Source organism: Suncus etruscus, chromosome 1 (assembly GCF_024139225.1).
Source record: "Suncus etruscus isolate mSunEtr1 chromosome 1, mSunEtr1.pri.cur, whole genome shotgun sequence".
NCBI lineage: Eukaryota > Metazoa > Chordata > Mammalia > Eulipotyphla > Soricidae > Suncus > Suncus etruscus.
Window position 1 is genome coordinate 31,366,291 of NC_064848.1, and position 288,358 is coordinate 31,654,648.

At 37.3% G+C, this 288,358-nt stretch overlaps 2 protein-coding genes and 3 non-coding genes across 5 annotated transcripts; 1 reads left to right on the forward strand and 4 right to left on the reverse strand.

Moving 5' to 3' along the window:
- Positions 1-57,858: 57,858 nt before the first annotated feature.
- Positions 57,859-95,024, forward strand: ATIC (5-aminoimidazole-4-carboxamide ribonucleotide formyltransferase/IMP cyclohydrolase). The gene is made up of 16 exons (XM_049768551.1): positions 57,859-58,318; positions 58,498-58,624; positions 61,920-61,996; positions 63,065-63,131; positions 68,714-68,802; positions 69,691-69,842; positions 70,157-70,313; positions 74,060-74,185; positions 74,887-74,994; positions 75,901-75,986; positions 76,588-76,677; positions 83,851-83,979; positions 88,664-88,756; positions 90,462-90,644; positions 92,670-92,825; positions 94,723-95,024. The coding sequence occupies exons 1-16, from the start codon at positions 57,859-57,861 to the stop codon at positions 94,840-94,842; spliced, it is 2,220 nt and encodes a 739-aa protein (XP_049624508.1). The 3' UTR covers positions 94,843-95,024.
- LOC126030942 (small Cajal body-specific RNA 4) lies at positions 82,303-82,430 on the reverse strand. Its single transcript, XR_007503206.1, has one exon. It is a non-coding gene; the product is annotated as a small Cajal body-specific RNA 4 (non-coding RNA).
- Positions 95,025-102,086: 7,062 nt separating the features above from the next.
- FN1 (fibronectin 1) lies at positions 102,087-182,994 on the reverse strand. Its single transcript, XM_049784332.1, has 44 exons — positions 182,832-182,994; positions 181,788-181,916; positions 180,359-180,496; positions 179,070-179,201; positions 177,584-177,721; positions 176,302-176,460; positions 173,098-173,289; positions 172,226-172,405; positions 167,236-167,412; positions 165,911-166,063; positions 164,496-164,624; positions 162,512-162,655; positions 155,826-155,947; positions 152,583-152,769; positions 152,239-152,415; positions 151,143-151,271; positions 150,958-151,047; positions 149,518-149,712; positions 148,679-148,951; positions 146,094-146,360; positions 141,144-141,238; positions 139,385-139,553; positions 138,045-138,131; positions 135,108-135,299; positions 132,141-132,323; positions 130,205-130,294; positions 127,828-128,097; positions 126,548-126,664; positions 125,699-125,863; positions 125,007-125,162; positions 123,861-123,974; positions 120,917-121,104; positions 120,195-120,282; positions 119,170-119,346; positions 117,981-118,070; positions 117,562-117,741; positions 115,333-115,422; positions 113,253-113,701; positions 112,124-112,262; positions 109,710-109,874; positions 107,199-107,324; positions 106,636-106,742; positions 103,130-103,243; positions 102,087-102,828 (listed from the first exon to the last, which is right to left on the reverse strand). The coding sequence occupies exons 1-44, from the start codon at positions 182,983-182,985 to the stop codon at positions 102,754-102,756; spliced, it is 6,891 nt and encodes a 2,296-aa protein (XP_049640289.1). The 5' UTR covers positions 182,986-182,994; the 3' UTR covers positions 102,087-102,753.
- A 7,610-nt stretch (positions 182,995-190,604) lies between these two features.
- LOC125996448 (U6 spliceosomal RNA) lies at positions 190,605-190,711 on the reverse strand. The gene has a single exon (XR_007491270.1). It is a non-coding gene; the product is annotated as a U6 spliceosomal RNA (small nuclear RNA).
- A 48,229-nt stretch (positions 190,712-238,940) lies between these two features.
- On the reverse strand, positions 238,941-239,047 carry LOC126027806 (U6 spliceosomal RNA). Its single transcript, XR_007502329.1, has one exon. It is a non-coding gene; the product is annotated as a U6 spliceosomal RNA (small nuclear RNA).
- Positions 239,048-288,358: the final 49,311 nt, after the last annotated feature.

Below are 288,358 nucleotides of genomic sequence, written 5' to 3' on the forward strand. Positions count from 1 at the left end.
ACTCAGGAAGAAAGTAATTTGTTTTTAGTAATTTGCAAACTGGACATCTTTTTTGCACTGCTGCTTATAAAGAACAAAAGAATTCTAATTTGAGTACCCTATCCATTCCACAAACAAACCAACTATCCTTTCAACTGACAAGTGACAATTTGCAAGGACTCTTCCTTGCTCTAGGCTCCTCCACCTACATTTCTTACAAATACTGGCAAGTTCATGCTTTTTGAATGGCTTCTATAATTGAAAGCTGATCGCTGAATAGAAAAAGCAGCGAGGAGATGGTGAGAATAGGAAATTAAAGATAAGAAGTGAACACCTGTATAATTTTACTTGTTCTATCACAATTGGAAGCTCCCTCCCTCCATCTGAAACATGCTTCTCTCATTGATCAGATGAAGGACCTCAGCAGGTAGTGATTAGTAGCTACTCGCCCCTACATTTGGGTATGGCTTGGAATTACTGAAATAATTCAATCTTTGCCCCTGGATGATTTCAAATTCTGTGCTCTGCAACCATAACTGACAAAGCAATGACTAAATCTATAAGCAGTCAGTCTTCATATATGCTGAAAGAAATTAATTGGAATTAAAGGGAAAATTTTGCTGAGATAACCAAATAAAATGGAGAAAAAATGCAACAAGTACACCCACTAATTAAACATGAAGGTCTATGCTTCCACAATTTTGATTCTCTTAGCCTAGGCTTCTTGCTCTGAGTTTGAAAATACAGTGCTCATTTTATTTTCAAGCATAATCACTATTTACATTAATTCCTTTCTTGGAATTGGCTGTCTAATTATGATACTGATGTTTGCTTTGTCTAATTGGGTAGGTCAAGGCACTCACTTGATTCACAGCTGTGGCATGTTTTGAGAGACTTTGGTGAACTTTAATTGCTTCTCTGACAGTGATGTTTAAGACCATGAGCCTTTACAAGAATCCCATTCAACCCAATAAGCTTTCAAACATGACAATAGGTTGTCCATTTTCATTCTAGAAATAGACAACCTTCATTCCAAAGACCTGGTCCTTCATTCAAAAAGACCCAGAGGATAAGAAAAGAAACAACATATATGGCTCACATAGCTTGAAGTCCATTAAGATTTTCACTATTGACAGCACCTAATGAGTTATTGTCAGAAGAAAAAAATATGGTCAGTAAAATCCTTCTTCAGTGACATTAAAATTGAAGCTCAGTGCCCTATGGTCTTATGGTGAAAACTAAGGTATATTTAAATAATATGAATGACTCCATACACAGCCCAATAGCAATTGCTACATGGCAACTGGAAAAAGAGAGGAGGTTCAAAGGAGGAGGGTATAGATGATAAAAAAAAAAAAAAAACTCCAGGGCTATAAGGGGGAAAAAGACTCAGCTTCAGGCAGAAGCTGGTCAGCACCAAGTGACAAGGCATGCTCTTCTGCTCTGGGCATGGAGAATAGGGTTTAATCATCCTTCTCTGCCCTCCCCTGCTTCCTCACCAGGCTGTGGGGATTGAGAGGTCTCCTTGAGATGGGGATGAATAATAAAAATTGCAGGAGAGAACCATCCATGTGTAGCTGGACTGGAACAGAGGTTTATGAAAGCCATACATTACTATCAGCTCCAATCAAGTACTCAAACCCTCATGCCCCTGCCCAAGACAACCATGGTTGTTCTAAAGCATAACTGTTCTCTGGCTCCACTTACTATACTCCATCCTACCCAAATCAACCCAAAGTAAATACTGACCCACACTAAGTTAAGTCAGCAAGATTTTGGTTTGTTCTTGTTCAGGCTTTCACACTAATATAACAATTAATCACAGATTCTTTGGTTACACAGTATATTGGACTCAGACCACCTCTCTACCACTTGAGATCAATGATTGCATATGGAAAAGGATTATATTACAATCAACGGACACATATCCACCGAAGTATAAGGTATTTTGTTGCAAGTTTTATTATAAATGCTGAAGCTTGCATTTTCCATAGTTTTATAGAAAAGATGTCCAATTGATTAATTGCCAGTTGTCCTCTATTTTGGTGACAAGTGCATATAGACATATTTGTTATTGTTGGTGGTGGTGTTAGTTTTTGGGGCCCTGCTACAAAGTTTTTGGGAGGAGGATGAAAAGGGTGAGCTATGTTCAGCAGTGTTTGGGAGACACCAGGATTATTATTCAAGGCAGAGCTTGTGGCCCAATAATGTGATGCCAAACCCAGGGTCTTTGAATCTTGGAGTTTCAGAAATTGAGATCAAGGCAAGTTATCTAACACTTGAGCTGAATACCCAGCCCACACTTAACATTTTAATGGTTTTGGTTTCTATGTAGGATGGAGCAGGAAGCCTATAATAGGGCTAGAAGTGTACAGAATAGTGTTGTCAATGATTTGAAACTATTGTTAGAGCAGAGCTTGATAAACCTGTTGATGGGATAGAAGCAAGGATAATAAATCCCTTAGCTGCATTAGTATTCTTGAAAGAAAACAGAAGCAAACATCAAAAGTGTGCACAACATTGTACCCCCTTTCCCTCTCATCAAGTGTGAGATATTCTTTCTGAAATTAAAGAAATTGAAAAAATACTCGCAGGAGTCTTGAGAGTGGCAATGCCTCCCTAGGAGATATGTATATGTTCTTGAGTGGCCCAATAGAGAACTGTGCTACTGATAAAAATCTCAGACCCCTAGTTGGACAGAACTAGTCTGTAGAGACCGAGAAATGGCAGTCTCTGGACCTAGTTTCTTTTTTTTTTTTTTTTTTTGGTTTTTGGGCCACACCCGTTTGATGCTCAGGGGTTACTCCTGGCTATGTGCTCAGAAATCGCCCCTGGCTTGGGGGAACCATATGGGACGCCGGGGGATCGAACCGCGGTCCTTCCTTGGCTAGCGCTTGCAAGGCAGACACCTTACCTCCAGCGCCACCTACCCGGCCCCTCTGGACCTAGTTTCTATTTGCTAAATTAATCTCCATGCTCTGAAGGTGTTTTCCTGCTATTTTCTATACTTGCAATGTGTAAGTGTATATATTCCTTGAGGGTTCCTCAACTGTACATGCTCACTGTCCTCCTCAAAAATATGCATGAATTTCTCTAAAAAATTAGATAGGATTAAAGGGTTACATCACTTTAACTCTTGTTCACATAGATCCAGGCCCCCTGCTTCCCCTTGCCAAAGCATGTTCTGGTTTCTATGCTGATCAGATCCACCTTCTTCTTCTTACCTCTAAATTGCTTCTTGTCAATAAAACTCTTTTTTCCTATTTAGCTGTTCCTTTTGACTTTGGCACAACAGAATTGAAGCCCATGTAGCAATAGGCAGACAGCAGCAGGTTGAAAACTCTCAAGAGCTAGCAGCTGGAGAACCTTCATTGGGGAAAATAAATGCTCAGAGTTTCTCCAGATTTATTAGATGGACAGCAGACAGGAGGAAGCATAAAAATTCATGCTTTTATAAGTGGGATAGGAGTTCATTGCATTTTTATCATGCTCTATGGTAGCTAGAACTGGTTCATACCAGCTCACAGAAATAATAACTCAATATTTAGAAGTTTTAGAAATTTTATTGGTAGCTTGAAATTGTCCTTGGTTTATATCACAGAAACTGGCAATGAATGGTACAAACAAAACTGGGTTCAGTTGCTCTTTTTTCCCCATTTTCCTGTCAATATGGACTGCTAAACACTGGTCAATATCTCATTGACCTGACTCCACAAGATCTGAAGACCTGAAAACTTTGGGTTGCACAATCAGCTAACCTTCCATGAAAGCCCAAAATACTGTTGATACTCCAAATTGTAGAAGCTTTTGGAAAATTCAATGAAGTATAGAGAATCTATTTGTTTTTCCCAACCAAATTTCTGAATCCTTAATTTTCTGAAACTAATATTAAAATACTATTTTATTTGGAAGATACAGTATAGAAATTATTTGTTATTACTGGAATAGTGGCCCAGAATTTAAAACATCACAGAAAACTGGAGTCTAAATTAATATGTTCAGCGACATCAAAATAAAATGCCCTGTACACTAAAGGCAATAACTGAACAAATTTTAAAACAACCTACTGAATAGGAGAAAATTCTTGAAGCCATTTATCTGATAATAATTAATATCCAAGATATATAAAGCACTCATGTAACTCTAATGCAAAAACTGAAGTAGAAAGTATAATTTAAAAATGAACAAAAGATACATAGGGTTTTTTTTCCACCCAAAAGACTACGTTCAAGTAGCCAATACATACATAAAATAGACTCAAAGTCACTAATCAGGGGAATGCATTCAGTACTCCATTAAGAGAGCATATTAGTCTGGTTACAACACTAATTAAAAACAAAAGCAATAACAAAGTTGGAAATGAGTGAAGAAAAAAAATAGTATACTAATGGTGAACTGTAAATTGGTTGAAAATATTTTGGAGATTCCTAAAGAAATTAAAACTATAATTACCATATGAGGCAACAGCTAAATATTTATTTAATGAAAATTAAAACATTAACTTATTTTCTCTCTCCTCAGTTTCTCTACCTTTTCTCTTTCTCTTATCTCTCACTTTTAATAGCTACACCTGGCAATTCTTAAGGTTTAATCCAGGTTCTATATTCTGAAATCACTCTTGGAGAGGCTCAGGGACCAGAAGGAATACTGGGGATAGAATCTAGGTCAGCTGCATGCAAGACAAGCACCCTATCTTGTCAGGGAGAGACAGGTGGTACAATGTGTAGAGAGAATCAAAAGGCACAAGTTTCTCATTATAAAATAATAAAGCATGGTGATATATGTACAGAATTAGATCAGGTTCTTTTTAGAAAAATGATAATGTCCAAATAATAAAAAGTTGCTTTTGTTTTAATTTTTGCTTCCTCTGATAAAAACCACTAATATATTCATTTATAACAAAAATAAATTCTAGTGTTTTGCATCATTTTATCCATCTTCTATTTCTGTTTGAAACAACATTAACAAACTACCTAAAATCTTGTTGATGAAAAGAAGAAAATGAAACCCAGGTTTATGGTTTCAAGAAACTGCAAACAACCAGACCTTACTAATGGGCAAATCATAAAACAGGGACAGAACAGATCTAGCTACTTTTATTCCTCTGCACATTAGGACAATTACCTTTGTGTTGTGGCTAGCTTGATTTGATTACATTAGAGAATTTCTTTGAATTCTCTCTAGGAAAGTGGTTGCAAGAAAAGTGAATTTTGAAATATGCAGACTACACAAGGCTATGTGGGAGAACAAATGCCCTGCTTTAATGAGAATTATCAGGGAATATGGGGAATACTATGGGAAATAGTATGGGGAATTTTGCCAGTCAGTTTTTTCTATGGTATGAAAAGAATGCTCTTCTTTGTTTCTTTGCAAATTATAACATATCTCTCTTGTTAATGGAAGCTTTATTATTATGCATAGTTTGATCTACAAAACATGGCTCTAGGTGATATGCAGACCTGATGAATAGATACAGTTCAAATAAGAATCCAGAGGAAACGTAGAAGGTAGATTTTAACATATCAAAGCAGTTCCTCTCTGACCAGGCACTAAGTGTCAATTCTGATGTAGATTGGGGGATTTTGCAAGGCACCAGGTGTTCCTATCAAACTTCCTTTTTTTCTAATGGTTTTTGTATGAGGAGCAAATAAAAGAGACAAACATCTCTGAAAGAGATGCAAATCTATACTTGGTAAAAAAAAAAAATTTTTTTTTTTTCTCAACAGTCCAATGCTATTTTCTGGCCAAACTTTTTGGATGTTAATTCTGAGGTAGAGTTAATTAGCAAATCACTCAAAGTCCCTTAGAGATGTCTCAAAACCAAACATTTATTTCTGTTAAAACCTGCAGGGCATTTTAAAAGACAATGAGGAATAAAGTTGTTTTTAAGCATTTTTTGGTGCTGAGTTTTCCAGGTAAAGAGAAATTTAATCAAGGCTATATTTGTCTATATAAATCTTTAGTTTGGAAGTAAATGCTCAAATATATACTCACTTAATACAGCGGAAGGGAGATTCAAATTTAGGCCAAATAAATTCTTGTAACCAAGCACCCTCATTATCAGAAGTCTTGGCTAGCCATCCGTGATGAGAAAAGGCTTCTCACTGGGCCTTCTGACGAGTCTTACTAGATTGCGGTGGTGATACTTTTGTACATCAGTGGCAAAAGTAGCCATATGACCCACAAAACCTCAAATAACTACACTCTGCCCCTTTAAAAAGGGGTTTGCTAGCCTCCATCTTTGAAATCATTATAGAGACGTAATTTGGACTCAAAGGAAATGATCCTGAAAGGGACAAGAAGTTTTTGCTTTTTATAAATGCATATAGTTTAAGTTTGAAGTTTCCCTAAGTTATGAGAGACCTGTTTCGTGATCTTCAGAGCCACAGGCTAGCATTGGCCGAAAGGGATAAGAACCTGGATCTACTCAAGGAGGGGAGTATACACCCAATTTGCTCATGCTTTCTGTTATCTTTGCTTGCAAAACTTTCAGTAAAGGTGACCACCCCCGCCTCCATCTGTTAGAGTAGAAATGTAACCTTAAGTTTAATATTTTCCTGTAGGATAAAAATGTAACTTTATGTGGTGGTCTGTTAAGCTTTAGCAATTGTCTCCTTGTGTAATATGTAACACTGGTAGCGGTCTGTTAGGTTTTAATAATTGTTTGCTAAATATCTCTTTCTTCTAACAGAGTTATATTGTTTTCTTAATAATAGGTAACACTGGTAGTGGTCTGTTAAAATTTAATGATTATTTCTTTGGTTGCTGAATATCTCTAAAAATTGATGATGACGCTGCTTCTTTGAAAAGTACTCTATAAAAACTATGCTTAAGTAATGGGTCGGGGTCACTGCTTTGGCTCTGACCCTGATGCGCCAGAAAATAAACCTCCTGTGCGACTTGCATGGCTCCGCCCCTCCTTGAAACGCTCGAGGCGTCGCTCTGAAGAAGGGGGGACTGATCCCCGACCCTAACAATCCATTATATGTATTTAATTCCTTAATAACTTGCCTCCTCCCACTTACCCTCTATCACATATGTCCTTCCATGATATTAATTTTTTATAGTATCTTATTTACACTTGAGTGGCATTCCATCTTCTTGATATTCAAGCATTCTTGAATGGCTGATATTAGATCTCTAATTATTTTTAAATAACAAATATCATTCTTTGACCACTTTCCTTAGAACCTATATCTAATTTTTTTTTAATTTTGGGGCCACACCCAGTGATGCTCAGGAGTTACTCTTGTTGATGTGCTCAGAAATGACTCTTGGCTTGGGGGACCATATGGGACACCAGGGTATCAAACTGCGGTCCATCCTAGGTTAGAGCATACAAGGCAAACACCCTACTGTTTGTGCCACCACTTTGGCCCCTATATCTAATTTTTAAAGTGTATCAAAATTTTAAAATAAATGAGTTTTGAAACACAGTTTTCTATATTTCTATTATAGCCATCTAGTATTATTATTTTTTTCTGGTCTAGGCACCCAACCTAGTCTCACATGCAAGAAGTGCTTTATTGCTAAGTTACATGCACAGCTCTTGCTTATAAATTTTTAAATGGAAAAATAAAGCATATTTTCTAGTTGAAAATGCCCCCAAAGTTTCTTCCAGAGAATAGGAATGACAGATCTGATATTCATTTTTACAAAATACTCTTAGGAGAGAAAGTCAGACTAAATTGATATGCTTCTTGTAGACGTGATAAGCTTCAAATTTTATAGTTGCAGACACATTCTGAAAGAGTATGTTTTATGGAATTCTCTGTTACTGATTTATGTCAAAAATACTCATTACAGTAATTTTTCTAAGCCTCAATTTTTTGCACCTATGGAATAGGATAATAGCAGCTCTCCCAATCTGTGAAATTATTAAACTAATTGAAATCATCAAATAGCGTGTGCATTAGTAGTAGGAGGTATAAAATGCAGTGATTATATCAGGGGGTCTGTTATGAACAGGTTTGTTTACTGTACTTTATACTTAGAGGATAAAACTTAATTGAAACTAATTTTAAATTTTACTTATTTTTTTAGGAAAAGCTTCTGTGGCCAAAAACTCTAACAGATGGAATGAAACAAAACAGGAGAAAGAAGAGAAAAAAATATCCTCTCATCTATGTTCAGAGAAAGAGGTCCTGCTGCAAGATCACAACCCTCCTGTTTAGGAGAGATGCCTGAGACTTGCAGGGGTAGAAGTGTGGGGCTCAGTGAGACTCTATGGCCCCCTCCTGCCATCCATACACCCTATCTCTCTGCACAAAGATCCTGGACTCAATTAGATATTTTCACTACCTCTCTACTTACTCCTCTTCATTGGTGGCTTCTCCTCTTTGGCCTTTCCTTAATCACTGGCAAAGCTGAGAATACATCGCCAGGGACATGCAGCTACACCTCTAAAATGGGAGAGTCACATACAAAGTACAACTCAGGCTTCCTTACTTGAACTCTGAACCCCCCTTTCTCACCATCTAATCAGTTTCTCCTGGTGCCTGCCAATGAGAGTCCGAAAGCTCATACAATCAATGGTTGGCAATAGAACAGCTGGTAAGGACCTTGCCTTATACAAGGCAGACTAAAGCTCAATATCTGGCACTCCATAAGATCCCCCAAACACATCAGAGGTAATTCTTTAGTGCAGGGCCAGAAATAATCCCTGATCTAGCTGGGTATAGTTCCAAAACAAAGACTTTCACATATTCAAGATCTACTCCCTTTCTCCCTCCAAATAGCCCTCTCACAGCTCTGCACCCTCCTCACAGCTCTGTGTCCCCCTATTTGAAGATTGCACAATATCTTCCAAGCGACTGAGATGTGTAAATATACACACACAGAGTCATGAAATACATAACCACACACACTCCCAGAGTGATAAAAATATTTGTTTTGATAAAATATTACTCAGCACCAAGTCAAGATGAGATCATTCAATTTGCTTCAAATGGATGAAACTGGAAGGTATCATGCTGAGAGAAGTTAGTCAGAAGGGGAGAGGCAGATACAGAATGATTTCTCTCATATGTGGAATATAAAAAAAGCACAGTAAGGGGGCTGGAGAGGTGGCACAGCTATAGGGTGTTTGATTGGAAGCGGCTGACCTAAGGTGGACTGTAGTTTGATCCCCCTGTGTCCCATATGGTCCCCCAAGTCAGTAGCGATTTCTGAGCGCATAGCCAGGAGTAATCTCTGAGTGTCACCAGTGCAGCCCCAAAACAACAACAACAACAAAGCAGAGTAAGTAGTTGGAAAAATAAAACAGTGAGTAGGGCACTGGCCTTTCACACAACCAACCTGGGTTTAATCCTGGCACCTCATATGGTCACCAGAGCTGGCCAGGGGTAACTCAAGTGCTGAACCAGGAGTAATCTCTGGGCATCCCAAGGTGTGGCTCTCCCAAAATGCAGCATAATAAAGTAACAACGAATGGACAGAAACAACCGAATGGGGAATTGGTGCACAGAACTGAGCTTAATAGGGGATTCGGAGAGGGGACTGAGAAGGGATCACTGAGACATTGGTAAAAGGAAGTGGGCACTCGGGTGATAGGCCTGGTGGTGGAATGATTCTTGCACTCATTTGTCCAGAAGATCTAAACTTCTTAAAACCCATTCACCATACTTGTCCTATTAACCCTTTTCCTCTAATACTTAACATATTCTAACATAATATCAAGGACATGTATATAGATACTGTTTAGTATGTGTCATTCCCACACTGGACTATAAGATCCATATGGATGGGGTGCTCCGTTTTATTCAACAAATTCAGTGAAGAGTCTATTTCTCCATAATAAACAGGGAGTTCAGGAAGAGAAAGGTAGGACAAATTGATAAAATAGATAAACTAAAGTGACATCATGCTTTTGATGAGCTAAATCTCATTAAAAAATGTACTGAAGGGGCCGGAGAGATAGCATGGAGGTAAGGTGTTTGCCTTTCATGCAGAAGGACAGTGGTTTGAATCCTGGCATCCTATAAGGTCCCCCATGCTGCCAGGAGCGATTTCTGAGCATAGAGCCAGGAGTAACCCCTGAGCGCTGCTGGGTGTGACCCAAAAATCAAAATAATAATAATAATAATAATAATAATAATAATAATAATAATAATAAAGAAATGTACTGAAAACAAGTAAAGGAAGAAATAATGGAATAAGAAAGCTTCTAAGAACATGTCACTACCCCATCACTTACTCGTCACTGGGGGGCAACCAAGGTCATGAAAAGTCCACCCATCTAACACTCTAGAAGTTCATAGATAAATACTACATTTTCTAATCTGGAAAATGGGGATAACCACTGTATAACTTTTTTGTCTCAAGGAATTTTTGTCAGGCTTGAAGAGAAACATGCCCTGTAATTTGGAAGGTGCTTTCTAGAGTTGAATTCTTTTCGTGTTCTAGTACTAAAATATATGCATGGATAGATTCTGCTTGGCTCTCATTTGACCATTGGCAGCATTCAGAATGCCCTCAAGCTTCAGTAAAGAGAAATGACAGGGATCCCTCCATCCTTCATTCTCTCAGACCTACAGAGGGAAGTTGGGCTGAGCAAAGGATCTGGTAAAATAGAAGCTTTCTGCCAGAGTCCCAGCAGCTCAGTATTCAGGATACACTAAGCCCAAGGCCCTTCTCCTTAATTAGCCAAAGAAAGATATGAAATGTTCCCAAAAAGTACAGGCTGTCCTCCACTGTGGTGTAAATGATGATAAAGCATGTTTAGTAAATGAAGAGGCTGCTTTTTTTTCCTGTGTAATCTTCCAGAGCATGCTATTTATTTTTTTAATAAAGATATCAATTAATTGAAAAGCAATTGTAGTGGTAAAAATTCAGCCGTCTGGGTAAGTAGCTCTGTATCCAGTGGCAGCACATTTCATTTATTAAGGACTCCCCTTCAGGCCTGCTTTAAATTTGCTTTGTGGGACTGATAACAGTAAAATAGCTTGAACATTCAAGTTTTAGAACATATTAGAAGCTCGATGTAGGAATCTGTAAACAGAGATAAATAAATATGTAAAGATCTTACAACCACTCCTCTGGCATTTTTATCGGAGACGCTGTCTCTGTTTTCAGTTGTCCTAGTGCCCTCTAGCGGTCAGTGTGGTACCTGGTATTATTTAGGTTTTCTCAGTCTTCAAAATGTGCTTGACTAAAGCCCCAAAAGGTGGATGAGTGGGTGATTGGGTGGAAGGTGGAGTAGACCAACATGATTGGGACTTTTATAAGGGGAAATATTTAAAAATGTATTTAAAATGAACTATTCTTATGTTAAGTAAAATAATCGTACATTCTGATTAAAAAATTAAAATTTGTGTACTAAGGGAATTTTAAATAGATTTCTAAGGTCAACCCTGGAGTAAATATACTATAAATCTTTGGACCTTTTTTTTTTTCACAAATATGTGCCTATAGTTTTAATTTATGGAGTTTACATAGTGTTAGAAGACTTGACTTCTGTCTCTCAATGCTCAGGCTTTAGTTCTAGAGACTATCAGTATCGTCAGGTCAAAAAACTCTATCTGAAATATTGCGCTTTAAAATCAAATTGGAGAGAGTATGGTGACATGCAAAATAAGATTGTTAGTTCCTATGAACACCTAGTAAAACACAAGCTATGGAAGACATATGCTGATTTTTTGAAAAAATATTTAAAACCAAGGGAGAGAAGGTAATAAGATAGGAGAAAAGCAAAGATAGTCATAATTATAACTATGACTAATCAATTATTTCTTGAAGGGGAGAAGATTGGGGGGGGGTCACACCTGGATTTTCTCCTAACTGCTAAAGGATCAAAGTAGGATTGGTTGCAGGGCAAGAGTCTTAATCTTTGTTTTTTCTCTCCAACCTTACTAAGACTTATTCAAAAACTATCAAGGATAAATAATATATTATTTCCATAAATCTTAGTAGTGCTATATAATTGGTTTCCATAATGTATTTACCACTTTTGTTTACATTATTTGTTATACCCCTGACCTGGTCTTTAAAAGTTAAGAGATATAATTGCATATTAATGTTATATTATTTAATTTTGCTGTCATTTAAAAAGTTAATTTTCAGAGCTGGAGCGATAGTACAGTAGATAGGGTGCTTGCCTCACATACAGCCAATTCAGTTTCAATCTGAGCCCTCCAGGAGTAATTCCTGAGCACAGAGATAGGAATGAATCCTGAGCACCACTGGGTGTGGTCCAAAAAAAATTTTTAGGTTAATTTTCAGGATCACCTTCTTTTCAAGCCTACCTTCTCCTTCAAGTGAGTTTCTTAGCTTTGTGTTTTCCATTCTGAAGAAGCTTATGTTCTCCTTTTGTTTTTCTCTCTTCACATATTTCTAAGTTAGTTTCATTCAATAAAAAATAATCTTACTTCAAAAATAAATAAGCAAAGTTAATTTCTAAAACACACAAATGAAATTTTATGTTTGAGAAGAAATTTTAATTCTACATTGCATAAATCACCCAAGCTTACTTTAAAATATAAGCTAAAATAATATTTTAAATAAAACCACTGTGCTCTTCACAGAGCCCTGAAGTTAGAGTCCTTATTTTTATGTTCATAATCTGATTTACTTATAAAGAGAGAAAGATTGAAATTTTTCTGAATCTCATGTTATGCTGGAACAAAATTTATTACCAATTCATATGCATTCTACTATAAAATATAATGAAGGTTCAGATAAGGTGTGATTCTCTTTGGGGATTTCATACATAACAAAGTCAGTGTGAAGCCAACTATGCCATTGCCTGCAAGTCTGAACCTAATAGTTGCTTAATTGATTTATGATTGTAGCTGCAATGCCCATAGCATCTCAAAGCCTTCAGAGGATGTGATCAGATCTATCTCATCACAATGCAAATCAGCAAGCTTCGGTGCCTCCCAAGATTTAAATGTAATGTCAGAAGAATAAGGCAGCACCAGTAAAATGAGAGGCCAGCAGAGAAGATCCTGCTTGATCTTTCTATGGATATAGCTAGCAGCCCTTGTTCCTAGGCATGCCTGAAAGGAAATCAATCAAGGCCATGGCCACCATTAACCCAGCCTTGGACAATACACATTAATCGATGACCGCCTAGTAGGTAGCCCCTGACTTCCGCACTTTTTCAAAGCAATGTTGATACCTGAGACTCTTTGTGAGTTCTGGGGAAATGTTTCTCTGACTATTTTCTCCAGCTGGATTTGATTTTTGCCTATATCCTATTTTAGTATATGTGCTGCCGAAGCGAGCACGATTTTTGTCTATATCCTACCTTGTCAGGCATACTTTTGTTTTATTTTGTTTTGTTTTGGGGACACACTCAGCAATGCTCTGAACTTACACCTGACTCTTTGCTCAGGCATTACTCCTATCTGGGCTCCAGGGACCATATGCAATGTTGGGGATCAAATTCAGGTCAGCTATGTGCGAGGTAAAGGTCCTACCTGCTGTATTATTTCTCTGTTCCAGACATATTTGAATAGAATTAATTCCTTTCCAAAGACAGGAGAACTGACCCTCATAACTGAGTTTGTGTGGGAGACAATTTAAAGGGAAGGACACTATGCATCCATGGAAGTACAGTGGTAAGGGGTGTTATTGGTGTTGCGTTATGTGTGCAGGAACCCATCATAACCAAATAACAATATTGCAAATCACAGAAACTCAACAAAAAAGTTTTGAAAAATAATGAGTCCAAAATGCCTGATGAATATCAATGCAAAATTCCACCTCTATAATCCACTCCTTCAGTTTCTCTTCCTCACCACAAATCCAAAGCCTTTTTTCTTTTTTCTTTTTTTTTTTTTTTTTTTGGTCATCTTTGAAATCTAGGACTGTACCATTTTCCCTTCTGTTATAAAATATTATTTTTCTACTAATGTCTCTGATGCCAATTTGGCATCCACCAACCCCAGAAGAACCCGATTCCTCCTCACTAGACCTTTGACCATAAAATACATAAAAATGTGCTCAGCCTTATGTTGTTCAAAACAGTTCTCAAGATCTAAGTATTTCATCCAAACACTGACACAAAATGCATTTGCACATAAGATGCCGAGCTAGGCCTCTTCTTAACTGCCTGCATATCCAGGGCTGCCTACAAGAAGTGACTATTGTCATAACAGAAAGCACCTGAGTACTGGCCTACTGTAAACTCAAAAATGACTGATATGTTTTCTTGGAATAATTTGAAATGGAATAGTGGAAAGAATTGCAAAAGCAAATGTTAAACTTATCATATGAACTATGACAGTCTTAAGCCATGGAGCTATTAATGTGTTTTCTCAACTAGAGATTTATGAAGCCACCTAAACTGCACCCTGAACAGTTGGGTGTGTTTCAGTTTTGAATTTTTTGTTTTTGTTTTTGGGTCACACCCAGCAGCGGTCAGGGGTTACTCCTAGCTCTATGCCCAGAAGTCACTCCTAGCAGGCTCAGGGGACCATATGGGATGCTGGGATTTGAACCACCGACCTTCTGTATGCAATGCAAAAGCCTTAACTCCATGGTATCTCTCTGGCCCTATTCATTTGTATTTTTATCTATTTCTCTGAGCTTAGAATTCTGCAAACTCTTATTGCTTGTTTGGTAAAACCATAGACCATAGTTCTGTGACTTTTCCACAGCTCTTTTCATTCTTTAAAAAATATATTAAAATATTTTATGTTTGTTTTATGCTTCCAATTCTCAAACATCAAATTTGGTGTGGACCTCCCAATCAATGTCCAGAAGCTTTGATCAACTAAACCCAAAGCATCAATATAAGATTTTAAGTATTAGGATACAGTTATTTAATATCATTTCTTTGTGTCTAATTCCATGATTTATATAGCCTTTCACAAAGCAATACTAATTAAATCAAATGTCAGGGACAAACTTATTTTATGTGGTGCCACATTTAAAATTGTAAAAACTAACAAGTCAAGTGAAGTGACTTGATGAGTCAAGTGACAAGATGAGTAAAACATAATTTGAAAATAGATATCAGAAGACTTAATTTTTAAGTCTATTTTCTTTATTTATTTATTTTATTTTCTATTTATCCTGTCTTTATAGTTCTATGTAAATCTTAACATCCAACACAGATTGTATAGTGTTATTATTGAAGCTCATTGTTGTAAATGCTTGTTTACAAGAGTCTGTCTTGCCAAATAGATCAACACTAAGGTGCTCTGTAATGGGTTGTTGTTTTGAGTTTATCCATTGATTGGTAAAATTCAGAGTGAGCAGATCCCATGTGTTAGGCTTTTAAATTTGCAAGCACTGGATTTCAATCAATTCCAATTGCTAGAGAGGGACAAACATCCTTAGGTAAAAGAAAACACTACTTGATAACTCCTTTTATCTTCTTGAAGCCAGAAAAGAAGTAGCCTCATTTAAATGCCAACTTTCCAATGAGAAACACACCCATTTTGCTTTATTTCCAACCTAAGGTCAGAGAGAGAGAGAGAGAGAGAAAGAGAGAGAGAGAGAGAGAGAGAATCCATCAATCTGAAGGATATTACATTATATCTGAACATGTGATAATCATACACATGAGAAACAGATCTCAAAAAGAATTACCTGCACCTTTTTTTTTTTTTTTTTTGGGCCACACCCGGCGGTGCTCAGGGGTTACTCCTGGCTGTCTGCTCAGAAATAGCTCCTGGCAGGCACGGGGGACCATATGGGACACCGGGATTCAAAGCAACCACCTTTGGTCCTGGATCAGCTCCTTGCAAGGCAAAGGCCGCTGTGCTATCTCTCCGGGCCCATACCTGCACCTTTTAATGGATATAGACATTATAAAACAGACTTGTTTCTTTAATCATAGAAACCAAGTCTTTTTATACCCTTTCTCATTTAGTCAGTGTTAAAATTGTATTACCTTTCCTTGATTATGAAAGTAATATAGTAATATAAATATCATATAAAATATTTGTTGTAATATAAATGTAAATCATAATATATTTTATTATGTAATATAGAACATAAAATATAATAAAGTAATATAGTAATAAATTCACAATATAATAAGAAAGCAAAAAATCAGCTGTAGTTTTACTGGAATTAGAAATAGTGTATAGTCTAATTACTTTATTTCAGGTTTTCTTTGTAGTTTTAATTATCTGTGATCAACATCAGTAGGAAATTAGTCCTCTAATAAGATATCTTGAGAATAAAGTCACCTTCACATTAATTGTATTATAGTATGTTATTATAATTGCTTTATTTGCTACTGTTGTTAATCTCTTACTGTGCCTAATTTATAAATTAAACTATATTTTATATTTATAAATTAAACTATATATAATATTTCTTTTTTCTCTTGGTTTTTTTTTTTTTTTGAGGGGGCATACCCAGTGACGCTAAGGGGTTAGTTCTGGCTATGCACTCAGAAAGCGCTCCTGGCTTGGGAGACCATATGGGACTCTGGGGAATTGAACTGTGGCCCATCCTAGGTCAGCCGCATGCAAGGCAAATGCCCTACTGCCACCCCTGCCCCAATAAATTCATATTTCTGAGATTTGCAGGGAGAAGAGACTTCTAAGGGATGCTCAGGAGACTCAGGGATTTCACAGGTAATTCACAGCCAACCAGGCTATGGGATGATACAAGATATGCAGGTGTGGTGCTGCTCAGAATCTGTGGTATTGAGTATTACCAAGGCCACTTTATTTAAAGGCCTCCAGGGCCACATCAGGCAGTGTTGGTATGATGGTGTGGTGCCAGAGTTTGAACAGAGTTCAGGCATATATAAAGGCACACACACACACACACACACACACACACACACACACACACACACACATATATATATATATATATATATATATATAATATATGTGTGCCTTTATATATATATAATGTACCCTAACTGCTATACTATTACCTGGTTCCTGTATTTACTTTTCTATATAGTGGATAACATAGTATACCATTGTAGTATGTATCTTATTTAATGTTTTCTATTAAATTATAAACATTTTCTTACACATGGATACATATACTAAGAAAAATCATACTGAGAGAAATGAGTCAGAGGTAAAGGGACAGACAAAATAATAACACTTACATGTGGCATATGATAAGGACATTATATGAAAATAATTCCCGATAATAAAATAAATGAGGACCAGGCCCATGATAAGAAGCCTGTTAGAAAGGGGAATAAAAGAGTTCAGTTAAGGTAAAGAAGGAACAATTTTTACAATAACAGTTGGAAATAACTCTTCTTAACAAGGACGGAGTGCTGAAAGGAGGTAAAGTGATATGTTATCTTTCAGTAATAGTGTTGTAAACTACAGTACTTAAAAAGAAAAAAAAAGACTTGGAGAAGGAAGGGGAGAGAGAAGAACAAGAAGGAGGAGAAAGAGAAGGAGGAGGAGGGGGAAGAAAAGCAGAAGGAGAAGAAACAGAAGAAGAAGAAAGAAGAAGAAGAAGAAGAAGAAGAAGGAGGAGGAGGAGGAGGAGGAGGGTGGAGGGAAAAAGGATATTGAAGTCAAAAGTGAATACTGATGAAGGGATTGGTGTTGGAAAGCTGTATGACTGAAACTCAATCATCAAAAAATTTGTAACTGCATCTCATGGTGATCTAATTTAAAAAAATAAGAAACTACAGCATTTTCCAAACACTCTAAAATGCCTTGGGTGTATAATTTCCAATGACAACCTATTATTATACTGTACTAATGTTATAAATACACACTTTTTTTTTTACTGTTGCGCACTTAGCTTTTAGAGGGTAGTAAGATTTTTTAATTGTAATTTACATATGTGGTTACAATAGTCTTCCTTCACATGTATGGTTTTGATATTCACAGTTACTTCACTTTCAACACCAAAGTGCCAAAGAACAGTGTTCATGTCCTAAGAAGATAAGTTTGAATCCACCAGACTTGGTTTAATTTTTGACCAGCTGTGTCACTTATTTGCTATGTGGCCATGATCATTACTTGATTGCACTAAACACCATTTCCTTATCTGTAAAATTGAGGATAAAAAACACAAGAAAAGAACTTAACACAGTGTCTTTTTTAAGGAAATATTCATTATTTTGATGCTGTGATAAATATCTAGCTCATACCCAATTTAAATTTTAATTTAAGACATGTGCCAAGAGGACAAGTCAAAAACAAAATGATTGTAATTTAAAGACTTTTCTTCAGCCTTGAATACAGACCAGAGAATCTCTTTGACAGTGACGAGACTTTGTCATAGTAAGTTGTATTATTGTAAGCAAAATGGTGAAATGACTTAACATTTGTTAATGCCTCCCTTTCATAAAATTACCTGTATATTCCTCGAGTAAGTGGAAAAGTTTACTCAGTAAGATATGAGAGAGCGGAAGAGACAGTTTGAACCAAAGGGAATATTATGCATGCAACACTGCACATACTGTCCAAAATTTAAAACATTTAACACACAATCACTCTGACCTACTCAGGTTTTGCAACTTTCCTAACCATTCCTTTATCCATCTATTACTCCACCTCTAACCTAGAAAAGTTCCTGCTGGTCTCCTGTTTAACTGCTGATTACAATCCAAAATGTTTTTATATGCATGCAATAAATTTACTCCTGAAGTCATCAAGAAGAAGAAAAGAAAGGAAAGAAAACCTGAAATGTATATAAGCTATGAACCTAGTTGTATCTCCTTCAAATTTATATTTCAAAGTCCAAACCTTCAATGGAACTATGTGAATGTACTTATAGGCAGAACTTTCAGGAAGCAATTAAGGTTTATGGATTTTAAAATGTAGGCTCCAAATCTGATATAGCTCCTATGGCTGCTGATATACCAGCTGGCTATACATAAAAAGATGAAAAACTCTCTCTCACATCCCATCCCCAATACCTTCATTACCTTTCAGTTCTGTCCACTTACTAACAAATTGGTGAGCATGGAGAGAGAAGGCAGTTATCTGGAAGACATTACTGGAATCCATACATGCTGACACCCTGTTGTCAACTTCTAGCTTCCAGAACTTTGAAAATCTTAATTTCTTATGTATAAATCATCCAGTGTATGGCATTTTGGCTGCCATTATAACTGATATAATTTATATTATTATTTAAATGCTATTGTATGCAATATATTTATATACTGACATATTTATACTATGGTGTAAATAATACAGTAATTTATACCATCAGCTATAGTTTCTGGTATATTTACATATTATAGTATATAATTTATGCTATTATACTATTATTTCCTTGAAATATATTACTTACTAACGTTCTAATAGATACTGTAAAAATATGAAAATGACGATGTAAACAGAGGGAAAGAAAATAAAAACATACAGATAAATTTAATTTCTCTTTTAAATCTGTAAGACATTCAGAAGACTCTACTATTAACATTTTTTAATAATTTTTTGTTACTAAAGTGAATTATGAATCTTTCACAGTAATATTTAAGGTACAAAGAATCAGGGCAATTCCCACCACCAGTGTTGTCCTCCCTCCACCACTGTTTCCAGTATGCATCCTATATCTCCCTCATTTGCCACTTGGACTGCAAGTGTAACTGGTACCCTCTGTGTATAGCTTGTTGTAGATTGGGTATCTTTTAAAGATTTTAATCATTATGCTTAGAGATCACATAGGAGAGGTTAATGACACATGTCTGTATATGGGGAACTGTATTACTCAAGTGGAAAGAGGTTAGAAGGTATGAGTAAGAAAAAAAATTGCTGAGAAATGTGAGACTACAGTCAAGAGATTGGAAAAAAAAACTGCACTGTGTTTCCAAAGGATCTCCTTCCCAAAGCAGCCGGTGTTAAGGAAATTCTCCTTAGGCAATTGGAAGAATGACATCTAGCAGAAAATTAAAATTTTTTCTCTGTGTCGTAATTCTCTTTACTTCCAGTGCAATAGGTGAGTCAGATACATATGTACAGCCTAGTATGTCAAGCTGTGGAATTAAGGGATGGAGTAATAAAGGGGAAGACACCTGTTGGATGATTATCTCTTCCTCTGCATGCAAATGTCGGAAACCATTTTTTCAGAGTATATAAGGGAACATTCATCCACCTAGCAATCAGTCCCAAATCTAAACAATCGAAAATGGGGAAGAACAGAAAGCCAAGAAAGGCAAAAGACAAGATGATTATTTGTGTGTTGGTATAAAATAAACACAACTTTCCTTTTTTCTCTTTTTATTTATTTATTTATTTAAACAACTTTATTACATATGTGATTGTGTTTGGGTTTCAGTCATGTAAAGAACACCACCCATCACCAGTGCAACATTCCCATCACCAATGTCCCAAATCTCACTCCTCCCCACCCAACCCCTGCCTGTACTCTAGACAGGCTTTCTATTTTCCTCATACATTCTCATTATTAGGATAGTTCAAAACGTAGTTATTTCTCTAACTAAACTCATCCCTCTTTGTGGTGAGCTTCATGAGGTGAGCTATAACTTCCAGCTCTTTTCTCTTTTGTGTCTGAAGTTATTATTGCAAGAATGTCTTTCATTTTTCTGAAAACCCGTAGATGAGTGAGACCATTCTGCATTTTTTTTCTCTCTCTCTGACTTATTTCACTCAGCATAATAGATTCCATGTACATCCATGTATAGGAAAATTTCATGACTTCTTCTCTCCTGACAGCTGCATAATATTCCATTGTGTATATGTACCACAGTTTTTTTAGCCGTTTGTATGTTGAAGGGTATCTTGGTTGAACTAGAAGGCATTCCCACCAGCAGTGGATAAGAGTTCCTTTCTCTCCACATCCCCGCCAACATTGCTTGTTCTCATTCTTTGTGATGTGTGCCAATCTCTGGGGTGTGAGGTGGTATCTTATCTTTGTTTTGATTTGCATCTCCCTGATGATTAGTGATGTGGAGCATTTTTTCATGTGTCTTTTGGCCATTTGTATTTCTTCTTTGTCAAAGTGTCTGTCCATTTCTTCTCCCCATTTTTTGATGGGATTAGATGTTTTTTTCTTGTAAAGTTCTGTCAGTACCTTGTATATTTTGGAGATTAGCCCCTTGTCTGATGTGTATTGGTGAATAGTTTCTCCCACTCAGTGGGGGGGCTCTTGCATCCTGAGCGCTATTTCTTTTGAGGTGCAGAATCTTCTCAGTTTAATATATTTCCATCTGTTAATCTCTGCTTTCACTTGCTTGGAGAGAGCAGTTTCCTCTTTGAAGATGCCTTTAGTCTCAATGTCCTAGTGTGTTTTATCTACATGTTGTTCTATATATCTTATGGTTTTGGGTCTGATACTGAGGTCTTTCATCCATTTGGATTTAATCTTCATACATGATGTTAACTGGGAGTCTAAGTCAATTTTTTGCAAGTGGCTAGCCAATTGTGCCAACACCACTTGTTGAAGAGGCTTTCTTTGCTCCATTTAGGATTTCTTGCTCCTTTATCAAAAATTAGGTGATTGTATGTCTGGGGAACATTCTCTGAGTATTCAAGCCTATTCCACTGATCTGAGGGCCTGTCTTTATTCCAATACCATGCTTTTTTGATAACTATTGCTTTGTAGTACAGTTTAAAGTTGAGGAAAGTAATTCCTCCCATATTATTTTTCCCAATGATTGCTTTAATATTTGATGGCGTTTATTGTTCCAAATGAATTTAAAAGTGCCTGATCCACTTCTTTGAAGAATGTCACGGGTATCTTTAAAGGGATCACATTAAATCTGTATAATGCTTTGGGGAGTTTTGCCATTTTAGATGTTAATCCTGCCAATCCATGAGCAGGGTATGTGTTTCCATTTCCGCATGTCCTCTCTTATTTCTTGGAGCAGAGTTTTATAGTTTTCTTTGTATAGGTCCTTCACATTTTTAGTCAAGTTGATTCCAAGATATTTGAGTTTGTGTGGCACTCTTGTGAATGGGGTTGTTTTCTTAATGTCCATTTCTTCCTTATTACTATTGGTGTATAGAAAGGCCATTGATTTTTGTGTGTTAATTTTGTAGCCTGCCACCTTGCTCTATGAGTCTATTGTTTCTAGAAGCTTTTTCATAGAGACTTTAGGGTTTTCTAAGTAGAGTATCATGTCATCTGCAAACAGCGAGAGCTTGACTTCTTCCTTTCCTATCTGGATTCCCTTGATATCTTTTTCTTGCCTAATTGCTATAGCAAGTACTTCGAGTGCTATGTTGAATAGGAGTGGTGAAAAAGGACAGCATTGTCTTGTGCCAGAATTTAGAGGAAAGGCTTTCATGTTTTCTCCATTGAGGACAATATTTCCCTCTGGCTTATGGTAGATGGCCTTAACTATATTGAGAAAGGTTCCTTCCATTCCCATCTTGCTGAGAGTTTTAATCAAGAATGGGTTTTAGACCTTATCAAATGCTTTCTCTGCGTCTATTGATATGATCATGTGATTTCTATTTTTCTTGTTGTTGATGTTGTGTATTATGTTGATAGATTTACAGATGTTAAACCAGCATTGCATTCCTGGGATGAAACCTACTTGATCGTAGTGGATGACCTTCTTAATGAGGCATTGAATCCCATTTGCCAGGATTTTGTTTAGGATCTTTGCATCTGTATTCATCAGCGATATTGGTCTGCAATTTTCTTTTTTCGTAGCAACTCTGTCTGGTTTAGGTATCAAGGTGATGTTGGCTTCATAAAAGCTGTTTGGAAGTGTTCATGTTTTTTCAATTTCATGAAAGAGTCTTGCCAGGATTGGTAGAAGTTTCTCTTGAAAGGTTTGAAAGAATTCATTAGAAAATCCATCAGGGCCTGGGCTTTTGTTTTTGGGCAGACATTTGATTACTGTCTTAATTTCCTCAATAGTGATGGGTGTGTTTAGATATGCTATGTTCTCTTCATTCAACCATGGAAGATTATAAGAGTCCAAAGATTTATCCATTTCTTCCAGGTTTTTATTAAAATAAACACAACTTTCTAAATATTTAATATTGAGAAATTCATGAATAGGAATAGAAATAAGAATTTTTTTTGTTTTGGGTTTTTTTTTTTTTGGGTCACACCATTTGATGCTCAGGGGTTACTCCTGGCTAAGAGCTCAGAAATTGCCCCTCGCATGGGGAGACCATATGGGACGCTGGGGGATCGAACCGCTGTCCTTCCTTGTCTAGTGCTTGCAAGGCAGACACCTTACCTCTAGCACCACCTCACTGGCCCCAGAAATAAGTTTTGTCATCATTATTTTCTCTTCTTTTGTTAGACTCCTTATAGCTTATTAATTTTCTTTCTTTTTTCAAAGAACCTACTTTTGCTTTATTTGGTCTTTCAGATTGTTTATTGGGTTTCAATGCTATTAATTTCTGCTCAAAGATTTGTTATATCCTTCTATCTTCCTATATATATTTGGCTCATATTTTTTATCATTTTTAAATTTTCTAAGCTGTACCATTAAGTTATTTTACATAAGATTTTTGTTCCTTACTAATATGTGCTTGCAACATTATGGATTTTCCTCTTAATACCACTGTTGTTGTGGTATTAATTCTAATAATTTGTTTATTCATTCTCATTTGTTTCTGGAAATCTTTTGATTTCCTCTTAGATTTTATCTTTAACGCATTGATTATTCAGTGGTCAGCTGTTTAATTTGTAGGTCGTTAAGTTTTTTTTTCTCTGTGGCTGTATGTAATTCACTCCTATTTTCAGTGTATTGTGGTCTGAAATAATTTCTATCTTCTTGATTTTATAAGGATCTGTTTCATGGTCCAGCATGTGATCTATCTTGGAGAATGTCCTATATGCATTAAAAAAGAATGTATAAGGCTAGCTTTCAGGAGATAGAAAATCATATATATGTATATGTATATCATATATATCATATATCATATATATCATATTATATATATATGTATATGCAGATCTACTATGCCACTCTCTTCCATTTCTTCCTCAGAGCCAGTATATCCTTGTTAAATTTTGCCTGATTGACTATCAAAGGATGACAGGAAGGTTTTGAAGTTTCCCACTATTATTGTGTTGTAATTGATGTCTTTCTTCAAATCTATCAGTAATTGTTTTAAATATTTTACTTGTTGCTTTCGGATACAATAGGTTTAGGAGTATAATTTCTTCCTGGTGTACTTATCCCTTGATTATCAAAAAAATGTTGATTTCTGTCCTTATAACTTTTCTAAGTCTAAAGACTTTGTTCTTTGACATTAGTATGGCAAATCAGCCTTTTTAGGGGAGTTGTTGCTTGAATGATTGTACTCCAATCTTTGACTTTGAGGCTATGTTTGTTCTAACTATTCAGATGTCTTTCTTGCAGGCAATAAAATGTTGAATTCAACTTTTTGATCCATTTTTCCACAGTGTCTTTTAACTGGAGCTTTTAGTCCATTGACTTTAAGAGATACGTTTATTATGTAATTAGGTGTTGTCTTTTTGTAGGAGTTTGGCATTTTTAATTAGGTCTGCCCTGCATTTAATTAAACCCTTCAGTTCTCCTTTTAAGGTTAATTTTTTTTGAGTCTGTAAATTTCTTAGTTGTTTGTCTGTAAAGTTGTATATCCTTTTTTCAAACCTGATTTAAAGTCTGGCTGGGTGAAGCATCTTGACAAAAAATTTATTTTGTTGAGTTTTGTCACTGTATCCCACCATTGCCTTTGGGCCTTAAGAGTTGTTTGTGATGAATCTGCTGTAAATATTAAGGATGTTTCTTTGTATGATATTTTTGACTGTTAATTTTTCAGGGGAAGCGTTTTTCTAGATTTTTGTTACTCCATTGATTTTTATATTGCTTCTATTGTGTTTATCTCAGAGTTCTGTTTTATTTGTTTGCATTCTTTGAGTTTTTTTTTCAGCCTCATCTGTTGTATGTAGGTGTTATGCAGTTCATCTTTTAGCTCACTAATTCTGTCCTCAGTGGCTGTTAGTCTGCTGGTGAAACTTTTCATCTTACCTACGATGATTTTCAGAACTGATATTTCTGTTTGAAGTTTTGTCTTTTCTACTTTCATATCCTCTTGAGTCTTATTGGCTGTCTATTCAATGGTTTCTTTTAGTTCTTTGAACATCCCTATAATATCCTTTCTAAAGTTCTGATTAGAGAGGTTATATAGGTGTCTAGTCTTGGTTTGGTTTTAAGAACTAGCATCTGCAAATACAGGTGTGATGGGGTTTTTTGTAGTTTTCCTATTTTGACTTTCAAAGTGTGGTACTGTTTTTAGGTCTTGTGGTGTAGCTCCTTGACTAGAATAAATGTGTGGCCACAGAACAAAACATATCATCCACATTCTTGGTCTTATACACTTCTCATGTCAATTCAAACTGGTGCTTTGTAGGTCTAAATACCACCCATAGCCCACAAACTGCAGCTTCTGAATTCATGTACCTTTTGATTTCAAGGGGTGTCTTTTTTTTTTTCCAAACTCTGGATACCACCCTCAGCTGCTCTCTTTGGTCTTGCACACCTAGATGGACTAAAAAAGTTGCTTTTTAGCTTCAAACTACACCCTCAGTCCACCTGTATTAAATTTCAATTTTAAGGGTGGTTTATTTCCCAAACTCCAGCCAATGCCCACAGATGTTCTTGTTGGTCTGACATACCTCAGCTCTATTCAAACTGGCCTCTGCTGTATTTTAGTCACAAGAGGAATATGATGATTTATAAGAATCTAGATGAAGCAGCAACAATCAGTCTTTCTCTAGGAGCTCTAGGGATAGTAGGGATAGACTCCAGATTTTACAGGTTGACAACATTCCTTATCAAAGGGTGAAATTATGGAAACCTGACAAACCCAGACCTAACAATAGTCAAAACTTGTTTTTATAGTAATGGAGCACAAGAATGTTGATAATAAAATATCATTGATTACTTTTGTTTCAATAATTTATCACATTACAGTAATAACTAGGCTCTTCTCACATAGAAAAGGCTGATTTCACACTGTTAGTTGTAATGAATTGAACTTTATCAGATGTGACTTACCCTCAGCTTATATTTAACACTGACTTACTTGGTTTATCTAGGGATTGTGGATTCCCTGTCTTTAAATCACTTCTAAATGTGTTAACACCCCTAAAGTCCTTCTTTTGCCACAGACTATCAAAGACTTAAAAAATATAATTCTTTTTGGTGGCAAGAAATCCAATGTACACTGATCTTTATACACAAAAAAGAAATGAAATTTTTTTGCTCCATCTGGCAAAAACTGAGCAGATAGCACTAATAGCAGAAAGTCCTAACTTCTACTAGACAATTTATCAATCAATTTTCTATACCAAATTCAATAGCAATCTACATCAAGCAGCAGGTTTCCATGTATATTTGGTACTTGGTTTTTGTAAAAAAAAAAAATCTTTTCTGTCTTAAAGATATCATGTGCTGTTTTTAAAGCCACATTTTAAAGCCACATTTAGTTATATAAAAGACTACTTAAAGGCTAGTTTTTTCTTATTTTGAAAGATCTGATAAGTTAATTTACATTCTCATTAATATTTGAAATTTATAGATGATAAGGCTACAGCGACAAGAAACTATACAAGGAAAGTGAGAGTATGGGAGAATGAGAAGGGGGGTTTGCAAAAGCATGAGGAGTAACCCACTCCTCCTCTTCTAATCTTTTCCTAAATGACAACTTAAGACATGCCTCATATGCAAATGTTAAATAGTTATGGTATTTTAAAATTACAGGAATAAGGAAAAATCTACACCGGCCCAGTGGGGCCCGACTGTGAGAAACTGTGAGTGCTGCTGTGTGTGTTTGTCTCCTGTCCTGTCTCCTAAACCTCTTGAAAGTGGGCCAAAAAGGGCCCAGAAAATTCGCTCTCCCAGAGGCTCATTCAAGGAGTCGGAACACCAAGGGACTGCTTCCTAAAGTGAAAACCGTCTATAAGCAGTACTTCACAGAAGGCAAGTCCCCTTTTTGTGATGTCAGGCTGTGAAAACCTATGCCGACCCACTGGGGCCCAACTGTGAAAAACTGTGAGTGCTGCCTGTGTGTATTTGTCTCCTGTCCTGTCTCCTAAACCTCTTAGGAGTGGGCTGAAAAGGGCCCAGAAAATTCGCTTTCCCAGAGACTCCTTCAAGGAGCCGGAATGCCAAGGGACTACTTCCTAAAGTGAAAACCGGCTATAAGCAGTACTTCACAGAAGGCAAGTCGCCTGTTTGTGATGTCAGGCTGGGAAAATCTACTCTGGCCCAGTGGGGCCAGACTGTGAGAATGTGTGAGTGCTGCCTGTGTGTGTTTGTCTTCTGTCCTGTCTCCTAAACTTCTTGGGAGTGGGCCAAAAGGGGCCCAAAAATTCGCTCTCCTAGAAGGCCCAAAAAATTCTTTCTCCCAGAGGCTCCAGAAGAGCACTTAGCTCCACTTCGCTATGGGGCCCTGTGCTCTTTCTAAGGAAAGAACGCCACTCTAACAAGAAGAAAAAATTTACACTAAGAACTGAGCTGGATCACTGAGGCCCAGCATCTCTCCCTGGACTGTCTTCTCTGCTGCATGCTCGCACCTAAGATTTGATCCTGTGTGAGGCTGCATCCTTGAAGGGCTCCCCTTACTTGGAGGCAAGTCGACCCACCCAAAAAAGGCGGAGCCAGAGGAGTGTGGCCACACACATCATTTAGCCAATGAATACCACCATAACACATAGAAAATCCCACAATATTAGTTAGAGAAATAACTACATTTTGAACTGTCCTAATAATGAGAATGTATGAGGGAAATGGAAAGCCTGTTTAGAGTACAGGCGGGGGTCGGGTGGGGAGGAGGAGATTTGGGACATTGGTGATGGGAATGTTGCACTGGTGATGGGTGATGTTCTTTACATGACTGAAACCCAAACACAATCATGTATGTAATCAAGGTGTTTAAATAAAATATTAAAAAAAAAAAAAGAAAAAGAAAAACCCACAATACAAGTGTGACAATGGGGAAACAACACAGGCCAGCATCAGATATAGAGAATAAAGATGACAATTCTGATGACCAGAAAACGGCCTAATAACTAATCAATCTCTCAGATAAGAAATTTAGACAAGAAATATGGAAGATGCTTAAAGAACTCAAAGAAACCATGGATCGAGTTGAACAGAACACTAATAAGAACCAAGAAAATATGAAGACAGAAATCACAAAACTCCAAACTGAAATAACTGGTCAAATAACAGGCCTGAAAAACTCAGTAAACGAATTGAATGGCAAAATGGATACAATATCCAACAGGCTAACAGAACCTGAGAATAGAATTGGTGAATTGAGAATAGAATTGGAAGATGAGATAAATAACAACTCCACACAGCAGGAGAGAATGGAAAAGAAAAACTTAAAGCAAATGAACAGACAATGGAAAAATTTGTCAAAGAATGGGAACAGATGAAAATAGAAGTCTCTGATAAGCTCAATAGAAACAACTTAAGAATCATTGGGGTCCCAGAGACCCAGAAAGATAATTTCCAGGAAGAATCAATGCTCAAGAACATCAATAAAGAGAAACTTCCAGAGCTTAAGAATACATGCGATCAAATCCTGCATGCCCAAAGAGTATAAACCCAGAAAAAATATCCCAAGACCATTCTAGTCACAACGACGAATCCCACAGATAAAGACAGAATTCTGAAAGCAGCAAGATCAAAAATGGAAATTACGGGCCCAGAGAGATAGCACAGCGGCGTTTGACTTGCAAGCAGCTGATCCAGGACCAAAGGTGGTTGGTTCAAATCCCGGTGTCCCATATGGTCCCCCGTGCCATCCAGGAGCTATTTCTGAGCAGACAGCCAGGAGCAACCCCTGCGCACCGCCTGATGTGGCCCAAAAACCAAAAAAAAAAAAAAAAAAGGAAATTACATTCAAGGGAATATCCTTGAGATTTATAGAAGACCTATCACCAGAAACACTCAAGGCCAGAAAGCAGTGGTGGGACATAATGACAAAACTCAATGAAATAAATGCTTCGCCTAAAATACTGCACCCAGCAAAACTCACTTTCAGGTTTGACAGAAAAATACAAGGTTTCACAGAAACAACAGCTCAGAAACTTTACATACACAAAACCAGTCTTAAGAGAAAAATTGAAATACCTAATTTAAGACAAGACTAACCAAAAGACACACCAAATTTCAATATAAAGGTGGCATTAAATCCCAAGGAAATTTTTTCTCTCAATGTCAATGGACTAAATGCACCAGTTAAGAGACACAGAGTGGCTAAATGGATCAAAAAACTCAATCCAACCTTCTGCTGCCTACAAAAAATAAATTCTGGCACAAGACAAGGCTGTCCTCTCTCACCACTCCTATTCAACATAGCACTGGAAGTACTCACTATAGTGATTAGGCAAGAAAAACATATCAAGGAAATCCAGATAGGAAAGAAACAAGTCAAGCTCTCGCTGTTTGCAGATGACATGATACTCTACTTAGAAAACCCTAAAAATCTACCAAAAAGCTTCTAGAAACAGTAGACCCATATAGCAAGGTGGCAGGCTACAAAATTAACACACAAAAATCAATGGCCTTTTTATACACCAATAGTAATAAGGAAGAAATGGACATTAAGAAAACAACCCCATTCACAAGAGTGCCACACAAACTCAAATATCTTGGAATCAACTTGACTAAAAATGTGAAGGACCTATACAAAGAAAACTATGAAACTCTGCTCCAAGAAATAAGGAGGACACGTGGAAATGGAAGCACATATCCTGCTCATGGATTGGCAGAATTAACATCATAAAAACTGCAATACTCCCCAAAGCATTGTACAGATTTAATGCGATCCCTCTAAAGATACCCTTGAAATTCCTCAAAGAAGTGGATCAGGCACTTTTGAAATTCATTTGGAATAATAAACACCCCAGAATAGCTAAAGCAATCATTGGGAAAAATAATATGGGAGGAATTACTTTCCTCAACTTTAAACTGTACTAGAAAGCAATAGTTATCAAAACTGCATGATATTGGAATAAAGACAGGCTCTCAGATCAGTGGAATAGACTTGAATACTCAGAGAATGTTCCCCAGACATACAATCACCTAATTTTTTATAAAGGTGCAAGAAATCCTAAATGGAGCAAAGAAAGCCTCTTCAACAAGTGGTGTTGGCACAATTGGATAGCCACTTGCAAAAAATTGAACTTAGACTCCCAGTTAACATCATGTACGTAAGTAAAATCCAAATGGATGAAAGACCTCGATATCAGACCCGAAGCCATAAGATATATAGAAGAACACTCAGGCAAAACACTTCAGGACATTGAGACTACAGTCTTATTCAAGGAGAAAACTGCACTCTCCAAGCAAGTGGAAACAGAGATCAACAGATGGGAATACATTAAGCTGAGAAGCTTCTGCACGTCAAAGAAAATAGCGCCCAGGATACAAGAGCCACCCACTGAGTAGGAGAAACTATTTAACCAATACCCATCAGATAAGGGGCTAATCTCCAAAATATACAAGGCACTGACAGAACTTTACAAGAAAAAAAAAAATCTAATCCCATCAAAAAATGGGGAGAAAAAATGGACAGACACTTTGACAAAGAAGAAATACAAATGGCCAAAAGACACATGAAAAAATGCTCCACATCACTAATCATCAAGGAGATGCAAATCAAAACAATGATGAGGTACCACCTCACACCACAGAGATTGGCACACTTCACAAAGAATGAGAACAAACAGTGTTGGCGGGGATGTGGAGAGAAAGGAACTCTTATCCACTGCTGGTGGGAATGCCATCTAGTTCAACCTTTATGGAAAGCGATACGAAGATTCCTCCAAAAACTGGAAATCGAGCTCCCATACAATCCAGCTATACCTCTCCTAGGAATATACCCTAGGAACACAAAAATGCATTACAAAAATCCCTTCCTTACACCTATATTCATTGCAGCACTATTTGTCATATTAAAACTCTGAAAACAACCAATATGCCCTTCAACAGACGAATGGCTAAAGAAACTGTAGTACATATACGCAATGTCAGGAGAGATGAAGTCATGAAATTTTCCTATACATGGAGGTACATGGAATCTATTATGCCGAATGAAATAAGTCAGAGAGAGAGAGAGAAAAGTGCAGAATGGTCTCACTCATCTATGGGTTTAAGAAAAATGAAAGACATTCTTGCAATAATAATTTGCAGACACAAAAGAGAGAAGGGCTGGAAATTACAACTCACCTCATGAAGCTCACCACAAAGAGGGATGAGTTTAGTTAGAGAAATAACTACGTTTTGAAGTATCTTAATAATGAGAATGTATGAGGAAAATAGAAAGCCTGTCTAAAGTACAGGCGGGGGTTGGGTGGGGAGGAGGGAGATTTGGGGCATTGGTGATGGGAATGTTGCACTGGTGGTGGGTGGTGTTGTTTACATGACTGAAACACAAACACAATCATGTATGTAATCAAAGTATTTAAATAAAATATATTAAAAATACAGTAATAAGACTTGAGATTACTTAAATTGCTTCATGCCTAGCAATCTACTCAAAGTATTACAGAGTACACTTGTAATAATGGTAATACTCCAAGTATTACAGAGTACATTGATATATTAGTAAACACCTGGTTAAATGTTGACAAAAATCTGATCAGCACAACCCTATATCCATGCAACTTTGCATCTCTGTGGTTAGAATTAAACTGTATAGCTCACATGACAGACAAATAATCTGAAAGTGGCCTCCAGGCTCCTGAGCATTACTTGGGTACATACTTCCTACACTCACAAAAAACAGTAAGCTTTTTTTTTTTTTTTTGCTATCCTTGTACCAGATAGCATAGATTCCCAGCTTTAAAAAAAAAGGCTCTATGTAAAAAAAGAAAGACGTCAGATAAATATTGAGTACTTAATACAATCTTAGTGTAATATTTTATATTTATTGTCATAAATTTGTATAGCAAATAAATGAACAACAGATGTTATGCATTATTAAGAAAGAATGATATTGAAAGTATCATAAAAGTAGGTTTTTTAGACATCCTATTTAAAGCCATGGACAGACAAACTAAACAGAGAAGCAAATAAAAATATAATGCAACTGGAAAGATACCACAGATGTTAGGACACAGGCTACCCTTTGCCTCCAGCCTACATCCAGATTTCATTGTTGGCACCACATGATCACTTGCTCATCCCTAGGTATTACTGTGGATGCCTCTAAGCAGTACAGGGTAAGGCCTTGTTCCCCCTTTGAACCACACTGTCTGAGCAGCATCACATACTTAGGTGCTAGCATTGAATCACCAGTTTTGTTAACCCAGCATGATTCGGTGGGAACTTTCCCCACAAAAAAGTGTATATATATATATATATATATATATATATATATATATATATATATATATATATATATATATATATATATATATATTACTTTTAACCTATATGATGATTATATTATGCTATGTTCTTTTTTTACTTTTTTATATTTTATATTGATTTGTTTTGGCAGCGCTCAGTGGTGCTCTGTGTTTTTTGCAATTCAGTGTTCAAGGGATTATATACTCCCCAAGATTAAACCTGAAGCTTCTTCATGGAAAATATGTGCTTAGTCTATAAACAACCTCTTTCTGGACTTCTGATATACTTTATTATCATAAATATAGTAAAATAATAAAATTATTATCTTATCTCTCAAATGTTAATAAATCTAAATCATATTTATTTTAAATATGTACATATTTAAACAATATATCTTTGCATCATAGAGCTATACACCTGGGCGCCAAATTTATATCCTAGAGTGACCTCCCCCAATACCTGGTAACTATGGCAGAACCTGAATTCAAAGAATTCCCTTGACACCACTCCCATGTTTCTTATTTTACTGATGAAGCAGGCAGCTTCTGACTCTATTCTTCATCACCAAAAATTATTAATACATTTCTCTGGGCCAGAGAGATGTCATGGAGGTAGGGTGTTTGCCTTGCATGCAGAAGGACAGTGGTTCAAATCCCAGCATCCCATATGGTCCCGCAAGCCTGCCAAGAGGGATTTCTGAGCATAGGACCAGGAGTAACCCCTGAGTGCTGCTGGGTGTGACCTTAAAAACAAAGACAAAAACAAAACAAGACAAAACAAAAAAACATTCTCAAGGATCTGTGTAGGTGATACAAAATAGGTTTCAGTATATAGAATAAATCTTTCAAATTATCTTATTTATTTCTTCATCCGAATACTAATCAATGTGTTCTCGGTCCTTTAAAATCCAATTAAAAATTGGACTTTTAAAAGGTTCCCTTTTTATATTATAGTCAACATATAAAAATGCAATAAATTTCTGTGTATTGATTTTGTACCCTTTACTTTACTGTACATGCTTATTGTGTCTAGCATTTTTAGTGAAGCCTTTAGATTTCTATGTACACCTGCAAATAGTAATGGTTTGATGACTTCATTACTTATTTTAATCCAATTAATTTCTCATTTTTATCTATTTTTGTGACTATGACTCCCAATATTGTGCTGAATAATATCAGTGAAAGTAGACTCCTTGCCAAATCTGACCTTAGAGAAAAGTCTTTCAATTCTTTCCATTACAGACGGTATTAGCTGCACAATATGGCTTTTACAATATTGAGTTTAGTTCTACCAATATTCATTTTGCTGAGGGTTTTCACCATGAATGGCTGTTGAACCTTGTCAAATGCTTTATCTGCATCTATGAAGAAGGTCACATGATCTCTTGCCCTTCCTTTTATTAGTGTGGTAGAGCACATTAATATTTGCGTATATTTCACTGTCCTTGCATCTCAGAGGTGAATGCTACTTAACAGTGGTCTATGATTTATGTAATGTATTGTTGCATTCAATTCACTGGAACTATCTTAAAGATTTTTACATCTATGTTCATCAGAGATATTGGCCTGGATATTTTTAAATACTAAAATAATCAATTTCATAATGCTGAAATTATTTGGTCGTAATTGGCAGATAAAAATAAATATAAGACACAATAAGTGTTTCATCATGAAGATCTAACATAAGAACTGCTATGGTTTTATTGATTAATATTGCAAGTCCATTTCTTTCAAAATATCTTTCATTTGATACCAACTACCCTTATAATCTAATCTGGAATTGTACATTGCTTTATTATAAATGAAAAATGCTTTCAAGAATAAAAACAATAGGGGCCAGAGAGATAGCGTGGAGGTAAAGTGTTTGCCTTGCATGCAGAATGTTCGAATCCTAGCATCCCATATGTTCCCCCCGAGCCTGCCAGGAGTGATTTCTGAGCATAGAGCTAGAAGTAACCCCTAAGCACTGCCAAATGTGACCCAAAACCAAAAAAATAAAATAAAATAAAAAGAATAGAAACAATAATTTTCCCCCTAACTTTGTTAGTAATTAAGGAATCAATGGGTAAACATCTCTTTGAAATTTCAAGTGAGAACTGTCCTACAGGACAGCATAAACATAGTAGAATCAAACAAGAAAGGGAGCTTAATTTTGAAGACAAGATCAAGGAAAAGAAAAAAAAAAACAAGGAAAAGAAGAATTCACATCCAGTGTATCACTTTCTTTAGAAGGCTAACAGTACATAGGTACACACAAATACATAAATATAAACATGCATATGAACTTATATTTAAATTACACAAATTTAATTTTAGATTTTAAGTATACAACACATTTTATTTTTTATATTTTAATCATCTGAAATTGGAAAGCAACTCAAAATTAAAGTGGAGTGTAATGTCACTTCTACTCAATGACAAAAATTTTGATAAGAAATCAATGGTACAGGGCCAGAGTGATAGCAAAGCGGTAGGGCGTTTGCCATGTAAGTGGCCAATTGAGGACAGAACTTCGTTCAATCCAAGGTGTTTCATATGGTCCCCCGAGTCAGGAGTGATATCTGAGCGCATTACCAGGAGTAACCCTTGAGCATCACTGCGTGTGGCCGAAATTAAAAAAAAAAATAATAATACATTTTAAAATTTAAAAATTCATGGATTGTTCATTTTAGACCAAAATTTATGCTTTCTAAAATGTGGGGATTTTATTTAATACTCTCTAGATACAAATAATCTTAAATTAACAATCTATTTGTTTTAATAATTTCTTTATTTAAGTATTGTAGTTACAGAACTGTTCATAGTGGGTTTCAGTCATTGGATATACACCACTCTTCACCACTGTAACCTTCTCACCACCAATGTTCCCCCATTTTACTCCTTCCCCACTCCCTGCTTGTCTTTGGGATAGAGATTCTACTTCTCTGTCTGACTATCATTGTCCTGGTACTTGTTGGTGCAGTAGTGCTCTAACTTCGCTCACCACTCTTTGTGGTAAGCAGCATATCTTGGACTGGTTCTTCTGGCCTTTATTTCTATTATCTCAGTATATTATTACCATCCTATTTTTTATTTTTTTATATCCCACAAATGAGTGAAACTATCTCTCTCCCTCTGACTCATTTCACTCAGCATAATAGTTTTCATGTCTATTCACGTATAGGAAAATTTCACAACTTCATTTTTCCTGACAAATGCATAGAATTCTATTGTGTATATGTAGCACAGTTATTTTAGCCACTCATTGTTGGGCATTTGGGTTGTTTACAGAGTCTGGCTATTTTAAATAGCATTGCAATGAACATAGGCTTGTAGAGGACATTTTTGTACTGTGTTTTTGTGTTCCTAGGGTATATTCCTAGAAGTGGTATAGCTGGATCATATAGGAGCTCCATTTCCACTTTTTTGAGGAATATCCTTATTGTTTTTCATAAAGGCTGGACTAGACAGCATTCCCACCAGCAGTGAATGAGAGTTCCTTTATCCATACTAGCACTGATTGTTCTTATTCTTTGTGATGTGTGCCAATCTCTGTAATTGAAAAATTGCCATTTCAGTTCCACCACTTCTTATCACTGTGATAAGAAACTTTCACAGTCTGCATCTTAAAACTTAGGCTAAGAACAAAATTTTCCTCTCTTAAGTTTTAATGTAAATTTTATTGAGCTTTCTTAACTGGAAATTATTGTACAAATATATTTGATTCTCTTTGACTATGAAATTCTAAATTGAAATCTATGACCCAAGAATAATCTTTGCTGCTCCCTAGTGGTAATATGTTGTTCTGAGAGCATTATCCTATAAATGATTTATCTTTGTTTTTGTTATTTTATTTGGTTATTTTTAGGGGAATGGCAGAAAAATGCTCAGGGCTTACTCCAGGCAAACACTCAAGTATTATTTTTGGCAGTTCTAAGGGGACCATAATTGGTTCTGGGGATAAAACTTGGGTCAGTAGCATGCAAGACAAGTGTCCTACCTAATGTACTATCCCTCTGGACCTTGCTCTAATTATTTTCTGAAGATATGGCTTCCTTTGAATGTTTTTTTAATATATTTTTAATTTTTGTTTTGCTTTGTTTCAGAGCAACACCTGGCAATTACTACTGCCATGCTTTGAAGACCATAAGGGATGTCACAGACTGAACCAGGGTCAGCTTTATGCAAGGCAAGTGCCTTATCTGCTTTACTATCACCTCGGCCATTTTTGATATTTCTGTGTTCTTGAATTCACCACAAAAGAATATGCAAAGTAGGGATGTGGTTCAGTATTAGAGCCCAATCTTACATGTGTGGTCCTGACATTAATCCCAAGTACCATAAATAAGGACATAAATTACAGAATACATAGATCATAATCTGAACAATAAATGGTAGTTTAGGTACAATTTTATAGTTGCACTTCCTTGAACTTATTCATTTGCTTTCCTTTATTAACTTAAATGTCCTAAATACTCTCCTTTTATCTGTTTTCATCTCCTTGCTTTAAAGCATGATTTGGGAAAAGTGAGCAAACCTACTAAGTAGTTGGTGCAGAAGCACTCTATCATTCAAATTTATGCTTCGTTCTTCTTCAGATCGAAATTGTACTATCTTTCTATTTTGTATTATCCTTAAAATTAAAACTGAATAATCTTATTAAACATATTTTCCCTCAGATTTCTTATTTTTTCTAGATTTCTTTAACTTTTTGTCAAAATAAAATAAAAAGTTTTCATAAGTAGTGTTTATTCTTAATATTATCAAGTACCTATGCAAGGGATGAGAGGAAGTACAGCAAGGGGGCCACTTGCTTTGCACACAGCTGTATTCTCCTATCATATCATGTCTATTGAATAAATATGGATTCAAAAAACAAATCAAGGTAAAATAAAAACAAATCAAGGAGATATTGTCTTAAATTCTTATTAAAGGGGTCCAAATAGATTATATTTCACAAAGTGAAACATAAAATTTATATTTATTTATAGTTGACATCCCTTAACATTTAATAGTCAGAAAGTGATAATAAGTTATACTGATAATATTGTGAAATAATTCTTCTGCTTAGATGTTATTTTGATATTCAGTTTCAATAAAACACAGATGCAATATGTGGTTTCTTGGGGCTGATATTTAATTTTAGTACTAAACTAAATTCTCTGGGAGAAAAGGAGACATATGACAGATGACAATTGTGTTTCCTTTTACAATTGAGCAGATGGAATTTTTTACTTGAAGGTTTATGCAATATTATTTTGCTCCAAGAAAAACAACCAAGTACGTTATTATGTTTTATAGTTCCCAGTGATCCAAAATATTTTTCTTTTGTTATTGATTTTTATATGAAACTTTTCCAGATGTTACAGAGGGAACCTTTAGTTCAACACTGCTTAGGATATTGGTTTAAAATTCTAAAAATTGATGTAATTTTAAAGATTTTATTTTTCTAAATAAGTTTTGAGAAAGGACAATTAATTAAATGAGATAATCTGTGCAAAGTGTAAAAAACAGTATGCAGCAAGCAGAAAGAGATATAGAACTATTATTTACTATGATTTATTTGGTCATTATTATAATGAATTATAATAAATAAATAAATATTATTTAAAAATATAATTATTTATATTTATAAAATATGTAATAAATATAATTATTTATTTGTCCCTTATTATAGTGATCAAATAAAAATTAATGATAACATGTGTAATATGTATACATACATATACAGTGTTATTACTTTAATATAACATACTTTGATAAAAGAAGTTTCTAAAAATTAATAAGCATCCAACTAAAGATTTCTTTTAAAAATAGTATAAGGGGGGGCCAGAGAGAGACATGGAGGCAGGGTGTTTGCCTTGCATGTAGAAGGTGATTCGAATCCCGGCATCCCATATGGTCCCCGGAACCTGCCAGGAGCTATTTCTGAGCATAGAGCCAGGAGTAACCCCTGAGAGCTGCTGGGTGTGACACACACACACAATATATATATTCTCAGATATTTAGTCAAAATATACATTTTTTGAGGCCAGAGTGATGGTGCAGAGGTAGGGCATTTGCCTTGCACGTGGCTGACCTACATGGACCTCGATCCATAAGCAATTTCTGAGCACATGCATAGCCAGGAGTAACCCTTGAGCACAACCGAGTGTGGCCCAAAAATCAAAAAGAAAACACACACACATATCTATATATAGTTTTCAATTTCTGTCTATATTCAACTAATTTTCCTTATGTTTAAAAATTGTCAGGCAATGGGGTTGAAGAACAGAACAGCAGTAGGGCATTTGCCTTGCACACAGTCAATTTAGGACAAATGGTGGTTCGAATTTCGGCATCCCATATGGTCCCCCAAGCCTGCCAAGGGCGATTTCTGAGTGCAGAGCTGTGGGAGACCGCGCACCCCACAAAAGAACTCTGGATGAATTTTCCACCGACTGCCTGATTCAAGCCACAAAGTTTGCATAGCCCCGAGCCAAAAGAAAACTCTGCAAATAAATTTAGCCCAGCACACAGAATCTGGCTTAACCAGATTCCTTAACCTTTCCATGGAACCTGTTTTTGTAACTGCTCTCAAGCATGTAGTTATAGATAGGTTTTTGTAAAGTTTAAATTATGATCCTTATTGCTTGCACAAAAGAAAGATTTAAATGGAAAATAGGCTAAACAAAAATTGTATTTGCGTAAATATCAATTAGCTATTTGTTTAAGGATTTGCTTCCCCTCCCCCCATCCTGCCAGGTTCCTCTTTATCCTTCCCGCCATCAAAATGTGTTTATGCTCCCATTGGTTAAAATTGTTGTACTTGTACAAATCTGATTAGTCTATGTTTCAATCCTATGTTACTACCCCTCCCACAGGAGCAGGGCATAAAAACCCTGCTCTCCCCTCATTAAAACCCTCTTGACTGGAACACACCTTGAGCATTTTACTAACTTCTGCAGCTTAATTTTTTAGGTGTTCACAAAAGAGCTTAACACTCGCGAATTATTTGTAGCTGCTTTCTGCCTTCTGTCCCGGTTGAGAGAAAGCTGCTGGCCAGAATTCTCTCCCAGTAAAGGGCAGGAGCAGAGGCAGTTATACAGAGCCAGGTTTAACCCCTGAGTGCCTCTATTCCCAAACAGGGGCAGGAGAAATAGCATGGAAGTAAGGCGTTTGCCTTTCATGCAGAATGTCATTGGTTCGAATCCCGACATTCCATATGGTCCTCCAAGTCTGCTAAGAGTGCTTTCTGAGCATGAAGCCAGGAGTACCCCCTGAGCGCTGCTGGGTGTGACCTAAAAAACGAAAAACAAACAAACAAAAATTGACAGACAATGATGAAATAAAGCACTTTCACAAGATGGTAACTTTTTAATCTAGTAAACATCAAGGGAAGGGCAGGATTCATCCCCTCTTCAGAGTCTCCTATAAAACAAAATTTATATCAGTTATTTATACTTCTATTTGTCTCTGGATATATTATTTGATATTTCAAAGGTAGGAGAAGATTTGAAGAATACAGAGTCTGATAACAAATCTTGACTCTTTCATAAAGTGTATTATAATCAGTCCTACATCTCTGAAATTTTTATTCTGGCAGAACCAAATATGTCTTGGGGCAAAGAGAGATAGAGTAATGGGTTAAGGGCTTACCTTGCATGCCCTAACTTTGATAGCTGATACCAACATCATTCACTGAGCCCCACGAGAACTGATCTGTGAGCATAAGCAGGTGTGACAAATAATGCTCCAAAATATCTGCCAGATTTATAATTATAGTTAATTACTAAATTTTGGACTTTTCATTTTTATCTTGTTATATACTTATTATATTCCTTCTATTTACATTTTTGAAATGTCAAATATGAAATGTTTTAATATATTCTGTGTCTTACACCAATGGGCAAATGATAGAACAATTCCCAGGTCATAATAAGATCAAAGCTGTCCTACAGAAAAGTAATAATGAAAGCCATATAAGTACTGTATTTTTTGGCATATAAGACGAGTTTTGAAACAAAAAAAGTCAATGAAAAATCGGGGGTCGTCTTATATGCCGAGTATATCCCGAAAAATGTTTCAATATGCCGCTAAACGAAAATTGTCTGAATATTGCCACAAAACGAGTTTTCCAACTCGATCCTGCACCAATCACTGCAAAGCTGCTCGGATCGCCTCTCTAACTCAGCCAATCCAAGCAGGCTTTTGATGCATGCAAATTAGACAATGTTCTGGACCCAAATCTACACTGTCAAAAGCCTGCTCAGATTGGCCAGAGTCAGAGAGGAAGTCTATTACAGTATGACTCTTGAACCTTTGCTTGTTGTGATTGGCTACTGTGGTACATGAGCACAGGAACACATGCAGCACAGGAACGTTCTGTCTGATACAGTGAATATAGGCCTAAACATATGTTTTAACTGCAAAATTAGGGGGTTGTCTTATACGTCCAATTGTCTTATACGCCGGCAAATACGGTAATTTAAAATTTTCAGGCTGTCGTATGTTTTTTAAAAAAAATTAAAGTTAGTTTTTAAAATCACTTTAAACATTGTGGCTACAGGTTGTTCATAATTATTGCTTTTTGCAGGTTTCTTTTTTCAATGTTTTCATTACTGAGGGTCAGTCAATGTACAACACCCCTTCTCAGTGCATAGTTCCCACAGAGTCCCCAGTGTTTCCCTCTTACCCTCCTCTCTGCCTGCCTCTGTGGCAGATATTTTTCTTCTCTCTATTCCTTTTTTTTTTTATTTTAAACACTGTGGTTTGCAATATTGTTACTGAAGGAATGCATAAGAATTTATCACCTTTCAGCATCCAGTTCTTGTCCAGAGTGATTGTTTGCCACTATTATTGTCATAATGGTCCCTTCTCTCTCCTAACTACACTCTCACAATTTGGGAAAACTTCCTACCCAGGAACAGTTCGCTTGGTCTTTGTCTTTATTGGCTTTATATATTAATATACTAAATTTTATATCACACAAATGATTGTGATTAGTCTATGCCTATCATTGTCTGATTCATTTCACATAATTCTTTACATATTCATTCATTTAAAGGCAAATTTCATGATTTCATTTTTTTCTAACAGCTGTGTAATATTCCATTGTGTGGATATACCATATTTTCTTTTCCATTCATCTGTTATAGGGCACTTGGGTTGTTGACAAATTCTGGCTATTGTTTCCAGGTTCTAGTTATTCAGTGCTGTGGTGAGCATAGGAATATAGAGAGTTTTTCTACATTGTTCTTTAGAGATCCTAGGGTATATTTTCCTAGGAGTAGAATTGCAGGATCATATGGAAGCTTAATTTTTAATTTTTTGAAGAATATTTATACTATGTTCCCAAAATAGGCTGGACCAGCTGACATTCCCACCAGCATTGAATTAGAGTCCCTTGTTTTGTATTTTTGTTTTGCTTTGTTTAGGGGCCACACACAGTGATGCTTAGTTGTTAGACCTGGCTCTGTGCTCAGAAATCACTCCTGGAGGGCTCAGAAGACCATATGGGATGCCAGGGCTCAAAACTAGGTCAGCCACATGCAAGGCAAACTCCCTACCTGCTGTGCTATTTCTCCTGCTTCAGTTCTTGCATTTTTCAATATGTGCCAGTCTTCATAGTGTAAGATGATAGATATCTCACTTATTCTGATTTGCATTTCCCTGATGAACAATAATGCAGAGCATTTTATCATGTGCGTTTTGACCATCTGGATTTCTTCTCTTAAGGAAATTTCTGTTCATTTCTTCTCCCTAGTTTTAGATGGGGTTAGATTTACTTTATTTGCTAAGTTCTGTCAGTACCTAATATATCTTAGATATTAACCCCTTATAAAATGTGTGAATAGTTTCTCCCGTTCCACGGGAAGTATTTGTATTCTAGTCACTGTGCGGCTTCTTAGTTAATGTTCCATTTGTTTATCTTTGCTTCCACTTGTCCAATGGTGTTTGTGCACTTGTCCAAGGATACTTGAAGCTTCAATGTTATAAAGTGTTCTATCTACATTATCCTTTAGGTACCTATGGTTTCAGGTCTGGTATCAAGGTCTTTAATACACTTTGTTTTTTGTTTTGTTTTGTTTTATGGCTTTTTGTTTTACCAAGAAACATTTTTATTTTGTTTTCAGTAGCTTGTTAATTGAACAAAATTATGTTTTGCTTTTCCCATTTAAACATTATCACACTATTCGATTCTGAAAGACAAAGATTCGCTTCGTCTTAAAACAAATCAAAGTGAACAAAGAGTGGTGAGCACAGTTATAGAAATAACTACACTGAGAACTACCATAATCAAGTGAATGAATGAGGGAACTGGAAAGCCTGTCTGGAGTACAGGTGGGGGTGGGGTGGGATGGAGGGAGATTTGGGACATTGGTGGCAGGAATGTTGCACTGGTGAAGAGGGGTGTTCTTTATATGACTGAAACCTTATCACATTTATGTAATCAAGATATTCAAATAAAGAGAAAAAATTTTAAAAAATCAAAAATAAAAATTCACCTGAATTCCAATATTTTTTATTTAAAGGGTTAAGAAAAAGAAGGTGGTTGGTGGACAAGGGGCTTTCTTACAATCTTTCCACAAGTGTGACATTTTCTCTTTAAAAAAGGGAAGGTTTTCAAAATAGAGGTGGAATATCTTAAACAGAAATATTCATAAAAAGGAACTTTACAGAATTGTCAACAATATTAAGGCAGACATTGACTAACCAGTTTCATTACAGCATCTTCCCCACCCTCCACCCCCAGCCCCATGACCAGCCAGGACTAGAACAGATAGTATTGGATGGAAATCAAAATCCCAGTGAAATTAGTTATGCCAAACCCCATCGGGCATTACCGTTTTCTGAGATTCCCTAACTATTGGGTCTCCTTATATGATCCTCCTTTATCCAGCTGCCCTGCTCTAACTGGACGATCTAACAATGCTGAATAGCAGGGCATTCTTCAGATGAGTTCCTATTCTTTCTCTACATGCCAAAGCTCCCTGGTCTCCCAGCCATGGACAAAGGCAAGGGTCTCAAGGATGGTCACATCCTCCTCTGAAGGAATGCCCTAGTCAGAACAAGGAGAGAGACACTGGGCCAAGCAGAGCCAGCACAGACGAAATAGAGGGTTCTGCCTCTGTGCTCTCCAAACTCAGGTGACCAGCTGATAAGTGAGGCTTGTCCGGAAAAGCCTTTGATACGCAAGCAAGTTCCAGAACCGAGAAGAGCCTGGCAGATTCAGGCCCAGATGGGCCCAGATTGCCGGAGAGAGACCCAGGCTGCTATCTCACCCTCAGCTCTTATCCCAGAGTGGCCGCCGCCACTGTGAGAACTCACCACCTCATCCAGCTATTGAGCATTTAGATTTGCATTCCAACAGTCAGGAAAGGGTCATGAGGGCCACCTGTGAGGAAGAAGGGGCTCCTTTCTACTGTCACATCACACTGCAGCAACCCACACCAGTCCTCCATGCCCACTTCACCCCACCCCATCCTCTTCCTCCCCTAGAGCAGTATTTCTGTTGAGACTGGCCTGTCACCGAGACCTACCTGAACTGACCCAATGTAGGCTTGTCTGAAAAAGGAAACATTCATTTTTGACTTGGTGGGAAAGCATGAGAGCTGTGCCTGACTTTAATACTTTGATTTGGCCTTTGTGCATGGCATTACAGAGAAATCTGAGTATATTTTTTTTGCATTTAGCTTACTAGCTTTCTCAACACCACTATTGGAAATGTTTTCCTTGCTCCTTGTATTTCTTGTCCATTCATCAAATATTAATAAGTCATATACCTGAAGGTCAGTCTCAGAATACTCACACAAATTCCATTGATATGAGGGTCATCTTTACTCAAATATAATGCTATTTTAATGACTACCAATGCAGTTTCAAGCTGGGGAAAGTGAGGCTTCACAACTTCATTTTACCAGGGATAATGAATTTAGCTATTCATGGAAGTTTATTTTTCCAAATGAATTCATAAGTGGTGCTGCAACTAGAGCCTCAATGAACTGTTGATCTATTTCTTTAAAAAAAATGTCATGAGTATCCTTATAAGAATTGCATTGAATTTGTACCATGCTTTTGGTATTAATCCTCCCTATCTATGATGAGCAGAAGATATGTTTCCATTTTCTTGTGTCTTCTTTGATTTCTTGAAGCAGTATTTTATAAACTTTGTATATGTCTTTCATCATTTTGTTAAATTGATTCCATTGTACTTGATTGTCTGAGGTATAATTGTGAATAGAATATTTTTTAAAAATCAGTTTCTCCTCTTCCGTCATTTGTACACAGAAAAGCCATGGATTTTTATATGAATTTTGTGGCCTGCCACTAAACTATAAAAAAATCTATAGTTTCTAGAACCTTTTTTTTAGAGTCTTTATGATTTTCTAAATATAATATCATGTCATCTTCAAACAGTGAGAGGTTGTTTTCTTCCTTTCCTATCTGGCTGCCCTTGCTTTATTTTTCTCTCCTAACTGCTATGACAAGTACTTCTAGTACTATATTGAAATGAGGTGGGAAGAAGGGGAAACTTTGTCTTGTGTCAGATCTTAGAGGAAAGACTTTGAGTTTTTCCCCACTGAACATGTTTGCCATGGGTTTGTGGTAAAAGCCATTGACTATAATGAAGAAAGTTCCTTCAATTCCCATTTTGAGAGTTTTTTGTCATTAAGGTTATGAACCTTGTCAAATGCTTTCTCTGTATCTATTAATATAATCATAAGGTTTTGGTTTTTTTCTTGTATTGATATAATGTATTATATTGATTGACTTGCTATGTTAAACCATCCTTGCATCTCTGGGATGAATTCTACTCTGTCATGAAGTATAACCTTCTTGATGATTTGCTGGATTGTATTTGCTAATATTTCACTGAGGAATTTTGCATCTGTGAAGTCTATGTATAAATTTGGTATCAGAGTAATGTTGGCTTCACAAAAACTAAATCAGAGTGTTTCTGATTCTTCAATTTCCTGGAAGAACTTTAAAAGAATTGAGAATAGGTCCTCTTTAAAAGATAGAAATAATTCACTAGTGAATCCATACAAGAACAAGTCATTTTCTTTTAGGAAGTCTTTTGATTACCATTTCAATTTTTTAGATTATGATAAGTCTGTTCAGGTATTGCAAATCATCTTGGTCTAACCACAGGAGATTATAAGAGTCTAAAAATTTATCCTTTTTTCAGGTTTTTATATTTTGAGGTATAAAGATTCTCAAAGTAATCTCTGATTACCCTTTGAATTTCTGCAGTAATATGTAATGACATCCTCCTTTTTATTTATGATTTTGTTTATTAAGTTTCTCTCTCTTTGTGAGTTTTGCTAATGGTTTATTGATCATGTTTACTTTTTCAAAGAACTAACTCTTGCCTTCTTTGATCTTTTTAATTTTGGGGGAATTTCCAGTTCATTTATTTTGCTAAAAATTTCATTATTTTTTTCCACATGACTGCTCTCATCTCATTTTGTTGAGAATTTTCCAATTTGTTAAGTTGTGCCAATAAGTTATTTATGTAGGCTTTTCTTCCTTCATGATAAATGCTTACAAAGCTAGAAATATTCCTCTTAACTTTGCCTTTGCTATTCAGCAATTTTGATAATTTTTGTCCTCAGTATCATTTGTTTCCAGGAATCTTTGATTTCCTCTTTGATTTCCTCTCTGACATCTATTTGTTCATTAGTGAGTTGTTATTTTCCAGGTGTTAAAGTTATTTTTCTGTTTCTGTTTGTAATTAATTTCTATTTTAAATGCATCATGGTTTGAGAAAATTGTTGATACAATTTCTATCATCTTAGTCTTTTGGAGGTGTATTTTGTGACCCCATATGTGATTTATCTTGGAGAATGTCCCATGTGTACTGGAAAAGAATGTATATTCAGCATTTAGGGGTTGACAATCCCTATATGTGTCTACTAATCTCTTTTTTTTTTCTATTTCTTCCCTCAAATACAGTATCTCTTTTTTGAGTTTTAACCTGCTTAATCTATCAAGAGGAGTAGTTATTGATGTCTTTCTTAAGTCTATTATCAATTGTTTTAAGTAATTTTCTAGCCTCCCTTGATTATTAAAAGATGACATTTCTGTCTCATGGGACCGGAGAGATAGCATGGAGGTAAGGTGTTGACCTTGCGTGCAGAAGGATGGTGGTTCGAATCCCAGCATCCCATATGGTCCCCTGAGCCTTCAAGGAGTGATTTCTGAGCCATAGAGCCAGGAGTAACCCCTGAGTGCTGCCGGGTGTGACCCAAAAACCAAAAAAAAAAGAAAAAAGAAAAAAAAAAGAAAAGATGACATTTCTGTCTCATTACCATTTAAAACTGAATTCTATGTCATCTGATGGTCATCTCAATCTTATTTTTTCTTTCATTTTTTAAATTTTCTCAAAAGTGATGGGTCTGTTTAGATACACCAGCTCATCCTGCTCATACTGTGAAAAATGTTTAGTTTAAGAATGTATCTATTTCTTCGTGGTTCTCAGATTTTGTGGCACAGTTTCTCAAAGTAGTCTCTGTTTGATCTTTGAATCTCTGTAGTATCTGTAGTGATCTCCCCCTTTTCATTTCTAATCTGGTTTATTAAGTTTCTTTTCCCCTTTCTTTGTATTTTCTGTTAGTGGTTTATCAATATTATTTATATTTCAAAGAACCAACTTTTGCTTTTGTTGATCTTTTGAATTTTATTTTATATTTTATTTTATTTTATTTTGTTTTATTGGATTTCCAATTCATTGATATCTCCTCTGAGCTTTGTTATTTCCTCTGCCTAAATAGTTTGGTTCATTTTGTTGATCACTTTCTAATTTTACAAGCTGTTGGGTCATTAAGTTATTTATGTAGGCTCCTTCTTAGTTCCTGATGTGTGCTTATAAAGCTATAAATTCTCCTTAGTACCGTTTTTGCCATGTCTCACAAGTTCTGGTAATTTGTGTCTTTGTTCTCATTAGTTCTCAGGAATCTTTTGATTTTTTTTTTCTTTGATTTCATCTCTGCCCCTCTGGTTGTTCAGTAGTGAGCTCTTAAATTTCCAGGTGTTAAAGTTTTTCTTCCATGAGCCTTTGTACTAATTTCAGTTCATTGTGATCTGAGGAGGTAAATTGTACAATTTCTATCCTCTTGATTTTTTGGAGGTATATATTATGGGTATATATTATGGGTCAGCATGTGGTCTATTCTGAAGTGCATTGGAGAATAATGTCTATTCAGTTTTCTGGGGATAGAGTGCCTTATATATTTTTCCATTTCTCCTTCTATTTTTGTTGGGTTTAAGCATGGTTAACCTATCAAGGGTGAAAGGGCAGTGTTGAGGTCTCCAATTATTATTGTGATGCTATGTAAGGTCCCGATAACCCGCTCTCCAGCTGCCCGGCACAGAGTAATGAAAAAGACTCAAACCCAGCAATAATGCAAGCGAGTTCTGTTTATTATCTGATCGATTAGGGTCCGAAAACGTTCTCATAGCCAAGAAGAGTTTTGCGGACCCGAGACCCTAAACCAGTCTCCTTTTATACAGAATTTTAGGCGGACAGCTGCATTCTTATCGTTAAAGTACAATCTTGAAAAGAAACAGGAATGAGCACTGACGTGGGAGAACTGCGTCTGAGGGTGGGAGATAAGATTTCAAATTCCAAGACTTTAGAGTGGGTGGGCCACACAGGAGCAGCTCGTAAAACGCAGGAAACAAGGGAGGGGGAGCCGGGAGCAGGTAGGCAGCATCTGTAACTCAGCAGATAAGAAATATGCAGGCAGCTAAAGAAAAATAACATATGGCTAGTTAAAAATGAAACGGAAGTAAAACAACCCGGGCAAGAGAGTTTTATATCATGTTTTAAAATTTTTAATTTTCATTACATGTTCATTCCTTTCAGCTATAGATGTCTTTTTTCAGATTTGTCAACAATTGTATTAAAAATTTGCTGGTCCCTCTAATGTATATATGTTTAGGAGTGAGATTACTTCCTGTTGTACATATCCCTTAATTATTATGAAATGTTTATCTTTGTCTCATAACTTTTCTGAGACTAAAGCTTATGTCACCTGATATTTATATGGCCACTCCTGCTTTTTGAAGGGAATTGTTTGCTTTAATATTTGTCCTCCAACCTTTGACTTTGAGTTTATGTTTGTTCAGAGTTCTCAGATGTGTTTCTTGTAGGTAACAAAATAATGGATTGAGGTTTTTGATCTATTTTGCCACTTTGTGTCTCTTAGTGGGTGCACTTAGTCTACCAACCTTGAGAGAGATAGTTGTCATTGAATTTAGAGTCATCTTTATATAGGAGCTAGGTGTGTGTCTGTTGGTCTGTCTTGTCCTAAAGTAGAACTTTCAGTTTGTCATTTATTTATTTATTTATTTATTTATTTGTTTATTGGTTTTTGGGCCACACCCAGTGATGCTCAGGGTTTACTCTTAACTATGCCCCTGGCTTGGGGGGCCAATTGGGACTCCAGGGGATGAAACGACGGTTCATCCTAGGTTAGTTTAGTGCATGAAAGGCAGATGCCCTACAACTTGCACCACCACTCCACCCCCATTAGTTTGTCTTTTAAGCCTGGTTGTGAGTCTATAAAGTTTTTAAACTGTTGTTTATCCGTGAAGCTATGTATATCTCCTTCAAAACTGACAGTGAGTCTTGCTGGGTGCAATATTTTAGATGAGGCATACATTTCATTGAGTTTTGTTTCTATGTCCCACCACTGCTTTCTGACTTTGAGGGCTTCTTGTGGCAGGTCTGCTACAAATTTTTTTATTTTTTAATTTGGATTTTAAGTTTATTTCAATGCCTCATTCAATGGTTTCTTTAAAATGTAAATTGTTATTTGCTTTTTCTAGACTCTATTTTAATATGATCTTGATTTTCTTTTTTTAAATATCTTTATTTAAACATCATGATTACAAACATGATTATGGTTGGGTTTCAGTCATGTAAAGAACATCCCCCTTCACCAGTGCAATATTCCCATCACCAATGTCCCAAATCTCCCTCCTCCCCACCCCACCCTCGCTTGTACTCCAGACAGGCTTTCTATTTCCCTCATTCATTCTCATTGTTAGGATAGTTCTCAATGTAGTTATTTCTCTAACTACACTCATCACTCTTTGCGATGAGCTTCATATTATGAGCTGGACCTTCCTCTCTTTTGTCTCTGAAAATTATTGCAAGAATGTCTTTCATTTTTCTTAAAATCTATATATGATTGTGACTATTCTGTGTCTTTCTCTCTCCCTCTGACTTATTTCACTCAACATAATAGACTCCATGTACATCCATGTATGGGGTAATTTTATGACTTCATCTCTCCTGACGGCTGCATAATAGGTCTGCTGCAAATCTTAAGGATAGTCCTTTGAATGTAATTTCCTTTTCTGCTCTTGATGTTTTCAGTATTCTATCCCTATCTGTGAGATTTGTCATTGTGACTAGGATGTGTCTTTGGGTTTCTTCTAGCTGATATTATTTGGGTATGTAGGATTTGGTTGCATGCAACCTTTAGTTCTGGAAGTTTCTCTTTAATGATGTCCTGACTGTTGTTTCTTCCTGGGTATTTTCTTCCTGGGTCTCTGAGACTTCAATGATTTTTATGTTGTTTCTGTTGATTTTATAAAAAAAAACTATTTTACATTTTTTAATATTATTCTCATTGTCTGATCATTTGCTTTAAGTTTCTTTTCCAATCTCTTCTTTTGTATGGAGTTGTTAATCATTTCACCTTTAAGCTCACTGATTCTGCCATCAGCTGCTATTACTCTGAGAGACTTTCCAGTGATGTTTTCATTTCATCTACTGAGTTTTTCTGTCCTTTTATTTCAGTTTTGAGTTTTCTTATTTCTTTCTTCATATTCACTTGATTCTTATTTGTGGTTTGTTCAGCTGGATCCATGCTTTCTTTGATTTCTATGAGGATCCTCCATATTTTTTCTGTAAACTCCTTATTTGAGAGGCTGAATAAGTGGTTGGCACTTTTCGGGTCATCAGAGCTGCCATCTTCATTCTTTTGCAAGGTATTGGCCTGCATTGTTTCCTCATTGTCATGCTTGTAGTGTGGTGTTTTGTAAGTGTTGTGCTGGGGTTCATTGGATAGAAGTTGTGTTTGGCTTTGAAGCAAAATAGAGCATGCTCTCCTCTGTCTCTGACCTTGGTAGGCTGACAGTCTACCTCTGCTGGATGTGCCCTCAGGAGATCTTCTGCTATGCTTCTGAAACTCTTCTGAGTGGGGTGGTTATGTCCACCTCATGGAGCATAGCAGAGGTCTTTTAAAATGTATCTTGTTTGCAAAGCACTGGGCAGAATTCAGGCTCCACTCTATGTGTGTGGAGACAGCCTACCTCTGCTGATGTGCCATTTGGAGATCATCAAATATATCTTTTTTTTGGGGGGAGGGGGTCACACCCAGCAGTGCTCAGGAGTTACTCCTGGCTCTATGCTCAGAAATCACTCCTGGCAGGCTCGGGGGACCATATGGGATGCCGGGATTCAAACCAATGACCTTCTACATGAAAGGCAAACGCTTTACCTCTATGCTATCTCTCCGGCCCCTCAAATATGTCTTAAATGAATTGAAGACCAAGATAAACTTCCAGTCCTAATTTTACTTTTTTTTCTTTTTTCTTTTTGGTTTTGGGGCCACACCTGGCAGTGCTCAGGGGTTACTCTTGGCTATCTGCTCAGAAATAGCTCCTGGCAGGCACGGGGGACCATATGGGACACCGGGATTCGAACCAACCACCTTTGGTCCTGGATTGGCTGCTTGCAAGGCAAACGCCACTGTGCTACTTTTTAAAACTGTATTTTATAGAGTTTACCATTCCTACTTCTCCCTAAAAGGAGAACCAGTTTGGCTTCTAAAACACCCCATCTCCTTAGTCACTATTCTTTACCTGGATTACTAACTTCCTTCTTATCTCTTGAGTATCATAGGACATGATACTACACCACTTCTGTAATCACACTAATGACTTACAAATTTTGTCTCTAGAGCTTGCTACTGGACTTCTTTAAATGGCCACCAGACATCCCTATTAAAATCTCTTATCTAATAAACATATTAGACATATGACATAATCATCTCATGTCCTAAAGATAGCATCTATTTTCCTCTGTAGAGCTATTCCACTTACAACCTTCCCAACATTGGCTGATATTAACTGAAGTCAGTAAGTGGTACAAGCTTATCTATCTTGCAGTCATTCTTTCTCTCTTCCTTTCACATTTTGCATCCAACTTGTTAAGAAATCTTGTTGGCTCTTTGTTCTAAATGTATTTTTTACCTGCCTAATTTACACAGTGTTCATGAATGTCAGTCTAAGTTACATCATTCCATCCTAATTTTTCACCAGTTTTCAAAATTCTAGACTACAGCAAAGCCTCCAGGTGTAGGGAGGAAACTCCCTGCTACTCCCTCTGTCTTTCAACAACTAGAGAAAATAAATTAAAATATAAGGCATATGTCATTCTTTCTCAAAGTTCACCAAGGGCTTAGTTTCTTGGTGTAAAATCCTTACATGGTCCTAAAAACTCTGTATATTGATTATATATATATATATATTATAAACAAAGTTCTTTGTCTTTATCTATCTATTATAGCCATAATAACAACCTCCCCACTATTCCCCAAACAAATTAGGCATGGCCTTTACAAGAGGTCTTTGCTTGTATTTGCTATTCTGTCTAATACACATTTCTCCAAATATGAGTTTCTCCCACTATTCAACAGTAAATCGTTGCTATGAAAAATTAAAATGCCAAAAGGACATAAAAAACCCATTACCATTTATTTATACTGAAAAAACTCATGCCTCCTGGATACCAAAAAATAAAAGTAGCACAGAAAACTGAAAATAACATGAAATTACAGTAAAAGTAGAAATAGTAAGATAAATACATGGGTGCATAGCTTAGTTCTCAGGAAAAGAGAATGGCAACTTCATTCTCAATTATTGGGGTTCATGCTGCCTCCAACAGCTGCTGGCTGCCAAACTAACATTGAAAACTGCCTACAATTTTGGTTTTTTTGTTTTGTTTTTTTGTTTTGTTTTTGTTTTTTCAAAAAACAGAAACCTCCCTTAATACCTTTTGGATTGAAAAATAGGTACTTGTGGAGGTTTTTTGTAAAACTGAAGTGGTGTGGGACCAGAGAGACAGCATGGAGGTAAGGCTTGCATGCAGAAGAACAGTGGTTTGAATCCCGGCATCCCATATGGTTCCTCCAGCCTGCCAGGAGTGATTTCTGAGTGTAGTGCCAGGAGTAAACCCTGTTTGCTGCCGGTGTGACCCAAAAACAAAACAAAACAAAACAAAACAAAAAACTGAAGTGGTGTGACTGAATGTTCAAAAGTGTGTCCTCCTTACCTTCATTCAGTTCATTATAATACCCCCACAGCCAAGCTTTACCCAGAGGTTGTTCTCAGTGTGACTTTGGTGGAATATCTACATGAAATCCCAGCTTCTGCCCTCTTGCCAATTTGAGGCCTGTCATCTAGTACATCCGAAATTTAATGCTTCTTTTTTTTATCAGCTGCTCCTTCCTTTCCCTGAGAATATAAACTCTATAATGGCTTTTTTGGGGGGAGGGGCTGCTTTGTTCACCTTTGCATCTCACTACACTCATGCCTACATATAGTAGATCCTTAGTAAGTATGTTTTGATTTGAAAAAATTTATGGGTAAGGGAATATTATCTTCAATAAATATTCATTAGATGAACACTTGCCATAACATCACATTTTATTACTATATCAGCAACTATATTAATTATATAAAAGCTAAATAGTTAAAATCTACCTTCACTTAGGGCATTAAACACTTCCTTGAATAAATTTTCTTTTATAGGCCTTCTGACTTACTCAGGCTATTTGTCAGGCCTAATTGAGCAAATGTGTCTTCATTTTGGGCTTCAACTATTACTTTGGTGTCGTTAACTTTCCAATTTTATTTATGCTTAGTTTCATGTCCATTTGTAATTTACATTTGTATTTTAAAAACTTTGGGGTTGGAAAGATAGTAAAACAGGCGGAGCTTGCCTTGCATGTGCCAGACTCAGTTAAATTTTTGTATACCAAACAGTACCCTGAGTGCCACCAAGAGTAATTTCTGAGTAAAATAAACCAAGAGTAACCCCTGAGCATTATTGATGTATCCCAAAAAGGAAAAAAAAAAATTAAGGGCCTGAGAGATAGCACAGCAGGTAGATAGGGTACTTTCCTTGCACATAGCTAACCTAGGTTGAATCTCCCACATCCCATATGGTACCTTGAGAACCACCAGGAGTAACTCAAGTGTAGAGCCAGAAGTAAACCCTGAGCATTGACAAGTTTGGTCAAATAAAACAAATCAAACACTATTTATTTATTTATTATGGTTTTTGGGTCACACTCAGCAACACTCAGGGGTTACTCCTAGCTCTATGCTCAGAAATCGCTCCTGGCAGGCTCGGGACCATATGGGATGCCGGGATTCGAACCACCGACCTTCTGCATGCAAGGCAAATGCATTACCTCCATGCTATCTCTCAGGCTCCCAAATCAAACACTTTTTATATGTAAATTTTTTGGTTTACATTCTGATGCCCAGGAGTTATATCATGACAAATGACTTGAAAAATGTAATTTAGCCCCCATTTCAGTCCCAGCAGCAGCCAGTCAGAAGCCCCCACCCCTCTGTCTAAGGTAAACAGGGCATGTCCACCCCATAAGCCCTCATCACCCCAACATTGCGGTCCCTATTTTTAGTGGGACTGAGATGCTGGGAACCTAAAGGCAGGTTTTAAGCTCGACCACATGTAAATGGTCCCTTCCCCACGGCACCACCAGCCACCACACGTCAGAATCCATACTCCTTTTGAACAGGAGAGATCAGTGGGGACTGTATGTATACACTCTGGCCGTAGTCCCACTGCCCACACACCCTGCTGACACTTCAGTCTATAATAGACAGTCCTAGGTGAGTCCATACAAATGGAACTAAAGGAACTAAAAAATATGCTAGCAAGCCATAATAGCATAATTAGAGACCTAGAGAATTGCATGGATGAACTTGAAGACAATATGCAAGCCAGCAACAACAACAAAGTCAATAAAGAAATGAGTGACAAAACATTGGAAGAAAATTTAAGGTATTTTATGAACAAAGACAAAATAATATACGACTTACATAAATACTAGAAGGGGAGGAAAGGGGAAGATATTTTTTAGTTCCTTTAGTTCCATTTGTATGGACTCGCCTAGGACTGTCTATTATAGACTGAAGTGTCAGCAGGGTGTGTGGGCAGTGGGACTATGGCCAGAGTGTATACATACAGTCCCCACTGATCTCTCCTGTTCAAAAGGAGTATGGATTATGACGTGTGGTGGCTGGGGAAATGGAAAGAAAAAGTAGTGAGGGAAATAATAGCAAAGAATTTTCCTACTCTCTGGAAAGAAATAAAATCCAAGAGGCAAAAAGAGTTCCAAATAAAATAGACCCTAACAGATCAAAACCAGACATATAGTAATCCAAATGGCAAAAGAAAAAAGAGAGAGAGAGATTAATTCTTCAAAGCAGGGGTCCTCAAACTTTTTAAACAGGGGGCCATCTCACTGTCCTTCAGACTGTTGGAGGGCCAGACTATAGTAAAAACAAAAATTATGAACAAATTTCTATGCACACTGCATATATCTTATTTAGAAGTGAAGAAACAAAATGGGAATAAATACAATATGTGGCCCGTGGGCCGTAGTTGGAAGACCCCTGCTTCAAAGCAACAAGGGAGGAAAAAACCTTAAGTACATAGGAAAGGACTTAAGAATAAAACCAGATTTAAAACAATTCAGGTAAGAAGATTGTGGAAAGACATATTTAAATTACTGAATGAAAGAAATTTCCAATCTAAAGTCCACTACCTGGAAAAACTATCATTTACATGGAAGGGAGGTTTAAAAAAATTCTCAGACAAAAAAGAACTTGCAATTTTGCACTAACCAAAGCAACTCTAAATGAACTACTTAGAGATCAATTACACAACTCAAACACCCAATTGTAATAACAACAACAACCCTACACAATATAATTGCACAACCACCCCCATCAATAATCTACTTAAATGTCAATGGACTAAACTCCCCCATTAAAAGACACAGATTAGAGGGTTGAATGAGAAAACAAAAACCAGATATCTGCTGCCTGAAGGAAACACACCTAAAAGATCAGAATAGAGGCAGGCTTAGAATAAAATGATGGAAATCAATTATTCATGCCATGGAGAACAAAAAAAAAAAAAAGAGGCTGAAACAGCCATACTTGTTTAAGACCAAATTGTATTCAACCTCAAGAAAATGCTCTGAGACAAAGGTGAACACTACTTATTGATCAAAGGAACATTAGACCAAAAATTATTAACTCTGATCAACAATTATGCACCACATGTAGATCCAGAAAAATATGTAAGGTGTTTGCTTGAAAATCTATAGAAACCTATGGACAAAAATGTGATAGTAGTAGATTTCAACACACCATTATCACCACTAGACAAATCCACTAGAAAGAAAAATAGCAAAGACATAAGAGCCCTAAATTAGAAACTAGAAGAACTAGGATTACTGGACTTTCTATAGGGCCCTCTACTCCCAGAAAGGGGAATACACATTCTTCTCAAGTACATATGGAACCTTCTCTCTAATAGACCATGCCTTAGGACACAAATCTAACTTACATAAAGCCACAAATATAATAATTATACCAACAACCTATCAGACCACAATGTTACAGAGATCAAGATTGACTATAAAAAGATGTAGGAAAAAAAATCTAACACCTGGAGACTAAACAACAAAAGCTGAATCAAGAGGAAATCAAGGAAGAAGTAAAAATATTCCTTGGAACGAATGACTATAAAGAAAGAAATTACCAAAATCTATGGGACACAGCAAAAGCAGTAATTAGAGGGAAGCACATAGCAATGTAGGCCTGTGTTAGGAAAGAGAAAAAAATAACAAAAATCAACAGCTTAAAGGGACAACTTAAGAGGCCAGAGCGGTGATGCAGGTGGTAGGGCGTTTGCCTTGCAAGCGCTAATCTAGAATGGACAGTGGTTTGATTCCCCAGCATCCCATTTGGTCCCCGAAGCCATATGGGAAAAAATAAATCAACATACCAAATTGGCCGGCTACAAAGTCAATACAAAAAAGGCAGTTGCATTCCTTTATGAAATTAATGAGACAGAGGAGAAAGAGATAAAAGAGTCCATTCCACTTAGAATAGTGTCTGAGAGGCTGGAGCAGTGGTGCAGTGGTAAGGCGTTTGCCTTGCATGCGGCTAACCTAGAACAGACTGCAGTTCGGTTTCCCAACATCCCATATGGTCTCCCAAGCCAGGAGAAATTTCTACAAAGAGATTTTTACAAAGTTATAATCGCCCAAGAGTTGGGCTATATTATTCAATAGGGTAACTCTTTTAGGGCTATTGTATCAGTCCTCAAATGATTGTAAATAGTCCAAACTAAAATATTCATTCAATTGCTGGGTTTATCATTTCTAAAAAAATAAAAAATAATAATAAAATAATTCTATTGATTTATAAAATTTTAAATGAAGGAGTTGTTTTTAAGTAACAAGTAAACTTATTAAATGGACGCTCTATTTTAAATTAAAAAAGATGAGAGATGTAAAATATACAGAGAGACTCTAAGAGAAAAAAACTTGCATGCCAATTTGACTCTGATTTGCTTCTAGAAAATCATCTGCAGATCCATTATTTACAGTTCCCACTGTAATCAAAGGCCTGCCTTTGATTTTATAAAAAAAACTCTAGGATCTACAGTTTATCTAACATCTAGAGAGCATGGCCAACACTTCCTAATGATTTCATTCCGTGAACTAAAGGTAAAACTCTCTCATAATTTCTAAGCCTTTGGGGCTACTTTGCTCAACTTCTCAGAAGCTGCCCTGAGCCATTAAGACTCTATCCTAGACCCTGCCCTATGACCTGCGCAAATACCAAGATCGCTAGCTACAGTGGCTTGATTTTCTCACCCACAACTGAGAGGAAACTTTCCTGGCACAAAAAAGCCTTTGGGATGGGGTAATGAGTATATATGGAGCCAGGAATTGATCCCATGATGGTATGCTCCAAGGTTGGAGAAACCCTGAATCTCTTAGGCCAGGGGAATTCCCTTTCTTCCCCAATGCTTAATGTGCCTATGCAAAAAAAAAAAAAAAAAAAAGTGGGGGGAATGCCAAACCCTGCCACTCCAACAGCCCTTCTTTTTCTTGTTTTATTAGTTTTTGACTTTATTTTCCTTCTCTTTTTTCTTCCACTTTTCTCTTTCTTTTTCACCCTTGTGGTTATTATTTGGTGATTTTTTTTTTATTTTTCTTTGCCAGGTGCATTTTTTCTTTTTTCTTCCATTTTTTTTCTCTTCTTTCTTTGGTAGTTGTTACCAAATTTTTTTCTTCCTTTTTTCTTATCCTTTTTATCTCCAATGAAGGCAGAATGGATGCTCAATCTACAACAAGCTGTAAAGTGGAGACCAGTTGCACTAGCATTCTGGGGGGTAAAGGAGGGAGATATGGGATACATGCTGGGAACAGGGATGGAGGGAGGACAGCACTGGTGGTGGGAATGCCCCTCATTCATGGTCACTATGTACCATAAATGATGCAGTGAAAGATTTGTAATGCACTTTGGTCACAATAAAAATTAAAAAAAAAGGAAAAAAAGAAAAACACTGCATTAGCAGTTATATTTGTGAAAATTATTGTATCACCAATAAAGTCATTAATGCAAAAAAAAAAAGACGCCCTGGACACCTTAGACAGCAACTCAGTCTGGAGCGAGGACCGGTCACGTGGGAAGTGGGAGCCAATTGCCTTCACCCTTTTCCGGTTCCGGTCCTGGGAAGGCCGTGCACAGCGCCCTGCCCCGCCCCGCCCCGTCCAGCCCGCGTGCCTAGAAACCCGGAAGACAGATTTCACGGCTCCCCAGACGCTGGGCGGGGTCGCGCCGGGTCACGTGACGGGTCAGCTTGGCCCGCCCAGCCGCGCTGCTTCCTCCCTGCCCGGGTTTGTCCCGCGCGCGCCGTGTCCGTCCTCACGTGGTGTCCCGTCTTGCTTCCCGCTCTCCCTGGAACCCCGCCGCCCGCTGCCATGGCGCCCGGCCAGCTCGGTGAGCCCCGTGCAGAACTCCCCGTGCCTGCGAAGTCCTGGTTTCCCCCCCGATCGTGCTGGCAGGCAGGCTGGAGGTCCGGCCCCGCGGCCTTGCATGTTGGCCGACCCCGAGCATGGGGAGGTTTTGGGGTCTTAGTTTAACCTACTTTGGCTGCCCCCTTCCTTCCCTTCTCTCGCGTGCCCAGACCTTGGCACCCCTGAGTGCCTGGTGCTGTGAGCGATCGATGCGAGGAATTGTTCTGTTTTCATTCAGCCTTGTTCAGTGTGTCCGACAAAACCGGCCTGGTGGAATTTGCCAGAAGTCTAACCTCGGTGGGTTTGGATTTGGTGGCCTCGGGAGGAACTGCCAAAGCCCTCCTGGAGGCCGGGCTGGCCGTCAGGTAAGACACAGTGACGTTGTGGGGTGCCACACACGGGGTGCTGGGTGGGTGTGCCTGCAGAGGACCCACTTACTCATTCCCTTCTGCAAGACCAGGCCTGGGACAGGCAGGCCTCCTGGCGGGAGCTCCACGACACACCTCCAAGACACTTGGCAGCTTCAGTTAAAGGTCCCTATAGAATCCTTGCCCAGGAGGCCTCTTTGCAAAACTCATCCAGGAATTTTTGTGGGCAAGGCTTGTGCCTGTGGGGTGGTGGAGGGAGACCCCTTGAGTAAGGGTTCCAGAGTGGTTGCTTTTAGAAGACCATAGACATGCAGATCTCAGGCCCCTCTCTTTCCTTAGCATATCTAGTAGTCACCAGCATCCCCTAACCCATAACCTGCTCATTGTAGGGGTGTGGAAGGAAGACTGTGTCAGAGCTGGCTCCAGGGTTCTGACATTCTAGTAAGAGTCCTCCAGTTCTCCATATAGTTTTCAAAAAAGTAGAAAGTAAAAGGTCATAGATGGATGGGCTGGAAAGATAGCTATAAGTAGAACATTTGCCTTACATAACTCGACCCATGTTCCATCCCAAGTACCACATGGGGTCCCCCCCCAGTCCTGCAAGAGTGATCCCTGAGTGCAGTCAGCTATAAACCCTAAGTACTGCTAGATATGTATGTGGCCCCAAAAGAACATGCATAGAACTGCTCACTTTTAGAAGTGCAGTGAGTTCTGAGGAAGGACATACCCACCCTTCAAATACATTTTAAAAGAATGAAAACTTTGGCTGCCATTCCTGTCTGGAGGGGATTGGGAACAACTTACTTTCTAGACCCACATAAATCTTTTCCTGATTGTAATTACTGTACCATGTAAGCAGTTTTCAGTGTCCCCTAAATTTGACACCTTAAGTACTCCCGATTTTGTTAAGTGCTTTATATTTCCCCTACATCAGGGATCTCAAGCTCAATTTACCTGGGGGCCGCTGGAGGCAAAGTCGGGGTGATCCTTGAGTGCAAAGTCAGTAGTAAGCCTTGAACATTGGGGGGTGTGACCCAAACAACTAAAACAAAACAAAACAAAAAAGGATTCTTCTAGGGCAGGGCCACAAAATGTTGTACGGAGGGCCGCAAATGGCCCGTGGGCCGCGAGTTTGAGACCCCTGCCCTACATCTTTTAGCTTTTTCATCTCACCTGTTTTTTCTAGGACTTCTGCCAGAAATAGAATGGAAGAGGCCAGAGCAATTGAATAGCTGTAGGGCACTTACTTGCTTTGTAAGTGGCTGCATTTGGTTGAGTCTCTGACACAATGTAGGATTCTCCCCCTATAACCCCACCATGTCAGGAGTGGTCCCTGAGTTCAGAGCCAGGAGTATTCCCTGAGCACCACCAGGTGTGGCCTCAAAACAAACAAAAATTTGAATGAAAGGCAGGATAGCACTTTCTAAGTTGTATGTTGGGTCCCCAAAATCCAAGCTGTGGATTTTGGACTGCATTGGGACATGTTCCAGTGGGAACCCTCAAATTAAACAAGATACTCTTTCTTAGTTCTTCATTGCCCACTCGGTATTATGCAAATATTTTAGGAATAATCAAAAGGAGAGAAGTACTGCCAGTTTTTATGTGTATTCTATTACACAGCTTATACCCTTAGTTAAATCTTGTTTTACCTACCATATTTACCTCCATCACAACTAGCATTTTAAAAAGGCAAGTGATGTGAAAAACGTATTTCTCCTATTAGGTAAGAAACTCTTTACACTTTTATATGGATGTTGACTCATGTAATCCTTACTACTTTTTTATTTGTTTGTGCTACACCCCACAGTCCTCAGGGATACTCCAGGTGGGGCTATGGTGGTTGGGAGACAGGGGCAATAAGAGATGCTAGGGATCAAACCCAGGTTCGCCTTATGCAAGAAAAGCACCCTACTGACTATACTACAACACCAATTCACATCAGTAAAATCTCTCTGGGAAAAAATGCTATTGGCATAACATGCTGATTTAAATGTATATATTATTTTACTATAAGGTCATAATACATTGTAGACAATTATGACATGTGAAAAACAAGAAAATAGCAGTGTGGCTGATAATTCTGTTAAACATGTTGATACCTCAGATAAAAAACAGTGTTTTAGGGCTGGAGCAATAGCACAGCGTCCCATATGTCACCCAAGCCAGGAGCGATTTCTGAGTGCATAGCCAGTAGTGATCCCTGGACGACACTAGGTGTGACCCTCCCACCCCCCAAATAGTGCTTTATAAAGCATATTTCATAGTTCACAATGGAAGTTATTTTTGCTGCTTGATTTTTTGGTTTTTGTTTTTGGTTAGCATTTTTTTAGACATTTTTTTCATGTCAACAGAATTTACTTGTAAATTCTGCCAGAGAAAGGGTTTCAAGTCATTTTGATGCTCAATACTATCTTTTTGCTCATATTTTACAATATTTTTAGCTTATTTTTTCCCTTGTAATATTTTTTAATATTCGACTTCAGTTTATTATTAGCTTTAAAAGTGCTCTTTACTAATTTTGATTTTCTATTTTTTAAGCTTTTATCCTTTAATTATTGGGAATTAATTTTTGTGTAAGGTTAATAACTACAAATATCAAAAATATTTTACTAAACCATCTTTAAACTTTTCCCACCTATTTATTGGTTTTCCATCTTTATGCTTCATTGATCATTAAGGTATATTGTTCATAGGTACCTTGATCATAAGAGCATTTTGTTCTTTCAGTTTTGGGACTGCACCCAAATTTCTTGCTGGGCATGGGAAGGGGGGTCACTTCTGATGGTGCTGAGTGGGGGTTTGCTCAGATGTTTTCAAAACTAAGCTTCCTGAATATAAAGCATGCAGCTTAAACCATTGAAAGCTATCTTTCAGGCTTCTGTGTTTTTACTTTCACCTTAAGTTTGTTGTTGAGATAAGGATATAGATTGTTTTGGGGCCATACCTGACAGTGCCCAAAGTTTACTCCTGCTTTGTGGTTACTCCTGGCGGTGTTTGAAGGACCATATGGGATGCTGGGAGATTATATTGAGGTGGCTGCATTTAAGGCAAACCGCCCTACCTACTGTTCTATGGCTCTGGCCCAGAACATTTCTTCTTAATGCTTTTATGTTGCTTTTCAGTTAATTTCATTTCTTAATATTTATTTGGTTTGTATGACTCTCAATTTAGATTTGAATTCTATAAAATCTCTCAATGAGAACAATGGATTATATATTGGAAGGTGCTTTAGAATATAGCTTAAATGACAGTCCAGCAGAAACAAAGCAGTAGTCTGTTTATCCTATTTCAGAGATGTCTCTGAGCTGACGGGGTTTCCTGAAATGCTAGGTGGACGTGTGAAAACCTTGCATCCTGCAGTTCATGCTGGTAAGTCTTTATTGCTTTCAATTGAAAGCAGTTGGTGGATTTTAGGGGTATTTTATTTGATTGTTCTAAAGAATAAATGAAGGGAAAAAGAAGATCATCAGCCCAAACAAAATGCTGTTGAGTTGATATTGTGTTTTGTTTTGTTTTTCCATTTGTGCTGCTGAAGCTCAGAATGCTCAAGATCGTGTTTAAATTCTGGTTTGCTTTGTTATATGATGGATTCAGATTGTTTTCCTCTATTACTGATCATGACCCAATAACTAAATTCAAGATTTTTACTACGGAGTTAAGGAAGTTATTTAGATTTTGTGTATGAAAAGACTTATCACAACTGAGATTTAGATTAAAGCTTTACAGTGTAGGTAACTTTCAAGAGAATTAATTTTCAAAGTGCTTTGTTTATTTAAATGAAAATTTCATTTCAACCATAATGATGAGAAATAGTAATATTATTAATGTTACCAATTATAGTAAAATTCAGCATAAAAGGCTTAACTCTAAGAATCATCAGACAAACCATTTATTTAAGGGAACTGGCAGCATTTTTGTGAAATTATGAGTTAACTAAGAAAAGAGGAGTCAGAAACTGATACAAAAAATTTGGGGGATGTTTAATGTGTCACACCCTGTAATTAATGTTCAGGTATTACTCCTAGCTCTGCACTCAGAAATCACACTTGGGATCGTATGGGTTCCTGGGGATCGGACCTAGATCAGTTGCATGCAGGAAAAATTTCCCTCTTACTGTACTTTTGCTCTAGCCACTGATGCAAAAATACTTTAAATATATTCATTTATTTTTCTATGGTACATTGAATCTAGGAACTCACATAGTACCATTGATTTACATCCCTGGGTGTCTTATGGGGTTCCATACCTGACAGTGATTGAGAAACCAACTGTGATAATGGAATTAGAACTGGGATTGACCACCTTTCAAAAGGATTGCACCTTTTCTCCCAGAGCTTCTCTCTGGCCCATCACCCTTTACTTTAGTTAATGAAACTCTCAAGAAAGAATCATTTCATTATCTCTTGGAACTAATATTTTAATTGTTTTTTAAATTAGGAATCTTGGCTCGTAATATCCCAGAAGATAGTGCTGACATGGCCAGATTTGATTTCAATCTTATAAGGTAAACATTTAAAGTTAAGTTTTTAATGTATAAGGGATTAAAGAATATGCCAAATGTGGTGTCACTTGTAAGATCACAGTTACTTTACTCTTAGATGGAGTTATTTTGACCAGTCATGATGGGTATTTATTAAAGACCTTTTGTTTGACATTCATGTGTAAACATTGCCCACTAATAAATTTAGCATTTGAAGAAATTGTGATCTGAATTTTATTATATCTTAGCAACTTGATTGTTTGCATAAAGATGTTCACTGTTTTTAAATATATATTGTTCAGATATTATCCATGCACAGTTTTCCACTTTATAATTCCGTGATAATTAGCGTAGAGAGTTTCGAGTTGTGTTCCTATTTCCTTTTTTCTTTTTGGTGACACTCGAGTTACTCCTGGCTCTGCACTCAGAATTTGCTCCTGGTAGGTTTTGGGGACCATATGCTGGAGGTCGAACCCAGGTCTGTCCTGTGTCAGCTGCATGCAAGGCAAACACCCTACCACTGTGTTACATCTCTGGCCCTTGTGTTCCTATTTATACCTAACAGTATTAGAGTTTATTCATCTTATCTTTCCTGGACCACCCCAACCAACCCCTGCCCAGCCCTCACCACTACCATTCATTCTTCATTTGAATTCTTGTTTATTCTTTCATGTCACACAACCGTCTGTTCTCTTTTTTGGCTGGTTTATCTATATTAAGCAATATATATCAATGAAATGTGATAATTACAACGTTTTGTGATTAGTATTCATCATCTGTAGCATATGTCAATATCTTGATTTTTTTTTTTAAGCTGAAAAATTGCCAGTTGCATGAATATGACCCATTCTTTAGTTGATGGATGTTTGGATTGTCTCTGTGTATGGGTTGGTATCTATAAAGTAGCTATGTAAGTTTTTCTAAGGACATTTATTTGTCACTTTAGGGTAGAAGTTTTTGCTCATCTGGTAACTTAAACCTCACAAGAGGACCCACCATACTGTTTTTCAAGGTGCTAGTCATGTAATAATTCCCGTACAGAGGTTATAGCTTTCCTGCCTGTTCGTGACAAGTTACTAGATAATTTTTAATTTCTAGCACCCTCAGGGATTGTTATTATGGTTTATATTTCCTACTCATGTCGGAGCTCTTTTTGTACTCATTGCCATTTGTATACATTTGAAAATGTCTATTCAGATCCTTTCACTATTTTTTACGCTTCTAATTTTACTTTTCATGATTGAGTTGGAATTTTTCTTGTTACTGTTTTGATTCTATAGATCAGTTTGGGGAACGTTGCCATCTCTAGCAAGTCTTCCATTACAACTATATAAGTTGCTTTTATTAGTTTTTTTTTGTTTGTTTTTTTTTTGTTTTGTTTTGTTTTGTTTTTTGAGTCATACCAGGCAATACTCAGGGGTTATTCCTGGCTCTACGCTCAGAAATCACCCCGGCAGGCTCGGGGGACCATATGGGATGCCGTGATTTGAACCAGCGATCTTCTGCATATAAGGCAAACGCCTTACCACTGTGCTATCTCCGGCACCATTAGTTTTTTGTTTTTTTGTTTTTTTGTTTTTTGTTTTTGGTTTTTGGGCCACACCTGGCGGGGCTCAGGGGTGACTCCTGGCTGTCTGCTCAGAAATAGCTCTTGGCAGGCACGGGGGACCATATGGGACACCGGGATTCGAACCAACCACCTTTGGTCCTGGATTGGCTGCTTGCAAGGCAAACGCTGCTGTGCTATCTCTCCGGGCCCCCCATTAGTTATTTTTTAACAATGTTTCAAACTTTTCATACGCTTTTTATTTATTTGTTTGTTCATTTGGTTTTTGGTTTTTGGGCCACACCTAGCAGCACTCAGGTTACTCCTGACTCTGCACTCAGAAATCACTCCTGGCAGGCTCCAGGGACCATATGGGATGCTGGGGATCGAACCCAGGTCTGTCCCAGGTCGGTCACATGCAAGGCAAACACCCTACCTATGTGCTATCTCTCTGGCCTCTCATGCTTTTTAATACATATAATGCCTTTTAGTTATTTTTTGATGCTTTTGCAAACAAAATTGTTTACTCTGTTTCATTTTTGTATTATTTGCTGGTTGATATATTAGTAGAATTCATCATATATCCTGCAACCTTGCTGGATTCATTTGTGTGTAATTTTGTGGGTGTGTTGTGTTTTCCTTACACTTTGTATATACAACTTTGTCATCCTCTAATAGAGATAGCTTCACTTTCTTGATACCTTTTGATTTTTTTTAAACTTTATTGATTGATTGATTGGTTTCTGGGCCACACCTAGTAGTGTTCAGGGATTACTCCTGGCTCTGCACTCAGAAATCTCCCCTGGCAGGCTGGGGGACCATATGGGATGCCTGGAATCAAATAGGGTCCTTCTCAGGTCAGGTCAGCTGCATTCAAGGGAAATGCCCTACTGCTGTGCTATCTCTCTGGCTCCATACCTTTTGATGTTTGCAAGTGTTTTTTTTGTTGTTGTTGTTTGTTTTTTTTTTTTTTTGTATTGGGTGGACTTTTGGACAGTGAACAAGTATTTGGAGTATTGGGTTTAAAATCAGTGCCCTTTGAAGGGAAAGCTTTCATTCAGCACTCAGGCTCTTAGGCTCTCTCTGATCCAAATTGATTAAACAAGATCTTTAAGTACAGATGGTGAGAATGGACATCACTTGTCTTAGGGGAAAGAGTTTATACTTCACCTTTAAGTAAAACTTGGTTTTACTGAAATACTCTTTATAATATTGAAGTTTCTCCCTTTTCTGTTTGTTTCATTTTTTTTTTTTGGGGGGGGCCAAATCCAGTGATGCTCAGGGGTACTCCTGGCTATGCTCAGAAATCTCAGAAATCTGAAATTCAAAATCACTCCTGGTTTGGGGGACCATATGGGACACCAGAGATAGAACCCTGGTCCATCCTGGATCAGATGTGTGCAAGGCAAATGCCCTACTGCTGTGCTATTGCGCCCTCCAGTCCTGTCATTTTTTTTTTTTACGATTTTTGAATTTATTTAAACAAAATGCATCACATAGTTGGCAGTTGACGTACGTGGCCATAATACATTTATTTCCAAATAAGTGAAAAAGTGAAAGCAAAATTATTGAAAAAAGTAAGTAAAAGGGAGAAGGAAGAGAAGAAAGAATAATGCAAAGTACAGTAGCAAGCACATTTGTGAAAATTATTTTATTTCGAATGAAGTCATTAATAGAATGGCAGAAGGTTTAAACTCTTTTTGTTAGCTGCCCATTCTGTTAAAATGGTTAAATTCTGTTAAATAGGGATGACAGTATTAAGCAGAGGAAGTTGTCCAGAGATTCACAGCACCATGACTATACTATGAGATTTAGGGGCATGTACCCAGCTGCCAGGGCTTCTGGAAGAAGGTGCCCATACTCCAAGAAACCCTGGTGATACCAGGCCACTCAGAACTGGTATACCTTAAGTTTGATCAGATTGGTGTCCCCTAAGGGAATTGTAGAGGGTCAGTGATGAGGCAGGGCCATCGAAAAAACTGGAATTATGGGTAGTTGAGACAGCAGTTATGTCTTTGACTGGGCAGGGTCTTGGCTTACCCTCTCGAGATGGCCCCAGCTGCGTGAGCCAATGTAGCCATGATAATTTGTGATTTGGTTTTCCATCTTGCTCATGAAAAGATTGAGTCTATGAAGCCAGCCCAGTTCACTCACCTGAAGTTCTCTTAATTTTCTTTGAGGGGGTGGGGGTTGTTTATGCCCACAGCCATTTCTCCTGGCTCTGTGGTCAGAAATTACTCCTGGCAGGCTCGGACCATTTGGGATGCTGGGGATAGAACCTAGTTCAGCTGCATGCAAGGCAAATACCCTCCCCTGGTGCTCTCACTCCAGCCCACCTTCTTAGCTTTTGAATGATGATTATGAGTGGTGATCAATGTTGTCAGCTTTCTTTTATATTCCTTTGGAGATTATCCAGGTGGTTTGAAGTCTTTATTTTTTTCATTTTTATAAAATCCTTATTTAAGCACCATAATTGCAAGCATGATTGTGGTTGGGTTTCAGTCATAAAGAGAACACCTTTCTTCACCAGTGCAACCTTCCCACCACCAATGCCCCCCACGTTCCCCACCCATGCCTGTATTCGAGACAGGCATTCTACTTCTTTCACTCATTAACATTGACATGCTAGTTGCTAGTGTAGTTATTTCCCTAACAGCACTCACCACTCTTTGTGGTGAGCGAAGCCTTTATTTCATTGACATAGCTAGTAACTGATTTAGGGGCTTTAGCTAATTTTTTTTTTTTTTTTTTGCTTTAGCTAAATTTATTTACCTGATATAAACTGGACCTGATCAGAGTATATATATTATAGACCTCTTTATTTTCCTGCATCTAGTTTGCTAGTATATTGTTAAAGATCTTTTAATCCATATTTATGAATCATTTGTCTAGTTAGAATAATTTATTTGATTTTGATATTGGTAATTAGCACAGTGTTATTAGGAAGCATTTCCATACTCTTTGTGAATTGTTGTTTGGGTTTTGGGGAGGTTGGGGTTTTTTTTGTTTGTTTGGTGGCTGCTTGGTGGTGCTCAATGTTACTCCTGGCTCTGAGGAATCATTTCTGGCTGTATTGGGAGGTCATATGAGATGATGCTGGGATTGAAATTTTGTCTTATACATGCAAGGCAAGATCCTCTACTCACTGTATTATTGCTTTGGCCCAGTTATTATTTGTTTTTATCTTTTGTGTTTTATTTTTTATTTGGGAGTCCTTTTTTTTTTTTTTTTCGGTTTTTGGTTTTAGGGTCACACCCGGCAGCTCTCAGGGGTTACTCCTGGCTCCATGCTCAGAAATCGCTCCTGGCAGGCTCAGGGGACCATATGGAATGCCGGGATTCAAACCACTGTCCTTCTACATGAAAGGCAAACGCCTTACCTCTATGCAATCTCTCTGGCCCCGGGAGTCCATTCTTAATGATCCTCACACACAATTCTAGTAATGGGCTCTCCTTTACTAGTCCTTTAATTTTTAGATCAGTTCAGTACATTTAAAGTGCTCCTTTAGCCATTAAAAAGCAAAGGTTGACCAGTTCACTGAACAAATATTTCAGTCCTTGGATGATTATTTTTTTCCTCACTGACATCCCCCTTCATATGTAGACTCTAAAATAAAATCTGTGTAGTGCTAATGATGTTCAAAAATGAGATGGTGGCCTGTGTCTTTGTATTTTATGATTTTGTTATCTTTTTTTAATTTGGATGATGTGATAGTATTATAATGGGAGTTTGGATAACAGAAAAATAGTACAGAAAATAGGGCAATTACCTTGCATGCAGCCAAATTTAATTCAATCCCCAGCACCCCATATGGTTCCCAAGCCCGCCAAAAGTGATTTTCTGATGTAATCAGCAGTGATCACTGAGCATCACCACTATGGAAAAAAATTAAGTTAAAAATAACACACATTATAGTATGATTTGATGAGAATAATCTGGTTCTGTGCTCAAGGATCATTCCTGGTGTGAATAGGGGACCGTAAGTTGTACTGGGGATTAAATGTGTCAATCTTTAGCTTTCTCCTAAAGTTTTAATGCTTTTTGAATTCCTCTGTTTCAGAGTTGTGGTTTGTAATCTGTATCCCTTTGTGAAGACTGTGGCTTCTCCAGATGTTACTGTTGGAGAAGCTGTTGAGCAAATTGATATTGGTAAGTTGGGCAAAATCAGTTTTGAAGATGGAGAAAGGATGATTTCCATTTTCAATGAGATTTTATTTTGATGTTCACCATTGAGATAGTAGAAAATTGTTTCTTATCCCAGATATTTTGTGTGCTTGTGTATTCTATGATTTTTCCTTATTCAGAGCAATTCATCTGCATTTTTTCATTCTTTAAGTTAAAATTTCCCCTAATATTTCGGGGGACATGAGGTGTTGGGGCTTCATCTGCCAGTGCTCAGTGCTCTCACTCAGGAATTATTGCTAGCAGGAGATCTCAGATTTACCAAATGCAAGACTTAGCACCCTACCCACTGTACTATCTCTATGGCTCCTCCTCTAAATTTTTCTTAATTCTTTTCACTCTTACTAAACTTTATGTTTGTAGGATTTATCTATTTCATGTAAATTTTAAAATGTATTAGCACAGTTATGGTAATGTTTAAATTGATATGCCGGTAAAGATAAAAGTATTTTAAAAAAATTTACTTCATAATTTTGCATTGATTTATAATTTTGCAGAATTCCAGATTAGTTTTGTTCATCTCTTTGTGTGTGGATGTCACCACTTCCATAATTAAAACAAAGAGTTCTTTCACTTATCTGGCATAAAAGACAGTAAGGGAACAACAAATTAAGTTGGAGATTTTTTTTTCTATAGAACTAAGGATATATATGGGAAGTTGGGTTGGGAGGGACCCTTGGGACACTGGTGGAGGGAAACAGGCCCTCTGGTGGCAGGTGTGGCTTTGGAATAATGTATGCATAAAATATGATCAATAGTATTGTTCTCCAGTAAAATTAAAGAAATGGTAACTGTCATTTTATTAGAAAGCTGCTAGACTCAAAGTGATACCACTTGCCATTTTTTTCCTCTAAGGTGGAGTGACTCTGCTAAGAGCAGCAGCCAAAAACCATGCCCGGGTGACAGTGGTGTGTGAGCCCAGTGACTATGCAGCTGTGTTCGCAGAGATGCAAAAATCTGACAGCAAAGACACCTCCTTGGATACCAGGCGCCAGTTAGCCTTGAAGGTAGGTTGCCTACCAGCAGCCCTTCTGCCTTTTAGGGTTTTGAAATACTGATAGTAATTGGTTCTCACTAGATTCAACTGCTTAACTTCTCGCTGCTGTCCTTTCAGAAGAGTGAAGGGATTAGCTATTAGAGAAATGTCGTTAAATAGACTGAAAGATAAATAGAACAGGAAGAAATCACTGTACTAGTTTGTATTATTTAGTGTCTCTACTGCACGAGCACATATAGGGTATGATTTGTTACCCCTAGGACGAGCTTGTTCTCACGTAGGGAAAGACTACTGGCCCACCGTATAACTTCTTTTTTTTAATAGGCTTTCACTCACACTGCACAATATGATGAAGCAATTTCAGATTACTTCAGGAAACAGTACAGTAAAGGGATCTCTCAGATGCCCTTGAGGTACGGAATGAACCCTCACCAAACTCCTGCCCAGCTGTATACTCTGAATCCCAAGCTTCCCATCACAGGTAAAGGCTGAGTATTAGGTGCCATGATTTGCTGGGGTAAGGTATACATGGGTATATGTATGACTTGTGCCTAGAAGAGAAATAAAACTGTATAATACTGTCTATAATTTCCTAAAGTTTGAGAAGCTGACTAACTTGTGAATAAACCATATCTATTAGAATTCGATCTGTAAATTCAGAGTCCTGGAGAGATGTCAGTTTAGAAACCCCCACTGGCATGCCTTTGGCATATAGATGATTCTGAAGAAGGACATGTTATGTATGGATATCACAGTTTTGATAAAACCCTGAGCTTGGGAGTAGCACTGGAGAAATCAATTAGGAAAGCCTGTATTTTAGCAGTAGGATGCTGCCTGGGACAGAAGCATAACTGATGTGGGGACCATCAGAAGCAGATTCCTGGGTATGGTGGATCTGAAAGCCCTGTTGAAGTGAATACAGTAGGAATGTGAGGTTAGAGGAGAAAGCATAAGAACAATTCTTTGGACAGTTTTGTTAGGCTTTGTTCTTAAGAAAAATACATGAATTATGCTTTATTTAAGTACTATTGTTACAGAAGGTGAGTTGTTGGCACTAGTCCCGCTTCCTGCATGAGGGAAGCATGGGAAGGGAAGGCCTGGAAGGGCCAGAGCCTGGGTTGGGGAGTTGGTGTTTGACAGTGTGAGAACAGTGAGCACACTGGTGCATTTGCTAGCTGGTAGCTCCTGTCTGCTTCCCTTTCTCTTTCTCCTTTACTAGCTGAGCATGGGAGGTGCTGGGAGCAGGCAAGGAAAGTTGTTTGGAAAGAATGTGAAAGACATTCTTTTGTTCTGCCTGCCCAGTGGGTCAGCAAGTTTTGTCTCTCTGTGGATTGACTTAAATACTTGTATATATTCTGATGTAATAGCCTTTCCCTTCTCTGTTGTTTTTTTTTTGTTTTGTTTTGTTTGTTTGTTTGGTTTGGTTTTTGGTATGTATATGGTCACTATGTACCACTGTAATTGGGAGTTTCTCTTAGACATTTTTGGTTGAAGTGCCAAAGGTTTGCACAAATGGTAGTGCTGTTCACAAAGTCCTTCTGTTGTGCTTGTGCAGACTTGGTTGTGATGTGTCCAAGATCCCACAATGGTACACTGTAGGTTCCCATAATTCCTCCATGGAAGCCCTGGGGGAATTGCTCAGGCCTATGGACTCTGCCCTGGAGACATCCTCAGTCTCTCAAATACAGTCTCTCAAATACATATGAATCCTGTTATGCTACCCAAACTGCCAAATCACCATTGGGGTCATCTGTGCTGTCTTGTTTATTTGTGTTGTCTTGTTCTTCCTGTTGACTACACAGAAATACTGAAAAATGTAAACCACATGTGGCTCCATCCTACTTACACCTGTTCTTTGGGGTCAGGGTGCTATTAGTTGGGTAAGATTGCATGTCAGGCACTTGTGAAGGCCTGACTTTGGTCCCTGGTTCCTCATGGCCCTTTTCTCTTCAGCACCCAAGGGTGGATTAGGGTGTGCATCTGGCCCCTGTCATAGATACCTGTTTCTTTGGGTCCACTAGATACTGGTACTTCTGGTACTTGAACCCAAGTACTTCTGTCACATGCTTCAGTTATGCTGTTGGGAATTTCTGGCAAGAAAGGAGCCAGAAGATGCTCAAAGACTAGAGTTCCCAAGCCAAGTGTTATGTTATCGGCAGAGGGCCACAGTCTAGGATTGCAGGTGAGGGGAACAAATCCCCATTGACTTCTTTTTCTCCTTGCTTGTTTCATTTAGAAAGTATCCCTCTAATACTCTTCATTGGGTGATGGAGAAGATTTTCACTATTGACATCTCTTCCCCAATTTCCTTCCATGACCTTCACTCTTTAGTACTAGCACTTGGTTCTGCTGCATATGTGGATTCTATTACTTGTCTTCTCCCAGTCTGGTCACAACTCCTGAGAACAGACACCATATCTTTCTCTTTGTCCATGATATGCTACCAGAGCTGATTATGCTTGGCTGGCCTGTCAGGAGTTCTGGAATGAAGAAGGAAATGTTCCCCTTTTTTCTTTTAAGAATTTATTTAAACGAATTTATGCGCTATTTTCTCTGAGCTGTTCTCTCCTTAAAGATTATACTTCCCATTTTGATCTTGAGGCAGAAATAGTCCCAAGCATACTTGGTTCTCAAACTTTCATTTTTAGAAGTGTTTCCACTTGGATATATAAAAGCCTTTTGTATTTTTTTATTTTTGGTGGGGGCTATACCCAGCGATTCTGCACTTGGGAATTATTCTGGTAGTACTTGGAGGACCTTATGAAATTGAGCCCTGGATAGTTCCTTGAAAGGCAAGCATTTTACCTGCTGTATTATCACTCTGGCCCTAAGATATGTAAAAGTCTTATTGTCTCTTAGCATGTGATTTTTTATTTTTGAGGTTTTGTATCAAAGGTACTAAGTCACATAAATTTGGGATGTTTTAGAAGAGATTTACAGGATTTCTCTCAAGCATAGCTTATTTTCACAACAGAATTGTTTTTCTGTTTTTTCTTGCAGTTTGGATATTGGTTGCTTGTGTCAGTTAAAATAATTGGTGGGTTTTTTTTTCTGTGTTTAGAAAAAAATGGGACAGTAGAAGTTTGTTTATTTTCCTGAGGTGGGAAGGGGTCCCCTCAACAACTGGCTTTCTCCTTGCAGGAAGGTCATAGTTCTATCTCCTAGGGGCTCCATCCTAATGGGTCTCTTCTCGAAGTCCATAGGGACTTTGTGGTGGTAGGAGTTAAAACAGGGTGGGCATCATGCTGCACCTTAAGCCCTCTCTATATCTTGCCTGCTTTCTTCCAGGGGTCTCAAACTCAATTTACCTAGGGGCTGCAGGAGGCAAAGTCAGGGTGATCCTTGAGTACAAAGTAGTAGTAAGCCTTGAACATTGGGGGTGTGTGACCCAAACCACTAAATCAAAACAAAACAAAACAAAAAAAGATTCCTCTAGGGCAGGGCCACAAAATGTTGTACAGAGGGCTGCAAACTGCTGGCCCTCCTCGAGTTTGACTGATGTTCTAGGTTCAATTGGCTCAGATACTATGTGTCCTTTCAGTCTACTTTCACTGCATGGATGAGCAGCTAAGGCTGTATCTTTTTTGTTTTGTTTTGTTTTGTTTTAAATTGTGTTTAAGCCAAGTGCCCTACCTGTTGTACTATCACTCCAGCTCAGGTTGGAAAATTTCTGAAAGGATTAAGATGTAAAACTTAGCATTTATACTATCTCTCACTTGCTGTGTCAGTTTATCCTAATTATATAGATCCCTGTGCTAAGTTTCCTGTTGGTTTGTCAGTTGGTTGGCTATGACACCTTGCAGGGTGTATGCCTGGATATGAATGTTTATGCAGTTGGGTCCTTGGAATTTTGGTGTTTTTTTTGGAGGGGGCACACCCATTTGATACTCAGGGGTTACTCCTGGCTATGTGCTCAGAAATCGCTTTTGGCTTGGGGGAACCATATGGGACATGGGGGGATGGAACCATGGTTCGTTCTAGGCTAGCACTTGCAAGGCAGACACCTTACCTCTAGTGCCACCACTCCAGCCCTGAGTTTTGGTGTTTTGTCAAACCTCCCTCCCTCTCTACCTTCTCATCAAGTTCTTAATTTTTTTTGTGTAAGCCACTTAGATTTGAAGCCTATTTGTGCTATTTTGATTTGTGTGTTTTTATGGAGAGTGTGAGCGAGCATGCCTGTCCATGTTCACTGTGAGTGGTAAAGTGTGTGTTTGTTTTCATTTGTAGTTCTAAATGGAGCTCCCGGATTTATCAACTTGTGTGATGCTTTGAATGCCTGGCAGCTGGTGAAGGAGCTCAAAGAAGCTGTGGGTGTCCCAGCCGCTGCTTCCTTCAAACATGTCAGCCCAGCAGGTAAAGAAAGCACTGAATTCTGGAATGCCGGAATTATCTGAAATGCACTTCCTGTGGGCTTCTCAGAAATTGGACAGACTCTAAGTTGTTGAATAGTCTATGGAATTTGAAACCAGTTTGGTAGGTAGATTAAAAACTCTGCTTTAACACAGTATTTCTGTTTGTGGATTTGTATAACATTAAGAGGCATGAAAACCGGTAATATTGTGTTTTGGTATTTTAGAAAGGAAAATAACTTTTTTCCATGTGTTAGGAAGCATAACTGAGTAGGCTTAGAGAGGTTGTGTTGAAAACTCTTCATAGCTATTATATGCATTCATCATCTCTACATGAGCCTGGTTTCCACAATTGATTGTCCACGTAATTTTAGATATTTTCTGAATATTGAAGTGAAACAAGTGACAAAGAAGTAAGTGGTGTGTGATAGTAACCAAGACACAGAAACTGCCTTCTAGGTGTGTTTGTTGAGGTCAGAGAGTGAGGGGTTCTCTTTTCACAGACCAGGAAAAAGAGATTCCCCACTTCTCACTTTCCCTGCAACTACACTTTTAGTTTTCAGTTTACCAAAAAGACTTATTTGATCTGGCACAGGTGCGCAAGATGATGCTGCATTGACTAATAGATGTTCAGGGGAAATGTCTTGGCTCAGGAACTAACAAGTTAGTAACTTGAAATTTTTGGTTTGTTATTCTTTGTACCAGGGGCTGCTGTTGGAATTCCTCTCAGTGAAGATGAGGCCAAAGTGTGCATGGTCTATGATCTTTACCAGTCGCTTACGCCCATATCGACAGCATATGCAAGGGCAAGAGGTTAGAAGAATGTTTTTTGAGAAAAATCAATGATCAATTTATGTGCAACAATTTGTCCTTTGTTTTAGTATAAGACTTCAAATTTTCTTTAACATTTCATTAATACTTAAGAATTATTACATGAGTACTTGGAAAGACATTTGTAAAATGCTACCATAAATTGAAGCATAGTTGGAATTTGGTGCGTGTAATTTCAAATTTATATTGCTTAAAATAGGACTTTGGCTTGAGTTAATATGTATTTCAGAAATATATTCCTGAGGGGTAACCATTCCATAAGTATGACCTTTAACTATTGTAACATTTTGGTAAACTGTGAATCATGGACTAAATGTTTTCTAACACTTATTTTTATAAACAAAATTTGGAAGTATATAATATTTGGGGAGGCCCACCCCCAGGAATGCTCACAGACAATTTTTGGCTTTGCACTTAGGAATTACTCCTGGCTGTGCGTAGGAGACCATACAAGACGCTGAGGTTCAAACCCAGCTCAAGGAAGACAAAGCACTGTACCCATTGCTCTGGCTTCTGGAATCAACTTTATAAATAAAGTTTGATGTATATTTTCAGTGACTTATATGAACTACAACCAGTTTTGAGTACTTGTAACATGTTACCTTTAGAGAAATGTGTTCAGTAAGACTTTATTGAGGGGCCAGAGAGATAGCTTGGAGGTAAGGTGTTTGCCTTTCATGCAGAAGGACGGTGGTTCAAATCTCTGCGTCCTATATGGTCCCCCGTTCCTGCCAGAGGCGATTTCTGAGCCAGGAGTAACTCCTGAGCACTGCTGGTTGTGACCCAAAAACAAAAACAAAAACAAACTTTTATTGAGCTGTTTTTAACTTTTTATGTGTGTGAAAGGATGATTTATGATAAATCAGTATTTTAATTTTTTACTTACAGGGGCTGATAGAATGTCTTCCTTTGGTGACTTTATTGCCTTATCTGATGTTTGTGATGTTCCTACTGCCAAAATTATCTCCAGAGAGGTGAGTGGTCAGTCATGAGTCAAGATTCTGTGGGTCAGGACCAGAGAAGATAGGATTGAATGCTTACATACAAGCAATCTGGTTTCAATACTCTGCACTATTTAGGGTTCAAAGGTTTCTCGGGGGTGATCCCTGAGTACCTGGAGTAAACCGTGAACACAGTAGTATGTACCTCACTAGAGGTATGATTTTAGGGCCACAACCAGTGGAGCTTGGGTTACTCCTGCACTCATAAATTATCCCTAATTGTTGGTAGAGGCCTTTGGATTAGTCTTCATATTGCCTTCTAATTATGTTTCTCTAGATTGGTTCCTTTGGTTTACATATTAAAAAGATGTTTTTTCATTGCCTCCTCATTTGGCTTTTTCAAACCCTTATCTTGGGGGTGGACTTTGTTTTTCCCAATATAGGGCCGGAGAGATTGTATTTGGCCTTGCATGGAGAAGGATGGTAGTTTGAATCCCGTCATCCCATATGGTCCCTCGTGCCTGCCAGGAGCGATTTCTGAGAGTAGAGCCAGGAGTAACCCCTGAGTGCTACTGGGTGTGACCCAAAAACCAAAAAAAAAAGGAAAAAAAAAGAAATTAATATATATTTGCAGGTGTCCGATGGTATCATTGCTCCAGGCTACGAAGAAGAAGCTTTGCAAATACTTTCTAAAAAGAAAAATGGCAGCTACTGTGTTCTTCAGGTTGGTTTTATGTCTCATTTTTCTTTCCTACTTAAACTTACCTTTATGCTAAAATCTTTCTATTGAACATCTTAATCTACCCCCTCTTGGATTTTATTTTGCATTTTGGTTTTAAGATTAAGGTACTTGTGGCCAAAGAGATAGCATAGCAGGTGGATCTCATATTTAAAGGGATTTTTATTTTATTTCTTTTGTATACCCAATCTATTCATGTTCTCTGCCTATTTTCCTAACTGTTGAGATTTTTTTTCTTACTCATTTTTACAAGTCCTCATGTATTATATAATCTTAAGATTGAATCATGGATAAAGCAAATAACTACTTGAATTGAAAGTAAACATTCATAATATTGCTTTACAGAGAATAATTGGTCCCTAGAAATTTCTGGAATTCCAGCTTCATGTAATGGAAGTTATTAAGTGTATATCCTTCATTGCAGGATACCAATCGTTGTATACCATATTTTCCCGCATATAAGATGACTTTTGAAACGAATAAAAGTCAGCCGAAAATCTGGGGTCGTCTTATACGCCGAGTATATCCCGAAAAACATTTCGATATGCCACTAAACAAAAATTGGATATTGCCATCAAACGAATTTCCAACTCGATCCTGCACCAATCACTGCAAGGCTGCTCAGACGGCCTTTCTAACTCAGCCAATCCAAGCAGGCTTTTGATGCATGCAAATTAGACAATGTTCTGTACCGAATCTACACTATCAAAAGCCTGCTCAGATCGGCCAGAGTCAGAGAGAAAGTCTATGACAGTATAACCTTTGAACCTTTGCTTGTTGTGATTGGCTCACTGTGGTACATATAGTTGCAGCACAGGAACTTTCTGTCTTATACAGCAAATATAGGCCTAACCCTATGTTTTAACTGTAAAATTAGGGGGTCGTCTTATACGCTGGAAAATACAGTAGTCATTATACAAGTCAGCTTTTCAAGAAAAATACAAGTCATTTCGTACTGAAGATAAATACTGTTTGGGGAGGGCCAGGGAGTCAAAGTGCTGGAGTGCAAATTTTACTTGTGAAGGGCTTTGTGTTCTTCAGGTGTGCCCTGCTGGCACATGAGCACCACAGTGGTGATGTAGGTGACCCCAGTGTTCTCATGCTAAGTGGCATCACATTAGCAGGTTTTAGTTCCTGTCAAGCCCACATAGCCAAGCCAGATAGACCCAGGAGTATACCTAGTTCCCTTAAGCACTGCTTGGGAAGTAATCCACACACACACAAAAAAGTGAAATAAAGTTAGTTTTGAAAGGTACTTGACCACACGTTTTAACCATTCAGTTTATTATAACTGTATTCTGTAGTTTGTTGATCGTTCAGCTTTTGCTGCTGCTGTTAAAGAGAATTAAATGCTTAAATCTATTACCACTTAACTCGAAGTATCTTGGAGAATGTTTTTCAAATTGAGCTCATTGTTACCTCTTCAGCACCTGACAACCTCATATTTCAAGATGTCAAAACAGTACCTGGACTGCTTTTTTAAGTATTTTAGTTTTGAGGGTTTTTTATGGCTTGTTTTTGAGAATTTTAGCTAGGTTTACACATGGATTCATAACTGCCACCACAAGGCAACTTATTTTTCTACCTGACAAGTGACAGGTTTACCACATTTAATAGATAGAGATGATGCTCAGAAATTTTGTAATACAGAGGGAAGGTTTAGAATTTAGAAAAAAATGAGTTACGTGGAATTAATGGGAGGGTTTGCTTACAAGTTGTAGATATGAATGCTTTCTAACTCTGGGATTGTCTACAGAAAAAACAAGTTTAGAAAGATACCTGGGAGGGAGTGATCTGGTGCATTTATACAGTCCCTGTGTCTTTACAGCTGGAATGGGGTTGCCAGGGATAACCCATAAGCAGTGCTTGGGAGTCCTTGAGCCAGCCACTCCCAGTACTTGCCTTTTATATATATATATATATATATATATATATATATATATATATAAATTTGATTTTTTATTCAATTTTTTTAATAATTAAGCATCATGGTTACAAACATATCTGTAGTTGGGTTTGTAGTTATAGTCATAACAAGTACATTCCCCTTCACCAGTTCAACCTCCTGGTACTTGTGTGCGTGCCAGGTGACTGAGTGCTTGGCTCTGGCATTGAGCTGCTATCGCCCAGCATACATGGGACATTCAGAGCTCATCTGGTGTCAGGGATCTACTCGGTGCCTCTGTGCCAGATCTCTGGCCTCTTTTCTTGTTGTTTTGTTTATTTCTGCAGAAGAGTGGAACACAGATTAAACAGAACACAAAAACAGACCAAATTTTGTAAAATATTTTAATCCTTCAGGCACATTGAATCATTTCTATAATTTCTACTGAGCCCATAAAAATAAAATCAAGGAGCTAAATTTAATGACAGTTATAGACACCCATGTACCTCTCTACCAGTTTTAATACTTTAGCATAATTCAACCAAGATTTTGGGGGTTTTTGTTTGTTTTTGTTTGGGGGCCACACCTATGGGTGCTCAGGGGTTATTCCTGGCTCTGTTCAGAAGTTTCGCTGGCAGGCTCAAGGAACCATATGGTATTCCAGAATCAAACCTGGGTGTGCTGCATGCAAAAGTCCTATCTGCTGTGCTATCACTCTGACCCAAGAGATCCCAAGTTTTTTTCTTTTTTTTATTAATATTTTTTATTTTGACCAAAGTGGATTACAAATTATTCACAGTAGTATTTCAGGTATATAGTGACATTGAATCAGGGCCATTCCCACCACCAATGTTGTCCTCCCTCCATCCCTGTTCCCAGCATGCATCCCATATCCCCCTCCTTTATCCCCTGGGCTGTTAGTATAAGTGGTCCCCTCTGTATCTAGCTTGTTGTAGATTGGGTATCGATTCTGTTGTGGTTAGCTTTGGATTTGGTGTTTAAGTTTGATAATTTTTTTATTTCTACTCAATGTTCATATGACTGTTTGGTCTTGGAGCCATGCTTTTTTTTTTTTTTTTCCACAAAATTATTTATGGTACATAGTGACAACGAATGAGGGGTACTCCCACCCCCAGTGCTGTCCTCCCTCCACCCCCGTTTCCAGCATGCATCTCATATCTCCTTCCCTTCCCTTTCTCCCCAGAATACTAGTGCAACTGATCTCCACTTTACAGCTTGTTGTAGATTATCTATTCTGTTGTTGTTTGCAATAAAAAGGATAAGAAAAAAAGAAAGAAGAAAAAAAAAATTTGGCCGCAACTACCAAAAAAAGAAAGAGAAAAAGAAAAAAAATGCACCTGGCTAATAGGAAAAGAAAAAAGTGGAGGAAAGAAGAGAAGGAAAATAAAGTCAAAAACTAACAAATTAAAACAAAACAAGAAAAAGAAGGGGTGCTGGAATGGCAGGGTTTGGCGTTCCCTCCACTTTTAGTTTTTTGCATAGGCACAGTAAGCATTGGGGAAGAATGGGAATTTCCGTAGCCTAAGAGATTCAGGGCTTCTCCATCCTTGAAGCATACCATCATGGAATCAACCCCTAGCTCCATAGATACTCATTACCTCATCCCAAGGGCTTTTTATATGGTGCCAGAAACTTTCTCTCAGTTGTGGGTGAGAAAAGGAGGCCACTGTAGCCAGTGGTCTTGGCATTTGCGCAGGTCCTAGGACAAGGTCTAGGTTAGAGTCTTTACGGTTCTAAAGGTTCTGTTTGTTGTTCAGTCTTCTGTAACAGATGCTCCCTGTTTTTATTCAGTCCCTAAGCCGAAGTATGGGATATTTTGGACCTAAGGGTTCTGCTCAGTTTCTGTTGTCCAAGTTGGACTTCTGTAATAAGAAGTCCCTTTTTTTTTTTTTTTAAATAAGAGTCCTGGGATAGGGTTTTCCTTATTGGTCCCAAGGAAAGTTCTGCCAGTTGCAGTTGTCAAAATCAGTTTTCTGTAAATGGTGCTCTTATTTTTCGCAGTTCAAAGGAGAGTACATCTTCTGATTTCCATTTAGTGTTAGGTGAGGTGATAGGACAACCTGGTCTTGAGTCAAGTTGTCATTTCCTCGTTGTCATATCATAACTGGTACAAGTTGGTGCCAGAGCAGTGTTTTAATTCTCCCAATGGAGTTGGTTTCTGGTGTTGTTGCCCAGAGCTGTATCAGTTCTACATCTGGGACCTGGGGTTTGGGGTTGAACTAACACTGTTCAGTCTCCTGGAGACTGGCTTGTATCCACATGACACATGTCCAGGATGGGAGGCTCCCTTGTGTTATAAAAAGTGTGAGGTCTTATCCCTAGAGGATAAGATCTTATTTCTTATTTCTGTGTCTATGGTTTCCCCTTATTTACTGTGCCCATACAAAAACGTATGGTTTCATATTGGATTGCTGGTGCTATTCTGGGTAAGGATGACAGGTTATACTCACACTCTCTGTGGTCTGTTTTTGATCTGCCCTTTTATCCCAGGCAAGGCTTTAGTACCAAGCAGCACCAAAATGGTAAGGATAGCGAAAATATGTATACATTAAAATAGAACAGATAATTAAACCTGTGTTTAAAAAAAGAGGGAAAAAAAGAAAAGAAAGGTATTTGAAGAAAACAAGTGATAGTTGAGTTTGAGACATGTTTTGCAGCATTACAGAACCCTGTATTGTCCTTGAACTGGGGTTTTTCTGAAGCTGATTTCCATATCATGCAACAGTCCATAGTTTGATGGGGGCAAGAGGGGCCACCAAGCATGAGTCAGTGGGCATGTTGGTTGTAGTTCTTTGTCGTGGCATGAGATGGGGACCGAGAGGGTGTCTTTCAGTGAGGAGCTGGATGGTGGTCTGTTGGGGCAGAAGGTCAGTCTTGGTGTCTACCTAGTTAGGAACTGAGGGTAAAGAGGGTTAAATAAGGGGAAGATAATGGTTCAGGGTTGGGAGGTGAGGGGGTAGGAGAGACATGGTTGGGGAGAGGCAATACATGATACAGACTACATACAATATGTAGATAAACTGTTTATGGTTTAGTCTTGGAGTCAGTATGAAAAGTCACGTCCACAAAAAGACTAGACATTAAAGGTCTATTTGAGTGTTTTATCCAAATCTTGGCCATCCCGATTTCATTCCTAGGAACAGTCTAGGATAAGAAATGTTTTTGTATAATGCTTAAAAAGTATATTTGTCACGCGGGCGCTTTGAAAATTAGTATTAGTAACGAATAATACAGAGGGTCCAGTGTGTGTAGGGGAGGAGTTTCCCTCCTCCCCCCGCTCCCCAGGGCCCAAGTTGCCAGGGCGGGCTGTGAAGGCCAGTCTGTCATGGGGATCTCAGTCTCCTGGACTACGTGTTCAGTCGGCCAGTCTGGCATGGGGGATCTCAGTCTCCTGGACTACGTGTTCAGTCCAGGAGGCCTATGGTCAGCTGTCTGCCCAGAGACCCTGACATACCAGAAAAAGAGGGACAGAATTCGCTCTTCTGGGTCCAACTGCAGGCTCCCTTTCCAGTTTGAAAATGCAAAGGGGAGGGGTTTCCCTCCTCCCCCACCCCCCAGGGCCCAAGTTGCCAGGGCCGGCCGTGAAGGCCAGTCTGGCGTGGGGGGATCTCAGTCTCCTGGTGCCATGTTTTAATACAGAGGTCAGCATAAACTCCTCCCCACCCTCCTAAACTGGTAGGTTAGAAAGCAACCAGAATAGAGACATCTGCTATGAAAACAGAGTCAGCCCTGTGAGAAACTCAAGTTAGAGCTGCTTTCTCTGACCCTTTTTCTAGGAGCATTGTATCAGCCAAGCCTTGCTTCACCAGATTCCACTTCTTGATCCTCCAGACTCTGGCCTCTTAATAATCTTGAATTCATAATTTGGGAGAAAGTATTTCGATAAATTATACCCTTTGAAAAAGACACAAGCTACAAATCTTGTTTACTTCCTTCCTCCTTTTAACTTTTTTTTTTTTGGGGGGGGGGCTCCACACCCAGTGATGCTCAGGGGTTACTCCTGGCTATGTGCTCAGAAATCGCTCCTGGCTTGGAGGCCTATATGGGACACCAGGGGCTCGAACTGTGGTCTGTCCTAGGTTAGCGCATAGCAAGGCAAACGTCCTACTGCTTGCGCGACCACTCTGGCTTCCCTTTTAACTTTCTTAATTAAGTATTAGCAGGGCATTTTATAATATATTTTTAGAAGGAAAAGAAAATTATAGTCTAATCTGTGCCAGTTACTTTTTCTCAGAAAATTTGTTTTATCATAAATTTCTCTTTAGAAAGGACTGTGGAGATGTTCCTTTTCGTTAGTTTACTAACTAATATACTCACTGGGCACATTGGTTTTAATATATGCTAGAAATCCCAATATGGTTATAAAATCTATAAATTATCTTGAAGCAAAATATTGAGGTATGGTGATTGTATCATGCATGCTTAAGTTCAAAAAGCACATAAATTTATAATGAAATTTCTTTTACATCAATGCTTTTGAGGGTTGTAGATACATATCTTTACATTATACCTTAAATGTGCACTCTTTAATTTATAGCAAGATAGGAGCTTAGAGCCTAGAGACCACACAACAAGAGAAATTGTATATCGCTGTACTCCGAAGGCAATTAAGCCATCTTTGACTTCAGTCCATCTGGGATTGGTCACAGAGACGATGAACACACAAGTATTGTTTAAGCTTTCAGGTTCCTTGGACAGACCTGAATAAGTGCCCAAACTGCTCATTATATGGTACAATATTGCTCCCAACCCTGATTCCTGATACTGAAGCCATATTTTAAGTTGACAGGCATTTGAAGAACAATAAGTATATCAACATGGAATAGGTTCCTGGGAGAGCAGAGACTGGGATATTTCACTGGATCAGCAGACACTCAAAGTATAAGGCCCTGAAAATTTTCTATTCTGTTTCTGCCTCTGTTGCCCTCTATATTCAAAGACCCGAAATCTTTATTCTGGTCTATCCTGTTTGTTTGATTTTTGGCCTGTATTATATTCTAAAAGGCCTAAACAGTTATTCTCAGATTAGCCTAGTCTGATGTTTTTGTTAGGAACAACACTTTCCCACAGAACTGATAGGGATCTAGGGCTTGAAAGGGAGTATCATTAGGCTTCTTGGGGAGGCAGGTAGGTAGGTATATTGGTGATGGGAGTGGTATTGGAATTCTGTGCAGAGGAACCATTAATAGTATTGTAAATACCTCAGCCCAAAAATGTGCAATCAATTTGTATTCTTTAAATTTTTGCTTTAGATGGATCCATCTTATAAACCAGATGAGAATGAAGTGCGTACTCTTTTCGGTCTTCGTTTAAGCCAGAAGAGAAATAATGGAGTCATCGACAAATCATTATTTAGCAATGTCGTTACCAAGAATAAAGAAGTAAGTGAAACTACATAAACACCTACTGTTGATAATTCAGGCCTGTTCTAAGTATTAATAGTTTTTGTTTGATTGTTAAAACCCAGTTTAAGAATGGTTAATGTGCAAGTGAGTAGAACATCAAGTGAACATGAAAGTTTAAAGATTAATAAAAAGCCATAATAAAAGCTCCCGTGCATATGGAGAGATCCGATCTTAACATAAACAGAATCGTTTCTTTTATAAATTATGTGTCCTAACTTGCCTTTTGTAATATGGTTTTGCATCTTTGATCAAATGCCTTCAAACCATCTATAGATCAATACTCTTGGATAGCCACCGGAATCTGTTTGTAGATAGGTGTACCAAGTGGTTTTCATTTCCAAGTTTTTCCTGGAATGTTTTAATCCTGTTTTCATTGTTCTTTTACAAAGGAGCTGTCTGTAGGTATATTCATTATTGTCCTTTGTTTTGGGGCCACGCCCAGCCATGCTCAGCTTCTGGCACTGTACAGAATGTATGGAATTCCTGACTGTATGGAATGCCAGGGATTAGACCTAGGTTGGACTACAAGCAAGCAAGCAATTTACCTGCTATTCTATCTCTGGCCTCAAATTAAATAAAATTAAAATTGGGGGGCGGGGGTGTTGAACCAAACCTGGCAGCCTCAGTAGTCACTCTTGGTAGATTCGGGGATCATATAGGATGCCAGAGATCAAACCTGGGTCCGTCCCAGGTTGGCAGCATGGAAGGCAAACGCCCTCCCGCTGTGCTATCTCTTCGCCCCCCTAAATTTAACTTTAATTGGGGTGTTGATCATGTAAAACACACAGCAGTCTGAAGTGTATGTGTCTGTCATTCTCTATTGTTAACGATACCAAGATTGCAGTATAGGAGACATGAAGAAATTCTCCAAGGTTACAGAGTTAAGGAAACAGATTATTTGGTGCTTTCTTTCTGAAATGCCTAATTAATTGGGTCTACAGTTGTTTGGGACTGTTTTGGCTGGGTTAATGTTGCTTCAGGTACATGTTGCTTTCCCAGTACTTCAGAGGTATCACTCTGCTGTTTTTTTTTTGTTGTTGTTCTTTTATCTGCTGATGTGTCTGCTATTTTTGATTGGATTAAAAGTTGGGCACTAGGTATGAAAAACAATTGAGCTGTTTTAAGAATTTAATTCTGTGTTTGTTTTCTCCTTAAAGAAGTTGACTTAAATTTTTGAAGTCATGCAGATCAGGTGGAGGCTGACCATGTTCATTATGACAGGAATTGAACTGATGAGAATTGAAGTTTCTATTTTTGTGAGGCCTGGTTTTCTTGACCATCCATTCCTGTTGTACTGTGAGAAGTCTGGATGTCTGCCAGGTTCACACTTTCCTTGTATCATCTGAACTCTTGATTTTACCCCTTATTTGTAAAGCTGTCAACATCTGCTCAGATCATTTATTTCTACTTTTACTTCTGGATCTTGGATATGCTTTGAGGGGGAAAACCCTAGCCTCATTTCTTCTTGCTTCATCTCTGGGATCTGTACCCCGCATAAGCTGCTTCTAGTTTTTATTTTTGTTCTAGAAGGACAATAGTCTCCAACCTAGTCCTGCACTGTAATAGAAGTACGAAGAGAAGAATTATGATTTGTTCCCATGTCTAACTTTTGATCATTTAAGTAGAATTGCTGAAAGTAAATGCTAAAATGTAGCAGTTCTCTTTATAAGCAGATAGTGACTAAGTAGGATCTTTATTGACTTAGTGGATATCGTCTACGGCCATACCACCCTGAATGCGCCCGATCTCGTCTGATCTCGGAAGCTAAGCAGGGTCGGGCCTGGTTAGTACTTGGATGGGAGACTTAGTGGATAGCTTTCCATTTCTGACATTAATATTCAGTGGTGCTCTGGTATATGGTAGCATTTTTAGGGTGTGTGAGGCCTGAGATTTCCACCTGTTTGCCTATAGTGTTGTGATTAGGGATCACTACTAGTGGTGCTGTGAATCAAACTTGGGTAGGCAGTGTGCAAAAAAGCAAGTGCCTATGCCTGTATGCACTCAGGTAATTTGGCTTGATGGATTTTTGTAAATACTAAAAAAGGCAATCACTTACGTTTCTTTTTTCATATTGAACATTATGCTTAGCTATTAATGATCTTTTAAAAATGTTTTTCTTTTTTTTTTTTTTTTTTTGGGCCACACCCGTTTGATGCTCCTGGCTAAGCGCTCAGAAATCGCCCCTGGCTTGGGGGGACCATATGGGACGCCGGGGGATCGAACTGCAGTCCTTCCTTGGCTAGCGCTTTCAAGGCAGACACCTTAACTCTAGCGCTACCTCGCCGGCCCCTAAAAATGTTTTTCTTATTGGGTTATAGTTATTAAACTCGTAAATAATTAAGCAGTTTTTGATAGATTTTGTGCACATGGGTAAATTTTTTAAATTTTTGAGTCACATCCAGCTGTGTTCAGGGTCCTCCTGATTTCGATCTTGGGTTCACTCTTGGGAGTCTTGGCATATCAAAAGGGCTACCAGATGCAACACAAGAACCTTAGGCACTGCCTATATTTCTTCTGCCCATTCATTTCTATCTCTCTCTTTTTCTTTTCTTTTTTTTTTTTTTTTTTGTTGTTGTTGTTGTTTTTTGTTTTTGGGTCACACTCAGTGACGTTCAGGGATTACTCCTGGCTATGCGCTCAGAAATTGCTCCTAGCTTGAGGGACTATATGGGACACCAGGGATAGAACCCAGGTCTGTCCTGGGTCAGCACATGCAAGGCAAACGCCCTATCACTGCGCTATTGCCCTCTATCTCTTAAAACAAATATCTGTGAACATCCTGTTCTCAAAGTGTTCATGATGTACTGTTAGGTTAAAAGAATGTTCAGAATGAGGAGAATGTGTATTCATACTGAATATACTTGAATTAGTTTCCTTCCCATTGTTCTTGAAACATTTAGTTCCTTTTATTTGTGCCATGTATTTAAAATTGGATATTGTCACTTTACAATACCAGGGCTGTATTTGAAGCTATATAGACTAGGAGGCTGACTTTAATTATTGATCCTTCCTTAGAACCAAAGGAAAAATTAGATCTAGTCCGAGACAGACTACAAATATAAGGAAGCATTGACAATGCTCTCAGGAGTTGAGTTTGTGTTTACTAATAACTAAGATGGACATTTTTGGAGGTAGCTTTTTCATCTGTATCTCTTTTGTGATGAAATGTCTCTTTGTCCCTTTTTTTCTTAATTCACTTTTTGTTTTTGTTGCTAGAAATCTTTATTTTAGAGAATACTGACTTCGGGGAAAATGTGGTTTCGTATATCTATTCTAAAAGCTTGTTGGTCTTTATGTCCTCATGATACTTGGGGAAGCTTTGATTTTGATGAAGTTTTCTCTTCTGCAACTTACCTATTTTGCTATTTTGAGTTCATTTGTTTTGCAGCTGGTTGATGAATTTGCTTATAAATCAATTATCAACTTAGGATACCAATAGAGATGGTCATTTTTTATTTGTAATTTAAAAAGTATAGCTTTTTTTTTTTTTTATGTGCTCAGAGCTTTTGTTTGCCTCTGCTCAGGGGTCACTACTGGCAGAGCTCAGTAACCATATGGGGTGCTGGGGATAAAACCCAGTTTGCTGTATGCAAGGCAAGTACCCTAGCCATGTTACTCTTGCGCTGCCCCAAAATAGAATTTTAAGATAGAATATTATTTTATTCTGTTGAGCTAGTCGTTTCCTTTGTATTTATGAATAGTTTTACTTAGAATATTTTAGAGAAGAAAGTGTATCACAATTGTTTGTAATGTCTTTGAAAATAATTCTTAAGGATTTATTTCTGAACATGTATCTTATGTCTTTATATATATTAGTATTGGTTTTTTTTTTGTTTGTTTTGGGCCACATCTGGCAGTTTATTCAGGGGTCACTCTTGGCTCTGTGCTCAGAAATTGCTCCTGGAAGCCTTGGGGGATCATATGGGATACTGGGGGTAGAACCCTGGTCACATGCAAGTAAACACTAACTATCTTTCTGTTGTGCTATCTTTCTGGCCTCATATATCTGTTAGTATTATTGTAAAGAAAATGCTATTTATTCATTTTGAAGCAACTTGGTTAATTCTTGTCTATGTAAATAGACTTAGTTGCCACACAGTGGTATTCCTGTTAGTTAGGCATTGAATGAACTGAGGCCCTCCACAGACACTTGAAACAGTGAGGTTCTCAGTAAAACCTGCTACTTAGCATGAATAGTTTATTTCATTCACTGCTATCTGAGAGATGTAACAGCACTGTAGATCTTTTACAGTAAATGATATGTAAAATACCTAAAGTCAGGGGTCTCAAACTCAATTTACCTGGGGGCCGCAGGAGGCAAAGTTGGGGTGAGGCAAGGCCGCATAAGGGATTTCGCTTACCGAATATTTGCAATAAAAAATCACATTAGTAAGAAAAAAATCGCAAAACAATTGCATTAAACATTTGCATACCCCGAACGGAACTGCTCGGGATATGCGAATGTTTAATGCGATTTTTTCTTACTAATGCGATTTTTATTGCGATTATTCGGTAAGCGAATAATCGCGAATACCTTGATATTTGAAGGCCGGCCGCAGGCCACAAAATGTTGTACGGAGGGCCGCGAGTTTGAGACCCCTGCCTAAAGTAAAGTGAACTTTGAAAAGCCTGATCCAGTTAATCCTCTGTCTTTCCTCAGCTGCCAGCATCTGCGCTCAGAGACCTCATAGTGGCCACCATTGCTGTCAAGTACTCTCAGTCGAACTCTGTGTGTTACGCCAAGAATGGCCAGGTAACAACAAGGCTTTCTCCCCAATGGGGCTGTTCTCCAAAGAGACTTATAGAAATCCGTCTGCCTCAGACTTCTGGAAAGAAAATTTTCTGGCTTTGTTTAGTATTGACTCAGTAAATCCCTTTACTGTTAAAGCCAGCAATAATTATGAAGTATCTTAGTAATTTCCTGCTATTGAGGCACCTTGCCTCCTGCCTAGATTGAATTGGCACACTTTGCAGCAGCAGGACGACTGGGTTCTTTCTATATAGCTAACTTTTCCCTCTTTTCTCCTTTCCCAGTAGTAATTTCAGTAAATAAGGATTGCATTCACCAGCCCTGAGTTTTGCAGCATGTATTTTTTATGGTTTTTCTTGGGCCATTCTACCCAGAATTCATAGATGATAGAACAGTTTCTTTTCAAATTAAGTTTACTGAGGCATAAGTTGTATGCTGTAATATTTGCCCTTTTTAAAGGGTTTTATCAGTTTTTATTACATGGTTGTGTCCATTGCTGCAGTTCAAAACTGAACATTTTCTTCCTGATGTTGAGCAACAAGGTAGTTAGTATCTTTCCCAGTTTACTGAGCTGTAAAATTCAGAACTGAAGCAACTGCTCACTCCTGCCTTTCCTCACCCCATGGCCAATCTGATTTTTCTGTAGCTCCAGCAGCATTAGGAGGGAGCCCTTTCATCTTCATGTCTTGTTCCAATCTCTCAGCATTTGTTAAGTTACTTAGCATATAAGTGGGAGTTGAAGAGTAGTTACTAATTAATATCTGAACCAGAAGAACCTTTCAAATTCAGTGTTGTTGTGATTACCGGTTTTTTAAAAGACTGCTAATCTCTGATAATAAATACTTTATAGATTGTGGTCATTGTCCCTGGCTCAGGTTCTCATAAATCCTAGTCAAATGATGCTGCACTGCTGCTATATCCAGGAGTTCTAGAAACTTCCAAAGTGCTAATATCGTTGAGTGAGGTAAATTATACAGTTTGTAGTTCTATTATTCCTCTTACCCGTACATGTTGATGAGTAAAATTATTTTCCTACTATGTGCTTGATCTTTTTTTTTTGGCTTTTGGCTTTTGGCGCTCAGGAATCTGTTTACTCCTGGCAGGCAAGGGGACATTTGGGATGCCGGGATTCAAATCACTGTCCTGTATGCAAGGCAAATGCCCTATTGCTATGCTATCTCTCTGGCCCCTTACTCATTTTTGATAGAATTAAATGTGTTGAAGATCTGTTGAGAAATATATATATATATATATATATATATATATAGTATATATATAATGCTTGGTTTTTGGGTCACATCCGGTAGTGATCAGGGGTTCCTCCTGGCTCTATACTCAGAAATTGCTCCTGGGGGCCGGGAAGGTGGTGCTAGAGGTAAGGTGTCTGCCTTGCAAGCGCTAGAATAGGACAGACCGGACTGTGGTTCGATCCCCCGGTGTCCCATATGGTCCCTCCAAGCCAGGGGCGATTTCTGAGCTCATAGCCAGGAGGTAACCCCTGAGCGTCAAACAGGTGTGGCCCAAAAACCCAGAAGAAAAAAAAAAGAAATCGCTCCTGGCAGGCTCAGGGGACTGACCATATGGGATGCCCGGATTCGAAGTACCAACCTTTTTTTTGCACTCAAGGCAAACGCCTTACCTCCATGCTATCTCTCCGGCCCTGAAAGATATATTATTGAAGGGGACATTTGATATGTCTGTTCTTTAGGTCATTGGCATTGGAGCAGGACAGCAGTCTCGGATACACTGTACTCGCCTTGCAGGGGATAAGGCAAACTGTTGGTGGCTTCGACATCATCCACAGGTGCTTTCAATGAAGTTTAAAACAGGAGTAAAGAGAGCAGAAATATCCAATGCCATTGATCAGTATGTTACTGGAACCATCGGTGAGGTGAGAGGCTTTCATTAGGTTTGAGGGTAATTTCTGTTGGGCTGAGCACTCTTTACTGTGTAACAGACTTGACCTTCATTGAAACTTTGTGTGTACTCAATATTTAGTGTTTCCTGTTTGATATTGCCTACTAAAGTCCTAACACTCCCAAAAGAGTCTTCATCACTAACAAAAATTAAAATTTGTATAAAAAGAACAGTAGTCAAAATTCATCTGGAGTGGAAGCACCCTTTTTTAAAATTATTAATTAATTAATTAATTGTGATTGGGGCCACACCCAGTGGCACTCAGGGATTACTCCTGGCTCTATGCTCAAGAAATTGCTCTTGGCAGGCTCGGGGGACTCTATGAGAAGCCAGGGATTGAACCTGGATCATCCACTTGCTAAGCAAGTGTATATATATATATATATATATACATATATATATAGGTATATATATACCTACTGTGCTCTTACTCCAGCCCCTATTTATTTTATTTTTTTAATTAACTCTTTTTAAACACCATGGTTACAAGGTTGTTCATGTAACAGGGTTTTTTTTGCACAGTTACAAAGTTGTTCATGACATGACTGAGTTTCAGTCATACAATACAGTATACTTCAGCAGTTCACATTTCTTACAACCAATCAGCTTTCCCTGCCACCCTCCCCTCTTTCCACCTCTAGGGTAGCATTTCTTTTTCTCTATCTCTCTCTTTCACTCCCCCTTCCTTTTAGTCACTAGTTTGCAAATTGTTGCTGAAGGGGTATCACATCACTTTAACTCTTTTTAGCACCGCATTCTTACCCAAAGTGATTATTTCCAACTCTCATCGTCATGCCCTCTCCACTATTTGTGGCAAGCTCCTACCATGGACTGATTGTCCTGATCCTCATCTCTCATTGTCTCTGGATATTATTACTATACTATCTTTTTTTATATATCCCACAAACGAATGTGATTATTCTATGCCTGTCTCTCTTTCTCTAACTCATTTCACTCAGCATAATACTCTTCCTAACTATCCAGGTATAAGCATATTTCATGACTTCATTTTTTCTAACAGCTGAGTAGTATTGCATTGTGTAGATGTACCATTGTCCCGATCTACTCATCTATTCTTGGGCACCCTGGGTTATTTCCAGATGATGGCTATTGTGAATAGGGAATTTGGGGGCAGGTTTGAGGGAACCACACTTGGAGGTTCTCAAGGCTTATTCCAGGTTCTGTGCTCAGGGATCATTACTGCCTGGCAGACCATATGGAATGCCAGGTATCGAACCCAGGTCGGCCACGATCAAGACAAGCATCCTACCCACTGTACTATCACTCCAGCCCTGAAAAACACCTTTTTAAACTAGGAATTCTGTGAATGGTGTTCTGATTTATCAGTGAGTCTGACTATACTCGGGACTGTTACATAAAAATGTAATTTAGAATGTTCTGTTGTCTAAAAAGAGCTAGTGTAGCAGCTAAGGCACTTGTCTTGAACTTGTCCTATATATAGTCAACCCAGGTTCCATCTCTGGCACCACATAGCCAGGAATGAACCCTTTACAAAAAATAGAATATGCCATTCTGTTAATTTGTTTGCTTAACCTGGGGATACTAAATAGTGATTTAACTTAGGCAAAGATTAAAGAAGAAAATATATTCGAGTGAGCTAATCTAGAAAATAAATTTTATAGTCTTCATTTTATATGTTTTGACTTTCTCCCCCTAATTGAATATTAAAATATTAAATAAAATGACTAAGGCCTGAGTGATAGTACAAATGATAAGGTGCTGCTGACCTTGCATATGCCAACCCAGAGTCAGTCACTGGTATCTCATGTGATCATAACACCACCAGAAGGATCCCCTATATTAGATATGTCCCAAAACCAAAACAATATAAATATTAAATGGAAAAAGGAAAACATAGAGATAAATGCTGAATGTGTTTTTCTAAGTTTTAGGAAATGTGTCAGAGTACATTTAGGCTTTTTGCTTTATATCAGACAGTAGTAAGTAAAGATGGATCAACCTTTTTCTCTTCCCAAAGGATGAAGATTTGATAAAGTGGAAGGCACTCTTTGAGGAAGTTCCAGAATTATTAACTGAGGCCCAGAAGAAGGATTGGATTGACAAACTCAGTGAAGTTGCTGTCAGCTCTGATGCTTTCTTTCCTTTCAGGGATAATGTAGACAGAGCAAAAAGGGTATGTATAGAATTGGGTATATTTACGAGAAACTGAATTAGAGGTATAAGCCATATCAGAAATCCTGCTTTTCATATTTCGGTAATGTTACTGGAAAACGTACTGTGGAGGGGTTGGAGATGGCACAGAAAGGAAGATCGTGATATGAGTAGCTGCTGATCTAAACCTCAAAGAAAATAAGGGGGTTGGGAGTGGAGAGATAGCATAGTGGTAGGGTATTTGCCTTAGACACAGAAGGAGGGTGGTTCTAATCCCGGCAACCCAAAAGGTCCCCCGAGCCTGCCAGGAGCGGTTTCTGAGCATAGAATCAGGAGTAACCCCTGAGCGCTGTCGGGTATGACCCAAAAAACAAAAAGAAGGGGGACCTGTAAAAGGCATATTCTGTATGGGCATTTGCCCTGCCAATTCCACAGAGTGATCAGGCCACACTGTTCACTTGATCTACTTAGCCTGGGTCTTCACCTCTGCCACCTTGAATCTCAGTAGTGCCATAGAACTTAGACTAGGATCAGATTTAGCTCTATCAGATACAGCAAAAGAGGTGAAAGTAGCTTCCACCTCATAAAATAAGCTTTGTGCTTTTGGTTTTGGATTTTGAGCCACATTGAGTGTGCTTAAAGCTTCTGGCTCTGTGCTAAGGGATTACTTCTGGCTGTACTCTGGGGACCATATGGGGTTATGTGTTTTGAACTCAAGTTAGCTGTCTGCAAGACAAGTGCCCTACCTGCTGTACTATCACTGCTACTCCAGAAGTCAAAGGTTCTTAGGGGGTAATATGGGAGAAATATGTATAAAGAATTGGGTACAAGAAACATAATTGGGTTGGCATTAAAGTTGAGCATGTCTTAAGGATCACTTGCTCATATGCCATGTATCATTACAAGTTAAGATGTATTTTGGACTTTAAGGAGGTGGAAACTACGGTTAGAGTTTTGCTATGAGTATTCTCTAGTAATTACTTCTGGTAGTGCTTAGGGGACCAGGACCATACAGTGTCAATATTTGAACCCAGACCTTCTGCACACAAGGCATGTACATGAGTATTGAGTTCTTAAACCTCTGTTTTGTTTCTATTATTTTCCACACTGGGAAAATTTAGATCACTATATATTAATATATCTGAGCTATAGCAGTGGAAATATCATTAAGAGCCCTGTTCTTCAACCTGTGGTCCATGGACCAGTTTGCCGAAAATTTTCATCCAGTCTAAAGAGCAGCAGATGTTGAATAGCTGAGAATTACAATTTTATAACATTGAATTTAATAATATATAAAATCCTATCTACATTGGTATTTATTTCTGTTTTAGCTCTCGGTCAGTTCTCGTATTTCCTTCAATTCTCAGATATAAAAAGGTTGAAGAACACTGATTTGGAAAGTTGTCTTACTCCTATTTAAATTTGATGTATAGATAACCCAAGTTCTATTATCCTGTTATTTTGCCTTTTTAAACTTGAGTGAAGCAGTGTACACCTTAAATTGTTAGCTTATGCTTTTTTGGTGGGAGGAGTAGATGCTTACATTTTAGCATAAAATTGGGCTTTAAATATAATATCACTAATCTGCTATTGATGTAGAATATTTTAAGATTTGAAGAGCAGATTCATATCTTCTTATGTATAAGCCCAACCATACCCCTGCAACTTTCTGTGCCATCACTCAGTAGACTATCCTGCTGGCTTTCCTTCTGGTAGCTACTGTTTTTCCAGTCTCAATTCTTTTTCTTGTGATGTGCCAGTTTTCTTTGCTTGTGTATATTCCAAATATGGATGAAACCTTCCTGTAATGATGTCGCCTCCTGACTTAGCATATAGCATGCTCATACTATGTTTTATCTATTTTGTTGTATTGTCCTTTAAAATTGTCTTCTGACACTCGGCATCTTCTTTCCCCTCAGAGTGGTGTTGCTTACATTGCTGCTCCTTCCGGGTCTACTGCTGATAAAGTTGTGATTGAAGCATGTGACGAACTGGGAATAGTCCTTACTCATACCAGCCTTAGGCTCTTTCATCACTGATTCAACCTACAGTTTTGGGAATTTTGCTTCTGTGTTAGTTGAAAAAAAAAATAACCATGTTTGAACATGCCCTTTTTTCTTTTTCTTTTTTTAAGAAGAAATATTAAATACTGATAATCTTGGTTCTCTGTGTTTGCTAGTTCTGTTTAATCTATCACTAATATATAAGCTATTTAAGGCAGTGTTCTGAAACCTTTTGTTCAACCATGGTCCTTCCAGCCTCGTTTCCATCCTGTGCCCTTCCCACCCTCCTTTCCTATTAGTTGACTACCTAGTCTGTGCTGTAGTTCCCCCATTGGTGTAATTTTCATATATGGCCTCCTGAAATATTGTAGGGACTTGTGGGATAATATTAATATTTAATATATAATATAATTTATATATATTTAAATATATTATATATTATCTTACTGGTCACACAAATCAAAGACTTCAAGTTATATATTAATATATATATGACTTTTAGTCTTTGATTTGTGTGACCAGTAAGATAGAGAAGAAAAAATAGTTCAACTTCCCATTTCTGGGTTATGAAAGAGTTATTCATGTCTGTTTCTTTAGTTGTATTAGTCAATGACATGTTGAAAGAATATTTGAGTGGCTTTCTCCAGAGGGAGAGGCCAGTACTCCCTGCCATGTTGGGAGTGAACCACTTTAGCATTTCCTTACTCCCTTAGTTCCAGAACCTGGTATCTTAGGGTCAGCTTCTTGAGAGACCTGAGCCAGAATTCCTCCTCAGTTGGCATTTCTGTGAATTGTAGTTGCACAGCTACATGAATTCGTTACCCAACAATAAATAGCTAATCAAATTTTGTTCAGTGTGGTTTTGATTCCCTACCCAGTCTCAAGTCAAACTAATTTGACTGTAAGTTAGCATTAAGGCTAAAATTATTTTCTAGACAGACTTTATACTATATATATGTATGTATAAGTGTGTGTGTGTGTGTGTGTGTGTGTGTGTGTGTGTGTGTGTGTGTGTGTGTGTGTGAAACAAAAGCCAGAATCTACACAATAATTTATACTTCTGAGGTGCCCCAACTTGTTGACTTTTCACATCAACAGATTGGCCTGGGACAAGTGTCCGTGGCCCAGGAAGAAGAGTCACTCATTTCTCACTGAGACAGTGCAGTCTCTCAAGGGATGCCCACCCTGCCCAACGCCTATCATTTTCACAGACTATTTTTTTGTTTTTTTACCATATCCAGCAGTGCTAAGGCTTTACCCTGCTCAGTGCGAGTTTTTCCTGGAGAAAACTGAAGCATCATACAGTGCCTAGGGATCAAAACATGGTTTGCCATGTGCAAGGCCAGCACCCTACCTGCTATACTATCTGTATCTCTTGAATACTCTTAAATCTATTTTCTTTTCATTTTGAGCCACACCCAGTGGTCCTCAGGGCTTCTCTTGCCTCTGCACTCAGGAACCACTCCTGACAGGCTCAGGGGTCATATGGGATGCCGGAGATTGAACCCAGGTTGACTGTAAGGCGAGAACCCTACCCATGGTCTATCATTCTGGCCTCTTAAAATCTTATTTATGCCAAAACACTGCTACACACATGTTTACTTAAAGTTTGTGGGGCTGAAGAGAGTACAGGGATAAAAGCACACATCTTGCTCACAGTGAACCCCACCCAACCCAGGTACTGCGGGCCTTCTAAGTATAACCCCAATATTGTTTTAACGTGGCTCCCAAGAGCCTCTTGAACAACCAGGAAAATCCCTGGCAATTCAAGATTCAGCAAGCACATCATCAGTAGGGGTCTCTGACCTGTGCTCCACTTGAGATACCTTGGGAAAATGACAAATGATACCAATGGATGTGTATAAGTTTTTATATGAACATATTCAGTCCTCAGGTATGCCTGCAAGTGGAATTGCTATTCATATGGTCATGATTCCCTTAAGCTGAGGGATCATCCAACTTTTCTAGACTAGTTGCATCATTGACATTTCCACTAGCATTTGTTCAAGGGTTCTATTGTCCCATAAAACCAGAAGAATTTTGAGCTAAATACTTGGTTGAGCAACTTCAAATGAGTGCTGAGGCACCCACTTCCACAAACCTCACTGCAAGTCCTTCCTGCCATGACATCCTGGGATGGAAGGACAAAGTTGAGTCCCTTGACACTGACAGGTCTCACCAGCAGAAACCTCATCTGATGTGTGTTTGACTTTGAAGAGGCCTGCTATCATGGTCAGTGTAGGAATAGTGTTTATTGAGTAGACCTTATTCCAAGGTACTGAGAGATGCTGAGAGTCCCTGGTCTTCCCTGTCTTTTGCCACATAAGTCTGAATCTTATGATTTGGGAGTATGGGGGAAAGAAGGGCCAAGAACCATTTTAGAAATATATTTGGTACCTTGGGTTAAAAACGTATAGTACTTTATAGTGAGCAGGTAGGGTGTTTGTCTTGCATGTGGCTGATCCAGATTCCATCCCATGCATCCCTTATGATCCCCTGAGCACTGCCAGTAGTGGTCCTTAAGTGCAGAATCAGGGGTAAGTCCTGAGCACAAGCAGATGTGACCCCAAAATGAAAATTAGAAAATAAAGGTACCACTCCAAAGGGTATTGTATTTTGGTCTTTGGCCTTTTGGCTACAACCAGCAGTGCTAAGACTAATAGCTCTGTTTTCAGAGGACTTTGTGATGCCACAAATTGAAATGAAATTGAAATCTGGGTCTGCAGCATGCAAGGCAAGAATCTGATGTCATCCACTTTAAAAGAAATCCAAGGACATGTAAACATGCTTTCCTCATATCTGAGGACTAAAGAGTGTTTAAAGACACCAAGGATGTTGAGGTTTTAGATGAAACTTTTTCTAACACACAGTGAAGATGTTTATTCTCTGAGCTATGGAACTCATTCTCTCTCCTTTCTAACATGTCCCTGTAATACTGGAGGACAAGAGTGTTTAAATATGCCACAGGTGTTAGGGTTTTCATCTCTTTTCACTCTGTCTCTCAGTCACTCTCTCGTTCCAATATTTCTTCTATCCCTTTGTGATATTTACAGATTTTGGTTTTCTAATTCAAATGGAATGTAATGGTAATGGTAATAACATTTCAAATGAGTGGTATGTTCTCCTTAAAGACCGGGTTAAGGACAGGAGTGATTATACAGTGGTAGGAAGTTTGTCTTGTTGTGCATCTGACCCAAGTTTGACACCTAGTTGAATAAGGTGCCCTGGCCCAAGCCCCACCAGGAGGGATTCCTGAGTTCAGAGCCATGAGTAAGCCACGAGTATACATCCACTCCTTAGCCCAAACACTTGTACAATTTCTTAGTTGGAAATTTTCCCAGCAGTACAAGGTCATCTTTAATCTTTGCTGTTAAGTCTTTACTACTGCCAGTTTAAGGAAAGTTAGAATCAGAATGCCCTCTGGGCTCCCCCCAGTGCGGATGGCTGAGAAAAGGACCTCAAAGAGAGGTTGCTTTCTTGAAAAGTGAGGGTGGTATTTCTCAAGCTTAGCAATAGTTGCAAAAATTTATTTGACCTAATAATAATCTCCCTTTCTGTGCGAAGTATGTCTATAGTTAAGCATTTACCTCTAGATGACAAAATTAGTACACACAAATATGGCCTTGATTAAATATCAATTTACCTGGGAAAATCAGCATCAAGAGAAACAAAAATAACTTTGTAATCCTCAAAGTTAGTCTTTTAAAAGATGTTCTGTATCTTTAAATATCTGCTCACTCAAGAGGAAAGGAGCCCTTCAGAGGAACCCCTGGCAAATTTGCTAATCTTTTAACTTAAATAAGAATTGATACCTAGGGTCCAGCCTGGGATTAAAAGCTTTGAGACGATAGGATTTGCCCTTTTGAGTCCAGAGAAATCTTTCTCAATTTTCCTCTGTCTTCTAATTAAAGCCTCATTCAGATTTAAATCCACAATAAAGGCCTATGAATTGTCTGTTATGAAGAAACCTATAAGCTTTTTGCTAACAAGAAAGTATAATTTGGGGGAGAGGGAGTGCAATAGCAAAATGGTAGGTCATTTGCCCTACAGGTGGCTGATCCAGGACAGACCTTGGTTTGATCCCTGGTGTCCCATATGGTTCCCTGAGCCAGGATTGATTTCTGAGTGCATAGCCAGGAGTAACCCCTGAGCAGCACAGGGTTTGGCCCCAAAAAGCAAAAAAAAAAAGTTCAAATTTTTTACTTTGCAGAAAAACAAGATGTAGACAGTCTCTCACACAAAAAAATGTTTAAATACATCTTTATAGCATTCAATAAAGACACAATTCAGATACAACCCCCAGAGCTGAGGGTGGCTCCGTTATTCACTGAACCCTGTACCCACTTTCCTGGGGACCCAGAGACTCTCCTGAAGTGTCCGGATAAAGAGGTTGTGACAAGTCTTTATGGTAAACTTTAAACGTTCTTAGATATGAAAAGTTCCAGGTCTAAACTTTTCTTTATTTTTTTTCTTTTCAGCTGTTGAAATGAATCTCCTGAAAACTGGATTTTTTTAATTGTAGCCTGTCACTTTTCCTACCAAAGGAATAGGGATTTACTGAATGGGGAGCAATTTCAGCATTTAATTGTGCTGATGTGATGTTTCTTAATCACTTTAATGAGTTTCATACACCTAGAAATGAAATAGAATTTTTAATAGAAAAAAATTAAATAGAAAGGCCATTTCTAAACTTGTAATTTTCACCTGGCCATTTCTTTATTTGCCCTCATAGAATGGGTCCCTAATATAGGCTTAGAGTGAAATTAGTATGCTGGCTAATTTGCATAATTCTCTTCGATCATTATAGTTGAGAAAAAATATGCAACAGTGAATTTCATTCTAAATTAAGTGTAGCAACACAAGGCAGATATTCAAAACTATGATGTGAGGATGGGGACACAGCTAAAAGGGATTGTGTACTTCTCTTGTGTTCTGAGACCCTATTTTTAATTCCTAGCAGTGCATGGACCCCTTAGTACCACTTGGGTGTGACCAACAAGATTTTTATTTTTTTGGTTTTTGGGCCATACCCGGTGGTGCTCAGGGGTTACTCTTGGCTATCTGCTCAGAAATAGCTCCTGGCAGGCACGGGGGACCATATGGGACGCTGGGATTCGAACCAATCACCTTTGGTCCTGGATCGGCTGCTTGCAAGGCAAACACCGCTGTGGTATCTCTCCAACCCCAGGATTTTTATTCTTAAGGTTGGATATATATTCTTGGGTTGGCATTTTATTTGCTAAATCTAAATTGACTTTTTAATTATCACTTTTTTAATCTAGCCTATTTAAGGCCATTCTCAGAAGACCTAACATGAGTCAGTGACAACTACAAAAGTTCTCTTAAAGTCCTTAGTTCCTGTATTTAATATTTACTGAGAAAGTTGAAAAGTTTTGCCATTCTTGCATGTGGTGTCAAAATGTAAAGGCCATCAAAAGTTTCATTTGTTCTGATCCTTCTGAATATTTACTGACTCGTGACTGAAATAGTTTAATTTGTTAGTTTATGATTGCTATTGGGAATCAAAAACTGGAAAAAGGCAGCTTTTACTTTTCAGTGTTTATCTTAACGAAAGAGTTGACTATTCCTTTAATTAATACAGTCTAGCTGGATTTACTTCAACTCACATTGGGCAAAAAGGAGTCCTAAATTTATAATCAGTTGCTTGATGTAGTTTAAAGCACAGTCTCAGCCCAAACTGCTGTTTTTCTAAACATAACTGTGTGAGTGTCAGGACTTCTTGTGCTAAATTCAGTATTATGTGTTCACATAGGATGCATACCTGAAACTCGTATGTTATAATAACAACAAAAAAGATACTTAAGGGACCAGGGCAGTGGCACTAGCGGCAGGACATGCTAGCCTAGGATGAACCGATGTTTGATTTCCCCCACCCTTTGGTGTCTCGTATGGTCCCTCAAGCCAGGAGTGATTTCTGAGTGCATAGCCAGGAGTAACCCCTGAGCATCACCGGGTGTGGCCCAAAAACCAAAAAAAAAAATCCTTAAATAAGTTTGAGCTGAGATGTACATCATCCCAGCAATTTCCCTGGAACACCACTTTTCTTGTTTATTTTAGGGTGGGCAGGGGGTTCACTTCTGGCTTTGGAGGCTGCTGCTACTCCTGGCTTGGTTGTTCAAGGACATCATCCAGGGAGACAACTTTTGAACCCTGGCTTCAGCATCAAAAGCTTGTGCTCCATGCTCTGAATCTCTCAATTAAATGCCTTCTACTTGTGAAGATGGAGGGTTGACAGCTATCTAATCCTGTGTCTACAAAATGACATCTTGTGCATATTCTGTGCATCTGGACTGTCACTTTCTTTCAGTGAGCAGTAATGACCTTTGCATGGAGATGGACATTCAGTATCACCAAATACCTGTACTCAGTGTATTTTCTTTTACTGTCAACATGTAAAGCTATTGTTTCAGTATCTATTGGCTTGATGAAGCTGAAAGATCACTGGTATAAAGCAGTGTACAGGCTCTAGGATTGAATTCTCTATGGGGAAATTCATATGAGCCATAGATCTGTAAAATTAAGACAGAGAAAACTAGAACAAGAGGATAGTACAGTGAGTAGGGCATCAGGTTTGATCTCACTTGATTCCCTGAGCCCACAGGTAAATCCCTGAATTCAGACCCAGGACAAATACCTAAGCAGCAGTGGCTGTTGCCCAAAACCAAAAGGAAAGAAAAAAAAAAAAAAAACCACTACAAAACCTCCCCCAAATTGGATATCAGATATTCCAAGCATTAAGGTTTATGAACTGAAATTCAGTTTCAGTATGCCTGTTTACTTGTTTAACCAAAGAACCACTTAGTTTCCCTCTGACAAAACTCTTGGTTATATTAATCAAGTAGTATATTAATCAAGCATTACTGAATGTTCTCTTTTCCTGTAGATAAGTTCTTTGAATGAATGTTTAGTGAATGAAGGAATGGATATGAGGGAAGACTCATAATGGCTACAAAAGCATTAATAAAGGTGGTTTCTACCTTTGAAGGTATCAGGTTAAATAAATATTTGAGTCACCATAAATCTGTTCCAGGAGAAAACATAAAACTCCCTTCATTACAGGAGAGATGGAACAGAATGAATGAATCTGTTTTTGTAGTGACAGCTTACAAAATCTTCTACTTAAGTCATGACCAATCAAAGCTGTATACATTATAGGTTTACAAATGTTTGGTGAATGGAATAGACAAGAACTTTCATAAGGATTATTATTTTTCCCCAGGTGTCTTTATATCAAAAAAAAAGTCACAATATGCAAGTAGTAGAATGTAAATCTTTTATTAAACAGGTTTTTTCCACAGTAGTAAAGCTTTGGCACATATAAAAAATAATCACCAGCCATAATCATTCCAAATTTCTCTTGTCTACTGCACACCAAGTGTCTTCCATACAATACTTTTTCCATATAAAAATACTGGGAAAATTGATAAATAACAGATAAGAGAAAGAGATTTCTGGGCAATTACTGGAATCATTTGGAAAAGTTGAGTACTGTGGATTTTTTTTAAATATCACAGTGACAAGGACAAGCTGATCCTATAATAGTGCAGGTCAGAAAGAAAAGTGGAAGCTGAAGTGTTTGGGGTCACTTTCCTATTTAAAATTTTGGTCATATTATTTCCACTCCTTTTACATCTCGGATGACATCTATGCTTTACTGTTGTTCTTATTTCACAAGTTAGAATCCTTTCACCGAATATATGTAGCAGTGCTGAAAACTTAGAGCACAACAGACCATGGACTCTCCACCCCCCAAACATTCACAGGATGTTGCTTGGAGTAGCTGTGAGTTGAGCTGAAGCTGGAGAAATATCCTTGAGCAAAGGGCTTAAGAAAGACACAAACATCTAAGCTGGGATCCTCTAACTTCACGCCAGAATGGATGGATCTTTTCCAGAGAGCCTCGCTTCCTTCTCTGGGTTACAATTACTACTCTCGGGAATCATCTCTGTCAGCCTGTACATCTAAAGGCATGAAGCACTCAATTGGGCAGTTGACATTTTTCTGTAAAAACAGAAGAAAAATTAGTTACAAATGCTTTTCAGTTAAGTACAGAGAAGTGTGTGTGTGTGTGTGTGTGTGTGTGTGATAATAACTTGGTAGGGAAACAGACCTAGTTACAACCTGACAACATAGTAGATAGCTACAAGGTACCCAAGCCATAGTCTATTGGAACATAATTCTATTGTAGGATATATATAAACTCCAAAGATTTTTTAAATTGGGTATTCGGAAGAAGAAAGGTATCCCCCTACCAAAGAGAAACCTATAGCTACTTGTGTCTGGGGATTACAAAGTCACTTACAGTATTGGTGTTGCGGTCATAATTATCCAAGTACCGATTTGGGGAGTAGCCAGGAGACCCTTCACTGCCTACTTCAATTGCCCCGGGTCTGTGGCAGTTGTCACAGCGCCAGCCCTGAAAACAGAAGAATAAAGTCAAGGGTAATTGATTCACTTTGCTCATGTTAAGGAGTAATCCTTACTTAGGTATTGGTGAAATGTAAGCAATCATTTAGGGAGCTTTGAAAATGATCTTGTGCACCCAGAACTCAGAGAATATGGTTTATTAAGCATATCTTTTTTTGGTTTTGTTTTGTTTTGTTTTTTTTCTGGACCACACCCAGTGGTGCCCAAGGGTTATTTCTGGCTCTGCACTCAGGAATCACTCCTGGGGAATTCTCCTCAGGGATGTGGAGGATCAAACACAGTTTGGCCACATGCAAGCACCCCACCCACCCTAATCACTCCAGCTTATTTTTTATATCTTTAAGTTGTCTGTCTCTGCTTTTTCTGAAATACCTTTCTTCCCTTCCTTTTGGAACTTTACTAGCTACAGTTCATTCAGTCAATCATAACTTCCCTGGTGAGCTTTTGGCACCAAATGATATAGTGTTTGCATCATATATTAGAGCTCTTAAAAGAGTGTGGAGCCCTGTTGGACAATTACTCTCATTTTTACAAAGAAGAAATGAGACAGGAATAACTTGCTCAAAATCAGAAGACTCACAAAGAACAGTTGGTGGGTACACAGCTCCCTTGTCCCTGCTGGCGGACCCCCAGCCACTGCACCTCACGACGTTTTTTAATTATTTTTTTAAAGAATTCTTTTTCTTTTCTTTTCTTTTAATTTTTGTGTGTTTTTTATTTTTTATTTTTATTAAAATCTTTATTTAAACACGTTGATTATAAATATGATTGTTGTTGGGTTTCAGTCATGTAAAGAACACCCCCCTTCACCAGTACAACATTCCCATTACCAATGTCCCAAATCTCCCTCCTCCCCACCCTATTCCTGCCTGTACTCTAGACAGGCTTTCTACTTCCCTCATTCATTCACATTTGTTATTATAGTTCTCAGTGTAGTTATTTCTCTAACTGCACTCATCACTCTTTATGATTAGCTCATGTCGTGAGTTGGACCTTCCAGCCCTCCTCTCTTTGTCTCTGAGGATTACTGCAAAATTGTCTTTTATTTTTCTAAAAACCCATAGATGAGGAGACTATTCTGCATCTATCTCTCTCCCTCTGACTTATTTCACTAAGCATAATGGACTCCATGTACATCCATGTATAGGAAAATTTCATGACTTCATCTCTCCCGATGGCTGCATAATATTCTATTGTATATATGTGCCACAGTTTCTTTAGCCATTCATGTGTTGAAGGGCATCTTGGTTGTTTCCAGAGTCTGGCTATTGTAAATAGCGTGGCAATGAATATAGGTGTTAGGAAGGAATATATGCCTAGGAGACCTCACCACTTCTACCTAACTCCTAGTCTGTGGCTTGTAGCCTTTTTTCTGGTCACAGAAGGGAGAAAAAACCTGAAACAAGTAGGTTGACCGTGTGAACAAAGAAATTAATGATAAAATAACCAGTTACAGTACTGTAAGTTAATTATATTTCTTCCTAAGGCATTATGTATTTTCTGAGGCAACTACTTTATTTCTAAAGGATCCACAGTTCTTTGTTCTTTTGATGCTCAGGATTTACTCTTGACCTGACTCTTTGCTCAGGAATCACTTCTGGCAGTGCTCAGGGGACCATATGGGGTGATAGGAATTGAATGCAGGTTAGCTGCCTGCAAGGCAAATGCTCTATCTGACATTCTATTTCTCCAAGGCCTCCATAAATTTTTGAATTTTATGTATATACCACATGAGTGAGTACCATTGTCAGATTTTAACATTTCCACACATCCCCTCCCCTGACATCCAGGATCTTTATGAACTTTTAAAGCAGTGTAGGCATAAAACACTATTACAGAATTTATTGTTCCTTAGACGGTATTGGGTGAAGATTTCAGACTTTGGTATGTATAGTTTTAAGTCCTTAACTCAATCCAGTAGGAAATATAAGCATTTGAGCCTATTTTGTGGCTTTCCCTGGGATATAGGTACTTTATATATAATGATATCTTATTATATATTATACATTACATACTATATTTTATATATAAGCTATTTATGTATATATACACAAATGTATAAAGACAGAGGCCACATGGAAGCTTCTCCCTGAGATTTTTGCTGGAGAAAATCTTGAGAGTGCTCCCCATGCAGTGCTCTGGGGCATCTCCCAATAATACTCAGCCAAAGTAGCCTAGATGTTTCAATGTTATCTACTTTTGTTGTTGTTGTTATTGTTGTTGTTGTGCCACACTCGGTGACGCTCAGGGGTTACTTCTGGCAATGACTAATAAATTGCTCCTGGCTTGGGGGACCATATGGGATGCCAGAGATCAAACCACTGTCCATCATAGGTTAGCGTGTGCAAGGCAAATGACCTACCGCTTGCGCCACTGCTCCAGCCCCTCAATGTTATCTACTTTTGAATCAGTGGATCCTGCTCTCACAGAGTAGAGCTGTCACACATCAAAGATTCTATGATTAGTGAGTATGTTAATGTGGGTGGCAACAATGCCTCCTGCAAGTCCATGTTCTTTCACCTGCTTCCACAGGTATTTTGTGGTTGTTGTATTAAAATGGACACAGATGAAAAATGGTGGAGGTATACTGACTTAAATAATGGGCTTCTAAGGGCCTCCCCAATGGTCTTTCATCTCCTTTTTCCCATTTCATTTCTTGAGATACCAGTCAGTATCAGTTCTCATTCTAAAGAGTGCTATTTCACATCTCTGCCTCTTCTCCTTATTTAAGGTTAAATTTGAGCCATTCCATGCCCTAGGTCACTTTTCTTTTTCAGAAACCTTTCTTGCTGATTCCAGCTACCTAAAGAACTGTTATTTGAAAGACCCCCTCAGAACTGTCTAGAACTAGGAAGATCTCCAGTACATGCTACTTTAATATTTCCAACTAGATGTCAAGAGTCAAGACCATTTCTCATTCTCTCTTGTCCCATAGAGAATGTCCACCACAGAGCTAGAACGAGAGCAGGAATCCACAACTTGAAAGAGGGTTACCAAAGATGGCATCATCTGAGATCTAGTTTATTATAAGTTGATCAAGCATGCAACAGGCGCCCCTGATCATTACTCCACTCTGGACAGAGCTAGAGCCCAGTGCTACCAAGTATTAGAATACTATATGCTAAGGAATAAAAGGCCTGAGAGTAGTAAGGGTGAAAAAGGCAGAGGCAGAGAAGAAAGCAAATGGAAACTGAGCATTCAGAAGTCTATAGCATTCACCGTGTGGCAACAGGAAATGAGGTATGTTCACCATTTCTTTTGGGTGCTGCCACATCTATAATACAACACACACATACACACACACACACACACACACACACACACCTTAAATATCAATGCAAGTATCTCCTTCGGGTTCTAAATTGGCACATCAGATCTTACCCGCTTGCCTCCAAAGCACGTGCAGGAGCAGATAGCACCAAGATATTCCTTCTGCCACTGTTCTCTTACACGGTATATCTTCCCATCATCATAACATGTTGTCTCATCTGCATGGAGGAACAAATCAGAAGCATACATAAGACTAAAACAATAATAAAAATGACCAATAGAATAGAAATGGGTTCATTTCTCTCCTCACTATGTATCATCACACCCCCAAACTCTACCTATTGATTGATTGGAATCATCCTCAGTACATTATTATTAATAGAGTAGTACTTCCAAAATTAAAATCCAGGAAACTGAAAGTGATTCGGTGAGTGAATGGAGAATCTAGTCTAAAAACTGAACAGCCAGTAATGAACTCAGATTAGGGTGAAATAATGCAGTCAGAAAAGTGTAGAGGTGTCTGTCATATATTAAATCTGGCTTCATCTTTGAAGCCACTTTCCCAAACCAAAAGTGCCTAAAGTTGCAGCCATTTCTGTAAGTGATAATTACAGCTCAGCAATGAAACTAGGGAGTGGTTAATAATTCGCTAAAAATGATACATGGCCACATACCAGGATCACATTTGAATTCGCCTTTTCCATTTCCAAGACAGGTACAGGTCATTTTCTGACCATTATCTCCAGTGCGATCCCACTTCTCTCCGATCCTGTAGTTCATGCCATTGTCATGGCACCATTCTAAAGATGGGGACAGTATAGTGAGTAAAATGTTATCAGTGTGGTCTGCTTCAGGACAGAGAGTGCCTAAGGCTCTAAGACAGGCCACAGGATTTTCAAAAGGTATCTGGAAGGACAATCAAGGAAGGGTAAAACTCATGACCCTGTGACAAAGCATGTTTTCGATTGCGTTTAAAAGCTTTAACATTTTTTAACATTTAATACGTATTAAATCATTTTAAGATTTGATTTATTCCACAATCATCCTGTTGTTGTAAGAACAATTAATCACCTTTGTTTGAATTCTTGCTATTAAGGCTTAAAATAGTCAAAAACTATCATAGAGTTTGAATAATCTTTTAGTAATAGATCATGGATAAATTCAAAAAATCATTTTATGGCTGTGCAAGAGTCCTAGACATGATACAGTGCAACCAGCAACACAAAAACAGATGAGATGTTCAGCCTTCGCCTATTTCTTATAAAACTAAATGAGTCAAAGCATCATCCTGTATATCAAAAAAAAAAAAAAAAAAAAAAAAAACAGGAGGTAAATTAATGGCTACCATTCCTACAAAAAAGACAAGTTTAGAAAAATACAACATAGTCAACATTTCTTCATTTGATGATAATCATAAAAATGACTTTTAGTGGCCATTTACAAACTAAATATACACAGTAGTTTGTCTACCCTTTTCCACTCTACCAACAATTCAGCCATTCCCTATCATTGAAGAAAAATTATTAGACATTGAAGTGATGGCAAAGTTATGTAAACTGAGCCAAGGAATCATATGAATCACTTTTTATATAATTTAGTTAAAATTTATAATTCTCCCATAGTTGCATAAATACATCAGTAATACTTATACAGACTTTGTTTGTTTTTGTCTTTTCTTTTGGCCTCACCCAGCAGTGATCAGGAATTATACCTGGCAGGTTTGGGGGGGCCATATGGGATGCCAGGGATAAAACTCCAGGTAATCTGCATGCAAAGCAAATGGCCTACTTACTGTGCTATTGCTCTGGACTCTTACAGTCTTAAAATAAGTTCAGTTTAACAATCAAAAATCACCTAAGTGATGTCAAATGTTAAGATTACAACTCCTGGGGCCCGGAGAGATAGCACAGTGGCGTTTGCCTTGCAAGCAGCTGATTCAGGACCAAAGGTGGTTGGTTCGAATCCCGGTGTCCCATATGGGCCCCCGTGCGTGCCAGGAGCTATTTCTGAGCAGACAGCCAGGAGTAACTCCTGAGCACCACCAGGTGTGGCCCAAAAACCAAAAAAAAAAAGATTACAACTCCTTAAAAATATCTAATGCTTCTATTATCTGTCTTTCTATTTCTTGGTGGTTAAGCAGAGTTGTTAATAATGAAATAAAATAAATTATTTTTTACATTTTGCCTGTATTAAACCCTGCATGTGATATGAGTAAAAACTTTGTAAGTTGGGGCCGGAGAGATAGCATGGAGGTAAGGTGTTTGCCTTGCATGCGGAAGGACGGTGGTTCGAATCCTGGCATTCCATATGGCCCCCTGAGCCTGCCAGGAGCGATTTCTGAGTGTAGAACCAGGAGTAACCCCTGAGTGCTACCGGGTGTGACCCAAAAACCAAAAAAAAAAAAACCTTAGTAAGTTAAAAAAGTCTACATTTTTTAATTCCCGCCACTAAAATATACTTCTGCAAGTGTAAAGAAGGTTTATTCATAAGACATGGTAGTGAACACATCTGAAAATGAACCTATTGCCAGTAGTAATATCTCCTAAAACAAAGCCTAAATGAAAGTTTTATAACTGCTAATACTAAATCCCATACCATTATAAGCAAATTTGAATATTTTAAAATCATTTAAATTATTCAAATCTATTTAGAATTTGAAGAGTAAATATTTTTCAGCTGGAGTTGATTTTTAATGATCTACAGATGAATTCTCTGTACTCCCATATTACAGTGGCCAGATACTACCCATCATGAGTCTGCCTGTGATTTGTGTGAACTCTGTACATATATGGTTTGTGTTGACACTGACTGTACATGTATATTTTCTGAGCTTACTGAATACTATACTCACCTTTTATTCATTCTATTATTCTGATATTATGCCTGACTCTCAAGAATTAAATTTAATTCTTTTATAAAAAATATAAATCCTATTACCCTCAATAACTTAATTTTAATAAGCAATCATACAGACATGCAGCCTTTGAAATGAAGCCATGTTCAACAAGTAAAATTTCCCATCATCTTTTTCTATGATGCAAAATATTACTTGAGTTAAAGAGTCAAGTGGTCTCCTTCATTTGCTCCATGTTTGGAAGCCCCTCTGCCTGCCAAACATGTATTCTTTGCTGGCTCGTTGCATTAATATATGGAAATGGAAGAGATGGACAAAGCAAGCTACTCACTAGATGAGTCACATCTGAAATGACCACTGCCAAGGCCTAAGCACTGGCACGAGAGTTTAAAGCCAGAATCAGACAGTCGCTCCCACTCCTCTCCAACTGCATAATAGGAAACCGTGTAGGGATCAAAGCACGAGTCATCCGTCCCCGGGAATGCACTTTGGTCTACTACATGAAAAAGAGTGGGGAAAGCAAGAAAAAGACATTTATTGCATTATACAAAAAATTGCAAATTCTCATATATACTTAGTCAAATTAAAATTAAAATCTCAACTGTATCAGGAAGCATGTTAATGCTCTATCAAATGCATCAGCACTCAGACAGTGTTTAGAGAAACCAGTAGAAAATTTCCAAGAAGGAAATTATCTTTCAGTTTATCATAAAACAAAGCAAAACCGACCCCATTTCTGGTAAATCAATGTTATAAAACATGGAATGATATTGAGACAATGTAAAGTAGGAAATTATTTAGGAAATTCAGTGGGGTGCACAGTTCCGAAGTGCTTGAATGACCTTAAACTATTTAAATTATTTAACAGTTCTTTGCTATTCTTCCACCATCTGTAATATGAGGATAGAAACTCTCTATGTGCAAATGATCTTATGAAGATTTTAGGATACCAGGCTTTTAAAGCACTGGTTCACTGCCATACATAATAACGAACAGTTTCAAACATCTTTGAATTGTTTTGTTTTTCTGTCCACAACCATTGGATATTAATGTCCTGCTCCTGATTCAGTACACAGGAGTTGATCTTGTGATGTTCCAGGGAACACAGAAACATGGGCCAGCAGCATGTAAAATATGTTCTCAAACACTGAACAATCTATCTAGTCCCATATTCTAATACAAAATGCATAACTTTTTTATATAATAGGATATTGTCGTCTTTACTCTATTTATTGGATTTTTACCAGATTTTGGCTATTATTACCATAATAGCAGAATTGCTTTATTTCATTAATAAAATCAATTGCTTACCTAAAAGGGAGTAATGGAGATGTTAATTGATGAATGCTTAATAGATAATCTAAGTGAACATGGCATGCTTCAAGTTATTCTTTAAAAATTAAAGTAACTTACAGTAACTTCAAATTCCACTGTATAGGTTTCTGTTTGGAGTACAACAATCAAAAACTCAAAAGTATGTGAAGTACCTAATATTTCAAAGGCATCACTTTGGAAAAATATTGTATTGGAAAAAAATAGAAAATCTGAAATGTTTCAAGTCGGAAGGACCAAACAAGAATGCAAAATATAGCTCATGGGACTAAGGAGTTAGAAAGAAAAATAATAATAAAACTACTACTATTAAGGATCCTAATACTCTAAAAATAGCCAGAAGTTAAACATTCTAAGAATGAGTTAAAGGGATGGAATCTTTTGGGGAAAATTATAGGAGAAAGCACAAAAAAATACCTTGGTGTTTTTAACAATTCCTTTTATGCATCGTTCCAATAGTAAAACTACAAAAGGCAAAATATGTGCATAATAGAAGATCTATAATACAAGAAGCACAAAATGAGCTCAAGTCCTTCATGCACAGATGTTCATGCATGGGAAACAACACTCAGTCATCTACTGAGTGGGAAGGAGGCTGAGATTAAGTATCTGGCCTCAAGAATACAGACAGTCACTTGAAAAAAAAAGGATTTAGCATCTGCTGCTGATATGGACGGTGGAACCCTCTGGTTAAATTATTCAAGATTCTTAGTCCCCCTCATGTTTTTGGTGACTCTTTAACAACTACAGGTTGAAAACCAGGTGATATACTTCTGACTTAAAATAACTTTCAAGTTATAAATAAAAGCAAGGTCATTTAATACATCTATTGATGTTTTGAATCTGTAATCAGAAAAAAATATAACATCAGAATAAGAGCTCTCTGGATAGAAATGAACTCTTCTGATAGCATTTTGTATCAGGAAGAAAACTCAGCTGTCTTAGTCTCTGCAGAACCCTTTGGTTTCATTATAGTTAATGCATCTCAGTCCTTCAAATCACTCCACATAATATGGTAAGAGGTGGAGGGCTGGGAACAGAGTTCAAGGCTACATGGTTCTTCCATCCACTCAAACTCATTAGTAGGGACTCAGTGTAAAACTTCAATTTTAAAATTGCTCTCAACGTATTCCATATGTCTCTGAGACTACTTAGATTCATTTGCTTATTTGTTTGTTTTTAAATGCCACATATCAAATCTAGGGCTTCAAACATGCATGACAAGTATACTACCATTGAGCTATATCTCCTTGGCCCCTCATGAATGTATTTTACAAAGAACAATAATTGCAGGTAGAGTAGTTAAATTACTTTCTGACATTATTTTCCAAAAATAAAAGATAATAGAAACTAAGCACTAACTAGAGAACTGTCTCTGGTACTTAGACCAGAGTCTGTGCAGAATTCACATACCAATATTGCCCACAGTAATAGTCTCCTCTCGAATCTTATTTCTTCTCTGGCCTTGTAGTGCCTCTACTTTGATGTTATAGGTGGCCCCTCTGGTAAGTCCTGTCAAGGTGGCGCTAGTAGAGGTTCCAGGAACTCTGAACTGCAATTATTAAAATGTCCAATGTGGAGGAGAAAGCATTAGAATGAGACATCAACATAATATTCCTTTACCTTTTGTCAATAAGCTGCACTATGTGATTAAAAAGCAAAGGGAGGTAGGATCTAAGGGTTCCCATCAACTAAGAAAAGAAATAGAATAAGGGTAGAGAGCCATAATTTTAAAAGCCAGATTTTCCTGCCAAAACCCTTCTTAAGTACCATTGGTCAGACAATTGCTGTTATTTTAGATACCCCACTTTCTACTATACTCAAGTCCTGCAATTCCCTTGAACACACTGGCCATGCCCTCTTCTCATAAAACAAGGACATTATGTTTTATTGGGCATGCAGAAATCCTGGCATCTTACCCAACATAGGGTCCTAAAAACACTATAGTGAGGTCTTAAGTTCATTTACTTGTAAAACACTCAAACTCATCTAAACTCATAAATATTCCACAGAGCAGCCCATTTTTAAAATACTGCCACTTTCTAAAAATAAGTGCACACAATAAAAATTGACACCAGCAAGACAAATTAGAGAAAAGGAATTTCAGTTCAAGAATCAATCATGTGCTAGGGCTGCTATGCACAGATTCACTGAAGTTTTTTCTCCAAAGACATATTGTAGATAATGAGATTCTTCAAAGACAGACTCCAAAGTATCTTAAAGTATCACAGCCTTTCTCAGACAAATGTGGTTAGAATATTTCATTCTCTTTATCAGGATAGTCTCTTTGTATTTCTAAGGTATCTCAAATGTCTGAATAAAAATTCTATTGTTCTCTTTTCTAAATCAAAGCTATTGATACTCTCCAGTCCTTCTCAAAACAACAATTCTATAAAGAAAGAAGTTAGGCTGAAACCTGTCCCAGGCCCCCTTTTTTACAAGATTCTAGAGTTAGAAATACTACACATCTATGCTCTGATCATGTCATTATCTAACTTGTTCCTTTAGAGCTGTTCCATGAGAAGTGAAGAAAATGATTTACCTGTAGCGGTTCTTCATCAGTGCTAATTGGATTGCATGAAATGATATATTCAGAAGAAGCCGGGAGGGGGTTCCAGGAGATGGTTGTCTGAGAGAGAGCTTCTTGTCCCACAGATGCATTGTGATTGTGTCCAACACGATCAGGATAGAATTGGCGGTCTAAGTCTCCCCCAGGTACGAGATCTACATTAGGTGGATACGGTCTTGGCCTATGTCTTTGAGGGGTGGCCATAGTGGGTGTTGTTCTCCGCCTAGAACCATGCTCCTCAAAGATAGTTTGTTGCTCAATGTGGTTGAGGTGATCAGAAGTGCCAGGAAATTGTAAACCATCTCCATTATTATACCCAGGCCCATTGTTCAAAGTGATTTTTTGAACTGTGGAAGGAACATCCAATATTTCTGGTCCGTGATGATTGGGACGTGGGAGGGTTACCAGTTGGGGAAGCTCATCTAGCCAAGAGAGGTCAGAGCCAAAAAGGCAAAGCGCATTAAGCCCCAGAAAGACCAGCAGTAATCATCATCAATACTGATTGTTATATCAATCTGAGCAAAGCTCCAGGAAAATCTTTAGTTGAGATTATAAGATACATTTTTCCAGAAATAAGTCTTTATGATGTGTCTAAAAGATTTCTTCAAAATTTAGAATGACCACTAAGACTCATAGAAGCAAACTCTGCTTTAATTATTGAAAGTGACCTGTGCAGTCTTTTCACTTTTTTTTTTAATTTGAGAATCATATATAAGGAGTAGAATGCAGACTGTCTGCAATTAAATTTTAGGTTTCACTGCACAATAGTTCAGAATTTGAAATCGTAAAAAATCAATCATGTAGGCATAGATTTTTTTAAAAAAATCTTGCATTCATCAAAGTACATTGCTGTTGAAAGAAAAATGCTGCTGGTGGCTGCTGTCCGGCAGCACCAGGCAGGATTTCAATGAATCTTGCCTTAGGGGAGTGGGTTGCACAGCTGGCAAAATATGAAAGATGAAAAAATGATGACCGCACAAGAATGTATGGGGAACACACGTTCTGGCAAGCGTGTGACAAAATTTAACCTCCAAGCTAGGAGTATATAAGGGGTAAAAGCTAGTCATAGGTATTGAGAAGATTGTTTACAATTACAAAGCAGAACTTAACAATAAATAATATATTAAGCTGTAGGTATAAGCAGTAAGAATTCTGTGTTACAAAGGAGAAGGTCACAACTCAAGGCTCTTTGCAAACTAACTTCAGATACAAATAAGGGATTAGTGAGATGTAGAAAAAAAATCTAAGAATGCTATCCTCACTTTGATGGGCTCTATTATTTTAGAGGTCAAGTGAAAGAAAGAAAGAGCTAAATCCATTACTAAGGTGTAGTTCCCATTTTTTTCTGGAAAAAGTCAATAGTCCAGGATCTGATTCTGGCTGTGCCCTTGCATCACAGAAACTGAGGTTGCAAGGTCACTTTGAAAAGAGAGAGAAAAACTGTCTTTGATTTGGTGCTAAATATTATCCAGGTACAGGGGTTTTAATCAAGGCTATAATTTGACTGTGAATATCAGCAGAAAGGAGAATTAATTTTAAGGCCAAATAATATGAAAGGAATATAATGTCAGTACCATAACATGAATCTCAGAAATATTGCCAGTGTTCCACTCAGGGGTAAAGCATCCTCAGCGGGCCTTCTGGTCAAACATTTCTTGGGGTGTATGAGTTATTTGCGTCATGAATAAAATTCATCTGACGGGCCTACTGAATCACCCCTTTAATGGAGATGCCTATGCATGGTCCAACAGAAAAATTCAGAAATGATTTAGTTGCAGAAAGCCAGATTTAAAAAAAAGATTAATGTTAGTAGAACAAGCAATAAGAATAATTTTATTAGATTTCATTATTTCTGATTTTTGCAAAATCATTTAAGACACTAACTATTGATCAGCAAAGAAAAAAGTACAGCTGAAGACTGGACGTGGCAAGTTATTCCAGTAACCAAAGAATATAACATGTATGCTCTGTTGTTAGAAATTAAAAGTTTGATGAAAAATAAATAAGAACAGGGAAAATCTGTCTTGTCTCTATGATCCAAAGGCATTCTTACCTGTCCTTTTCCTCCCAATCAGAGGTTCACTCTTCTGATTATTTCTGATGGCTATGATTTGAATCATGTACTCTGTTCCTGGCTCCAGACCTGGGGGAAGCATGGGGCATTATTATATGAGGACTGAGGACTCAGCTAGTTAAATGGTCTGATATCAGCAGATACATCTGGGAAACAAATGTTCTCTCTTTTCTGGTCATTGACAAGAAAGATACTGAAAGGTGAAACTGATTTTACTTTTTTTCCCCTAAAAATGCTCAAAATGCTACAGATGGTAGCTAATTAATAAAGGAAAAATATCTCACTATCAATAATCTCACTATCTGACATCTTCAGAAGCACACATATATACTAACATGCCCTAAATATTCTTTTTTTTTTTTGTTTGTATGTTTTTGGTCCACATCCAGCAGTACTCGGGTTACTCGTGGCTCTGAGCTCAGAAATTGCTGCTCCAGAAGGCTCTGGGAATAGATGGGATGCTGGGAATCGAACCCAAATCTATACTGGGTTGGCTGCATGCAAGGCAAATGTCCTATTACTGTGCTATTGCTTCACCCCCCTAAATATTCTTTATGAGGTGTGTGTGTGTGTGTGTGTGTGCGTGTGTGTGCGTGTGCGCACGCGTGTGTGTTTAGCTGGGTTCACAAGAGGGCACAGGGAGTCATTCCTAGTAACTCTTGGCAAATCTGACTGGATAGCTGAATGGTAGAAAATAAAGATGGAGTGCTGTATCAGCCACCCTGAAAGACATGCACTCTAACCCCTGTACTATCTCTCTAACCTCCATGAATATTCTTTTAACATGTCATCTCATTATTTTTAATTAAAGAGCACCCATAAGCATTGTACAGTCAGTTGATTATACATTTAGGAACACTCACTGTAGTTCCATTTGATGAATGGAAACATTTTTTTTAAGTCCAAGTACCATCATATGCAGTGCTGTTAATAATAGTGTTTTGGGCATTATATACATGAATATACTTAGGACTGATAATTAGGTGCTCTTTCATAGTTCAAGTTAATGGAAGACTAAATGGTTTGTCTCAGGTTAGACTTGGGAAACCAATCCTTAAGTGATCCTAGTAGAATATATGCAATTCATCTCCTTCCATATTGGATTCTTTCTTATTTTGTTTTGTCTCTTTCTTTGGGCCAAATCTGGTGGTACTTCAGACTTACTCCTGTCTCTATACCTGGATCATAGCAGGTGAAGCTTGGGGGACCATAGAGGATATCTATAGGAACCAAGGTAGGTGACATGCAAGGCAACACCCTACCCACTGTACTATCTCTCCAGACTGTCCCCAAAGTTTCTTTAAAAAAAAAAAAAAAAGCTCTATAAGAAAAGTTCATTTGGTAGCTGCATGTCCTAGAGAATTTTAAAGGCTAGATGATACCCTATACATAGCTAGAAAATGGAATAAAAAAATCTTTCAGACAAAATCATTATCTATAGTAGCTTGTAAACTATGCCATTCAAAGATATAACTCTTATTTCCTATCCCAAAGCTTCTAATCATTATGGGTTGTGAGAAATGAATTTTTTAAGACATAGTTTTTGATACTGGACAATGAGAACACTGGACAAGTACTGCAAGAGGGATCTTAGTAAGATAAATCACAATGGGCTATCTGACTATTATGAAATTTTTTTTTCAGACCAGATAGTACAGGGTTAAGGTAAATACCTTGCACATAGTAGACCCTGGCTTGATACTCTGTATAACAAGGTCCCCTAACCATTGCCAAGTGCAGTCCTGGGGACCATGAATATTACTGAGGTGCCCCATGTCATCCCTAGCAGTACCAGGCTTCCACAAGTAGCACTGAATCTTTGTGCCCACATATTGAACCATCAGCCAGTTGATTGAGAATTGCCAGGAGAACCCTAGACCTTCTGAACAATGCTTGGGTGATGGCACTCCCCTCAGAATACCATTTTCTAGGACTGTACCTGGCCAATCATCATAGATTAAAAACAATTCTAGTTTGGCCATTATCAGAGAAATGACATTATTATATTATCATCACCATACTTTATAGATATCAGCCGTGCATATTGAGTACTATAACTTCTCCTACCTCCTATATAAAGAATGTTTTTAGAAATAAAGCTTTATATTCTCGTGGTGGAGCATCAAAGATAGTCAAAAGTCTGCTAAGCACTTTGGGTCTTCTCAGGAATAATGAGAAAGAAAGTGAGCAGCTTAGAAGCAGAGATACCAGTAATAGTAGCTTCTGTGACTTCAGGCCGTGGTCTAGGGAACACTTCTCTGGGAGGTGAACCAGGTTTCTCATACTTGATGATGTAGCCAGTAATCTTGGCCTGTGGAGGGTGCCAAGACAGCAGCAAGGAGTTGGGTGTGGTGGCCAGGAAATGCAAGTTGGATGGGGCATCGATGGCTAAAGAGGAAGAAAGTTAAGTTTAAATAATTGAATGACCAAAAAAATGATTCCCATCACACTTTGCCTAAACCTTAGAAACAGGCTGCAGAGAACCTGAGACTTTGACAAACTACAAATGATGTGGTGAGATCTAGAAGAGAAAAGTATGGAACTTCTCTGTTCCTTGATGCACAGATGTATGGCAGTTATTGATTTCATACAAGTGGGTAGCATTTCTCAGTACACAGTATAATTACCAGTGGAGGCATCAAAGATCACAGGGGTGCTCCGGGCATTTTCATTCAGGGTGTACAGGTAGATCTTGTAGTCAGTACCAGGCTGTAAACCTAGCAAATGATAAGAAATTATTTTTTGTGTCTTGAGTTATTAGCACAATTTTCAAGTTCATCTGCAATGCTCATGCTTCGTTTACTACTTATATAGACCAAGAAGTAATTCCTATTTGATATCAGCTGCCAATAAGAAACACTATTCAAAGGAAAATCACTGATGCATACTAAGACACTGATGAGAATAAAGTTAACAGTATAAGATGCTATGTGAGGCGCTGCCATCTGTAGATTGTGTTTTCTTTAGATTATCATATGGTCTCTAGTTGAGAAGTGAAATTAGAATGTTAAATCTCAAAAAGATATACATTTACCTGGACACTGAGGATTTTCTGACTATACATTTAATTGCTATGAAGGAACATTGAGTTTTTCAAACTTAGTTATGCTTTGCTATGTTGGACTCCTCACCACCACCCAATTTCTATTGCTTGTAAACATAGTGTTATTTTTTTCCACAAGAAAGATGAAAGTTGATGAATGAAACTTAACTTACAATAACTGCCCTTATAAACATAAAAGCAGGCATTTGCAGGAGAAATTTCTGGGTCATGGTATAAAAACTCAGATCCAATTTTGTCCAATACTTATTAATTTTGCTTTGTTTTGTTCTGGAGATCAAACCTAGCTCGGTGCTTAGGGATCATACTTAGATGTGCTCATGAAACTATGCAGTGCCAGTGACTGAACCCAAACATCTTGCATGCAAAGCATATATGGTCCAGCCATTGAACTATCTAGTATAAAAATAACTAATATATATTTATATATGCATACATATATATTCATACTTCATATATATATATATATATATATATATATATATATATATATATATATATATATATATTCAGTACTTCAAGAACTTGTAGCACCACCAAGAGTGAACCCCCCAGCATGGTGCTAGGAATAGCCAACAAGCACCACTGGATGTGACTTGAAAACCAAATAATAAAAATAAAGAGCTGAAGCTATCATACTTTCATGACACATCATGAAAGTAAATGTAATCAATCTACATGGTAAAAGAACTAAAAAGTGAATTGACATTGTGAATAATGATTGACAAATGTGATTAGTGTAGCAATTTACTGACCTGTGATGGTGTAACTTCTGACACCTGAACTTATGGTCCTCTGAACTGGAGTCTGGCTGTTTGTTGGGATGGCTTCAACATGGAAGCCAGTGATGGTCTCAGTCTTAGTTCTCCAGCTAATGGTGATGGTGGTCTCAGTAGCATCTGTCACACGGGCCCTTCTGGGAGGACTGACATCTACATGGGATCACAGTTGTAGGTTAGTGCCAGCTGGTTCACATGTAAGTTCAGATACTCTAAAAATGTGACTTTATATAAGCCAACTGCATTCATTTCTTCATATGACTATTAATATCTCCTGTGGCCACCAGACATAAAGATTGACAGTAACTAGGAAATAGAAAAATACTTACCTCTAGATTTTCCTTTTAAAGAAATGAAAAACTTCATAGATAATACCAGTGGTTCTCATATCTGGCTTATTAGTATCTATAAATATCTCAATAATCAGTGTTAGATGCATTAATTTAAAATAAAAGGGGCAGGAATTACAGTAGCACAAGCCTATCAGCAATGATATGCAATATATAGCTAACATTCTGTCAATTTTGAGTGGGTCATAGTTTCTCTCAAAAAATATTTTATTTAATAGAAAGTACCATTTTATAGAAAGGGAAATAGTAACAATTATATAGATTCTGAAAAAAAAACACTGTGTGCTATTGATAGACAAAATACTAAAATCAGGCCCAATATGTCCAATACTTGTTGCACTGTTAACATATAGCAGAACTTGCCATATCTACCCCAAACTTAAAAAAATGAAAAAAAAATTATAACAATCTGAGCACAAAGTACTTGTTTACTCTGATACATAACATTATCACATTATTAAGTGATTCTCTTTTAAGTGCTTGCAGAGTGTTTTCTGGAGGAAGATAAATGGTGAAAGTGGCTTGGTTAAAAAGTTGGACAAGCAGGTCCACTTTCAAATTGGAAATCAATTTTTTATTTATGATCTACAAAATTACTGTCCTTCAAGTTTTGTTTCTATGTTGTATATATAAAAACATTTGAATACTTACTCTCCAGAGTAGTGACAACTCCCAGAGCTGGTCTGCTTGTCAAAGAGTCCTTAAGAGCAGAGACACTCACTTCATATTTGGTGCCCACCTAGAAAGCAGAGTACATATGATCTTCTGGACCCCCAAGATTTAGCTTGAGATACACATGATGGATACAAAAAATAAAAAAGAGAAACTTGCAAAACCTACCACCCTGTGAAATCCTGAACTAATTGCATTCTTACACTTTAGATGATCAACAATATTTTTAAAGTAGAAAAATCTATTTTTTAAAGAAAAAAATTTTTTAAGTTTTTAAGTTCAGGTAAGTCTTATTATGCCTTACATCGGCTGGTACCTAGCTAAGTTTTCTGCATTCACCTCTCATATTTAATGAAGGCTGGGGCATGGCGGGCTGTTTCAAATACGAAGATTTCTCTAGCAAGAACTTAGAAAGTAAAAAACTAAAATAGATTCATGCATTCAGTCTAGAAGCACACAAAATGTAGTGCTCAACACATTATATTTATTTATTAAATAAACAATACACTCAAAGAATGGTGCAAAGTCCAAAGCTATTTATAAAATTCTGTTCTAGATAGTTACCTGGAAAAGGTCAGGTCAACATAAAGAAATTCTAATAGTTATAAATTTCAATAAATTCACGTTGCATTAATTATATCCTCCCACTATCTGACACTGTGTAGAAAATGACCTTTATTCCAGAGAAGGACAGTTCTTACCATGAGTCCTGACACAATCACAGAAGAACTCTGTGGAGCAAGGTTGATTTCTTTCATTGGTCCTGTTTTCTCCTTGGGGGTCACCTGCACTCGATATCCAGTGAGTTTAATGTTGGGTGGTGTCCACTGGGCAGTCAAGCTTGTAGGTGTAACCTGAGAGAACCTCAGATTGCTTGGAGCGGGAATGGCTGTTGAGATGGTCATTGATTAGAGGTTATCTTGTAGGAAATGGGGGAATGAATGATAACATGAATTCCAAGAAGTAGAATAGATTGTTTTTCATTTGGTTAGATAGATTCCCTAATTTCACAAAAGATTCAGTACAAGAAAGCACAGCAAGGGATGCAACATAAAGAAGAATTTTTCTGGGGAAGAAAAAAAGCACACCCCCCCCCAAAAAAAAAGTTTATCTTCACCAAAGGCTCAGAAGCATTTGAAATACTTGTGAAAAGGCAAGAACTCTGAGACTTCAGGTTTTGGGAGTTCTTTTTTTTGTTTTGTTTTGTTTTGTTTTGTTTGTTTGTTTGTTTTTGTTTTGTTGTTTTTTGGTTTTCACTTTTGTTTTGTTTTCATTTGTTTTACCTTTAAAAATAAGAAAAGTCACTTTGGTTGATTGGCTATCTGAATTGATTTTCCATTTGTATGAAAAGATGAACCATGGCCCTTCACCTGTGTAAATTAACTCTGTATGGAAAACCATTTCACAGATGATGCCATCCCCTCAAAGTCAGAGTTATGTTTCATTTTCTCTTTATTTGGATCCCACGGCAAATATCACTGTCACTGCTAAATTTGAAGTGTTCTCTGTGGTGCCACATAAGAAGAAAATTGGCTCATGATAGAAGCAGCAAAAAAGAGGCAAAGAGCAATAATACAGATTGTCACCTCCAGGGGCTATGCTGTCACGCGAACACATCTTTAGCATTCCATTCCACTTCACACACAAAGCACAAGAAGAGACTAAAGCCTTGTGGAAAGCATTTGTCCTGTCAACTATTTCCTATGTATCTGATTGCAACCTTTTTTTTAAAAATTATATACCTAGCACTTGATATGTATGCAGACAAAGTGTTCTTACTCTCAAGTTTTCAGAATCAAACTACTACAAAAGAGCCCAATTTGGGTTCCTTTTTTGAGAGTAAGTTCTAGGATGGCAGACTTCCTGCTTTTCTACACAGGGAGTGGAAACACAGAGTCATAGTTTAAAAAATAATCCACAATTTCAGTATTATCTCCAAATGCCTCATTTTATGGTCTTGTTGATAAGCCAATCTATTCCAATATCTTTCATGTGACTTTATTGGAATAGCACCTAAGCTTTAGAAGTTCTTTCTATTTCTCTTTACAGAGGAATAGTTTGCAGTTCATAAAAATGCATTTTTCCAGGGCCAGAGAGATAGCCTTTCATGCAGAAGAACGGTGGTTCAAATCCCGGTATCCCTGCCAGGGGTGATTTCTGAGCATAGAGCCAGGAGTAACCCTTGAGCGCTGCCGGGTGTGAACCAAAAACAAAAACAAAAAAAAAGCATTTTTCCTGATATGCAGACATAGAAAGAAATCTGGAATGTGATTCCTCCAGATGGTAGTTATTTTGGAATTATGAGTGTAGATTTCTTTCTATGTCTGCATATCAAGGTGTGCAAATAAAAAAAAAAAGAAGAAGAAAATGAAAAGCCTCAAACTGTTCTATTATATTAACATGTTCTTTTCAATTAAATGTATTGTGATAAAAAAATTGCATTTTTCCTTTTCTTTTTTTAATCCCCTTACAATGGGAATCAATAGCCGGTAAAGGAGAATTCACTCAGCAGGGCATAAATCTGCTGTCACAGGAGCACCTGGTGGTGCAATGAACGATATACCTGTGTACTGGGTTCCAATCAGGGGCTGGCTCTCCATATCATCGTGCAAGGCAACTACACTGATTGTGTACTCAGAACCCGGTCTGAGGCCTCGCAGCTCTGCAGTGTCTTCTTCACCATCAGGTGCAGGGGTTAGCTCATGGATTCCATCCTCAGGGCTCGAGTAGGTGACCCTGTACCTGGAAACTAGCCCCTGTGGGCTTTCCCAGGCAATTTTGATGGAATCGACATCCACATCAGTGAATGTCAGTCCTTTGGGGCGATCAATTTCTGTTAGGCAAATTAATGGTAAGAGGTTACGCGAAAAGCAAGTTGTGAAATAAGCATTTTTTTAAGATGCAAAGCAGTCTGCAGATACCATTTCTTTGAGGAATTAAATTCCAATTAAGCCAATATTACGTGGTGAATCACTTTGAGCCTTGCTTCCATTTCTGGGAGGGTTTAGCAAGGATTTGAGCTCAAATCATTTATTGAACCAAAGGTATGTAGAGGGGGTGAGGATTCCCTGTGAAATGTCCTCACAAAGAGGATTTATTTATGTTCATTTTAAGATAGTCTATCAAGATTTGATTTTGCAATGTGATGTTAGTCCCATATAGACCTGAATTTTCTATACCTTGGAAGTGGTAAAGTTGATCTTCAATATTTGTTCACAAACTCCTATAATCTTTAACTCTTTTGGACCCTTCTCTTAAGATATTTGCATTAATAGAGGTCCAGACAAAAATCTTCAAATGCTCCAAACATAGTAGCTTCATAAGATATACTGGATCAACTTTACCATCCTGTCATAGAAAAGACGGTTCTAGCAAAGTATATTTTAGATTCGCTATAGGCAAATAAGATTTTCCTAAGGCCATTTAAGCAAAGACACTCAAAGCATAATGGTAGTCCACAACTGCTTTCCCCAATTGTACATTGTTGGGCACCTTAAAAGAAAAATGTCCAAAGGGCTCAGCTCAAGATATATTCAAATAAGTTCGCTTTCACTATGTATAATCATAACAGACATACAGAGTACAATCCAATTCCTAAGAAAGCAATTTTACTTTGAAATCAATGAAGAGGCACTGGTTACTTACTGGTTACTGCAGTCTCAACCAAGGGCTCGCTTTCTCCATTTTGATTCTGTGCATAGACATTAATCACATATTCAACTGCAGGCTGCAAGCCTTCAACAGTAATTTCTGTTTGATCTGCAAAAAACATGAAAAGCATATATCATCCACTATGGTCAGCCAAGCAACTGTTACAGGTTTGTAGAAAACGGTGACCTGGAAGAAATTCTTTGCTGTTGTTGTTTTTGTGTTTTTTTGGGGGTGGTCACACCCGGTGGAACTCAGGGGTTACTCCTGGCTCTGTGCTCAGAAATCGCTCCTGGCAGGCATAGGGGACCATATGGAATGACGGGATTCAAAACACCATCTGCCCTGAATTAACTGAGTGCAAGGCAAATACCCTACTGCTGTGCTATCTCTCTGGCCCCTGGAAGAAATTCTTATTTGCAAAAGCATCATGCAAATATGGAGGAGTCAGACAAGGACAAGGACTGCTTGGACAAATATACTGTTTGCTCAGACAAATTACTATGTTGTAGTAAAGTCACACAAAAGAATAAAGTCTAAAATTTAATATGATGCTCGCAACAACAGATGATACTGCTCTGATAAAAGTGAAAGTTTACTTAAGATTTTTAGGTTTTTAAACTATAACTATTTAATATCAAAACAAGTATAAGAACTAAAAGAATCTTTAAATGTCTATCTAAAGATACATGACAAACAAAATTATAAAAGTTGGTTCCATCTTATAACATGTATATATTACCAAAGAGAACCAGATGTGTAAATTTGAAATGCCCTAGGACCAGAGCAATAAATTAGACAGTGGATAGGGTTTCTACCTTGCACATAGCTAAACTGGTTTAATCTCCAGCATCCATATGGTCCCCCAAAACTGTCAGTGATCCATGAGCACAGAACCAAGAGTATGCTCTGTGTACCACCATGGGTAGACCAAAAACAAAAACAAAAAGTGCTCCAATCCTAAAAATTCTACTGTGAAGGGAGCTGACACTAATCTTTAACACTAAACTCACAAATCAGATATCTTTGACATGACACAAAATGTATGGTATGCAGAGGAAAGTGGGAATTTCTTTACAAAAGAATATCATGTGGTCCTTACCCTATTTATCCCAATGTGAGTGCAAGGCTGACTATTCTTACCTGGACGTGCATTTATGGTTTTCACAGGTCCTGAGCCATCTTTGGGCACAAGGGTGACTCTGTATTTAGTCACAGGGGAACTTGAAGGTAACCATTTGATACTAATTGCAGAGTCCTGAACATTGGTCACTTGCATCTTGGATGGTTTGTCAATTTCTATAAATAAAAATAAGTAAAATCCAATGAAGCCCTAGTTCATAAGGTTCCCATCTGGCACCTCTTTACCTTCGGTTCTGGTTTCTATCAAATGATCTCTTAGAGCTAGTCACTTCTCCTAGAAGCATTTTTTGCAGAAATGAAAAATTATTTTGAGGATGAGAGGCCTGTACTTAGATGGAATGAGATATATACAAGATGGCTGCTTCATTGACATACTACATTTCAGATTGGTGCCTGTCTCTTTCCATTATCTGTTCATTCAGTCATTCTTTAACAAAAACTTATTGAACACCCTTTAGGCCAATCTCTATTATAGTCAAACGAGATACATTAATTAACTAAAGAGAAAGGAAACCCTGTCCTAAGGGCTGCCTCCTCGTATATTCAGACCAACACCCTGTTAGTTGTAGTAGTTGCTTCACTTTATTAAAAAAAAAAAAGAATATCAATGCCACATAAAGCGAAATACCTTGGGAAAACATCGTCAATTCTATCTGAGTAAACACACCTATATCACCCTACAGACAAATTACCTGTTCTGTAATTTATTTGAACTGGCTGGCTGCTTGCAGGGCTGTCACCACGGCCAGTGACAGCATAAACAGTGATGGTATAGTCAACTCCAGGATTAACACCATTGATGGTAGCTGTACTCTTGGTTCCAGGCACAGTGAACTCCTGAACAGGGCTACTTCCTCCTATTTGAAAAGAGATTAATTCAGTGTAAGGGACTCAGAGCTATTTGGAGATTACTACATAACTGAATTAATGCATTAAAGCAGCATCTATGTCACACCTTTGTGAGCACTTAATGGGGTCTGAGCAGGAAGGTGCATTTATTGATACATGCAATAAACCTTGATTAGTGTGTAAAAACCGAGAATATTACTACTAATATGATTTTAACATTTCTGTTTTAAAATATCAGAGTTAAAGTTAGAATGGGGATAAAGGTAATTCCTAAACCCAGGTTTACATATGTGGTATTTACCCTTTTTGCACAAATTTAAATGGAACATGCTTATATAAAATAAGACTACAGAAAAATAAAAAGAAGAAAACACACTAGCCTCTTCTCTTTCACTACTGATTATTGTGATAAAAGATCTTTAATTAAAATTTAATAAAAGATCTTTCTTCAATTCACAAATATATCCTCCCCTAAAGCTTTCTATTTTTAGTTCCCCATTGATCATCATACAAACAGCTAATCTTGGTTTTTCCACTAATTACAGCATACATATTTTCTGTATATTCTTGGAAAAGGTTTCACTAAATGGACTTGTCACAATCTCTATAATTCCGGGTTTGCTCTCAGGATTTCAGGCTATCCTCAAAAGCGTCTTCTGAACTAGATGGGAACTAGTCTTTTCCTGACACACCTGTTTCTCCATAAGTGATCCTGTAGTATCTCACGGTGACTGGTGGTGCGTCCCAGCTGATCAGTAGGCTGGTGGGGGTGGCGGCAATAACTTCCAAGTTAGTTGGAACATCAGAAACTAAAAAAGATATGGGGAAAGTGGTCACTTCTTTAACTCTCAGATAATGCCCAGGATCACATGTGGTTCATTTTCCAGAACATTTCTATTATGTGCCAGTGAAAATAACTATGAACAATGAACATGAATAAAAAGTATCAATGATTTAAAGGTGTTTATTTACTTAGGTGTTTGGAACATAGCTGCTTGTGCTCAGGGCTAACTCTTTGCTCTGTGCTCAAGGGTTACTCCTGGCAGGTCTCAGGAGACCACATGTGGTGACAGGGATTGATCCTAAGTCAGGCCATGCAGAGTTTACACCCAAGACAATTTAATGGGAAAGACTGATAAAAATCTATTGATGGTTTTTTTTCTTTCTTTTTTCTTTTTGTTTTTGTTTTTTGTTTGTTTGTTTGGGTCATACGCAATGATGCTCAGGGGTTACTCCTGATTATGTGCTCAGAAATCGCTCCTGGCTTGGGGGCCCATCTGGGACACCAGGTGATCAAACCGCGGTCAGTCCTAGGCTAGCACTGGAAAGGCAGATGCCTTACTGTTCCATGCCATTGCTGGATTTTTTTTAACTTTTAATTAAAAAAAAAAACTACAAAAAAATTACAAAATAACATGAGCGTTCATATTTTCATTTCTTGTACTTGGTAACTTAACGCCTTTGTCACTATTACTTGTGTCTCTATTTCTTGTGTGTCTTTGTGTTTATTCATTTGAGACTCAGTTATGGATGTTAAGATATAGCTAGCTTGATATTTGCATATATTGCAAAATGACCACTACACTTAGTTTAGTCAACATCTGGACACATTCATAGCTATGAAAACATTTTTCTTGTCATAAAGGCTATCAAGATTATTCTCTTAGAACCTTCAAATATTTAGTTATTAACTTTAGTCACATTATTGACTATAGTAGTTCCCATATTATTATGCTATCCATATTACACGACTTAGGAATTTTTAGAACTAAAATATTATTTGAAATCGCCTGGTTTTTAATTCTAGGAGGTAAATTTCATTCTAGGGGGTAAATATTCTTTATTGTCTCTTTTTTCTTTCAATGTCTCCATAATATGAGCCATTTTTTCAGATGATAAATACAAAGCAACTTCATTAAGGGTATCAGCCACACTTCCTCTGAGTTTCTTTTTAGATCAAAAAACTAGTTACCTGTTGATTGTTGACCAACCAAAGGAACACTTTGCTCTCTGCCATAGAGAGCAATGATGCTGACAATATATTCTGTGCCTGGAAGGAGGTTGGTGAGAGTGATGGAATTGCGAGAAGGGGGCACTCGGTCTTCTCGGGGTCTTCCACTGGAGCGCTCAGGATGATGTCGAATTATGTAACCAGTTATGGGAGCTCGAGGAGCAATCCAATGGACAGTGAAGGAGTTGGCAGTGATATCAGAAAAGTCAATGCCACTTGCAGAATCAAGACCTGTTTTTCCCATCCAAGGTAGGAAGAGATGAGGGGTGGAGAGATAACACAGGCTTAGAAAGTGAGGAAGAGTATTAGGGAAATTCACATATATTCAACAATTCTGTCCTTTCTTCTGAACAAAGTACTTGGCTAGAAACCTCAAAGTAGAGGCACTGATTCTAAACTTCAAAAATTTTAAGCTGTATTAATTGAAAATGCCAAATCAAGCATGCTTTTTTTTTTTTGAGAAGTAATCCAAGTAACTTATGTGTCATTATAGTACATGTTACAATATTTTAAAAATTGACGTTTTCAAATGCTGCAATGTTGAAGCATGAGATGTTTCTTTCCTGTAAAAGTAAGTACATCTATCAAATAAAATGAGATCTGCTCACTCTCGACTAAAGTATTTGGCTCTCAGACACTCATGAGGGAATGGATAGATCAACAGGTTGTTAATGATGCTAAACAAAAATCTTTCTTTAGATAAAATAAGAATTATTTGAGCAAACTACATGCTGGCAATCCCCCTATCTCCCTCCATTCTACGAATTGAGAATTTGATGAAGTGCAGAAGAAGTAACAATAATTTTGTGTTAACTTCTAATATATATCACTTTTATCTCTCAGACGCCAAGCAGATTTTGGTGTTAATCATAACATCAATTTGTTTATTTTAATATTAGACTCAAAGTAAATTGGGATAGTACAATTGCTTTTGGGAAGCAAGTGGCCTATAATAAGCAAACTGAACTAAATTTCACCTTTTTTATTTTATTTTTTAATTCTTGGGCCACACCCAGCAGCGCTCAGTGGTTACTTCTAGCTCTGCACTCAGAAATCTCTCTTGGCAGGCTTGAGGGACCATATGAGATTAGGGAATCAACCCAGGTTCATCCTGGGTTGGCCGCGTGCAAGGCAAATGCCCATCCATTGTGCTATCTCTCTGGCACCTAAACTTCACATTAATAAAGGAAACTTACTAGAAGCATTTATGTTTAAGAAAGCACAATTCAGTTTCTTTTTATAGTAAATCAGTATTTTATTAGAAGGAAAAAATATAAACTTATTGGCTTAGTAAAGGAGGGAAAATATTTGGTGACAGTAATATGCTGTCATTAGACAGAGCACTGCTCAATAGGAATGGCTATTACCATCTCAAACTAAAACAAATTATGAGATATTCTTTCGGAGAGATTTATTTGGGGAACCACTCCCAGTGGTGGTCTGGGGGTCCATTTGGTTTGGTGTTCTGTGTGATGCTTGGGGCCCAGGTGGTGTCAGCAGTCAAACCTGGGCCTCCCAACTGCAAAACATTACAAGTTATCATTCAAGGCAATTGCTTTTAACACAGATCTGTGCTTCTGAACTTTTTTTGACTATGGGTCCCTTCCGAACATCTTTCTTGTGGTCTCCTAACCTTCCTATTGGCCCTCTAATCTCATGCTGTGTCCCCTTCGCATTTATGTGATTTTCACTTGTTAACACCCTTGGAATATGCCCAAGGCCCAATTTTAATTTTAAGATTTGGAAGTTGAGAGTAGAATTTTAGTGAAAGAAGAGCAGTGTAATTATTGGGCAAGGTTTTCTTCCTCCTGGCCTCTCTCCCTCTCTCCTTTCCATCCTTCTTTCCTCCCTTCCTTGTTTGTTTTGTTTTGGGGCTAAGCCCCACAGTTCTCAGTGGTTACTTCTGGCTCTGTATTCAAGAATTAGTCTTGAAGGTGCTCAGGGGACCATATAGAATGCCCAGGATCAAACCTGGGATAGCCACTACATGCAAGGTTAAGGGTCCTACTAACTATACTACCTTACCCAAAACTCTTTTCACATAAGTAAGTGATCAAAAAGTGATGATGATGATGATGATGATGATGATGATAAGGCAACTGCCAGAACGACCACACAAGATGGAAATGTATTTTCAGCATTATTCTACTTTGTTGGTGAAAAGTTAGTAGGTGCAGGAAAGAAACAAAGAATGTAGGCAACTCAGAAACCTGTCAGCAGTATGAATCTGTTTGCACCAAATAAGAACCTAAAATTTGAGTCGCAAACAATGAATAAATAAACAGAGAACACTGGTAGGCAAAAACTACTTGATCAGCAGTTTTTCAATGTGACTCACCTGTTTTCTGTCTTCCTCGGAGAGGATTGCTCCGGTGATTTTCATAAACACTGAAGACACTGACTAAATATTCTGTGCCAGGCAGGAGATCTGACGAGGCAAGTTGGATTAATTTTAAATTTCTTGTATTTTGGAAAAATCAACACAAATATTTCAACTCAGTATATCCAAAGTCTAATCCTGTAGCCTATTCTCACCTGTGTGAGGGCTGCTACCTGGAGATGTACTATAATTAGCTGATAAGAAAGTTCCTGCTTGTCCTAAAACACTTTATCTAAGCCCTGGTGCTCTCACTTTTGCCTCTGTGAATATGTCTCAATAGCTTCGGAACTTAAGTGGGTTACTGGAGAGTAGGTCCATTGAAGACACATTCTAACAATGATCGTGGCAACCGAGGGGTTATCATTTACAACCCTACCAGGTAGTCTACAATTTTTTTTAAGTAGTTTTGTTACCACACAATAAATGGCAAAGTTTAAAGTGTTCAGTGTGATAGGGCTTTGTATATTGATACAAAATTACAAAAATTTTTATAAAAACTTTTGGGTCACACCTGGGTGTGCTCAGGAATGACTCCTAGCTTTGCACTCAGGAATCACTCTAGTCTAGGCAGTGGTCAGGAATATATGATTCTGGGATCAAACTAGGCACATTGTCTAAGTCTAAGCTTATCTCCAGACCAAAAGCATTATATTCTGTAGAGTAAGTGATCAACTGATTACATTAAAGTAAAAACAGAATGCTTATAAAAATTAAAGAAACATTTTCAGGATTTCTCTTCCATTTTTAGAACCACTAAGAGTACTGAGTATATTTTATAACTTTGAACTCTTATCCATTAGACACCAATCACCCCACTCCTTAGCCTCCTGTGTGTGTGTGTGTGCATGCACACACACACACACACACACACACACACACACAATCTCCTCTTCAAAAATCCTGCAAAGATTGGGAGAAACCACTGGAGACCACTTGTTGCACCTGTGAGGTAAGATAACAGTGATTTCTTGGGGTTTGGGGGGAGGCATGGCTACTTGACCTTGAAAGCAGGATCTAGAAAAAGATTTTAGAACACATGATAAATATGTAGCTAAGGTGGGAGTCGACAAAGGTCCCTAAGTAGGTTCTTGTGTTTTGAGTGATCCCAGTATGCTCCAGAACAGTAGTAGTATTCTGTGGACCTGATAGTGTTCTCACCTCAGCTACAAAACAAGATGTATGGAAGTTCCATTGTTCTTTCTCTTTTTGCTGTGATAGTGAAAATGATAAGAAGCAACATTTGCCTTAAACTCAATGCATACTGAAGTCTGCTTTTGTTTTCTTTAATAATAAAGGCTGCTTATTTCAAAGAGTAGGAAATATAAAGATATAATTTCATAAATCATTGTTTATTTTAATGTGAGTTATTTACTAAGTCTTCCAGTTTTAGAGAAATTCTGTGATAACAGATTCCTTCTGAAAGACAAATAAAACTTCAAGCTTTTTTTTAAAAAAAAAATAACAGCACTCTGATCTCAGGCACTGGTGCTACATTTTAGAATGCTATCAAGATTAGCTAGTGACAGTTTTTTTTAAAAAATGAGACAAGAGTGACAATATTTTCCATCATAATTTTTTTCTCTCCAAACATTTAGATTTAGTTTCTCCTAGCATTCATTATTTTCTTGTGAATATTTTAGAGAATTTGTTTGAAGCTTTGGAACTTTGCTGCTGGGATTTTCCCACTGTGATTTAGAAAACCTCTAAATATTAAAGACATTAAAATAACAATAGACACAATGTATTTCAAATTTTACAAAGCTGCACATTATTTCTGGTGCGCATTTTATAGTTCTATTGTTGCTGAATTAAAGTTTCTTTCTCCTCTATGACAATGCAAAAATCTTCCCTTATGCTCTAGCTTAGTACTTCACGAACAGATGCATTTGCTTACTTGTTAAGACCACAGCATTATTCGAAGGAGATATAGTCAACTCTGCCTCATCGTCCTCATTTTTCACAGGTGAGTAGCGAACCAGGAAGCTGGACAAATCAATGGATGGAGGTGGGGCCCATGTAACACGCATAGTGTCTGGACCAATGTTGGTGAATTTCAAGTCAGTGGGAGCAGGGATAGCTGGTGTCAAAGGAAAAGGAGGTCTACATCAATGACATTTTAGAATTTAACTTGAAACAAAGCTGAAAAGGTAAAAATCAATAATTCATGCGTAATGGAAACAAGAATCAAAATCATGCATTCTAATCTAGACCATAGTTAACTGCTGTTAAAATAAATCACTAAATACAGTATTGTTAGACCCCTTTAGCTTTTGTTATCAATATATTTTATAGAATAATTTTAATCTATTTTCATCTGCACATTTTTTAAATGAAAATATTAATATGCCTGAAGATTATTTCAACCCGAGCTGAAGAGGCCACACAGCAAGAGAAACATAGCAGAACTCTTCAAAGAAACACATGCACACAGACAAAAAGACAAGAGAGTGCTACAGCCCTCTTTGACATATAACTAGAGTTAATGGCATAGGTATACTTCCATTCCGTGAATTCTACTTACAAGTGAAAAGAGTTCATGCAAATGGGTTCTCAGGATGTTTCTTACCATGCAGGTCAGAGAGCCTTCATTATGTTGCATGCTTATCCCCAGACTGTGGTTAAAGAGGAATTTCCTAATAGTGCCATGGCAATAAAGCCTAAAATGTTCCAAATTTTCCTTTTTTTTTTCCTTCCAACTCTAAATTTTAAGGGGATTTTGGACAACTATAAAGAAGGAACATTGTAATGTCTATTAAGGAGTAGAAGGAAGATGATGATGTGTATTTCAAAAGTATACATCTTCATAGTCACTGATGTTCATTAAACAATTTAGTATTCATGAGATATTCCAAAAATAAAAACTACAAATTTGGTTACTCTGTGCATTGAGAGATATCTGCATTTCTGCAACCTTATGCCACTTACTTGTGGTTTAAAGGAAAAGGGATTTAAGTCCACTTGCAAATATCTCCTCTAAGGCACCTTCCCTTCCTGATCCCCCGATCCCCCTCTCAACTCCTATCCACCCTCTCTTTACTATTGGGCAATTGTTGGCTTTTCCTTCAAGATATTCGTTTTTAACCACAGTACCTGGGTAGCATGCAACAGTATCCATGTGTCAAACACAGAAGTTTACAAAATTCACCCGTATGCTGTGTCACTGTAGTTGGGGCACTCTCTCCGCCATTAACAAGAGTGATAACGCTGATGTCATAGTCAATGCCAGGCTCCAGCCCTGTTACTGTGTAGTATCCTACTGAGGAGTCCACAAAATCTTCAAAAATAGGGATCCCTTCTCCTGCCGCAACTACTGTGATGCGGTACCCAATAATAGTGGAAGCGTTTAGCGGGGTCCACCTCAGGCCGATGCTTGAATCGGTTATGTCAACAAAGCTTAAGTCAGAGAGTTGGGGCACCTCTATTGAGTTACAAAGCAGAGTAAGGGGAAGGGCACAAAGAAAACAGAAGCAAAAAAAAAAAGAGGAAAAAATAAAGCAGTGTACATCAGGTTATTGATGAAATGTTAAAGCAATGGTAATATGCAATCTGTTCCCAATGATCTGAAAAGACTTTGTATGCATCATAAATTATCTGATTTCTTGGGAGAATAAAACAAGTTATGGCATTCTTTTAGGAGTATTTTTGCATTTTGAAAATGTCTCTAAATAGTCTCAGGCTCCTAAAATTTACTGGTCTGTTTTGGATGTCAAAACCATTTCAAGAATTTAAATATAACATTTGTGATATGCATCAACAATATATCTGTATATAAATTGCAAACATTTCCAATAGAAAAACTAGGTGTGCATGAAAAAGATTTTTAAAAATATAGCTGAAGATTTTGTTCTCTTCTCCATACAAAAACTCATGACAACTGTATGGCCACAATACTAGGACAATGTGAGTCAATGTATCATGGCCTATCCCATGCGAGAAGACATTCAGGCCAAGACCAGGCCTATGGCCAAGGAGAATGTCAAATATTTTCTTCAAATACAAAAAGTTATTTAATTACTATCAGTCAAAACATGCTGCTAAAGAGTGCAAAGGGGATCAAACCTGCCTAATGATTCATTCTGCAATGTAATTTTGGAAAAACAACAAACCTCTCCATAGACAGCCCCTCAATGTTGTCTTTGAATCACAGGAAGAATTATTCTAAAGACAAAGCCTAAATGTCTATGGTGTTTGTTTTTAGGTCACTTCCAGCAGTACTCACATCTTACTCCTGGCTCTGTGCTTAAGTATCACTCCAGGCAGTGTTTGGAGGACCATATAAAATGCCAGAGATTGAACCTGGGCCAGCTACATGCAAAGCAAGTGACCTAACCGCTATATGTTTGCTCTGCCCCCTCAATGTTTTGCATTTTTACTTTGTAATTTTAAAAAAGTGGTTTCTGCAAAATAAAGAATTTGACATACCAACAAAGTGCTATTTGAGTGCTCACATATGAAGGCAAAGGCTGTTTCTTAAACTGCATCTGAAAATTGATGTGTGCCATAAAATCAGGTGCAAGTGTCCCAATGGGATGCATTTACCATATTACTTTGAGCCTGTCAGTACTGAATACAAACACTTGACATTGTTTTAGTAATATTTCCACGTGAGCAGACAGCACAGAGTTAATGCCATGGTTGCCACTTCATTACATACTCTTTGCAACAAAAAGCATCCCAGTAAAGCACCGACAATCAAGCAATGTTAACAGCAAGCATTTCCCTGACAAGTTGCTTTAACATCAGGAAGCCAGAATTAAATTCCAAACATATTTGAGACCCTCATTCACCTGTGGATTTCGAAGTTTATCCCCACTCTTATTGAAACTGCCATTCTGATCAGAACAGTTTATTTCTCTTTTACCTGGAGTGATGGTATCAGATATAGGGGCACTTTCCATGTCATCCTTGACAGTGTAAACACTGACATTGTACTCCAAGCCAGGACTCAGGTTTTCAAAAGTGCAGGTACTCTGATCTGGATGGACCATTTCTTCCAAAGAATATCCCTCCTTGCCATTTGTAGGAATGGTCGTAATTCTATAGCCAGTAATGTCTGGTAAAAATAGAAAAAGTTACTGCATGGAACATTGGCAACTCAACATCAAATTAGACTCCAATAATGGGCCTATTAAGAGGAATTTGACTGTTTATGAGGCTTCTCATTAATTAGTGCTTGCAACAACCCTTTGGATCAAGTATTTATATCCTCAGTTCAAAGAAAATATTGGAAAAAGGAAAGGCTATTTCTTGTCTTTAAATTCCATTGTTTTTTCTATGCCTTTACTCTGCTATTTCTTCATGAACCATCTGCAAGATACCAATCTACCTACTCAATACTATATTTCCTGCGTAGGCACATTCCTCAAACCACTCTTCTAATTTCAAATGAATGTACTTCTGAGATTTACATAAAGGGAAAAAGAAAATGTGACAAAATGTAAAGCAAAGGAAAGTCTACTTATTCTCGAGGAAGACTATTAACTATTAAAGACTTTGAGAATTCTAGAATCCCAGACAGTGGGAAGATTGTATAAGAGAGAGACATGCCAATGAAAATGGTGACTACTACAGATCCACAGAGACAGACTAAAAGTTAAACAACTTCAGTGTAATTATACATGAATATAGCTAAGTTTAATATATCAAAGGCAAAGAAATTATGCTACATTTTGCCATTAGCAACAGGGTAAACACTACAGTGGAACATATATCTGAGAAAATCCAACTAGATAAGAAGCTATGATTTAAGGTATTGTACTGGCTACTGTACTATTCAAATAGACCAGGTAAGACATCCCTTAAGATGTCTTAAGGGATAATAACCTCAGTACCAGCAAGCATGAAATTTACCAACTTGAAAGTGCCAAACTATTCTGTCACTTTTACATAACATCAATATAATAGTGTAGCTTTGATCTAGATGACATTTTTCAGATAATGAAAACATCACTAAAATAACTCAGAGAAAGATTAAAAAGAAATATTTTGAGCTGGCCTATATGTGTGATGATATACACTGAACTGAGTAAGAGATAAATGCCTTCTCTGTGTGCCTAAGTAAAATAAGACCACTTAAGAAAATTACAGTAAAATAATAAATTACAGTGAAAAATTGATTGAAAGAATCCAGCTAAGGATGCATTCCACTTTATTTGTAACTTGAAGTTTTCTCAGTAATGAGAAAAATGTGAAATCCTGTTGTTCAGTAGTGATGGCTCCAAGATACCCAATACTCAATAACAAGAACACCATTACATTTTAGTCACCACTTCTTTAGGAAAAGGCTTTCATATAAATTTGGAAAAGGTCAGCACTATGTAAAGGCACTCCTGTCATTCCCGTGGTCCTTCATGGTTCTTGATTATTGCTATAGATATCTTGATATAGTTAGAATTTTAAAAAACACTATCGGGGTTGGCGAGGTGGCGCTGGAGGTAAGGTGTCTGCCTTGCAAGCGCTAGCCAAGGAAGGACCGCGGTTCGATCCCCCAGCGTCCCATATGGTCCCCCCAAGCCAGGGGCAATTTCTGAGCGCTTAGCCAGGAGTAACCCCTGAGCATCAAACGGGTGTGGTCTGAAAAACCAAAAAAAAAAACACTATCAATCTGTGTGAATAAAAGCCCTAGACAGAGCTTTATTTAAAGGTTTAGAATAGCCATGAAACTCCTTATAGTTAGATCTTTTTTAGTATTTCATGTAAGAGCACAAAACAAACATGCTATGTAATTCCAGAAATACAGTGTTGTCTGGGGGAAGAGTCTGAAAACAGCAGTTACAATGTGGCTGTAAGAAGGGCAACTATTTTTTGCCCCAGTTTTCTTATTCTTTTTTTTTTATTGCTGTTGTTTTTTTTTTAGGGGGTCACACCCAGCAGCACTCAGGGGTTACTCCTGGCTCTATGCTCAGAAATTGCTCCTGGCAGGCTCAGAGACCATATGGGATGCTGGGATTTGAATCACCTCCTTCTGCATGCAAGACAAACGCTCTACCTCCAAGCTATCTCTCCGACCCCTAGTTTTCTTATTCTTAATAATTTTTATTCTTATTTGGGTTTGGAAGCCATGCACAGTGGTGCTTGGGACACATGTCAAGAAATGTCAAGAGTCTAGGGGCCGGAGAGATAGCATGGAGATAAGGCATTTGCCTTGCATGCAGAAGGACGGTATGGTCCTCCAAGCCTGCCAGGAGCAATTTCTGAGCATAGAACCAGAGTAACCCCTGAGCGCTGCTGGATGTGATCCAGAAACCAAAAAAAATAAAGAAAGAAAGAAATAGAATCTAGTCTTCTACATATTAAGCACATGCTCAGCTCTTTGAGCTTTCTCCCTAGCACATCCTCATCTTTAAAATGAGATCATTTGACATTTCTATCGAGTAAAGATGTTAGTGAAAAACTCAGAACAAAGTATTTGTGAACATTCATTGGATTAGAAACAGAATATTTCTTAACACACAAAAGGAAAATTATGTGGGGTGAATTCAGCCATTTGTTTGGCAACTTCTGTGCAACTAAGTCAAAAAGCAACTTCTAGAATTCTTTTCCTCAGCCTGCAGGATTCTTTACAACTAGTGAAGGATCTGCCACCTGTCATACTTCTGAAAGCATCATGTATGGCTGTTCTCTTTCCTGTGATTTCCATAAACTTCCAGTAAATCTCTTTGCATGCAGCTGCATGACATGCACATGTGTATTCCTCTATTTTGACCACTTTTTCTCTGAGAATGTCTTCAGATACTTGCTGTGAGAAGGAAGGTATTATGCCTATTGTCTTCTGATACTCCCCAAACTTTAGACTTACCGGGAGTGGTGCTCCTCTCCCAAGACACTATAAGCACACCAGTGTTGGGGTTTGACTCCAGATTTAAGTTTGCCGGAGGAGACAATGCTATTGAGAAAAATTTAATAATAATAAAATTAAGTTAAAAGTAAAAGCTAGGAAAGCATTTTATGTGTAGAACATTCCCCCCCCCCTCCATTTTTCCACTCTCATTTTGAATTATGGGGGGATCCCACCTAAGCAGTTATCAGGTGGCCTGGCATCACTTCCAGTGATACGTGGTCAAGAATTTTCAAAGCTCAAGCCCAATGGTACAGTACTGGGGGCCTCTATGGCCATACTCAGTGGTACTTGGGGGACCATGCAGGTACGAGTGATAGAACTTGGGGCTTTGTGCATGCAGAGCAAACATAGAAAATATCTTCTCAGCCTTTTCACTTCCTTAGTCACTTAAACAAATTGGGTATGGGATGAGGTTTAGGGGTAACACCCAGCAGTACTCAGGGACTGCTCCCAGCTTAGAGCATAAATGAGACCATTTTTGAAGTTGCTCAGAGGATCATGAAGAGCTGGGGACTGATCTGGGCCTCTTACATGCAAAGCATGTGCCCCAGCCAATTAAGCTATACATCCAGTCATATTTCTTAGTCATTTTAGAAGAATCAGTAAAAATACATAAGTTGTACATCAGAGTGAACAAGCAGGTTTTTGAGAGTTTCCTTAATGATTTTTATAATATATAGGAATACTCTCTGGTTGTCAATTCATCAAATATTCTTGATAAGGAAAATATACCATATTTTTTCATACCATAAGATACCCCCCCACACACACAAGATAAAGGAAAATGTCTGTGTGTCTTATGGAATGAATGCCACTGGAGCTGAAGCCTGAGTTTAGGGGACTTTTGTTTTTCTTATATTAACAAAAAGTACGTTTAAAATGTTTTTTGTATTATTTTCTGATGTTAAAAATAAAGTTAGGTAAATAAATGTGTTTAACCAGCTGTGGACCAGCATATTGTAAATATACTTTGGCCTTGCAGGCTGGTTGTTCTCAGCTGCCATCTCCTTTTGGTTTTCCTTGTCTAAAAACTATGTGCACCTTATGGTCAGGTGTGTCTTATAGAGCAAAAAATACAGTATTTCAGATACTATGAAATTTACAATATGAGTTGGACATGCTACTTACACTTTAAAAATTACACGTGGAATGGCTAGACCATTCCAATATGCAAATAAGTACAAAGTGACTGAATATCCACTATTTTTAGTGAGTTAATTGCAAATGTTCAAGCGTTCATTTAAATATAGCTTCACAAACTATAAAAATAGAAAAATATTTTTAAAAAGTCTTCTTACGCATCACTATTTTATTGACAATGGGTTTGTCTTTCTCTTTCCCATCTTTCAGGGGTGTGATGGAGTAAGTGTATTCCACGCCTGGAGTCAGACCAGACACTATGATGCTGCCGGATTCAGAAACTGCTTCTCGTCCTGATTCACCTCCCTGGCTTGGCCAGACATTTAGCTAGAAGAGTGAGAAAATAAACAAATACCCAGTAACACATCCTTTCAGAGCTAAGTTACTGCTGAGAGCCTGTGGCTCTGTTCTAGAGCATATGAATGGAGTAGAAGCACAATGTATGATCACTAAGGAATTTGGAGCCTGTAGCCAGAAAAATCTCTAGGCTGTGGGACATATGGAGAAGAGGTCTCTCTTTGAAAGCTTCATGAAGGGCTTCTCATATTAGAAGCTTCAGAGAAATGATACTACATATTATTTTTGCTGGATTAAATAATAATCTCACAGCAGAAACCATAAAAACATAGGAATATGAAGTCATAGGCAGTACTCTCCTATTTTAGTTTTTGCTGTGAGAAATCCCCTAGCTTTCTCTTTAATGAGTTATTAATATTTAGTGCTCTTTTAGTTAGCAGATACTAGCTGTAATGTATTGTACCGTGATAACACTCATGAGTAACACTCATGATCAGACTGGTGCTGTAACATAGTATGTCTAAAACTCAACTATGAATAACTATAAATAGGCATATTTATGTTCAACTATAGAGGCATAATTTGTATGGTATTAGGTATCAGAAAGTCAAAATATTATTAAAGAACATTAAAAAGTTGCAATCTCCAAAAAGAAAGGATCCCTCTAAATATAAGTAACATACTCATTAATATGGTGATTTGCATATACCAAAAAGGAAGCAAGCTTTAACAAAAAAAGAATCAGGAAAAGTTAGTCCTGATTTCTACTCATAGTACATATTTGTCTCTTTCTATTCCAAATGTGAAAGAAAACAATTCTTTTTAAGCATATTTACCTGTGTTCTTCATTGGCCTAATATTAATGCTTTAAAGCACAAGAACTCAGATAAGTGCTAGAAGGACCTTAAACTCGGGGCCAGAGAGGTGGCGCTAGAGGTAAGGTGTCTGCCTTGCAAGCGCTAGCCAGGGAAGGACCAAGGAAGGACCGTGGTTCGATCCCCCGGCGTCCCATATGGTCCACCCAAGCCAGAGGCAATTTCTGAGCACTTAGCCAGGAGTAACCCCTGAGCATCAAATGGGTGTGCCCCCCAAAACAAACAAACAGACAAACAAAAAAGACCTTAAACTCAACATCAGTTAAGAGATTAACCACAGAACTTTAAAGGAATTGAGATGCAACTGATTGGATGAAAATGTGATTTTTTTTTCCTCAAGCAACTCTAAGTTTAATTACTCTCTATAAATTGACTTTCATGAACCTGTTGACAACCTATTTACAATAATATATCAAATGATGTTTCCCTACGTACTTTCAAATGGAGTTCCTTGGGAGAAAGGATAAAGAAAGTAAGATAAACAACTAACAGTTCCATTCAAGTTTTGTAGTGTTTGCAGTTCATTTTCATTCTCTCAGACTGTTTTCCCAGGATTGAAGAGGATATATTTTGTAGTGCAGATTTTGTAGTGCAGAAGTATTGCTCCATTCACACAAAATGGGTAGGTAGATATGAAGTGAAAGAAGAATCAAATGTTCCTGAATATCTTATTTGCAACACTTTCAGATACATATGAAGATGACTCAGGGTTGTATCACAGGGGGAAATGAAGATTTTGCTTTACCTTAAAACCAATCTTTGGAGCAGGTGCCCATGTAACAATAATGGAGTTTCCAGTGACTTCTGTGTTGTAAGGTGGAATGGAGCCAAGAGACTGCTCTGTGAAATAAAATCAATACACATGTTTACACCTTAGAATCCGATACCCGGGCCAATGGAAGTTTTCTGATCAAGAATGTCAATTGAACCAACCAACCAGTATGGAATATGATATATGTTCTTGCACTGGATGAGAATTTGGAGCAGACAAATACTTCACAATGTTTTAGGTGCTACCCAAACCCTTGGAGCACTCACAAAAATGCAAGATCTGAATCATTAAATGCAATATGGAGATTTTCTGCAATTTTGAAATGCTGGTGTCTGCCAGTTCATGAATCATGTTTAATTAACCAGGAACTCAGGGAATCAAGAGGACCCTTTCAGCTCCTCAGTTCCATGATAATTTGAGTCTTTGAATCTTGGTTGGGATTTGAGTTTGATGACAATAAATGTTCTCCAATGTCAGTATAAAATGAAAAGTTGGTCACCAATGACTGATTATTATTCTGCTTCTTAATCACTATTTAGAGAACAATGCTTTAGTGACCTAAAAAATTAGCTTTCTGCTAGATAATTCTCGCATGATGCAAAGTAACTTTATTGCAATTAAATATAATATATAAAAGTTAAAACAAAAAATACTACTATGGGAACACTTTTGAATTGTAAAGATATTTTTTTCTCTGGAAATGTGTGATGATTCATTCAGGACAATACTGTAGCAACTAGTACTCTGCCTCTAGAATGAGGAATTAGAATAAAAAGTCATACATTTCCTAACACCACTGTTATTTCTTTTAGTTTACTTATATTACTTTTAAAACCCAGAACCAAGAAAAAGAGCATGTATCGGGCCCAAGAGTTAGTGCTTTTGCCTTGCAAGTGCCCAACTGAGTTTGACACATGGCACATACAAAGACCTTATAGGTTCCACCAGGAGGGATTACTGAGCACAGAGCCAGAGGTAAGTAAGGCTAAAAAGGCTAAAGTAACCATGGGTGTCACACAAAAACCAAACAAAGAAAGACAAAATAGAAATTTTCAACAATTTTGTAGCATTACTAAAAATGTAATATTTCTAAAATATAATTGAATGGGTAAGCTGAATCCTGCAATAAAAGGAAATAAATATTTCATTAGCTGGCTGCTCTGGGAAGGGCAGTCTGAAAGCTACATTGTTGAGTAAGGTGAACTAAATTCAAGAATCTCAAGTGTTTGGTAATTCAAAATATTTGCAGCCTTCCCTAACATTCCATCCTGTTTACATCTCAACTAAATTCTATTTTCCTTGACAAAAAGAAACACTATAAAATGCACTTATACTAAATTGTTAATGACAGTGTCATCTTCTAGATTTTAACAAATAAAGCCTAAGAAGTCTTGAGTCTACAATTTTCTCCTTAGCTTCAATTATTTCTTTATTTGCCATAGGTAAATGGCCATTCTGATTTCTTTTTTTTTCTGAATTGTAATGTGCAATTAAAACTGCATTCTAAAATATTGTGTAACAGAACAGTCTCACCCATCTGTGGGATTTAAGAAAAATAAAAAGACATTATTGTAATAATACCCAAAGACAATAGAGATGAGGGCTAGAAGGACAGGCCCACCATATGAAGCTTACCACAAAGAGTGGTGAGTTCAGTTAGAGAAATAACTTCACTAACAACTATTATGACAATGGTAGTGAGCGAGATAAATAAAATGTCTGTCTCGAATATAGGCAGGGGGTGTGGGAGGAGGGAGTTGGGGGACATTGGTGTGAGAAGGTTGCACTGGTAAAGGGGGCTGTTCGTTTTTATAACTGAAACACCACTATAAACATGTTTGTAATCATGGAATTTAAATAAAGATATTAGTTAAAAATAAAATAAAATATTATGTAGGAAATAAAGATAAAGTACATGTATGAAATAACAATTCCAAGAGCTGCACTGAAGTACTAGTAAATTAATAACTAATTAGTACTGTGTCCCAAGGAGGTCTTGGTTTTGATAGCATTGTTTGGAGAAGACCTAGGATGGCTAACTCATGATGGATTCTCAGTGTCTTTAAAACTATCTGCCACTTGGCTGCTGCTGACTTTACCACAATGCCATAGACAGTCCTGTGTTACCAGGTAACTTGATCCAAGAAAGAGTTCTGAGCACAGGGTACTTCTTTCCTTGAACATCTGGGAAAGCCACAACTTCGTCACTAGTTACGAACTTCCCTACTGTCTTGGGTTTTAAGGCCAGGTGCTTTCCCTTGCTTGAACTAAACAGCAAGAATCTTTCAAAGTTTAAGATGATGCTCTCTGTCTGGGAAGATCATTAGAGGAAAATCTCCAAACCACAAACCCACAGACTAAGGCCAACAAAGGATGTAACTGTGAGTCTGAGCTATGAGTCCTGGCAAGTCTCACTGGTGAATAGACTGGCTGTTAAAGAAATAAAAATTGACCTATTTATAAAAGAAAATGCTGAGTTTTCCTCCTAGAAACATTTCCCTGACACCCATTTTCTCACATTTACTTTTATGAATTTAGCACAAGTTACAAAATTCAGAAAGGCTACTCCTAGGACTCAGCTTAGGGTTATTGCTCAGAAGTAAACAAGGCCCACTGATATTTATAGGTTATGGGGTGCTTGGAGATCAAGCAAATTTTTGGAAGTCTGCTTAGGTAGATACATTCAATCAAAACTTTTTGAGCTCTTTCCATTATTTTATTTGTTGGGGTTGGACCATACTGGGTTGTGCTCTGTGCTCTAGTTCAGTACTCACTCTTGGTGAGTTCTACATTTAAAAATGACATATGGTCAGTAAGAATCTACTGTAATCTCAGTTTGAATGCTGTAAAGTACATCTATCTATAAAAAAAAGATATTTACAAAGAAGATGTTTCTAAGAAATACAAAGATATTTTGTGTTAACAGATTTTAGAACCTTAGTAGCATTTATGTATAAAATAGAAAGATGGTTTTCATTAGGAGTCATCCCAGTAGTGCTGGGTGTGAATGGGGGGCTGGAGTCACACTCAGATGCTTGCAGGCATGGGCCTGAAGATTCAGTACTCAAGTATAAGCTTGGTTAGTCAATGCTTGGCAAACATTATGGTCAGCCACAGAGGTGAACGGGGCTCTGAAGGTTATAACCAGATGTGCTCAGGAAGTCATGAGAGGCCTTAAAAGCTCAAGCTAGATATGCACTCTATTAATTCAGCTCTGTGTAAACTTACAAGTAAGAAGCAAACATTACTTGCTTATAATTGCCAGTTACTTTGGAAATACACTTAAATACTATCCAAACTTCACATATATGTCAAATATACAGATGGAATAAATTTCTGGCAAACTATGAATGTGTGCAGGGGAAGTTTTATAGATAACTTCTTTGGGAAACAAACACTATAAAATTTGTTGAAAGCATTTTTGAAAATTGTAAAGGACTTTATAGTTGCATTATATGTTGAAAAAGTGCTATGTTAGTTGTTACTATAATTCAGAATGTTGAGTTAAAAATAACAAATGAAGGGGGCTTTGAAAAAAATAATGCTCAGCTAGAAAAGAGGTTTCTCATAATTCTCTGTATTGTGTATGAGAATCAGTTTGTGAATATAGGTCGTTACGGTGATGCACATAGGTACAAGATTTAAGGCTATTTTCTGTAAAACCATCGGCAAAAGGACAACCAGGACTAAAAATTATTGTCACTACTTTTCCGTCTGTGGAGTTTCAAGAGTAATTCTAAGAAATATAAAAAATAGGAAAGCTATTCTGTTCTGCAGAAGTACTTTAATCCACTGCAGTCAACACTCATAAAGAAATGATTTGCTTGACTTCACTTCTGGCTTTTATTCTGTTGATAGATATTTTTATTCTCCACTTAGAGCTAACTTTGATACATAAAATATTATTATGGAGACAGACGTGCCGATTTCTTCTTGCTTTAACTAGTATTTGGTAAATTCCTTTAATACGAGAGAATTCAACCTTTAATTAATTGGGAGCTTTAGAACATGTTACTCAAAGTCCTGCTCCCAGAGGAAAAGAGCTTGACATCATAGATGGAATTTAACACTCAGCTTCTTTTGTCAAGGAAGTCGTGCTTCAAGAAAATTACCAGCTGCACTCAACACTCAATACTCAGCAGTGTGCCTTGTGATTGCCATACTAGAACAAGTTCCTATTGTTCAGCCCCAAACATTTCAGGTACCAAAAAAATGGCTGGTGGACCACACTTTTGCGTAGCACTGCTGAAATATATTCTTTATGCTTGTTTGTTTTGGGGGCAACCCCAGTTGTGCTTGGGAGCTTATTCTTGGCTTTGTGTTTAGAGATCATTTATGGGAGTACTAGGAAGACAATATGTGGTGCCAGAAATCAAGTCTGGGTTGGCTGATTGTAAGTTTAAACACCTGTATACTTTCTCTCTGATTTCTAAGATACAGTCCTTTCCATTAAAAAAAAAAATCTTAGGGGCCAGAGAGATAGTACAGCAGTAGAGTGTTTGCCTTGCATGTAGCAGACCCAGGATGGACAGTGGTTCGAATCCAGGCATCCCATATGGTCCCCTGAGCTTTCCAGGAGCGATTTTTGAGCACAGAGCCAGGAGTAACCCTGAGTGCTGCCAGGTGTGGCCCAAAAACCAAAACCAAAAACAAACAAATAAAAAAAAAACTTAACTGCAGTCTTTGCAGTCAGGTTCTTTTGTGTGTGTGTGTGTGTGTGTGTGTGTAATTTTGGGGTTTGGGGTCAGACTTGGTGATGCCTGGGGAACTAGATAAACTATTGGGATCAAACCAGCTACATGCAAGATAAGCACCTAAACCTCTGTGTACTCAAATCCTGAACTAAGTTTTTAAAGTTAACTTTAAAAAACAAAGAAAGAACCTATGACCATGTTAAAAAAAGGTTTTGCATTACAGACTTACGAGCAGTAAAGATGCCAGTGACTTTGGGACTCTTCTGATTGTCTTTTACAGCTGTTAGGCTAACAGTGTACTCAGACCCTGGTTGAAGATTATCCAGCACATACTTCTTGGCAGATGGTGGTATATTATAGTTCTTGAGTTGACCTCCTCGAGTCAAGTCTGTTGTCAGTTGGTACCCAGAAATCTGAGCTCGAGGGGGTGTCCAGGTCACTATGACTGTAGAGTCAGCTTCATTGGTAAACTGGAGGTCCTTGGGAGCATCCAATTCTGGAAAGAAACACACATCAGTGAATATTTAAAGCTCAGGTATTTATTCTCCTGAAATACTAAAGTTCAGTTGAATTTTTCACGATTTCTCTTTTCAAGGTTGAAGCTAAAAGTCAAAGCTTTGGAAACAGGGAGCCATTAAGAAAGCAAAAGGTGCCCTGAGGTTGGCACTACTGACTCTTTCTGCTTCTTAGATCTGGAGAAAAAAATCTAATTTTCCAACCTGACTTTTCAATCATCCTCGGAATTACACTCTATATTATAGCACTGGCACTTCGAAAACCAAAGCACAAGCTCCTAGAAAGCCTTAAAGACTCTGCTCTTAGTCAAACAGGTTTAAAAACAAAGGGATAGTCCATGACAAGGGAAGCAAAATAAAGATTCTCATGGAAAAAATATATGTCTCTACATTTTTTAACTGAATTCTTCTCCATGAAAGAAGCAAAATCATTTTCACATGATTTGAATCATACCCAGTCATGGGAACATATATGCAGATCCTCACTCAAGGTAGGACACTGGTATGATTGCACTATCAGAAAGAATCACACTGAGTAGGGGGCTTCTCAAGTAGGAAAGCTAGCAGTCTTCAATTTTTATGTTTGTTTTTGAATCACATCCATGGTATGCAGGGGTTACTCTTGGTTCTCACTCAGTGATAATTCCTGTCAATATTTGGAGAAGCATATGGCATGCCCTAGAACAAACCTAGGTCAGCTACATGCAAGGCAATGCCTAACCACTGTACCTTTACTCTAGTCCCTAGAAGAAGACACTAAAAACACTTTTCAGAGAGTGTCTGAGAGATAGTCCAGTTTAATATCTGGAAGCATGAGATTTTGAGCCATGCAGATAGAGATATTACTTCCTAGCCTTGTAATCTGCAGGGATTTTTGTTGTTGATATTTTGTTTGTTTCTTCTTCTTTCTTTTTTTCCCCCTAAATCTCAGTTTTTGCATGAATTCATTAGCCAAAGACAAAATAGTAAGAATTTGCTCACTAGGTGAATAGATGAAAAATGCATATGAGAATTATGCCTGTAAAGATTTGAGTAGAGGCCTGGGCTCCTCTCAACATCAAATATCTGCCTAGTCCAGGGAAGACTCTACTGCTGCTCTGACATCGATTTACTCAAAAGAGTCTTCACTTAACACTGAGAAGATTTAAACAACAACAATGACCTGCATACTGGACAGGGCTTTCTGCATTGCCCTTTAATTCTGAGTTGAAATTAGATGCTGCTCCACACCATCCTGACTTCAATTGTAGAATATACAGATTCCAGGACCTTCAATACAGAAACAGGATACCAACAACAGAGACTGTGAAAAATATAACTGTATGAACACTATAGAGAATGACCAGGATTGGACAAACTAGTTTGCCTGGAGCTTAGAAATGGTCTTATGTCAGGAAACTTCAGGGGTAAGGTCTCCTTGTACTTAGGCCAACAGTTTTTCCTTTCCATGACCCCCATATTTTGGTGGGCCCATGCAAACAATAATTGCCACTCTAACATTGTTTATACAGTGCTCCTTTGACTCTAAACCTTTAAGAAACCACTAGTAAAAATATTTGGAACTGCAAAAAAAAAAAAGGTTTACATTAGTGTTAACATATATGCTTTTAGTTACACTAGCATTCTGGGGGATAAAGGAGGGAGAAAGGGATATATGCTTGCGAACAGGGATGAAGGGAGGACAACACTGTGGTGATGGATATTCCCCTGATTCAATGTTAATATGTACTTAAAATACTACTGTGAAAGATATGTAAGTCATTAAGATAAAAAAGATTGTGTTTTATTCAGAAATGTTCTTTGACTTACATGTATTATTATATTAATTATATGTTATTTTATGTTATGTTACTATATTATGTTATGTCAGTTTACCTCAATATGTTAATCAATTTTGTCTCTTGAATAAATTCTTACAATAAAAACAAATCTGCCTAGTTTATCAGAGGTAACGAATTCCACTGTAAGAAGCATCAAGAGCCTACATTTGAAGGCTGAGGTAGAATTGTATTGTGACCTAAAAATGCATCCATATTTTCAATCCACATCTGCAAAAAGAAGGAAACCTCGTTTCTCCAGAGTTGTCCTCTCTTGGTGTCATTCCTCTAGCATGTGTTTTTTGGGAACAGGCTCTCTTGTGCTAGCCCAGCAGCCTGCCTGAGTTAAATGTGCTCCCTGTCCCTGGCACATTCCTTTGGGGTGGAGCGATCTCCTCTTTCTAACCATAAACCTTGAAGAAAAGAACTGGCTGTTCATTGCTCGAAGGTAAAGAACAGGGTAGGTCAAGAAGCGAACATACTGGTGGTCTGCTCAGCAACCAGCGGTTTGCTCTCCTGATTTTGGTACACAGCGAAGACTCTGAATTGATAAGTGACGCCTGGTGATAGCTCAAGGACTTCTGCAAAAAGGTTTCTGCTGATGGGCAGCCTCTGTCCATGATCCCCAGTCCTGTTGACAGGGATCACCTCCACGCGATAACCAGTCGCTATAGTCTGCGAGGGCATCCACATGATGGTGATCTTTGTATCTGTCACTTCCACAAACTGCAGATCCCGAGGTGGCTGAAGTCTCTCTAATAAAGAAAAGCCCAGCAAGCAGTCACTCAATACCAAGTAAAGGATCTATTTGGGGGAGCAAGGGAATTCTGGGCCATCCCATCTCTGTGCTCAGGGTTCACTCCTGATGAGACTCAGATGATCATATGGTGCTGGGGATTAAACCTAGACCTCTGGCATCCAGAGCATGATTGATCTCACTAGCCCCAGGAAGATGATTAAAGTCAATTGTCTATAGAAAATTGACAATAAAAAATTGTCTAAAGTCAATTGACAATAGGAAATTCTGACAAATTGACAATAGGAAATTGTCTAAAGTCAATTGACAATGGGAAATTCTGATCAAAAGATTCAAAGTGAACACACAAAAGAACAAAATATGTTTAGGGATAAGATAATGTTCAAGGTTATTTGCAAATAGCGCTGTGGACAGAGACAACAAACCGCCCAGAGACCATTACTTTTTTACTGGATATTTACTGTCCTCTCTTCCCTTAGGAGGCTCAGAAATGGAAAGGGGAATCAAAATGTTTCTACTTAGCCCCAGGGAGGTATGATACAGTGGAAGGGATCTTCTAGCTACCTTTCCGAGGAATGCCCGTGGTTTCTTGCTGGATGATGATAGGAGTGCTCTCTTGATTTTCTTCCACAGCGTAGATAGTGATGTTATAAGGCATCCCTGGCTCCAAATCACTGAGAGTCACTGAAGTGGCACTCTCAGGAAGGTTGAGTTCTGTACTACTTCCTTCCAGTGAAGAGGAATAGATGACTCTGTAACCTGCAGATGGATTAACAGAAAGGAACATGGACAGTGTTAGGAAATGGCTGTTTACAAGTTTACAACTGCCTTTTTTCCAAGAGCCTTTAACATCTTGCTCTTTGAGTTCCTAATGATTGACTATGTTCTGCTCTTTCAACATGACCATTCCTTGTAAGTTTTCTAAAAAAGCCACTTAATACAAATAAACATTTTAAAATCCTAAAGTTCACTCCTGGAGACCCAAGATCTTCACTAAATGATGGTTACAGAAGAAATGAGATGAATATGCTTGTGCTAAGCCAACCCCTTCCCTTTCAGCTTAGAAAAAATGAAGCAATTGATGGACCTCCCTGAACAACACAATCAAGTACTTTTGGAACCCCAAATGTCAGAGTTACCAAATAAGCGCAGAAGGAAACCCAGCTGCTAAGAACAGACCTGACAAAAGGAAACCTTGGATTCTGCAACAGAACTGAGGTTACCAAGGGTTGGAGAAGGATGGGGCAGTAGAGTTGTTCCTGGGCATCCAGGAATAATGTGAGAACAATGGTAGGACTATTTGGGTATATTGGTGGTGCTGGAATTTCCTATTTTTGTGCAGTTAAAACATAAACATAGGGGCTGGAGCAGTGGCGCAAGTGGTAGGGCATCTGCCTTGCCTGCACTAGCCTAGGACGGACCGTAGTTCAATCCCTTGGCGTCCTTTCTGGTCCCCCAAGCCAAGAGTGATTTCTGAGCGAAAAGCCAGAAGTGACCCCTGAGCATCACTGGGTGTGGCCCAACCCCCCCAAAATAAATAAACATAAAAATTAGCACTATTAAAAACAAATTCTAAAAATACTAAAATTTAATCTAAAAAAATAAAGAGCTCTAGTAAGGATTTTGAAATATGCTCCCCTCTCCTACCATGGGAATGTCTGGTTTCCTAAGACAAAGATCTCATTTTTGAGAGCATGCGTGTGTGTGTGTGTGTGTGTGTGTGTGTGTGTGTGTATGTGTGTGTGTGTCTGCATGCATGTGTGTGCACTTGTATGTACATGTGTGTATTTGGAAAGAGGGAATGATAATATGGGTTTGAGGAGAAATTAACCATATAAAAAGAGGATTGTAAATAATCACATTATTAATTTCACTCACATACAATCTACTTTAGGAATTCTATTAACTTTGGGTGATTCATATGCTGATGCATAGATAAGAACCTGCTTCCTCCCTTTTGTACCATCAGAAGGAACCAGGCAGCTGGGTAGAAGGTGAGCTGACCTGTGATGGGTGCCTGGGGTCGACTCCAGCGAATAACAATTGAGGTGTCATCCACTCTGTCCACTGTAGGGTTTGGTGGGGCATCAGGTGCTAAAGAGGAAGACAAGAGGAAAGTCAGGAAATGGTGCTGGGCAACCATTTCACAAGCAAAAAGCTTCTTTTTGTATCATGTCATACACTGGTACCTGTGGTCTGTGAGGTAGATAAGATCAAATTCTGCTCTCCCCCTTCTGATATCTCATAGACATTGACGACGTACTTTCGACCAGGAAGCAGGTTAGGGATGTTCACAGAGCTAGCTGTGCTTGGGAGATCTTGAAAGAAAAAGGAAAGCTTATTAACCAAAGCAAAAGAACCCTCGAGTGTCTTTTTCAACAAATATGAAAAAAAGTTTAAAAACTATCAATTAAGTGGGAAGAGAGGAAGATGGGATTTAAAATATACTGATAGTCAAGGAATACAATCAAGAGCTCTAAGGCACTCAGAAGTCATTATTTTTTTCTTTTCCATTCTCTCCCCAGACCCCCTGCCTTTCCCCACTCTCTAAAGATCTAGAATTTTTCTCATACATCCTCACAAGTGCAAAAACAGCCCTCTGTAGTTCAGAGTAAATGTCATGGTTACAGGTTATAGGTGATGGTGAGTGAGGAAAGAAAGGATATCACCTTTCACCTGAATGTACTTCATAAAAATTCATTGAGCATTAGCTTCAGGATCTGCATACTGTTTTTGTACTACATTACTCTACAACAAAGATATTTTGTGGGCCTCACTCAGGGTGCTGAGGGGCATTGAAGTCATATCTGGTACTGCACAGGGCACATCAGGGATATATCTGGCTGTATTCTGGGGCTCATCACTGAAGATTAACTTTGGGGCCTCATGCAGGCAAGGCATGCACTCTAGCCCTTGAAGTAACTTTCTTGCAAGTACAACCTGAGATTTGGTCAAGTCTAAATGAGGGTACCAAGTATCTCCAAATGCTGACATTTTGTGGTGCCAGTTTGTCAATGCCAATTGCCTGCATAAGCAAAATGCATTTGCATTGTAGAGCTGTGCCCAGGTTCACATCATGGCAAATCATAGCAGAGGCCAGAAAAAGGTATACTTGGCTCAGGAGCATCCCAGCAGAATTCTAGAAAGCTCTGTCATGTTCTTTCTTCATAGAAGGATGTTTTGTTTCATTCAAAGTGTCTACCTTTGAAGCTACTAAAGACCTCCCCACCTAAGTGGTGATGAAAAGCAGCTACTCCAAACCATATAACAATACTCTGCACTCACCCAAGTACTGGGGTTCACCGCCCTCCTCGCTCAGTTCATATTCCACACGGAATCCTGACACAGTATCTGAAGCTGACACCCATGAGACTACAAAGCTGTTGGATGTGATTTCAGTCACTGACTCCGAAGTGTCCACCATGGGAGGGAGAGGTGTGCTTTCACCTGTCACCGTGTTTTCTGCAGACACAGAAAGGAGACAAACCTTCAGTCCAGAGAAAATGACAAGCTGTGAAGAACCTCACCAAAACGATAGGTGACAGAGGAATGTAAAATGAGCATGCCCTCATTCTCCATCCCATCATGCCACACAGGCCCAACCATGCAAGAGTAGGATCAGAACGTACGATTCACGGTTGGGCCAGTGCCACTGCCGGAGGTGGTGAAGTCGAAATGTGTCACTTCTCTGTGGCCATTTATCTGGATACTGATGAGTTGCGCTTCATAGATGACTCCTGGCTTCAGGCCTTTGATGACGTATGAGTTTAAGTGGCCTGGGACGGTGGCTTCCTTCCAACGACCGCGACTACTTTTCTATAAGTTAAATGAAACACAAATATTGACCGCGACTACTTTTCTATAAGTTAAATGAAACACAAATATTGTACCAAAATATTTACGAGGAGTAATATTTAGGAAAGCTCTGGTGTCCTCTTCCCAGGACAGTGGAATGGCACTGGGAGCCCAGAGTAATCAAGATGGCTGGAGCTGACCTTTATGATGTCTGGGTGCTACCCTTCATCTTGCTTTATTTTCAGCTCCCCCATTCTCCCAGTTGATTGCACTGGTGCCTTCATTTCACCAGTGGAGAAACAGAATAATGAGACATGTCCAAAGTTTCAAGGCCACAAGCACTTGGGACCTTTCTTATGCCAAATCAATGATAATCAGTAATATAATTTATAGAACTGAAAATTTGCATCTCCTACCTTTTTCTATTTATAAAAGAAACAGAGATTCCTCTCTGCAAAAAGAGAAAAAGTCTCCATTTTTTACTTGATAAGGGGAAATTAAAGTGTCTTGCCTAGAAAAAAGTCAAAAGCATAATAATATTGCTTTTGACTCAGTTACTGATATCTTGATAGATAAATTTCAACTGTCTGGGGTTATGACTCATTCTTGGATATTCTTCTCCATCAGAAGTGGTTAACCTATTTGGATAAGACTGAAGAATGAACTTTGGTTTATTTAATTTTTGCTTCCAGTTTACATTCTCACATTCTACTCAACTTCATTAATATGCCATGGATCACAAAACTCATTGCAGTAAAATGGGGAAAACAAAAGTGCCAAGTTTGTAAACTAATATAAAGATAAAATTCATTTTTAATGCCCAATACTTTTTAAAAATCACACAATCAACAGTTTTAAATATGAAAAGAATCAGTGTCTATAATAAATAAGTAATAACTAAATAAATAAGAAAATGACTCTAGTCCTTTTCATTCTATTTTTCATTTTATTTTTGGTTTGGGGCTACATCAAGTGGTGTTCGGGAACTTTTTCAAGCTCTGTGCTCAGGAGTTACTTTTTGCTGTGTTCAGAGGACTGTATGGATGATTCTGAAATCATACCTGGGCTCCTGTAAATGTGTACTCCAAACCTTGAGCTCTTTCAGCTCTCCTAGAGCTAGTTATATATAAATTTTAACTCAAATTCATTAAAAAGACTGAAATTTGTCATCAAAAACAGCTCAGACATTATTCTTAAACTTTTTTCACTGTGAAAATTTTTGATTAGCTATTGAAAGGAAGTAATCACAGAAACAGAAGATTGTTCGCATATTGTTAACGTATATTTGAAAGTGGACCAGACTGCAGTATGTGAAAACATTACAATTTGAATTTGTAAAAGCTGTCATGTCACAGAGGATGGGAGAAGATACAAAAGTTAGACGTATAAGAAAACTAAAGGTTTCAAATTTGTTAAAAATCTCAGAAAGCAGCTGAAATGATAGTACAGAAGGTAGGGTATTTGTTTTGCACACAGTCACCTGGGTTTGATTCCAAACATCCCATATGGTTCCCCGAGCCCACTAGGAGTGATTCCTGAGTGGAAAGTCATGAGTAAGCCCTAAACACTGCTGGAGGTATGGTCCAAAAACAAAACAAAAACAAAATTTTAGAAAAAAATTGACTTCTTCTATTCCTTGAGGACTACTTTAAATCTCCATGTAAATGCCTATTAATGCCCTTTACTTCAGAATTCTCAAAAAATACTTCAGAGTTAAATTTAAATGTGAGTAAATCTGATGATGGGATGATATGAGATAAAAAAGGTTCTGAAAAAAAACATACTTGCACTCTATTTACTGTCACTACCAGATAAAAAGATCTGCCCACTCAGGGCCACTCAGTATATCCCCAGCCTTATAAAGCAAGTAAAAGGAGAACAATCATCTTTTCACAAGCTTCAATAATTTTATCAAAATCTAATTATATGATTGGTCATAAGTTTTCTTTAGAAATTGCTAGAAACCAAGCTATGATTACCAATGAACACTTTTCTTCTATGTTTAAAATATCATTTAAAAATATAAATCAGCCTGGGGTGATGGTGGGGATATGGGTTGCAGAAAGGGAACGGGGCAGGGGGGAGGACAAATTTGGTGGTGGGTATTCCCCTGATTCAATGTCAATATGTATCTAAAATACTAATGTGAAAGATATGTAAGTCACTATGATCAAAATCAAAATCAAAATATATATATATATATATATATATATATATATATATATAAAATCAGCCATGAATTTTGAGGATTGTGTAAGCATTGTGAAAGGGTAAGAAAAATTAAGGTTTAATTAACAAATCTTTTTAATATAAAGATTTATTTTAAAAAAACATCCTTTCTCATTTATACTTTCCTCTCATAATTTCTTTCCTTTACTTTTCTTGCTTTTGTTTGAAAGGAACCTCTTAGCCATACTGGGGGCCACCACCATTACACCAACAGGTAATACAGGGATTGAACATGGAACTTATACATGCCAGGAACATGCTATCTTTGAGGAATCTTTGTAGTATTTATATTATGCTCTCTTCTATCCAAATAAATTCAGAGAATCAAAAGTAAGATTTTAAACATTATCAATGTTTAAACAAACATTATCAGTTTCAAAAAAAAAAACAAGAAGCAAAATATATAGTTATAATTTAAGAAAATATATCAATAATTTTTCCTTTCTGGGTTTGTAGAACATGCAAAAATTTTATATTTTCTTCCCATATTGGGAGTAATAAGTATTACTATTATTCTATCACTTTTTTTTTTTTTTTTTGGTTTTTGGGTCACACCCGGCAGCGCTCAGGGGTTATTCCTGGCTCTATGCTCAGAAATCGCTCCTGGCAGGCACAGGGATCATAAGAGATGCCGGATTACAACCACCATCCTTCTGCATGAAAGGCAAATGCCTTACCTCCATGCTATCTCTCTGGCCCCATCACTGTCTTTTTAAAGAGATCTTTGTCCATGAAGAACTAAAACCTTCTTAATAATTGACCCAAAAGCTATATCTATATGATCATATCTGTTGATCTGAAAGCTGTAGAAAATATTTATTTTACAAGTGTCTGGGTGGAATACTCACAGGCCTCCATTTGAGAATGTACTGGTTAATGTGAGATGACTGTGGTGTATTCCACTGGATGGGGTGAGCGTTGGACTGACCCGGACTCTCAATGATTGTTATTTGGACAGGAACAGGTGCACCTGAAAATGTAAAATTTTGTTATCTTGACTATTTGCTCACTGACATTTAAACAATGGATAAGCATCATTAGAGACAGTTTGCTTGTGAACAAATGTTAGCACAATAAAAATTATATGGGTTTATTCTTTTACATGCTGACATTGGCAATGAATACAACCAATCCTTTTTGCTGATAGATTACTCTATTCAGACGAAAAAGACAGACAGAACTTGTTTGCATCAAATAAAAAAAAATTAATACCTTAGTTTGCTCTTCAGACTATTTTCAAAGAATTGTGAGTAAACAATGAAACTAGCTCAACACACACAATGTAATACAGAATACAGACTTCATTTACTTGTCATATAAAGTTTCTCTAATGCAAATTCTAGTTTGGAGAATTTCATCAAAAGTGAATCTACATCTAAGGAAGAGATAATGTTTCAAAGGCCATATGGCATGATGTAAACCAAACACATTTCTAAACAGGATAGAGTCTCAAATAAACAGATTAAAAAGTAATTAAAGAATTAACTTTATTTCTTATCAGTTTATAAAGTAATTTTAATTTTATACAAAAAGTATTGTCTAATATTACCCCTTTATTAGTCAACTTATTGAAATAAATTTTTTTCTACAAATACATTGAATTTTCATTGTTGCTTACAAAAATAAATCACAAAACTTAAAACTATTAATTGAATATTTTCATTTTCCAAAAACTTAATATGGCATTTTGGAGGATATAATAAATTCACTTTTTTAAGTTTATTTTTGGCTCACACCTGGTGATGCCCAGAAGTTACTTTTGGCAGTGTCCAGGGTACGATTGGGGATGTCTGTGATCAAACACAAGTAGTAGTGTGCAAGCAAGTATACTATCTGCTGTACTGTTTCTCCAGACCCCAGTATTTTTATATTTTTATATACATGGCTATTACTCCTCCAAATTTAAAGTTTGGTGGTTTATTTTTTAATGATACCAGTTTTGACATATGAGTTTTACTTTTTGGGAAGAAGGAGTTTGGGAGTTTGAACCACACAGCCAAAGATGTTTAGCTCTCAGCTCCATGTTGGGAGCTGCTCCCAGTGCTGCTTGGAAGATCATGCAGTATTGGGGATAAAACTGGTTGACTATTTGCAAGGCAAGTTACCTTAATACCTGTACTAACCCTGGGGCATATGGTTTCAGCACCTAAAGGAGATAGAATCCACTCTGAACAAGGACATTTAGAATAGCATAGAAAATATCAGGAAATTTATGCTTGCATTGTCTTTTTCTTAAGCCTTGTCTTTTTCATGTCAATCAACAACCATTTTACTAGCAATAAAACTAAAGCTTCTTATAATAACCTTTTCAGATTAATCTTGCTGAAACTGTTTAAAAAACCAAGTACTGAAAGCTTAATAATGCCTTTACCAGATTATTACCAGATTTAAAATTTTCTAAAAGTTCTTAGGATAAATGTATCACTTTTCCAACTTTATTAACAAAGTTTTCTCTTTGTACAACAAATATTAACTTTCATATCTGTGTAGACTCAAAGTTCTAGAATAATATGCTCACTTCCTCAGGAACAGTTAGATGGCAGAAGGCTAGTATGTAAATAAGAGACTAATTCAATGTTCTCTGGATATTAATTTAATTTTATATAAAGTTTTCCAACCCATAAAATCCAAATTTCAAGACTAAAATTATTTCCAGTTCTCTCTTTAAGTTCAGTCTATATTTCATAAACCATATCGAGATATTTATTTTGGTCAATTGGCAAAAGGCAATTCCATGCCCCTCTTTGAATTCCCATTTATTTTCAGGAAAAGCCTCACAAATATAAACTGGTGTTTAAAGACAAACATTAAAACGAAGTTTTAGCCATGTGATTAAATGTTTTCATGTGTAACCGGAAAAAAAAATACTTGGCATGAGACATGTTTAAAGATCAATACCTGAAGAAATCCTGCTTTAATTTATTTAGATAAATAGACACTTGAATTGCCTTGTATTTAGTTTGAAATCATAATTTGGAATGGGAAATGTTTATAATTCACAGAATGTACAGCTTCAGAATTATCTCTCCTGTAAATTGTAGACTTTGTGTAATAATATTATGCCAGTACAGTTTTATTGATTGTACCAGACATCCACTCAGTGTTATTGGTAATGGGGGAAGCTGTTTATATTTCTTTTGGGGGGGCCCCACACCCGGCAGTGCTCAGGGGTTACTCCTGGCTATCTGCTCAGAAATAGCTCCTGGCAGGCATGGAGGACCATATGGGACGCTGGGATTCAGACCAACCACCTTAGGTCCTGGATCGACTGCTTGCAAGACAAATGCTGCTGTGCTATCTCTCCGGCCCCAAAGCTGTGTATGTTTTATAGCAAATTTCTGTAACTCCTTCTCAACTGTATTAAAGCTGTTCTACAAAGATTTTCTTATTTAAAAAATTAAAAGCTTATCATAAGGGCCAAACAGGTAATTGAACAGGCGCAGGGGTCTCAAACTCAATTTACCTGGGGGCCGCAGGAGGCAAAGTCGGGGTGATCTTTGAGTGCAAAGTCAGTAGTAAGCCTTGAACATTGGGGGGTGTGACCCAAACAACTAAAACAAAACAAAACAAAAAAAAAAGATTCCTCTAGGGCAGGGCCACAAAATGTGTTGGGGGGGGGGGCGCAAAAGGCCCGCAGGCCGCGAGTTAGAGACTCCTGACTGCTTTATATACAGAAAGAAAGCTTAAGATTCCCTCCCTAGGAGTGACCCCTCAGCACAGAGCCAGGAGTAATACCTAAGCACTACAAGATGTGGCCCCAAAACAACAACAAAATGCTTATGAGAATTAATGTTTAGAAAAAAAAAGCAACCTTAAGCCTAGTCATGCTTTTTTGACTATACAGAGGCTAAAGGGTGAGATGGGAGCCAGGAGAGGGCAACTAATAGGTTTTCACCCCACTGATGGAGGAAAACAATGTGTTACTTTCTAAAATATGCAGCTTTAATAATTCTGTTTTTAAATGATGCTTCTTCAAAAACTGACCTCACAGCCTATCTCAAAATAGAGTGCACTAAAGAAATTTATACTGGCAAGCCATCCTAAAAGGATGCCATAAGTACTGCACATTTTGTCCATACTGTCTGTGATTTGTAAGACCAATTAAACTATTATTGTCTCAATGTGTAATTTAAAGACAAATTTTGAGGTTATGACATATTTCACATTAATTAGATTTAAATTTTTAATAATCTTTTTAGTCCTGACATTTGGTAAAACTAACTTTGGAATTGGGTCTCTTCCAGCAATACTCTATCAACCTACTGTGACAACTCTACATTAAAATATGGTAATGTGAAGATGCTAGTCTAGTGATTTTAGGGGACACCAGGACTATACCTGGAAGTGTTCAGAAGACCAGACAGTGCCTAGATGGAAGTTGAGGTCTGGAGCTTGCAAGGCATGAGCCCATGTCCTATGAACTCTCAGGTAGATTCCTTAAAGCTTTTTTTTTTTTTTTTTGTGGTTTTTGGGTCACACCCGGCAGTGCTCAGGGGTTACTCCTGGCTCCATGCTCAGAAATTGCTCCTGGCAGGCACAGGGGACCATATGGGACGCCGGGATTCGAACCGATGACCTTCTGCATGAAAGGCAAACACCTTACCTCCATGCTATCTCTCCGGCCCCAAAGCTTTTATATTATCCTGAGTATTTACTCTATTTTGTAATAGAGTAAAAGCAAAAGACCAGGCTAACAAAATAGTTAAGATATGACACAAAGCCTATTCTTTGAAAATCAGTTTAAAATAAGCCCAAACTGAAAAATCTCCAGTAATGATGACCCTGATGAAGTTAAACATTTATGAGTTTGTCACTCTGTCCTTTTTTCCTCTATTTAGTTTACAGATATTTGTGTTTTTCTAGTTGCTCATTTACAAAGTGAATGCCCCTTATCTTCAGTTAGTTTGTACAACTCTACCAGGTCCTTGGTAGAAGAGACAAACAGGGCAGAGCTGTGAGACAATCTCTTAGTAATCTGCTGTCCCTTTACTCTTCCCGCACTCCTAAAGCCTGACATGCAAAGCTTGACTGAATAAACCAAGCAGAGATAAGCACCAAAATGCACACAGAAAGCAAATACCAGTGCCCTTATCCCTAATTCTCCTGTCCGCTCAATAATCTCTACAATGATCTATAAAAGGTAGCAAACTTTTTAAAGAAGAACAAGGCCAATGCATCAAATTCAATCCATTTGCATTCCTTTCTATTTAGTCTTAAACTCTGACATATCCCACTTCACAAGAGAAAAAGTTTTCCATGAAATCAGTGAGAATAAGTCATTTTTATTTAGTGGCAACATCAAGGACAGCCACGAACACAATAACTAGAATGAATTTCTCTTTTCATATTGTTTTGAGTGAAGGAAAACTAAGCTATGCTACGGGATCATTGCCGAAGGACCTGACAGACCAAATGGAGTGCCAGATATCAGGTTGGTCATATGCAAGGCAAGCACCCTATCCATTGTCCGATATATCTCCACCCCATAAAAATTACTTTCTTAGAATTACTAAAATTACTAATTAATAAAGTTACCAATTAATAAATGTCAAGAATTACTCTTAAAAATTACTCGACATTTATTAAGAAAACATTGACATATTTTCTGAATTGATGATTTTGAAACTAGATCTTTAAAAATTATTAAAATGAACACTATTTAAAGTAATGCTTTATACCTAAGAACTCTCCACACAAAAAAAATTAAGAGACAGGTCTAGAGGCTAGAGCAGTGACACAGCAGTAGGGCGTTTGCCTTGCACGCAGCTGACCTACGACGGACCATAGTTTAATCCCCCAGCGATCCATATGGTTCCCAAGCCAGAAATGATTTCTGAGCACATAGCTAGGAGTAGCTCCTGAGCATCTGGGTGTGGCCCCAAAACAAAAACAAAAACAAAAGCAAACAAACAAAAAAAAGAGACAGGCCTAATTTTGCTAGGTGAATCCGTCCTGTCTGAGCACTGGGTAGAAGAGTTCTTCAGTTTGCAGATATATCTAGAAGTCTGTTATTTAGGTTCATAAAGTGTTGGACTGTAAATCTTGGAAGGAACTTTAAAAATAACCAGCTATCATGTCCCTTAAGAAAAATAGTAAAATGTAACACCTATCTTCTTCTGGACTTAGTTGCCCTAGGGTCCATGTTCTGAAAGCACTGACTTACTCCATACCTTGTTTTCTATGATAGTCAAATTTCTCAGAATCATGGAATGAATTAGTCAATTTAATTTCTGATATAGACATATTCAGACACCCTGAAAATCTCTTGTATTTTAGAAATAAAAACATTGGGAGGAAGGTAAGGATGGCTCCAATAAATACTTAGGAGCTCAGGGGCTACTTACCCCTGATAATTCAATTCTTGGTGGAGTGCATCTTCTCAGGCACTATAGTGCTAGGAGTTACTAGATCTATATACCATATACCATGGTGCATACAGAACTATGTTGTGATGAGGACAGAATTTGGGACCTTGTATATGCAAGGCATGGGTTCGAGTTCTTATAGTATCATCCTGGCCCTTTGATCTCTAACACACCACACACACTATTTAGGTGACAGTGTGCAGATATTTCTTAGCAGTGTTCAAGATTAGTCAACCAAGCTGGTATGTCAATTATGTGAGAGGCCAAGGATGTAATACTGCTTAGGTCCATGACATCAGAGATTACTCAGATCACTTGGGCAGTGCTAAGGGCCTCCAGGCTTATGCCCAGCTATGCTCAAGAAATTATCAGTCTGGGAAATCAAATGGGCTTGCCCTTATGCTAGCATGCATCTTAATCTTGATAATAATTCTTCTGTTTGTTAGTTAAGAGAAATTTTTGCACCATGGTAGTTGCTCAAATAAGTCCTGCCTACAAAGAAGAGTTTCATATTCTAACACTTTTTATTATAATTACTAGGTAAAAATTCATAAAGATTTTTTCCTTAAACGAATCAATAGTTTCTACCACTAGGATCCTGTGATCCAGCAATACACATATTTGAACGATGTAGGCAGAAAATTGACTTTATTAGTCAACACTTGATCACAAAGTCTTGTTTCTGTCTTTGTTGTTGTTGTTTCTGTCTTTAACCAAACAAATGTACATTTTGTCACAAAGAGGGTTTAGTTTGAAAAGCTAACCCCATACATAACCTCCATTTATATTTCATATCATTTCGCTATGCAATTTCTCCATTGAGAACCAAACATGAAACCACAATTACCTCTTGCTAGTGAGTGCCATTCAACAACTTCTCTTCACAGTTTGGATAGACATGAAATGAACGCATTTTAAAGGCTTTAGCAGTGTCAAGAAACATAATTTCCTACAGACACATTCTCATCGACTTCCATATCTTTTACTTAATGGGGGAGAAAAATTGATTTCAGTTCAAAATTTAGTTGATTATTGGAAAATGTCATAAACAGAAAAGCATGAGAAAGGAAGGCAACTTCAACTTTGGACCTCAAGTATCTCTGATGCTGGTCTGTTTGGAGAAGCCAGTGTGTAAGTTTTTAATTTGTAGGGGGAAAAAAGCTGCTTACCTGAGTAGGCATTTACAGGCTGACAAAGCCACTCTCCAATGCCACGCCCATGGCAGGTACACTGGTATCGGACACCACGCACATTTTTTTCCCATGTGTCTCCAATCTGATAAAATGTTCTGGTATCTGAATCTTGACACTGGTCTAAAATATTAACAAACCAAAGATAGGTAGATTTGAAAACTTAAAGTTACAAACTTAATTTTAGTGAGCTAAAACTTACAATTGTTAGCTGCCACAGAACTTGCAACTTCTCACAAATATATACAGTTAAAAAGTTTAAAGAAATAGTTTGCTTATACCTTTTTAGCTTATAGAAAAATTAATAGTAAGGGAAAATTTCACTTTCTAAAGGAAAAGTTTACAAACGAAAAATACAAAGATTTAGGTTTCGGCTTATCTTGCTATTCTGAAAATCCACTTGGAAAAATTAGTTATTTATTCATATTAAATAATATCAGTCAACTATTACCAGTTTATTACCAATCAAATAAGCAAGAACATCTTGGAAGTTTCACATCTTAAAAATTTAGAGCACTTAATTTGACATGGAAATCATTGAATGGTCAAATTTTAACCAGGAGAATTTGCCAGCAGCTTCTAAAGAAACCTCAAAGGCTTTGGCAATCTCTGCTCAAACAAACTCATCTGGCCAGTCTGTTTTCTCAGTGAGCAAGCATTCTCTTTTGTAAAGGAATACTAATTGCATTCAGTTAAAGGATTGACTCTGTTTGACTTCTTCCTTATGGTAGCCATAAAAACAAAAATAATGAAAATTCCTTCTTTTACCAAACGTGCAACAATGTTTTATTTAACCCTTTGGGCATTGAGCACCTCTGCCGTGACCATCTGGAGCCAGTAGATGGACAAATGTAGTACTAAGCAGCTTCTATTGAAAGGGTAAGATAAGACATTGCATTCTGCCTGACTCCTGAGATAGAAGAGTGAATTACCTGACTCCATTCAGCTCAATCTAAAACTGTAACAATACAGCCCACCCAAGCTGAGATGGAAAAGCTTACTACAAGCTTACTACAAGCACCATAGTGCTTAAAATTTGGACATTTGTGTACTGTACTTTCAAATAGCCTTAGACATGAGACACTGTAATGCAAGACATTCTGTCATCTGAAAATGCTATAATTCAACTGAACCCAAAAAAATTTAATAGAAGAACCACAAAAACCCATTTGGTTCAGGATGGATGAAAATGTTAAAAAAATATATCCCTTTTGGGTCAGGAGAGATAGCATGGAGATGAGGCGTTTGCCTTCTATGCAGAAAGACAGTGATTCGAATCCTGGCATCCCATATGGTCCCCTGTGCCTGCCAGGGGCGATTTCTGAGTATAGAGCCAGGAGGAACCCCTGAATGCTGCTGGGTGTGACCCCCCCCCCAAAATAAATATCTTTCTTATCTTTTCTTAAAGGTTAAGAAGGATGAAAATCTTAATGCACGTGATTTATTTGCAGTGACATCAGAAATGAGTCTTAGGGAGACCAATCCCTGAATAAATTTATCAATCACTCTGGTGACTATCAGCCTTTAACCCACACTTCTTGTGATCATAGGAAAAAGAAATACTAAAGGATTACCACAAAACTGGTAACACAGCTCTTTAAAAGCTTAACCTTCACTATTTGCTCAAATCTATGAGAAAGAGTTGCCAAGAAAAATAAAGCATTTTGGAGAGAGCTATTTGCTGGCACAATCATTTGCCCATGTTATAGAACAGTCAGCAAAGGAAGGTTCTCTTTCACAACATGGTCTACCTTTCTGATTCAGAAACAAAGTGAGTCTATGTTTGATACGAAATCTAGCAGAATACACTGACCCATAATTAGAAAAAGAGTTTGCAAAACATTCTGCAAGCCACTTATCAAAGGCTGAAATCAACTTATGGAATATCACACAGTTCACAATACTTAAAACTTGCCTACACTTCCCAAGCTTTAGAAACTTCTAGAAAGATAAACCTTCTTACCAATAGGATCACATTTCCATCTGCCCCGACCCTGGCCAAAGCAAGTACAGTTCAGCATATGCCCCTCTTCATGACGCTTATTGAAGGTTTCATTTACGTTGTAAGTGACGTCATCAACAATGCATTGATCTGTTTAGAATGAGAAGAACAGAAGACATTTTTAAGCTTCACTCAGGAAATAAAAGACATTTATACATTATATAGTCCCTTCCACTTCAGAATCAACACCTTCCACTTAAATTCATTGCATCTGGCATTGAATAAATATTTTTTCAAATCTTAGTCAATAGCACTCATTTTTTACAAAAAATGTAAATGTCAGAGGTCAAGGTGATGAGATACTTCCCTGTGAATACATTTTTGAATAAATATATACCATGTTCAGAAAAGTTCTTGCTCATTTATGACAAATGAGAAGACTGAACCTACTTCTAGAGTACTGTAAATGGGTGGCGTTATTTTTGGAATGACAAAATAGAAATAATTAGATTGAAGAAAAATACCACCAAAGGTATTCATCTGATAGGAAAATAACAAGCCAACTCTGTTCTTAACTCTGTGAGAGATACTGAGAAATCACTTCAATTTTTGGGGGGCAAAGTTTGCTTCCTCATATTTAAAATGAAGAGATAGTCTAAAAGGCCTTCTAGAATTCATTTCAGAAATGCATCCTTATTCATCATCATTATTAAATCTGAAATTTATTACCCATTTGATACCACTGTGTCAACATACCAACTATATGAATTACTTTTCAACTCAGAATCTAACAAAATCTTACATTCAAAATCAAAAATATATATATAACAAATTGCTTTAATCAATTAATAATACCCTTTTATTACATATTTGAATTTAAAGTTTTAAAATGAATAAAAAGAATCTATCTCTTCATGCCTGGATCTGCAGGAGTCTGATTATGATTTAGCAAAGTCCCAATTTTGTTTATTGCTTAGGGGTTACTCCTGGCTCTGCACTCAGGGATCACTGCTGGAAAAGCTCCTGAGACTATATGGATCAAATTCAGGTGAGCCAAGTGCAATGCAAGCATCCTACCCACTGTAATATCATTCTAATTCCTAAAATTCATTTTTTAAAGAAATGGTGAAATCTTAAGTATGAATCAAGTGGCATTTGAAAGCTAAAAAAGAGAAAACAATTGTATTCTTGCCTTTAAAGTAATCTTTTTGACTTAGTCTAAACATTTACATCCTGAGAATGTTTCAGAATCTCAGTATTGCTCTGTCAGCTTTTCTTATTTGGCCTCTAAAAATGTGAAACTTATCTAGTATATTAGACTAATGGAGATATGGTTTTTCTTCTCCAGCATCTGGTAAAGTATATGTGTTCTCATATAAGCCTAATGATCTAAACTATCTGTTCTTTGCAATGCTTTCATTAATAAGCATGCATACCTCGAAGCTGCGAGTAGGCAACACAGGTCCATTCCCCACGACCATTTCCAATACATGAGCATCTCATCAAGTGGCCCATGTCATGATGCTTATCCCACTGGTCTCCAATGCGATACATCACCCCTTCGCTGGTGGTACAGACTTCCTCATGAGCTGTTAGGAAATAGGATGAGAACAGCACTCTGGATAAATAATTACAAGTCTAAAAGGGTTGTTCTAAGAATTGTCACTTGAAAATGTGTATATCTCAAAGAAATCTCAGTGCTGCTGCTATGTGGAGTGGAGAGTTCAAGCTCCTGAGGAAAAAACAGTCCAAAAGTAAGGTATGCTGGATGAACAACATCAAGAAAGGCGAAGGACTGTGAACCAATGATATTACCAGTTTGTAAAACATTTGACAACTGCCCATCACTTTATCTAATTCCAGTTAATTCTGAATCAAAGAAAATCTGATGAATGTGCAAACTAAACTGTTTTTCTTTTAAATTCAACATTCTCTTTTTTGTGTGAAAGGCAATGACAAAAGTAAAATTCTTTCTTGGTTTTAAATTTTCATACACATTTGGAAATGCAAAGTGTAGATTCTTGATCTTACAACCAGAAAATCAAATGTGATCTATGGGATACTTAAAATTTAAAAACAAAAAAAAATGCAATCGCTTTCCCTTTCTCCATTAATATAAACCACGGACTTCTTATTTAAAATTTCTTTGCATCTGAGGAGTTTGAATCATTTTGTTATTTCCTATATGATAAAGTATATAGAGCTACATTTAAATCGTGTGTGGCTATTAATATAATCCTGTAATTATAGCAGTTACATATATAAAATGTTTTACAGAAATCAGTGGTATGTTCTTTATGAAAGACATTCCTGTGAAAAATGTGAATTATAAAATGTAATTTAAAATAGGTATATATTTAACATTAAATTATTTCTATGATAATAATTATGTAGATATTTGACTCATGTGATATTCTAACAGGGGTCCTCAAACTTTTTAAACAGGGGGCCAGTTCACTGTCCTTCAGACTGTTGGAGGGCCAGATTATAGTAAAAACAAAAATTATGAACCAATTTCTATACACACTGCATATATCTTATTTAGAAGTGAAGAAACAAAATGGGAATAAATACAATATGTGGCCCGTAGGCCGTAGTTTGAGGACCATTGTTCTAGAAGTACATATATATGCACTAATATGTATATATAGAATAACATTTCTGTTGTTTCAAGACTGAGCCTGAATAGGTGAGACTGGAACAAACTGGGCACTATTTTGTCTAAAACTATACATGAGTGTCCAGTAAGTCTCTGCCTTACCAGCCATGGGGCAGAATCCAAACATCTGGTCTGCATCATAGTTCATGGTGGTTCCGCACCACTTCATGTTGTCTCTTCTGCCTTCAGTAGTGCAGTCAGTATAGTTGTGATTATTGTATAAGAAGGGGAAGTGGCATAGGGCACCATTGGAATTTCCACCTCGAGTCTGGACCAAAACTGCCCAAAACACAAACAGAAACAAGACACTTAAAATTGACACTTTTCAATATAGAGATACTACTATGCAAAGTATCTAAAAAGAAAATTATCTAAAGAGGGGCCGGAGCTGTGGCGCAAATAAAGTATCTAAAAATAGTATTTAAACAGATTTACATAGGATCTATCTAACAAATGATGTCTGATCATATAGTTCTGTTTCCTTATTCTCCTATATCCTCAAAAAACAAACCATATGTATATAACCACATATACATATGTACACATATATGCATATATATTTACATGTATACATATATACATATGGTTTGTTCTTTGAGGATATAGGAGAATGTTTATGTTAATATATATTATATATGGCTTTTTTTATCACCAGAAACCTAAAGATACATTTTTCTTCAATGCACATGGGATATTCTCCAAGATAGACCACATGCTGACCCATAAACAAATCTCCATAAAAATCAAAAGATTAGAAATTGTATTGACTGTCTTCTCACATCATGATGCAGTAAAAATAGAAGAGAATTACAAACACAGAAAAAAATTTAATCCCTGGAAATTAAACAGGTGAATGAACAATCAATCTCTACTGAACAACCAATGGTCAGAGACTAAATCAAAGAAGAAATTAAAAGATTCATGCAAACAAATGAGAATGAAGACTCAATTTATCAAAATTTCAAAGGAATAGCAAAAGTTATATTAAGAGGAAAATTTATAGATACTCAAGCATCATCTGCATGAAATAAGGACCTACATAAAAAAATTAGAAAATGGCCAATAAAATGAACCAAAAATAGGCAGGCTGAAGGAAATAATAAAACATAGAGCAGAGGGGCCGGCGAGGTGGCGCTAGAGGTAAGGTGTCTGCCTTACAAGCGCTAGCCAAGGAAAGGACCACGGTTCGATCCCCCGGTGTCCCATATGGTCCCCCCAAGCCAGGGGCAATTTCTGAGCGCGTAGCCAGGAGTAACCCCTGAGCATCTAACAGGTGTGGCCCAAAAAACCAAGAAAAAAAAAACATAGAGCAGAAATTAATGAACTGGAAACCCAAAACACAATCCAAATGATTAGTGAAAGCAAGAGTTTGTTCTTTTAAAAAAAAATAAACAAGATTGATAAACAACCTACAATACTTCAAAAAGAAAAACTTAATCAATAAAATCAGAAATGAAAAGGAGATAGATAATACAGAAATTCAAAGGGTTGTCAGAGATTACTTTGAGAATGTATATGCCACAAAAAAATAACATGGGATAAATAGATAAAATCTTGAACTCCTATAATCTCCCAAATTTGAATCAAGATGATCTGGAATATCTGAACAGACATAACCTATTGAGGAAATAGAAATGGTAATCAAAAGACTTCCCTAGGTCATGATGGATTCACTAGTGAATTCTCTCAAACCATTGAAGAGGACCTACTGCCAATACTTTTCAGGCTCTTCCAAGAAATTGAAGAAACAGAAACACTCTCAAATAATTTAGATGAAGCAAATCACCCTGATATCAAAAGAAAATAGAGACAACACTCAAAATTAAAGCCTAAAGGCCGATATCCCTGATGAACACAGATAAAATGTTGTCAATAAAATATTAGCAAGTAAAATCCAACAGCTCATCAAGAAGGTTATACACCATGGCCACGTAGGATTCATCCTAAAGATGCAAGGATGGTTTAACTTAGGCAAGCTAATCAATCAATATAATACACCACATCAAATCAAGAAAAAATAAAAATCATATGATTATATTAATAGATATAAATAATATAAAAAGATATAAAGATATAGTTATAGAAAAAGCATTTGACTAGGTCCAAACCCATTCATCATAAGAATTCTTGACAAAATGAAAATTGAAGAAACTTTTCTCAATATAGTCAAGGCCACAGACTACAAGACTATGGCAAATCCTCAACGTGGGAAAACTAAAAGCTTTACTTTAAGACCTTACATAGAAAAGATTGCCCCCTTTACCCACTTCTATTCAATATAGTATTGGAAGCATTTGCATAGCAATCAATTAAAAAATATACCAAGGGCATCTAGATAGGAAAGGAAGTCAAGCTCTCACTGTTTGCAGATGTTATGAAACTATGCTTTGAAAATCCTAAAGATTCTACCAAAAAGCTTCTAGAAACAATAGATTTGTATAGTAATGTGACAGGCTACAAAATTAAAAGACAAAAATCCATGGCTTTTCTATAAAAAAGTAATGAAAGTGAAGAAAGAACCATTCTCATAACAATGCCATTCACAATTGTGCCTCAGAAAAACAAGTACGTTAGAGTCTATTTAACTAAGGAGATGTAAGAACTATACAAAAAACTACAAAACACTAATTCAAGAGATAAAGAAATAAACTAGGACACAAAGAAATGGAGACATATATCTTGCTCAGGGATTGAGAGGATTAATACAATTAAAATGGCAATGCTTCCCAATGCATTGTACAGATTCAATCCCTATAAAAATACAGATGATATTTTTCAAAGAAGTATATCAAATGCTCTTGAAATTCATGTGGCACAAATTTTCATGAATACAGAAGAAATTCTTGGGGAAAAAAGTAGATTGAAGGCATCACTTTCCCAAATATAAACTTTTCTATAAATCAGTAATTTTCAAAATGGCATTATATGGAATAAAGATATATCCTAAGATCAGTGGAATAAATTTAAATATTCTAAGATTGCTCCCTGGTATAAGATCAGTTAATCTTTGATAAAGGAGCTAGAATGAGCACACTGAAGCAAGGAAAGCCTCCTCAACAGGTGGTGTTGGGAAAAGTGGTGACTACATGCAAAAGAAATGAACTCAGACATCATTTAACACCATGTATGAAAGGCAAATCAAAATGGATTAAAGACCTTGGTATCAGACTGAAGCCATAAAGTACATAGAGAAAAAAGATAGGTAGAATACTCCATATCATTGAAGATAAATGTGAATTCAAAGATAAAATACCACTCACTAAGCTAGTGAAAGCAAAGATAAACAAATGGGACTATATTAAATTCAGAAGCTTCTGCACTTCAAAGGAAATAGTAACTAGGATATAAAAAGTACCTATGAAATGGGATAAATTATTCACCAAATACCCATTAGAACATATGGGTATATCAAATGTATATGTCTATCATATACAAGGTACTAATAGAACTAAGCAAAAAGAAAAACAATCATCTAACCACATCCAAAAATGGGAAGAACAAATAAACAGACATTTCCTCAAAGAAATACAGATGGCCAAAAGGCACATAAAATAAGTTCTGTACATCACTAATCATTAGGGAGATGTCAATTAAAACAACAATGAAATTTCATCTTACACCACAGAGACTGGCACACATCACGAAGAACAAGAACATCCAGTGCTAGCACAGATGCAAAGAGAAAGAGACTCTCATTTATTGCTAGTGGGAATGCAGACTGGACCAATTTTTTTTGGGAAAGAATATGGACATTCCTTAAAAAATTGAACTTCATATGACCCATCAATACCACTCATAGGGTAGAACATAGGAACCCAAAAATTAACATGCAGAAAAGCCCTCTGCATTCCTATGTTCATCACAGTACTATTTATAATAGCCAGAATCTGAAAACAACCCAATGCCTGAGAACAATAAATAGCAAGAAATAAAAATCAGAAAACTTTGGTATATCTACACAATGGACTACTATACAGCTGTTAGGAAAAATGAAATAAAATTTGCTTATACATAGATGTATATGGAATTTATTATGATGAGTAAAATGAGTCAGAAGGAGAGGAATATAGAATAATCTTACTCATTTGTGGAATATAAGAAAAATAAAATACAGTATGATAATAATATCCTTAGACAATAGAAATGAGGATCAAGAGGACATGTCCATGGTAGGACGCTTGGCACGAAGAATGGTGAATGCAGTTAGGGTAGTGAACAGTCCACTATGACAATGACAGTTGGAACTGATCATGCTGGACAAGAACTAAATGCTGAAAGGGGATAAAGTGATTTATCCTTTATTACCAATAGTGTAAATCACAATGTCACAAAAGAAAAGAAAGAAAGAGAGAGAGAGATAATGAAAGAGAGAGTAAAGTATAATGCCTGCCCAGAGTCAGGCATGGGGAGGATGGGTGAGAGAGAAATAGGGGACATTGGTAGTTGGAAATGAGAACTGGTGAAGGGTAGTGTATAGTCTATGACTGAAACCCAATCATAAACAATTTTATAACCATGATGCTTAAATAAAGTATATATACAAATAAAAAATTAATGATATAAAAGTAAACTATCAATCTGTATATACTCTCAAATTATAAGTAGACTATATACAACTTTAATATAATGGAATTGAGTGTTATTCTTTAACCTTATTTAAGGTATTTTGTAAATTTCTAATAATTGCAAAATGTATCAACCATTACTTATATTAGGGCTAGAATAAAACAAAACAAAAATCCCTTAACTTTATAACTCAAAGTGGTACATAGAACACATAAAAAGAAGTGCTTAGGTATGTATCCCATATATTCCTGAGTCTAATGGTATTGCTTAATGATTTTTAATGTGCAAGCATCTTCAATAAAATCAAAATCTCTGTCAAAAATAAATGAATTGGAGGGTTTTTTCCCTCCATCTCATTCCCCAAGGGTATTGGGGGTACATGGGAGGCTGCTAAGGTAGCTCCATATCATCTGGGTCCAAATTAAACAAGAACAATATTTCTTGTGCAGTCCTAAAATCGATGGGCAGATTGCTGGCAAATTAAAACAGAACAGAAGCAAAGGCTTTTTCTGTGTGGAATACTCACCAGTTTGATCGGTACAAAAAGAGTATTTCTGGTCATTTTCATAATTAGAAGTGGTACTGCACCAGAGATGTCCATCCTGTCGCCCTTCTGTAGTGCAGGAGTAGAAAGTTTTGCCATTATAGGTGAATGGCAAGACACATGGCTCCCCATTTGAATTTCCACCATAAGTTTGGGCTGCAGCTGTGAACAAAAACCAGACTCAGTGAAAAAAACAGCATTTAGTGAGAGACTGAGCTTATGACCTTCCAGCTAGATGATTAGTTCGGTAAGAGCTTAGATGATCAACTGATTCATTTCAGATCAAGTCTTTTGTGAACAGAACAAGACCTAAGATGTTGTGTTGACATTCTTTGCTATTTTCAATCACTGTACCTCAGTTTCTCCAAATGTAAAGATCTATTACAGGAGGCTAATGAAGAATGCTTTTCAGAAGATGTTGGAAGAATTCTATTAGTATTTCAAGAATGAAAACAAGGCTATTCTTGGAGAAATGTCCATAGACAATTTTTATTTCTAATGTAGCTATCATTTTTATAGTTCAGAAGAGATGCATTAGGCTATTAAAAAAATTTGTGCCACAGGGTTCCAGAAATTTACATTTAAAGCATAGAAAGTAGGGATGGTTAGCTAGTCAGAAAATAATCTCTTAAAGCTTTATTTTAGAAAAATCAAGGTAATATACAACAGTTTAATCCTCGCTCTAGAAAAAAAATATATAGATTAAAAGATTTGAAGAAAATATATAAAATGCCAGCTCCAGGTGTTATAAAGTAATTGTTTTATTGTCTTAAATATAATTTTTGGTAAATGAATGTACATTCTCTCAAAACCTAATAATTATTAGAAATAATTTTTAAAAAGATAATACAGACCTGTCTCCTTGCAGCTGACTCCATTGCCCAAGCAAGTGCAAAGCATTTGTGTGCTTCCTTGTGTCTTCAGCCACTGCATGCCCACTGAGTACATCACACCACTGTCAGAGGCACAGTGCCCAAATGGAACTGGCTGCGGGGGAGGTAGCGGCTGGTAAATGGTCTGATGGACATTTTCTGTGGAACCTGTTCCTAAGAACATGAAAAGAGAAGTACAGTCACAAAAACTGGATAAAAGAAGACGACAACTTTCTGGTGTTCGAATCTGGTAAGTTCCATACATATCACTCTGAAATTCATGGTTTTATCAACCATGAAAGGAAATAAGCACTCCTTTGCTTCTGCAGTTTTGCATTCAGCCTAGGAACTATTTCATAAGAGTCTACCAAATAGGCTCCATATTCCAGCTCATCTAGAGCTACTGAATTGCATTTCTAAGTCACAGACACTTTTCTGCCTCTCAAACACTGCAGATATCTCAGTAACCACTTATTCAGGCAGGAGTCTCATTATCTACTACACCTTTTTTTCAGCTCACCTGTTTCTTCTCCATGTCTTTTTTTAAAACATTTTTTCTTTATTTAAACATCTTGATTACAAATATGATTGTGATTAGGTTTCAGTCAGGTAAAGAACACCCCCCTTCAACAATGCAACATTCCCACCACCAATGTCCCAAATCTCCCTCCATCCCACCCCACCCCCACCTGTACTCCAGACAGGCTTTCCTGTTCCCTCATTCATTCACATGATTATGGTAGTTCTCTGTGTAGTTATTTCTATAACTGCACTCACCACTCTTTGTGGTGAGCTTCATGAAGTGAGCTGGAAGTTCCAGACCTCCTCTCATTGTCTCTGAGGATTGTTGCAAAATGACTTTTATTTTTCTTAAAACCCATAGATGAGCGAGACTATTCTATTCTCCATGTCTTGTATCACTAAACTACTCATCATTCTCTCAAGTAAATTGTGCTGTTCTCATACTTTATTCTTGGTCTAGAATGATCTTTCATCTCCCTAATCAAGCAATTTTCATAAGCTCAATATATCAAAATATTTGTTCCTGACACTGATTTGAAAAATTTCTGCAGCTTTATAGCTGACTTTTATTACTTTTATTATTGATGCAACAGGTCAAGAATAGTTTTAATGTTTTTCTTTTGGTGCTCAAAATGACTCTACTTTTTACCAAAAGCAAAATGCCAAAAACTCTCCACCTCTGTCCTTATGAAATGTCTAGTCTATACTAGTTTTCCTGCTCCACATATGTCTCATCAACTTCAGTAATCTCAGTTCTGTTAGCAAAACACAATAGTTTGCTTTTGTTCACTCTTGTTCATTCACTTTCTTTGTATTTTTATGTACCACATAGGAACAAGATTGTTTGGCATCTTTCCTTCCTCTAATTTAATTAATTTAAGAGAATTCATTCATTTGTAGCCATGTAATAGCAGCAAAAGACAGATTTTTACCTTTTCTTTTGACCCAGTCATTATGTATATTCACTTGCCATAATTTCTCGAACCACTCATGTAATGTTTGGCATTGTGTTATTTCCAGATTGTGAAAAACATGCTGCTAAACTTTGGTTAACTATGTATGTAACTTTGGTTAAGTATGTATGTAAACTTGAACCAAAAGCAGTCAAAATAAATTTTCCAGAAGTTAGCCCATCCATCTAGATTTTTGTTTTTGCACAGAATTTTTAGGAATTGTGTTGTCTCTCTACCTCTAGTACCGAACACTTAACTTAAGAAAGCTTTCTTTTTTAGAATAAGACAACATATTTCCTGTCTTAGAATTTCAGGAATATTGGAAGTCTAGTTTTCTTAGAAGCCCACAGTAGAACTGAGTAAAAACTAATGTGATAGATAGAACTTAGTATTTCTTTAAGTGCTACTGAGCACTAAAACCCAAAGGCACTTCACAGGAGGTTCTAAAGCTATACATATTGAAGAGATGTGGCATCTCTACTCAAACACTCCACATGAGAGACTTTCAATCTCAAGAAACAGGACACTGCTGTAAAAACAGATTCTAATTTTTTAACCCAATGTATACCAGGCTTCTGTTTTTAGCAATGGAAGATTTTGAATCTAATATGTGTATTATGAATATCAACAGAATAAAATTTATTGCATGCTACCTCTTAACCGCAAATGTCTTTTTAATATTAAGCTATTTTTTTTCAGTAAGTTGAGGTTTGTAATTGCTTCTGTTTGGGGTTAATAGCAATCTGACTAATGATGATTTTCTAAAAAGCTCAAAGGTATTAGGAAATCTAATTTTGTTCACCTTCATAAGTGCTTAGAGTCTAATGAAGACTCATCAAAAGGAGAAAACTTCAAGCAAATAATTAATATATCCACCTACATGAGGCTGATTGCTAAGAGGTTAAGCAATAATGTTAGCACTTTAAATAGTGAAAACTTGATCAAAACATATTAAGAGTAACAGAAGTACACTCCTTTGATTGCTGTATTTCTTCAGCTCTTATAAAATAAATCTTGGTCACAACACAGAAATCTTTCTTCCTGTACCAGCAATGAAAGCTCCCTTAATGTATCATTTATTCTCACCTTAGGACTCCTCAATTTTACAAATTGTGAACACCAATACATGAAATGGTTGTGCATTCTTTTATGGAATGCAACCAAGTTTGTTAGATCATGGAAACACACATAAAGAATTGTTTCCTCTACCAAAAGAGCTGAGTTGAATGTTGAACCAAGGACATCTATTCCATTTTAAAAAGAAATATATGTATTTTTCCTCTTTGTACAGAAGAAGCAAGAAATATAACTGATTACGATTCATTCTCCTCTCCAATTAAATGACATTTTAGACATATAACATGCTAATATCTATGTCTGGACTTAATGTTATTTCTATGTATATATGTATGAAGGCAACAGTACATTACCATCTCCATATAAATTATGTAAGTCTTACAATGTGAGAACTTTGAAAACATCAGTTAAATCTCTTGGGATCAAACTATTTTCTCCCTCAGATCCATTTTCATTTAAAGTTAAAACCTGGCATTAAGGAATGTTTTCACAACTAACAATCTGTCAATGAACTCAGTTAATGAGCTGAAACACCACACATCATTCCTAAATGGTATGTCAAGGAGAAGATGGATTTGCAGGAGCACCTTTAAAATGCTCTGCTCTTTGCTGCTGACTTTTGGTAGGGCCTCACCTCTGGATATGGTCTGCATAGAGGTATGCCTCTCACATTTCCACTCCCCTCTGCCATTGCCCGTGCAGATGCACTGCAGAAGGTTTCCTCGGCTATCTTTCTTGGTCCAGGTATCTCCAATTCGATAGGAAGTTCTACTGTCCTGGTCATTGCATCGATCTATGGCAGAAAGCAAATGGTCAAATATATAAATCAGATCAGGCATAACAAATGCTCTATTGGTGCTATGGTTATTTATATTCAGTGGTATATTCAGCTTATTTGTTTTGTCATCATTTGGAATCCAGTTCACTCCTCTGCTGACATGTTCATTTTTCACTCATTTTTTAAAACCATTTTATAATATGCTTTTGACCAAATAAATTATCTTTTTATTCTTTCTCCTCATTCCTGGGTTGGCTTTCCCCAATCACTTGGAAATTCCCAAGTGATTATTGTTTGCATACTCGTTTTCATCGGAAGTTTTCTCTAGGAAACTAGGAACAAAGGAGGTATATAAACTCTGAAAGTCTTCCATAATTTCCCTAAATAGCAATTTTCAATTGTTACATTAAAAAAAAAAACGTATCTGAAAAGTACCAAATATTTTGTGTACTGACATACTTCATTCATGTAAGTACCAGATTCTAACCTAATCTATTTCAGTGTTAAACATATGAAGAAAGCCTAAATGTTTACTATTTTGCTCCATTTTATTTCAATACTACTAACAGGCTCTAAGTTTCATTTGAAGCATACTCTTTTAATAACTGTTTTGCTCTTAAAACTTGGGAAATGGCTCATTGTTATTTTAAACACTTGCTACTAATCTTGAGTACATTTGAAACGGGAAAAACATTAAGGCTCCTTAGCAGCAAAAAGCATAAATGTTTACTGAACAAAGATGACTTTTTAAGTTATTGTTTTTTCTTTTCTTTTTTTTTTTTTTTTTTTTGGTTTTTCGGCCACACCTGTTTGATGCTCAGGGGTTACTCCTGGCTAAACGCTCAGAAATTGCCCCTGGCTTGGGGGAGAACATATGGAACACGGGGATAAAACCACGGTCTTTCCTTGGCTAGCGCTTGCAAGGCAGACACCTTACCTCTAGCGCCACCTCACTGGCCTCAAGTTATTGTTTTTTCAAGAAGTTGGTAATGGGATTGTTTTTATTGACTTCCAAATGTTACCAGAGCACATTGTCATATTGGGTATAGTCAATGTTTACACTTCTCTCTAGGAATCCAAAGATCCATAGACAGAAATTTTACTGGCCTCATTTTTTTAGTAAATATCTGTCACATACTTTTTGAACTGCAGGTGATCCGTCCACTGCCTTCTCCCAGACAAGTACAATCCACCATCATCCAGCCTTGGTAGGGCTTTTCCCAGGTTTGTCCAACAGCATAGGAAGTCCCAGTAGAGTGCTCAAAACATTTCTCACCTGTAGAGCAATTTGGAAGAAAAGAACACAACAGAAAAGAGTTATGCAGTCTCCCTATAATTTCAAGTGTATTGTATAAGCAAAAATTCAGCCACATTTTTTAAGTAGTACTTTGTTCAAAAAGCAAGGCACACCCTGTAACTAAGCACACAGTAAGTAACTAAAGCAAAAGAAAACTCAAACCAAGTTGGCAAGCAGAAATTCTGTTCTAATAAGTACGTGGGTTGAATATTTTCACTAGTGCCACTCATTTACACCACTATTTTAAATGAAAAGAATTTTTTTGTGGGAGACACTATGCAAAATTCTAATGTTAGTGATGATTAACTGTAAATGCCCTTGGGGCTGGAGTGATAATACAGTGGGCAGGGCTTTTGCTTTAAATTCTGCCACCCCAGGATCAATCCACAGGATCGATCCACGACATCCCACATTGTCCCTGAGCAGCCTGCCAAGAACAATTTCTGAGTGCAGAGCCAGGAGTAACCCCTGAGCACCTCTGGGCGTGGCCTCAAAACAAAAAAAATCAAACAAAACACTGTGAATGCCCAAATAAAATAAAGAAACATTTAAAATCTTGAATTTCTGAAGAAGAAAAAAAAAAAAAAACGAGAGACAACGCAAACTAAATTTAATAGCTTCTGATAAAAAAAAAAAAGGGTCAAAGTAACTTTCTTTTTCATACTGACAAAGGAGAAGTTTGAGATCAGATCTTAGATGAAATGTCCATTTTTTTCTAAGTATTTCAACTCTATACTTTTGAAATCAAAAGACTTTATTCAGTCATTACCTTCTCTGCTTCAAAGCAATTGTTGATATAACATTTCCTTTATTTGGTGGGGGGTGTCACACCCGGCAGCGCTCAGGGGTTACTCCTGGCTCTACACTCAGAAATTGTTCCTGGCATGCTCAGGGGATCATACGGATGCCGGGATTCAAACCACCATCCTCTGCATGCAAGGCAAATGCCTTACCTCCATGCTATCTCTCCGGCCCCAACATTTCCTTTATTGACATAACTTTTCATTTGACATAACATTTTATTATCTTTGGTTTTGATATGTTTTTGTTTTGTTTGGGGGAAACATCTGGCAATATTCAGGACTCACTCCTGGCCCTGCACTCAGGGATCACTCATGATAGGCTTGGAAGTCATGTGTAGCACCAGGAATCAAACCCTGGTTGTCTGCCTGCAAGGCAAGCACCCTACTATACTATTGTTCCAACCCCATCCCCACTTAATTATCATTTTTTGGGAAATGAATCTCTTGTCCACAAGGATTCTGGTTGAACTTAGAATTATAACCTTGCACCTCCACTTTCCATTCATCCTTTAGAAGACACCCACCTATGGGCTTACAGGTCCATTCTCCTTTCCCATTCCCGAGACAAACACACTCTAACATGTAACCTCCAGTCTCATGTGGCCTCCTCCAGGTGTCACCGATCTTGTAGGACTGACCCCCTTCATGGCAGCGGTCTGTTGAAGATAATAGGAAAACATTACACAGAATCTAATTTTAAAATAAAGTCTCATGTTACACTGGATCCTTTCTCTATCTTACTGAAGGTACCACAGTGAAAGCACGTAGAAAACTGAATGGCAAAAAAAAAAAAAAAAAATGGTAAGACAACCTAATTCCCTAAGGGGATTACAAGAAATAGGGTACTGAAGCAGAAACAAAATGCAGACAGGCATGGTCTCTCTGTACTTACAGAACAGAGTGAGCCTAAGGGGAAAAAAATGGTCAAAGGTCTCACCAAAAAAGCTGTGTGACTTTCAGGAGTGTAGAGAATTTGCATCTCATCTTAGGACAGAAATGCCATTTGGGGTGTAAAGCAAGTTTATATTTACCAATAAGGTCTGCATACCTAGCACTTTTTATAGAATGTTAAACATTGTAATTATAACACACCCAAAGAGAGAACTGACCACTAAATTTTAGACATTTCACTCTTCTCATATGCCAATAAACTTGGATAAATCCTAAGTATAAATGAGTGTGTGTGTGTGTGTGTGTGTGTGTGTGTGTATACTGACTATGTTTATTGCTTAAGACAGCAAGGGTTTGATTTGATCTTTTAGAGAGCAAAGTTTAAAATGACTTTTATTTAAAAGCTTAATTTTTATGCTACTAGAATCTGTAGTAACCAGTGTGTGAGTCATTGGGGAGAGATTGCCTTAGATGAACTAGAATTGATGAATCAGTCCAGTATCTTGGAAACACTCTTGGGCTAGTCATTCCAAATTATTCCAGGGAATAGAGAGAGCTGCTTTCTGGGTATCAACAGCTGGTCACAAAGGAAAACTATTTCTGTAAAATGCAAGAGATTTGCAAGCAAAAAAACAGACAGCATAAATTCACTTTGTATGACCATATCCCCAATCACTGCAGAGAACACCACCTAGTTGGCTCAAGTAGACCTAGAGAATGAATGCAAAATAAGCAACCCCTCAACATCTAGAGTAGAAGCCAAGAAATCCACTTGGTTATACTATGTATATGCACACACACCACACACACACACACACACACACACACACACACACAGTTAAGACTATGTTGTCATGGATAAGAAAACAAGACAATGATAGCAACAAAATCATTCATATTTATAGTATTTATAATTTCTTACTTGCAATGGTGCAGCTTATTCTCCCTCGCCCAGCCCCGATGCAGGTACAGTCCCAGATCATGCTGTCTTTCGGGCGCTCGTAAGTGTCACCCACTCGATAAGTCTGCCCAGTGTACTTGTCAAAGCAAGTCTCTTCAGCTGAGGGGAGAAAGAAAGTCCATATGAGTCTAATAAATGCTAAATCTTTCTTAGTCAACAGATGCCATCCAGCGGAAGTCACTTTTCTGTTCTGTGCATAGCTTGGCACAACTAGGTTTTTAAAAAAAAAGGTAGAGAGATCTATATTGTAGCCTATGTTGTAAGAGGGCTACACTTTTTGGCCTTTAGTTAAAAAATGTCCTTATCTAAAAATTAAGTTCTATGGTAAAGAATCTGCTGACCATTGTTATAGAAGTCATAGAGAGGACCACCTTCAAACCTCAATTGCAAAGGAAGAAATTCTACTTTCTTTGATGACCTAGAAAGTCTAACCACATGAAAAGCCAACAGAGGGATCAGAGCTATAGCACAGCTGGTAGGGCATTTGCCTCATATGTGGCTGACCAGGGTGTGATCCCCAGTATCCCATATGGCATCCCATTTGGTCCCTTAAGCCTGCCAGGAGCAATTTCTGAGCCTAGAGCCAGGAATAACCCCTGAGCGTCTCTGGGTGTAACCGAAAAACAAAACAAACAAACAAAAAAAACAAACAGAAGAAACCACCATCTCCCACCATGTTAATTCTACTTTTCTGTTTTGTGTCTTCAGTGCTGTTCTAGGAGAGAGGCTATAATTAACAAGAAATGGTCATAAAGGCTTGAGCGGTTTGAAGCGGTTAGTGGTTTGTATGGAATCACAACTGACAATTCACTTTACGGTTCAGTATTCAAAACATTTTGGTACATAACAGGAGAGTCAGATTTAAGATTCCTTCTCATAAATTAAAATTTTTGCAAGCTTCTTTTTATTTTTATCTTTTTGGAGCGAAAACTCACAAAAAAATGATCATTTCTCCTCAAAAACTCTGGGAAAGTGAAACAAACAAGCAAAAACTAGTTTAAGTCTGTCTATCAAGAGCAAAGTATGTGAGAAGCAAACAAGCTATAATGAAATATTCTGTTTTAGGGTTCTTTTTGTTTGTTTGTTTGTTTGTTTTGTTTTAGGAACTTCACCTGACTGTACCCAGGGCTTACTTCTGGCTCTAAACTCAGGAATCACTTTTGGCAAGGATTCAAGGGACCATAACTGGTACTGGGATTGAACATAGGTCAGCCATATGCAAGGCATGCCTTACCTGCTGTACTATCTCAGCGGTCCCATTAAGGAAATATTTTTAAAGGGAAAACAGGTCATTGTAATGAGAAAACCTTGAATGTATTTTTTTCTATAGAACTTTCAGTTAAATGAATAAGTAACACATCTCTTAGTAAGGAGGTTCAGTATCACTTACCTTCAGGCTTGCTCTCGCAGCTAAAGCCTCGGCTTCCTCCATAACAAGTACACACCAACGCATTGCCCAGGTAAGTGCGCTCCCATTGTTGGTTTATCTGGTAATGCTTTCCATTATCGTAACAGCCAACTACAAATAAGTAAAGGAAACTCTATTATTACATCGACCTTGCGCTAGCCCACATCCGTCTCCAAACAGAGTAAACCAAACCCAGAAATATGTTAACCACCAGGGCACTGGATAATTGGAAGCTATATGTCACAAAAATATACAACAGAAACTACCTAAAAAGTTAACAAAGTACCTAGTTGCATTCCTCCCCCCAACCCCGCTTTGAAATTAAATGTATACAATGATGTCATTTCCATCTGGCCAGGGTTCTACATCAAAGAAGGGGGAAGGCCCATTTTTTGAAGAACAGATAACTAGAATTACAAATTGGAATTTGTAAAATGTGGGTGCAAAAAAGGAAGAAATCTTCAATGCTCTTTGAGGTCAAAGGCCAAGGTGGGCAACATTAAGCAGTTGCCTTTAGTCCAGGGAAAGTGAGGGTGTGTCTGAAAAACTGAGAGAGGAATTCTGATCTCGGTTCAAGTCCCCCGCAGGGTTCCAAAGCAATCCATTACATCTCTTTCAAGTTAGGTAGGCACCACACAGCAGTTTGATTACCTTCTGCCCACATCCCCTTTGAAAATATTTAACTAATTATTTAGTAACAGAAAATTGGAGTCAGCAGCCAGGCTCCTTTGAAATGGAAAAATGGAAAGGCGCAGTCGAATTTCCCCAGGAATGCCAAGTTGGGATGAAGGCAGAGAGGGACGGGCCTGACCATGGAGGGTCCCCCGGAGCTATTTTAACTTCGTCCCTGAGCGCCAAACCCAGAACCTTGTGTCCACAGCAGCAGTTCCCCGCTAAGGCGCGCAGCCCTGGCACACGCGCGCGCGCGCAAAACTTCAGCCCTAACTTTGGATGACTTTGAAGGTCCCTTGCATGCCTGGAGCGCGGGGAAGGGGGGGTTGAAGGGGGCCCTCCATCAATACTTACGCTTGTTCGGACCCGCAGGCATAGGGAAATGCGGCTGAATGATCTGCTGGGTCTGCCTCTTGGTCTTCAAGGCTCCTTGGCAGGGCACCGCTATCCCCAGGCACAGGACAGCCAGCAGCAGCGGCATCGGCCCAGAGCCCGGACCCCCGAGCATCTTGAGTCGGTGCGGGGATGGAGAGACACCCCCCAAAACAGCAGCAAGCAAGAGGCCAGCAAGTTTGGGACACCTCCGAGAGAAAGGAGGGGAGGGAGAAGGGGAAGGGGACGATGAGAGGGGAAGGAGAGAAGTTGCGGCTGCGGCTGCCCGCACCCCGGCTGGCTCCTTGGGGGGGGATCAGGTCCTCTCCAGCACAGCCGGCGCGGGCGGCGGAGGGCGCAGAGCAGGGGCTTATATGGGACGGTCCCCGCCCCCTCCAAGGCCCCGGGCTTCGGGGAGGAGGGACCGGCCGGGCTCCCCGCACCCTCCACCGCCCTCCACCGCCGCCTGGGCCTCCGACCGAGCCCTGATTGGCCGGGCCGCGGGGTGACGTCAAGGGGGTCTGTGGGTTCGCCTTGAACAAAAGAGATGCTAAGAGCCGGGCAGGCTTGCCCCGGAGAACTTTTTGTGATTGTTGGTTGTTTTATTGTAGCTGTTGTTTTGCTTTGCAGTCGTCACATTTGGGGGGAACTGAGCTGGGAAGAGTTGGAAGAGACGCGCTGGGGTATAAAGGAGAAGGAGTTGGGGTGTTAGAAGTGGATGGGTGGCACGTCCTCTGTAAACCTTTCTGGAGAATGCTGGGGGTGAGAAGGATGAGGACATGGCGTCACCCTTGGGGGTGGGTGGGACAAGAAAAAAAAAAAAAACCTCTATACATTAAATGTATTTGAAGGGAAAGAAAACCGTAAGGACGGCACCACAACCTTGCAGCTGACTGAAGGTTATGCTGGCACAAGCCGGCCGGGCTCTCCTCTAGCTCCCCCGGGGCTTGCCACCAACTTGGAACTCAACTTTTGGGGAGTTCACAGCCTCATCGGGTTGCAAACGCTCCTGAGACTGGCTGCTAGGAGAATGGAAGGGGAAAAAGAGATCTTTTAATGAGCGTCTATTAAGTTTGCCCGGCTTCTGTAAGGAGCTTGGGAGATGGGGTGTGCCTTTCAGAAACGTTTCTTTGGAAAGAATTTAACTAGCAGTTAAGCATTATGAAATAGGCAGCAGAGTTTTCCTTCCCCGCAGGGCTGGAGCGGTTGTCCCCCACTGCCAGTGGAATCCAAAGCTGACAAATTGAGAAAGGAGATTTGGAGTGGTGGCCCAGAGCACTTTTGGGAGTCGTTGCCCAAGTGCGGGGTGCCTGTTAAGGAGCAAAGAAGAGATCTCCTTGACTTTTGTCTGTGACAGTCTTGTACAGTCTTGCCTTCCTGCAGAATCTCCTTTCCGTTGTTTAATTTGGCTCCCCCCCCCCCAGTAGATATCAGTTTCATCACATACTCTCTCCCCCTGCTCCACCGCCAGATTTTGTAGATTTAATTTTTTTTTCCAACTTCAAGTAAAGTTTAAGAGTTCTTCTTAGTTTTCTCTCAATATATTTAGAAGGGTTCAAAGGAAACTTCCAGAATACTGGCCTTAAGCAGCATCAATGACTTTTCAGACACCTTTACAAGAGACCTTGGGGGAGGCGCTGGGACTGGGGGTTGGGGCCAGTTTACAACATTCTTGTAAGACATTCTTGTGAGACATAAACTCAGTTTTCCCTGCTAGTTGTTAGCAGTGAAGTCCTCAGGTCTGCCTGAAGAAACTTATAAAAGCTACCAGCAAAACTTGTTTATTTCTGCAAATATTTGTTTTTACCAAAAATTCCAGCTTGAGTAATTACCATGGGACAAAGTAAATCCCATGATCTATAAAATACCCAATGCATCAAAGATTAAAAATAAAAAAAAAACCTATTGATGTATGTTGCAATGCAAGGGAAAAAGTTATTTTAATTTTCAATTAATAAAATTTTTAAATAATCACCTTGAGATACACAATTACAAACTTGTTCGTGATTGTTTTTCATTCATACAATGTTCTAACACCCATCCTTTCTCCATTGTACATGTCCCACCACCAATGTCCCCAGCTTCCCTTCTCTCCTCTCCCTTCTCCCCTTCTCTTCCTTCTCTTTTCTCTTTCCCTCCCCACCCTTTCTTTTTTTCTCTCTCCTTTCCTCTCTCCCTTCTCTCCTATGTTAGTATGACCAGTGGATTCTCTTTCAATAAACTTTGCTATGACTACACTGTTTTGCTCTGCTGGAAATTTTTTCCCATATTGAGCAGTCCTTTTCTCCTTTCAAGATCTATGCTCAGACTTTTTTTTCTTCTTATCTCTACAGATGAGCTTGTGAAAGGAGAAACAAACTGTGGCTTATTCAGGGTATCTGGGTTTGGGACTGAAAGCAGAAATGTCCTACACATGGTAAAAACTTGGTGGGGCAAGGGGAATAGAAGTATTTTAAAACTAGATAACGAGATTATAATGGTAGCTAAATGACTTGGCAAAAATCACTAAAAATTAATTGATGCTTACACTTAGTAGAACTTTAAATTTTTTAATTTAATTTAAAAATATTCTTTTTTTTTCCTTTTTTTTATTCTTTTATGCCCATATTTTTGTTTTGATTTAAGGACTCACTTCCAAGTAGCTACAGTATACACAAGACTTTCATTTCTTCATTTTTTTCCTAAGAAGAAGTTTGCCTTTACTATATTAATGGGTCTTTCCTCCAGACCAGTAACATCAACATCTAGTATCTGTGTGATGGTACACATGTGGTAAAGACTAACCAAATCTTCATTTAGGACTGTGTCATATTTATTTTTGGCAATAATTAGGACAATTAAAAATTTTAATAACAAAATGGAGTGAGTGAGTGGGTGTGTGTGTTTCTCAGACATTTTACCTTTTTAACTGGAGGCTAATTAGATGAGCATAAGTGATGATGCAAATATGAAATGAATTAACTTTCTTTGAGTGAAACTTTTGCTAGCCATAGAAGAAAAGCTTTTTATCTGATATAGTTATTTAGAAAGAATCAAAATTAAAACTATATATGGAATGCTTTTTAAAGGGTAGTATTTTCCAAATGAAAATGGGTTTTCTTTAAACAGTTTCAAGCACATTTCAAATAATATGTCTCCTGAGCAAATCTCTTAACTATCTGCAAAAATAAATCTCAATATCTGATGAGAAATTTCTTTTTGACCCCAAGGTGACATTTAGATGAAGGTGGGCTGTTTTTTTCCTGAAACCCTAGGTTTTATCTGCTTCTTTATCTCTTTCAACACTGTTTGTGGGCAGGCCTCTGACTATGCAACCTTTGAACTTTTAACTTTATGAACTTCTAGGAGTCTTCTCTGTTTCACTATTTCAGGGCCTGCTCCAGGGATGTGGATGAAGACAAGTTGCGGTAACTTTGTCTCTTAAATTTTGGGAAAGACATACAGCCCCTATCCATCTTCTCTTGAAAATAGTCAAACTTGCACAAACTGATGCTCATTAAGCTTAGTAATAAGAAGACTCACTGCCTAATGGGAGGCCTATGGACAGAAGATTTAAGCTGCCGTTTGTCTAGAATTGACAGGGTTCCTACAACCAGGGAAAGAGTCCTTGATTCGGGTTTTAAGTTATGTCTCAAAAACTAGCCAGTTTATACTTAATAAACATTTTGTTTATGTTTTCATTGCTTTGTTTTGTAATCAGCATTTTAAAAATCTTGATCTTATACCATGTTTCCTATAGGAGCACCTTTTCTCCTTAGACAGGGGTAGACCCCAAATGGCTTGGCAAAAAACCTCAAATTCATCTTGCAAAAGTTACTAACTTCTAACTCTGACATAGCTAGAACACTTAACCACAACTGGGCTTTGAAATGTTTCTGTGTTCCAAGATAGGTAGTAGTTTCTTGGAAGTCCTATTTTTGTTTGTTGTTCCTTTTTTTCAATTTTCTTTGATTTTGTTCTGGTGGCTTTAAAGATTTTTTTTGAAAGGCTGACAAACTTTTTTTTTAAATTTGAAAAATGTTTAGTATTTTTCTTGTTGCCTACATTTCTCAGTCTCGCTCATTTACATACTTCAAGCATTTCATAGATCCCTTGTCATGAAGTTTTTCTTAGAATCTTAATATAAACATAAACTATTTCTTGAATAAACTCTTCTCCTCTCAATAGACTCCTATGATGGAAGTGGTCATGAGCACTCTCGTAATGGACTTTTTTCCATTGACTAATTCATTACACTGAATCAAAGACATTCAACTAATTGATAAAAATAAAATATAGGAACTAGAGCCAAAGTACAATGGTAAGTAGTTTGCCTTGCTCTTGGCTATCCCCAGCCAGGAGTGATTCTTTAGTGCAAAGTTTAAGCAAGCTCTGAGCACTGCTGGGTGACTAGATATCACACACACACACACACACACACAAAATATGCCTATAATTTTAGCAACATTTATCATGAGAAAATGAATTTGTTTTCTCTTCAACCTGGAATTTTTTTTACTGAAACAGAATGATCATTTCAAATAAAACACCTAAAGTAGTGTGCTAAACATGAAAATAATAAGTCAAGGTTTATGGGTACACAAGGTATTGAAGATTTCAGTACCCAAGAGTTAATCTAAAGTTTTTTCTTAATAAAATGACAATGTAAAGTAGTAACTTATTGATTGACACTTTTCTGGATATTGAGTGGAGAATTTTTTGACTTACTCAAATTTTTACTTGTATTAACTAGTCTATTCTGTGGGTTAACTTGTAATTAGACAGGTGTAGAACATGTGAATTGTTTTCCAAATGTGGCAACTCATAGTTCCACAGTTTTTGTTTTTTTTTGGGGGGGGGGACCAGATCTATTGAAGCTCAGAGCTTATTTCTGGCTCTATGCTTAGGGATCACACTTGGTGGTGATTAGTGAACCAAATAAGATACCAGGGACTGAGCCTTTGTCCACCATGTACAAGGCAAACATCAAAATACACAGCTCCTGTTGCAACTCACAGTTCTTAAAGATTTCTAGTCTTTCCCCAGCCCCGGCACTGTCACTTGTTAGCTTTTGCTAAATATCTAAAGATCATGTGATATTTAAAACAATTGTTTTTACTATGCTTTCATGCCAGAAAATGAGCAAAAGTCTGTTCCTAGTAACCAGCAGTGAGTATCAGGGGCCAAGTAGAGACGAAAAAGCTATGTGATAGATAGATAGATAGATATGGACAGTATTATATTATGCTGAGTAAAATAGAGTCAGAGGGACAGGGACAGACACAAAATGACTGCACTCTTCTTGAGGTGTGTATATGTGTGTGTGTTATATAAGTATATATATTATATATGTGTGTGCCTGTATGTCTGTATATATGTATATATATCATCATATATCATATCATATATATGAGAGAGAATGTTTGTAAAAATTCTCATAGATAACCAAAACAAGGGACAGGAGGGCTGGTCCAGGGTAAAAAGCTTGCCAAAAAACTTTTTTTAGGGGTGGAGAATTAGGGTATAGAAAGGACCAACATGACAATGATGATTGGAAATGATCACTCTGGACAACAACTGGGTGCTTAAAGGAGGTAAAGTTATAAGCATGATACCCTTTCAATAGCAGTATTGCAAACCACAATGCCTAAAAGGAAAAAATGGGGAGAGAGAGACAGAGACAGAGAGACAGACAAAGATTGAGGCAGCCTGGGGGTGATGAGGGAAACTGGAGACATTGGTGGTGGGAAATGTGCACTCAAGAAAGGATGATTGATGAAACACTGTATGGCTGCAACTCAACTATCAACAAATTTTTAACTCACAGTGATTAAATAAAACAAAACAAAACAATAAAAAAATCTATATGGACCAGCTTCAGAGTACAGCGTCTGTACTTCAGGGTAGCCAGCTAAAGATTTGTTTCTCTAGGATATTCTTAGCACCAAGTGAATAAAAGAACTAGTATAGGAATTAAAGGCAATTTTCTTGCATGTAGCTGAGTCGGGTTTGACACTGGCATGGCATATTTGGTTCCCTGAGTACAGACAGAGCCAACAGTAAAGTCTGAGCAGTCAGACATGGGCTTCCACTAAAAAAAGAAAAGTATCCTGGTTAAACTGGATGTGAATTATCTGCCAAGACTGTACATTTCAGCTTTATTTTATTTCTGCTTTCTTGGTTACCATGTTAGAGCTAAAACTTTGCACATTTCCTGTATTTGGGGACCAACTGAAGTTCACAGTTCTGACTCAGAAATGACCCTGTTTCCATACTGTACCCTTGCTCCTAATTGTAACACTCTCACTACCCAGAACATATAGTAGCAAACGGTTCACTTGAATACAGCCCTCACTTTTCCTTTAGATTCTTGCAGCTGTATCATATGCAACATTACCACTTTCTCTAAAGTGTTGTGTAAATATAAAATATAGTCCTAGTGTTGGGGTGAGGCCTTTCTCGGCATGGCGCAGCACCTGTAGACCCTTTGGCAGATGGATCTGAAGGCGAAGGGTAACGGTGTAGAAATTCACGAACAGTCAGATGAAGTTTCAGGAGACAGCTAGTTTTATTACACGGCCCTACTGCCAAGTGCATTTCTCCACGAGGCTTCTAAGCTAAGTAGCCTTTTCCATGCTGACCTCCATGATCCCTTCCTCCTTTGTCTTCCTCCTCTTCCTTCTAAGCAAGATTTTTATTCCAAACCTCTGATCCCTCCCACGTATTGGTGGGTCTGACCATCCAGATGGGATAAACAGGAAGTTAGGGGAGGGGATACCCACACTAAAGTTTGCTCATATGAATTTTTACATAAAATATACAAGAAAGCAGCCCTGGGGGCAAAGGAGGGGGATATGGGATGCATGCTGGGAACATGGAGGGAGGACAACATTGGTGGTGGGAATGCCCCTGATTCAATGTCACTATGTACCTAAAATATTACTGTGAAAGATTTGTAATCCACTTTGGTCAAAATAAAAATTATTTAAAAAATACACAAGTAAATGAAATCTTTGTGATGTCTCAAAAGTATTCTCTTTATATATTTCTAAATTCCTCTCTTTTAAAAAAAATGGAGACTCCATTTAGCTTGGAGTGAATTTAAAAATTACTTAAAATGTCCTCATTAGATATATATTATGTAATTTCTTTTATAGTTCCTTTTACAGATACTTGATAATTTCACTTCCTTCCATCTTTGTTTTTAACAGCAGAATGTGCATACCTTTGTGTAAAAGTCACTACAGGAAACATATGCTATAACCATGGCTTCTCTAGGTGTAGAATCAAATGGCTATTAAGCTAATTGGTAGGTAATTATGGGATTTATTATTATTTAACATATTTGTATTAAAGATGCTATAAATTGAGTTCTGTGTAAAATTTGTTATCTCCCTTTGCAAGTGAGATACTTATTAGTGACAATAAAAACTGTTGTAGGCCACATTTGATTTTTCTGACCCAATCTTATATTTTTCTTCTCATTTTGATTGTATTTACATTATTTTGCTCAAAGGTTGGCACATTATTATAGTCCATAAAAAGAAATTTACCTTTATTCTTTTCTCCAAATAGCACTAAATTTTTAGGTAGTAACACTCAATTCATTCTTACTTGAAAGACCTTTTATATTTCTGCCGTTGCAAGTTCTTTAGGGATGTGATGAAAATTACTGGCTGTCCACAAATCCATTCTCCTCTTCTGCAGTCAAAGTTTGTTAGGCATAACTAGACTACATTTTTTTTTCTTTTTTTAATAAACTTTTATTTTTTTAAAAAAAATATGGAATGCTTCACGAATTTGCATGTCATCCTTGCGCAGGGGCCATGCTAATCTTCTCTGTATCGTTCCAATTTTAGTATATGTGCTGCCGAAGCGAGAACTAGAATACATTTTTTTAAGCTCTAAGCCTTACCAGCTTCTTTGCAATTTGGTACCAAAGTGAGTATAGTTTTATCCAGTGGAATATGAGAAGCAATATGTTCCTTCTTGTTATCTGGAATTGAGTTCCCGAGGCATGCCTTCTTTACATCTTTTTATTCTTCCTATCACTGAAAATGTAGACGTAGAAAATAGCCAGCCTTACCATGCATATAACAGAAATGTCTTGGGAAAGGCTTGACACCATGATCATTATGAAGAGCAGAGTATGGTTCACTGACCTGGACCATTCCCATCAGACCATTGCATGAAAAACAAATGTACTTAGTTATTGAAGGTTCTGTGTTATTGATCTTCCTGTTACAGCAGCCCAGCTTTCACATGAACTGACAGGATTTGTCGCTGTCCTCCTTAGATGCCCAGTTATTGATCTACCCAATTTCTATGATTACATGTGTTTTGTGTCTAAGCATTCTGTTTGCAGTTCTATTTTAGTCTTCTCTCTTGCATCTTCCCCTCAACATACAGAATTTGAATTCTTATGCAAAATTACTAATATTCTGCAATTGACTTATAAATAAAAGCTCCAGGTTATCCATCAAATATTTTTGAGCACTTTAAAGAAAAATAAATAAATAAATAAAAACTTTTTTTTTTTTTTTTTTTTGGTTTTTGGGCCACACCAGTGATGCTCAGTGGTTACTTCTGGCTATGCGCTCAGAAATCACTCCTGGCTTGTGGGACCTTATGGGAGGCAGGGGGATGGAACTGTGGTCAGTCCTAGGTTAGCCGCGTGCAAGACAAACAGCCCCACCACTGCACCACCCCTCTCACTCCTTTGAGTACTTCTTAGAAGCCTTTTATGGATTATTTTGAACCTTCCTATTTATATATTAAAGTTCTTCTAATCTCCCAATAAACTCATATCATGTGTTTACCTCCATTAACCTACTCAAGGAAATTAAGTTAAAATGAGGTCACTAGGGTGGAACTTAAATCCAATATGGCTGATATCCTTGTAATAGGTTGGAATTTAAGATAGACACACAAGGAAAATTCAATACAAAACATGACATTAGAAATCAAGATGACAGTATGAGGCCGAAGCTGCGACGCAGGCTGGCCCTGCCAGTGCTAGCCTAGGATGGACCGTGCTTTGATCTCCTGGCATCCCATATTGTCCCCCAAGCCAGGAGCGATGAGCACATTGCCAGGAGTAACCCCTGAGTTTCTCCGGATGTGCCCCCCCAAAATAAATAAAACCAAAAAAATAAAAAGATGACATTAGAAATCTAAAATCAAATAAATGTCAAAATGTAAATAGACAAAAATCAACAATTTTTGAAAGAGGAAAAGAGAATATAAGGTAAATGTTTTTTGACAAAAGTATTTATTAGTGTTAATAATAAACACTCAATAGTATTAAACTTTATAATTAGTCACTTATTGTATTCTCTGAAAAAAATCCATAATCATCAGTTCTAATGAAGCGAGTTGCGTCTAAACAAATATTTACTTGATGGTTTCTTAAAACAATTGCTTTTGGGCCAGTTCAAAGGTCTTTGGCTCAGTTAAAAAAATTTCTAACTGAGTTAAACCAGGGTAGGTAATACAATTTCTTTGTAATGACTCCCTGGCTTCTTTAAAAAAAAAAAAAATAGCTTCCCAGATGTCAGCTTTCCAAAGTTGTGCCCTCCAAAGCAGTTTCCTAATCAATGAATGATTAATGCAAACTGCCCAATCATGTTCAGAAATAATTTAAAGCTGAAGTCTTTTAGGAGATGACACACACTATTTCAGTGACTTAATTCTTAATGAATGTAGGCAAGTAGTACACATATTGTTAGATATGTTTGTTTTTTTTTCTCCACAAATCTCTCTAATCATGTTTATTTGCCAGATGAGAACTGCAAATCGAAGAAGCAAACTCCATTACTTCTCAATATCAGCAATATTTTGGAAGTAGGAAAACAGAGAAATAGCTGAGACTAATAATTCAAGAACAGCTAGTTGATTTACATTTTAAAGACCTTGAAAGGGGGTCTGAGAGATAAGACAGCGGGAAAAGCATTTGCCTTGCATGCTGCCCAGCTGGGTTTGATCACTGATATCCCATTAGGCTAGGAATGATTTCTGAGAGCAGAACCAGGAGTAAGCTCTGAGCTTTGCTGGGTGTGGCTCAAAAAGCCAAAGAGAAAATAAATAAAAGACCTTAAAAGGCTCAGGGAACAGAGGCACCAGATAAACTTTAAAAGTGAGAAAGTAGAGAGACTAAGAAGTGTTTGAAAGTTTCCATATAAGGGGAAAAAAGACAGTACTTTAATTGCTTCTTTGTTTTACCTACCCAAGAACTTAACCAGCCCTTCCTTACTTTGTCTGACAGGAAATGGGAATTTTATTCACAGATAGACAGAGCTAGAAAACTAACACACTGGCAAGAAGTTGGTAAAGAAGTACAATGCTGAAAACAGAAGGATTAAGTGAAATTCTACATATTTAGCCTCTCTGGTAAATTAAAGAATTTTTCTCTAACCTAGGCTTAGTGTCTTGTGAAAGATTTCAGTGCAATGAAATACCTGCTTCCTCCAAATCACTATCAATGACACACACCAGCCAAGAAGTCCCAAAACATACAGAGTTTCCAATCAGGTCTCTTAAGTCTGGAATCTAAAAATAAGTGACCCAGCAAAGAGTACCACATATTGAGGAAAACCTCTACCCCAAGAAAGATCAAGGTAGACTTCTAGCAGACAAAATGATGAATGAGATAATTCAAAGAAAAGAAGAAAATAAAAAAGATCAACCTCCCCAAATCACTGATATAGAAAGAAAAGATATATTGAATTCAAATAATAAAAGTCATCATTATTATTATATATTAGCATTTAGCAAGCGAGAAATGTAAATGCAGTGCATTAGCAATGCATTGATTTTACTAAAATTATGGTGAAATTGTGAGAATGAGAGATAGAGAAATCACATGTAAGAAATAGATACAAAAACAGTGGGAATAAAAAATGGAAAGGAATGATTTAAGAAAAGTTACTGTTAACTTAGTGCTACTTATTTTGCTCTAAAGATAAATGTACAAAATAGCAAAATAATTAGCAAAGGCTATCCAGGCAGTAGTGTTCTAGTAGTAGAGCAAGATTTTGTAGAGTTTTTTTCCTCCCTCTTTCACTAATTTGGCTAGTTGTAAGAACAGTCAAGAACAGAATATAGAATGATTCACCAATCTAAATCCCACAAGCAGATTTAGGCAAGCAAAAAATTTTCATCTTCCTGGTCAGGTTAGTAAAGTACTTGTTCTAAGATGCCACATAGCTCATCATATTCTAACTAGAGGACATTTGTGTAGGACATTGTAAACCTAGGTCAAAAATTAGAAAAGGATATTAATTACTATTTTCAAAATATGCTGATTTTCAACAATGTTTATTTATTTAAAATATCAAGTTGGGGGGCTAGAGCGGTGGCACAAGCAATAGAATATTTGCCTTGCATGCGTTAACCTAGGATGGACTATGGTACGATCCCCTGGTGTCCCATATTAGCCCCTAAGCCAGGAGTGATTTCTGAGCACATAGCCAGCAGTGGCCCTTGAGTGTCACTGGGTGTGGCCCAAAAAGTAAAAAAATCAAATTGGTTCAATCCTAGGATTGAACATAAGAGACAAAACCACTGGTGTGGAAAATACTGCCAATGCCATTCTTATTTCTTTTTTTCTTTCTTTCTTTTTTTTGGTTTTTCAGGCCACACCCATTTGATGCTCAGGGGTTACTCCTGGCTAAGTGCTCAGAAATTGCCCCTGGCTTGGGGGGACCATATGGGATCGAACCACAGTCCTTCCTTGGCTAGCACTTGCAAGGCAAACACCTTACCTCTAGCGCCACCTCGCCAGCCCCGCCATTCTTATTTCTTCTTTCTTTCTTTATTTATTATTTAAAATCCGTTCATTTCTTTTAAGTGAGTAACTGTGCTTAGACCCTAAAGTACCAAATGATTCTGGGTCAAACACCAGACCATTTTATGAAACTGCCTATGTTTATTATTTATTATATTATATTCATATGACTGTTTTCACAAAACTATACAGTTAGAAAGTAACAAAAAGATTCAATGAACCACAAAACTGAAAGTGTGCTATTTGTTTCTGTAGAAATAGTTTTCTGACTCTTGGTATAGCATCCAATTGAAGTTTCTTTCCAGATTATTATAGTTGCCTTGTCCATAGACCTAAGTGAAAATTGATAGACTATCTCAACTTTATTATATCATTCCAATACAAATTCAAGTTAGTTTTCATAGAAAATATAGTATTTTCACATATCTATTTTAGTAATTAAAAAAGATCGAACCAAATTACATGATTTTAAAAACAAATACAGAATGAACAATAGTTTGAAAACCAAGAGTTTATACTTGGTACATTCATTTCTCAATTTTAGAAGCAGACAGCATTGGAATGCAGAAAAGGATGCTAGGCATTGAGTATGCTTGGAGGATTATAATATGCTTTATACAAGAAAGCAAGCACAGGAAAAATTGGTAAATAGATTGAGATTTGTTGAAGAACTTTTAAACTAAAAAAAGTAATCTGGTTGTTTAAAATGGTTCTCCCTCACCCCACCCCCACCCCTTATAGTGTACTCTCTCAGGGCAAAGATCGTCCTTAGTTTCTTTTGTTTCCTTTTTGAAAGTACATAGGCCTGAATATAGAACAAATAATCAATCAATACTTGTGGAAGATTAGCAGATTAAGCAGATTAAGACAAAGGTGATAATTTCTGAGGAAAATAAAATCGAATACTGACATGCAAGAATTTGTTCAACATCTGGTGAGAGACCCTATTTTACTTTGTGATGCTGTATTCTTTATTTTCCTCCAATGACAGATGAGCTTTTATGATTCATTCTATGCTTTCTTATCCATTGCTTTCAGTATTAGTTTTTTGCTTAAGCAGCAGAATTCAAAGAAAAATAAGAAAAATTTTCCTGTCAAAATTGCTGATGTTCATGTTCAAATGACCTCACAGTTCATAAAACAGTATATGGATTCAAGACAAAAATGATGGTTCTATGAAAAAGTTTGTTCAATTTTAGTGAATTGAATTGCTGGCTGCCCACTGCCCATAATTATAAAATATATTGACAGGGAAAAAATGTATTGACCTAGAAAATGAGCAGTTGTATGCAACTTTATAATTATGAATTTATTTTCATTTTTATTAATTCATTTTTAATATCTTTATTTCAGCACCATGATTACAAACATGTTTGTAGTTGGGTATTAGGTATAAAAAAGAACACCCCTCCCCCTTTATCAGTGCAACATTCCCACCACCAATACCCTTCATCTCCCTTCTCCCTCACCCTGGCCTGTAATTGAGACAGGCATTCTATTTCTTTCACTCACTTCCATTGTCATGATAGTTGTCATGATATGGTTACTTCTCTAACTAAACTCACTACTGTTTGTGGGAAGCTTCATATAGTGGGCCTGACCTTCCAGCCCTCATCTCTATTGTCTCTGTGCATTATTATAATAATGCATATTATTTTTCTTAAAACTCATAGATGAGTGAGACTATTCTTTGTCTATCTCACTCCTCGTTTGTTTCACTCAGCATAACTGTTTCCATGTCCATCCTTGTATAGGAAAACTTCATGATGTCATTTTTCTGATGGCTGCATAGTATTCCATTGTGTATATGTACCACAGTTTTTTTAGCCACTCATCTGGGTTGTTTCTAGACTATGGCTATTACAAATAATGCTGCAATGAAATAGGTGAGCAGAAGGCATTTTTTGTGTTAAGTTTTTGTGTTCTTAAGGTATATCTCTAGGAGTGGTATTGCTGGATCATATAGGAGTTCAAATACCAGTATTTTGAGAAACTTCCATATTGTGTTCATAAAGGCTAGTGACATTCCTACCAGCAATGAATGAGAGTCTCTTTCACCCCACATCCACACCAGCACTGATTGCTCTTTTTCTTTGTGATGTGTGCCAGTCTCAGGGGCATGAGATGGTACCTCATTGTTTTGATTTGCATCTCCCTGATAATTAGTGATGAGTGATGTGGAACATTTTTTCCTGTGTCTTTTGGCCATCTGTATTTCTTCTTTAATGAATTATCTTGTCATTTCTTCTCCCCATTTTTTGATCAGGTTAGATGTTTTTTTTCTTGTTAAGTTCTGTCAGAACTTTGTATATCTTTGATATTAGCCCTTATCTGATGGGTATTTGTTGAATAGTTTCTCCCATTCTGTGGGTGACCTTTGTTTCCTTATCACTATTTCCTTTAAGGTACAGAAACTTCTCAGCTTAATATAGTCCCATCTGTTTATCTCTGCTTCCACTTGTTTGGACAGTGCTGTTTCCTCCTTGAAGATGCCTTTGGTCTCAATGTCATGGAGTGTTTTACCTACATGTTCTTCTATATACCTTATGTTCAGGTCTTATATCAAGGTCTTTATATATTGGGATTTGACCTTTGTACATAGTGTTAGATGGAGGACATAGATCTCTTTTTTGCCTGTAGCTGACCAGTTTTCCCAGCACTACTTATAGAAAAGGCTTTCCTGGGGCCGGGAAGGTGGCGCTAGAGGTAAGGTGTCTGCCTTGCAAGCGCTAGCATAGGACGGACAGTGGTTCAATCCCCCGGCATCCCATATGGTCCCCCCAAGCCAGGGGCGATTTCTGAGCACATAGCGAGGAGTAACCCCTGAGCGTCAAATGGGTGTGCCCCCCCCAAAAAAAAAAGAAAAAAAAAGAAAAAAAAAAAGAAAAGGCTTTCCTTGGTCCATTTTGCATTTCTTGCTTCTTTATCAAAGACTAATTGATTGTATGTCAGGCAATATTCCTGAATACTACTCGTCAATTCCACTGATATGAGTGTCTGTCTTTATTCCAATACCATGCTTTTTTGATTATTACTTTGTAGTACAATTTAAAATTGGGAAAAGTAAAGCTTCCCATGTTCTTTTTCCTAAGAGTTGCTTTAACTATTTGTGGGTGCTTATTGTTCCAAATGAAGTTCAGGAGTGTTTGATCTACTTCTTTGAAAAATGTCATGAGTATCTTTAGAGGAACTGTATTAATTCTGCACAATGCTTCAGGAAGTATCATTGCCATTTTAATGATGTTAATCCTTCTAATCCAATAACAGGGTATATGCCGCCAATTTCCTGGTGTTCTCTTTTATTTCTTTAAGCAGTGTTTATAGTTTTCTTTATATATTCCTTCACCTCTTAAGTTAAGTTGACTCCAAGGTATTTGAGTTTGTGTGGCACTGATGTGAAGGGGATTATTTTTATTTTTTATGTCCATTTCTTCTCTATCATTATTGGTCTAAGTGTCTAAGTAGTCCATTGATTTTTGCATTTTAATTTTGTAGTCTGCCACTTTACCATATGAGTCTATTGTTTCTAGGAGCTTTTTGTAGTATTTTTAGAATTTTCTAAATATAGTATCATGTCATCTGCAAACAGTGAAAGCTTGACTTTTTTCTTTCCTCTCGGTGTGCCTTTGATATCTTTTAATTGCCTAATTGCTATGGCAAGTACTTTCAGTACTATGTTGAGTAAAATTGGTGAGAGGGCAGCCTTGCCTTGTATCAGATTTTAGAGGAATGGCTTTTAGTTTATATCCATTGAAAATTTTTGTCATTGGATTGTGGTCAATGGCCTTGATTACACTGAGAAAAGTTGCTTCCATTCCCATCATGATGAGAGTTTTTATCACAAATGGGTATTGGAACTTATCAAATGCTTTCTCTGCATCTATTAATAAGATCATATGGTTTTTATTTTTTCTTTTGTGGATATGGTTATGTTGATTAAGTTATGCATGTTAAACCATCCTTGCATTCCTGGAATAAAACCTACTTGGTCAGGGTGTATTACTTTGTTTTGTTTGGGCCACACCCGGTGATGCTCAGAGGTTACACCTGGCTATGCACTAAGAAATCGCTCCTGGCTTAGGGGACAATATGGGATGCCAGAGATCAAACTGCGGTTTGTCCTAGGTCAGCTGCATGCAAGGCAAATCCCCTACTGCTGTGCCACCGCTCTGGCTCCAGTGTATAACTTTCAAATTGGATCCAATTTGCCAGAATTTTGTTGAGGAACTTTGCATCTGTGTTCATCAGGGATATTGGTCTGTAGTTTTCTTTTTTGGCACATATCTTTCTGTTTTGGTATTAGGCTGATGTTACTTTCATAAAAACATTTGGGACTGTTTCTGTTTAATTTCCTGAAAGACCCTAAAAAAGAGTTGGTAGTAGATCCACTTGAAAGGTTTGAAAGAATTCATTAGTGAATCCATCTGGGTCTTGGCTTTTGTTTTGGGAAGACTTGATTATCACTTTAAATTTTCTAGTTCTAAATTTTTATCATCTGATATTAATATGGCCACTCCAGTTTTTTAATTGAGTTGTTTGCTTGAATAATTATCCTCCAACCTTTGATTTAGATTTTGAGTTATTTCCGACTATTCAGATGTATTTCTTGCAATCAACAGAATGTTGGATTCGACTTTTTGTTGTTGTTGTTGTTGGATTCGACTTTTAAACCCATTTTGCCACTCTGTGTCTTTTAACTGGTGCATTTAGTCCATTGACATTGAGAGAGATAATTGTCATGGAATTTAGTGTCATCTTTATATAGGAGTTTGGTGTGTTTGTTGGTCTGTCTGGTCTTAAAGTAGACCTTTCAGTTTCTTTTAAGGCTAATTTTTGAGTCAGTAAAGAAATCTATGATTTCCCCCATTCCTCCGGATCTCCAGGTGGGTTCCTGGAAGGAGTTGACGGGGCACCCTGGGTTTTCCCCACTCCCAGGCCAGGCCCGGACACTGGCCTAGGGTGGGGCTCAAATCCCTGTCCTTCGGGCTTGGGAGGGTCCCTCTCCCTTCCTGGAGCAGGATTTTTAGCCGGCACGGACGGGCAGCTGGCAGGCCTCCCCATGTGCCAGCGGCCTTTTGGTCCGGCCTAGGGTAGGGGGGCCCGGACCTGGGTCACCCGACCCCCCTCTCCCCTATTCCTCCGGATCTCCAGGTGGGTTCCTGGAAGGAGTTGACGGGGCACCCTGGGTTTTCCCCACTCCCAGGCCAGGCCTGGACACTGGCCTAGGGTGGGGCTTAGGGGGTGGAGTTTGATCTGGTGGGTGGCAGATAGCTGCTCAGCTATACTCAGGCTGTCACTGGAAATTTCATACCAGTCTACATTTTGCAAACCGCGCGGGGGCTAGTGCCCCCACGCGAACATTTGCTCCTTCCAACCATCAGTACCCCAGATTTACCCTTCTTAACTTTAGTAACATAGTTTTTTTTTTTTTGTTTTTTTTTTTTTTTTGGTTTTTGGGCCACACCCGGTAACGCTCAGGGGTTACTCCTGGCTATGTGCTCAGAAGTTGCTCCTGGCTTGGGGGACCATATGGGACACTGGGGGATCGAACCGTGGTCCGTCCAAGGCTAGCACAGGCAAGGCAGGCACCTTACCTTTAGCGCCACCGCCCGGCCCCAGTAACACATAGTTTTAATCTCTGACCTAAGACATACAGTAGTTCTAACAAATCCCAGAACTATTTAGAAGGACACAAATTGAACACATATTGAACACATATATCTTTTGAATATTTTATGGGTTTTTTTCTTTAACTGATGTAACTATCTATATATTTTTTACCATGATGTTTCTATCCACTTTTCATCTTGTCTTTTCTTTGTAAGTTGTATAGTAAAGATTGTTGTTGGAACTGTCCCTCAGTTTGATGCCTATGATTGAACTATGTCATGGAAATTGCTGGTCTTGTTCCTATTGCCTCCAGATGCACCAATAACGCTTCATGGCATTGATCCTTGTTTGCATAGACACATTAAAATGGGAAAACACCATACATATAGATAAGTTCTTATCTAATAAATCTCAGTACAATGTACCTTACACCCTGAACATTGATATAATGACCTGGCACAGGCCTCAGAAGAATGGGCATCCTCCATTCACGCCGGAACCAGGCAAGCTATCTACGAAACATCCAAGGTCTTTTATAGTAACAGCTGGATGCAGTCCTCTACCAGGAAAGACACTACCAAGGGTCTGACATCGACCCCCTAAAAAGAGACTTCCGTTTACACTGAGAAGACTTGACAACAACAATGACCTGCTCTACAGGACATGGTTCTCTCTAGTGCCCCTTAAGTGTGAGGTGAAACGAGAGCATGCTCTGCACCATCCTGACTGCAATATGGGATATGCAGACTCCAGGATCTTTAATACAGAAGCATGATACCAACAACAGAGACTATGTGAGGAATGGAGGTGTATTGCCACTACAGACGATGACTTGAATTGGACAAACTAGTTTGCCTGGAGCCTAGAGTCAGTCCTGTGCCAGGAAACTTCAGGGGTAGGGTCTCCTTGTATTTAGACCATAATTTGTCTTTCCATGTCCCTTATGTTTTGGTGGGCCTATGCAAACAAATGCCACTTTAATACCGTTTTTTTACTAAGTTCCCTTGACTCCAATCCTTAAGAAAAACAACCCACTAAAACTTTTGAGGTTAACTTAGACTAGTAAGCATGTGCATGGAACTAGAGAAATGTACTTTGCCCTCAATGTTTAAGGAGTTACATAAGTCTAATGTCTTTAGATTATATTGTGTGCTGCTAAGAAATAGTATGTACTACAACTGGGGATTTGAGGGACAAAGTAATTGTATTGTACATGGGTTTAGTTTTGTTTTTCTTAATGTTCTTTGGCTGAAAGTTCAAGGCTGGGATATCATCGATGGGAATACCGTGAATTTTGTTTATGGGTGATTGGGCTTCCACTGTAACTTTACCCTGTCCTCTTTCTTTGCATCTTGTCATAATTAAAATAAAAATAAATAATAAAAAAAAAGAAATCTATGATTTCTTTGAGTTCTGTGAACATCTTTCATATGTCTTCTTTAAAGTCCTTATCTGAGAGGTTAAATAGGTGGTTGTCACTTTTCAGGTCATCAAAACTGCCATCTTCATTTTCTGTGTATTTTTCTGGCCTGCGGTTTTCCCAGTTGTCATGCTTGTATTGTGGTATGTCTGTGTCCCCTGCTGTTCTCTGTGAGGCAGCTGTGAAACCCCAGTGAAAACCTCTCCTGAGGACACTGAATTGGGTAAAGATCTATGTATAATACCTTTCAAGTAACATTATTGCCTACCACAGTGTCTAAAAGAGAAAAAGGAAAAATGTTTTTTGCCATAGAGGCAAGCTGGGGTGCAGAAGGAAAACCGGATATGTTGGTTAAGACCTTGGTGTAAGGATGGGTGCTCATAGACTTTATGGCAGAAACTCATTTATGAACAGTTTTTTATTTTGTATCTTAAAGTGATACAATAGTTTTTTAAAAAGAAATAAAATCATGGCATTTATGCCTTAAATTTTTCTTTGGTTGCATCCATTAGCATTTTAATATAATTGGTACATTTTCCTTGCTTTGCCAATATATATGTGACCTTAATTACGCTTTAAAAGTCTCTCTGCACCTAGTTTCCTTTTCTTTCTTTATAAAATGAGTGTCAGATTATCTCTTATTCTTTTTTTTTATGGAAAGTGATATTTGAAGATGTATTCTTTTCAATTTGGATATAAGACACTAGCAATTTATGCTAAAGAATATTTTCCTATGTAACCTTTTCTTTTATATATATATTTTTTTTCTTTAAACACCTTTATTACATACATGATTGTGTTTGGGTTTCAGTCATGTAAAGAACACCACCCATCACCAGTGCAACATTCCCATCACCAATGTCCCAAATCTCCCTCCTCCCCACCTGACCCCCACCTGTACTCTAGATAGGCTTTCCATTTCCCTCATACATTCTCATTATTAGGACAGTTCAAAATGTAGTTATTTCTCTAACTAAACTCATCACTCTTTGTGGTGAGCTTCCTGAGGTGAGCTGTAACTTCCAGCTCTTTTCTCTTTAGATTATCTCTTATTCTTTGAGCTCAAAACATCACATGGTTATAAAGACACTCTAGTCAATTACAGCTTTAACTTTAAAATTGCCTGAGTATTAAAAATGAGACTTTAGCATTCCTGCATATATTTTTATAGACTTGATATATGCAAATATTCATTTTTGCAGGTAATGGGTTTGTATACTAAACTTGCTTCTGTTTCCTGAGGAAATTTTGAAGAGCTAAAGAACCTTTTCCTCTAGCAAGAATTAAAATATTCTCTTTCTTCTGTTTAAGTAATCAAGAGTTTTCTATTTATTTTTGCAATCTCTCATTTTCTGGGTCCCAGGAAGGGAAAATGGCAGGAAGACCAAGTTTCAGGAAAATCATCAGGAATTGGGAGGAAATGTTAAACTTTTAAAGACACAATTATATCTATTGCTACCTATAGTTTCTAGAAATAAACCCTATGATTTTTTTAATCTTAAAAATTGCGTTTCGCTTTTGGCAAAGAAATGTATGCATTTGTTTATCATTTCTTTTCAGTATTAGCTGTGCTAATATCACTATTACCTACTTTGACATTTTAGTTTTGACATTTCTAGTTAAAGGATTTAAAAAAAAAACAACTTCAAAAAACCTCCAACTCATTTTCACAATCTGAGTTTATGTTAGTGTTTTAGAATTAACTTTAAATATGACTTTCAATAGACTTAAAGAATGAAAGGATTGAGACAGTATTTGAAATGATGCCATTTGGAAATGAAAAACCTCCTTGTGGGAATTGTTTCTATGGAAATATATATTGATGTTCTAATTACAATGCCATTGGATATATTATGCTAGCTAAATTTCACAGTGACTAGATAGAGACCTATAATTAAATAATAACTAGCAAGATAAGGACAAAATAATTACAATTTAAAGTATACCTTGACTTTCATAGGTAGATATTATAGAGAGGCAGATTTAATTTTAGTATAAGATGAACTTTCTAATAGTAAGAGCTATCCAAGACTGAAATAAGTTACAACAGTCAATATCTTTATTTAAGCATCATGATTACAAATATGTTTGTAGTCGGGTTTTTGTCATAAAAAGAACACCCCTTCTCTCCTTTTTTTCTCAAACCGATTATGAGAGCCTCTAGAAGAATCCCACCTATTTTCGGCGTCTTAGACTTTTACCCCAGTTTATTACTTTTCTCTCCTTCAAACAAAACCACGTAAGTTGAACTAGCTAGTCCTGCCCCCCCAGTTAGAGGGGGAAATAAGGGAGGCACCAGGACCAAACAGGTGCAAGACTACTAAGCAACAGGCTAGATACAGAGGAGACCACATATTCTAGCAACCCTGGGGGTGAGGGAAGAGGATATGGGAGGTAGGACAAAAACAGAGGTGTAGGGAGGACAATTTGGTGATGGGAATCCCCCCTGATTTTATGTAAATATGTACCTAAAATATTATTGTCAACAATATGTAACCCACCATGATCAAAATAAAAATTTTATTAAAAAAAAAAGAACACCCCCTTCACCAGTGCAACATTCCCACCATTAATGCCCCCATCTTCTTCCTCCTCCACCCTCTTCCTGTATTTGATACAGGCATTCTACTTCTTTACTTATTAACATTGTCATGATAGTTGTTAGCGTAGTTATCTCTCTAACTGCTCTCACCACTCTTTGTGATTAGCTTCATCACTTGGTGAAAGTACTTGGTGAAGGTACATACTTGCTTTGTATTAGGTGACTTCCAATTTCAATTCTTGCAATTCTAATATTTGGTAAGTGTTACTGAAATATTTAAGGGAGCGAAGTTTTTAAAGATCTTTTCTTTAATGTTAGTAGATGATACTGCCTACCAGGTTTCTAGCTGTTGTAATAGAAAACAGCTAAGAACATCTAAAAAAAAAATCTAGAGGAAGGAACCATTTGATTTTTTTAAAAAATAGGATCTGGAGAAATAGCATAGCAGGTAAGCATGTGGCCAACTGGGGTTAGGTCCCCAGCACCTTATGTGTTCCATTGAGCCTCACCAGGAGTAATTCCTGAGTGCAGAATCAGGAGTAAGCCCTGAGTAACTCTGGTGTGGTCTCAAAACCATAAATAAATAAATAAATAAATAAATAAATAAATAAATAAATAAATAAATAAATAAAATATAAATTAATTGATTAAAAGTGTTGAGAACCATCTTTATTTTGTTACTGTTGTACCCATTGACCACCTTTGCCAAAATGTAAACTTTGTTTCTAAAGCTTCTGGCAGCCAGAATTTAGTTTTTTCTGTACTTATGAGTTCTACTTTCCTTTTTCAGTTTTACATATAAATGAAATACATGGTATTTGTCTTTCTGTGTCTGATTTATTTTACTTGTCACAGTGCCTCAAGATTCACTCTAATTGTAGCAAATAACAGAATGTTCTACATTTTAATGTTCAATTTATTTCACTATATATGTGTACATATATTGCACATATTATAAATATATTATAATTTCTTTGTCTACTCATCTAGTAATGATCACTTGGTTGGTATATAAATAATACTCCAATAAATATGGTGTAGATATATATTCAATATAGAGATTCCACTTCTTTCATATCTCATTTGTGGAATTACTCTATCATGAGGTGAGTTTAAATCTTAGGTTTTAAGAAAATAAGGGGAGGGGCCGGAGAGATAGCATGGAGGTAAGGTGTTTGCCTTTCATGCAGAAGGTCATCGGTTCGAATCCCAGCGTCCCTTATGGTCCGCTGTGCCTGCCAGGAGCAATTTCTGAGCATGGAGCCAGGAGTAGCCCCTGAGCACTGCCGGGTGTGACCCAAAAACCAAAAAAAAAAGAAAGAAAGAAAGAAAGAAAGAAAGGAAATAAGGGGAAACATGTTAATTAATAATTTTCCCCAAATAGAATATTGATTTTGAATCAGGTATTGAGGATTTGTTAAGTATCTAGATATTAGATATGGACCTCATTTATAAATTATCCATGGCTCCTTGAGGAGTAAATGTTTTACTTTCTTGAGGCAGCAAAGGCCAAGTACAAAACTAAAATTTTTATTTTGTCTTAGAGTTAGATTTTACCCAAAACACATTTCCTGATTTGGTGATAAATGTCACACCCTCAGTGACAACTAGGAGGAGCTGTTGGGTCTTCACTCTATTCGAAAACCTGCATGAAATCAAAATATTGCATTCATTTATGCTGATTTTACATTTTTTGTATATTTTGAAGGCCCACAAGGAAAAGGGTCAAGAAAAAAATACCTATTTTAATGTTATTTAAAGAAAGGGGAATTGTGGGGTTCTTTACGGCAATGAAAATTTCTCTATCCTTTTTATTCTCAAATGTTTTTGATACAGTACTTCATTGGATTTTCCAGTTCAATCATCAGTTTCAGAATCGTAAAAATTCGTTCATGGAAATTTTCTGTATGCCTCACATGCTCTTTAATTTAGAAGATAAAAAAACACAAGTCTCTATGGTTTAAGTTATACATCTTTTCTTCTTAGTACTTCACAAAACAAAAATTTCCATGTTACTCTATATAATTAAAATATCAACTCCCTGTATTTCAAGGGCTATGAACACCCATCATGGCCAAGTTAATTAAAAAATTCATTTGAAGGATATCATGTGAAGAGGGTTCCCTTCAACTTTAAGAACACACCCAGCAATACTCAGGGCATATTCTTGGCCCTGTGCTCTGGGGTCATTCCTGATAGTGCTTTGGAGATTTGATGTGATGTTGATTATCACATTGGGTCCCTTTCTTTCTGTATTTTTTCTCTTGCCTCACAAGTTCCAGCCCTATTTGTGGCGTACATTTTTTTTTTTTTAGTCTCTGCAATCTTGGAAAAGAAAGAAAAAGAAGTAGATAAGAGTAGATAAAATATTTAAATTTTGTTTTATTTGGGGGCCATACCCAGCAGTGCTCAGAACTGAATACTCATTCTGTGCTCAAGGATAATTGCTGGCAGTGTTCAGGGGACCATCTCTGGTACCTAGGATCAAATCATATTTGGTGACATACCAAGCAAGGAACTTAACCATATCTCTGGCCCTGGGAACATTTCCTTTTCACTGTTTTCTTCAAATGCCAGATCTATAAAAAACTGTTACTAAAATAAATACATTCAAACAGAATTAATTAAACAAATTAAAGTCATTTATTTATGTAAACAAAAATTGTGTATATTGGTAATTTCATACATGTCAACAAATAAAAAATTCATTCATTTTCTATTACTTTGTAATATCATTGTCACAAACTTAGCAGTATTAAGTAAGATTTATTTAGAGCATAGACTACTAATAGCCAGAAGCCCGAGTAGACTTCACTGGATACTAGGATTTGGCTTCATGAAGCCAAAATCAAGATAGGACTAAGTTATCATCTGTAGATTCTGAAGAAGAATCTGCTTCCAGGACCAGTTTATATTACTGTATTTTTTTGGTGTATAAGAGGACTTTTGAAACAAAAAAAAAGTCAACCAAAATCTGGGGTCATCTAATGCGCTGAGTATATCCCGAAAAACGTTTTGATATGCTGTTAAACAAAAATCTTCTAGATATTGCCACGAAACAAATTTTCCAACTTGATCCTGCACCAATTACTGCAAGGCTGCTCGGACTGCCCCTCTAACTCAGCCAATTCAAGCAGGTTTTTTATGCATGCAAATTATACAATGTCCTGTACACGAATTTACACTGTAAAAAGTCTGCTCAGATTGGCCAGAGTCAAAGAGGAAGTCTAAAATTAGGGGTCTTCTTATATGCCTGGTTGTTTTATACACCGGAAAATACAGAGGTTGTCAAAAACAAGAAGCTTCTCTCAGTTTTGACTATGATCTTGTGTATATTTAAGCCCACCATAATGTCTAGAATCCTTGAGCTTCAGAATATCACCGATGAAAGTTCTTTTTTTTTTTAAACACACTTGTGTGTTCTGATTATGTTCAGCTAGATAACTTTCTCTTTGGTTAAAACAAAGTCAATTGGCTAGTAACTAATTATATCTGTAAAATTTTTTTTGCCATATAATATAATTAATAAGAGCTTGATAGTTTATTATAGTATGTTGAAGAAAAATATGAGTGAAGGTAGATTTAGAAATTTGTTTATCACCTTGAAATACCACATGTCTTGGTTATAAAGTCTTATGTTGCCATATGATGGTATTTCTGATCTGGGATTTTTCTCAAAACTGAAAATACTGACTGGGATTTTTCTCAAAACTGAAAATACTTAGATATTAAATTAATTATTAATTAATTAAATATAGTTAGTTATTTTCATATATTTCAAATTTAATTATAGTTCAATTAAAATGATTTAATATTATTTTCTAACTTAATACTTAATAGGAAAACATTATGAAGAATTTACTACCATCTCAGAAGATAATTAACAAATAATTGCATTATATACCTTAAATACAATATTAAGTATATCTCCATAAAGCCATAAAAACATAAATATGATACAAATCTGCATGCTCTAGAGCAGTGGTCCTCAAACTATGGCCGCAGGCCACATATTGTATTTGTATCTGTTTTGTTTCTTCATTGCAAACTAAGATATATGCAGTGTGCATAAGAATTCATAAGTTTTGTTTTTACTATATTCAGACCTCCAATGATCTGAGGGACAGTGAACTGACCCCCTGTTTGAAAAGTTTGAGGACCCCTGCTCTAGAGAATACATCTCATATTTTGATTCCATATTTTAGAAAGAGTTAACAGAGATCATTTATATATTTACTTATTTGTATATTTGTTTAAGCTTTAGGGCCATACCCAGTAATGCTCAGGGTTTACACTTGGCTCTGTACTCAAGAATCACTCCTGGAAACTAGGCCTGCCAAGTGGGGCTATAAGCAGTACTTTGCTGAAGTCAGGTACCCTGTTTGTGAAGTCAGGCTGGGAAAATATTGTGAGTGCTGCCTGTGTGTGCCTGTCTCCTGTTCAGTCGCCTGAACCTCTTGGGAGTAGGCCGAAAAGAGACTCCAGCAGAGCACTGCCACTTCGCTTCCCTACATGGCCGTGCTCTCTTTCTAAGGAAAGACTGCCATTGCAACAAGAAGAAAAAAATCATAATAAGAACAGTGCTGGAGGGGCTGGGCGGTGGCGCTAGAGGTAAGGTGCCTGCCTTGCCTGCGCTAGCCTAGGACAGACCACGGTTCGATCCCCGGTGTCCCATATGGTCCCCCAAGCCAGGAGTGACTTCTGAGCGCATAGCCAGGAGTAACCCCTGAGCGTCACCGGGTGTGGCCCAAAAACAAAAACAAAAACAAAAAAAGAACAGTGCTGGATTACTCAAGTCCAGCATTTCTCCCAGACTGTTTTCTCTGCTGCGTGCTCAGGCCTAAGATTTGATATCCTGTGTGAGGCTTCATCCATGGAGGACACCCCTTCCTTGGAGGCAAGTCAACCCACCCATAAAGGGCGGAGCCAAACGAGCATGTCCTTGTACATCATTTAGCCAATGAAAACCACCACAACATGTAGGAAAACCCACAATACAAGTGTGACAATGGGGAAACAACGCAGGCCAGCATCAGACATTGAGAATGAAGATGACAATTCTGATGACCAGTTAACGACCAACCAACTAATCAATCTCTCAGATAAGGAGTTTAGACAAGCAATATGGAAGATGCTCAAAGAACTCAAAGAAACCATGGATTGAGTTGAACAGAACACTAATAAGAACCAAGAAAATATGAAGACAGAAATCACAAAACTCCAAACTGAAATAACAGGTCAAATAACAGGCCTGAAAAACTCAGTAAACAAATTGAATGACAAAATGGATAAGCTCTGGGACAGGGTATCAGAAGCTGAGAATAGACTTGGTGCTATGGAAGATGAGATAAATAACAATTTCATACAGCGGGAGAGATTGGAAAAAAAACTTAAAGCAAATGAACAGACAATGGAAAAATTAGTCAAAGAATGGGAACAGATGAAAATAGAAGTCTATGATAAGCTCAACAGAAACAATTTAAGAATCATTGGAGTCCGAGAGACCCAGGAAGAAAATTTCCAGGAAGAATGAATAGTCAAGAACATCATTAAAGAGAAACTTCCAGAGCTAAAAAATATATGCGATCAAATCTTGCATGCCCAAAGACTACCAACCAAAAGAGGCCGCAGAAAAAAATACCCCAAGACACATCCTAGTCACAATGATGAATCTCACAGATAGAGACAGAATTCTGAAAACAGCAAGATCAAAAAGGGAAATTACATTCAAGGGAGCATCCTTGAGATTTACAGCAGACTTGTCACCAGAAACACTAAAGGCCAGAAAGCAGTGGTGGGACATAGTAACAAAAGACAATGGAATGAATGCTTCACCTAGAATACTGTACCCAGAAAAACTCACTTTCTGGTTTGATGGAAGAATACATGGTTTCACAGACAAAAAAACAGCTCAGAAACTTTAAAGACTCAAAACCAGTCTTAAGAGAAAACCTGAAAGACCTAATTTAAGACAAGACTGACAAAAAGACACACCAAATTTCGATATAAAGATGGCATTAAATCCCGAGACAATAATTTCTTTCATGTCAATCAACTAAATGCACCAGTTAAGAGACACAGAGTGGCTAAATGGATCAAAAAACTCAATCCAACCTTCTGCTGCCTACATGAAATGCACCTGAATAGTCAGAACAAACATAGACTCAAAATAAAAGGCTGGAGAAAAATTATCCAAGCAAACAACACCCATAAAAAAGCTGGAGTGGCCATAGCAATATTAGATAATGCAAACTTTATACTCAGGAAGGTTGTACGGGACAAAAATGGACATTTTATATTAATCAAGGGGTATGTAGATCAGGAAGAAATAACTCTCCTAAACATATATGCACTGAATGAGGGGCCAGCAAAATATTTAATACAATTGTTGACAAATCTGAAAAATAATATCAATAACAACACAATAATTGTGGGGGACCTCAACACGGCTTTGTCAACACTGGATAGGTCAACCAGACTGAAACCCAACAAGAATATACTAGACCTGAGAAGAGAAATGGAAGAAAGAGGCCTAGTGAATATATATAGGACTCTTCATCCCCAGAAGCCTGGATACACATTCTTCTCCAATGTACATGGGACATTCTCCAGGATAGACTACATGCTGGCAAATAAAACATACCTCCATAATAGCAAGAGGATAGAAATCTTTCAGGCTACCTTCACTGACCACAAGGCTCTTAAATTATATGTAAATTCTTTTTTTTTTTTTTTTTTTTTTTTTTTGGTTTTTGGGCCACACCCGGTAACGCTCAGGGGTTACTCCTGGCTATGCGCTCAGAAGTCGCTCCTGGCTTGGGGGACCATATGGGACGCCGGGGAATCGAACCGCGGTCCGTCTCCTAGGCTAGCGCAGGTAAGGCAGGCACCTTACCTCCAGCGCCACCGCCCGGCCCCAAATTATATGTAAATTCTAAAGAGACACAGAAGAAAAACTTTAACACCAGGAAGTTAAACAGCCTCATACTTAATAACCAGTGGGTCTGAGATAAAATCAAAGAGGAAATCAAAACGTTCCTGGAAACAAATGATAATAAAGACACAAACTATCAGAACTTATGTGACACAGTAAAAGCAGTACTGAGAGGAAAATTTATATCTTTGCAATCACACAAAAAAGGAAGAAAGAAGGGTAGCTTAATGATGCAGCTCATAGAACTAGAAAGTGCTCAACAAAAGGATCCAAAAATAGGGAGACAGAGAGGTCGGAGAGATATCATAGAGGTAAAGCATTTGCCTTTCATGCAGGAGGTCATCGGTTCGAATCTCAGCACACCATATGGTCCCCCTTGCCTGCCAGGAGCAATTTCTGAGCCTGGAGCCAGGAATAACCCCTGACCACTGCCGGGTGTGTCCCAAAAACCACAAAAAAATAGGGAAACAGAAGGAAATAACAAAGCTGAGAGCAGAAATCAATGAAGTGGAAACCCAAAAAACAATCCAAAAGATCAACGAAAGCAGAAGTTGGTTCTTTTTTTTTTTTTTTTTTTTTTTTAATTTTTTTTTATTTAAACACCTTGATTACATACATGATTGTGTTTGGGTTTCAGTCATAAAAGGAACACCACCCATCACCAGTGCAACATTCCCATCACCCAAGTCCCAAATCACCCTCCTCCCCACCCAACCCCCGCCTGTACCCTAAACAGGCTCTACATTTCCCTCATACATTCTCAATATTAGGACAGTTCAAAATGTAGTTATTTCTCTAATTAAACTCATCACTCTTTGTGGTGAGCTTCCTGAGGTGAGCTGGAACTTCCAGCTCTTTTCTCTTTTGTGTCTGAAAATTATTATTACAAGGGTGTCTTTCATTTTTCTTAAAACCCATAGATGAGTGAGACCATTCTGCGTTTTTCTCTCTCTCTCTGACTTATTTCACTCAGCATAATAGATTCCATGTACATCCATGTATAGGAAAATTTCATGACTTCATCTCTCCTGACAGCTGCATAATATTCCATTGTGTATATGTACCACAGTTTCTTTAGCCATTCATCTGTTGAAGGGCATCTTGGTTGTTTCCAGAGTCTTGCTATGGTAAATAGAGCTGCAATGAATATAGGTGTAAGGAAGGGGTTTTTGTATTGTATTTTTGTGTTCCTAGGGTATATTCCTAGGAGTGGTATAGCTGGATCGTATGGGAGCTCGATTTCCAGTTTTTGGAGGAATCTCCATATCGCTTTCCATAAAGGTTGAACTAGACAGCATTCCCACCAGCAGTGGATAAGAGTTCCTTTCTCTCCACATCCCCGCCAACACTGTTTATTCTCATTCTTTGTGATGTGTGCCATTCTCTGGGGTGTGAGGTGGTATCTCATCGTTGTTTTGATTTGCATCTCCCTGATGATTAGTGATGTGGAACATTTTTTCATGTGTCTTTTGGCCATGCGTATTTCTTCTTTGTCAAAGTGTCTGTTCATTTCTTCTCCCCATTTTTTGATGGGGTTAGATGTTTTTTTCTTGTAAAGTTCTGTCAGTGCCTTGTATATTTTGGAGATTAGCCCCTTATCTGATGGGTATTGGGTGAATAGTTTCTCCCACTCAGTGGGTGGCTCTTGTATCCTGGGCACTATTTCCTTTGAGGTGCAGAAGCTTCTCAGCTTAATATATTCCCATCTGTTAATCTCTGCTTTCACTTGCTTGGAGAGTGCAGTTTCCTCCTTGAAGATGCCTGTAATGTCCTGTAGTGTTTTGCCTATGTGCTGTTCTATATATCTTATGGTTTTGGGGCTGATATCGAGGTCTTTAATCCATTTGGATTTTACCTTTGTACATGATGTTAGCTGGGGGTCTAAGTTTAATTTTTTGCAAGTGGCTATCCAATTGTGCCAACACCACTTGTTGAAGAGGCTTTCCCTGCTCCATTTAGGATTTCCTGCTCCTTTATCAAAAATTAGATGGTTGTATCTCTGGGGAACATTTTCTGAGTATTCAAGCCTATTCCACTGATCTGAGGACCTATCCTTATTCCAATACCATGCTGTTTTGATAACTGTTGCTTTGTAGTACAGTTTAAAGTTGGGAAAAGTAATTCCTCCCATATTCTTTTTCCCAATGATTGCTTTAGCTATTCGAGGGTGTTTATTGTTCCAAATGAATTTCAAAAGTGTCTGATCCACTTCTTTGAAGAATGTCATGGGTATCTTTAGAGGGATGGCATTAAATCTGTATAATGCCTTGGGGAGTATTGACATTTTGATGATGTTAATCCTGCCAATCCATGAGCAGGGTATGTGTTTCCATTTCCGTGTGTCCTCTCTTATTTCTTGGAGCAGAGTTTTATAGTTTTCTTTGTATAGGTCCTTCACATATTTAGTCAAGTTGATTCCAAGATATTTGAGTTTGTGTGGTACTATTGTGAATGGGGTTGTTTTCTTAATGTCCATTTCTTCTTTATTACTGTTGGTGAATAGAAAGGCCATTGATTTTTGTGTGTTAATTTTGTAGCCTGCCACCTTGCTATATGAGTCTATTGTTTCTAGAAGCTTTTTGATAGAGTCTTTAGGGTTTTCTAAGTAGAGTATCATGTCATCTGAAAACAGTGAGAGCTTGACTTCTTCCTTTCCTATCTGGATTCCCTTGATATCCTTTTCTTGCCTAATCGCTATAGCAAGTACTTCCAGTGCTATGTTGAATAGGAGTGGTGAGAGAGGACAGCCTTGTCTTGTGCCAGAATTTAGAGGGAAGGCTTTCAGTTTTTCTCCATTGAGGATAATATTTGCCACTGGCTTGTGGTAGATGGCCTTCACTATATTGAGAAAGGTTCCCTCCATTCCCATCTTGCTGAGAGTTTTGATCAAGAATGGGTGTTGGACCTTATCAAATGCTTTCTCTGCATCTATTGATATGATCATGTGGTTTTTATTTTTCTTGTTATTGATGTTGTGTATTATGTTGATAGATTTACGGATGTTAAACCAGCCTTGCATTCCTGGGATGAAACCTACTTGATCGTAGTGGATGATCTTCTTAATGAGGCATTGAATCCTATTTGCCAGGATTTTGTTGAGGATCTTTGCATCTGCATTCATCAGTGATATTGGTCTGTAATTTTCTTTTTTGGTAGCGTCTCTGTCTGGTTTAGGTATCAAGGTGATGTTGGCTTCATAAAAGCTATTTGGAAGTGTTTCTGTTTGTTCAATTTCATGAAAGAGTCTTGCCAAGATTGGCAGTAGTTCCTCTTGGAAAGTTTGATAGAATTCATTAGTGAATCCATCTGGACCTGGGCTTTTGTTTTTTCGGCAGACATTTGATTACTGTTTTAATTTCATCAATGGTGATGGGGGTGTTTAGATATGCTACATCCTCTTCCTTCAACCGTGGAAGATTATAAGAGTCCAAGAATTTATCCATTTCTTCCAGGTTCTCATTTTTAGTGGCGTAGAGTTTTTCAAAGTAGTTTCTGATTACCCTTTGAATCTCTGTCATATCAGTAGTGATCTCTCCTTTTTCATTCCTGATACGAGTTATCAAGTTTCTCTCTCTCTCTCTTTCTTTGTTAGGTTTGCCAGTGGTCTATCAATCTTGTTTATTTTTTCAAAGAACCAACTTCTGCTTTCGTTGATCTTTCGGATTGTTTTTTGAGTTTCCACTTCGTTGATTTCTGCTCTCAGCTTTGTTATTTCCTTCTGTCTTCCTGTTCTTGGGTCCTTTTGTTGAGCATTTTCTAGTTCTATTAGCTGTGTCATTAAGCTACTCAGGTAAGCTCCTTCTTCCTTCCTGATGTGTGCTTGCAAAGCTATAAATTTTCCTCTCAGTACTGCTTTTGCTGTGTCCCATAAGTTCTGAGAGTTTGTGTCTTTATTGTCATTTGTTTCCAGGAACCTTTTTATTTCCTCCTTGATTTCATCTCGGACCCACTGGTTATTGAGCATGAGGCTGTTTAACTTCCAGGTGTTAAAGTGTTTCTTCTGAGTCCCTTTGGAGTTCACAAATAATTTCAGAGCCTTGTGGTCAGCGAAGGTAGTCTGCAAAATTTCTATCCTCTTGATCTTATGGAGGTATGTTTTATGTGCCAGCATGTAGTCTATCCTGGAGAATGTCCCATGTACATTGGAGAAGAATGTGTATCCAGGTTTCTGGGGATGGAGTGTCCTATATATATCCACTAGGCCTCTTTCTTCCATTTCTCTCCTCAGGTCTAGTATATTCTTGTTGGGTTTCAGTCTGGTTGACCTGTCCAGTGTTGACAAAGCCGTGTTTAGGTCCCCCACAATTATTGTGTTGTTGTTGATATTATTTTTCAGATTTGTCAGCAGTTGTATTAAATATTTTGCTGGCCCCTCATTCGGTGCATATATGTTTAGGAGAGTGAATTCTTCCTGCTCTACGTACCCCTTGATTAATATAAAATGTCCGTCTTTGTCCCTTACAACCTTCCTGAGTATAAAGTTTGCATTATCTGATATTAGTATGGCCACTCCAGCTTTTTTATGGGTGTTGTTTGCTTGGATAACTTTTCTCCAGCCTTTTATTTTGAGTCTATGTTTGTTCTGACTATTCAGGTGCGTTTCTTGTAGGCAGCAGAAGGTTGGATTGAGTTTTTTGATCCATTTAGCCACTCTGTGTCTCTTAACTGGTGCATTTAGTCCATTGACGTTGAGAGAAAGAATTGTCCTGGGATTTAACGCCATCTTTATTTCAAAATTTGGTGTGTCTTTTGGGTAGTCTTGTCTTAGATTAGGTCTTTCAGTTTTTCTCTTAAGACTGGTTTTGTGTCTGTGAAGTTTCTGAGCTGTTTTTTGTCTGTGAAACCATGTATTCTTCCATCAAACCGGAAAGTGAGTTTTGCTGGGTATAGTATTCTGGGTGAAGCATTCATTTCATTCAGTCTTGTCACAATATCCCACCACTGCTTTCTGGCATTGAGCGTTTCTGGTGACAGGTCTGCTGTAAATCTCAGGGAAGCTTGCTTGAACATGATTTCCCCTTTTGATCTTGCTGTTTTCAGAATTCTGTCTCTATCTGTGGGATTTGTCATTGTGACTAGGATGTGTCTTGGGGTGGTTTTTCTGGGGTCTCTTTTGGTTGGTACTCTTCGGGCATGCAGGATTTGATCACATATATTCTTTAGCTCTGGGAGTTTCTCTTTAATGATGTTCTTGACCATTGATTCTTCCTGGAAATTTTCTTCCTGGGTCTCTGGGACTCCAATGATTCTTAAGTTGTTTCTGTTGATCTTATCATAGACTTCTATTTTCGTCTGTTCCCATTCTTTGACTAATTTTTCCATTGTCTGCTCATTTGCTTTAAGTTTTTTGTCCAATCTCTCCTGCTGTATGGAATTGTTATGTATCTCATCTTCCACAGCACCAAGTCTATTCTCAGCTTCTGATACCCTGTCCCAGAGCTTATCCATTTTGTCATTCACTTCGTTTACTGAGTTTTTCAGGCCTGTTAGTTGACATGTTATTTCAGTTTGGAGTTTTGTCATTTCTGCCTTCATATTTTCTTGGTTCTTATTAGTGTTCTGTTCAACTCGATCCATGGTTTCTTGGAGTCTGTTGAGCACCTTCCATATTGCTAGTCTAAAGTCCTTATCTGAGAGGTTGATTAGTTGTTCAGTCATTATCTGGTCCTCAGAATTGTCATCTTCATTCTCTATGTCTGATGCTGGCCTGCGCTGTTTCCCCATTGTCACATTTGTATTGTGGGTTTTTCTACGTGTTGTAGTGGTATTCATTGTCTATATGATGTAGGCAGCACACTCCTCTGGCTCCTCCCTTTCTGGATGGGCTGACTTGCCTCTAAGGGAGGGGAGTCCTCCGTGGATGAAGCCTCACACTGGGTCAAATCTTAGGCCCGAGCATGTAACAGAGAAGACAGTCCAGAGAGAAATGTTTGCTTCTGTGATATAGCGCCGTTCTTAGTGTGATTTTTCCTTCTTGTTGCAATGGAGTTCTTTCCTTAGAAAGAGTGCACGGCCTCGTAGCGAAGCGGAGCGGCCGTGCTCCTCTGAGCCTCTTTTTGCCCCACTCGCAAGAGTTTCACGCAAGAGGACAGTAGACAGACATAGACAGGTCACACTCACAGTCTTTCACAGCTGAGCCCCACTGGGCCGGTGTACTTTCGCGGATTTTCCCCGCCTGGTGTCACACACAGGGCAGAAGTTGGTTCTTTGAAAAAATAAACAAGATTGATAGACCACTGGCAAAACTAACAAAGAAAGAGAGAGAGAAACTTGATAACTTGTATTAGGAATGAAAAAGGAGAGATCACTACTGATATGGCAGAGATTCAAAGGGTAATCAGAAACTACTTTGAGAAACTCTATGCCACTAAGAATGAGAACCTGGAATAAATGGATAAATTCTTGGACTCTTATAATCTTCAATGGTTGAATGAAGAGGATATAGCATATCTAACTACCCCCATCACAATTGATTAAATTAAAATGGTAATCAAAAGTCTGCCCAAAAACAAAAGCCCAGGCCCAGATGGATTCACTAATGTGTTTCTTCTAACTTTCCTAGAGGAACTACTACCAATCCTGGCAAGACTCTTTCATAAAATCGGAAAAAAAGAAACACTTCCAAATAGAATTTATGAAGCCAACATCACCTTGATACCTAAACCAGACAGAGATGCAACGAAAAAAGAAAATTACAGAGCAATTTCACTGATGAATGCAGATGCAAAGATCCTCAACAAAATCCTGGCAAATAGGATTCAATGCCTCATTAAGAAGATCATCCACTACGATCAAGTAGGTTTCATCCCAGGAATGCAAGGTTGGTTTAACATCAATAAATCTATCAACATAATACACAACATCAAAAAGAAGAAAAATAAAAATCACATGATCATATCAATAGATGCAGTGAAATCATTTGATAAGGTCCAACACCCATTCTTGATCAAAACTCTCAGCAAGATGAGAATGAAAGGAACCTTTCTCAATATAATTAAGGCCATCTACGACAAACCAGTGGCAAATATTATCCTCAATGGAGAAAAACTAAAAGTCTTCCTTATAAATTCTGGCACAAGACAAGGCTGTCCTCTCTCACCACTCCTATTCAACACAGCACTGGAATTACTCGCAATAGCGATCAGGCAAGAAAAAGATATCAAGGGAATCCAGATAGGAAAGGAAGAAGTCAAGCTCTCGCTGTTTGCAGATGACATGATACTCTACTTAGAAAACCCTAAAGACTCTACCTAAAAGCTTCTAGAAACAATAGACTCATATAGCAAGGTGGCAGGCTACAAAATTAACACACAAAAATCAATGGCCTTCCTATACACCAATAGTAATAAGCAAGAAATGAACATTAAGAAAACAACCCCATTCACAATAGTGCCACACAAACTCAAATATCTTGGAATCAACTTGACTAAAAATGTGAAGGACCTATACAAAGAAAACTATAAAACTCTGCTCCAAGAAATAAGAGAGGACACGCGGAAATGGAAACACATACCCTGCTCATGGATTGGCAGGATTAACATCATCAAAATGGAAATACTCCCCAAGTCATTATACAGATTTAATGCGATCCCTCTAAAGATACCCATGACATTCTTCAAAGAAGTGGATCAGGCACTTTTGAAATTCATTTGGAACAATAAACACCCTAGAATAGCTAAAGCAATCATTGGGAAAAAGAATATGGAAGGAATTACTTTCCCCAACCTTAAACTTTACTACAAAGCAATAGTTATCAAATAGCATGGTATTAGAATAATGACAGGACCTCAGATCAGTGGAATAGGCCTGAATACTCAGAATGTTCCCCAGACATACATCACCTAATTTTTGATAAAGGAACAAGAAATTCTAAATGGAGCAAAGAAAGCCCCTTCAACAAGTGGTGTTGGCACAACTGGATAGCCACTTGCAAAAAATTGAACTTAGACCCCCAGCTAACATCATGTACGAAGGTAAAATCCAAATGGATTAAAGACCTCGATATCAGACCGTAACCATAAAATATATAGAACAACATGTAGGCAAAACACTCCAGAACATTGAGACTACAGGCATATTCAAGGAGGAAACTGCACCCTCCAAGCAAGTGAAAGCAGAGATTAACAGATGGGAATATATTAAGCTGAGAAGCTTCTGCACCTCAAAGAATATAGTGTCCAGGATACAAGAGCCACCCACTGATTGGGAGAAACTATTCACCCAATACCCATCAGACAAGGGGCTAATCTCCAAAATATACAAGGCACTGACATAACTTTACAAGAATAAAACATCTAATCCCATCAAAAAATGGGGAGAAGAAATGGACAGACACTTTGACAAAGAAGAAATCAAATGGCCAAAAGACACATGAAAAAATGCTCCACATCACTAATCATCAGGGAGATGCAAATCAAAACAACTATGAGGTACCACCTCACACTACAGAGATTGGCACACATCACAAAGAATGAGAACAAGCAGTGTTGGCGGGGATGTGGAGAGAAAGGAACTCTTATCCACTGGTGGTGGGAATGCTACCTAGTTCATCCTTTATGGAAAGCAATATGGAGATTTCTCCAAAAACTGGAAATCGAGCTCCCATACAATCCAGCTATACCACTCCTAGGAATATACCTTAGGAACACAAAAATACAATACAAAAATCGCTTCCTTACACCTATATTCATTGCAGCATTATTTACCATAGCAAGATTCTGGAAACAACCAAGATGCCTTTCAACAGACGAATGGCTAAAGAAACTTTTGTACATGTACACAATGGAATATTATGCAGCTGTCAGGAGAGATGAAGTCATGAAATTTTCCTATACATGGATGTACATGGAATCTATTATGCTGAGTGAAATAAGTCAGAGAGAGAGAGAGAGAACTCAGAATGGTTTCACTCATCTATGTGTTTTAAGAAATATAAAAGATATTCTTGCAGCAATAATTTTCAGACACAAAAGAAAAAAGAGCTGGAAGTTCCAGCTCACCTCATGAAGTTCACCACAAAGAGTGATGAGTTTAGTTAGAGAAATAACTACATTCTGAACTGTCCTAAAAATGAGAATGTATGAGGGAAATGGAAAGCCTGTCTAGAGTACAGGCAGGGGTTGGGTGGGGAGGTGGGAGATTTGGAACATTGGTGATGGGAATGTTGCATTGGTGATGGGTGGTATTCTTTACATGACTGAAACCCAAACACAGTCATGTATATAGTCAAGGTGTTTAAATAAAATAATATATATTAAAAAAAGGAAAGGGAATTAAAAAAAAAGAATCACTCCTGGCAATGCTTGGGGAACCATACTGAATGCCAGGAATTTAACTAGGGCCAGTTGAGTGCTAGGCTTAGACTCTAGTAGCTGTACTGTAAACATCCATTGATATATTTATTATTCTGAAGCAATTATACAAATCTCTTACTATTCAAACTTAAAATTTGTCTATTATTTTTTTTTTTTTTTTTTTGGTTTTTTGGGCCACACCCGTTTGACGCTCAGGGGTTACTCCTGGCTATGTGCTCAGAAATCGCCCCTGGCTTGGGGGGACCATATGGGACGCCGGGGGATCGAACCGCGGTCCTTCCTTGGCTAGCGCTTGCAAGGCAGACACCTTACCTCCAGCGCCACCTACCCGGCCCCAAAATTTGTCTATTATTATTACTGCTAACACACTTAGTGATTCTCATCATGTATTTATTTCTTGTCTAATTTATTGTTTAAAGTCAATAATAAGTTAAATATTAAGCATGTGTAAGTGTGCAAGAAGAATAAATCATTTCATGCCCTTTGGGATCTTCAGAGACTGGAAAAATTAACAACCAGTAGAGTGGTCAGAAATATATTGAGAATACATGTATTAGTATTGGTAGCATGTATTATGCTTGGTCAGTGGTGAAACCCAGAGAGCTGAATATTTCAACCACATAGTTTCAAACATTAGCTTAAAAGCCTTAGATGGACACAATCAGAGGTAGGGAAAGTCAGTAAGGTTAGCCAACAAAGCATGATAAAATAGAGGTATTAATTTTAAGTTCTGCCTTATGTATTGAAAAGTTATAAATATTAGATATTATATATAGGGAGCCATCCTTGGTGGAGACTTATATGTAAAAGTCTCCTTCAGAGGCAACCTCCATTTTTCTTTAGATGTTCCTTCCCTGAAATCACCTTTTGTCAGAAATTTGGGAATGGTAGATTTTACTCCCCTACCATATGCCTCACAATTGCCAGTAATGAGATAACAAGAGAAAATTTTACAGGACATTTTATTAAGAACATAATATGTTCATATAATAAAATGATAGCAATAACAATAATTAATTATGAGCTTACTATATATAGGCTAGACTTTATAGTATTACTGAGTGATACAAACTAGAAGTGTGTGGTGAAGTGGCTCGTAGAGTGGGTTTAAGAATCAGTGAGTCCTAAGTGATGCTTAATTATTTTGTAACATTGACAACATTTTTAGCTCTCCTTCAGAGCAAGCACTTCAGTGACTTAACTCATTAAATTGATTACATGAAATAATCTATGAATAGGATTTAACATGATATTTTATACCTAGTAATGGTCAGTGACTGATACTGATTATGAGTATTGGCTAGTCAGCAGATAGGAGGAAAAAGAAGTCAATCTTTATTGGAAGAGTTATCAAGAAAGTATTTAAAAGAAGATAAGGATTGTGTTAATTAAATCTAACCAGTAAAGATGACAAATATCATAACAGAGTAATATACTGAATGAATTCTGAACAACAGAATTCTTTTCTACAGTTCTAGTGGTTGAAAGTCAAATATCACAGTTCTAGTAGGATTGGGTCCTGGAGAATCCTCTTCTGAATTAAGGATGGTCTAATTCTGTACTCAGGGTGGGGCTAGGGTTTTCTCCAAGGTCTCATTTATAAAGCCATTAATTTAATCATGAAGATTTTTATTAAAATTTCAAAGGCTCTACCTTCTATTATCATCATCATATTAAGAATAACATTTTAACATACAATTTTGGTGAACACAAAACCTCAATCATGGCAACAAATTTACCAACCATGAACATTAAATCAATAAACACTCATGATATTTGATATACTTATGCTGGTTTTTGATATCTGAAGTAAATGCAGGGTCTAAGGAGAAAACATATATTTGTGTGCATGATTTATGGAGGCCCACATTTGGCAGTGTTCAGAGCCCACTCTTGGCTTTGTGCTCAAGGATCATGTTGGGCAGAATTGAGGAACCATATTAGGTGTTGAGGATTGAACCTAAGTCAGCAGTGTGTAAGGCATGACCCTGCCCACTATACTGTCTCTAACCTCTTGCTTGTATTTAAAAATAATATTTTTTGATTGGTTCAAGTTTTTTTTTTTATTTTGCTTTTTGGGCCACTTAGCACTCAGAAATCACTGGCTCTAAACTCAGAAATCACTTCTGGCAGGCTCGGGGACCATTTGGGATGTGGAGACAGAACCCAGACCAAAGCATGTAAGGCAAATGCCCAACCAGCAGTGCTCTCATTCCAGTTCAAGTACTTTGGTCATTTCCTTACAATAAAATCCAAACTAAAATGAACAATGACCAATGTTACGACCTTCAGTGAGAAGCATTAGAAAACATCACAACCATCTAGAATATACAAAGCCTGGTTCTGTTTAAATCCAGTTATCCTTTTCTACCCCAAAACTCATATGTCTGGTCTTAGTTGGCCAATACAAATATCAGTTAACCAATAGCCAGTCAATTAAAAATCACTCCCCCCCAACATATATTCCCATAATGAGATAAAGCGTCCTGATTTTCTTTAAAAATGCCCATTTAATGGGCTGGAATAATAGTACAGATGATAAAGCACTTGCCTTGACTGTGATCCTGGTTCTTTCCCCAGCATCACATAAGCTTCCCAAACCCACTAGAGTGATTCTTGAGTGCAAATCTGGGAGGAAACCCTGATCATCACCAGGTCTGACCCCAAAACAAAATAAAACGAGAGTCCATTCATTTTTTATTTGCAGTCCATTATCATCAAGCATGGCTGACTTGACATAATCTCAGGCTACTAATAGAGGCAACCAATTGAGCCTGAAATTAATAGATTAATCCATTGGTGGAATAATTTTAGTGCCATTTCTAGAATCATGTAAAGCAACCAGCAACTTTTTCTTCAGACTCAATGAGCACATTTATCCTAGTGACTTGATTGAGAAGAAATAATTGGTATCAAAGCAGGATAGAGATACCTTCCTAATGTCATTTGGTTCAGTTCCTAAAAATATCATGAAATGAGAAATTAAAAAAGAGAATTTTCTCTAATGATGATAAAACTGCAATTAAAACATATGTGGCATATAATCAAAGAAAAAGAACATTAATACAAAAGTAAGACATCTCACGCTTGTTAAATTCAGTGGCTGCTAAGAGTTGTAGTTCTTTGATAAATTTTAGTTGACATTTAATAATGGAAATCCATGCAGCAAATTGTTTCCTCTAAAGTAAGAGGAACAGTGCTTTGCTACTTTATGATTAGTCAAAATCAGTTTAGTCATTTTTTCTTTTTATACTTTGTATTCTCAGCTCTCTAGTTCAATCTTACAAGCAGTCTTATGATATATTCTCAATCTCTACCTTTTTTTTAATAAGGCACATTCACTCCATACAATCATCTTACGTATGGCTAAGATGATTTTAGAGTTTATTTGGAACATATTTCCTCTGGAATTATGTGTTCCAAGTTGTATACTAAGAAAGGAGAAACTAATCTTTATCCACAAACAACTTGATACTTATCAATCCTAGTTCAGATTATGGATTGTTGAGCTCTATATTTATATATTTTATTCTTAAGTAGATCTCTTTCTTTAGAAGTTAGTGGTCAACCAAGTTCAATAATTATAGAGTGGAAGAGATGTTGGAAGCCTTCTAACCCCATCATTATACAGAAGTGGGAACTCAGGCTCAGAAAATGAAGTCCATAATGAGAAGCTAAGAGCAAAGAATATTCTGTAAGGAAAAAAAAAAAGAAACCAACAACATTTGAACAAAGATACTAAATGGAGAGTATATAAAGAATTTATCATTAAATTCTTGAGGGGTAGACTATGAATTTGAAAGGTAAATTATTTTTTATAACTTATAGGATACTTTAAAAATGTTTTTATTTTTTGGCTACCCAAACAGTGTTCAGGAAGTCTGAGAGCCCCTTTTAGGAATTCTCAACTAATGGGACATTCGTTCAAAGCCAAAGTTTGAGAATACATGTCTGCTTGGGTCCTGTGGTACAAGGATTTCTCCTCTCTATGATGCTCTGGGGCCTCCAGATAACACCAAGTCATGCATGGGTCATTACATAGTTAAAACTCCTGTCTTGAATTGGAGCTGACCTTATGTAAGGAAGGCACCTTAAGCCTGTACTACGTAATTCTCAGGTTCCCTATAGAAGATTTTTGGATGTCAATATAAAGTTCTTTTTAACTTTAGAAAACGAAATAGAAAACCTGATAATAAATTCCAAATAGCAATCACCTCTCTTCCACAGAGAATAATCTCAGGCCAAGGATATTTCTCATTTCCCATGACCTTATACTTCTTTAGATCCTTAGATTATTTTGAAGGACAATTCCATCATGATATACATTTATATATAATGACTTTAGTATGTATCTCCATTTTTTTTCCTGGTTTTTGAACTACACCCAGTGATGCTCAGGGGCTACTTTCAGCTATACACTCAAAATCACTCCTGGCTTGGGAGACCATATGGGATGCCTGAGGATTGAATCGTGGTCCATCCTAGGTCAGCCACGTGCAAGCAAACGCCCTACTGCTGTGCTACTGCTCCAGTCCCTGTATCTCCAGGTTTTTTTTGTATCTCCAAATTTTAAAAACAATTCCACAGGTAACAAAAAAGCTCTGAATATTTTATTGGTAAATAGAATTTAAAACTGAGCCTTTTAGGAAGAATAGTATGATAATTATGTATGGATGGGCCATAAAGAAATTGAATATCACAAGCATTTAATAGAACCCATTGTGAGTCCTCTATATTAAAAATATCTACTTAACAAATTTAAAATATATTGTCTGCTTTCCTCTGACGTTATTTAGGGTAGAAATAATTTATACATTCTTAGTCTATGGGGCTATTTTTCTGTTGGAGGTTTTGTCATCTTGATTGTTCATTTTCACTCTCTGTAGTTTTGTACTTATTGAAGTGTATGACAAGAAAATTTATATTTCTACTTAAATATTAAATGTTCATCTTTTATTAAATTGCTCATAAGGACATTCTAAATAGGAACTTGATGTTTATGGACAGGAAAGGTTTCTTAGCTCTAAAGAACTGCCATTTGAGTTTCTCATCTCTCTAAGTAGAAAAGTATATCACATACATTATTTAGGTTATATGAAAATAAAACAAATGCATTTCAAGTGTCTCTGGGATCATATTTCTGTGTGCTAAATCCTTTTTCATAAAGATACTGCAGAACTATGAAAGATGAAAATATTTTCTAAATGAGAAAACTTTTAACACAGGGCATGAGGAACAGAAACTAAAATAAACCCTGTCTAGCCTCAGGGTTTATCCTTAATATTTAGAGTTGGAAATACTCATTTCAGAGTACATTTTTTCTTTAACCCATCATTGCAAAGTGAAATGACAACATAGGAGAATAGATAAGGTCAATCTTGGCAGCTGAGTATGCTGAATTCATGCTGATAAAAGATTCATGGAGTACGGTGGAGGTTTTAAGATCCCAAGTCCATACTCAATATCTTCTGCTTTTAATTTATGCTTTGAAGATTTACTCAAAATGGAAGACCAAATAACTCACTTTCCAGTTTAAGTGCTCACATTTTCCATCTGGCATATTGTTATGAATAGCATGTCTGTATTATATAATAGTAAATTTTTCAAACCAATACCCATCTGCCATCAATTTGTAATCAGAAATGTCACATGGTATATTGAAGAGCAATAAGAATTACTCATGGTTGCTCTATTTGCCTCATTATATTTCTTACTAGAAGTTTTCCCCCTCCATTTAGTAGTTATGCCTATAAAATGTGAGGAGTTATTAGAAAACAGAAAACAGAACAAACAAAACTTTAGTGGTTAGTTAGCAATTTAATAAAATTCTTGTTTAATTCTCATAGCCATCTATGTTAAAACCATCTCATATGTTTTGGGATATGCTTACATTTTTCATTTATTTATTTTTTTCATAAGAACATTCCTCATCAAATTTAATTATATTTTAACTTTCAGCTCTACTGGGAAAATAATTGACAAATAAAATAACAAGTTTTTAAAAAATGTATATTATGGTGAATTAACCATATTCCTTGTGAAGGGCTTTGTCTCATTGTACATTACTAGTAATATTTTTAAATCAAAATACAAGAGTGATGATATAAAATAGATATTTTTCATAGCTAAATGTTTCCTAATGTTTTAAATGTCAGACACTCACACTAACAGGCTGTGGTATGGGTATGTGGGTGACTTTTATGTCATGGGCCAGATCTTATATCATGTAACCAAAACTATTTTCTGAAAAAAATCTAGTTGCCTTACAGAATTCTAGTCTTAAAAAATTATTATTGGGCCAAAGTTTTTTTTATCTTCAAATGAATACAGAAGAAAGGTAGAAAAACTGGGCTCTTGTTAGTGTTCTCCCATCAGTGAGTGAATCACTTTAGAGATATTGTCAATTTTGATTTCTTTCCTTTATTTACAAGTGAAGAATAATTATACTTTAGAAAAATTTGAAAGAGTATACACTTATAAAATACAAATTTTTAGATTTTAACCCAAATCTGGGATATTAAGAGGGCTAATGACTATTGCCACAAAAATGATTAAATATACATTCAATAATTTGTCCTTGTGGATGTATATTTTTATGTGAACTGAAGCAAGATATTGATTCACATGGTAGATAATGAGACATTCATAAATAATTAGTTATTTTGAGTGCCACAAACATTTCAAATGACCGAGTCAAGAGTTCTGCTGGATTGTTAGGTGTGCTAACCAAATGTCAGAAATCAGGAAATGCCTCCTAGAAGATCTGTTGAAAAATATTGAGTCTCAAAGTTTGAACTGAGTTTGAAAAACATGGGTTTGTATTTCAGTCCTGGGAACATCATGGATGTTGATAGATACTAATGGCTCCGAGTCCAAGGGAGACTGCATTTGTGGAGTTAAAGAGACATGGACATGAATGGAGAAAGCTGTACTTCCTGAAATTTTTATTGAATGGCACACCAAAGCCAATAGTACAGTCTGTGTCCTTTGAAATTCCCTAAAGCACAGGAATTTTTTTTTTTTTTTTTTTTTTTTTTGGTTTTTGGGCCACACCCGGTGATGCTCAGGAGTTACTCCTGGCTATGCGCTCAGAAGTTGCTCCTGGCTTGGGGGACCATATGGGATGCCGGGGGATCGAACCGCGGTCCGTCCTAGGCTAGCGCAGGCAAGGCAGGCACCTTACCTCTAGCGCCACCGCCTGGCCCCAGCACAGGAATTTGATGTATCTGCAATCAATTTGCAGAAGTTTCTTTGGGTATTGGCAAACCAATTGGGAAGTTTTAGCTTAGCATTTAAATTGGGACTTGGCATGAAAGGATGTTGAATAATTGGACGCAGGGTAAGCAGGAGAAAACTAGGTGGCAAGTAGTGCCTGGAAAGGAGAAGTTATTGCTCACAACACATTCTATATCATTTGAAGTCACAGAGACCTTAATGAATATTGAATATGAATAATATTGAAATGAATAATGAATGTAGTGAATATTTGACTGTAAAAAGGACATTGAAGAGCCTGGAAATGATTTCAATGAAAAAAAGATTTGTTTGAAAAAGGGGAAAAAGTGATCCTAGATTTTCAAGAAACATTCTTGTCAATAATTGTTAATTGGTCAAGATCTCAGAGAAAAGCTGAACCAAACCTGGCTCTTAAATGTCATGCTCATTCTATGAAATGCTGATAATCTTCCAATACATTTATTTTTCTTTTTCTTTGTTTTTATTTATAATTGCGTGCATTTGTTTCTATTATTTGCAATTTAAAAAACTAACGTGACAGTCCAGAAGTAGCAATAAAGATGGCACTGATTGACATAGGATAGACATCCAGTTTAATTTTTTGAATAAATAATTAAGGTAAAATGACTAAAACTTGCCAATATCACCTCATTTGGGGGGGTTGTATTAGACTTTCTGACCTATCAGGCCTCTAATGACCAATTGAAAGATATAATAAATTTATTGAGGGAACAAGGAATGTAAAATATTCTCCTTAAAATATATCATATTCCAAAAAAAAGAAATATATCATATTCATGGTAATGAATAGAAGGTCATAAAAATAGCAGATTGTATATTAGCTCTTCACATAAATGTTAGTAAACAAATATCTGTCATGGCATATGAAGTCATATAGAACTAAAGTTAAATGTATTAAACTTTTCCTCATTTATTTTTATTTAAGTTACCATGATTTACAATTCTGTGAATACTAAACTTCCATACATACAATGCTTTAAAGCCACATCTTCCTCCAGTGTTTACTTCCTTTTACAATTGTCTTGGTGTTCTCTGCCCTCTGTCCCCTACCATGGTGTGCTCCACCTCCCCCATCATCTCAACAACATTGATTAATTTTATTATCTTTGATGTTTGTCAGCCATACTAGTGTTAGGTTATATTTGATTGTTGTTTTGATTTGCATTTCCCTGATAACATTTTCATATACTGAGTCATCTGTATATCTCTTTTGAGGACATTTTTATTCATTTATTTTCACCATTCTTTGAATGAAGTTGGGTTTTTATTTTCTTGTTAAGTGTTACAAATGCTTTATATAACTTGAATGTTAACCATTTGTCAAATATATAGTAGGTAAATTTTTCTTAAGTCTGTGGGGTATCTTTTTTATCATGGTTATTGTTTTTTGTTTTTGTTTTTGTTTTTTGTAGTGCAGCATCTTCTTACCTTTTGCAGTCCCTTTGCTTCTGTTTGATTAGCCGGCCAATCACTTTGAATCATTGAAGATACTTTGGTTTAGGTATCACAAAGGATTCTGTTTATGTCTTTTATATAATTTATAGATTTATATCTGTTATAGAGGTCTTTAATTGATTTTGCACTGACTTTTGTGCATTGTGTGAAATAGAGGTTTGAGGTTTTCTTATTTTTTAAGGGACTGATCAGTTTTCACAATATGATTTGCTGAAGAGAATTTCTTTGTTCTACTAATACTCTTAGATACTTTGGTGAAGATTAGATGACTATATACCCAAAGATCTATCTCTTTTCTCTCAAAGTAATTTTAATTAGTGTCTATCATTATTTCAGTACATATTGTATTGATTACTATAGCTTTATAGTACAATTTAAAGTTGAGAAAATAAAATCTCTCATCTCTTTTTTCTTTTCCTCCTTTCTCTCATCTCATTTGACTCCCCTCATCCTCCTTATCATCCTCTTCCTCCTCCTTTTTTTGGGGAGAAGGCTGGACCCACAAAGTTGTGGTAATACTCACTCCAGGTGGTACTGGGGATCAAACTTGAGTATGTTGCACTCAAACAAACTGCTTTATCCACTGTACTATTTTCTACGATGCCTGTGATTTTTAAAATATATATCTTTATTTAAGCACCATAAGTACAATTAATGTTAGTAGTTGGGTTTCAGTCATAAACAGAATACCCCCATCAGTTGCACTGGTGAATTCCCACCACCAATGCTCTCCCTCCCCTGCCCCTACCTGTATCGCAACAGGCATTCTACTTCTCTATTCTTTAACATTGTCATGCTAGTTTTTAGTGTAGTTATTTCCCTAACAGTGTTCACCACTCTCTGTGATGAGCTTCAAATAGAGAGCTAGTCCTTCAGTCCCTTCCAGCCCTTAACTGTATTGTCTCTGGGCCTTATTACAGTAATGTCTTTAATTTTTCTTAAAACCCATAGATGAGACTATTCTGTATTTATCTCTCTCCCTCCGACTTATTTCACTCAGCATAATAGATTCCATGTACATCCATGTGTAGGAAAATTTCATGACTTCATATTTCCTGACAGCTGAATAATATTCCATTGTGTATATATTTTTGAGTATTCAGAAGGGTTTTACTTTTTTGTATAAATTTCAGTAGCATTTAGTCCATATCTTTAAAAACATCATGGGCATTTTTATAAAGACAGTGCTGAATCTATATATTTATTGCTTCTTATATTATTGTCATTTTGACAATATTAATCATTCCAATCCATGAATATAAAATGTGTTTCCATTTTCTTTATTTACTTATGTTATTTGTTATTAATTGTTTTATTTTTTGTATTTATTTTTCTTAGTATTGTTTTATAGTTTTTTATATAAATCTTTAATATCTTTTGTTAAACTGAATTACAGCTATTTGATTTTAGGAAGAAGCACAATTTTGAATGGGATTTTTTATTTTATTGTTTGCATATTGGAATACCATAGATATGTGCATACTTATTTTGTAGCCTGCCACATTACTATGCAAGTTTATTGCTTCTAGCAGGTTTTGTAGTATAGATTTAGGTGTCTTCAGAATAAAATCGTGTCATCAGTAAATAGTAATCAACTGGCTTTTTCTTTTCCAATATGGATGAGACCTTAATATCTCTTTCTTATCTAGTTATGGTAAGTATTCCTGATACTATATTGAATAATAGTGGTAAGAGTGGGCATCCTTGTCTTATATATGATAGTAGAGGAAAAATTTTTATTTCTTTTTTTTTTTTGCATCTGATGTTAGCCCTGTGTTCATGGTAATTAGCTTTAATTAACTAAGGAAAGTTCCTTGCAGCCCCATTTTATTAAAAGGTAGTTTATTTTTGTCATGAATGGGTATTGGATATTGTCAAATACTGTCTATACATCTATTTACATCATTTTATTAGTTTTATTTTTTTCCATTGATATTAATTCCATTAATTCATGAGAATCTAGAAAAGAATAATTTTTTTTTTTGGGTTTTTGGGCCATATCCGGCAGTGCTCAGGGGTTACTCCTGGCTGTCTGCTCAGAAATAGCTCCTGGCAGGCACGGGGGACCATATGGGACACCGGGATTCGAACCAACCACCTTTGGTCGTGAATCAGCTGCTTGCAAGACAAACGCTGCTGTGCTATCTCTCTGGGCCCCAAAAGATTAATTTTTGAACTCTTAAAACCTCCCATGTCTGAACTAAGAGAAAACAAAGCACCTGAACAAACCAAAACCAAAAAAGGAAATAATATGCTTTCAATTTCAATGTATGATATTACATACATTGCTTTAAATTTATTAAACCATACCTGCAACCCAGGACAAATTTCACTTAGTCAAGGAATATGATCTTTTAGATATACTTCGTTTGCTAATTTGTTTTTAGAATCTTTACATTGATATTCACCAGGGATATAGGCCTATAGTCTTCTTTTTTAATGTTTAGAAACTGGGGAAAAAAAGGAAAAAAGAAACTGGGAGGAATTTGTTTCTTTGAATTTCTGAAATAAACTAAAGAGAATTGAAAATAGACTTTCTTAAAGATTTTGAAGAACTCATTAGTGAATCAATCTGGGTTCAGAATTTTGTTCTTATGGAGACTTGATTATGATTTCAATTTTGTTTTTGGTCTGTTAAGGTGCTTTGTTTATTCTTGGTTCAGACCTGGAAGGTTTTAAGAGTCCAAAAATTCATCTTCTAGACTCTCATTTTTCTAGCACTAAGAGTTCCATAGTAATTGCTGATGATACTTTGCATTTCTTTAGTATTTGTTGTACCATCTCCTCTTTGTTTCTGAATCAGTTTATTAGTCTTTTGTCTTTTACTCTTTGTGAATCTAGTTAATGTTTTGTCGATCTTGTTTATTCTTTCAAAGAATGAGAACTTGGTTTTATTGATCTTTTAAATTGTTTTTCTTTTGTTGTTTGCTTCTCTTCATTGAATTCTGCTCTAAGTTTTATTATTTCCTTTCTTTAGGTTTCTTTTGTTGATATTTTTTAAGCTATTTAAACTGTGCTGTTAAGTATTTTTACAGAGGACCTCATGAGTGTTTGAACTTTCTTTTTAACACTGCTTTTGCTATTCTTGTATGTTCTGGCAACTAATGTCTTTAATCTCATTTGTTTCCAGGAATATTTTAATTTATTTTTTGATTTTTACTTCAGGATTACATTGTTTAATTTCCAACTGTGTAGGTTTTTTGGTTTCTGTTGGTGATTACTTTCTATTTTCAGAAATATAATTTTTAAAATTAATACTTTACACTTTGCATCAATAACCATTTGATAGTTTATGGACAGAGCAAAAAGTTTGCTATGTTTTCTCTCAAGGATAAATAATGCCATTTTATTTGGCTTCTTTTCTGTCTTATCCAAGTGTTTTGTTTTTCCAGTTTACTTTGATAAGAAATAAAATATGAAAATTTCTCAACTTGTATCACCTTAGCAGATTAGTTTTCTTTTTTTGTCAACTTCAAGCTTGAGATAGTCACATCTTTAAAAAATATATATCTTACTACACATATTCATAAAAAGATCTTGCTAAAATTGATTAAATGAAGCCATTTAATTTTGACAGATAGTTTTAACATTATATAAATAGCCCCAAGAATTTATTGGCTTAAAAAACAGGAAAGCATCAACAGTAGATAAAAATGATTAACTCTACGAGTTATCTAATTCACATCTGGTTTCTTTTCACAAATTCAGTCATAAATTCAACCTATTTTCAACCTCATGTTAGGGGGTAAATTTTTTTCTGTTCCTATGCATGATTATGTGTGGAGCCAGTCTAGACATTTAAAACAAAAACCAAACAATTTCACAGTTAAGTGAGTTTCTGAGTTTAGATTTCCTGTTTGTGTCTTAAACTTATTGTCTCTTTTCTGATCAGCAAATTATATACTACAATGCGTATTCCATTTCAGAGATAGGACCCTGTGGCTTTGAGACTGAAGAACATTTTCTGGTAGAATTCTGGCCCTCTGTTGCTCTGCACGATTTTCTTTTGCCTGAGAGCCATTGTCTGTGTTTTACAATTGAGTCATGATAAGTGAGTCTTTAGGAAATTCTTCCCTGATGACCAGCATATTTGTATTGCTAAAATTTTAACAAGACAATCATAAAGTGTAACAGTTTAAATGCTTAATGTTCTTAACCTTAAAGTAACATGCTATATTTTTGGCTATCTTATTTAAAGAAGCATATTTAATTTTTCTATCACATTTCTTTCACTATCCATTCATCTCCCTCTAAAAAGAAATTCCTCTATAAGTTTAGATATGACCTAATACATCTTTATTATCATAGAGATGTTTTATATATTCATTATATTTATTTATTAAAATATTTTGATATGACATTGATTTATAATATATAGGTTTATATATCACATTATAAATCTTCATGTTTGTATTATGCTCAACATCAAAGTTAATTTACATCTTTCACTGAACAATTGAATATTTTGACTCAGTTTCCCCACCTCATTTTATTTTCCTTCTGGTATATCTGGAAATTTAAAATCATATGTGTATATGTACATATATATATATATGCACACACATATATATGGTGAAACAAATTAACATACTGCAAAATCTCAAACAAAACTCCAGGTTATATTATACAATTACCTAACAACAGCCACAATTGTCTTGATTCTTCAGGTATCTGATGCTTAAGAGGACTAGGAGCAGTTACTTTTTTTTGTTAAACCAGTTTTCAGTGTATACAAATGGCTGCGTTTTACACTTACATTTTATTCTATTCAAGAACAAATTAAAAAGCATATGTTTTGTGAGTAGGAAATAAAAATAAGTCCTTCCCTAAACAATACTGATTAGCTATTACACACATTCAAAAAATCTAACACTTGCTGACCTGGGCTAAAGAGCTTATATACTATTTTTGATGAGTGAGGCACTCTCAGGCATCAGACATAGCTGGATACAGACTTATCTGTATGTGTCATCAGGTTCTTTCCAGAACTCCTGGCTCTGCTTTCTTTTCCTTGGCTTATTTACAGAAAGGAATTCCCATTTTCCCTCACTCCACAATGACAGTGATAGATGTCTACCATAAGCCCTAGGATTTTAGTTTTTAATTTAGTAAGTCTAAAAGAAATAATTCTTTCTCTGTGGGTGGAATCTGTAAATATCATTATTTCATTGCTAGGATCTAAAACAATTTTAAAAAGACAAATAATAAGAGGTCAAAATATCACTCATATTTTTTTTACTGATAATGATATCTGGCAAGGATTTCAGAAGGCACTGGAGCCAGATGGATCTTAATATTAATCATAGAATAGGTATATTTTTCTACCAGGTTCCTGGGTTCAAAATCTGCTATATTGCATTGAGCCTACCAAAGGGTATCTGTAAGCAGGCTATTTAGAATTAAGATCTAGGACTAAATTCTATAAACAAAATCTAATTTATTCTTCTAAGATTTACCAATTGGATACTTTACTCTTGCCCTGAGGACTATGTGGAAAGGAGAAAAAAGCCAATTCTGTTACAATTAGCGGAGAAACTTGCACTGGGAAGAAAATGTCATAATTGTGCAGGAAGTTACCACCTTGTACTTCTTGGCACTTAGTTCTTAGTTCATTGAGTTGGACTGAGATTAAGTCATTAAACCCATAGGTGAGGACATAACTCAAAGGGCTGACATGCATGTTTTGAATGTAAGAGGCCAGATTTGATCCCAGTATCATGTGATCCCAGAAACAGTAGTGAACCTAAGCTCTGAGTGAAGTTTAGTCTCTGAATACCACCCAGGTATGAATTGCAAACCAATCCACAAACAAATAAAACCCCCAAAGAAACACAACAAAAATTATTAGGAATTAAAATGTATGGTTGTCTCTGTCTAGTGGCAATCATGCTTATTTTTTTTTTTTTATAGATCTACCAACAATATCAACCACCTTTTCACCACTGAGGATCTCTTTTTGTACCTTTTGAAAGCAGGGTAGACTTGATTCCAGAATTCTCTGATATAAGTCAGAGTGACAATTAATTCAATTAAATCCAAAGAGAGTTTGAAATTCTAGGTTGAATGCTCACTGTTTCCAATCCACACACTGTCCAGTACATTCAATTACATTCTGGTATAGACAGATTATACAGGGTATACATGTATTTTTTTGCATGCTGACCCAGTTTGATACTTGACACCTCATATTGCCTCTGAACACCACCAGGAGGATCCAGAACTACAGAACCAGGATTGATCTATGAGCATATTTGGGTGAACCCCCTCCAAATACTATACAATAGAACTTTCAGAGGTGAAATGATATAAAGACACTCCAGAGATCAAATATTATAAAGACCTTCTAATAAAAAATGCATGGACTAATATAGTTCCAATGATTTAGAGATTTTATAAATGTCAATTTACATAGTTTCACTAATCACAGATCTAAGAAGGAACAATGAAGTTTATAAAATTCTCTTTTAAATTAAAATCCACAGGGCCCGGAGAGATAGCACAGCGGCGTTTGCCTTGCAAGCAGCCGATCCAGGACCAAAGGTGGTTGGTTCGAATCCCGGTGTCCCATATAGTCCCCCGTGCCTGCCAGGAGCTATTTCTGAAAAGCCAGCCAGGAGTAACCCCTGCGCAATGCCGGTTGTGGCCCAAAAACCAAAAAAAATAAAAATAAAATAAAAATCCACAGATTTTACACAGTGGCAGGGTTAGTTGGTGGGGTGGAGGCACAGGAAACTGAGACAATGGTGGAGGAAAGCAGACACGCTGATGGAGGGTATGGTTTTGCTACATTACATGCATGAAACCATATCAGAAACAGTATTGCAAATCACCATGTCTCAAATAATTTTTTAATCTAGAATTAAATTCTATAAATAAAGTCTATCATTGTGCACAGAAAAGCCAAAATTTAAATGCTTGCATTAAAACTAATATTGGAAGCCATTCTCCCCCCAAATTATTAGTCTGATTATTAGTCTTAGGGTGGACTCTGAATACCTTAGGAGAAATAAATTATTTTGATGTGGCAGCCTAGACCATTTTGTCAGGAAAAGGTGTGGTGGTTTTAAGAATGTCAGAAATTGTCAAAGTTTAATATCAATTTTCTCATTTTCTTTTTTTTTTATTTTCTCATTTTCTAAAGATCTCAAAGAATAAATAAAACTAAGATTTCCATAGAACTGGCTTAATATTCATAATTTTTTCAGGAAACAAGATAATACTAATAGTCCTAAAGCTATCATCTTTGAATTATGCACCCATCTCTTAGTAGTAGGTGCTGGCAAAACCGCTAGAGAGAAGAGATATCTAGAAAGAAAGAGTACATGTATATCTTTATTTTAACCTCATCAGACATCATTCAATTGACGTAGATCACCTGATCCATGACTTATTTAGAAGCATATATGGGTGGTGATCCCAGGTTATCTGGATGCACCCCATACATTTTACCACAACGATTCTTATAAGAGAAGGCAGAAAGACCAGGAATGTGATGGAAAAAGAAAGCCATTAACAAAAATGTGGGCATCTTATTTAAATGCTAAATAGAAGGAAACAGATTTTCTCCAAAAACCTTCAGAAGGAATGTAATTCTGACAATACTTAGATTCTAGCTCTCGGTTCGAGCTTTGGGAAACCCACTTTATATGTCTGACCTTCCAGGTTAGTAAATTCAGGTCATGCTTACCTACCTAGTTTATGATAAGTTGTTATAGCAACCATGAACCCCACTTCTGTGCTCTCCATTCTCCTCTCTGTTATCACCATATAAAATGAAAAATCATTTTTACTTTTTTTACTTTCTGTATAAACACAGAACATTGTTTCATAAAAGTGGGAGATTTTTAAAATTTATTTCTTATCATCAATATCTAGATTATTACCTGTCATATATTTAACCCCCTATAATTATTTGTCAAATGAAAGTATTATTTGTTTAAAAATTATGTCATATAATATAATTTTAGTTGTTTTTCTCTGAATAGTTTTCTTAACTTTTCGGTAGAAATGACATTTTCTTTCTACATTTTTATTTCTTTAAAATGTGTGCATATTAGTCATTTTATTTAACAAGGCTACCCCAATATTTCAAATGTCTAAACAAATTTTTTAATCATGTTTTAGATTTTTAAAGAAACTCATGTTCCAAAGCATTAGTAAATCCAGAAATTATGTTCTTACCTAATAAAGAAAGCAATCTTTAAATTCCTGGCAAAATATCAATTTCCGAAGCCATAAAGTTTCAAATCTAAAGACTTCAAGTGTTCAAGCAAGAATTCTAAAATATGGTTTTCATAGATTTAGGAAGTAAGTCATCTTAAAATAATTTGCTCCTTTCCTTCCTCTCTCCTTGCTACATAGTTTTTTTTTTACATTCCCTACAGGGAAAACTAACCAAATGTACTATGTTCTGTTTTTATGAATTCTGCCCTGATGCATTTTACCATTACAAACCCGAGTATTAAGTTGGGTTTGTGGCACTTCACTTCCTGCCTGTGCAACTGAAAATATTACTTTTCCTCTCACTTTGGTAAATATAGAGGTAGCATTACATATGATCACTCTGCTCTATGACCCCTCGAAATGTTTACAAATTCATGTGGTCCAGTGCCAAAGAAACTATTATTTCCACAGTTTTTCTTTTCAATAACATAAAAATGTATTTTAAGCAAGAATATTTTATGCAAGATGCTAGAGGAACAAAGACACAATGTCTAGTCTCCTTGAGCTTTTGGCTTAGTGGATATCTACCATCTTGTTTTTAGGGCACCATGTGTCAGAGCTTGTTCTACATAATTATTTCCAATCAGTGAGGAAGACCATGTAGGAGAAAATTAAAGAAAAAGTCTTCTTAGGAGGTGATTTCTCTTTTGAAATTTTTTTTAGTAAATTCTATTTTTCCAAATTTTCTATAAGAAAAAATATGTTATGATTTGCTTTAAGATGACAATTTGGGCACATGTGTCTGAATCCTTTATTTCCCCAAATTCTCAGGAAAATGCACAGAAACTAGATGATTATGGAGGGTAAAAATTTATGCCATCCACATGTTCCAACTGAATGGAATTTATTAGTGCTATTATGAAAATGAAAATCTTGAGTGACAGCCAAACAACCAATCGTTTTTTTAAATTGTAGAAGCCAGCTCTTCAAGAAGGTGGACGAATCTCACTAATATCACCTTTCTTAGAGGGGCAGAAGTTGGAAGGAAGGAAGAATTTCAGGAGTTCTTTGAGGTATAAAAATTTGTGACAGATTTGAGGTGTAAAAATCTGTGATTATAGCACCCAGAAAATATGCTTCTTGTCACAGCTTTTAAATTCTTTCAATTCACATTTGTGATAGATGGTCATTTAGCTAAAGGCCAGAGTTTCCCTCACTTGGCTTCCTAGGAAATGACTTTAGTCATTACAGTTCAAAAAGGGAAATTTATTTGACAAACCACACACACACACACACACACACACACACACACACACACACACACACACTGATATAAAGAATCATCCTAAACTGAAGGGAGTCCTCTGCCACTGTAGGAAGTGTCAACACAAAGTCTTAACTTGGGATGACTTTCTAGCTCCAAAGTTAATAGGCAACTATGAAAATGCTCCACACACCATATTTCTAACCCTTGGTGAGTGGGAATGAAACCCTGGGTGAGCAGGAATTAATAAAGCAAGACAGCCATGAGGGAGAAAAGCATGGAGTCAAGTGGCTTCTCACCTTGTGGTCTCTGGGCCTGCCAAACAAAAACTTCTCTTTATTTTATTTTTATTTATTTATTTTGTATTTAAAAATATGGAACACTTCATGAATTTGGGTGTCATCCTTGAGCAAGAACCATGCTAATTTTCTCTGCATTGGTCCAATTTTAGTATATGTGCTGCTGAAGCCAGCACAGAAACCTCTCTTTATTGAGCAGCTTAAATCCAACTGAGCAGGGGAGGGTCAAGTGAGAGACTAAAGTACCTATCGATCTATTCTAGTCTAGGTATACTTCTACATGTCAAAGAGATGGATGAAAAGGAAAGAGGAAGCTGAGTAAAAACAGTCTTCCAACAGGCTACCAATCCAAAAAGTAGTGTAAATAAAATTTTCTGGGTTTGGGGGGGTGTCTTTTTTTTTAAATCATGATTTCTTTGACAATACTTAAGATTTCTGATGGAAAAGTATGAATCCACTACAGTGGGGAGAAGCCCTCCTTCTTTGTTGAGTATGGGTAAACAAAGGAAAAAATTGGTGAGAAAGAGCAGTGTCAAAAGGAGGCACTCACTCCAAGAAAAGATATTCTCCTGAGACAGATAATAAAAGAGAAGGACAAAGGTCTAAATGACTATTTTCCACAATTAATTAAATAAATGATATAATGCATTACCAGAAAAAATGATAGCTATGAGATGGGAAATTGTAGGGACATATTGTAATTTAATGGCAGAGTCCAATGTATGAAGTCCTGTTTTATTATCTATACAAATTGGGCACACAGTGACACAGAACAAGGAAAGAAATAAAGAAGAAAGAAAGGAAGAAAGGGAAGAGAAAAGAAAGGAAGAGACAGAGAGTGTGATAGTTAGTAGATGCAAAAAGAAGTTAGCGAGATACTTCACTTTATTTTTTTAGCACAATTACCACAAATGTAGAAAGCAAAATTTATGCTATATATGAACCTGAGACGGAATGCAGTCAAGGCATCTGTAAAATATATGAGTCATCTGAAGAGAATGAATTCCACAGCCCTTCTTACCAGTGACATCAGTCAGTTTTTTGATTCTATCTGTGATTTCACAAATTCAGCTGGCTTGTTTACTGAGCTGATAGCCAGGCATACCAATATCATGACAAAATTACATTCAGCTGATTAGAGCTGATTTTTTTCCTTCTTGATAGGAAGTTTCAGTAGAACCCAGAGGGTTGGAGCCATGCAGGTATGTGCAGGAACCATAAGAATATATTATAGTATACATGCTAGAGAGGAAGTTTTAAATTATTACAGATCTTTTCCCAGTTTGGTACTCTCTAGTCAGGACTAAATGTGTTATATAAAAGATGAGCATATTTTTCAAAGGAAGCCCACATTATTTTCTCCCTTATTTTAAAATAAGTTAGGATTTGGATAGAAACTGGGTTTTGTTAATGTCAGTTCTAATCCAACAAATGATTCATATTTGCTTTATAATATTTAATGTATTAACTTCCTCTAACTTTGTATGGTGAATGATGAAACAATTAATACATTAAAGAGAAAATCTTAGATTATAAAAGGTAGCTAGGTTTAAGACAGAGTAATTATAAAGTAAGTGCATCTATGGATATATGTGTTGAAGGGGCATGTGTTGTGTCTGTAGGGAAAGACATTGTTCATAATAACAAAATAACTATTAGTAAAGCATATACCAGAAAAGTTTATAGTAAAAACATCAATGTATACTCTGGGCTGTAATAATATGATAATTTCATAGTTTTTTTTCAGCTGTATTTTTTTTTACTAAAGAACTATACATGCACATGGCCTTGGAATAAATATAGAAAGCAAATGTTTCCAGAAAGTTTGACAATTTTATGGGTGAGTTCTTACTCAACAGAGTTGGATAATTGCCTTCTTTCAAAAAAATCCTCTAATGCAGGAAAAGATAAAAAGTATGCCAGTTCATTTTATGAATCTATCAGCTCCTTGTAAATCAAAGAGTATGAAAAACCTTAAACAATCAACCTTGAGTCAAGTTCACTTGAGTATGATCTAAAGGTTTAAAATGTTAGCAATTTGTTTTCAGTATTATGCCAAAAGTATAATATTCCACAGACAAATTTGTTTTATTTGAAAATATTTAAGTTATGTTTTAATACTTGCAAATCTGCTGAGCAAGATATTGATTAGCAGATGAAAGAAATGAAACAATTTGACTTTGAGGAGAAAATATTAAAAATTTATTTTGTCCTAATCTAACATTTTTCTGGGAAGACTCACTCTTTATGTCTATGACACAAACTAGTTCTGATACTCTCTTATTTAATCAATTTGGATCAAATTTAATCAATTTGAACTCTAACAGAGTTAGTGTGAGACTCCACAGATATAAAGATTTATTCAGAGAGGTTTTCCAACCAGGAAGTCACAGTCAATCAATAATTTTGGTACCAAGGAGACCCATAGTTAGTTATAAAATAGAAATTCCTCCAATTCCCCACAAACACTTGAAACTTTATAATTTTAAGGCCTGGTTTACAAAATGTGGAGAAACATCTTATGTTTGCCAATTCATTACAAAAGCTATAAATGAGTAGTCAGATGAGAAGACAGAAGGCTAGATCTAGAATATCCAAGGGAAGAAGCTCCTGTCCCCATGGGACTCAATTTAATTGGCATATAGATTTCTTTTTTGAATTTCAGTTTTGCTATGCTATCTTCCATTGTTTAGAGGATGTTTTACAGAGTTTTAATTACAGTACTATGACTGACTAACTTAGTGACTATTAGTGACTCAATCCAACCTATAATTCTAAGAGTTGCACAAGAGGGACCTAGATTTCAAGTTCTCTAATTTTAACCTGACCTTTTTGGTAACAGCATTTCACCGGCTTCCAGTTACCAATCAGATCATTTGGATATACAGGATCTGCATCATTCAAAAGAGTCAAAGTAGGGGCAGGAGAAATAATAAAGCAGGTAAGACATTTGCCTTGTACTCCTCCAACTAGATTTGATTCCTGAAACCCCATAAGGTCTTTTGAGGCCTGCCAGGAGTGATTCTAGAGCACAGAGCCAGAAGTAAGCTCAGAAAACTGCTTGGAGTGGGACCCAAAATAATAGTATAGTTTAATTTTTATTAAAATGAATGAATAATAAATAAACAAATACTTAATTATTCATTCAGTTATTTAATGAATTAAACATTTATTAAATGTATTAAATCATTTAATAAATAACAAACAATAAATTATTCATTTCAATTTATTTATAAGGTTAGTTCCACAAAACCTAAAAATGAATTGAAAAATGGGGAGAAGAAATGGACAGATACTTCTCTAAGAAAGGCAGATGGCCAACAATCACATGAAAACATGTCCATCATCACTTATTATTAGTGAAATCCAAATCAAGATAACAATGAAGTACCACCTTACATCAGTGAGAATAGTACATATAAAAATAATGTCCCAATCTCTGTTTGCATGTATGTGGTAAACAATAAACTCTCGGGGCCGGAGAGCTAGCATGGAGGTGGGGCATTTGCCTTGCATGCAGAAGGATGGTGGTTCGAATCCCGGTATCCCATATGGTCCCCTGAGCCTGCCAGGAGTGATTTCTGAGTGTAGAGCCAGGAGTAACCCCTGAGCACTGCTGGGTGTGATCCAAAAACAAAACAAAAAAGAAACTCTCTTCCACTGCTGGTGGGAATGCTGCCTAGTCAAATCCTATGGAAAACAGTATAGAGGGTTCTCAGTAAACTTAAAATTTAGCTGTCCTATGACTCAGAAATCCTTCTCTTGGGTATTTATTTCCAGGACAGAAAGACACCACTGTTCATAGCAGCACTCAGTATAACAGCTAATATTTTAAATCAACCTAGATGTCCAACAACAGATGAGTGGATCATGAAGATGTGGTGCACATACACAATAGAATACTATATAGCAATAAGAAATAATACAATTATGCAATTTGCAGCTATATGGCTGAAACTAGAAAATATTATTTTAAATGAAGAAAGTCAGTAAAAGGATAAATACAGAATGATATCATTTATATGTAGTATTTAGAAAAACTCCATGAGAATGGGAGTGGAGGGAGGGAGAAGAAAAAGAAAGAAAGAAAAACTTATGAAGAAACACAATGGTCTAAATGGTAGATACTCTGAACAATGTAGGTGCCAGGTATAGTGAGGAGAAGGGAACAAATCAAGCAGAAGAGGGAAACACAAAGCCTCTACTATCTTTTAGAAACATACAGCAATGGAAACAGCTGTTTAAAGTGAACATGTGTCCAATCAACCTCACCAAGCCATCTCACTACAAAGGTCTACAATAATGTTCTATTTTTATTCACAGAATCAGGTGCAGGATATGATTGGATGCCAGGGACTCCAACTGCAGTGCTCATTATGTTTTAGTGCCTTAAATTTATTATGTATACAATAATTCTTCAACTTCTTTGTCCACAGAAGCTCTTAGGTTGGACACTCTAACTTCACAACTAAGTGCTCAATCATATTAGACTCCGAGTACCATGCTCATATGACAATGTCTTTTTTTTTGGGGGGGCACACCCATTGATGCTCAGGCATTACTCCTGGCTATGTACTCAGAAATCGCTTGGGGAACCATATGAGATGCCGGGGGATGGAACTGCGGACTGTCCTAGGCTAGCGCTTGCAAGACAGACTCCTTACCTCTAGTGCCATCGCTCCTCCTCCATCATTATGACAATGTCTTGACAAAATACTCCAATTTACCCATTTTGTTTCGATTATGTCTGCTACTCTGACCTAAAGCTTATGATCACAGATACCACTGAAATAGGCAACTAACTGCACACCATAAACTTGTTACAGGCCCCACTCTTTGAGTACATTTTTGCAAATTACTATTATCCTTTTTATTCCTTGTCTTTTTTCTTCTTTTTCAATTCAAGATATGTTACTGTTATTTCATAATGCCCCTACTGTCAGTTTCTTTTTAGGAAAGAAACCTTGATGCACAAGACACGGTGGATGATACTACATAGTGTAGACTCCTCTTATAGTGTTCACTACCATATTGCTTAGTACCCTAGACATGAAAATTATGTTTATCCTAAAATGATCCATGTACAATCTAACCCAGAAAGCTTCACTTAGCAAAAATTACCCTTGCCATTGATGAAGTGTCTAGAAATTGGAAAACCTTTCCCCTCTGATGTGCCTGCCCAATTTTTTAAATTTTTTAAAATCTATTTTATTTATTTTTATTTATTTATTTTTCAAGCACTCTGACCCATCCCATAAGGGTCAGGCCTCCAAATATAACCCATGAATAGATCTCTAATATCTGCGTACCCTACCCACTGTGCTATTGCTCCAGCACCTAAAAGTAATTTTTGAAACTAACAATGATAGGAGACAAATTTTGATTAATTATGCAATAAGAAGTTTTTATGCTCTGTATATACTTATACTAAATATCATATATAAAAAATAAAGAAAATGCAAAAAGCATAGCAAGTATGTATAAGGTTATTAATAAATATAATTACATTATTTTCTCAATCTCATGAAATTGATAGTGCTTATTTTAGTTTATATTTTTTAATTTATTGGATTTAATAAAATTTATTTTTTATACTTAAAAAAATCAAGGTTCAATCTGCATATGAAAAATGAGCAAGCATAATTGTGTACTCTTCTTCCTACGTAGAACTTCTAAAATGGTAGTTTTTTTTTAACATAATTTTTATTTTGATCATAGTGGCTTACATATTGTTGACAATAATATTTTAGGTACATATTTACATAAAATCAGGGGGGATTCCCATCACCGGTTTGTCTTCCCTATTCCTCCGTTTTTGTCCTACCTTCCATATCCTCTTCCCTCACCCCCAGGGCTGTTAGAATATGTGGTCCCCTCTGTACCTATCCTATTACTTCGTAGTCTTACACCTGTTTGGTCCTGATGCCTCCTTTATTTCCCCCTCTAATTGGGGGGCAGGACTAGCTAGTTCAAGTTATGTGGTTTTGTTTGAAGAGGAGAAAAATAATAAACTGGGGTAAAAGTTTAATACGCCGGGAATAAGCAGAATTCTTTTAGAGGCTCTCACCATCGGTTTGAGAGACGAAGGAGAAAAAGAAGGTGAAACAGTCCACCCCTACGAAATGAAGTGTCAAATATCTATTAAGAGTTCCAACAATAACGCTAAGCACCCCAAAAACAGAACAAAACAAACAAACCAACAAACAAAAAATGTCGTGGTCGTGAGAAAGGCATCATGGCAGAGCCCATGAAGAGGGAAAAGAAGGGGCCTGAGAGATCACATGGAGGCAAGGCGTCTGCCTTTCATGTAGGAGGTCATCGGCTGGAATCTCTGCTCCCCACATGGTCCCTCATGCCCGCCAGGGGCAATCTCTGAGCCCGGAGCCAGGCATAATCCCTGAGCACTGCCGGGTGCCACCCAGAAATCTGAACAGAAGAAAAAAAAAAAAAGAGAAAAAGAAAAAAAAAAGGAGAAAAAAAGATAAGTGGGGGGCAATAACTTCAATAACCACACTAAAACAAAGAAATCGACCAAAAATAGATAGGTAAATAAAAATAATAATTGTAGTACATGAAGATAAAACGTAATATATGAAAAATAAACAATGTGTTTTTTTTTTCCCTCCTGCCCAGGCACAGTAAATATTGGGGTCATTTAAAAAGGGATTCACATGGCCTAAGAGATATGATATGGGATTTCTCCGCCCTTGAAGTATATTGTCATGGAATCAACTATAGACTCTGTTCATGATCCTTTATTCTCCCGGTGGTGCATTTGTGGAGTTTGGGAGGCTTCTGCTCCATCCTGGGTGTTATAGTGAGACCTCTGTATCTAGAGATCTCAGTATCTGCACAGTTACAGGGGTGGGACTTATGATGAAGTCAGTCTTTGTGGTTGTAGAAGTTCTGTTCCCTCCGTGTCACTTCAGTCCATCTTCTGTGGTTGGTGGTCTTGGTCTTGGCACTAGCCCTGGGATGGCACCTAGGATAGAGCCTTTCCTTGCATTCTCAGAAGCCCCATTCCGTTACAGTTGTCTCTGCCAGACCTTTGGAACTGGGGATCATGGTTGTTGTGCAGGTCGTAGCTCAAACCCTAGGCTAGGGCTTTTTTATTGGACCCAAGATATATACAGTCTGGTCATGGTTCTAGCAGCCAGTCCTCTGTAAATCACGTTTTTGGCTTCTGGACCTACCAGCGGGTGACAAATCTTCTGATTTTGTCTTATCGGTGGCTGGTAGGGCAGGATAACCTGCTCTTAAATCAAGTTGTTCCCCTTTTCCTCGGTGTCAGGATATCGTATTAGAACTGGCACTCGTTGGTGTTCCAGCAGTAATAAGGTTGTTCCTGATGGGGTTTGTTACCTGCAGCTGTTGTGAAGGACTGTGCCATTTCTGTGACAGGGATCCAGGGTTCAAGGTTGGATGGATAGGATCTAATCTCCTGAGGTCTAAGTTGATTCCACATGACATATTTTCATGGTAGGAGTTATCCCTGTATTGTAAACAACTCTGAGTTTCTATCTCTAGTAAATAAAAGCTCTTTTTTTATGTGAAAGCTTTCCCCTTTTTTTAGTGTGCCTTTGCAGAGAGAAATGGTGCTACGTTATATTGCTGGTGCCTTTGGGGGTGGACAGAGAGGAAAACAAAAACAGGTCACATACCCAAAAAAGATTAGAAAAAAATAGGATTAAAAATGTATGTGCTCTTTCTTTTCGAATGACTCCAATATTTACTGTGCCAGGGCAGGAGGGGAAAAAACAAAAATACAAAAAGCACAAAACCTTGGTATTTTATATATATCTTTTACCTTCATTTATTATTGTTATTATTATTTTTATTTACCTATCTATTTTGGTAGATTTCTCTGTTTGGGTGTGATTATTGAAATCGTTGTCCCCAATTATACTTATTTTTTTCTATTCTTTTCTTTTCCTTCGTTATGTGCTATGCCATGTTTCTTATTTCAAGACCATGGCGTGTTTTTGGTTTGTTTGTTTGTTTTGCTTTGCTTTTCGTCTGTTTTTTGTGGTGCTTATCGATATAGCTGGAGTCCTCACTGGATAATTGACACTTTTTTTTGGTACTGGTGGAGTGTTTCACCTTCTTTCTCTCCTTCATCTCCCAAATCGATGATGAGAGCCTCTAGAAGGATTCCACCCATTTTGGGAGTATTAGACTCTTACCCCAGTTTATTTATCTTCTCCTTTTCAGGCAAAACCACGCAACTTGAACTAGCTAGTCCTGCCTACAGTTAGAGGGGGGAGATAAGGGAGGCATCAAGACCAAACAGGTGCAAGACTACTAAGTAGTGGGTTGGATACAGAGGGGACCACATATTCTAGCCGCCCTGGGGGTGAGGGAAGAGAAAATGGGAGGTAGGACAAAAACGGAGGGGTAGGGAGGACAATTTGGGGATGGGAATCCCCCCTGATTTTATGTAAATATGTACCTAAAATGTTATTGTCAACAATATGTAAGACACTATGCTCAAAATAAAAATTATATTAAAAAATGTATGTGCTCACATATGTATATGTGGACAAGAAAGTTAAAAAATGAATTAACGGAGTATTTAAAGGACCAAAGAGGTGCAAAAGACTACCTTACATTTGGGGAAAGGCAGGTAAAGAGGAGGTGTAATACAGGTCTTATGTTTATGTTGGGAGTATAGGTTTTCCTGTTGTCTTTTGGGTTTTTCTTGTAGTGTGTGGGTTTCCAGGTACCTTTCCATCACACCCCCTGACCTCCTTCAGGTTGGTGAAAGATTTGCGGCATGGAGGTCTTGGGAAGAGTTCTTGTATTGGGTCTACTTTTGGAGCTAAGTCCAGTTTCAAGTAAGAGTCCTCCTTAGGGGGAGATGGTAGGGAGGGCCGGGCAGCATGGGTCCCAGGGGAGTTAGTTGCCTTTTCTTGCAGGAGACGAAGTGTGGGTTTGACTGGGTGTCTCTTCGTTTGGGTGCTGGGTACTGGTTCATTGGGGTAGGAGGTCAATTTTGATGCCTAATAGATTAAGGACTGAGGGTGAAGAGTGTTAATACAGTGGGAAGTATGGATGGGAATGAGGGATGAGGGGGTATTTGGATTTCCAAAGGGGGGAAAGGGGAAGGTATATGGTAGGAGTAGGAAGGGAGAAACGAGAAAATACATTGGAAAGGAAGGGAAAAGAGGAAAGAAAAAAAAGTAGAGAGAAGAGTGGAGAAGAAATGATAAAAAGAGAAAGTAGTGAGAAGAGAGGAGAGAATAGCAAGGGAATGTGGGTTTGCTTGAGCGTGTTCAATGAATATAGTCTGTAGTTTAAGTCCGTATGTCACGGGTACTGCTTCGGTGGTCTGAGTGGCCACGTGCTTCGATTCCTAAAAGAAGGTATAACCTTGAAAAAATGTGTATGTTAAAGAGTTTTCTCGGGACCATCTCGTAGTGCCAGCTAGGAATGGTATCTCGTGTGGTATCCCGAGCTGCCATCTTGGTTTATCCACCCTTTGTATCCAAGGATGTCTGTGGACAGAAAAGCTGAGAGGTTATTTTAAATATAGTAAGATAAGGCATTAAAACATGATGTTATGGGATGATTCCATTGGAGTCAGTGATTTCCAGTGGTATTCTTTACCTGTGATCCTGATTACGATCTCCAAGGGATTATTGTGGGCCTTTGTCGTAGAAGGCTGATTACATACCTGTTCTCCCTATGCTGTTATTTCTGGTGCTGCTGTTTTCTTTGTGGTATAGTGCGGTCAAGAGTTTGCGTTGTCCCTTTTTTCATGTATTTTGGGCGCTGCAATCGAGTATATATTGGCTATTACAGTGTTTAGAGTTTCTACCCTATTAAACCCTATTATTTGATTGTTGAGTGTTAGTTGTGTATAAGATGTATGATCTGGGTTCTTCAGAATAGTGATATCATTCTGTGTTTATCTTTGGTCTTCTGACTTACTTCGTTTAACATAACATGATCTAGATCCATCCATGTTGCTGCAAAGTCTGTGATTGTATCATTTTTGACTGCCATGTAATATTCCATTGTGTATAGATACCACATCTTAATGATCCATTCATCTGTTGTTGGACATCGAGGTTGGTTCCAAGACCTGGCTATTATACTGAGTGCTGCTATAAATAGTGGGGTGCACACGTATTTTGGAATGAATACCCTTCCAAGTTGGGGGTATATACCTAGGAGAGCAATTGCTGGGTCAAATGGCAACTCAATTCTGAGTTCTTTGAGCACTCTCCAGACTGTTCTCCATAGGTGTTGGACTAGGGGGCATTCCCACCAGCAGTGGATGAGAGTTCCTTTCATACCGCATCCCCGCCAACAGAGATTGTCCCCATTATTTTTGATGTGAGCCATCCTTACTGGTGTAAGGTGGTATCTCATTGTTGTCTTGATTTGGATCTCTCTGATGATGAGTGAAGGTGAGCATGTTTTCATGTGTTTGTTGGCCATCCTTCTGTCTTCCTCAGAGAAGTGTCTATTCATTTCCTCTCCCCATTTTTAATGGCTTTATTTGGTTTTGGGGGGCTCAGCTTTCTGAGTGCTTTGTATGATCTAGATAGCAGCCCTTTATCTGATATGTCGAGTGAAAAAAATTTTTCCCATTCTGTTAACTGTCTTCTTGCATTAAGTAAGGTTTCTTTCGCCATGCAGAAGCTTTTTAGTTTGATGTAGTCCCATTTGTTTATGTTTGATGCTAAAGTTCTTGCCATTGGTGCTCCATACTCGAAGACCTTTTTGATATATAGGTCTTCGAGTGTTCTGCCTATTTTATTCTCGATAAACTTTATAGATTCGGGTCTGATTTCAAGGTCTTTGATCCATTTTGAGTTGACTTTCGTATAAGGAGTGAGGTATGGGCCAATTTTCACTTTCGTACATGTGGTTTTCCAGTTGTACCAACACCATTTGTTGAATAGGCTTTCTTTGTTCCATTTCAGATTCTTGCCTCTTTTATCAAATATTAGTTGGCTGTATATCTGGGGGTTTATGTCTGGGAATTCTGTCCTGACCCATTGGTCTGAGGTCCTGTCTCTGTTCCAATACCATGCTGTTTTGATTACTATGGCTTTATAGTATAGTTTCAAGTTAGGTAAAGAGATGCCACCCAGCTTCTTGTTTTTCAGTATTTGTTTGGCTATCCTGGGTCTTTTGTGGTTCCAGATAAATTTTGTGATGGATTGTTCTATTTCTTTAAAGAATGGTGTTTGAATTTGGATAGGGATTGCATTAAATCTATATAGTAGTTTGGGTAGGATAGTCATTTTAACTATGTTAATTCTACCTATCCATGAGCATGGGATATTCTTCCATTTCTTTAGATCCTCTTCAATTTCTTTCTGGAGTGTTTTGAAGTTTCCCTGGTATAGGTCTTTCACTTCCCTTGTGAGGTTGATTCCTAGGTATCTGATATTTTTTGATACTATTTTAAATGGAATTATATTTATAATCTCTCTCTCCTCGGCTTTGTTGTTTGTATATAGAAACGCAACTATCTTTTGTGTATTGACTTTGTATCCAGCCACTTTGCTGTATTGGTTGATTATTTCTAGGAGTTTTATTGTGGACTCTTTAGGGTTTTCGGTGTATATCATCATATCGTCTGCAAATAGAGATAGTTTGTGTTCTTCTTTCCCAATTTGGATTCCTTTGATTCCCTTCTCTTGTCGGATTGCTATTGCTAGGACTTCTAAGGTTATATTGAATAAGAGTGGAGAGAGTGGACAGCCTTGCCTAGTTCCTGATCTTAGTGGGAATGCTTCTAGTTTCTCACCATTAAGAATAATGTTGGCTGTCGGTTTTTCATAGATAGCTGTAACTATCTTGAGAAAGGATCCTTCTAACCCTATTTTGCTGAGTGTCTTTAACATGAAAGGGTGTTGGATTTTGTCAAACGCCTTCTCTGCATTGATTGATATGATCATGTGTTTTTTGTCTTTCTTGTTGTTGATGTGATGTATAATGTTGATTGATTTGCGTATGTTGAACCAACCTTGCATTCCTGGTATAAATCCCACTTGGTCATGATGTATGATCTTTTTGATGAAGTGCTGGATTCGGTTTGCTAAGATTTTGTTGAGTATCTTTGCATCTATGTTCATTAGTGAGATTGGTCTGTAGTTTTCTTTTTTAGTGGTATCTTTGCCATCTTTGGGAATGAGTGTGATATTGGCCTCATAGAAGGAATTGGGGAGGATTCCAGTTTTCTCTATGGTTTGGAAGAGCCTATGGAAAAGTGGTAGTAGGTCTTCTCGAAATGTTTGGTAGAATTCACCTGTAAATCCATCTGGGCCTGGACTTTTGTTCTTGGGGAGTTTCTTAATTACATCTTCAATTTCCTCTGAGGTGATTGGTCTATTTAGGCTTTCTATTTCTTCCTTCTCCAGTCTTGGAAGACGGTATTTTTCTAGGAATCTGTCGATTTCTGCTGGATTCTCTAGCCTAGTTGAGTATAGTTGTTCATAGTATGATCTCATGATATGTTGTATTTCTTGGGGTTCTGTTGTAATCTCTTCCCTTTCATTTGTGATCCTACTGATTTGGATGTTTTCCCTCTTTTTTTTGGTGAGTTTTGCCAGTGGTTTGTCTATCTTGTTTATTTTTTCGAAAAACCAACTCCTGGTCTCATTGATTTTTTGTATTGTTTTCTTAGTTTCTATGTTGTTTATTTCTGCTCTGGTTTTTATTATTTCTTGCCTTCTGGTCATGGTTGGGTTTCTCTGCTGCTGCTGTTCCAATTCCTTGAGGTGATCGTTTAAACTGTTGATTTTATTGTTTTCCTGTTTCTTGACATAGGCCTGTATTGCTATGAGTTTCCCCCTAATTACTGCTTTTGCTGTGTCCCACAAATTTTGACAAGTTGTCTCCTCATTGTCATTTGTCTCAAGGAATCTTTTTATTTCTTCCTTGAGTTGTTCTTTGATCCAGTTGTTGTTGAGCAGCATGTTGTTTAATCTCCAGGTATTAGTTTTTCTCCATTGTTTCTTCTTGACATCAATTTTGACCTCTGTTGCATAGTGATCTGAAAGGGTACTTCTAATGATCCTTACCTTGGTGGTTTTATATAGGTTGGCTTTGTATCCTAAGACATGGTCTATTCTGGAGAAGGTTCCATGTGGGTTTGAGAAGAATGTGTATTCTGCTTTCTGGGGATGGAGGGCTCTAAATAAGTCTATTAGCCCTAAATCTTCTAATTTTTCATTTAGAGCTCTTATTTCTTTGCTATTTTTCTGTTTGGTGGATCTGTCCAGTGGGGATAGTGGAGTATTGAGGTCCCCTACTATTATCACATTTCCCTTCATGTGTTTCTCCAGGTTTGCCAGTAGTTGCCTCACATATTTTGCTGGCTCTACATTAGGTGCATAGATATTGACCAGGGTTAGTACTTCTTGATCCAATGTTCCCCTGATCAGTAGGTAGTGACCCTCTTTGTCTTTGATCACTTTCTTGAGATTGAATGCAATTTGATCTGATACCAGAATGGCTGTCCCTGCTCTTTTTTGTTTTCCATTGGCCTGTATAATTACTTTCCATCCCTTTATTCTAAGCCGGTGCTTATCCTGTAGTTGTAGGTGTGTTTCTTGGAGACAGCAGAAGTCTGGCTTATTTTTCCTAACCCAGTTCTCTACTATGTGTCTTTTAATTGGAGAGTTTAGTCCATTAACATTTAGGGAAATTATTGAGAGAGAGGACTGTTGAGCAGTTGTATTGTGTGGAGTGGTTGATGTTACAATCGGGGGTTTGGATTGTGTAATTCATCTCTGAGTAGGTTGTTTAAGAATGGCTTAGTTTGCACAAATATTTCAAGCTCGTTCATGTTTGAGAATGTTTTTAGTCTGCCCTCCCATATGAATGATAGTTTTGCTGGGTATTGGACCCTGGGTTGGAAATTTCTTTCATTCAGTCGTTTAAATATGTCATTCCACTGTCTTCTTGCTTGAATTATTTCAAATGGGAGATCTGGTTTGATTCTTATGTCCTTTCCTTCGTACTTGAGGTTTTTTTTCTCCCTTATTGCTTTCAGGAGTTCCTCTTTCTCTTTGTTTTTTGCCATTTGGATTATTATGTGTCTTGGTGTGGGTTTATTAGGGTCTATTTTATTAGGGACTCTCTTGACTTCTTGGATTTGTCCTGAATTGTCTTTCCAGAGGGTTGGAAAGTTCTCTGTTATTATCTCCCTGACTACCTGTTCTTCCCCCTTCCCTATTTCTTCCCCTTCGGGTATACCCACAATTCTTAGATTGTTTCTTTTGTCCTTGTTCATTAGATATTGGATTTTCCCTTCCAGTGCTTTGCCTTTTATTTCTTTGTTGGTTTCTTGATCATTTTTTGATTGCAGTTTTCCTTCGAGTTCTTCGATATGCTTCTCCAACTCTGTGCTTCTGCTCGTAAGGCTTGTTACTTTGTCTTTTAAATCCTTCACTTCCTTTTGTATGGAATCTCTCATGTTCTTTGACATTTCTTCTTTAATTTGGCTGATTCGTTCATCCATGGCTTTCTTATACTCGGTTTCCAGGGTTTCTTTCAATTCTTTTAGTAATTCTTGCATTTCCTTCCTCATGGCCGCTTTTAGGTCTTCTTCCCATGGATCTGTGCATTTTGGTGAACTAGGAAACTTGATAGGGTTTGTCATGGTGTCTCCTGAAATGGTAGTTTTGTGGAACTCAAACCTGGATTCTTTCTCTTTATTTTACTCAGGTAGCCTTCTATTTTATTCTTTAAATCAAGAAATTAATCAGGTACAAGTAGATGCTGAAGTGAGACCACAGTGCGTATGGCATTTGCCTTGCATGCAGCCAACCCTGGTTGGATCCTCGGCATCCCATATGGTCCCCTAAGCCTGCCAGAAGTTAATTTCTGAGCTCAGAGCCAGGAGTAACTCCTGAGCACCACTGGGTATGGCCCAATCAAACAAACAAACAAACAAAAAAGAAACAAATCAGCACAAGTAAATAAAAACTTTAAAATAGAGGAACATTAAAAAAATGGAACATTAAGACAAAATCTGGGCAATATCAAGAACAGAAATTATATTTTATCTACTTAATAATGAGCTACTTATAAAATCTTGTGTAACTGTTTAAACTGTTTTTGAAAAATATAATATATAAAATAGTTTTATCATATGTCATAAATTTGGACTATTTTCATAAGATGTAGTACAAAATAGATTAAATATAAAAGAATCCCATGTTCTAATTTTCCATAACCTTTATTATTTGAGCTCTATTTAAGATAGCATGACTGTGTTTCTGATATTATATGGGCACAATATTCTTAATATATAATAATTACTATATCACAACCACTGAATAACCAGGATAAATGCCTATTAGAACAATCCATATACTTAATCTGTTGCATATAGAGATAATACTATTCATAAACATGGTAATCATTGGCAGTAAATGCATGAATTGGTGATTCCTAAGTCATTAAAATTTTCCCGGCAGGAAAAGACAACCAACACTCATGCTGACTCAAGCTGTGTGGTCCTCTCTACCAAGTCTTCCTAACGTGGACTGTTGCTGGATACCAGACTTAGCCCTAAAAGGACTCCCAATGCAAGAACTCTACCCAAGACCTCCCTGCCGCAAATCTTTACCATTCTCAAGAAGGGCAGGGTGTGTGATGAAAAGGCGCCTGGGAACCCACACCCCACAAGAAAATCTCAGAAGACAATGGGGGAAACCTATACTTCCATCATCAATATAAGACCTGTATAACATTACCTCTTTACTTGCTTTTCCCCAAATATAAGGTAGTCTCCTGCATCACTTTGTTCCGTTTATTACTTTTTTATTTCATTTTTTAAAATTATTTCTCTTTATGTATTTGTGAGCAAATATATTTTTATTTATCTTTTTTGGGTGTGTGACTTGTTTCTCTTTTCTTCTCTTTCCACCCCCAAATGCACCGGCAATATAATGAAGCACCATTTCTTCTTGCAAAGGCACACTAAAAAAGGGGGAAATCTTACATATATAAACAAGCTGTTATCTACTAGGGTTAAGAACTCATACTTATTTACAATACAGGAGAATCTTCCACCTTGAAAATATGTCATGTGGACCCAACTTAGACTCCAGGAGATTAGACACTGACCTCTAGCCTTGAACCGTCAATCCCAGACATAGAAATGACATAGTTCTTCACAACAGCTACAGAAACCAAATCCCATCCGGGACAGCCTGAATACTGCTCGAACACCAACATGTGCCAAGTCTAATATAATATCCTGACAATGAGGAAATTGGGAACAAATGGACCTAAGAACAGGTTATCCTATCTCGCCAACTAATGATAAGACAAAAATCAGAAGACTTGTCATTCTTTGGTCTGTGCAAAAGCCAAGATCGTGATCTACAGATGACTGGCTGATAGAATCATGTTCGGGCAGTAAGTATCCTGGAACCAACAAGAAAACCCTAGTCTAGGATTTGTTCTACGACCTACACAACAACAGTGATCTCTAATTCCAGAGACCTGACTGAGGCAATTGCAACTGAATGGGTCTTTTGGAAACATAACGAAAGATGCTATCCGAGGTTCAGCGCAAGGGCCAAGACTACCAGCAACAGAAGACAGATTAAAATGACACTGAGGAAATAGAACTTCTAGAATCACAAAGAAAGACTTCATCGTAAGTTCCACTCCTTGACCAGTGCAGAGACTGAGATCTTTAGATATAGAGTTCTGATTTTATCCAGATCGGAGCAGAAGTCTTCCATACACCACAAAAGCACCAAGGAGAGAGTAAATGAACTTGAAAGGAGTCTATAGTTAATCCCATGACAATATACTGCAAGGGTGGAGAATCCCTGTATCTCTTAGACCAAGGGGATTCCCTTTTTGAATGACCCCAATATTTACTGTGCCTATGCAAGGAGGGGGAAAAAAAAGAGACAAAAGCACAAAATAATCTTTTTTTTCTTTTCTTTTTTCTTTTTATTTTTAATCTAGTTTTTGTCGATTTCTTTGTTTTGGTGTTGATATTGAAGTAGTTGTCCACTTTTTTATTTATATATTTACTTTTTCTTTCTTCTTTTCTCTTCTTCCTTTTTGCGCTCTATCATGATTTTTATCTCAAGACCATGGTAATTATGTGGTGCATATCTTTATTGCTGCAGTGCTCACTGGATATTTTATTTGATACTTCTTTTTGAACTGTTGTGGTGTTTCACCTTTTTTTCCCCTTCATCTCTCAAACCGAGGATGAATGCCTCTATTAGTTGATTTTTACCCCATTTTTATTACTTTTCTCTTCCTCAAACAAAACTACATAACTTGAACTATCTAGTCCTGCCTCTCAATTAGAGGGGGAAGTAATGGAGGTACCAAGACCAAATAGTTATAAGATCACTAAGTAGTAAACTAGACACAGAGGGGACCACTCATTCTAGCAGCCCATAGGGTGAGGGTGGAGGATATGGGAGGCAGGATGAGAACGGAGGTGGAGGGAGGACAATTTGGTGATGGGAATTTCCCTGATTCATTGTTAATAAGCACCTGGAATATTACTGTGAATGATATGTAAGCCACTATGATTAAAATAAAATTATATTAAAAAAAAGAAAATATAATAGCATGACCCATACTCTCTCCAGTGAGTTTCTCTCTCTCCCTACTCTCTTTTTTCTCTCTCTCTTTTCTCTCTATCTCTTGTCTCTCTATCTATCTATCTATCTATCTATCTATCTATCTATCTATCTATCATCTATCTATCTATCTATCTATCTATCTATCTATCTATCTATCTATCTATCTATCTATCTATCTATCTATCATCTATCTATCTATCTATCTATCTATCTATCTATCTATCTATCTATCTATCTATCTATCTATCTATCTATCTATCTATCTATCTATCTATCTATCTATCTATCTATCTATCTATCTATCATCTATCTATCTCTATCTATCTATCTATCTATCTATCTATCTATCTATCTATCTATCTATCTATCTATCTATCTATCTATCTATCTATCTATCTATCTATCTCCTCTCCCTGGATTTCTAAATAAAAACCTCTTTTAACTTAAAAAAAGAAAAACATCCAGCCATTTGTCAATGAGAATATTGGTTTTGGATAAATAATAACTATTAACTATTCAGTTGTTTAATACACACTTCTATCCTTGCTAAAGAAGAGAGAGGGGGTGTAGAAAAAGAGGGAAATAGGGAGAAAGATCACTTCTGTATCTAAATAGATTGATACAGAAAGTCTATTAAAAACTCTTGCTCAAAACAGATTAATTATAGGGGCCAGAGAGATAGCATGGAGGTAAGGTGTTTGCCTTTCATACAGAAGGACGGTGGTTCGAATCCCAGCATCCCATATGGTCTCCCGTACCTGGCAGCAAGGCGATTTCTGAGTATAGAGCCAGGAGTAACCCCTGAATGCTGCTGGGTGTGACCCAAAAACCGAAAAAACAAAAAACAAAAACAAAAACAAAAAACCAGATTAATTATAAAGCCTATGATTACCTTCATTGGCTTCAAGGAGAACAGTTATAGTTAATGTCTGTGAATAGTTGGAGATCTGATCTTGCTGTTCAGTAACTTTTTTCTCATTTCAGGTGCGAAAGCAAAGACTTTTTGAAAAACAAATAAAATATTGCTAATACCATTGCTTCTAAATTGGGGGGGGGGGGGTTCCCACCTGGCAGCTCTCAGGGGTTACTATTGACTCAGTGCACACAAATTGCTCCTGGCAGGCCTGGGGGACCATATGGGATACCGGCATTTGAATTACCATCTGTCTTGCATCGGCTGTTTGCAAGGCAAATACCCTACCACTGTGCTATCTCTCTGACCCTAAGAAAAAAAATTTTTTAACCAAAGTAGGAAAAAAAAATCCATCTAAGGAAGTAAAAAATTCTTTCCTAAATCCAAAGCAACAGCACAATTTCTAGGGACATATTCATTATTTTTGTACTTTTTCATGGAAAAGGTTGGAACAGTGATGGGAAAAGTCATGATTGTCCAACTTGGAACTTTGAAACAATCATTCCTTCCTATTTTAGCTACTAATTTTAATATTTAGGAGGACCTCTGAGTTTTATATTAAAATTCCATTATTTGTTAGCAGTTATAGAAATACAATATCCCACCCAGTTAACTTGGAATATCACTTCAACATTTTCCCACTTGTCGGTGGTTAGCAAAGAGCGGGTTTCCCAATTATTTATCTGCTTGAATACGATGATATCATTTTGCTCACTTAAAAATGTAATTATGAAAAAAAATAAATAAAAATGTAATTATGAACTGTGTAGCTGCTGAGTACTGATGAGTTTGCTGGCAGTAGGTACCTGTGTGTGTGTTTGTGTGTGTATGTGTGTGTGTTTATCATATGTCTGTCCTGTTAATAAAGTTTTCAAGTAATAAATGTGAAGGCAAATATTTCCAGTTTCCAAAATTAGTTTTTCATGAAACTGTCATTTTTTTGGCATTTTCTTAGTTTAGTTCAGTTGCTTGGGTACAGTTGATAGAATACAGTTGCAACAACTAATAAAAACCTGCTATAAATTATAAACACTTTATTTTTGTACTCTATTGTTTCTAGTAGGATGCATCATTTTCAGCTTAAAGTTTTGTGTCTTTTCACGTACTCTCTCAATCTAAATCTTTAACTCACAATGGAAAGGATGAAGAAGCATTATTTCACTCCCATCTCTCCCCTGCTTTGTTTGTCAAGCTGAGAGTCTAATCCACAGCCTAACAAGTAAGAAGCATGATCTCTACCAGTAAACCATATTCCTGGTCCCCTAGCATAGAGCTATATAAAATAGTATATTGTAAGTCCTAAGTTCTGTAAAATAGTGACAGAAGCAGATACTTTCACTTGTCCTGCTGAAAATAGGTAGGACTCCTTTGTTATTACCAGGGGTTCCAGTTAATGACTAGGTCTGGTTTTCCTTGGCAGGAAGTTGGGAGTTGGGAGTAGTGAGTCAAGGAATTTATTCTCTCACATTTCCATCTGCCAGGTTGCTGAGGGTTGGCTGTGTTCCTTGTACCAGAGGACACAACTCCTGTCATGAACATCTCTAACTAGTTTTCCATCTGGGTTCCAAGACTTTCTTCTTCTCTATGCATTTTCAGATATAAAACCAGTAACAGATTTTTTTCCTATTGATAATAGTAATATTGTTTTGCTTCTCCTATATCTTTGTAAAAAGTGGTTTAAGGAACTGGCCTCAAATTTTCCAATTTAAACATATCTTCCTTTTAATTTATTTTTTTGCTAGTGTGGTATGTTAAATAAAAAGAAACATTTTTATCAGGGTTAATGATGAATGAGTAAGAGAACCAGAAACTCTGACTGGACAATCCACGTAGTTCCTTTTGTCCTCTATCTCGATAAAATCATCTGGGTCTTTTTCTTCATCTAGTTCCAAGTTTCAAAGTGACTGATAACAGTCTTTAATTTACAGTCTCTAAGTAATTTTTGTTTGTTTGTTTTGGGGACCACACCTAGCAAAGTTTAAAGGTTTCTGATGGCTCTTCACTCAAGTGTCACCTCAGCAGTGCTCAATGGACCATATGGGATGATGGGAGTTGAACTTGGGTTAGCCAAGTACAAGGCAAGAAACCAATCTCTCTGACCTCTAAGCAATTTTCTTTGCCTTTAATAGGTTAATTTTCTATCTTGCATTTTGTGTGTCTAACCCCAGTTTGATCTCCATTACCTCAAAGAGTGATCATTGAACAAGATCCAGGTAAGTAAACCCTCTTCACATCTGGGTATAGTTCTCAAATCAAACAAGAAAAATCCATATTCTAGTATAAAATTTTCCCCATTTTCTGAGCTGCTGATCAAATTTTGTCTCATACTTGTATTCAATGTCAGCGATAAAAATTTAAAAATTGATGCATACTAATCTATACAAGATGCAAATGTTTAAGAATTCATTTATTATATGGTGTACCCATTAATCACATGTTAATACTCTATGGAATACTAACTTTCAAGATACTTCTAATGTTGAAATGTCTTATCCTAGAGTATGTACCATAAACAAAGGAGTGACTTTCTAATGGTGAGAATATAGCCCACAAAGTCAGGGAATTCCACTGGGTACTAGACTAGAGGGTGCAAGAGCAGTTCTTAGGTTATATAATCTGAATATGTCAACTCTATTTGAATGCAAACTTTGTTTTGAGAAGCTTCATTATCTAAATATAAGGACTACATCAAAAGAATATTTCTCTTTGCATTAAAATAGAAAAGAAGAGATTGAAATTAATATTGGCAACTTTTATATAAAAAATTAACAGATATTGTAATAATTCTTTCTGAACAAAGTGATCTCATTTAGAAATGACTTGGGTATGACTTAATGTGTTGAAACTCAAGCAGAAATGAGGAAAGAGCAAAGAATTTTATTTGATTTAGGAAGTCAAGAGCTGATGGATAATTAGGATCATTTTCAGTCATTTCTTTTTTATCCCTCCAATATAAAATGGTTAGAATGCCCAATTGGAGATGGTGTGAACTCTCATGTGATTGATGCCTTTAATATAGTCTCCAGATGTGCTATACACTTACCATTTATTAAGAGGTTCTTCTGGTAATATCTTCCAATTCAAACACATATATTAATTTTTTTAATATAATTTTTATTTTCATCATAGTGGCTTACATATTGTTGACAATAATATTTTAGGTACATATTTACATAAGATCAGGGGGGCTTCCCATCCCCAAATTGTCCTCCCTAACCCTCCGTTTTTGTCCTACCTCCCATTTCCTCTTTCCTCACCCTCAGGGCGGCTAGAATATATGGTCCCCTCTGTATCTAACCTACTACTTAGTAGTCTTGCATCAGTTTGGTCTTGCTGCCTCCCTTATTTCCCCCTGTAAGTGGGGGCAGGGCTAGCTAGTTCAAGTTACGTGGTTTTGCCTGAAAAAGAGAAAGTAAATAAACTGGGGTAAGGGTCTAATACCCCGAAAATGGGTAGAATCCTTCTAGAGGTTCTCATCATCAATTTGGGAAGTGAATGAGAACAAGAAGGTGAAACACTCCACCAGTACCAAAAGAAGTGTCAAATATCCAGTGAGGACTCCGGTTATATCGATAGGCACCACAAAAAACAGATTAAAAAAAAAAAAAAACACGCCGTGGTCTTGAAATAAGAAACGTGGCGTAGCACAAAACGAAAGAAGAGAAAGGAAGAGAGAAAAAAAATAAGAATAATTGGGGACAACAATTTCAATAATCACATCCAAACATATACACAATGGAATACTACATGGCAGTTAGAAATGATACAATCACAGACTTTGCAGCAACGTGGATGGACCTAGATCATGTTATGTTAAACGAAGTAAGTCAGAAGACAAAAGATAAACACAGAATGGTAGCACTATTCTGAAATACCTAGAACATACATTTTACACACAACTAATACCTAAGAATCATATAACAGGGTTCAACAGGGTAGAAACTCCGAACACTGTAATAGTCAACATATACGTGGAAGCAGTGTCCAAAATACATGAAAAACGAACAGCGCAAACTCTTGACAGCACATTATACCACAAAGAAAACAGAAACAGCAACATAGAGAGAACAGGTATGTAATCAGACTCCTACAACAAAGGCCCACAATAATCCCTTAGGGATCGTTAACAGGAACACAAGTATAGAACACCACGGGAATTCACGGACTGCAAGGGCAACATACCATAACACTACGTTTTAATCCCTTTACCTTAATATATTTTAAATAACCTCTCAGCTTTTCTGTTCACAGGCGCCCTTAGATACAAAGGGCGGACAAACTAAGATGGCAACTCGGGATACCACACGAGATACCATACCTTGCCTGCACTACGAGATGGCCACGGGAAAACTCTTTAACATACACTTTATCTCTAGGTTAAACCTTCATTTAGGAATTGAAGCACGTGACCAGTCATTCCACCAAAGCAGTACCTGCGACGTACAGACCTAAACTACAGGTTCTAGTCATCTAACACATTCAACCAAACCAGCATTCCCTTGCAATTCTCTTCGTTCTTCTCACTACTTTTTTTTTCTTCTTTTTTGCTCTTCTATTCTTCTCTTTACTTTTTTCCCTTTCTCTTCTCCCTTTCTTTCTTCGATATTTTCTCTTTTCTCTTCCTTCATACCCCTCCCATATACCTTCCCATTTCTCCCCCCCGGAAATCCAACTATCCCTTCACCCCTCAATCCCATCCAGGTCTCCCACCATATTAAAACTCTCCACCCTCAGCCCTTAATCTTTTAGGCATCAAGATCGACCTCCCACCCAACGAACCAGTACCCAGCACCCAGGCGAGGGGACACCCAGTCAAACCCGCACCTCGTCTCCTGCAAGAAAAGACAGCCAACTCCCCTGTGGACTCATGCCGCGAGACCCTCCCTACCATCTCCCCCTAACGTGGACTGTTTCTTGAAACCGGACTTAGGTCCAATAGTATCCCCAATGCAAGAACTCTTCCAAGACCTCCCTGCCGCAAAATTTTTACCAATCTGAAGAAGGTCAGGGGGTGTGATTGGAAGATGCCTACAAACCCACACACCACAAGAAAAATCCAAAAGACAACGGGAAAAACTGTACTTCCAACATAGGAATAAGACCTGTAATACACTACCTCTTTACCTGTTCTCCCCCAATTGTAAAGTAGTCTGTTGCACCACTTTGGTCCTTTAAAAACTTCGCTAACACATATATTAATTTTAAAAATTCACTTTTTCACCATTAATGAATTGCCTAGATACTGTGAAGCCCCCCCCCCACGCTGGCCTCATTTTTTTAAGAGCTTTGACCCATTTTATAAGGGTTAGCCCTTCAACTGTAACCTATGAAGAGATTTCCATTGTCTATTTATCTATGTGTTTGTGGCAGTGTGAACGTGGTGGAGTCCTCTATACTTGTTAAATCTGTAATGTATGTATCCCATCCTATATTGTATGTAGTTCTTATCATATAATATCCCTTTTCCCCCATCCTCATCTACCATCTTACAAATCCTCTTCTATCCTCTTATCCCTCAAACCTGACCCTTTATCGCCCCCTATTTAACCTTCTTCACCTTCAGTTCTTAACTCCTCAGGGATTGGGAACTTTACCCTATCCCAGCAAGTTGCCAGCCGATTCCCAAAATGAAAGGACACCCTCCCAATCTGCTAAGTTTACCCCGAAAGAACCTGCAGACGCAGCTTCTGCAGACCCATTTTTATGTGCTCCTTTTTCTCCCACCTCCTCCCGCTTGCTTGCTTTTGGATTCGCGAAACCCTCAGCTCAAGGACACTACCTGATTCCTGACTTCTGCGAACCATTTCTCAGACTTCACAGGACCACAAGAAGGAATGAAACTGTCCTCTGGATTCTATACCACCCAAATATCTCAAAAGACTTAAAGGGTATTTCTATATTTCTTTTATGTTTCTGTAGACATATTTCCTTAATATTTTTAATTCTTAGTGTCTGTTTCCATATGTAGAGGTAGCTTCCCCCATCTCTGCTTTAGATGTGCTTAGTAGGAAATTCTTGTATAGAAGTCTTGGGTGTGATATGAGCTCAGATTAAAGTCAGGTTATAGAGATTATTTAACTTCTTATTTTTACCCCCATATGCACCAGGAGTGTCATGTGGCATTTTTTCTTTTTGCATAGGCACACTAAAATGGAGAAATTTTACATATAGAAATAAGTTCTTATATAATAGGGATAGGAAATAATAAATGTTATAATACAGGGCTGCCTTTAACCCTAAACATTTGGTATGAAGACTTGGCTTAGGTCTCAATGGATCAGACATTGACTGTCCAACACCCAACCTTAGAGCCCAACATTGGAACTGGCATATTTTATAGCACCAGCACCAGAAATCAAACTTCCCCCAGGGGAGAACTAAGTGCCACCCTGACACAACCTGATCCAGGGTAGATTTATAAGACACCCTGATGATGAGAAAATGGCAACAACTTGATCTAAGGGCAGGTGGCCCTACCTCACCACTCAACGGCAAAAAGAAATCAGAAGATGCTCTATACTAGGAGCTATGCAAGAACCAAGATCTCTAATTACAGAAGACTGACAACAACTGTGACTAAGAAAAACTTTTCCTGAAACCACAAAGAAGACTTTATCCTAGGCTTCATCTTAGGACCTATGCAAAACCAAGATATCTAACTACAGAAGACTGACTTTGACAACTGTGACTGAGCAGAATTTTTACTGGAACCATAAAGAGGGACTTTGGGATTGGATAGCCAGCATTCCTAGAGCCTGAGGATGGTCTTTAAAGAGTATGCTTCAAGGGTGGAGACACTGTATCTCTTAGGCCAAGGAAATTTCCTTTCTAATTTCCCCCAACATTTGCTCTCCCTATGCAAATAAAAAAGTCACATCTGCTCCTTTCATCCCTTTTTTTCTTATTTTAATTTTATTTATATTCTAGATAGGGGTTCCCACATTTTTCATAGAACTATAGAACTTGAATCATTTTGTTCTGTCACATATTTCTATGTCTGCCTACAAATTGAGAAAAGGAAAAAGAAAGTGGATGGGGCCCAGGAGCCAAGCAGTCTCAGGAGCATTGAGTGGAAAAAAAGTCATATCTAAATACTCACTTCAAAGTCAATGACAATAGAATCAAGAGACCTAAACTATAACAAGCTAAATACAAAATGGGCCTGTTATACTGGTAGTCCTGAAGGCTAGGGTTGGAAGTATGGAATGCATTTAAGAAACTATGGTGGAGGGAGGTCAACACTGGTATTAGAAATGGCCCTAATTTATTGTCACTAAATTCCTGAAATACAACTATAAAAGACTAGTAATTTACAATGGTTTCAATAAAAAATTAAAAATATTTACTTTGTCATACTCACTTTAATCCAGTTGTATTAGGGCATGTATATAAATTATATCATAAGAATATTTTGTCATAAATGGAACATAAATTTATTTGTATGGGAAAGGTTCATTAATATTTAGAGGCCGAGTTATTGCTGGGGCTAGGAACATAGCAGGAACATAGCATAACATAGCCTCAAATGTTTGAGATCCTGGAGTCTAATCTTCAGAACAACACAAACCTTATTTCCATTATTTCAATCCTAAATATTTTAGCAGACTTTAGGAACAGGATAGAGATCTCAATTTCAGAGGCAGAGGCCTGATGGATAGAGATGTATAAGTAAGAGGGAATCTTGCCAGAGAGAGAAATTTTGATAATAATACACCATTGGGGGCAAGAGTGATAGCACAGCAGTAGGGTATTTGCCTTGCATGCAGGCAATACAGGATGAACTTTGGTTTGATCTCTAGCATCCCTTATGGTCCCCCGAGCCAGGAGCGATTGCTGAATACATAGCTAAAAGTAACCTCTGAGAATCATAGGGTGTGGTCTAAAAAGCAAAATAAATGTTTTTCTCTTAAGACTGGTTTTGAGTCTGTAAAGTTTCTGAGCTGTTTTTTGTCTGTGAAACCATGTATTCTTCCGTCAAACCGGAAAGTGAGTTTTGCTGGGTACAGTATTCTAGGTGAAGCATTCATTTCATTCAGTCTTGTCACAATATCCCACCACTGCTTTCTGGCATTGAGTGTTTCTGGTGACAGGTCTGCTGTAAATCTCAAGGATGCTTGCTTGAACGTAATTTCCCCTTTTGATCTTGCTGTTTTCAGAATTCTGTCTCTATCTGTGGGATTTGTCATTGTGACTAGGATGTGTCTTGGGGTGGTTTTTCTTGGGTCTCTTTTGGTTGGTACTCTTCGAGCATGCAGGATTTGATCACATATATTCTTTAGCTCTGGGAGTTTCTCTTTAATGATGTTCTTGACCGTTGATTCTTCCTGGAAATTTTCTTCCTGGGTCTCTGGGACTCCAATGATTCTTAAGTTGTTTCTGTTGATCTTATCATAGACCTCTATTTTCATCTGTTCCCATTCTTTGACTAATTTTTCCATTGTCTGTTCATTTGTTTTAAGTTTTTTTTCCAATCTCTCCTGTTGTATGGAATTGTTATGTATCTCATTTTCCACAGCACCAAGTCTATTCTCAGCTTCTGATACCCTGTCCCAGAGTTTATCCATTTTGTCATTCACTTCGTTTACTGATTTTTTCAGGCCTGTTATTTGACATGTTATTTCAGTTTGGAGTTTTGTGATTTCTGTCTTCATATTTTCTTGATTCTTATTAGTGTTCTGTTCTATTCTATTCATGGTTTCTTTGAGTTCTTTGAGTATATTCCATATTGCTACTCTAAAGTCCTTATCTGAGAGATTGATTAGTTGGTTGGTCGTTAACTGGTCATCAGAATTGTCATCTTCATTCTCTATGTCTGATGCTGGCCTGCGTTGTTTCCCCATTGTCACACTTGTACTGTGGGTTTTTCTACGTGTTGTGGTGGTATTCATTGGTTATATGATGCAGGCAACACACTTCTCTGGCTCCGCCCTTTCTGGATGGGCCGACTTGCCTCCAAGGTAGGGGAGTCCTCTGTGGATGAAGCCTCACACAGGATCAAATCTTAGGCCCAAGCACGCAGCAGAGAAGACAGTCTGGAGAGAAATTTTTGCTTCTGTGATCCAGCACAGTTCTTAGTGTGGTTTTTTTCTTCTTGTGATGGTGTTCTTTTTTTAGAAAGAGCGCACAGCTGCGTAGTGAAGTGGAGCTAAGTGCCTTCTGGAGCCTCTTTTCAGCCCACTCTCAGGAGGTTCACGCAACAGGATAGCAGAGAGACACACACAGGCAGCACTCTCAGTTTTTCACAGTCGGGCCCCACTGGTCAGGCGTAGTTTTCACTCGCTCGCTGGGCAGCTTCAGAATGCTGTATTTTTGGGGTTCACTTCCCAGGACTCTGAGGAGAGTCACTGGCTCGCTGGGTAGCTTCCGAATGTAGTTTCTTTGGGGTTCGCTTCCCAGGGCTCTGAGGAGAGCTTCCAGAGTTCAGGAAAGACAGAGAAGAGTAGGACAGGGCTCTCTTCAGGTGCTCAGTTTTTGGTTCGCTGGGTAGCTTCCAAATGTAGTATTCAAGCTTATTCCACTGATCAGAGTTCAGGAAAGACAGAGAAGTGTAGGACAGGGCTGATCTGAGGGCCTGTCTTTATTCCAACACCCATTCTTGATCAAAACTCTCAGCAAGATGGGAATGAAAGGAACCTTTCTCAATATAATTAAGGCCATCTACCACAAGCCAGTGGCAAATATTATCCTCAATGGAGAAAAACTAAAAGCCTTCCCTCTAAATTCTGGCACAAGACAAGGCTGTCCTCTCTCACCACTCCTATTCAACATAGCACTGGAAGTACTTGCTATAGCGATTAGGCAAGAAAAAGATATCAAGGGAATCCAGATAGGAAAGGAAGAAGTCAAGCTCTCACTGTTTGCAGATGACATGATGCTCTACTTAGAAAACCCTAAAGACTCTACCAAAAAGCTTCTAGAAACAATAGACTCATATAGCAAGGTGGCAGGCTACAAAATTAACACACAAAAATCAATGGCCTTTCTATACACCAATAGTAATAAGGAAGAAATAGACATTAAGAAAACTACCCCATTCACAATAGTGCCACACAAACTCAAATATCTTGGAATCAACTTGACTAAAAATGTGAAAGACCTATACAAAGAAAACTATAAAACTCTGCTCCAAGAAATAAGAGAGGACACGCGGAAATGGAAACACATACCCTGTTCATGGATTGGCAGGATTAACATCATCAAAATGGCAATACTCCCCAAGGCGTTATACAGATTCAACGCTGTACCTCTAAAGATACCTATGACATTCTTCAAAGAGGTATATCAGGCACTTTTGAAATTTGTTTGGAACAATAAACACCCTAGAATAGCTAAAGCAATCATTGGGAAAAAGAATATGGGAGGAATTACTTTCCCCAACTTTAAACTTTACTACAAAGCAATAGTTATCAAAACAGCATGGTATTGGAATAAGGACAGACCCTCAGATCAGTGGAATAGGCTTGAATACTCAGAAAATGTTCCCCAGACATACAATCACCTAATTTTTGATAAAGGAGCAGGAAATCCTAAATGGAGCAAGGAAAGCCTCTTCAACAAGTGGTGTTGGCACAACTGGCTAGCCACTTGCAAAAAATTGAACTTAGACCCCCAGCTAACATCATGTACGAAGGTAAAATCCAAATGGATTAAAGACCTCGATATCCGACCCCAAACCATAAGATATATAGAACAACACATAGGCAAAACTCTCCAGGACATTGAGACTTCAGGCATCTTCAAGGAGGAAACTGCACTCTCCAAGCAAGTGAAAACAGAGATTAACAGATGGGAATATATTAAGCTGAGAAGCTTCTGCACCTCAAAGGAAATAGTGCCCAGGATACAAGAGCCACCCACTGAGTGGGAGAATCTATTCACCCAATACCCATCAGACAAAGGGCTTATCTCCAAAATATACAAGGCACTGACATAACTTTACAAGAAAAAAACATCTAATCCCATCAAAAAATGGGGAGAAGAAATGAACAGACACTTTGACAAAGAAGAAATACAAATGGCCAAAAGACACATGAAGAAATGCTCCACATCACTAATCATCAGAGAGATGCAAATCAAAACAACAATGAGATACCACCTCACACCACAGAGAATGGCACACATCACAAAGAATGAGAACAAACAGTGCTGGCGGGGATGTGGAGAGAAAGGAACCCTTATCCACTGCTGGTGGGAATGCCGTCTAGTTCAACCTTTATGGAAAGCAATATGGAGATTCCTCCAAAAACTGGAAATCGAATTCCCATACGATCCAGCTATACCACTCCTAGGAATATACCCTAAGAACACAAAAATACAATACAAAAATCCCTTCCTTACACCTATATTCATTGCAGCACTATTTACCATAGCAAGACTCTGGAAACAACCAAGATGCCCTTCAACAGACGAATGGCTAAAGAAACTGTGGTACATATACACAATGGAATATTATGCAGCTGTCAGGAGGGATGAAGTCATGAAATTTTCCTATACATGGATGTACACAGAATCTATTATGCTGAGTGAAATAAGTCAGAGAGAGAGAGAAAAACGCAGAATGGTCTCACTCATCTATGGGTTTTAAGAAAAATGAAAGACATTCTTGCAATAATAAATTTCAGACACAAAAGAGAAAAGAGCTGGAAGTTCCAGCTCACCTCAGGAAGCTCACCACAAAGAGTGATGAGTTTAGTTAGAGAAATAACTACATTTTGAACTGTCCTAATATTGAGAATGTATGAGGGAAATGTAGAGCCTGTTTAGGGTACAGGCGGGGGTTGGGTGGGGAGGAGGGAGATTTGGGACTTGGGTGATGGGAATGTTGCACTGGTGATGGGTGGTGTTCCTTTTATGACTGAAACCCAAACACAATCATGTATGTAATCAAGGTGTTTAAATAAAAAAAAAGAAAGAAAGAAAAGAAAAAGAAAAAAGGTAGGGAGCTGATGAAAAAAAAAAAAAACCAAAACAAAACAAAACAAAAAAAAGATTGAACCAGGCAGGTTTGCAAGCATGCAAGCCAAGCACTCTACCATTTGTACTATCCTCTTACCCTTAACAAAATTTTTTTATTGAACAATAGATATCCAAAGTATTATTTATGCATGTAATTTAGACCTAGAAAAATATTAAGTAGGTATTTCATTCAAGTCTCTATAATATGCCATTGACACATGATCTACATGATTTTATTAAAGCACAACAAAATTTGAATAAGACTCACTGCAAGAAATCAATAGCTCTGTGTGCATTGGGCTCTATTAATCTGTATAGTCCTAAAGAATATTAAAAAGCTATCACTGTTTTTATGTCCAAAGTTGAACCTAAGTTCTCATGAATGTGAAGCATGAACTCTACCTATTATATTCTGTGTCAAAAAACCAAACAACTGATATTTTTGAAGAAAAAAACCTCAAATGAATAAAAGTACCTTTGCTCTTTTGTTCTTTCAACCAAGACAGGGGTGTACAAAACTAGGAAATGGAAGCAATTTTGGATAAACAATTGCTTTAATTTTGGTTAAGAAAGTAATTGGAAACAAAATATTAAGAAAATATCTTACTATTTCAGAGGAGTAAGGGTGTCTCATATCATCATTTTTTAGGTCAGCAGCATGACATCAAAGTTTGCATTGAATCTTCAGATGTTAATGTACATCTCCATCAAAGTCTTCCTTTATGTTTAGAAATTTTGTTATTGAGACACTGGTTTTGATGTATTATTATCAAACCATTATTTGTAGTATTTTGCATATTTGCAGGAGATGTGGGTGATACACTATAGGTTACAATATAAATTGGAAGCTTACAAATGCAACTGGACTCTGAATACCTAATAAGAAAGATGTAATATGCATTGCCTTTTATTCTTTGAATTCATAATTATAAACTATGAAAAACGATTGTGATTAGTTTTCCCCCTCCTAACTATATTTTAAGTTTCCAAGGATAGAGACTGTACATTATTTTATCTTTCTTTAGAATATTTTATAGTGTCAAACACATAGTTGATATTAAATAATTATACAAAAATACATACACATACTTTAGATGTTTAGCAAACATTTTCTGCAAGGTCCAGGCAGAAAATATCTGAGTCTCGGAGGAAACAATGACTGTACTATGCACAATGTATGTTTCTGTGAAAATTTCTTTTTGAATGCACAATATTCATATTATGAAATAGTGGTCTTATTTAGATTACTTTCAACCATTTAAAAATAATAATCCTTTCTTAGTTGGGACTATTCAAAAACTGGCAGTGAGATGGATCTGTCCCATGGAGGATGGTGTGCTAATATGTGGCTTTCAAAATTCTCTTTTTCTTTGGCCACACCAACTATTGCTCAGGAATTAATTCTGGCTCTGTACTCAGGAATTACTCCTGAGTAATGCTTGGTAGTGCGAGCTTGGTAACTCATATGGGATGCCAGAATTGAATCTGGGTCAACTGTGTGCAAGACAAATGCTCTACCCACTGTAAAGTTTCTGCCTGCTAAGAATTCACATTTTTGAATGATTCTTTAATATCCTTTTTCATTCTCAATCTACCTTTTCTTTATTTTTATTTTCTTTCCTTTTTTTTAAACAAATGTCAATGATGTTCTTCTTATAGTTTATCTAAAAATTGTTGCCTTGGGTGGAAGAATTTCTGAAACATTGACTTATATCCTATAAAGAAAAAGTAATACAGTTGTCTTGCATGTTCCTGACCTGGGTTTGATTCTACAGCACAACGTGGACTTCACTAACAAACCCAGGTGTAGTGCTAGAGGCTATTAAGCATCACCAAGTATAGCCCTGAAAATCCCTGGCACCATAGATTTGAGCAACCCAAAACTTCAAAACCTTTAATTAACCAAATGCATGGTTGACTAAGTATTACTGAGTGTAGCCTTCAGACTCTACTCCTTTCAGCATTGTTTGGGAGTCCCCATTGCTACCAAATAGAAGGTCTTGGAATTAAAATAAAATTTAAAATAAAAAGCCCAAAAATTATTATGTTATTATTGTCAGTTCTCTGTCTCCTTTGATTTATACTTTTCCCTTCACTAAATACACTATGAAAAGATACAGTGACATATTATATTGCATGAAATGTCCTGATATGTGCAAGTAGGTGAGTGGGCCATGATTTTTCAAATCATGCCATTTATTGTTCATTAACCCATAGTATTTTGAATCTCTCAGCTGTTTATTCTTTCTTTTTTTTGATGTGAAACTGTAATATGTTTTATTTTTTAATAATTTTTATTGAGACCAATATGAATTACAAGTCTTTCACAGTAATATTTAAGACAGTGAATTAGGGCAATTAGAGACAATTAGGGCAATAGAGATAGTGAATTAGGGCAATTCCAACCACCAGTGTTAACCTCCCTTCACCACTGTTCCCAGCATGCAACCCATACCTCCACCCTTTAACCTTTGGACTTTAGTGTAACAGGTCCCTTTTGTGTATAGCTTGTAGTTTGGGTCTCTTAATGATATTTGGGCTGGTATTTAGGTCTGATCATTTTTTATTTCCCTTCAATGCTCATAAAACTGTTTTGGCCCTGGTACCATCCACTTTTTTCCCCTCAATTTGTAGGAAGCCATAAAAATATAAGGTAGAACAAGATGATTCATGTTCTATGGTTCTGTTTAAAAAAAAAAAAAAGCAGACGGGAGCCCCTATCTAAAAGCTATAAATATACCGGTATATTTAAAAGAAAAAAAAGATAAAGAAAAACTAGAGGGAAAAGGCGTGACAAGGTTTTTTGTTTATTTGTTTGTTTGATTGATTCTTTTTGCATAGTCATAGTAAGTTTGGGAAATTAGAAAGGAAATTCCCTTGGCCTGAGAAATACAGGATGTCTCCACCCTTGAAGATAATGTCATGAGACCAACTATAGGCACTGGACATATTTATTGTCAAACCCCAAGGTTTTTATGGTGCTAGGCAATGTTATGCTCAGTTGTGGTTGTCAAAGTAAGACCTCTGTAATTAGTGATCTTGGTTTTTGCACAGATCCTAGGACAAAGCCTAGGATAGAATCTTTCTTTATGGTTACAGAAGTTCTGCTTAGACATGTTATTGTAATCAGTCTTCTGTAATTAGTGATCTTTAGTGGTGTTTGCAGATATCAAAGGATGGAGTGTCTTCTGATTTAATCTCACCATTAGGTGATGAGTTAGGGCAACCTACCCTTAGGTTAGTTGTTGCTGTTTCCTCATAGTCAAGATGTTGTATGAACCTACCCTGGAGCAAGTTCGTGCCAGAGCGGTATTAGGGACTCCCTTGGGGGGAGTTTGTTTCCTGGTGCTGCTGCAGAAAACTGTGCCAGTTCTAAGGTTGAGATCTGGGGTTCGAGGTTGGATAGTCAATGTCCAATCACATGAGGTCTAAGTCAATTCTCCATGACAAATGTTCAGGGTGGAAGGCAGCCCTGTATTATAAAATTTATGGGTTCTTATACTTAGTAAATAAGAATTTCTTTCTATACATAAGATTTCTCCATTTTAGTGTACCTATGCAAAAAGGAATGATGCTACATTATATTGTTAGTGCATTTGGGGGTAAAAATGACAAGCTATACAATATCTGTGCTGTGGTTTAGACCTGAGTTTTAAACCCAAGCAAAACTTTTCTACTAGAATTTCATACAAAGCAGAACCAAAGCAAACAAAACAAAACAGAAACAACAGCAACAACAACAACAAAAGGAATGGAGAAGGCTACCTTTATATTGGGAAATAAACACATTAATAGGTATAACTATTAAGGATTTAAACACAAAGAAAATATAGATATTCTCATTTAGTCTTTTGAGATAGTCTGGTGGGGGGGGGATGAGATCCAGGACACATTTTCATCCCAAACTGTGGTCTTAATGAGCCTGAGAAATGGTTTGTAGCTGTAAGGGATAAGGTAGTGTCCTCGAGCTGGGGGTTCCGCTGGAACTGAATCTGGTAGCAAGCAACCATCCGCATTGGGGCCGAGGGGTGGGAGAAAAAGGCCACATAAAGTGAGTTAGCAGAAGTGGTGGTTGCAGCTTCTTGCCAGGGCAAGAGACATGGGGCTGAGAGGGTGTCCTTTGGCTTTTGGAGCCAGGTTAGCAGTTTACTGGGACAGGGGGACAGTCTCGGTTCCTAAGGAGTTAAGAACTGAGGGTAAAGAGGGTTAAATAGAGAAAGAAAGGGATCAGGATTGAAAGAACAGAAGGAGTTCTGAAAGGGTGGGCGAAGGGATAACATATCACAGGGGCTATATACAATATAGGCATGGATTGTTTACAATTCAGATCAGGCAAACATAGAGGAGTCCACTGTCGACAAACTCATGCTCACTTATATACAGACATTAGATATCTATTTGTAGGTTGTGGTTGGAGGCCTTACCCTTATGGGATGAGTCAGAGTGTTTAAAAATAATTAAATTAAGAAAAAATAGATTAAAAGAGAATAAAAATAAAGAAAAAATAAATAAGTTGGCCTGCATATCAGAGGGGAAAGGTTTTTCAATTTTTAGGCACTTCATCAATGTCAGAGATAAACTTTGCTAAGTGAAGTTTTCTGGTTTAAATTGTGCATAGAACATTTTAGGATAAACATAATTTTCACTTCTAGAGTATTAAGCAATATGGTAGAAAGCACTGTAAGAGGAGTCTACCCTTGTGCATCAAGGCTTTTTTTTCTGAGAGGAAACTGACAGCATTGGCATTAAGATATAAAAGTAACATAGCTTAAATTGAAAAAGAAGAAAAAAGAGAACAGAAAACAAAAAGAAAAGTGATTAGAGTAATTTGGAAAAACATACTCAATGAGTAGGACCTGTAACAGCAGTCTATGGTGTACTGTTGCCTATTTCTCAATGGTCATAAGCTTTAGGTCATAGTAAAAGTCATAATAAAAATGAAATGGGTAACTTGGAGTATTTTTATCAAGACATTGTCATAATGAGCACTATATATGGAGTCTATAATGATAGGACACCAAATTGTGAAATGAAGGTGTCCAACCTATAGCTCCAAGAATCTCTGTGGACAAAGTTGAAGAGTTATTTTATACATAGTTAAATTAAGGCACTAAAATATATTAATAGTGAGCACTGCCGACGGAGTTCCTGGTATCATATACTCTGCACATTATTTTTGTAGTTAGAAATGTTAGAACAGGGCCTGAGAGATAGCATGGAGATAAGGCATTTGCCTTTCATGCAGAAGGTCAGTGGTTTGAATCCTGGCATCCCATATGGTCCCCCAAGCCTGCCAGGAGTGATTTCTGAGTGTAGAGCCAGGAGTACACCCTAGTGCTGCCACATGTGACCCAAAAACAAAAACAAAACAAAAAAAGAAATGTTAGAACATTATTATAGGCCTTTGTAGTGAGAGGTTGATTGAACACCTGTTCAATCTAAAAAGCTGTTTCCTTTGTTGCAGTTTTCTTTGTAGTATAAAAGTGAGTAAAATCTTTGTGTTTCTCATCTGCTTGATTTGATTGCTTCTCTTCACTATACCCTGGCATCTATGGTGTTCACAGTATATACCTTTTAGACCATTGTATTTCTTCATGGAGTTTTTCTAAATATCACAGATAAGGGATATTCTGTATTTATCCTTCTTCATCTGATTTACTTCATTTAACATAATATTTTCTAGTTTCATCCGTGTTGCTTTAAATTGCAGGATTGTATTATTTTTTACTGCTATGTAGTAATCCATTGTATATATTTACCACATCTTTATGATCCATTCATTTGTTGTTGGATATCTAGGTTGATTCCAATCCTTTTAGCTGATGTCTTGAGTGAAAAATTATTCCCATTTCATTAGCTGTCTTCTAGTTTTAGCCCTTGTTTCTTTTGCTATTCAGAAACATTTTGCTTTGATGTAGTCCCATTATTTAGGTTTAATGTTATAGCTCTTGCCATTGTCATTCTATCATCAAAAAGTTTTTGAGGTGTAAGTCTTGGAATGTTCTACCTATGTTTTCCCCCATGAACTTTATAGCTCTGGGTCTGATTTCAAGGTCTTTAACCCATTTTGAGTTAACTTTTTATAAGATGTGAGGTATGAATGAATCCTTAATTTCTTACAGATGTTCCAACAACATTTTTGAAGAGACTGTTTATTTCAAATACTTTCTATTTTGTCAAATATAGTTGATTGTATATTTGGGGGTATGTTACTGGATATTTTATTCTAACCCATTGGCCTGAGACACTTTGTTCTAGTCAATACCAGGCTGTTTTGATCACTATTGCTTTATAGTAAAGCCTAAAGTTTGGTAAAGAAATACCACCCAGTTTCTTGTTTTTCTAAATGGATTTGGCTAACCTAGGTCTTTTGTGGTTCCACACAAACTTTTTTATTGATTATTCTAAGTCCTTAAAAAATAGTGTCTGAACTTGAATAGGGATGAATGAATTGCAATGAATCTATATAGTAGTTTAGGTAAGATGGTCACTTTGATGATGTTGATTATTCCTACTCATGAGCATGGGATATTCTTCCAATTCCTTAGGTCATCTTCAATTTCTTTCTGAAGTGTTGAAAGTTTTAAATTTTTCATGGTTTTTCACCTCTTTTGTTAGGTTGAATCTTAAGTACTTGATATTTTTAGATACTACTTTGAATGGAATAGATTCCTTTATATCTTTCTCCTTTGCTTTGTTATTTGTTACTGTTTTTGGTGTATTGACTTTGTAGCCATCCACTTCATTGTATTGGTTTCTAGGACCTTTTCTGTATTCCTTAGGGTTTTCAATGTATGCCATCAGATCATCTGTAAATAGAGATAGTTTGACTTCCCCTTTTCCTATTTAAATCCTTCTGTTGTCTGATTGCCATTGCTAGGACTTCTAAAACTATGTTGAGTAAGAGTGGAGTCAGCAGACAGCCTTACCTAGTGTCTGACATTAGTGGAAATGCTTTCAGTTTTTCACCATTGAGGATCATATTGGCTGTGGGTTTTTATAGATAGTTGTAACTATCTTGAGTAAGGTTTTTTTCAACCCTATTTTGCTGATTTCTTTTTTATTATGAATGGGTTGGATTTATCAATTGCTTTCTCTGTGTCAGTTGATATGATCTTGTGGCTTTTGTCCTTTCTGTTGATGTGGTGTATGGTGTCGATGGATTTACAGAGGTTGAACCATTCTTGTATTCCTGGGATGAAACCCACTTGATCATGATGTATAATCTTTTTGATGTGTTGATGGATTCGGTTTGCTAAAATTTTGTTAATAAGTTTTTGCATCCATGTTCATTAGTGAGATTGACTATAGTTTTCTTTCTTGATGGTATCTTCGTCAGCTTTGAGAATGAACATGATATTAGCCTCATAAAAGGAATTAGGGAGGATTCCTGTATTTTCAATGTTTTGAATGTGCCTGGGGATCGTGGTAGTAATTCTTTTCTGAATGCTCTATAGAATTAATCTGTAAAACCATCTGGTTTTGAACTTTTATTTTGTTTTTTGGTTTTTTTTTTTGGTTTTCTGGGCCACACCCATTTGATGCTCAGGGGTTACTCCTGGCTAAGCATTCAGAAATTGCCCCTGGCTTTGGGGGACCATATGGGATGCAGGGGGATCGAACTGCTGTCCTTCCTTGGCTAGCTCTTGCAAGGCAGACACCTTACCTCTAGCACCACCTCGCCCCAACCAATGGTTTTGAACTTTTATTCTTGGGGAATTTTTTAAATTATCATTTCAATTTTCTCAAATATGGTTGGTCAGTTTAATATTTCTAATTTCTCCTTATTAAGTCTCAGGAGATAATATTTTTCCAAAAAACTGTCAATTTTTTCTGTATTTTCTAACTTACTGAGTATAGTTGTTCATAATGAGCCCTAATGATGTCTTGACTATTTTGAGGTTATTTGATAATTTCTTCCCTTTCATTTATGATCCAATTAAATTAGGTGTTTTACCTATTTTTTTTTCTGAGTCTTGCCAGTGGTTTGTCTATCTTGTTTATACTTTTGAAAAACCAGCTCCTGGTCTCATTGATTCTTTGTATTTTTTTTCCTTTGTTGCTGTGTTGTTTTTTTCTGCTCTGATTTTTGTTATTTCTTATCTTCTACTTGTGTTTTATTTACTTGCTCTGGTTTTCAAGATAGTTAAAGTGTTTCCTTAAGCTTGATTTTTTTTTCATTTTCCTCTTTTCTAATGCAGGCCTTATGCCTATGAGATTTCCTCTAATTACTGCTTTTGCTGTGCCCCATATATTTTTAACAATTTGTTTCTTCATTATAATTCAACTCAAGGAAAGTTTTTTACATGATTTCCTCTCTGATCCAGATGTTTTTGAGCAGCTTGTCATATAGTCCCCAGATGTTAGATTTTCTTTACATCTTTTACAGTCAACTTTTATCTCTATTGCATTGTAGTCTGATAGGGTGCTTGGTATAGTTTTTATATTTGTGATTTTATAAAGTTAGAGTTGAGTCCTAAGGCTATTGTAGAAAAATTCCATGTGCACTTGAGAAGAATGTGAATTCCATTTACTGAGGATGAAGGGTCCTGTATAAGTCCATTAGTCCTGTTTCTTCTATTTTCTCATTTAGGGCTCATGCCTTTTCTAGTATTCTGCCTAGTGAATTTGTCTAGTGGTGATAATTGTGTGTTGAAATCTACCACTACTATAACATATTCATCCATATGTTTCTCCAGATTTGTGAGCAAAATACTTATATATTTTGCTGTCTCTACATTTGTTGCATAAATGTTGATCCAAGTTAGTACCTCTTGGTATAATGTTTTCCAATAAGTAGTGTTCATCTCTGTCTTTGACTACATTCTTGAGCATAAATGTAATTTGGTCTGATCTGAGTATGGCTGTCCCACCCTTTTTTCATTTGTTTGTTTTCTAGTGGCATGTATAATTGATTTTCATTCTTTTACTCTCAGCCTGTATCTGTCCTGGGGTTTTAAATGTGTTTTCTTCAGGCAGCAGATATCTGGGTTTTGTTTCCTGCTCCAACCCTCTACTTTTTTCCTTTTTATGAGTACATTTTGTTCACTGACATTTAAGAAAATTATTGCCAGGGAGGGTTGGGAATTTGGTTTGTGTAATTGATCTCTGAGTATTTCATTTAGAGTTGATTTGGTTAGTGCAAATATTGCAAGTTCTATTTTATCTGAAAATGTTTTCAACCCTCCCTCCCATGTAAACGAGAATTTTTCTGGGTAGTGGACTTTAGGTTGAAAGATTTTATATGTAGTAGTTTCAGTATGTCATTCTACTGTCTTCTTGACTCTATTGTTTCTAATTAAAGATCATAATAAAAGATTATGCTCCTTCCTTTGTACTTGAGGTTTTTTCTTCCTTATTGCTTTAATTAATTCATCTCTATTATTTTGCCATTTGGATCACTATATGTCTTGGTGTTGATCTGTTAGAGTCTATTTTGTTTAGTACTCTTTGCATCTCTTGGATTTGTACAGCCATCTCTTTTCAGAGAGTGGGAAAGTTCTATGCTATTATTTCCCTTACTACGTGTTCTTCCCCTTTCCCTTTTTCCTCATCTTCTGCTATTCCTATTAGTCACAGATTATTTATTTTGTCTTTGTTCATTAGGTACCTTACATTTTCTTCTACTGCTTTATCCTCATTTATTTATTGACTTCTTTGTTGTTGTTGGCTTGTATTTTGTCGTAAAGTTCATCCATGTGACTGTATGTGTGTAATTCTGCTATTATGGCTTTCCAGCACGTTATTTAGTTCCCTTAATTTAATTTGTATGGATTCTCCCATCTTTTGGTAGAGTTCTTTCAGTTGGTTGAGTAGGTCACCTATGGATTTTTAAATTTTTTTTGGTTAGTGATTCCTTGAATTCCATTGCTAAGACATTAAATGCTACTTTTAGGTTCTCATTTATAGGGTTTGTGCACTTTGGAGGACTTGAAAATTTGATAGGATTTCTCTCCATATCCCCAGCTGCTGGTGTCTTCCTTAGTTACTCCATTATTCTTTTTATTGGGTGGATTGGAGTGCTGGAGTGTCAGTGTGTTTAAAAAAAGTGGTCTATTTAATTGTGTAAGAGGTGTATCAGCCTTTCTGTCTGCAATAGGCTTGGAGCTTTTGTGATGGTGCCTTGGATGTCTGGAGGCAGGAAAGTGGGGAGAGCTGTTTTTCAAGTGCTGAATTTATGGGTTGACCTGGGATGGTCCTGCCCACCACAACCTCCAAGCTGGGGTTCATGAAAATAGGGTTTGAGTGTTGGGACTGTTCTCACTAGCCTTTCTGTCTCAAGTGGGCTTGAGGCTTTTGTGATGGTGGCTGGAAGGTTCCTTGTTTATTTGTTCTGCAAATTAAGAAACCTATGTCAGAAAATTATTTAGCTTATTAATAAATTTGGCTTTGCTAAAGGTAAAATATCCCCTCCATTTTCCAATAACTTCAATTCATAGCTTCTAATTTAAAAGCTGCTCTTACTCAAATATTTTTTCATTCATCTTATAAGCAACTTGCCTCAAATATACAGTGTTTTAATAGTATCTAAAATTAATTTGCCAGTTGAAAGTCAAGAATTTTTCAAAGTTTTTTAAACTAAGCTTTGCTCAGATTTTGCTCCTATAAAACAAGGCTCTGTGCTCAGCAATCACTTCAGATTATTAAGGATACCTGAACTGAACCTGGGCTGGCTTCATAGAGACAATAAATAGCCTTACCTACTTTCTGTTACTCTGGCCACCTAAATCCAGGAATTTCGGAATTACACTCATAAAAAGTACAATGCATTGAGGAAAATGATTTTCATGGGATTTAATGTTATCTTTGTGTATAAGTTTGGTATGTCTGTTGATCTGTCTTGTCTTAAAGTAGACCTTTCAGTTTTTCCTTTAAGATTGGTTTTGCATCTGTAAAGTTTCTGAGCTGTTGCTTATCTGTGAAGCTATTTATTCCTTTATTCAAAGCTGAAGATGAATTGGGCTGGGTGCAGTATTCTAGGTGAAGCGTCCATTTCATTAAGTCTTGTCACAATCTCCCACCACTGTCTTCTGGCCTTGAGAGGTTCTTGTGACATGAGTGCTATAAATCTGAAGGATGCTCCTTTGAATGTAATTTTTCTTTTTAATCTTACTGCTTTCAGTATTCTATCTCTATCTGTGGAATTCCTCATTGTGACTAGGATGTGTCTTGGGGTGTTTTTCTTCAGATCTTTTATAGCTGGTACTCTTCAGGCATGCAGGATTTGATTGCATGCAGTCTTTAGCTCTGGGAGTTTCTCTGTGATGATGTTCTATACTGTTCTTCCTGGAGATCTCCTTCTTGAGCCTCTGGAACTCCAATGATTCTTATGTTGTTTCTGTTGAGTTTATCAAAGACTTCTATTTTCATCTGTTCACATTAAGTACTTTTTACATTGTCTGATCATTTATTTGTCTTAAGGTTCTTTTCCAATCTCTTCTGCTGTATGGAGTTGTTCTGGATTTCATCTTCAAGGTAACTGATTCTGTCCTCAGCTTTTGTTACCCGGTGGAAAGGCCTTCCATTGAGGTTTTCAGTTCAGCTACCATGTTTTACAGATTTGTTATTTTAGTTTAGATTTTTCTGTTTTCTATCTTTGTGTTATGTTCAGCTAGAGCTATGTTTTACTTGATTTCCAAGAGGTTCCTCCATATTTCTATTCTAAACTCCTTATCTGAGTGATTAATCAGATGGTTGGTATTTTATAGTGTCCATCAGAGCTATCATCTACTTTCTCTGTGCATGGTGTTTGCCTGTGAGTGTTCGCCATTGTCACACTTGTAGGTGTAATTTTTGTGTGTTTTGGTGGGGTTCATTAGTTAGAAAGAACACATGGAAGCAAAGCAAGTCATGCTCTTCTGGAGCCTCTAGGAGACAGTTTTCTGCTGGGTCTTTCTTGGCCTTCTCAGGAAAGTTTCAGGAGACAGAAGAGAAGAAACAGGCAAAGGCGACAGGCCCCTCAGTTATCTCTCCCATTTGCTATGCTCACAGCAGGGGCAGTCCCCTCCTGCTATCCCAGACAAAGGCGCTACCTTTCTGCCCGGTTCAACTCTGGTAGCAAGTTTTCACTCAGTCTTTCTTGGCCTTTCTGCTCGGGTGCCTCTAGGGAGACAGTTTTTGTTGGGTCTTTCTTGGCCTTTCTGCCAGGGCATCTCTGGTAGCCAATTTTCACTTCTAAAACTTATTGAGAACAATAAACACCCTCAAATAGTTAAAACAAAACTTGGGAAAAGGAATATGGAAGGCATTACTTTCCCCAACTTTAATCTGTATTAAAAAAAAAGCAATAGTTATCAAAACAGCATGGTATTGGAATAAAGACAGACCCTCAGATCAGTGGAATAGGCTTGAGTACTCAGAGAAAGTTCCCTAGACATATAATCATCTAATTTTTGATAAAGGAGCAAGAAATCCTAAATGAAACAAGGAAAGCCTCTTCAACAAGTGATGTTGACACAACTGGTTAGACACTTGCAAAAAAACGAACTCAGCCCCCCAGCTAATACCAGTTACTAAGGTAAAATCCAAATGGATTAAAGACCTTGCTATCAGACCTGAAACCATAAGGTATATAGAACAACACGTTGGTAAGATATTCCATGACATTGAGATTAAAGGTATCTTTAAGGAGGAAACAGCACTCTCCAAACAAGTGGAAGCAGAGATAAACAGATGGGAATATATACATATGTATGTATATATTGGTTTTTGGGTCACATCTGGTAATGCTCAGGGGATACTCCTGACTCCACACTCAGAAATTGCTCATGGGCAGGCTCGGGCGACCATATGGGATGCTGGGATTCAAACCCTGTCCTTCTGCGTGGCAACTAAAATGCCCTACTCTTCATGCTACCTCTCCGGCCCCAAACGGAATATATTAAGTCTGAGAAGCTTCTATACTGCAAAGGAAATAGTGCCAGGGTACAAGAGCCACCCACTGAGTGGGAGAAACTATTTACCCAATACCCATCAGAAAGAGGGGCTAATATCCAAAGTATTCCTAGGCACTGACAGAACTTTACATTAAAAAAAAAATCTAATCCCATCAAAAGATGGGGAGAAGAATTGAACACTTTGTCAAAGGAGAAATAATAAAGGCCAAAAGAAACATGAAAAAATACTCACATCACTAATTTATCAGGGAGATGTAAATCAACTATGAGGAACCATCTCAACACCACAGAGATTGGTGCACATCACAAAGAATGGAACAAGGCAGTGGCTGGCGGGTATGTGGAGAGAAAGGACTCTTATGCACTGCTGGTAGTAATGCTGTCTAGTCCAACCTTTATGGAAAACGATATGGAGATTTCTCCAAAAATCGGAAATTGAGCTCCCATGCAATCCAGCTATACCACTCCTAAGGATATACCCTAGGAATACAAAAATACAGTACAAAATTCTCTTTCTCACACCTATATTCATTGCAGCACTATTACAATAGCCAGATTCTGGACACAACCAAGATGTCCTTCAACAGATATGAATGGTTTAAAGGAAACTATGGCACATATACCGCAATGAATATTAATGCAGCCGTATGAAAGATGAAGTCATGAATTTTCGCTATACATGGATGTACGTGAAATATTTTATGCTGAGTGAAATAAGTCAGAGGGAGAGAGATAGACACAAAATAGGCCCCACCTCATCTGTGGGATTTTAGAATAATAAAAGACTTTTTTTCAATAATTCTCAGAGACAAAAGAGAGGAGGACTGGAAGTTCCAGCCTACAACATGAAACTCAGCACAAGGGAGTAGTGAGTGCAGGTTAGCAAAATAACTACACTGAGAACTATCATAACAATGTGAATGAATGAGAAAAGTTAGAAAGCCTGTCTAGAGTACAGGCAGAGGGGTAGGTTGGGGAAGAGGGAGATTTGGGACATTGGTGATGGGTATGTTGCACTGGTGAAAGGGGGTGTTTCTTTACATGACTGAAACTCAAGTATAATCATATTTGTAATCAACTGTTTTTGAATAAAGATATTAATAATAAAAGATTATTACCATAGAAGTGCTGCCATCTGAAGTTGAAGTAAAAACGAAAAAAAGAAGTGCAATACAAACAAAAAAGCCTTCACTAATAAACAAATTAAAATTCCTTTTCAGTTTCTTAGCAATACTTTTTTGTAGAATTTCTCCTTTAAAACACCAGTTCAATATTTTCTTCCTAAAGCACAGCATATTGTCGATTCTTACTTTGGGTGGGATTTAGTTTATTTAACTAGATTTACCATTATTTTAGACCTACATAGGTTTTTAAAGATGTGCCAAAAATTTCTGCCTACCTAATTCAAAATAATGGATAGAATGGGGCTTAGTATAATTAACACAAATCTAGATAGAAGCAAAACATTAAAAAAAATCTTGAAAACTTCAAATCATCTTATAATTAAAATGAACATAGGGCATTTATTTATCCCTATTGTGTCAACTACCGTATCTGTAGTTATAAATGTGACTCCTAGCAAAAACTTTGCAAGAATTATGAGACTTTACCCCTGGAGTCAGCGATAGTAGCAGTCAGGGAACTTACCTTGTTTTGTGATCAACCTGAGTTTGGATTCCCAGAATTTCATAATGGTCCCCTCAGCACTGTCAGGGAATGAACCCTGAGTGTAGAACCAGGAGTAACCCCTGAGCATCACCAGGGTGTGGTTCTAAACTAGCAAAGACTTCACCTCATCGAGTAGCTTTGCTGACTGATAATATTTTTCACTAAGCTTGTGTTCTGAAGAATTACCAACAACCAAGTATTATAAGTACTACTGCAAGAACATATGATTCCTAGTCATTACAAGGAAGGAAATGACAAAAATAAAATCATTTTATATATATTTGAATTTCACAGAATTCTAAAACAATGCTGGAGCCAGAGTGATAGCACAGCAGTAGGCGCTTTTGCCTTGCATGTACAGATCAAGGACTGATATTTGGGTTCAATCCCGGGCTTCCCATATGGTTCCCCCAAGCCAGGAGCAATTTCTTAGCACATAGCCAGGAGTAACCCGAGTGTCACAGGGTGTGGCCCAAAAAAGAAAAAGCAAAAAACAATGCTGAACCATTTCTGGCATACCTCTTTTTTTTTAATTAAATATGCAATTCCTTTTAGTGAGCACCTTGAGAAGAGAAACAGTGAGATCATTTCAGAATATGAAATGGCCAGAAAACGATGGCTTTATAGTTTTTGAAGTACCTCAGCATTGAGAAAAAAATTTATTGGCTCACACCATAAAATGCGTTTATTAGTTTTGCTTAGAGTAACACCATTATAGCAGTTGAGGCTACTGCTCTTCTATAAGAAGGAATGATCTGCATCTCATCTTGATCTTTTGAAAATCTAACCAAACTAATTTGGGGTTATATATTAGTAATAAGTATGTGTGTAAGAGCAGTAATTAAGCTGTGTTTTTATTTATTGTGAAATCTTCAGGTAGTAGAAGCCTATGGTTGGTTGTAGCCTTTGGAATTGTTTCTTTACTGTAATGCAATGTTCCTGTAGTTAAGGGAGTAATGGAGTAAGTTTGAATATCTGTTGGAATGCACTGACCAAGTATTCAAATAGATACTTAAGTTAATTTAGAGATTAGCATTTAATTTAATTAGATTTAATTTAGAGATTAGCATAATCCTTTTAAGGGGACTTTTTTTTGTGGGTGGGGCACATCCAATGAAGCTCAGGGTTACTCCTGGCTATGCACTCAGAAATTGCTCCTGGCTTGGGGGGACATATTGGATGCTGGGGAATAGAACCTCAGTCCATCCTAGGCTAGCACCGGTAAGGCAGATACCTTACAGCTCCATACCATCGCTCTGACCCCGTAAGTGGACTTTTGATATCAGACTATTTAGTTATGGTTCTTGCCAATCAAACCCTTAAATGTGGTTAAGGAAAATGTTGACAACAATCTTTATGGTAGAACATATTGATATGACTAAAAGTTTGTAATTAGGTTAATGTCCAGGTGTTTTGTAATTGTATTATTTTATTTTATTTTATTCTATTTTTTTGGTTTTTGGGTCACACCCACAGCGCTCAGGGGTTACTCCTGGCTCTATGCTCAGAAATCGCTTGTGGCAGGCTCGGGGGACCAATGGGATGCCGGAATTCGAACCACCGTCCTTCTGCATCTAAGGCAAATGCCTTACTGCTGTGCTATCTCTCCGGCCCCACTGAGGTTTGTTGTTGTTGTTGTTGTTGTTGTTGTTTTTAATATTTATTTATTTGTTTTTGGACTACTCCCGGCAGTGCTCAGAGGTTACTCCTGGCTCTGCACTCAGAAATAGCTCCTGGCAGGCTTGAGGGGGGACCATATGGGATAACAGGAATCTAACCGAGGCCTGTACCAGGCCTCTACCAGGAATCAAACTCAGGATGACTCATGTGGTTTACCACATGCAAGGCAAATGCCCTACTGCTGTGCTATCGCTCATGCCCCTAACACAGGGTTTCTATATAGCAATCCAATGTAATAATATAACATTTAAATAATTGAGTCTTTTATACAAACTCTTTTTGTTTTGTTTTGTTTTGTTTGAAGGGGACACACCTTGCAGCACTCAGGGGTTACTTTGGGTTGTGTACTCAGAGATTGCTACAGGCAGACTCAGGAGACCATATGGGATTCTGGGAATAGAACCCAGGTCCTCCTGGGTTGGCAGCCTGTAAAGCAAATGCCCTATCTCTGTGCTATCGCTATGGCCCCCATACAAACTCTTTATGAAAGTGACCCAGACACTGCAATAGCTATCTAGAAAAATATGAAAAGAAGAGGGCTCTCTTATTTATTTTAAGGGAAACGTTTGATTCAAATTTTGCCTTTGAATTTCATTTGTTTTTTTTAGCCTTCTCATTTTTTAAAAAAATGTGTATTGTAATAGTGGATGGAGTTAACATATATGCATGTATATGATAATGCTCACTAAGCAGTAACTGGTCACTAAATGTTAACTATGTTTATTATTTTGTGAATGAACAGAGCATGAAGTGTTTTGAATTATTCAAACTTGTTTTCTCTTCAAGAGTTATAAAAATATTTTATGATCTTGAGTAGTTAATCATTCAACTTGGGTAGTTAGAAGATATACTTCAAGCACAAACTTTAAAATAAACCAACACTTTATTTCAGTATGTCACAATTTCCCCAAAGATCTCCAATGACAATTTTGAGCAACTTAGACAGTTTTCTTTTCGTTATACACTAGTCAAGGAGAGAACATTATGACTACTGAGTAGACGGCTTAAATGTGATGTAGATAATGATATAATTAATGATAAAAGCCTGAAAGAAGAGTTTTGAATGAGTTTCTCATTGTGCTAGTGAAAATTGAGCAGTTGGGAGATTTCTGACTTCAGAAGGAACTCATTATGTAAATGATACTCTTTGAAGCACTTCCCAGAGTCCATCACTTATATTTCCTTTTATATGCAGAACTCCCTCACCATAAGCTGAGGAGTCAAGAGGAGGAAATTGTGGCTTATTCTCAACAGAGGAAATTGATTCTGACTGTGAAGGGATAAAGAGACAACATGCCAGAAAATGTAATTTTACTGAAACCAGCTCCATAGGATAGTATTCCAATGAGTATAAAGTGATTTACAAATGGCAGACTTTTGAGGTAGAAACAAAGTATAGAGGTCCAGGAATGTTCTGTTTTGCTGAGGGTTAGATGGCATCCTATACCTGACATAATTTTCTAAGTTGAATGCCCAACTACTGAAAAAGTGTAATCCAAGTAAGCACCAAAGGAAATTTCCATTTCAAAATTTCTCACTATATCATCCTTTTGAAAGATAACGGATTTTTTTCTCTTTTCTTTCGATGGTATTAATGTTCAACCAATGTTCACAGTCATAGACAACTTGCTGAAATCAAATATTTTTTCTTTTCTAAATATTTTTAATTTTCTGTAAATTCAATCTTATCGACTCAACTCCATGAACATGTTTAAATGTTCACCCATACTTTATCATAATTTGTTTAGCACTTTTTTCTAGCCATTTGTGTTCAGATATAGTTTCAGCCCTTAGTGCAATATTGGATAGAAGGTCATTCCCAAATTCCTTAATACTCTGATATTTTGAAATGTTTGCACATTAGGAAGCACAAGTAAAAGATTGGCATCCAAAAGACAAGGTAATGGTAAATTAGTTTACTTTTCTCTGCTTAGAGCAATATCCCTAATGAAGGACATACCTCCTCTTTAATATCCCTTCCCACTGAGTAATTACAATGCCACTCTACAAGGGAAATTGGTTTTAAACCTCATTGACTTTTCCTTTTTTCGTAGACATAATGACTTCTGATTTGAAAATCTCCATTTTTGTCATCATCCTCTGTTCACTTTCTTAGCTTTTCCATTTCAAGTATAACTAGTGTCCTTTGTTAAACGGTTGAAAAAATCTCTAAAGTAATTCTTGTTTTCTGACTGTTCTTTGACACAAACGTAGAATCTTTGTAAAGCAAATATAAAAATGTAAAGATACTAGAAAATTGGATTGGAAGGATAACAGAAATGTACCTGAATTGTTATGGGATTGCTTGAGTATCTATATTCTGGCCATTAACTTGGGTTTTTATACTATGGCTATTAGGCTTAATAGGTGAAGATGAATAATTTTTGCAAATGCCTCAGTCAGAATAGTGAGTCTATTAAGTAGGAACACTATAAATGAGAATTTTCTTTTTATAATTTTAGGCACAATGATTTACAAAATTGTTGATACTAAATTTTCTGTCCTAGAGAGTTGAAGTTTTGTGACTAATCCTTTTATTTTCTCTAGAACACCTCTTTTTGCTGTCTCTTTTCTTTTCTCTTCTTTTCTGTTTTTGTTTTTGTTGTTTTGTTTGCGGGTCCACACCTGGGATTCTCAGACATTACTCCTGGCTCTGCAGTCAGAAATTATTCCTATTGGTGATCAGGGTCCATATGAGATGCTGGGGATCAAAACCACATGCAAGGAAAACATTCCCTACCCATTGACCTATCACTCTAGCCCCAGATATGGGTACTCTATGAA

What these genes read in the sequence shown, in the direction of transcription:
- ATIC (XM_049768551.1), top strand. Translation starts at nt 57,859, where the DNA reads ATGCAAAAAAAAAAAGACGCCCTGGACACCTTAGACAGCAACTCAGTC. An exon ending in TGTTGAGCAAATTGATATTG is followed by an intron (nt 68,803 to 69,690) that starts GTAAGTTGGGCA and finishes TTTTCCTCTAAG; the next exon opens with GTGGAGTGACTCTGCTAAGA. An exon ending in CCAAAATTATCTCCAGAGAG is followed by an intron (nt 75,987 to 76,587) that starts GTGAGTGGTCAG and finishes ATATATTTGCAG; the next exon opens with GTGTCCGATGGTATCATTGC.
- FN1 (XM_049784332.1), bottom strand. Translation starts at nt 182,985, where the DNA reads ATGCTCGGGGGTCCGGGCTCTGGGCCGATGCCGCTGCTGCTGGCTGTC. An exon ending in GCCTGCGGGTCCGAACAAGC is followed by an intron (nt 181,917 to 182,831) that starts GTAAGTATTGAT and finishes ACTTATTTGTAG; the next exon opens with TTGGCTGTTACGATAATGGA. An exon ending in GATCACTTATGGAGAAACAG is followed by an intron (nt 125,864 to 126,547) that starts GTGTGTCAGGAA and finishes CTTTTCAAATAG; the next exon opens with GAGGAAGTAGCCCTGTTCAG.